The sequence below is a fragment of the Stegodyphus dumicola genome, chromosome 4 (genome assembly GCF_044657685.1).
Source record: "Stegodyphus dumicola isolate Sdum_Otavi_A_Nest chromosome 4, ASM4465768v1".
Lineage (NCBI taxonomy): Eukaryota > Metazoa > Arthropoda > Arachnida > Araneae > Eresidae > Stegodyphus > Stegodyphus dumicola.
The window spans coordinates 9,786,661-10,019,705 of NC_140771.1; the positions used below are offsets into that span (position 1 = coordinate 9,786,661).

General features: G+C 34.0%; 2 protein-coding genes across 3 annotated transcripts; one reads left to right on the forward strand and one right to left on the reverse strand.

Annotated features, from left to right (window-relative positions):
- Positions 1 to 21,630: 21,630 nt before the first annotated feature.
- On the reverse strand, positions 21,631 to 193,195 carry LOC118187786 (fatty acid synthase-like). Of its 2 annotated transcripts, XM_085814529.1 has the most exons (30): positions 193,177 to 193,195; positions 181,641 to 181,760; positions 177,308 to 177,490; positions 168,436 to 168,591; positions 164,817 to 164,987; positions 153,379 to 153,579; positions 150,381 to 150,503; positions 147,816 to 148,046; positions 134,347 to 134,792; positions 132,822 to 133,058; positions 128,748 to 128,937; positions 118,067 to 118,296; positions 109,304 to 109,608; positions 102,538 to 102,893; positions 96,304 to 96,543; positions 89,866 to 90,048; positions 77,134 to 78,331; positions 68,723 to 68,877; positions 64,040 to 64,237; positions 61,815 to 62,144; positions 60,126 to 60,245; positions 50,684 to 50,806; positions 48,999 to 49,228; positions 45,713 to 46,063; positions 43,406 to 43,649; positions 41,744 to 41,971; positions 31,391 to 31,839; positions 28,858 to 29,097; positions 26,356 to 26,610; positions 21,631 to 21,793 (listed from the first exon to the last, which is right to left on the reverse strand). In XM_085814529.1, exons 3-30 carry the CDS (start codon positions 177,480 to 177,482, stop codon positions 21,680 to 21,682), a joined length of 7,479 nt encoding a protein of 2,492 aa, XP_085670655.1. In that variant the 5' UTR covers positions 177,483 to 177,490; positions 181,641 to 181,760; positions 193,177 to 193,195; the 3' UTR covers positions 21,631 to 21,679. The 2 variants fall into 2 exon arrangements, with proteins under 2 accessions (XP_085670655.1, XP_085670656.1); XM_085814530.1 differs by lacking the exons at positions 177,308 to 177,490; positions 181,641 to 181,760; positions 193,177 to 193,195 and adding an exon at positions 172,561 to 172,703.
- Positions 193,196 to 221,418: 28,223 nt separating this feature from the next.
- On the forward strand, positions 221,419 to 225,967 carry LOC118187825 (transcription initiation factor TFIID subunit 7-like). Its single transcript, XM_035358109.2, has one exon. The coding sequence runs from the start codon at positions 221,551 to 221,553 to the stop codon at positions 222,751 to 222,753; it is 1,203 nt and encodes a 400-aa protein (XP_035214000.1). The 5' UTR covers positions 221,419 to 221,550; the 3' UTR covers positions 222,754 to 225,967.
- The last annotated feature ends 7,078 nt before the right edge of the window (positions 225,968 to 233,045 follow it).

Genomic DNA, 233,045 nt, shown 5'->3' on the forward strand with positions numbered 1-233,045 from the left:
CTGCTTCATGAATCAAAGCCTTGAAGATTTTCAAGACAGATTTAATGCAAATTTTTAACTATCTCGGGCAGATTACCAACAAATACTTTTCCGAATTTTTGAAAAATACTGTCAGAGACTTAAGAGGAATGCTTGACATCACGTCATCGCAGTCTGTCAGTTCACAATGTAGCCATAAACAGCTATAATTTTTCCATGATTTTCAGCTGATCTTTAGTTCCTTGCTCTGAGAAATAATACAATAACTTACTTTTACAACTGGCAAGAGCTGGGCTGCCAGTCCAAAAATATTTTATTCGAATAAGCGATTTTCATTGAATAATTGAAGGCGAGCAATGCTTATTAAATGCTCAAATAAAATAACACATTCAAACTTTCTGGAAATTTTTCTACTGTATGAAGCAAAAAGCCAGTGATGTGGCTACAGGAATCTAAAGAGCAATTCAATTCAATTTACTTTTAACCGTAGAAGAAAGGTAGAAGAATAGGGGCCGCCGATATATACAGTGTGATTCTAAATTGTTTTTACAAATTAAGAGGGGGGATAGTACTCATCCAGATGAGCAATAATTACTATAGAAGCTAGGGTCGCATTCCACTCGGAGAGGCAGAAAAGAGGAATATTAGAACAACCTGAACTTACAACAGTGTTGGGAGAGCGAATGAACGAGTTCAAAAGTTGCACAATCAGTTTAGTGACAAACTCACAGAGAGTGCAGAAAACGAATAAAACTTGGCGTTCGAGTGTTAATTCGAGCTCAGACTTTGATGGAAAACTCTCAAATGCACATCTTTGGTCGGCAAGGGTTTAACCTCGCAAACGATTGCAACAAGTTAACTATTTAACCAAGGGCTGAATATTATCAAATAACTCTAACTTCCGCTGTATGCGAGATTAACATGGAAAGTTCATGCTGGGTTCCGGCTGTCAGAACTTCGTGTCCCATAGAAGGGCGCTTCAAGTAGAGTGATCGCAACACAGTAACTCCAGGAGGACAGGATAGAAGATGGCGAAGGGGGATTGCTATCTTGGGATACTTGATATCAGGTTATATAACTATCAAGGTAGCAGTTTTTTCCTCCTAATAGATAATTTCCCTCTAACAATTTAGATAATTGTTGCAATCGTTTGCGAAGTTGAGACCTTGCCGACCAAAGATGTGCATTTGAGTGTTTGCCATCAAAGTCTGACCTCGAACTAACACTCAAACACCAAGTTTTCGGTTTTATCCGTTTTGTGCACTCTCTGTGAGTTTGTCATAAAACTGAGTTGCAACTTTTGGACTCGTTCATTCGCTCTTCCAACACTGTTATAAGTTCAGGTTGGAATTCTAATATTCTTGTTTTCTGCCTCTCGGAGTGGAATGCGACCCTATGTTCTATGGTAGTTATTGCTCACCTGGATGAGTATTATCACCCCTCTTAATTTGTAAAACCAAACAATTTATAATCACCCTGTATATGGTTGAAATTACAATTAGCGGGCAGTCGCGTTTTATATTGGCATCTGTATACATTCATCAATCAGTTAATTCAGCCGATATAAAACTGTTTCTCTTTAGTGCGCTTATGACGAACTCAAAATCAAGACGTATTAATGAAGATTTTGATATAGTAACCAGCAAGCGATGAATTCTTACTTTTGAGATATATTACTTAATTGTTCGCAAAATTTGATTCAAAGATTTTGAGGGTTTGATCTGTAATAGACACTGCAAAGTGATCTAAGTGAAGACATTTATTCTCAAATAGCGAGGCGAATTCTTCCCGTATAAATAAGGATAATGTTTTTTACATTTAATTGATTAACTAAGAACGAACACTCCAATTCTGATTTACGTTAAATATAAATTTAAGGTTTTTATTCAGCCGTTTTCACTTACTGTTGAGACTTGCGGGTACTTTTCTAAACTCGGAACTATTTCCATAAAATTCCTTAGCACGTCGACTGCTAAGCGAATTTGTACGAAAATATCCTTTAGCTGCTATACCAAGCGCTGCTATACCATGCGTCAATTGTTTCCGATCGTAGCAATTTAGAACGTCTAAAACGAAATATTTAAAGACCTGCATTTAGTTTAAAATCTTTCCTCAAGAACGAAAACATTTGGAGACATAAATTCAGTTTAAAATCTTTCCTCAAGAAGAAGTAGCCAAGAAAGGTTGTGAGATTCGAAAATTAATTCTTCTTTATCAGATATTTTTTCTGTAGTGATAAATGATTGAAATTATGTTTTTGTATTAAAACCGTTGCCTCAGCTTTTTGCAATGTCCAGAAAAGAAAAATGAAATAGTGATTTTTAAGTGAAACATATAGCAGTGTGGAAGATATCTGCTGCGAGGTTTATAAAAATTCGAATATTGCGGTGAAGAACAGTCCAGATTTTGGAGAGGGATAATTATAAACAAAATTGCATCTTCAGATACTGAGTCAAATACTGATAAATTGCAGTGATAATAAATGTGGTGTTGATACTATTGATCATATTTTACAAGAAATGGTTGTTTAGGAAGAAAGCACAATTAAATTTAGTGAACGGGAAGAAATTTAGCTGTCAACAACAATCATTTTCGTTTCTTTCTTTCAACAGTCAACAATCACTTTTCAAATACCTACTTTTATCTCGTCAGTGCTCAAAGAACTGTCACCCGAATACAGATAAGGCGACCTAATCAGAATTTTTGCCGTCACCCGGTAGTCAGAGTGTTAACTGATAGTTGAAAACGCATGTCTTCTATTAATATTTAAGGTGTGTGTATTGAGAATACGGCAAAGCACACTAGGGCTATCTGTCTAAGAGGAGAGATGCCTTCGTGGAGGACTTTCTAAGGGAAACTTGCTCGTATACACGTTACACATGGGGAAAACCACGTAAACGCCCATGCAGCCAGCCCGTTCGTGTGATTCGAAACTCGGACTGAACTGCCAGTGTTCAGCGATTTTACCGCTCTGCCGCTGGTGAGCTAATATTTAAGGAAATGAGGTTTATATCTCTGCACGCAAACCTCGGTCACTTGAGCAGCCATTTTGTTTCCCAGCTCACTCAGATAGGTCGTGTTGTATTTTTTCCGACACCTAGCCGAATTTGACATGAACCATCCTTTTGTTTTTCCCACCCAACTGAGAGAGACTCTTGAGACCCTTTTGTTTTTTCGCTCTTCAAGTCGGGCCGCAGCGACCGTTTGCGTTTTTCTCTGCGCGCAAACCTGGATCGCATTAGCAGCCATGTTGTTTCCCAGCTCACCCAGATAGCTCGTGTTTTTTTTTTTTTTTTTTTCGACACCTAGCCAGGATGGACGTGAGCCATCCTTTGGTGTTTTGATCGAACCAAGATTAACACGAGCCACCATTTTGTTTCTCAACTGAAAAGTAAATTTTCTGAGTGGGTACCGGTGTTCGAATTCTTTTGTGACCGACTGTACGTAACTATCTGCATTTCTCTTTTCTTGGCGTGTTGACGAAACTTTTTTATTGCTTGATATTGATCGGTTGTTCGGGGGCCGAAAATTCTTTGGTTTAATCGAAACTTACTCTAGTTAAAGTATGAAACTCTGTGATTAGTTCGTCACATAATTTAAGTAATGAAATTACTTCAAGTAAGTGACTTATTTGATAAGTCGTCCAATTTGAGTGCGGGAAGAAAACAACTGCATTATATAAAGAAATTTTTGAACTTCCGATTCTTTTAATTTTTTATGGCCCCGCGTATAAGTCGACACCCCCCCCCCACTTTGAAGTCTTTTTTTTGTCCAAAATATCTCGACTTATACACGGGTATATACGGTACATTTATGCAGATTTGTCATTATTTAATTTCTTTAAATATAATGCAGGACTCTAACATTTCGTGGCAACAGTTTGAAAAGTGAAACAGACATTTATAGTGAACCAACGCAAAATAGTAAGACGAAAACAATAGTTCTTCAGGGACAAAACCTCTTTGGACTAATAAATAAAATTCCTTTGCTCTTTGTACTATTCTGGAAATAAAATCCTGTGAATTGCCCAATAATCCTGTGAATAATATCAAACTGATGCCTTCTCATTGAAACAGCAAACTGCAAATTTTTGCGGTTTTGGCATTAATGAACTCCTATCCTAGATTCAAGATCATAAAGACATGACCAGTGCACCACACCTGAGCTTCTCAAATCGTTGTTTCACAAAAAAAAAAAAAAAAAAAAAAAAAAATCTGAAATGTTTCAGATTTTAAATTACGTCCAAAGGGGCGTTTTTTAACATTTTGTGTGTTACCTTTCTTTATTAAATATCATGTTCCTCGCACTTAAACCATAAGATCCAATGCAACAGCAATATCGCAAAATAGTTTTAAAACGAGCATATCTTAAGAATTTCCGATACAGAGACTCACGCGCTGGAGATAAAAATGTTTTTTCTGCACAACGTTGCCATTGCTCGCTTTGAAATCCTTGAGTTTGTTAATCAAAAATTCGTCAAAGTTTTAAAAAATAGGAAATCGATCATAAAACAAATTTCAAATTTCAAATTTGGTCTTCCACATGCTCATATTCGTTGGAGGATTACGTTATTCAAAATTCGATGACTCTATGTAACGTTATTTTATGACAATGTGAGAAATATACATACATTTACGCAGATTTTCATTATTTAATTTCTTCAAATATAATGCAGGACTCTAACATTTTTTGGCAACAGTTTGAAAAGTGAACCGACATTTATCCGTCCGACGCAAAATGCCAAAACGAAAGTAATAATCCTTCGGGACTCAAGTCCCTTTGGACTAAAAAAAAAAGCTCTTGTGACTAAAGAAATCATGTTCAGACTGTGTTTTCCGAATTTATTGAAGCTTTGTCAGAATATTATAATTGAACGTTTTATCTTTTGTGTAACCGTAATACTTTTGAACACAGGCTAAATATTTTTATCAAATTCTAGTCTCAACCGTTGAAGGCCTTGATGTCCACTTACCTGTAATGATCAAGAATATCCTGCTTCTTTTTGAAAGTTGTTCAATAATTGTTTTGCCGCCTACCATACTTAAAGATTCAGTATTGTATTTTGATATTTTATATCTGTATCTTTACCATGATATTGCAGCTGATAACAAAAATTTGTTTGGCGCCCTCCGAAATTCAGCGCCTAGGCAGTTGCCTATGCCTATGTTGTCTATGTTTGAAGCCGTGCCTAAGTAACGTGATGCACTATTATAAGCAAGAAAAAAAAACTAATTTAAAGAACAAGAGAACTCACCTTTTGAGGAGGATGACGGAAATTGAAAATGAGACTGAGAAAAACCAAACCTAAAAATCCTTTATATACGTAAATTAGTTGAAATGTGTTCTAAGCACCGAAAAGTCAATTACATCATTTGATGATCGCCTCAGCGTCAAATAACTTCCTCCTTTTTAATGAATTTTTCCCTGATTATTTAGAAAGGGTTTCACCATAGAATTTGAGAATAACATTTGCATTTGGGTGTAACTTTCCTAGAATTATTTCTGCAGTTTATGTCTGTGACGGAAAGTCGTACTTCATGTTTCAGAAATCAGCTTGAAAGCAATTCCTTTAAGCTTTAGGTGCTTTTACGTTATCATTCCAATTAGAACACGCGAAAACACAGATCGAATTCATTATTTCATATTTTAGATGCTTATGATAAAAACAACATTTTACATACATAGACAGCCCTAGTGATATCAGTACCACTAGAAATCGATCCTTAAAATTCAAATTCGATAATTGATGGGATAGTTTCATCCTGATTTTGATTTTAATAGAAACAAGCAGGTTGGCATGCTTCTTCCTTGCATAAGATAGCAAATAATTGAAAATCGTTTCGAATTGAAATTCCTCAATTAAATAGCTTCGTTTTAAATATCTACTGCTACCAAATTTATCTGGAAACTATAATCTATCCGCTCAATATATTATTTTAAGAACATGAATGTAGCTGCAATGTCTGTTACTACATTCTTAGAAACTTCCAACTGCTCTCATTAATCTCCTTTCAGTTTACATAGATTTGTTTGTTACTTGTTTTATTTTAATTCTGAAATCAAAAGTGGATTCTTCATTTAGTAGTTACTTCTAAAACAACATTCTTCTATTTAATTGCTTTGTGATTTTGCAAATCCTTTGAGATTTAAGTAGTCCTGTCTTATATTTTGTTATAAATGAAGCAAATTGAATCAAAATCAATATTGTAATAGTTACGGCTGTCTCGAACACGAAGCATCCAGCTTGATTTAATGGAGCTTTCAACTAACCACTACTATTTACTATACCACTGCCTTCGAATGGCTGCAATGGATAAAACAGCCCAACACCAGTAATCTAGTCAGTGTTTGAATTCCTGCAAAAGGGCTCTTTGTCCAGGCGTTTTTGTGGGTTTTTTTAAGAATATAAAATGAATGTGTGCTAGTTTTTCGCCAAATTTTATACAAACTCACCTGTATTACGCAAATAGCCCTAGAGTGTTTTACTATAATCAGCTAAACAAAAAACGAAACACTACTTGCAAAAGGGGTGCTTAAATTCAAATAAGAGCACATCGGAGTTCGTATCGGGCACCAGTACATTTTCGCCCGAACAAATATATATCGTTTCGCAGAGTACTGAAACCTCCAGAGCTTTCAGAATAAGTAGAGCGTTTTCAGGTACATTTCGCTTTCACGTTACGTTCCTTTCAAATTACGAGATGGTGTAAAAGCCATCAAAAGCTTCAATAGATCCAATCAAAGATATTTCAAAAGAAAAAAAATCTCTTTGAAACATACAATCAATAGTTTAAAAAACATTACATTTGCAATGCAATGAAACCTTGGTTCGCAAACATAATTCATTCCTGAAAATAGTTCAGCATCCGAAATATTCGTAAACAAAGGAAATTTTGTCATAGCAATTAATGTAAAATGAAGCAATCCGTTTCTGGATACCAAATTATTGTTCAGAAGGGAGTACTTTGTATGTATTTTCATATCGCAAAACTAATTTATTGAATCTAACACAAGCACAACACTAACATATCCTCTATATTTAATGCAATACCAGAGCTTAAATTAGGCCGGAGCCCAACGGAGCCTAGCTTTGGTACTTGTTAATTTTTGTGATAAATCGTAAGTTTAGATGGAGCCATCGGATCCCTAACGAATAGGGCTCCGGAATTTTTTATGTAAGTGAATCACAGTTTCAACAGAAAATTTCTTGGATCTCGAAAATTTTATTAGTCCAAAGGGGCAATTTGCCCAGATGGACTATTAATTTCGTTTTGGCATTTTGCGTAAATTCACGACAAGCGTTGTTTCACTTTTCAAATTGTTGCCACCCAATATTATAGCCCTTCATTATATTTAAAGAAATTAAATAATGAAGAATCTGTATAAATGTGTATATGTTTCTCACACTGTGATGGAACACCAGTATCTAAAGCCATCCAATTTTGAATAACGTAATCTTCCTGCGAATATCATCTGGAAGCCCAAATTTGGAATTTGTTTTATCATCGAATTCCTATTTTGTAAAACTTTAACGAATTTTTAATTAACAAAGTCAAGGATTTCAGAGCGAGCCATGCCGACGATGTACGGAAAAAATACATTTTTATCTCCAGCGCACGAGACTGTGTATCTGAAATTCTAAAGATAGGCTCAATTTAAAATTATTTTGCGATATTGCTCTTGAGCTGAATTTTATGGTTTCAGTGCGAAGAACATGATATTTAATAAATAAAGGTAACAAACAAAAAGTTAAATAAACACGCTTTAGATGTTTATTTAACATTTAAACCGGAAACCTGAAATCTGATTTAAAACCTGAAATCTTTCAGATTTTCTTTTTCTTTTTATTATTATTAATCTTACAAGAATTTTTGACGAGCACGGTGGTAAAGAGCTCAGAGGAAAGCTATTTGGCTTAAAATGAAGGTGGAGCTTCTTAAGGCTGTGGATAAAAACTAGAAGACGAAAACGGAAATCTGTAAAAATTTTGGTATTACTAACTCTACATTATCAATAATAATTAAAAAATCTTATGTGTACACCACATGACTTCCTTGTACGGAATATTAAATTATACGCATTTGTTTCTTGCATTTCGTTTAAACTTATTGGATTGAATTAAATCTACTTCGCCGACAGCGCATACACCACAATAGAATAAAGGCATTCTTTAAAATTCACTCTATTTGTTTAACATAGCGACACTCAGGCGCGAGGTTCACTTAACAGTATTATATTTCGTTCATATTAAAACTCAGAATGCACAAAATTTATATCATTTAAAGAATTATCTAATCGTTGCCACATGTTCTTTTCAAATACTATAATAAAGCTAGAACGATGTATAAAAGAAATTGAGCAAAAAAAACAAAACAAAAACGGAACTGTTTTTCACAGACGATTGAGTGTTTCTCATTCAATTAATTCAGTTCTCACTTGGCGACAAGGCAAAAATACATAAAAGCTCAAAATGACTGTATTAAAAATTAAATTACTAATTATTAAAAATTAAATTATTAAAAATTATGAAATCTTAAACACTTATTTCCTTGAAAAAATTCCAGAAAGAATTAAGCATGATTTAATTCGCAATAATAAATGAAGGCATTATCTTTGATGTTGCAAAGCTACGTTTCTCTAGATTGGCAACAATCCACTACTCTGCTGTTTCAAATGTAAACAAGCAATGGCCGCCATCAAAAAAATTATATTAGGCTTAGTGGCACTTAAACAACATTAAAATTGTTGATAACTCTGAAAATATTGCACACAGATTTACTAAAGCATAAAAACCTTAACAGGAAGACAAGAACAACATAATTCATTCATTTTTAAAGCAAAAAATGTACAATTTACAAACATATAAGAGTAAAGAAACTGAGTTCGCTGATCCGGGTAACAGAGTGGATATATATATAAATATATTTATATACGTTTGGTGCGGCCGATTGCAACCAAAATACGAGGTGCACATCTACATGTTATAGTAGTCCTATATACAAAATTTCAAAGTTCTGAGGCTACTCGTTTTGAGTTATGAGATACGTACGTACATACGTACGAAGACGCCACGAAAAATTGTCTTCAGAATTCATTTTAAAGCAGGTTTATAATTTTTTTGGAGGAAAAGAGTCTTTTATTCTGTCCTTACGTACATATATCACGCAAAAACATCGTTAAATTGCATTCGAAAGCGGTCAAAATGGATATTTTCGTTGAAATATGCTGCCTACAACTTTTCGCGATTACAATACTTTATTATTACTTCGGACAAGGAAATAAAAAGGAGAGCAAATTCCAGAAATGTTTGAACGGAGTAAAATTTGAGCCAGAGCAAAAACGGATGAGAACGGCCAAGTGCGAGGGTTTAGAGACAGACGGCTTTACTTATTTGGTTCAAACAAGCGAAATCTCAGAATGCTCCTATATCAGGCCTTTAATGCTAGAAAGAAGTATTGAACTTGCTAAACTAATGGTTGTTATATTTTCTGCAAATCCAGGATGGTTGGAACTTTTCAAGAAAAGAAATGGCATAGTACTAAAAAATGTTTGCGATGAAGCTAGTCAAGCAATGACAGCAAACTGGTTTCAGTCTGTGCTGCCTTTCATACTTGAAGAATATGAAGCAAAAGAACTCTTAACAGGGACGAAACTGAGTTGTTTTACCTCTGCTTACCAATAAAACTTCACCTTTTAAGGAACAATCGTGTTCAGGGGTGAAACTATCTAAAGAATGGATTACGGAGAAAAACTACACCTATTTATTATTGGCAAATTTTGAAACCGCGGCGTTTTAAGAAACTAAGAACATTACTGGTCGAATGTACAACAAAGAAAACGACATGTGTGGTAGCTACGATCTTAACCGATTGGATCGTAAAGTTAGATGTGCGATTCTTGCAAGAAAAAGCGTGAGGATACAATAGTTGATTAACTGTCCGGCTCACCCCAACGTTGTATTTAAGGCTTATCTTTTTACCTCCGAATACAAGTGACATGAAGCTTTGTGATCAAGGGATCATACGAGGGCAATCCCCCCCAAAAAAAGGTCTCCTATTTTTTGGGGACGTAGAGAAAGTTTTAATACGGTTGTTGGCAACACTGTTGTGAGTGGTGCCTTCTCCGCTACCACATAAACGCAGGCGCTTCGCTCGGATGCTCAGTCTTGGCTTGGCAGCCATTCGAAATGGAGCTCCCGATAAACGTTACCGCCAAGTGCGAAGTGCGCCCAGTTATTCAATTTTTGAACGCAAAAGGCGTTAAACCGGTTGAAATTCACTGCTTATTGACAGAAGTGTATGGACAGTCGTGCATGGATGTCAAAAACGTTCGCAAGTGGTGTAGAGAGTTTACAGCCGGTCGTACTGAAATTTATGACGAAGAAAGGAGTGGGAGGCCGTCAATTGCCGACGAGACAATCGCGAAAGTTGAGGGAGTTCCTCAACTTTCGCGATTGTTGAGTTCGTATTCGTTGAGTTTCGCGATTGTTGAGTTCATAAAATGCGTAAAGATCGGAGGATCATCTGGATGCTCCTGAAGCTCCTCAACGCTTCCTGAAGGGCATGGCGGCAAGCTGCTATGACATGGGCATTGTAAAACTACCACAGCGTCTACAAAAATGCATCGACCGAAATGGCGATTATGTTGAAAAATAAAGCATTCTGCAATCTTTAAAGTGATGTAGCAATTATAGAAAATAAACGGTTCTTTGTATATCTAAAAATCTAGTAGACCTTTTTTTTGGGATTGCCCTCGTACAAAACATGAAATTTTTCTACCGGAAGCAATTCCTTCGAAAATATTTACTCGCAATCGAAGCAAATGAAGATGTCTCGATCAGTTTATTAAATGCTCTTTCATATTATAATTCCATGCATTTCACTCTGCATGGAATTCGATGACTCCAAGCACGATTGAATTTTTTTTTTTTTTTTTTGTCTTGCATGATTCTATGCAGGATTTGTATCAGGCTCTTTGGCGCTAAAAGAAAAGGAGAAGTAGGATATTGAAACTGAGCCGACACTTTATGAAATGTTTGAGAAAGTTTCTGTATTATTGAACTGTCCTACTGTATCATCGGAAGAATTCGTTGCTGTTGATAATGATAACGTGTGTACAGCGCACGTTCGAACGGTGAAATGAATAGCAGAAAGGACGACATCGAAAAATTTGTTCGCAATTTTATGCTCAAAAAGACAATGGGAAGAAAATTATCAGTATATCAAAAAACTTAAAAATTTTGTATTAAATTAAATGAAGTTCTTGTGGATGGTGTTAGGTGTTTCTTAGGTGTTCTTAGGTGTTCTCCCGCCTTCGTGATGTGGTGGTCTGCACGCTGGAAGCGTATTCCAGAGGTCCATGGTTCGATTCCCAAAGGGCGAATATATAAGGTATTTCTCCCGTCTTCTTGACATGCCTTCGTGGTGTGCTCATCTGCACTCTGGTATTCCAGAGGTCCGTGGTTCTATTTCCGGCGAAGGTGTTGCTCATTTTTCAAGTTTACTGCTACCGAAAAATCCTAACGTCTCTACAGATGTTTTTGTTTATTGAGTTTTTTTAAATACATGCATATGTACATATCTATGCAAATAAAATGCACCCTAAATTCTTTTGAATATTTTTTGGGAATATCCTTTAACACGAAATTCCTTTAACTCGAAAAAATATTTCAGTCCCCTCAGTTTCGTGTCTCCCCCCCACTGTACGATTTTCACTGTAAATTACTAATAAGATGAAACTGCAAATTCGTTATTGGCTAATCTTTGGAATATGGTATCAGGTAGTTTAGCGACATTTTGGTAAGGCGATAAAGGTTACTAGCTAGGACTTTAGCAGTGTACATGGATAAAGTCAAGAGTGTGCGCAATGCCATCTTTGTGCAATTCTGGGATGTTTTTTTTTTTTTTTTGTGAAAATAGTGACGTGTACATGGATGATACCGCGTATGTGCAATTCTTAAAGATGCGGTAAACAGTGGGCGATTCTGCACTTTGTCCCAATTTCGCACCTAATCTTCGTCATGATTAAGCACTTTTGTTCCACAAAAGTTCTAGCATAAGCGTAATTCGGCTAGCAGATTGTTGGAAAAAAATGTTGAGTAAAAAAAAAAAAAATGCCTTTACTTCGTGAAAACAAAATGCAGTCCAAACAAAAACTAGCAGGTTGCTGTAGCAGGGTTGGTCGCCAAATTTTCGCCGAAAAATCGCCAAGTTACCATAATCCAAAGATTAACCTCGTTATTCTGTAAGATCTATCTCTACCTGTTGACATGCACTAACTCAGATCCTACGATGAACCTGGCGAATTCTCGCACAGGCGTGAAATAAATACCAGCACAGAAGAAGGGTGAAAATAACCCTTTATTAACTCAAACTAAAATAACAGACAGCACGGACTTCGTGCTTTACAAAAACACCGTCCACTTGCGGCGATAACTTAAACGTAGACGAGAATACAAAATCAAATCTGAAAAATAAAACGAGTGCAAGAACGCACTTCAAAATTTTTTCTAAGAGATGGACTCATAGAGATCTAACCGGCGTGATACTAAAGTGAAAACGGCCATAGGGCCTAACTCGAGTTACCGCGAAAATAACAACGAAACGTGCGCTAGGCTATCGAAACACGCAAAGCTGATGTGTTACGAAATAGCGTTTTTAACATTTATAACATGACATGTTCCATCATTTCTAATAAAATGATAGGTTATTTTTATCTTATGTTGGATGACAATATTCTCAGAGGTTTATGTATATAACTGATTATTTCTTTATATTATTATATTTTCTTCAATTATTTTCTTTTTTAAATCGGTGTAATTTTAAAATTCAGGACGTATTTGAAATCAGAGTATTAATTATTAACACAGTGTCAATTGAGTCAGTACATCTAGTTAATACTACTGCATCTGCCTTGCCAGCAAATACATCATATGTAATATGAGTGAATATTAGTCTCAAAGCAAAACCAATAAAGGAGAAATTATTACTGCAATTTTCCTATTCCATCTTTCAGCTCTCATTTAGTTCTTTGAGGAAAAATAAATACTGACAGCAAATATCATGTGAAAGTTAATTATTATTTCATTAATAATCTTTCCCGGATAAAGTGCTTTGAGCGCCTGTACTCTAAGCACCTCAATACTAAGGAAATCATCTTATTACACTGCCTTTAAAAAGTTAAGCTCGCAACACTAAAATTAACAAAAATGGAAAAAGGAATCTTTGTTTAATACCAAACTGTACATAAAAATAGCAAATGTGGTTATGCACTAAGAAAAACAAGCATTATGTGCAAAGATGAAAATAATATTTAATTATCATATAAATTGCATGTGAATGTCACATTTGGATCATTAACAAATTCCAGTTTAAAGATAAAATCATTAAAATGATGTGTCTTCTGCTTTTTATTTCTCTTTTCCATGGGGAAAAACATAAAATTTTCTGTGGTATTTTGGCCTTATATGGTTATTTTTTTAAATTAAAATGGATCTAGTTTCTGGTAGATTAAAACTTATTTTACTTTTTGCTTTATGTAAGAGAAACAGAAGGCAGACGTTTATATTAATTAATATGTGAGAGATGACTGCAGAAAGGACTTGAAAAAATCTACCTTCTGGTGAAGCCTTTTAAATGTATGGAGAAAATATGCAGGCAGTTTGTTTGCTAAGATTGCATTCCAGATAACTGTCAGTAATCAGAGATTAAGTGTTTGGTAAAAGTTTACTCCCTCAGCAGCAATAACGTGTGTGAGTACAGTACTGATTATTATAGAAAGTTTTTTTTATATGTGAAATAAGTATTTATGTAATAAAGTAAAATTTAAACATTAAAATGCATTGGCTTGGCAGTATTCTTCCAGCATATATTCTAGGGAGGGGAGGGAGAAAGGTCTGAAATTAGGGCTATTTTGGTATATGAATAAAGACTTAGATTGCAGTAATAATGAGGCACAACAATTAAAAAAATGAATGAGCACATGATAATATATTGGCATATATGAAAGAGTTAATATTTTCTCTGCCCCTTTCCCTCTGATCGTTGGAGAATTTGATTGCAATTTTTTATTGTGGTATAGTCATTTAAATAGAACAAAAAGTTGGGAAAGGTTACCATAAGAGAAAATGCTTTCTGTAGTTGTGTCCATCTGTTTTCTGAGTTCCAATTATAGGGAATAGTAACAAGTAACAAGAAGAAAGAAAAGAATAGTAACAAGTGACTAACTATAAGGCTCTCTAAACGTAATTAACCTCACCGCGTTCTAAAATACCGCTGATACTTTAGCAAACTTCTGAATATTACGTTGATAGATTAACAATTTGCCGAGGCAAGCACACAGGCCGAAACGCGTGGTTCTTCAATTTCTAACTAGCCACCTCCACGCTCGTGAAGCAAGAAAGAACCCTTTCGAACTCGTTTTCCTTCTATTTAACTCAAAATACTTCCGCTGATAATTTGAATCCTTGCGCGTTCTACTAAAATTTACATACTCTGGCATTGGCAATTCCAGGGGAAAGTAAGGCTTGACAGGAAAGATAGTTTAAACTTAAAATAAATGCTAGTTAAAATGCGGCACTGAAACTAAAGTTCTTATTAATACAAGAATACGAAGTTATTTTTATCTTCGGCCAACTTTTGGCCTTAACATAACAGAATTAGTCTTTCGACCAACAGAAACTGCTTGTTCTTAGATTTTATACTTAAAGAAAATAATACTTTTGCCTTAGCTAAATAAAGTAAAACAAAACTAAGTCTCAACCGAGACACATTGACTTCCGTCAAAACATAGAACTTCGTATTTACGCATAACATTTCGGAACAAAAGAAAAAAATTTTATAGAAGATTTTAACTTATCTTTGAGTTTTCGATGATTGGAACTCCGACATTCTTTTCTGGCAGAACTGCTCCCACGTTATAGGTTTCATGGACGTCAGTCTTCTCCTTAATGTCCTCCGAGTGTCGTCCAAGTTACTTTTTCTTTTTCGCCCTCTGCATGCTGGCCTCTTGGAGTGGTAGTCGTCGGGTTGCTGTCTTTTCCGTTTTTTCCCTGGACGGCTGGTCTTGGCGTTCTCCGGTCTGGAGTCATGCTTGAATTTCTTCTGTTGGTGGTGGTCTTTTCGTTCCTCCTGCTGTCTTTTCATTTTCGGGAACGGCGGCCTTGTTTGCACCTGACTCTATGGCCCTGGGAACATTCTCCTCGATGTAGCGTTTCTACTTCGATACGTTGTAAATGGTGTTTTCCTCTTTACCAAGGTTTCTTTACGCGGCGGCTTTGCTTTCTTGTTTTCCTTAAATGCTGGAGTCTGAAAGTTTTCGTTTCTTCTTTTCGGTACCGTCGCATGGGTTTTAGAAGGGCTAGGTTTCTCTTCAGTTCTCTGCTTCTTGGGTGCTGGAACGGGTGACGTTACTTCTGGACCTTCTACTTCTTTTACGCTTGAGTCCTGCAAGAAACTTTTAATGATTTCAAAATCATTTTGATTATAATATTTTTTCACCTGGTCGGGACTTGCTTTACAGATTTCCCCCCTCTCGTTCTTAAGGTACAATACGACTCCTTTGATTTCCTGAATTACATAGGGGCCTTCAAATGTTGGAGCTAACTTTGCAGTAAAATTGTCTGGGGCACTTGATAAAGAAAATTTCCGCTTCAACACTTTATCCCCAACTTTAAAATCTGCTTCACGGCGTTTTCTATCATAATATACTTTTTGCCTATTTCTTGCCGTATCCGAGCTTTTAATCGCCTGGTCAATAAGTTTTTGCACATCTTTCTGTTTAAATTCTTACTCTCTTTGTTGCACAAAGAATAATTTATGTAATGGCGTAATTAACTTTCGTCCTAAAAATAATTCTGCTGAGGTTTTTCTCGTAGTATCGTGACTTGCCGTTCTTAAAGCATAAGCTAACTCCTTTATGTAGCTATCCCAGCGCTTGTGATGTGTGCTAACATAACTTCGAATTATTTTTACAATGTTTCTATTAACTCTTTCTGCTATGTTTGCCTGTGGTCTATACGGAACCATTTTGATATGGCGTATGCCAAGCCCAGTGCAAATATTTTCAAATTTTTGGCTAACGAATTGTTTACCGTTATCGCTAATGACTTTTATCGGTGCACAGTATTTTAAAATGTATCTGTGTAAGAATGCATCTGCGACTGTTTTGGCTGACGCGCGTTTAAGTGGAACAATTTCTGTCCATTTTGAAAAATGATCTACAATTACTAAAAAAAAAACGATTTTTATTTAACTCACTCTGGGGAAAAGGACCAAGAAGATCTATGCCTAAAATTTCATTCGGAAATGTAGCGCGAATGCTATTTAATTACCCGGCCGGGCTGTAATTAATATAATTTATTAACTGACATTGATTGCAGGACCTGACATACGCAGTTACTAATATTTTGTATAATTGCGGGAAATATACCGCTTCGCGTACCCTTTTTAAAGTCTTTCTGACCCCTAAATGACCCGCTGTTTTCGCGTCGTGTAATTCCTTCAAAATGCTTAATCGAAGCGAGGCTGGGATGACTGGTTTGTACTCGAGATTTTCGTTTGTTGTTTTCGTATAAAATAATAAATTACCTATTATTTCATAGTTTTCTGCTCTATTTCTTATCGCAACGATATCTGTGTGGTCAAAGCTTTCGGGGTCTTTCAAATATGCATAGATACTTCCAAATTCAGGATCAGCTTTCAGTTCAGCGATAACTGTATCTCTATAATCTAAAATTTTTGAAGTCAACACAGCGCATTTAAGTTCATTACCTTCATCGTCCAGTTTTATACGAGAAAGCGCGTCAGCTACATTGTTTTCCTTACCCGGTTTATATTTTATTATTAGATTATATTCTTGGAGTTTTAAAGCCCATCTTATTAACCTGGGCGTTAGGTTTTTCCCCGAGTAAAGTATACCAACAGCCGCATGATCCGAAAAGACCGTTACTGGCGCTTTGCCGAAATAAACTCGAAATTTGTGTACAGCCATTAATACGGCTAATGTTCCTCTCTCTGTAGCTGTATAATTCCTTTGCGTATGATTCAACGTTTTATTAAAAAATGCCAAAGGATGGCTATTTTGCATAAGAACCGCACCCACAGCATAGTCCGACGCATCTGCTGCAATTTCCAGGTTTTCGTCCCCCTCCGGGAATTTCAAAACAGGGGCATTGATAAGCGCTTCTTTTAACCTTTCGAAAGCGGTATTTGCTTCCGCTGTCCACGTGAATTTACTTTTCTTTCTTTTAATTACTAACAAGGGTTCAACAATATTAGCAAAAGCTTTTATGAATGACTGATAGTAAGAACATAACCCAAGGAAAGAAGAAAGTTTCTTGGCGTTGTTGGGAGGTGGGAAATCCTTGATTGCTTTTATTTTTGAATCTTGAGTTTCTATACCCTTTTGCGAAATTTTATAACCCAGATATTTAAGTTCTTTAGTTGCGAACTTGCATTTTGAGACGTTAATTGTAAGACCGGCCTCTTTTAATAATTTGAAAACTTCTTCTAGATCTTTAATTTGTTGTTCCAACGTACTACTCGTTATAATTTTATCATCTAAATAGATTAAAGTCGATTTTCCTAGGACAGGCTTTAGAACAATGTCCATAGCTCTCTGGAATGTTGATGGGGCCCCACACAACCCAAAGGGCATGCGTAAAAATGCATAAGTGCCCGATTTTGTTATAAACGCGGTTTTATGTATGTCTTCGGGTCTCATAGCTATTTGATAGTAGCCAGACGTTAAGTCCAAAGTAGTCATGTATCTAGTAGATTTAATCTTTCTAATAATTTCCTCTATAACCGGCAAAGGGTAAACTGGGAATTTAGTAATACTATTCAGTTTCCTGTAATCGATAGCAAACCTCCAAGCCCTTTTATCCGAAGGAAGAAACTCGTTCTTTTTTCTACATAGTACGACTGAACTCGCGTACTCTCTATTTATGGGCGTTATTATTTTGTTCTTTAACATTTCCTGAATATGTTCTTCTATAATTAGGTCTTTCTGTTTATCATAGCGATAAGGTTTAGTCCTACAGGGTTTGTCGGCAGTAAACTGTATCTCATGCGTAACTATTTGACAGCTACCAGGCCGTTCTGAAAACAAGTTTGAAAAAGTACTCACCACTTGCTGGATGGCTTGACTTTCATGGTCATTCAAATGGCTAAGGTCAACTTGCGGTTGTTCCACTGGTTCCACCACCCTGCGGTCCATCTCCAGCACAATAGAACTGTCTTGAAAATTCAGTTTGGCCCTCGCGGCCCTTATAAACTCCATACCTAAAATAAGTGGATTTTGCAGATTTTTTACTTCAAAAATTTATACTTTGAGGCTTTCATCTTTCACCTGTATGTTTAATGATAATTTCCCGATGCATTGACAGGTTTTTCCTTGCGCCGCTATAATTTCTGTGTTTTTTTTTTTTTTTTTTTTTTTTTTGAATAATCGTAAACTATTAAAATTATTCTTGAAAAATGTATGAACCTTCTGCTCCTGTATCGATGAGGGCTTCTACTGGTACATCGCCAACCAGGACTTTCTTTCAACTTCTGCCTTCAGGGTACGCGGACGTTTGTTTTCAAATTTCCTTTTTGGGCCTTGACCTTCGAGGTTCGATGAGTTAGCTTGATAGCTCTTTCCCCCATAAGAGTGGTTTGCATTTCTGGTCTGCTCATTTGAAGATTGCCTTCGGATACTTTGAGAATATGATGCCCCTCTAGCTTTTTCCGCTATTCTGCGATTTTGAAACTTGACAGCCAATTCGAAGAGCTCCTGAAATGTGCTTGGGTTTCTAATTTCGAAGTAGTCTTGAACAGCAGGTAACAATCTTGGTAAGATTATTTCAATAATCTCCGCGTCGGGTTTCTTCCCATACAGCATATCCGTCAGCTTAATTTTTCGCAGAATAAAGTCCGTTAACTCTTCTATATCCTGTTGATAGAAACTATATAGTTCGGCTTCTAGCCTTGCTCGATCTTTCACCATGGGAAAGGCCTTTAATAACGACTTTTTGAAATTTTCAAATGCATATGTCTGGCCTCCGAATTCCCCTAATAAAAATTTGCCTATATTCTTCCACGATAGCGCGGCCTGTCCTCTTAGTACAGATGTGGCGATGGCAACTTTTTGTCTTTCAGGCACAGGGTAGAGCTAGAAGTGATTGTGAAGGCCTTCTAGAAATATCGCCACCGAATTTTTTCCGTCGAAATTGACGTTTGGTTTAATTGACGCTCTCATCGTCTGGACCAGGTATCCAAATCCTTCCAATTGGCTTGCCATTTCTTGTTGTTGTCCCGCAGCTTCCATCCAATTTTCGGCCATTTCAGTTCGAGAAGTGTTCGGGCGCCAATGTAAAGTTGCGCGCTTCCAACCTGCACGCAACAAGGTGGTGACTGCTGAGAACTGGAAATAGACCAAAGTCTTGAGAAGGGTTTAAATCCCTTTTTATTCAACTTTAGAAATTATAAATGCGTGCTCTTGACGCTCACAAACTACGCCGACCCGGCGGTAAAATAAAAATAAGAAACTAAGAAAAGAATAGCAACAAGTGACTAACTATGAGGCTCTCTAAACGTAACTAACCTCACCGCTTTCTAAAATACCGCTGATACTTTAGCAAACTTCTGAATATTACGTTGATAGATTAACAATTTGCCGAGGCAAGCACACAGGCCGAAACGCGTGGTTCTTCAATTTCTAACTAGCCACCTCCACACTTGTGAAGCAAGAAAGAACCCTTTCGAACTCGTTTCCCTTCTATTTAACTCAGAATACTTCCGCTGATAATTTGAATCCTTGCGCGTTCTACTAAAATTTACATACTCTGGCATTGGCAATTCCAGGAGAAAGTAAGGCTTGACAGGAAAGATAGTTTAAACTTAAAATAAATGTTAGTTAAAATAAATATAAACCCTACACACTAAAGCGTTTTAAGACTTTTTTTCTTCCTCTTTGATTATAATAAATAGATCTCTCTATTGCAGTCAGTTAAATACACCGAGATTCATCTATTGTGACATTTTTCTAATTTTATCCAGCTAAAAGTTCCTCATAAAGAATTATATAGCGCATTCGGCGATATGTTGTGGAGAAATACGATTCAGATTGTTTTTCACCTTTTGAAGTTTCGATTCAGCATTAATAACTTTTTCTACAGTTGACACTGAGCATTTTAATGATTTTGTAACTGTCCTTTGACTTGGCGGATTTTCTTTTAACATCTAAGATCTTACCATTGCAACATTCGAAACATTTCTTATTTTCTTTGGATATATGTATTTGGAACAAGTTTATCTCTTGAAAGCTAAGCTTTGACGGCTTTTTCCCTTTCGTGTGGACAATATTACCTATCGTAGCTTTAGATATCGAAAAACCATGGCTTTCACAGTGTTTTTTAACAACTACATACGAATAATTTTCTTCGGAAAGGGCACAAACGTAGCCTTCCATCCATTGCTTCTTTAAAAGCACCATTTTGCATAAAAACAAAGCTGTTATGTAGCAGATAATAATTTACATTTTCCAAAATATAGTTGCAGTTAACAAATTCCACGCAGATGAAGTGCAATGTACAGTATTGCCTTTAAATGTCATTAAGCGGCCCTTATTTTCACAACTGTTGATCCTAAACGTATATTTGCATTAAGAAAAATGGTTTAACTGAAGGAAATACCCATGTTTTGGTACTTTTGAAAGTAAAAAAAAATTGATTTCATAAAAATTAGTAATCTTAATTTTTATATGGCCCTGCGATTCCTGAAGTTTGTAGTAAAAATTCATACTCATTTCTAAAAAGGCAAAACAAAATGTTTGACATCTACAACCAAAATTTAATATTATTTAAGAGTAATGGTCAGTTTTGGAAAGATTTTTAACTTCAAAGTTTTCCATTTATGCAGATTTTTCGAGTACCCAAAATAAAATTTTCTGAGCTTTCCCTGAGAGAAACGAATAAAATAATTAAGAACAATTCAAGATTTATTGTTTTTCCTTTTAATATCATTCTCTAGTGATTCTTTGGAATTAACTAGTATATAATTTTTTAATTTATAATTTTGTTTCATATGGTATGCCAAAATCATTTTCATATACGTAATTTATGTTTTCAAATACTAAAAGCACATAAATTGCATACAGTTTCATTACTTTTGGATCGTAATCTAACAATTAAACAAAGAAACTCTTTTGGTTAAAATATTTTTCATTTTGAATTTATTCAAATGATGTTAGCTACATGCGAATACTTCAAGTCTGCTATTATTTTCTAGAACATGAATTCTATAATAAATCTGTGAATGAGAACACTTTTTATGGAAAAATTGATTTATTGATCAAAATTTTCCTCGACAGTTGGCATATAAGTTTTTGACACTTAATCTATTAACACCTGAAACATTTCCCTAAAGCATTATTGCAATTTTTAGCTACATATATATGTATGAAAATGAATGTAAATTACAATCAGGTATGAAAGTAAAGTTTTTATGTCTGTACTTTTACAATTTTTCGGGAGGAATGTTTTAATTATCACTGTAGTAGAGAAAGAGTTTTATGTTTAATTATATATAGATATGATTGATGTGTGTAATTATAAGGCTTAATGCATGTGGTATCTAGAGACAAATGAATAAAAAAGAAATACAAGTTAAATTCTCCAAAAATTCTTTTATTCTCAATATCTGTTATACTTATAAGTATATCATTCACATTTAAGTATTGCATCAAAAACATTTACAAATTTTGGAATATTTTCTTCATTTGATAAATCATCACAGCCATACGTTCTGTAAATGAAAATCTTGCCACTGCATACCTAAAATAAGAATTCGACAGTTTAGTTCATATGACTTATAAACTACAATTAACCCATTTATAGTATAGTCGATAATAGTGAATTAATGGCATTTAAGAAATAATTTAATATCCCGTAACTTTTGCCTTAGAAAAAACGTTAAATTATTTTCTATTAAGAGTTAATTTCTAAATCGACTTGCATGTCGTTTCCAGATTCTAAATAGTTGATAGATCCTTCCTTTTTTGCCGATGGTCTTTTACCAAAGGAAAAAATATTATCTAGGCTTTTCCATTTTCTCAAAGAAAAGTACATCTGCATATTGTTTGAGATAACACAGACTTTTCTTCGTGCTATTGTATAACTGTCCATTTTTCTTCAAACATGTTCACTTTGAATGCTTGTTTACTTTGCTGTCTTTCCTCTATAAGCACTCTTTGAAAGCTTTAATATGTGAAGATCTGTAACAAACTCGATAATATTTATTGAAAATTTTTATATCCTAATAATAGATTTCTCCCTCCCTAAATGTTTGAATTTTTAAGCTTCTAGTCAAAACAAGTACTCTTGTGGGATGAGTCCGTGAGTCTTCCACCACTCTTTCCCTTTCACCCAACCATTCAAGAGGACCTTGGACCTTCAGCTAACCGTGTACTCTGAATGACCGCATGCTGCGCAAACACAACACATTCGGAAATGTCCGTGCCTTTTCCGGTAATCGAGCACTGACCTCTCATTACTGTAGTCAGAGTCACTGACCTCTCATTACTGTAGTCAGAGTCACTGACCTCTCATTACTGTAGTCAGAGTCACTGACCACTACACCAGCTGGTGGACAAACAGTTTAGAAATACTATTTATACATAAAATAAAAGTGTATTCATGATAGCTGTATGGTGTATCATAAAGAAATATCAGAATGTTTAATTTAGAGGTGAACTGTAGAAAGAATGTGGATAATTATCATACACAAATGTAATATATACGAGGGCATTTCGAAAAGTAAAGATACAATGGCTCGTATTTCTTAAAAAACATTTATTTAGAAAACGTCAGTTACATCTTATTAACTGGATTATTTATTATTTTTCGACATAATCACCCCCCGCCCCGTTATCCAAATATTTGTTAAGTCGGTGCACAAGCTTTTGTATCCCACAGTCATAGAAGGTTGCCACCTGTTGGAACCCAGCGCGCACACAATTTCCTGTACCGTAACTTGACAGTCACAACTTCATAAAGAGTTGTCATTGACACTTCCGTTATGATCTGATGCAATTCTTTCAATTTGAGACGTCTGTTCGCACGAATTGCTTCCTCTGTTCTCTGAAGAAGGGCATCAGAAATCACAGATGGCCGACCTGTTCTTTGTTCGTCATGAACATCGGTTATACCTTCAGAGAAATGACGACACCATTTCGTTACATTTTGTCAATTCATAATGTTCCCATAAACAGAAACAATTTCTTTGTGAATATCAGCTGGTCGCCGACCTTTTGCATGAAGAAAACGTATGACGGAGCGCACTTCGCATTTTGCGGGATTCTGAATCGGCGCAGCCATTTTAAACACGACTTACTCCAACCAGAATCAATGTTGAAATGCAGAACGACAGCGAGGAGAAAGCTAACGGTTCAAGGTTAACACCTGTGTTGCCAACTTGCTCACCAAAACTTTTCTTTTCCTCTGGCGTATGATGTATCTTTACTTTCCGAAATGCCCTCGTATATATTTTTTTTCAATTTCAAAGACAAAGCTCAATGTTTAATTTACAATTAAGATACAATAACATGACGAAACACAATAACACGCTGATGCGAATGTAAATACAAGCTAATTTCTCTCAAGATCTCCACGATAATTCATGTCTTCCCTTAAGCAGATAATCCATGTGTGCTTTACCATAATAATCCCAATAACTCAAGTCTTGCACTCTCCCCTCCCCCCCAAAAAGAAAATCGTTATTATCGTTATTATTCTTTTTTTTTTTTTTTTTTTTTGTTTTTTTTTTTTTTTTTTTTTTGTTTACTTTCACGCCTTTTATAATTAATGTACATCTAATCATAGCCTTGTGTTGACAGCATGCTTTGGATTTGTCATCCATAGAATTCGGTCGCTAGAATATAGCTGAAGTATAACTGCTTTAATACTTATTTTTAATTATTATTAAAGGTTATGTATGGGTATTTAAATATTACTCGTTTACAACGTAATTTGTATAAAATGGGAGTAATTGCGTTTATTAAAGTTTTTTCAAAATGAGACTTCTCATTCAACTTTTGCGACATTTGATTAACTGCCGGTAAACACTAATTTTTTAAATAAATTATATTTAATTGCTAATTAAAAAGTTTCTAATTTTCCAAAAAATTAATAAATTATACTGCTTGCTAACGAAACGTTTCTACTTTTCAAAGCGGTCTCAATAATTATAAATAAAAGCATTAATTTTATGTGTTTCATATTTTTTAATTACTATTTTAAAAATTTGGGAAGTAAATTATTATTCTGAAATTTAATATCTATAAGGGTTGCCCAAATGAAAAGTGGACACGTGCGATAACGTCAGAATGAATGCATCGATAGCAGAGCCAATGCGCAAGGGCGGCATGATGTATGCATCTCAGAAGGCGTTTAACCGTGAAACCTGTTTGTAGGAGATCAAATTGTGCGAAAGGAAAGTCGTGCTATCCACGGATGCGTCCAGATCAGAACAACGCGCGGTAGTACGGTTTCTGGTTGCGGAAGGTGAGCGTAATGCAGACATCTATCGAAGAATGGTAACAGCGTATGGCGACCACCGTTTAGGTCGTACGGCTGTAAACAAATGGTGTAAAAGTTTCCGTGAAGGGCGGCAAATGACATCGGATCTGCCGAGATCGAGCCAAGCAAACAAAGAGATCACCAATGATTCCATTGCCTCCGTTAATGAAATGATCCAAGCTAATGGAAGGGTTACGACCCGTGAAATTAGTCACGAACTCAACCTGAGTAAAGAACCGGTTATCCACAAACATCTGGGGTACAGCAAAGTGTGTGTTGCATGGGTACCAAAACACCTGACCCTTGATCATCAGAAACGACAAATGGGCTTCTGTCTCCAGCACTTGATCTGTTATGAGGAGAATCATCCATTTCTGAATCATATCGTTGCGGGCAGCGAGACCTGGTGCCATCACTATATACCCGAATCCAAGAAAACGAGTATGCAATGGAAACACAGCTCATCTCCTCCGTAATAGAAATCGAAAGCAATGATAACTGCACGGAAAGTGATGCTTTCATTTTCCACTTTTAATTGAGTTCCTGCCCCAAAGGAACACTGTAAATTCCGCACAATATTGCAATACTCTGAAGAAACTGCGACAAGCAATACAAAAACAAACAGCCTGGCCTTCTCACACAAGGAGTGATCCTTTTGCATGACAATGTCCGCCCACACATCTCCCAGGAAACCCTGAGGACCTTAAACACATTTCGTTGGGAGGTTTTGGAGAACCCGACCTACAGTCCGGACATGTCACCCTATGACTTTCACATCTTTGGACCACTTAAGAGAGCCTTACAGGGGAAAAGTTTCCATTCGGAAAACGACGAATTCCAAAACGACGAATGGGCTACTGTCTCCAGCACTTGATCCGTTATGAGGAGAATCCCGCATTTGCTTTCATTTTTCTTCGATTGTCGTGTACCACCTTTTAATCGAGTTCCTGCCCCATGGGAGCTCTACCGATTCCGCACAATATTGCAGTACTCTGACGAAACTGCGACAAGCAATAAAAAACAAACGGCCAAGTCTTCTTACACAAGGAGTGATCCTTCTGCATGACAATGCCCGCCCACACATCTCCTAGGAAATCCAGAGGACCTTAAACATATTCCGTTGGGAGGTTTTGGAGCACCCTACGTACAGTCAGGACATGTCACTCTGTGACTTTCACATCTTTCGACCACTTAAGAGAGCCTTACAGGGCAAAAGTTTCCATTCGGACGATGAAGTGAAGGAAGCCGTGCAGGACTTCCTCAGGAATCAACCCCAATCTTTCTATATCAAAGGCCCCGAGCTGCTGCCGCAACGCCTGTGTTGAACCTGTGTTTCAACGACCATGGCAGTTTCTTTTGATTTACAATAAAGGTATTATTTTTCTTCAACTTGTCCACTTTTCATTTGGGGAACCCTTATATTTACCTTTTCTGGAAGGTCAGTGTGCCGAACGAATAAGACCTTTGAACATTTATTATTTCAGGTGGATTCCAAACGAGCTCGTTACCTGGGCGTTTTAGTCATTTTAACCAAATATAATATGAATGTGAGCCCATTTCTCTTAAAATGGTCCTCCAAGAAGGGTTCTTCCCTTTTAGGCAGATAGTCTCATGTACTTTATTTAATCGATTAAGCAACAGCAAATTCAACCAGTCATTATTATTTCTTAATTATGACTCTTAAAAGGAAGCTCCGATTCTTTTAATTTGATTAGAAATAAAATATTCAAAAAATATTGTATATTTAGAGTAAATAATTCAAATAAGACAAAAAAATTAATGTCATAATTAAGTATTTAGAAAAACTGAAAGATAAATACCTCGGAAAAGACAGCTTTTACTTCTTTAATATCATTGGACAGTATGCGATTAGAATCTTCAATTAAATGAAGATCTTGCTTCAGTTTCTGTTGAGGAACGTAAGATTGGTTGAGTTTTGTTTTTGCTACATGAGCTTCAATCACATCTGCCAAATCGCTTGCGTTTACGGGATGAGTAGAAATTGTTGTTAGATGGCTACAAACGATTTTGACGCGCTGATCAAAATGTTCTGCATTTTCTAAATCTTCTCTAAGCTGAAAAAAAGGGGGGAAAGTAAATGAAAAAATATGCTATTTCAAAATTTCAGTTTAAATCTTCAAATAATTAATTAAAATTTCAAATAAACTAAATAAATATTTAAAAATTAAAAAAATTTAAATGTCATAAAATTAAGAAGGAAATACAATCTCATTTTGCTATGCAGACGTAATTTTAACTCCTGAAGTAATTTCAGGCTGTTCAATTAAGATATGTAGTACGTGGAGATTTAGCCCTCGAGAAATTAAAGAGATAGAACAAAATCTTATATTTAAAATGAAAAATACAAAATGCTAAGACAAATTGGTAGAAAAAATTGTTATGATTTTATGTCATCATATATTATTGCCAAGCGGAGACTTGTGTTCGTATTAAATAAAGGAAAGCCTTAATTATTATGATTTAAATGTTAAGTAAGATGTAAATGTGCATTTATTTCATCGGATCTCGTGCGTGTGAGGCTTGCAGAAAATATTTTTTCATGTAACAGTATTTTGTGACGACACAAAATGAAGGAACTGAAAGCAAAAAGTACCTGAAAAGATAAAAAGTTAATGTAATTTTGTGTTTCTATCTGAAATGATAAATTTTAATATGTTTGTATGATGAAACAACAGTGTACTGTTAGCTTACTTACTACAGTTCAGTAGGGAGAAGGGGCTCCATGACCTCGCTTATTAACCCTACATGGTAAAATGCGCCAACCCTTAGAGGCAATCAAAGGACCAACTCCCCCTGTCAATCCAGGGGGAATTATATGATATACATACACTCTGGGAATAAGTTTCGCAAGCCAGTTGGACGGTAAGCATCCACCAACAAAGTAAAGAATAAATCACATTGTAGTCCGTTCCCAAGCGTTGACCCAGGGGAGCCAAATTTCCAAGGATAATCTTTGATATCAAACCATATAACGTCTCCAAAACCATGAGGCAGACAGTATAGTACCAGAATGGTCACAGCCGAGCTTGAAATTACCACCGAATAAACGATGGATTTACTCTCTGTGAAGATCTACTCTATAAGTCGAGTTTGTTTAGGTACAAGTCCTAGCCAGAACGTCAGGGGTTGCCCCACATTCGACCTCCGGGGGATCTTATTTACTATAGAAAATTGTTTCATAATTCGCAACAGATTATATTTCCTATATATTCTTTGTGAAGAAATATTTTAATATTTAGAACTAAGTCTGAATAAATGAATATTTTGAGTTTTTCCATTCGGCACTGAGTTATGCACGCTGTTTCAAAACAAGCTAGTTTCACTATTGCTGCTATGTTATTCAGTCCATTAGGTGGAGCAGGAGACATGAAAAATGTGCAGTGCCTCTCTGTGATTTGAACTTAGGACCGTCTGATGGTAGCCGGACGTGCTTTCCATTTACATCATGAAGGCAGCAAATTGTAAGCAAGGAGAAAATACTTACATTGTTTTACAAGTAGAAATTTATGTTGATGTATCGGAAATGAGTTTTTATGCTGTGTCTTTTATACTATGGATACTTACTCTCAGAAATAACTGTTACTAATAATATAGTATAATTGGAACCCCACTCGATGCTTCGAAAGGTCTAGGATTCGGGTTCCGGAGAGGGCATTGCATATTTTTCACCTCTTCTGCTTAAAAAAAAGGAATGCTCTACAGGTGGAGCTTGAGTTAAAAGGTGGTGGCCAAATCGTCACCATCAGAATTTGGCGATTGTGTCCCCTAATCCTCAGTTGTCCTTTAAAAGGTAAAGTATATAGGAGGTATTAGCTCCCTCCTTTCCGCGTGCCTTCGTGGTGTAATTGGAAACATACTCGAAGCGTATTAAAAAAGTCTTGTGTTCGAGTCCCGGGGAGGGGATTGCACATTTTTCACCTCTCCTGCTTCCAAAAAACCTAATGACTGTACAATATAATGAGGCGATGAAGCTTGTAGAAACTAAAGAACCTGAAATTAATTTATGCTCTTTCTCAATAGTTCATTCACAATCGTGATTCACAATGTAACTTGTTGAATTGCTTACAATTTCAATCTCTGCGTTGAGATGTCTCTAGAAAAATCAGGATACATTTACAATTTTAATAGGATTACTATGTGTATATTTCAATGGATTCAGCATTTATTTAATCTGTTTCGTGTCTACATAAATCGGTGGTTAGATTTATGATCGTTAATAATTTTCGCTATGAATATGAGCGATAAAATATCGCAATTTTCATATTTTAATACAGGAATAATTTTAATAAAATGTAACTTACTTTAAGTATTCCGGCAGGAGAAATTTGCTCTACGAATTTACATAAAATGTCAACTTCTGAAATTCCTTTTTGGTCTTCGTTGCTAAGATTATTTCGGAGATCTGATGAACCATCCAGGAGAGTCAGATTCGTTACGTCTACACCTGCCTTTTCACTCTGAAGTGCCATTTCAAATGCTATGCTTCCACCTGTTGAAAATCCCACCAGGTGAAGAGGCTCATTTCTTACTTCTGTGATTTTCTGAAAATAAATGCAATACGTTTTGTATTTATACCTGTAGTGATTTGTGTTCTAAACTCTATGACGACCTTGAAATTGTATTACCACGTAATAAACTTAGCTTTAAATTTAAAAATTCGTTATTGGTATAATCAGAGTTTTGTTAAGAAGAAATTAAACTTAACGCATACTAAAATAATTTTTCACGTGATTAAAACTAAAATTAAGATGTCCTGATAGTGCTGTTGTTTGATATCATTAGATTTTCATTAAATTACAGATGTAACCAACTGCAGTAGCTGCTGTGAAACTTGAGATTTGAAGAACCTTTTCACACAATGTACATTTTGCCGGTCCCTTATTCGGCCCATCAGTGGCCAAGCGGCTAAAGACCTCTGAATACTGATAGCTCGACTTGGATGAAACTCAGGTGAATGGGTTGGTTGCATGGCTAGTTTTCATATTTTTGACGTCAAGTTTCCTTAGAAAATGCTCCATAAGGGCATCCTTCCCCTTATCATTCACAGTCCTTGTGTTTTTTTACCATATTCAAGTAACCTAAGCTATTTCCTTATTCATTAACCTGCACGGTATTTTTAGTTTATTTTTCATTATTAAATTAAATAAAAATAGTTTAAATAATCACTCGAAGATCCTACTATTAAATCACGGACTCCAGGAGTTCTAAGGATCATAGTTAAAAAAATGTAATACTACTGTTTACTTTCTCTTTGATAAAATAAATCTTAATATATTACTCATAATAAATTATTTTGACAAGAGAACAGAATGTAATAAAAGAATGTATTTTGAGTGCCTTCTTGCTACATAGACACTATACGCTTACGAACATTCATGTCTTTCCCGAGATTCGAACTCGGGCCCGTTGATATGGCAGTCAGCGTTACTAATCACTATACCGTCACTAATCGCTATCACGTAATGGATAATAACAATTTCTTTTTATAGGAAAATCTAGAAATTTTGAAAGAAGGTTACGTGTTCCTAATTTTAAAATTAAAGAAACTTAAACTGATGTAGATTTTGAAGAAATTTTGATTGATTTCATAGAAATCAAACATAGGTCCCTCTTCAGGAACTACCTAGAAAGACCTATGTTTGATCGATGTCGACTTAGGTTCTTGAATGTTTTATTGAAAAAGTAAAATAAAAGAGCATTTTTGAATTATATTTGCTTGCAAATTTAACTTTAGATTTAGAGTAAACTCTTGCCGAACGCGAGAGTTACATCAGACTCTGAGTGGAGCTAGACAGAAATGGATCTCCTTGGGGCATGATTACAGACATCGATGCTAATGTAATTGTTATAAGAACTGAAGCAGCATGACAAATAGAGAGAAACCAGCTCCATTCTATATGTGACTGTATCTTTGATTCATCCGAATATGAAAGAAGTTGTCAATGCATGGAAAAATGAATGATCAATCAAATGCACATCCTGTGTATAGAAGCAAATAGTCTACATGGCTGATATACAAGATCCACTCATGCTTGGACTTGATTTTCTTAAAAAATATGGATTTTGTTTAAATGTCAAAAATTATATACTGAACACACATCTAATATGATGTTTGGACTGAATGAGATTCATTTATTAAACAGTGATATAACGACAAATAAAAATTAAGGACAGTGCAGAAAGCTGTTCAAATCAACTCCACATATTATCAGAAGCATATTTTATGTCCAATTTTCAAATACGAAATATCTTCTCTTTACGCACAGTGCCAACAATCAGTAAAACTACATTAAGACAAAGCAAGACTGTTGCCATTGGGTGCACGTCTAAATCGACTGTTAATTTCCTGGAAAAAAAATGGAATAAGAAACATGTATCAAGGCCATATCCTACACTCATATCTCTACTAAATGTCCTGATGTCTCAGATCCCTACCAAATTTCCTGATGTATCATCCAGGGAATTTTTGGACTTTTAAAAAAACCCTGGGTTTTAAAAAGCGCATTGTCCAGACGTCGAATTACAACTCTCCTTGGACTTTGGAAAATTGTTCAAGAGGGATGAGATAAAATACCTCTACTAAAAAAGCTTTATTATCTTGCAGATTACGGTGTAGAAAGATGGTGAAGAATAAGGGTTATCAAATGGAACATTTAAAACACAAAAATTTTAGGTAAAATATTTCTGTAAATACAATGAAAATCAACTAAAAAGTGTGAGAACAGCTTTAGTAGAGATTGCGGAATAGAATATCTGCTTACTAGAATTTTTCTAAGCGGCTTCCATTGCATAATACAGAAGTTTCATAGCAACGTAGATATGAAAGTAACTTACATTTAAATACCACGTGCAAAGAGCTTCCATGTCCGCAGATGGAATGTCCTTCGTCCAAACCAGGGCAAATGCGGGATTATTAATGCTCTTCCCTAATGCATGTATTTGCTCCAAATCTCCGTTTCCTACTGTGACTATAAAAACTGGCTTTCCTGTACCTGCATGGTTGAGAGGGATAACAGGTTCGGTATGGACAGTGAATGCTGGAAGGTTTACTTGAGCAGTGGTCACTAGAGTTGTCGATTTATTGCCAGAACTTTCCTTCGCCTTTTCTGCATTTTCCAGGAGAAGTTTGACATCATCAAATTTCATCTCTCGAATTTCTTGCATTGTTAGTGTGACATCACAAGCGGATTCTAGCAGGTTTTTTATTTCAATTCCGATCAAAGAATCAATACCCATCTCACCAAAGCTTCGGAAGTTGTTTAATTCTGATAAGTCCTTCATTCCTAAAAAATCAAAATGGTAATTTAAATAATGCCACTTTTCTAGATTTGCTTAAATAAAGGTAAGTTCCATTTTTTTTTATTTAACTTAAGGAATTATAAAACTGACAATAGTGATAAAACATGTATCTGCTAATCAAATGATTAAAAGATAAATAATTTTAAATACTACTCAAATAATTCACACTAAACATCAATAAATTTAGCAAATGCGGCATAACTAATTTTTCTTGACGACGCAAAAATAATCAGAAAATACTGATGTTGAATTATAAAATTTTGTATGGAATTTTTTATGTTAACGATTTTTTTTTTTTTTCTGATGAAGAGAATCTTTAGAGAATTAAGATTGAATTTTGAGAAACCTTTTTTTTTTTTAAATTTAGTTAATGCAAATAATTCTTAATTGAAAAATGCGTAATAAAATTCCCAAGCAATTAATTTCATAATTACTAAATTGTGAATTAATTATCAGTTGGGATATTTTCCGAGTAATAATTTGAAAAATACGAAAGAATGCATTACATTGAATGCACATTTGACATTTTGCGTTACACTGAATGCACATTTAAATAGCATTACAGAAGTATAGTTTATTTATCGACAGTGTATTGCTTTATAAAAACTAATGCAAAGAAACAAAACAAACACAAACGAGATAAATAAAAAGAAAGAAAATCGTAAAGGATTCCGATTTTAACATCGCACCAGAAGATTTGTTAAGGATTTTTATGCTCTCACTGAGAATCGTATCTTGCCAGTCAAGGAGCTATTCTAACCTCCTTGTTGCCAATTTCCGTTTAGACGCATCGTATGTTGCCAATCTGCGACAATAAGTTCCGCCTTCGCAGTTTCATTTATGCAATGTTTTCCAAGCTCTTACTGATGGCTGTTCAATAAAAATTCAAAAATCAGGACTTAGATGAGTTCTAAAGTTTTAAGGAATATTGAAAAGAGCTGCCTGTTAGGAAATTTCTTTCATATAATAATTATTTTTAAAAAGTACCAATTAACTTGAAATGTCATACTGTATAAACATTTTACTACCATTTGCTATAAGGGTAACCATACCTTAGAATAAAATATTCATAGAAATACTATTCGCAAAATACTTGACAGCCATGGTTCATAATGCTTCATACTTCTAATACTTAAACATGAAATAAATAAAATACTTAAATATGAGATTTATTGAACGGAATCCTCTCTCGTTACATAAACATAGATAGTCTCTAAAAATCATCTCCAGAGCATTTCGAGAATTGTTAAAAATTCTATTACAAGTTCCCAAAACACCGTGATTTCTACTTGATACTTACATATCGCAAAATGAAATATATAAGAAACCAAAGCTAAATATTCTTTTTATTAGACTTCGCTATATTTATCCAGTCATTTAATGTAATGGTAAATAAAAGTTTTGACATTTGTTTTTTCCAATCACTCATATTTTTTCTATCTTAAAAATGTACCTGTCATTTAAAAGACACTGAAGTTATAATTATATGATCAAAGGAGTTCGGATGTTCAGCCAGAATAGCTCTTTCGTTTCAGAAATTTAAAAACAATACAGACATGATCAGACAGTATCGTTACTAGAAGCTTCAGCAGGTTATCCATATTTTCCAGGAAGCCACATAGCAGACGTAAGAAAATATCTGAAAGTGTTAGTGCAGACAGGTCAAGACTGATATCTCTCCATTACCTGGGAAGGCATACTGTCATAAAGTATATTAACAGAAAAAGTGGTAGAAAGTTGGTAGAACAGAAAGAGTGGTAGATATAAATTTTTATATCAATCCTCTTAGAAAGAATGTTTTAAGAAGCTAATTTTTCTCTCGCGTTATAGATTGTATAAAAAAACATGATCTTTAATATGATTTAGATTGTTTCAGCCGATATAAGAATCGGGTTAATCGGTGGTAAAGAATAAACACTGCTGGAGTGTTTTATTTCTTTGTCATTTAGTAAAAAATCTTTTAATAAAAATATTTATCCTTTACTTTGCTCTATACTTTGTTTATAGTTAAAATGTCTAGAAAAGGAAAAGCTGTCTTCAACTGAAACGCAGTTGATGCAATAGATATTTGAAAAAAAAAAAAAAATGACAAGAATGCAAAATTTATGGAAGTCTAGCAATCGAGAAATCTTGATTTTCTTGTGTGAGCACTGAAAATAACTGCAGAAGGAAAGATGAAAATTAGGGAGAAAAGTAAGCAAAAATTTGAAAGGAAATTTGGCTGTCAGACATACCAAGATGTTTAAAAAAGTTGGACGCTTTTGAATATACTTTCAGGATACTTTAAAGAATTTAGGTGTTCAAAGAGAAAACACTTGGACGTGTACACCAGCAAATACCATCAATTCAGCTTGAGGTTAACAGAAAAGACAAAAACGATATCATTGCAGATTAAAGGGAAGAGCGACTGGTTCGACTATATGGTTCGGTTTTAGACTGGTAGTTCGGTCCGAGGTTCGAATCCCGCGAAAGGGCCGGCTGTATAGGCGTTTTTGTGGTTTTCTCCATGTGTAACGTGTATTCGAACCAGTTTCCCAAGTCCTTCCCGAAGGCATCCCTCCTTCGGGGTTTATTTTATTATCTCCTTCCATAGTTTATTTAACTATGGCAAAGCACACTAGGCAGATAGCCCTAGTGTGCTTTGCCATAGTTAAATAAACCAAAACCTCTTGACGAAACCAGACTTTCCTTTCATCTCATACCTTCAAAATGCTAATCTCTAAATACTGATAAAGGCTCTGACTTAAATACTGATGAAATGGATTGAATTGGATTATTAAGTTACGGCAAAACAGAGCTATCTGTATAAAAGAAAGGATGACTTCGTGAAGAACTTTCTAAGAGAAACCAGCTGGCAAACACGATACACGTAAGAAAATTCACGAAAACGCCCCTGCAACCAGCCCGTTTACCGGGATTCGAACCCCGGAGTGAACTACCAGTGTTCAGCGACTTTACCGCTCGGCCGTTTGTGGGTCTTTATGAAATGGAGGGCGATAACTCTATTTAAAATGATTGTCATAAATACCAAGATGTTTCGAAAAGTTGGATACTTTTTAATATACTTGCAGAGTGCCTGAAGAAAAACAGCAAGAATAAAGCAGAATGCCTGAAGAAAAAATAAATTTTTGCGTAAAATTTAGTATTTGTATTTTTTTAATTTAAAACTTTCTTAATCTTATGATATTTGATTCTTGCGATTTCAAGAACAAAATATTTGACTAAAATATAACATTTTAAGAAACCAAATGTAGAATGATAAAATTGTGTAAAGCAATGGGCACAATGATAAAACTGTTTAAAGCAGTGTATGCAAGTCATCCTAAGTTAAAATGTCGGTTATACATCTCTCTTATTTATATATATTTTCTTAAGTGAACATTGAAAGGCATGTTAAATGTGCTTTACTGTATTTTCTCTTTTAATATATGCAGTTTTCAAATGCGTCGTAGTCTGGGTTACAAAGTATTCTTCCGAAAGAAAGCAATTCAAATAAATAAAATTAAATTCTGGGAAATTTATGTTTATAAATATATTTAAAATGATCACTTCGAATGAAGAAACAGAAAATTTTAAAGTAATTATCTGAAGAGACAATGCAACACTAACAATTAAAATAAAAGGCTAAAAATTTAAAAATTACCTAAAATAGCAACTATGACTAAAAATATAGTATAAAGAAAACTATTTGAAAAAAATCTGATGTGTAACACCATATGACATCCTTGTACGGAATATTAAATTATACGCATTTTTTATTGCATTTCATTTAACTTATTAGATTGAATTAAACCTACTTCGCCGACAGCGCATAAACCACAATAGAATAAATGCATTCTTTAAAATTTACTTTGTTTACCATAGCGACACTCTAGCACTAGGTTTGCTTAACAGTATTATATTTCGTTCATATTATAACTCAGAATGCACAAAATTTATATCATTTAAAGAATTATCTAATCGTTGCCACATGTTCTATTCAAATACTATAACAAAGCTAGAACGATGTATAAAAGAAATTAAGCAAACAAAACGAAAAAGAAACAGTTTTTCACAGACGATTGAGTATTTCTCATTCAATTAATTCAGTTCTCACTTCGCGACAAGCCAAAAATACATAAAAACTCAAAATATCTGTATTAAAAATTACGAAGTAAATCTTAAACACTTATTTGCTCGAAAAAATTCCAGAAAGGATTAAGCATGATTTAATTCGCAGTAATAAATGAAGGCGTTATTTTTGTGTTGCGAAGCTTAGTCTCTCTAGATTGGAAACAAATCTATAATTCTGCTGTTTCAAATGTAAACAAATATGTCCGCCATGTTATTTAAAACTTAACCGCACTTAAACAGCTTTTAAATTGTTGATAATTGTACAAATATTGCTTCCGGAATTACGAAAGGCATAAAAACTTTAACCGGAAGATAAAAACAACATAATTCAATCATTTTTAAAGCAAAAAATATACAATTTACAAACATATAAGAGTAAAGAAACTGAGATCATTGAGCCGGGTAACAGAGTGGATATATTTCTAAATATATTTATATACGTTTGGCGCGGCCGATTGAAACCAAAATACGAGGTGCACATCTACATGTTATAGTAGTCTTATATACAAAATTTCGACGTTCTGAGGCTACTCGTTTTCGAGTTATGCGAGATATGTACATACGTTCGTACAGACGCCACGAAAAATTCTTTTCAGAATTCATTTTAAAGGAGTTTTATAATTTTTTTGGAGGTAAAGAGTCTTTTATTCTGTCCTTACGTATAGATATCACACAAAAACATCGTTAAATTGCATTCGAAAGCGGTCAAAGTGGATATTTTCGTTTAAATATGCTACCTGAAGCTTTTCGCGATTACAAGACTTCCTTTTTACTTTATACAAGGAAGTAAAAATAAATAAAGAATGGATGCACCTTTGATTTAAACTACGCAGTTCAAATGAGTAAATAGAAATTTTTAAAACAATTATTCGAAAGAAACAATGCAACATAAATAATTAAAATGGTGTGGTAGTGTATTTAATTATGGCAAAGCACACTAGGGCTATCTGCCTAAGGGGAGGGATGCCTTCGTGGAGGACTTTCTGAGGGAAACTGGCTCGTATACACGTTACACATGGGGAAAACCACGAAAACACCCATGCAGCCAGCCCGTTCGCGGGATTCGAACCTCGGACCGAACTACCAGTGTTCAGCGACTTTACCGCTCGGCCGCTGGTAGGCTAAACAATTAAAATGAAATTCGAAAAAGAAAAAATACTTAAAATAATAACAATTATAATTAAAAATATAATATGAAGACCATTATCTGAAAAAAGGATCGATCGTAAGTTTTTTCCCCTCACGCACGAGGTAGAAAGGGAAAGGAAAATAGATTGTCATATATTAAGAAGTTCGCCAAGTAAACTATTCTTGGCGCAAACTGAAAAAAAAAGGCGCCAACATAAACTTTTGAATTTCTCCGTAAAATTCGCACCAAATTTTACAAAATTTAGTATCTAGGCATAATTTGAGTCGTAGAATCGAAATATGTAAAAAAAATGGTATGTTATTTTGGAAAAAGTCCGATTTTGTGTCAAAATACCTATGTTAGAATAATGTTATATATAAATCTAATATATAAGTCGCGCTTTCGAGATATGAAGAACGCAATTTGAATTTCGTGAATTTGCCCAGTAGAATGGGAGATATAGAACTGTCCCTTTTTTCTTTTTTTTTTTCCTTCTTTTTTTTTTTTTTTTTTTTCTATTTTTTGAGCAGTGTACATTGTACCAACAATAAATCTGGCTACATTCAAATTTTAATTAGTGTTTTCTATCTGCCAGCCCATTCGCGGGATTCAAACCTCGGACCGAACTACCAGTGTTCAGCGACTTTAGCACTCGGCCGCTGGTGGCCTGAAATGTATTGGATGGGAGTGGCATCATGTTCATTGATAAATCAGGACCTTTCTTCGATTCAGATGACCTAAAAATTCGTGTTGGGATAGATCCATTTCGTTTAGCAACAGCTGCATATATTGGTACATGTTCATCAGAATGTCTGGTCATCACCAGTGGTCTTTCAAAGTACTTCTGATTTACTCTGATAAACTGATGACAAATTGTGACCCATTCTTTTCCCACGTTGCCACGGCACAGGATTGCCGTCTGTGCCGGTTAGATTTTTTTCCTTCAGTCGCGTACATGTGAGAATTAATGAGACATGGTTTACAGCCATCTTGTTATGAGGTATGAGAATTGAAAAATCAGTATAAATTATGCAACAAGATAGCACTTATGGTTTGCGGGAATCCGCCACCAGAAGGAATACTTTCATGCCTTTTCCAGTTGTACATTGTACCAACAATAAATCTGGCTACTTTCAAATTTTAATTAGTTTTTTCTATCTGCCTATGTTTTTTCTATTTGACAGTATATAATAGATTTTTTCTATTCTATCGCGATGTTTATGTGCCATTTTACTATGGCTGAAATTTTATGCAGCTGGTGAATATGTTTTATTGCAAAGTGCATATTAAAGAAGTTGTGTAAAAATTCATCGAAAGAAAGCAGAGTCTTTGTACTTATCTACAGTTATAGCAAATGATTAAATCTTTATGTATATAAGCGGCTAAAGTGTGTGTCGCCGATAGTTTATTGTTGCCACTTGGAAAATGAGCTCGGAAATTAACGTTTCCGCAGTTTTAATTAATATCTCAGCCGATTAAAGTGGTACGAAAATTAGAATGGTATCGATGGATTCGGAGAATTTTTTGGAATCCGAGGATACGCGTCTCGAATTTCAACTCGACGCCGTTCCGTATATATTCGAGAAAAAATAATTTGGCACGTAGCCAAATCCCTGTAATAAGGAAAACCCAAGAAAGAAAATGAAACTGTAGGGAAAACGTAGGGGAAAATTAGTTTTTAATTAATATCTCGGTTAATTAAAGTCTCAAGAAAATGCGAATGGTCAAATTGGCGTGCCACGGACCTGCGGAATCTAACGGTGTGCTTCGCTAAGCCCGAGAGCCAGCCGTTTCGGAGTAGATGATGTTAATTCACCCCATACATATATGTGGCTTAAGTGTCTGTTTGTCGCCGATAGTTTATTGGTTGCTTGCGTAACTGTACTAGGGGTGAAGAATGGGGTGAAGTTCCCACGGCACAGGATTGCCGTTTCAATTGAGACGGAGACAATTTCCTGTAAAACTTGCTTTTGCTATGACTATCCATAAGTCCCAGGGCCAAACGCTTAAGCGTGTTGGCATTTTTTAAGCTGAGGCTGAATTTGGACACGATCAACTTTATGTTGGCTTTTCAAGATTTTGTGAAAGAACAGACGTAAAATTAATTTGATGGTCCTCTGCAAGGCGAGCTTAAAAATGATGGAAAGATCTACACAAGAAATCTTGTGTACAAAGAGATCTTCGACATGTGAATTAACATTTCATTATTTAAATCACCTTTATTGATTGAGCTAGCGGTGGGCTCTTAAGAAATGTACCGCCAGTGGTTTCCTTCATTGCACTGTACTTTATTACTACAATTAAGCAAGTAGAAGGGGGAAACCCCGTGGGGCAGTAAGCAAATGGGCGTTCTCGCCGCCTGCCCAACGTAATTCAGTTTAAATTAGCAGACACCTTTGCACAAATCATTTTAATTATAATTTATAATATCTAGAACAGCGGTCATTTCGTATGACTGCCGGGCTTTCTAGTTATAAATAACTGCTTAATGCAAAATAAAAATAACTGACTTTATAACAACATTTAATATTAGCGCGCGGTTTTATGCTAAGTATTTAAGCAGAAGACAAGAGATGAAATTATTATTAATTTTTAGATGTATCTTCGTTTTTTTTTATCTGTAGCTCATATGCCATCTAAAATCGGTTCTTCATCACTACATAGTATAAAACAAAGTCGCTTTGTCTGTCCCTATATCCCTATGTATGCTTAAATCTTTAAAACTACGCAACGGATTTTGATGCGGTTTTTTTTAATAGATAGAGAGGAAGGTTTATATGTATAATAACATCCATTAAATGGTGGAGAAATACTGTTATTTTTGAGGTTTCTAATGTGATGTCGTAAATAATTACATTTTTTCCACTTACATTGCAAACGCAGGCTGAACCCTACGAGATTTATCAAAATAATGTACTAAGTATTGTACACATTGAAAAGGTCTACAGATTTAAAAATTGCGGGACGTAGCGTTAGCGGCGGTACCGGCCAGCCGGGGCGGCGGGAGCGTGTCAATAAATAGCGCGTCGGAGGCCGCGGTTCTCCCTATAGCATTTTGAATTTAGCAGCGATCGGACGCGTTTATTATCGGAGCTCTCTAGCGAGGAAAATAACAATATACTTAATAAAAACGTGCTTTTCAGCGCGACAACGTATCAGTAATTATAAGTAAGTTACGATAAATAATTGTATGATAGTAGTTTTAAAATATAAATGATATTCTATTATAAGGTTAATTTTTGAATCGCACTTATAGTAATTATAAGTACATAAGGTTAGATAAGATTAGATTAAATAAAACCATAATTTATGGATTAGAATTTTCTATTAAGATCTTGGTTAAAATTTAGAGTTAAATCAATTTAATATTAGGCAAATTATTTTCAAAAATCGTAATTTAAGGTGAGGTATGTAAGTTCAGAAAAAGAACTTAATAGAATTGAAGCGATTTTAGCTGTAGCAATTTTTATTGGTAGCGTAATTAAAAATAAGGTAAGTGTTAAATTTCACAAATTGAATTTTAAGGTAAGTTCAACTGCTTATCATAACAAAGTAGTTTGCTTAGCAAAGTAGTCCATTTCCAATAGGAAACGATAATCACTTGAGTTCAAACAGAAGTAGCGGAGAAAAAGTCCGGCTACGCTTCTTTGAGGGTTTCATTTTCCGCTCTTGACAGAGCTTAGTAGCGACTCGGGACGAGCCGTAAAATACACAAGAGAGAAAGGGGCTCTCTAAAGCTTACTAGCGACTCGGGAAGAGCCGTAAAATACAAGAGAAAGGCTCTCTCTTCTCTACGCAACGACTGCGTATTCTTCAGACTAAAAAACTCTCTAATTATTTTCACTCACTGTTTTTATGTCCAGGTTTTCTGGGCGTGTCTTGTGCGTCTGCTGCAGTGATTCGCTAAACGTCTTCTTCGGAGCATCTCTCCATTGGTTAACAGGCGCTGATTGTTCTCAGATACTGTCTTGACAGCCTGAGAAACTGAAATTTTCCGTGGGAAAATTCAGAACGTCTTTTTGGGAGGTCTATCTAAATTATTTCTAGAAACAGGCAGTTGGCGACAGTCTATCGCATACACACAATGGACACTCCACAACCCGTGAGAACTTGTATGAAAGTTTTCTCCTTTCGTAAAAACAATATGCTTTCCGCACTTTGTTGGGGGTCACGTTTGACCTCAAGAATTTGTAAGTGTCATCAGGGTGGTCATCTGGCGCCCATTTGAAGTCTCCTTTTCCCAGATTTCGTGGGAGCCCGTGGGAAAATAGCTGACGATGTTACAGAATACGTATCTTTTGTTGTTGATGATTTTTGATTATCTTTTGTTTTTAGTCGCACGAATAGCAAATTATTTTTTAAGTATTTTTGATTTAATTAATCATTTTTTCAGTGAGTGACATAGGCTATATATTTTATACCCGTGCTAAGCCGGAGCGGATCGCTAGTTCTCCATATGACGCTGTTTTAAATTTAAGCATCGTGTTTAGCTTCAATTCTGTAGCTGATATTTCTCAACAGATTTTACTTTGTAAGTGTTGTATTTTCCAAAAATCCTGTCAGAAGGATGTAAATATTTCCCAAACGAAGCTGTTTAAAGGAATTAAAAACAACTTTAATGCCTTAAAAATATGATAATGACTTACCCAACATTTTAGCAATCTGTGACAAGACATCTCCTTGTGCTTTGATTTGGGATGAGCCTGTTGTAACATAGCTGCTCACAACTGGGTATTTGAGCTTGCAGAAAGTATCCAGTGTATCTAGGCAGGATTTAACGCTCTGGGCACATACTCCAGCAATTCGGGCATCATCTCCCATGTGTCTATGCACCACACCCACTTCACCAATAATACCCCACTGAATGGCCAAACCTGAAGATATAATGGGGCTTTAAATTTCACTTCAATTATTATAATAATATAAGAAACACAAATCAGCGCTGAAAAGGCAATATTAAATTTTATCTAATATTGTGGTCTACAATTTTTATCGTAAATATTAGTTTATTACGGAATCTTCGCATAATACATAATAGCATGTAAATTAAAGTAATTTTTCAAGAAACAAAGAATTTTGCAATAATAATTTCAAGTGTAATGGACATCATCTCCGGTCAGAAACCGGTGGCCCTCAATCATCGGTGTTGTCATAAACCAGTGTCTTCATATGTCCCATAAAAAGAAATCAAGATATGATAGGTTCGGTGATCGAGCAGGCCAATGCACCGCACCACCATTTACGATCCACTATAGGCCAAATATGACGTCTAGGTGGGTACGAACGGTGTGGGTGAAGTGGCCAGGCACTCCATCGTGTTGGAATTACACTGTCTGTCGCATCGATGCAGAAATCTGTTCGTTATTCTAAAAGTTATGGCATGACTTGCTGCAGAAAGATCAAGTAGTTAAAACCGGTTAGACGAAACAGTACGACGTCGTCTTGCATGAGGGTTCTCTACCACCTAGAGATGGTGTGATATGCATTGAATATTCCTTTCCTTATGAAGGATACTTCATCGGTAAACAACACATTAGCAGGGAAACGGTGACCTGTAGCACACTTTTAAAGATACCGTTGTGCAAAAACAATATGGAGGTGCATAATTGTCTGGTTAAAGTACCTGGATACACTGCACGTGATACGGATGCATTTCGGACTGGATAATCCTCCAGATGCTAGAACGGGAATTCCCGACTGCATGCGTTACACTTCGCGTACTCAAACTTGGAGTCTCCAGTACCTGATGTAGCACATACTTTTCGATGTTCGGAGTCCGTGCTGATCGTGCCCGATACTCTTTGAAAGGAACGTGTTTCAGCCAACCCCGACGCAGCCTTGCGAAGAAATTATGTACGCCTCATAGGATATCGTTTAGCGTACGAGCCCTGCGGGGCTGACCCACTACAATCGCCAACCCCTTATGCCAAATGCATATCGGTTACTTCCGCGTGGGTACAATAATGCATTTTGCTAACTCTCGTTCTTGTGCGAAATGACGATTTTCTACATGAACTCTCAGAACTTCCGGGTAACGCCATCTACCACGTCAGAAAAGCATTTCAGACCCTGCATTGCTATATTATTCCGAGTCCTTGGAGTGCACCCTACCCCTTCTAGAAGTTCTAAAACGTGGTACTGAGACACATGTATAGCTCTTAAAATTTGCCTGGCTGTCTAGGTACTTAACGAAATAAGACGGAGGATAATGACATTGTAGCGCAGCGTAACACGATGCACAAAGTCTGCAGACATTTCTAACATATCAAAACTATGATGCAGAGGAAAGAATATAATTTTGTTCATACCATGATATCCCATGCTGGACCTTTTCTCACAAACTCTTTCCATGGCTGAATTAGCGTAGCCGTAATTTGTTTGTCCGGCGTTGCCACGACCGCAGCTGATGGATGAAAAGCACACGAAGTAATCCAAATCTGGACAAAATTTCCGAGACAGTTCGTCCAAATTTTTTGTTGCTTCAGCTTTTGGAGCGCTGACGTCTTGGAAGTCGGGCGCCGTTTGGTTCTCCATAAAAGCATCTTTCAAAACCTTAGGAAATTTGTGAAAGTACTGGGTAAACAGATTTTGAAATATGTACAGAATTACTTCATAAATTAAAATCGTAAATTAAACTACAGCTTCATTAGCATTTACCGCATCTGTCATGATTATTTATAAGAGGGATAAAGTTAATTTTCTAACAATAATGCGTTAATTAATTAGAAAATTATTTCATTTTGAATACAACCTAGAAATAAAACTTACAAAAACTGTATGTTGAATTCAGACAATATGTACGGAGAAAGATTTGCTTTATCTACAGTAATAAAATTTGGTTAAGAATCTACCAGAAAAGGTAAGATTCTTCATAAAACTAAGTAAAGAATACAAATAGCTAACTGTAGCTACATTAAATTAATCTTATTAAATTATAACGTATTTTTAGATGAAGTTCGTTAAAAAATGATCAGCTATTGATTATTATACTATGAATACATATTGATTATTATAAGTGTGAATATGCATTGTATATATATTTCTAATATATATTTATGAGGAAAATATACATTATTTTCCGCAATGAACCGCAGAAATCTGTAAATTAATGATCTGTGCAAACAAAACAGGAACTTTTACAGATGGATCCAAAGATTGTGATAGTTATTTTTTCTTCAACACATTCAGTACATGCATTTGATTACATTTTTGTCTCAGTTTACAAAAGGTGTTAAAATAAGACTGATATAATTTTTAAAACTAAACAGCAGCCATGTTTAAAATGTTATCGCTAATTTTTATTTATGTTTAATGTACTCTGACAAAGGGCTGAATAAACATTTCAAAAACGTTTCAATTTTGCCCAAAAATTTATCCTCGCAGATAAGGTTCATTTCTATTTGAATGATTATGTTTTTTAGGACTTTTTAAGGAAACTGTCACGTATCTATGGCAAACATGGGGACACCCACAAAAACGCTCACCCAGCCAACCCTGGCCGAACTATCAGTGTTCAGCACCTTTGCAGCTATACCACTAGTGAGCTTGTATGGATATCTTAACAAACAAAATTGTCGTTTTGGGGAGGGAAAACAGTCCACGAGACATGCACGAGAAACCATTGTATTCATGCAAGGTTACTGTATGTGTGGTTTATAGCACAATGGCATTTATCAGGCCAATTTCTTTTTCCTTCTTTTTTTTTTTTTTTTTTTTTTTTTTTTTTTTTTTTCCAAAATGAGAGAGGAGATGCAGTTATAGTGATTAATGAGGGATACCGATTGATGATTACGAAATTTTTGACTAAAGATTTGGAGAACATGCTGATTCCAATAAGACGGATTATCCTAAAGCTACTATCGACGTATTGCAGAAACAGTTTGGTGAAAGAATAATTTCACTAAATGCGACGGTTAGTTGGCGTTCCAGGTGTTGTGATTTAACTCTTTTAGATCACTTTTTGTGAGGTTATTTAAAATCAGTGGTCTGTGTCAACGAAACACGTACCTCTAAAAGCATTAAGAATAAACATCGTGACTGCATTCTTGACATTAGGTCCGAATAATTGTATAGTCTTTAAAAATTGTTTTAATCGATATTGCTTGTGTGCGCTAAATGGAAGTGGATACCTAAATCATGTTTTAATCAAAACATAGTGTTATGAATTGTACTTCAAAATAATACAAAAATTGGATTGTATCTGAAATAGCTTTTATTTTATTTCATTTTAAAATCATGTCATTCTTATTGGAAGAACCTGCAAAATCCGAATGATTTAAAACTGTACAACATAAAACTGTATAAATGAAATAACATCCTAACCTCTCCTGACGGTTGCATTCATTAAAATTTGTATTATTATTATTATAAGACACACACAAAAGAAGAAATATTTTTAACAATAAATGCAATGTGATTAAACAATAAACAATAAATGCAATGCGATTAAACAATAAACAATAAATACAATGTGATTGAATAAAAAAATTTTTTCTATTAGATGAGATCCCAATTTGAAAAATACATGAAATGTCCATATAAATAAAAGGTATTTAATCAGAAAGTAGTACTACGTTCATATTCACCAAAAAGAGAAAGAAAAAAATTGTACGTACAACAGCAGAATTGAATATTCCGCCAACTGGGCCGATCTGGGAAGCCAATTCCAGCAATTTTTTAGCTTCATCCTTTTTGGCGACGTTCAGCTGGGATACTTGAACTAAACAACCTTTTTCTTTCCATCTCTTCAAGCACAAGAAATGATAGGGAGTTCTGGCTCCATATCTAGATGTCAAAATGATTTTTTGCGCACCTTTTTTAATCATCCACTTCGTGAGCTCAATTCCAAATCCTCCAAGGCCGCCAATAATGATGTACACTTTGGTGTCGTAAAATTGGGTGTAAGATATGGCAGGCAATTTTAATATTTTAGGTTTTACGAATCTTTCTTTTTCTTCATCTCGTATCTGAAATGTAACAATAAGCAAATTAAGGGTAGAAGATTTAAAGCAAAAAAACAATCTTTCATAATCCAAAAAAACTTTATATCTGAGATTTAAACTCAAATATCAGCTGGGCTGTCGAAGAAAAGTTTAAAAGCCACTAAGTTTACTGATATTACGAAGACAAATTGGCGCAAATTTAAAGAATGCGGCAACTTTGTTAATAAAGGAGACATCTGCATAATTTTTTTGTTGTGTTTGCGACTAATCTCACTTGTTTGACATCAGAAAAATTCTACGAAGTAGTAAAACAGCAAACGGTTTCTTTTCACCAGCAGGATAAGGTGTCGAAGTTGCTGCAGTTATGCTCCATGAGGATAAATATTATATTTAAGTACAAGAAAAAATTAAATCTGCGTGCCTGAACAAACTATTGACGCGATCTTAGGAAAGATGGAAGGAAATTTTACAGCAGCTATTAGGAGACAAAACATTAACAGTGTGGGAAGCATTTAACTTTAACGATTAGCTCTTTTTTCCATTTCTTCAAGGGCAAGTATAAATGCAATGATTTACCGAAAAGCTCAGACAGATCTTGCACCGTTTTTTGGAAGATTAAGATGGGAATTCAAACTGGCTAACATTTGCATACATTGAAACATTTTGATAAAATGATAGCTTACAAAATAACCATGTCGTATTTGGACAGACCTGCCTTAGCTTCTGTTCTCTCCAAAGCCAGATGATGCAAAGGATTTTAACGTGTACCGTGTGTAGGAATGAAAGATAATATCGATATACGGAAAAGTAAAGCTAGCTGACGAAAAAGCATATTATTCCATTCTATTAAAAAACTAAAAATTACTTTTTCTTGTGAAAATACATTATTTCGAAATAACCATAAATCAAGGAAACTGTTCTTGTATGCTTAACATACTATTAATATTTCTTTCGTATGTGTATGGATATTTCTGTAACATTTTTCTTTTCTGTGTATAAATTTAACTTCCTAAATTAAAATTATTTTCTCATTCAGACTGTAACGTTTAATTTGATTCATCAAGTATATATATGAAACACTAGAGATATAGACGGTAATCTGCGATATGCAACTGTTAAAAAATGTAAAAAAATTAAAAAATTATGTTCAACTAAATATTTCGCATGAAAATTAGAGTTCTTGAGTTTGTGCCCGAAATTTGATCATCGTTCGCAGTTTCTTCATTAAAAATTAACTGTACCTCATATTATTCAGAATATATCAAAAAAGTTCCCTGAAGATTTTTTTTCCCTTTCTCAAACCGCTCGGAGAAAGAAACAAAATTTTACTTCCTGGGCTACGCTATACAAATAAAAATATTATTCTTGTAAAGGGTGCAGCAGTGTTCATAGCGTAATTTGACTTGCGTAGTACAATGACATACTGCATGAATGCGCGCCAGTTCGTGCCGCATTCGTGTACTAATGAGCTGCCATTTCGAGTGTGACAGTGATATGGATCGGTGGAGTGCACAGCATCCTTCCTTTGCTGTTGAAACTTATTTTAAGAATAACTACTCTGTTATTGCTACCCAGCGTCTATTTCGGCAACATTTCAACTTGGGAAGTCATGGGAAAGTTCCAGATAGAAGGACCATTGCGACAGACATTTCCAGGTAGAGTAATTTCCCGTTTTGGTGACATTTCCTGGCCGCCTCGCTCCCCTGATCTTTAATGTGCAGACATTTTCCTTTGGGGCCCACCTGAAGCAAGAAGTTTTCCGAACAGGTTGTGCCACCATTCCTGAGTTGAAGGATCGCAACAGAAGTGCCATCGGCAATGTCCCAGGAATTACGTTACGCCGAGTTATGGCAAGCTTCCAACGCCGCCTAGATGAATGTGTTGTGCAGAGGGGGCATCATTTGACAGGCATCCTATTCAAAAAGTAATCCACGCAATGAACAATGACTTACACATTAGTAAATGGCATACCTTTAACTATTAATTGACAGAAGAGGTAATAAATAAATTACAGTTGCTGCCTTATGGTGTGTTTTTTAATATCCTACTATGAACGATGTCGCACCCTGTAGTTATACAAAATATGCTTAATTAACCATAAAACATTCTATAAGAAAGCACATATTACGGAAAAGCGCTCTAAACTAAATAATTAGAGGGAATGGTTTCATAAAGAATTTTCTAACAAAGACTACCTAGTAGTCATCAACCTCGGTAAAATCAGCCTGTTCAATCGTAGAAAATCGAATCCTTTGCCCTCCCTCCCCCCAAAAAAAAGTTTCAGATTTTAAATTACGCAGTCAACCCGTTTGAACCAGAATCGAACTCCCAGTATGTACGCCCCTTCGCCACTGGTGTAGTACCTCTATTTTTGCAGCTTTTATCATAACAAAGAATTTTTTATGGTAGTATTTTTATTCTAGGCGCAGCAAAGGTGTTCAGCTAAAATACTGCATGTTAGAAGTGGAACTAAAGTCAAGACATAATACAGTTAATAAACAAAAGCAACTTTAGAGGATATAGCAGCTAGACACTATAATTATATTTATAAATTTTACTTAATGTAAAGTGCATAAAATTAAGTTCATAAACTATACGTTGTAGTGGAATTCGACAACAGCTACCTTCGTATAAAGTAACAACATGGAATGCTCTTGCACTCATTGTTAACCCCAGTTCTAAGTGGAAAAAATGAATGGTGAAGATGTAAATTTTATTTCTACAAAATACGTCCTTTTCCGAAATTTGAATATTGTTGTGGAAATTTATGTGACATCTAACTCATTGATAACAGCAAATTATTTGCAATTTCATATTTTGTTTACGCATATATCAAAAGCCAACAAAAAACAAATATTACGATCAAGGTATTAATATAACCTCTATAAGTTTCTATTTCTCCTATCTCATCCTTTGAAAGAACCCACATAAATAATGAGCATGTAAATATAAAACTTACTTTGATTAATACTTTTCCAATATGCGTTCCTCCAGCCATGTATCTGAAGGCTTTCTCTACTTCTTCTCGTTCGAATACCGTTCGATCAAGAGGTCTGACAACTCCATTTTTCATGCCTTCTTGCATTAATCGATTTAATTCTATGAAAAATTTTGTATTCTGTAGGTCGTATAAGAAGCGATCGATGAAGACACCATGGAATGTAATATTGTCTAAAAAGCGCTTCAAACCTGCAATGAAAATTCTGCCATGTATAAAATGAAGAGTTTTAACTTTTTGTTTTTCAATTCCCAATGGCTAGGCAAAAAGTTACGAAGAACTTTTTGCCTAAAATCTTATAAACAAAAGTAACAAACAATAGAACTAGGACCGAAGTCATTGAAAAAGTCATAAAAAGACCGAAGTCATTGCTTAAAGAGCGTTTTTGCCTCCTAGTACATCGACTGTTCTGTAAGACCACGAAGAGATCCACATCGGAGCAGCTGCTGCAGGTGAACGGCAAGGCAATCATGTCTTGCAGACAGACGGAAAGCCGGAACTGCATTGCGTCTTGGATTGTCGGGAATAAGAGGACTTAATTTCCAACTTTTTAAGGCCGCTCGAGTCAGACGATTTCGCAAGATATTAGATGTAAATAATTTTTTTAAAAACAGTTTAATCATACATCGTGTTAAGCTTATGTTATTTCTTTTCTTAAAAATGATTTTCTGCTCAAATGATGACACTATCAGTTCTATAACTCCGTCTTTCGAGAATGATTATTTCGGTTCATTACTTGTTTTTAAATCTCCAAATCGTGATTTAATATGTGTTAGATCATAAAAGGATCCCATTAGTAGTTTAATTAGAGTTCATACATGAACAGCTGTACCTTCATATGATGTCTTCTGCAAGGCAAACACTGTCTGACATAATTTGATCAGAATGCTTTCCTAATCGAGAAAGTGGAATAAGGAAAGGGTTTATTCTTGCATAAAGCTTTTATATAAAGTGTCGTTTTGCGGTAGTAACAGGAATTTTTGCAGTTGCTTAAAACAATCATCAAGACGTTGAAAAAACTGTTCTGTTCATTACTTTGTTTGACAGCAGAGCCAAAGACGGTCTTAAAAGAATTTTGTAACATATGGGTAACCTAAAAAAAAATTGAACTGCTTTTTCATAGAAATCATTTTCTAAATGATTGTATACACGAAATTTGTATCAATCCGTCTTGCTATTTCAATCTAAATCCATCTATATCCTTCCTAAGCTTCTAAGTTTAATACATCGGATAAACGATTCCCTTGTGAAGACATTTTTAAGCCGGATTTTAAGATCGATTAATGATACTCAGAAAATGAAACATTTATATGACGATCCTCATATAACAATCATTAGCTGTTGATTTGAGAGTTATTGAGCTACCTGTTTCATGTCAACGGATTCCTTTATACAATTGGATGCGTGTGTTGATATTGTTGCTATAATTTCGCAAATAATATTTGACAGCTTTCTCTTTCTGTCTCTCCCCCACTTTTCACGATGCTAAGAATTAAGAAGTGTATTTCTCAAACACTTAAAGTTTGAATACTCAGATTAAAAACTCTGAGTTTATTGATATATTTTTCTCTTTAAAACTATGTTAAAATTTGTAAAACCTTAAGATTTTACACCATGGGACAATTTTATATTCAGTTGTTGCTTACCAATCTCTCGGTCCAAAGATAAATCATATTTCCCAAGCTCTACGAATCTTCCATGCTCTGCTACACAACGGATACTCGCCAAAAATTTATCATCAGCAAGTGAGTTTAAAACCACATCCACACCTAAAAGGGAAACAGTAGCGTTTTAAATCATTCCCGTTTACAGAAATTTAAATCACATAACATACAGTTACATATATCATATTAGGTTGGCAAGAAAATAATTTCGTTTTTAGTGTGAATTAAAACTCAATTAAATTAACTTTAATCAGTGAAATATCTTCCATTCTATTCAATGACTTTTCAACTTTCTGCTCACTTCATGATTCCTCGCTTATAGAATTTCCCTTCTTTATCAGGAAAACACTCAAACAAGTTCGATTTGAAGTCATCATTATTACTGAAATTTTTACCATTTGAGAAGTTTTTTATACTTCGAAATAAATGATAATCTGATGGTGCATGGGCCTATCGAGGATGCTAACATCACTTCCCAACGAAGCTCGAACAATTTAGTATGTGTTGCTAAAGATATGTGAATCCTAGCATTATCGTACAGTTGAACACAAGTCCTTTGCTATTTGCCAATTATGGCCTATTCTGTTTGATTCCTTTCTCCAGTTTCGTAAGTTATTTTCAGTAAACATCTGAGTTGGTCGTTTGGTGCTTGGAAGCAAGTCAGAATACACAAAACCTTTGCAATCCCCGAATTTACAGCATGATCTTTTGTGATGCATTCAGCTTTCGATATGATTTGGGCTGATTTATCATGATAGGACCATGATATTTTTCGTTTAATGTTATTGTAGACAATCCCTTTTTCATCACCAGTGGATAATTCTTTTTAAAAAAGGGTCGATTACGTTACGTTTGAAACCCGTATCGGAAATATTGATTCGTTAAGTGAATTTCCTTCAATTCATGCGGAACCCAAATATCGATCTTCTTAACGAATCCAAGACATCTTATGTGGTTTAGAATTATTGTGTGAGATGCATTTAGCTTTTCTGAAATCTATCGCACTGTTATAGGACGATTGGTAATTTTCAAGTGAGAAACGTCCAAAACGAAATTTTTTAATCCAATTCTGACACATGCATTCTGTTAAACAATCAACACCATTAACTTCACATATCTATTTATGAGCCTCAGCCGCTTTTTTGCCTTTGATAATATAAAAGTAAGATGTGTCGAAAATGTTTATTTTTGCACTCTATATTAAAACTGACCGTAAATTTACAGTTGTAAGCAAAATTACACAGGATTTGTTTCTATAACAACGTAAAAGTGGCAACTGCTAGATCTGAAAATAAAAAAGTAAAGAAAACAGAAGAAATGTAGAACTTATATCATGGTATCTATTTATGCAAACCGAAGTTATTTTTTTACCAACCTAATATTAATATCCAAAATTCTTATATAAACATATAAGATAGTAGCATTATTATTAAGCCGCTAAGCTGTGATGCTTAAAACTTTTATCATCTAAGTTTATTAATGGGATTTAAAAGCGCCACCTATGTATATCTTGAGTTAAGTTGCTCTTGAATGGCAACATTGTTAATATATCTTTAGAATAAGTTTGTTTTGAAATTATTTTAGTTCTATTGTTAAAAGTAAAAAACGGAGTTCTTAAAAGAAATAGTTTGGATTTCTTATGTCTCATCCAACAACGTGTTTGAGTTACCATGGCAGTTGTTAGAAAATAAATAAAATGGAAGTTCAGGTGATTTTTTTTTTTTTTTTTTGTGTGTGTGTGTTTGATTATTTGTATTAGACAAAATTTCGTGTCATTTATTGGTGAGTCAGCTGGGAGTGTTGGTCTTTGGAATCGTATGGAAGTGTTTTGCTGACAATAGTAGTCAAGTAGTATTTAACTAATTCTCAAGCAATTTTTTGCTCTTCAAGAATTATTGAGGGAAGAACTTTACCCAATACCATGCTAATAAAGTCCTTTAAATCTGGAAAAAAGATAAGTTGGTCTAAAGGAACAATTACCTCATAACGATGATTGGCTAACAACAGTAGAAGCCATTGATCTTGCAACTATGATAAGCACTCTGGACCGGATTTTAGAGGCCCTAGACACTTAAAAAAATTGGTGCTCCCATATGATTTTCCGCTAATTTTCCCCCCTTTTATTTTCTGTCAGTCTTGGTTTAGCTGCATCTAAGTACCTGTTTATGGTGCCTCTTTTCCTTGAGGCCTCAAACATGTGCTTATTTTGCTTAGTGGATAATTAATCCAGCTCTGCAAGAAGTGTTCAGGCAGGTAGAGTTAAATTCACAGTCTATGAAACATTTATGTCTGTGCATATTCCCTGTTTTAGATGATAACACTTAAGGCTTTCTGCACTTACGAATGGATTCCGAAAGCTTCCTACAAGTAATTAATAATTAAATAATTAAACAAATTTCAAGAATTAATATCTTCCACGCATGTAAACAAATCCTCGTGGCTTAAGAAATTGTCTCACATAGTAGCTTCTGATGGATGTTAGTGGTTAACTTATTGTTTCACATTGCTTCTGTGCGTTAGTGGCTAAACTTTAGTACGGTCATTTATGCACAACAACACATACTACGCCACCTTCTTATTTGATTTCGCTAATCTGTACTTACTTTTACGATCATAGCTCCTGTGAGAATCTAATTATGAATCTCTAACATTCCTTCTGTCCTCTGCAGTTCCATCGTAATTACGATCATCTTGTAGAGACGTTAGGTTATTTCGAAGCAGGAGACGTGAAAAATGAGTCGCCGGGACTTAAACTTCAGACCTTTCGAATGCGCGCCGAGTGTGCTGACCATTACACCACGAAGGCATGCTAAGAAGGCAGGCGAAATACCTTACATGCTCCTCCTTTTAAAGGGCGACTGGCGATTAGGGGATCCAATAGTCAAATCTTGGTGGTGGAGAATTATCATCGACCACCTTTTTTTAGTTTGGACGCTACTGTAGAGACATTAGGCTATTTGGAAGCAGAAGACATGCAAAATGCGCATTGCCCTCGCCGGGACTCGAACCTCGGAGCTGTCGAATACGCGCCGAGCGTGCTGAGCATTACACCACGAAGTCATGCTAAGAAGGTGGGAGAAATACCTAAAAATCTTATCAATGTTAGTATTATCTTTTCGCCTCATAAACGGCATCAAGTTAAGAAAGTTTGGCAACTTTCGATTAATGTTGGCAACAAAATTTTTTGTAATTTAATAATACGCTTACATAATTATTACAACATTGCTCTCTCTTATTACAGCACTGCATATAAGCCATTTTATATTTTAGCCCAAAAGGGGCGTTATCCCCGAAATATTATTGCCGTGTATTATATTTAAAGAATTTAAATAATGAAGCATCTGCATAAATATATGTATGTTTCTCGCATCGTGAAAAAACAATGATACCTAGAGCCATCAAATTTTGAAAACGTAGTACTCCAACCCGACTATAAGCCCCTACAAGCCTTAATTTGGAATTTGTTTTATTGTCTATTTTATATCTTGTATGATTTTAACGAATTTTTGATGAAATTGTCTATCGGAAATTCTAAAGGTATGCTGTTTTTAAATATAGGGTTGTAAGGAAAATAATGGAAGTTTTTGCAATTATTATGTTGTGTATCAAATTTAATGTAATTAAATGAATCACAGAAATCAGAATTTTAAGGTGTAAATATTCAAAATTTTAGCTACACAACAGGTTTGGATATATTGATTTATTTGGCTATTATTATTTATTGCAATCAATCTGGGTTATTTGGTTTTACGCGAATTGCGTCTTCAAACTTGTACACTCAGACAATGGATATAGGTGAATTTTCACGTAATAAACTCAGTTTTTCATGATAAAAATTAAGTTAAACACTTAGTATTTAATATCAATAGTTGCAGAAAAATTAGCTCTTTAATTTGAGATAACTTTTATTTTCCTAACTTCAATTACATTTTAGTTATGAGCTTTTAATTAATAGATTTTTACCGTTGACATTGTGATTTATATTCTGGAAGAGGAAATCTCCCTTTTCCGGTAAAATGGTCGTTTTTTCGAGTTTTCAGTGCACTTTCACTGGGGCCTCTTCCAGGGTTGTTGAGATTCCCACGTTCTCCCCTCTTCTAGGCGTGGCTGGTTGGCGAGTTGGAAAATCCGTTGGGGTTTCAAAGTGGTTATTTTGGCGAGGGTGTTTGCATGATGGAATGCTGAGTGTTGCAACTGGTTTCCCCTTGGCGGGGCGTGAGTGGTGCCAAGTTGGTGTTCCTGCGCGTTGCTTTTTAACGGGCGGTTTTGAGGAACAAGTTCACTTTTTACACTATTACACTTTGGACTTTTACACTTTGGCCGGGAATTAAGCTGTTCTCAGAGATTGGGAAAGAAGAAAGAAATGGAGTTTCACCCGCTGGATCTACGGGGCTCTCGTTACCCTCGTAAACGAAGAATTCTCGAGTAATATCTTCGGCAACATTTTTCCATCTGAGCATTTCATCTTCTGTGTTTACTCGATAAGTCCAGTTTAAAAAAAAAAAATCAGATTCGTAGGCCGATAATGATCTTTCAGACTCCACAATTTATTTCTTAAAAATGGAAAATGGACTACCAGTTGAAGCCTTCTACAAGATCCTTACTAAAAAAAAAAAAAAAAAAAAAAAAAAAAAAAAAAAAAAAAAAAGATGTGAGGGTTCTCAAGAAAATGCTTACTCTTCTCATTCTCGAAATTAACGGAAAATAGACTTGGAACTTCCCCTGCAAAAGCTGCTGAGATCCTAGAAAATTTTTATGCTTCTAATTCACGAAGATTTTTCCGACAACATAATCTCTTCCACAGATGTGCGGGTTCCCAAGGAAATGTTTACTCTTCTCATTCTCGAAATTAACGGAAAATAGACTTGGAACTACCCTGCAAAACCTGCTGAGATCCTAGAAAATTTTTATGCTTCTAATTCACGAAAATAGAGGACTATAGTTTTGGAACTTTCTCCTCATCATCAGAGTTTTGTGTTTGTGTAGTGACCTGTTGAATTCACCGCTTCCTCCTCACCAACCAGGCCTCCCAGCAGTTTCAGCTAAGTGTTTTATTTATTTATTTATTTTTAATAGTTTTTGGTTGTTAAAGAAATAATTTTGTTTGTTGAGATAAAGTAACTTAATTAGAATGAAATAATTCTGTTTGTTGAGATAAAGTAACTAAATTAGAATGAAATAATTTTGTTTGTTGAGATAAAGTAACTTAATTAGAATGAAATAATTCTGTTTGTTGAGATAAAATAACTTAATTAGAATGGCTAAGGAAATATATTCTTAGTTAAATTATTTAATTAAAGCAGTGAATTTCTTTTATCGTTAAGATTTAAAATTAAGGTGCCATTAATTGAGCTTCATTGCAACGCTATTGGAATAAGTTGTTTGTAAGATGTAAAGCCTGATTTTATTCCTTAATATTTTACCCGGTTTATTTTTTTAAAAAGAAAAACAATTGATTAAAATGTGCAATAACCTTCTTAATATCATTTTGATTCTGTACTAAGTTCATTAATAGCTTATTCTGTGTGGAATTTTTTTTGAAAGTGTAAATTGTTAAATATTCTCTTTTTTCCCCCCGGGGAGGGTATTGTTAATCTATCAAAAAATTTATGTGATTATGCTTACCAGTATTAATTCAAAATAATGTTTGATATTATAGAGTCTTGAAGGAAAATTGTGAGATTATTTAGTTTAAATTTACATTTTGTTATATTCAATTATTACTCCTTAACTGGTTAAGATCTGCTAGAATATAAATTGCATAAGAGTTAGTTAACTGTTTTTTTTTAAGAGTTAAATAAATAGTCATACTTTTCTGGATCAGTCAATGTATATATATATATTTTTTGTGTGTGTGTGCTCATGTCTTTCACCAGTCAACTACTTAGATTTTATTTCAGGGTTAATCCGAACACATTGCAATGATTAGGTTTATTGGTATTAGTATATATATCTGTTGATAGAAAATTTTATGTGTTACGGTGTCAACTTAGTAGGCACATAACATTTTGGTGCCATTAAAAAAAAAAAAAAAAAAAACACGTAACAGTTTATCTTTCCTGTACATTTTTAGCAACAGATATATTTTGAATTACACTGACTTATATATCATTTTGAAGCTCTATTTTCGCTCTATATTTCTATAATAATCATTTTGTTCCAAAATTATTTTCAAAAATATTTACTAGATGTTTTTGTTTAGATGTCAAAAAGGGATTTTCTGCAAATTCACTTTTATGTGTACAAGCCAAGCCACAGCGCAGCACAAACGGCTCGAAATGTCAACGATGGGTATGGGGCGAAAATGTGTAAATGAATCTACAATTCAACGGTGGTACCAAACTTTTCATCGTGGAGAATTTGACTTGGAAGTTCAAGAGCATCGTCGATGACGATGAGTTGAAGACTTAAGTTGAACCAAACCCCCTGCAGAACCATTCGAGAGCTTTCGAAGGAGCTTGGCACAAGCAAAACAAGGATTTCTGATCACTTGAATCGTATAGGAAAGTCAAGGAAGCTCGATAAGTGGATGCTTCACGAATTGATCGAAAATTAAAAAAATCGCCGTTTTCAAGTATCGTCCGCTCTTCTTCTCCGCAACAAAAATGACACTTTTCCTGATCGAATCGTTACGTGCGATGAAAAGTGGATTATCTCCAACAACTGGCGACATTCAGCTCAGTGACTGGACCACGGTCAGACACCACAACACTTGTACCCAAAGAAAATTGTGGTGACTGTTTGATAGTGTGCGCCCGATCTGATCCACCACAGCGTCTTAATCTGGGCGAAACGATTACGGCAGATAAATGCTGTCAGGAAATCAACGAAATGCACCAAAAATGTCAAAGCATGTGCTGAGCATTGGTCAATAGAAAGCGTCCAGTTCTTCTCCATGACGATGCTCGGCCACACGTTGTGCAACTGACCCTACAGAAATTGAATGAATTGGAATACGAGACTCTCCCTCCTTCCCCCATATTCGCCTGACCTCTCGCCGACCGATTACCACTTTTTCAAACATCTGGATAACATTCTGCAGAAGAAATGCTTCAGAAACCAAGACGAGGTCAAAAACGCCTTTGACAACTTTACCGCTTCCACAACACCAGAACATAATAAATAAACTTAAAATAAACTTAACCTGTTAATAAAACTTAACCTTAAAATAAACCTGCAATAAATAAACTTGTACTGCGTTGGCAAAAATGCATTTATTTGGCTGGTTGTTATTTTGATTAAAAGAATTTTTTCTGAGTTGAGTTATGATACTTTAAAGATATAATTTAAAAACATGCATTATTCTCCGGACAACCTTAATATCTTTAGTCAAAAAGGACATTAGCCCAAATTGCTTTCGAAACGTGCATGTGTGTGTAAATGAAAAAAAGTCCCTTTGGGCACCGCAATATAAATTGTATATACACTGGTTATCATAAATTAAGTAAAAATCACAAAAATCACGATTACTGAAAAAGTTACATGTAGAATTTTATAAAAATTACCCACAATATACAACACATAGTAAGGTATCAAACAACATAAAAAGAAATTACCAGACAATTATGGTATTATAGAAATTAGCACATATATAAAATGAACAAATCGAAGGTGTCGGTTTGCTATAGGAAACGTACCTTCAATATGGAATATGGTCGCCTTTAGAAGCAATACAGCACATACAGCGATGCGTGATGCTTTCAATTATGCGGTCTATCAGTTCCATAGGAAGCGAGAGCCATTGCTCTTGCAAAGCAGTAGCAAGCGCGGCAAGGGTCTGAGGGGGCGGACTGAGAGCAGTTAGACGTCTCTCTAAAGCATCCCAAACGTGCTTGATAGGATTCAAGTCCGGGGATCGAGCTGGCCACTCCATGCACATAATTGTTTCCTGTTGAAGATAATCATCTACGATGCGAGCCCTGTGTGGTCTTGCGTTATCATCCTGTAACAGGAAAGCATCACCTATTGCCCCGGCATATGGGCGCACATAAGCATCAAGGATGTCATCTCTATAAACCGGAGCATTCACGATTTCCGTTGGAAAGACATTAAGGTCTGTGCGTCCATCCAAAGAGATGCCACCCCTAACAGAGACACTGCCTCTTCCGTATGCATCTCTTTAACGGCTTTTCGACGGATGATAACGGGTTCCAGGTTCTCTCCATATCAAATAACGCCTACTATCGCTTTCTAGACTAAACCTAGACTCATCCGTAAAGAGAACAGCCCTCCACAGATCAGGCGTCCAGTGGACACGTTGTCGTGCCTACTGGAAACGGTCTTTCCTATGGCGTGACGTGAGCGGCACACAAATGGCTGATTGCCTCGCATACAGACCACCTTCCTGAAGTCTTCTACGCACAGTTGATGTTGACACCAACCTTCCGGTGGCTGCAGCAAGGGAGGATCTAAGAAGAGTCGGAGTAGCGTTTCTATTCCTGCGTGCACATAATGTCATATATCGGTCATCGGCGCTCGTCGTAGCAGTTGGCCGTCCTTGGCTAAACCTCCTAGATGCCGAATCTGTGGTTTGAGATCGCCTCCAAAGTCTCTGAACTACAGAAGGATTCCCATTTAGCCATTTGGCCACTTCTGTTTGACTTTATCCTGCCTCTAGTCTCCCAATGGCTCTCCATCGTAGTTCTGCAGGCAAATGATGCCTGGAGGTCATTGTTACGAATTGGCTATCTCAGATTTCTGATGTCACTATCACAGTGAAATATGTAGGCTTGCTCTCAAACATGGACTTTTATTCTCTTCGCAGTTGACGTATTCTAAGTGCAGCGCCACTAATTTGCATATTGCAGTTTTATTCAGCTACTCTTTCTTGACAATATATTTAAATTTTACACGGTTTGTATTATTTTTGAGGGAGTTATCCCTATTTTTGTGATTTTTCCTTAATTTATGATAGCCAGTGTAAAACTTTTCTAAGACATTCTCAGGGATATATCCCATCCCGTTAGGCTCCTGCAACGCTCGATCAGTTCTCGTTTATGTGTAGAGTCTTGTAAGATGAATGATTGTATGTTTGTCTTGCTATTTAAATTTTATTTATTGCCTATCTGTTATTTATGTGTTGATGTTAACGCAAGTTTAGGCCGTTATCAAGTTAGAAGTCTCAGTTACTTAACAGGTGACTGCACTTCAGTGATAATTCAATATGTATTAATTTTGCTGCAATATCTAATTAAACCTTGTAGTGGCAGTACACCATACGTCATTACTTACAATTTTGGTGGGTCAACGATTAATAAAAAGCAATTTGCAGTTTATATTTATTAAAAAATTAGCAACTCTCAAATTCTGAAATTGTAAATATTGTCTGAAAAGAACTCTTAAAACACAAAGAATTCATTGAAAAGATTACACACAAACATTTGGTTATATGATACATATGTTGAAAAGTTATGCGTAACTGTACCTTTTCCTGCTGTTCTCGTCTTAACCATGACCTCAAATGATAAATCACGTGAGCAACCAATATTTTCTTCTTTAATTTGTGGAAACGTTTTCTTCAAATATTCTTTTTTCTCTTCGGTACCTGTAAAGTACAATGGCGCCATTAGTTTGGTCATAATTTTGAATAATACATGATGTATTACTTAAAACAGCAGATTTAAAATTTCGTTCGCTGTAATTTTCGCATGCACCTTGCTTCTGAATTATGCAACGTTTTGATTCTGAAATTGATTTGATTAAAGAAAATGTATGTGAGGGCTATCTATCCCAGAAAGAAATGATTTCGAGAAAACCTTGTAGAGTCATTAGGTTTTATTGAATGCAAGAGACGTAAAAAAATGTGCAATGCCCTCGCCGGAACTCGAACCTGGACGTGTAGCACGCGCGCCGAGTGTGTTACCGTTATACCACGAAGGCATGCAGAAAGGAGGAAAAAATATTCCCGCTTTTAAAGGGTGACTGGGAATTAGGAGACCCAGTCACCGAATCTCAAACGCCATTGTAGAGACATTAGTTTTTTTTTTTTATTTTTTTTTTTTAATACAGGAGACATGAACTTCAGTTCAGACAGCGTATAGATATAATATTAATGTCACCACTGCCAATGATACTGTCATGTATCTGCCTGCGGTCTGCCAATCAGCTGCTACCTCGCGGTAAGAATCCAGTAAGTGATATAGAGGAGAGTTGTATGGTGAACGAGTGGTAGGGCGTTTACGCTTGAGTTGGAATTTGAAGTTTATCCAGCAGGGCTGATTTAATTTGTAAGGTACTGAACACCTGTGTTTCATTGGAGTTATTTTTTTAAATCATATAATATCAAACTCATGTAAATAGTTGTACATAAAAGTCGTGCTTCTATATAATAAAGGATTAAAATTCCAATAATGTATCGTGCCACGTCTCAGCAACCCCGACAAGCATGACAGATACCTAGTACAGTAAACATGAAAATGCTTTATTTCATTATAATGCAGGGTTGTTGTTATCTTGAGATATGGCAGACGCCGATTATAAAAGTTTTAGTTTAATTTAAAGACTTTTAGTTTAACAGTACGTAAATTTAGCTTTTTTAAGATTTCGTACACTTTCTGGTTTTACATAAGTAGAATAATATGTGAACAGTTAAATAAGATCTCAAAAAGAACTTTAATGATATACTTGAAATATAATAGGTGAAACCGAGCATGGTGACAAATGACTAATATTATGTAATTCTATGATTAACTTTTGATATGATTGGTTTACGTTCTAGATACATGTCTATTAGTTATTGGCAGTTTAAAATAAAAAAAAATATGTATACTTTCACTATTTATATTGATTCTTAAATAAGAATTCCACATTTTTATATAATTTAATACTAAATGTTTTTAAACTATATTCTAGAACACTTTATAAAATCTGAAGGAAAAAAAAAAATATCTGTGCAGCTATGCCATTATGCAAAAATGCAATTTCATATTTCTTCATTTTGCGCTAGAAATGTATGAAATACAAAATATCTAATGCGTAAAGAATGCTGAGTGAAAATAAAATCTTGACCGCCTGTTCAATGGAGGAAAATTAAGTGTAAAAGCAACTTTTCTTTTTGTGTTTGTATCCCTTGAAAAAAGCTGAGTTTATAGAAGTAACAAAATCAATAACTTACCCACTGTGGTAAATATCTCGCACTGCATGCTCAGTGCAATGCAAATTGCGGCAAAACCTATACCTCCTGTTCCCGAATGAATTAAAATGCTTTCCCCTGGCTGAAGTCTTGCACGTGTTATCAGGGCATAATAACATGTCATGTAGACCACTGGGATAGTGGCAGCCTCTTCTAAAGTCCAGTTATCTGGCACTTCAAGTGAAATTAAGCTTTCTACTTTGTTCGCTGTTCCGATACCTCGGTTTCGGACAATGCCAGTCAATCTGCGGCCGTCTGAATCTTTTCCAGAGCACTCGATACCTACTACAACGTCATCTCTACCCTCTGGATCTGTAAAAATAACAATAAAATTAGTATTAAAACGCAACTGGTTTGTTAATACAAAACATTTAAATAAAAAAAAAAAGGTTTATATGAATAAAAACGAACTAATGGTACTAACTGGAGCTATTAAAGACCAGCTACCAACAGGGAATCTCATTTTCTAAACGCAAACAAATTGAAAAAAACTTTCTAATATGCGCAGAGGATTGCCTTTAGTCTGCCAGTCTGCCCACCAGCGGCCGAGCGGTAAAGTCGCTGAACACTGGTAGTTCGGTCCGAGGTTCGAATCCGGCGAACGGGTTGGCTGCATGGGTGTTTTCGTGGTTTTCCCCATGTGTAACGTGTATACGAGCCAGTTTCCCTTAGAAAGTCCTCCACGAAGGCAACCCTCCCCTTAGGCAGATAGCCCTAGTGTGCTTTGCCATAATTAAATACACCATTATTAGTCTGCCAGTCTACAAAATCACAATTCAATTTTTTCACACTGCGCTCAAAACTTTATCACTAGAAAAAATACTCCCAAACCGCTGATAGATTTAGGTACGCATGCGCCAGCTCGTCGGACCCAGATGCCCATAGCTCATAGATTTTTGTAAGTATGGTTTTCTTTCTGTTGTTGAACTCTCACACATATCAGCAGCAAAAGAGGCATTTAAAGCACTATGACTGTAAGGCTTCTTATAAGCATACATCCAAATACAGAACAGTTATGCAAGAATCAACAGACTCGTATCTCATTCATGTGAGAATCAGCGTTGGTTTAATTTTTAATTAATAAGGCAAAGATTATCCAAACTCTAATAGCCTAGAATTATTAAAAACAAAAACATTAGCCAATATAAAATTAGTGAATTTTAATTAATTGTATTTTAAATATACAAGTATATTAATACAGTACAAAGTCCGTTATCCGGACTCGTCGGGACTTCGGCGATTCCGGATTAGGGTTTTTTTTTCGGATTATAGCTCATTAATTTAAATCTCTTAAGATGGCATGCAGAATTTATACAATTAAAAATATGAAACCGCAATTTATGAAATAAAGAGCAATTATGATCTAAAGGGTATCAAAATTTACCCAAATAAAAGTTAATATTTATTTGTTTATTTTATTAAACATTTCTTTCAATGTAAGTTGTTTAAGTTGCTTCGTTTTTTTGTGCTAAACGCGCATGCGTAATCATTAAACGCGCATGCGTAAAGCATATAAAAAAAGTTTGTTGCTTTGAAGTCCGGATTATAGATCATTCCGGATAATGGACGTCCGGATTACAGATACGGATAAAGGTACTATAGTGTAATACGTTAAAAAACTGCTTTCGAAGAGAGCAAGAATAAGGTGTTTTACAGAACATTATAATTTATAATCTTCTGGTCCTCAACTGAAAAACGTTTGAGAAACGCTGACCTATAAACTTTTATTTTGAATATCAACATAGAGTATGATATGTCTCCCTACTCGCATAATTTTTTCCCTCATTTTTTCCACAAATGATTTAGAAACTTCTGATTTATGCAACAACGTTAAATGTATGCACAATAGGAACGTATCTTATGCGAGTAAACGGAATGTTATTGCAATTAAAAAGCATTTGAACGACATAATATAATAATTTTATAATGCATCTTTATGTGTGCTTTTTTAATGTGCTATGTTTATCATTAAAGCCTTGTTCAGAAATAGTATACATCGCGCAAAATTCCCTTCTTGGCTTTTAAGCAATTAAATTAGTAAAAAAATGGAGGGGCAAATATGGTAACTGGCTTATTTCAATCGAAAGCATTTTTGTTTATAATATCATTAAAAATACAATGCATGAAGTACTAAATCCATAAAGGATTTCCAAGCTCGTTTATGCTTTTTATTCAGTGTATTAGAGAAAATAAGATAATATCATTACCCTTTCCAAATTCAGCAGACAGTTTTCCAGAAGCGATCATGATATCTCGGAAATTCAAAGCAGAGTAGTACACGTGAAACGTTTGATCTGGGCGAAGCTTAGTGTATTTTATATGAGATTCCCTCCATTCAAATGAAGAGAGATCCCCTGTCTTGGCACACATGGCGAAGCTGTGTTCAACAGGCTCTAATGGTTTGCCTAAATAAATAAATAAATAAATAAAAACTTTAAATTTATATTAAAATGGTTAAAACTATTTCTCTGTAGCTGAGAGGTATAAACAGAGCGTTTATTAAAATATGCACCAAGCCCAAAAAAGTCATTACCCAGCTTTTATTTCCTCAACCGTTGTTACGCAAATGGTTAAACCCGTACCGAGGTTAGCGTCGCCGACTGCCGTGCCGAAAGGCTCAGGTTCGAATCCCGAAGAAGGCATGGATGTTTTTAAATGTATAATGTTCGTTCGGCATGCGGACACTCTAAATATACGGCGAGCCGAAAGTCCTCTCGAGAGGTTGATGGTAGGGAAGAAGAGGTGTGAGACACTCTAATCTATCCCCACCTGGTGGTTCTCCATCAAAACTGGGAACGGAACTGAGCAAAGTCGCACCGTCCCCTGTAAGGTGCCAACGACAGGCGTAACTTTGCGATCCTTACCAAGAGGGATTTCGTGGGCTGACTATAGGTCAGACAAGTGAGCTTTGGTTAAAACCAACAACAAAAACAACCAAATGTTTTAAATGAGGCAAAGATTTATGGTTTTTTTAATTTTAGATAAAAAAAATGTTTTGCTGTTGTTATTATGATGAATTTCGCTTTCTGATATCAGAGCTATCTCACGAAATTCACATTTTCGTAATTTTTGCAAATTTTCATAATTTTTACAAAACTGATTTTATTTTTAAAATTTTAGAATGCTAAAATAGGAATTATTGCGTCATTTAAAACAATTTTGTAACTGTGTAGAGTCATTTTTTTTTAAATTCAGTTTTGTTCGCCGAAATTCTATCTTCCTGCCCATTGGCTGAATTCCTTGTTTTGGCTTATAAAGTGTAATTTTAATTGTGAAATTTTTTTAATTGTTTTTTTACTGTATTTGGTGCTTTATCTTTTTTTTAAATAAAGATGTTTTGAATTTTTATGTATTTTTGCCTTGCTGCGAAGTGAGAACTGCATTCTTTGAATGATAGATTAGAATTAACAGAATGATTCATTAGAGATACATTTCTCGTTCACCGATTTCAGTTCTCACTTCGCGGCAATGCAAAAGTACATAAAAGCTCAAAGCATCTTCATTAAAAATTATAAAATACAGAAAAAACATAAAACACGAAATACAGTTAAAAACAATTAAAAAACAATTTTGCAATTAAAATTAGAGTTTCTACGCAATAATAAGCAATTCGGCCAGTTGGCAGAATTTTGTGTGCATAAAACTGAAAGTTTATTTTTGTTCACACTGGGCAAAAAGACACGCAATTTGATGCACCAACTGACTTAATTCACTATTCCACTAAGAGTTTCAAATGTAAACAATAGAGACTTTGTTAAGCTATGTAGCGGCTTTTTAAATTGTTTTTGATAATTCTACACTGCATGCATATTAACTAAAAGCATAGAAACCTTAACCAGAATATAAGAATAACATAATTCAATCACTTTTAAAGCAAAAAATGCACAATTTGCCAAAATATAAGAATAAAAACTTAAACACACCAAGCCGGGTAACAGAGTGGGTATGTTTAGTTTTAATTAAGTCTTTTCATTAAAGTTTAATAATTTCACTTAATTTTAAATACTTTGGATTATATGCTATTTGTTTAAAGATAAAATTTTTATTTGAATTTTTCACTGAAATAATTTATTATTTCACTGACGTTTTCATTTCTTAACTAGAATTCTCTTTATTTAAGATACAAGATTCTAATTAGAATTTACTTTTTCCCCTTGCTTTGGGAAGAGGCAAGAATTTTCAAGTGAACTGTTACTTAAAATACACTCACTTCCAAAAATTAAGCACGAAGATGTAAAATGCAAAAAAATCAACAAATACTGCTTTGATTGACACAAAATTCGGTAGGAAAGTAGCATATATATTTATGCATAAAACAAAATCAATAATTATATACAGAAATGAAAACAATATTACATTTTTGTAAGTTATCAGATAATAACATATTGGAGACTTAAACAGAATTATGTATAAAGCGAAATTAAACAGCATAACAGGAAAAAAAAAAAAAAAAAGGACATTAATAGGTTATGTGATCTTCCCTCATCTGTTTGTTTACAAAGTATACACCGTGTCACCATGCTTTCAATTAGGTGGTCAACCACCGCAGAATTAACACGTTGAGCGCGGTGCCGAATTTGCTGTCCTTTCCGTTCAGCCGGCAGCGAGCTAAGCCGTATTTTTGTTTAGAATGTTTCAATACATTTCATTAAAACTAAATTTGATCACATTTCATTGAGATTATATTTATTTTTTAACTTTAATACTATGTCGGTCCTGCTGACCGACGCCAGCCAAACGAAAATTCCAGTGCCGGCCCCCAGCGCAGACGCCGGCCACACGGAAAGTTCGCTGCCGGTCCCAGGGACCGGCGCTTCGCTCAACGTGTTAAGCAGTCGCCATGGAAGTCATAGAAACACGTATGTCTTAAAAACAAATTGTACGAAAGTTTTAATCACCTTTTATAAGCACTTACAATCAAATTCTGTAATCATTCATAAAGCTGGTCTCTTATAAGACTGCCTTTTTTGCATATTTCTTGGCATGAAAGCGCGATTGGCTGTTACCTAACATATTTGTATACTTCCATCCGCCTCTGCAGCGAATTGCATCCTCTTCAATTCTGATTGGTTTCCGGAAATTATCATTTTCCTCTCCGTGCTTAACTTTTGGAAGTGAGTGTACATTGAAATGGGAATACATTACTTTTAAAGTAACAAAAGCAAATAGAATTTATTTTGTATTGCTGACTGACAATAATATGCACTCGTATTTTGATTTTTTTAATAAAAAATCTGATGTGGACTTCCTTTTACAGAATTAAATTATAAGCAGTTTTTCCTGCATTTCATTTAAACTTATTTCCTCGAATTTTATTATATATATTTATCATTCAATTAATTCAGTTCTCACATCGCAAGAAGACAAAAATACATAAAACCTCAATATACCTTCATTAAAAATATAAAAAATATAAAACACCAAATACATTTAAAACAATTAAAAAATATACAATTAAAACTAGAGGTTCTACGTAAAAACAAGCAATTCGGCCAGCGGGAAAGAAGGCAGATTTTTCGGTGCACAAAACTGAAAGTTTACTTTTGTTCCCATCCGGCAAAAAGATGCTGAAGGTGCAGAAACTGAATTCACTGTTCTGTTAAGTTTCAAATGTAAACAAATACGGCTGCTATGGTAAAAAAATTGGGCTTAACCGCACGTAAACACCTTTTAAATTGTTGATAATTCTACAACTATTGCATGCATATTAACTAAAAACATAAAACTCTTAACCGGAGGATAAGAACAGCATAATTCAATCTATTTGTATACAATTTACCAACATATCAGAAAAAAATAACTGAGCTCACGAACCCGAGTAACAGAGTGGGTATATTTGCTTTGGCCGATTGCAACAAAAAAGGGAGATGCACAACTATATGTTATAGTAATCCTATATACACAATTTCACCGTTCTGAGTCTATTCTTTTTGAAGTTATGTGAAATACATACGTAAGTGCGTACGTACGTACACTCAGACGTCACGAAAAAAATCTCTTCTGAATCCATTTTAAATCCCTTTTTGCAACCTGTTTTGGGAAAAGAGTCCTTTATTGTATCCTTACGTACAAATATCACGCAAAAACATCGTTAAATTGCATTCGATAGCGGTCAAAATGGATATTTTCGTTCAAATATAATACTGGAAAATTTTCGCGATTACAATACTTCCTTTATTTCGCACAAGGAAGTAAAAAAGATAAAAAGATTTTTATGTAACCTAAAACACTAACACATGTTTGAGGGGCTGAAAAGAAGTCTTAATAAATATTTTAATGGCATGGTGTGTTTCTGACCATCATATCAACGATTAATTTTTTATTTAAAAAGAAACAGACCTAATACCGCTGAAAAGGTTATTAGACGCTTATTTGTCCCCTCCCTAAAAGGAAGAGTCCTTAGGAAAAGATAATATAGAAACAGAAGAGATAAAGTTATCCCACAAATAACAACCAGTCTGTGAGATTATTATATTACCTAAGGAAATAATGTTTAATGTACTGTTTATCAGAAGAAGGATAAAGAAATCCTTTAAAAATTAATATTCAACATGTTGCAGGAAATATCTCATGTCATGTTTTCGAAAACTGAACCTAAAAGTGACTACAGATTCATTCAAACATCTGTATTTAATAAATGTATAGCACAGGATTTTATTTATTTAGAAGCGTTTGTTCTCAGTTCTACCTAACTTTGAAGTTAGCTAATTCCTTCTCCTTAAACGCTGAAAAGTTGTATTTAATAAATAACTATTATACAATTTTCAAAAAACATACAATGCAGTAATTTAAAAAATACTCATTATTTTAGACATTTTAATCAATATCATAAATAAAACAAAGTTTAGAAGTTTAGAAGAAAAACTTACAAAATATACTAGAAATTTTACCTCCATGAATTCGTAAGTGCCTGAAAGATCCCCATAATCCATTCTTCCATACATTCATGAGCAAGTTCTTTTTTACAATATGATCGTAAAAGGGTTCGTCTAAGCTGAACGGTGGCAGCTGTGGTCCCTTAGCTGGCTGCTCTATGAAAACACATCTTGAAAAGAAAAATAATATTTTTTATCGTTTTAAATATAAAAAAACTTGTTATAATTCAAAATAGAAGTGCGATATGAGAAAAAATATTTAAATAAAATTATCCCCAGGTTTTGCTTTAGGCTTTTCACAATATGTGTTGACTACTGATTATTGATGATTATGAAACATTCTCTGAAAATAGAACATTTAGGAATAAGCAGTGAAATATACTGTCGTATTTCATACCTTCTGTACCAGTCACAGAGAGGAATTGATATCGACTTTCAACTCGAACCAGACATATGTAGAATGTACAGGTGATGGTAAAGTGTCAGCTTGATAAATTCAGAAATTGTTGAATTATTTATTTAATTACCTCTTCTCATGCGGCACCAACAAAGTATTGGACACTTAATAGAATATTATATTTCTAAGCCAGTTTTACTATTATGAAGTTATATTTATAAGAGCTCTGTTCTCATCAAATATGATTTCAGTAGAATATTTATTATTCATTTCGGCGGTGATAATGAACTCAGCGATACTGGCTTTTTGCAGACAGGTAAGTCTTTAGAGAAACTACTTACCTTGTTGATAATAAAATAGAAGAAGTAATAGAAGAAAATAAAAAGAAGTTATAAATACGTTTCTGTCAAATTGGTAATTTAACGAAAGAGCGAAAAATAATGCACTTTCTATTTAATTCACGATATATCATGGATTTAATGAAACTTAAGACTCTAATATTGGTTCATGCAGAACTAATTCATTTAAAGTTATGAAACCGAAAATTGATGCACCTTCTATTTAACTCAAGACAGATCATGGAACTAATGGAACCAAAGACTCCAATATTGATTCATGCGGAACTGGTTTATTCAGTGCGAAAGTTTTGGGCCCGAAAAATAATGCATCTTCTATTAAATTCATGACAGATCATGAAAATAATGAAACTCAAGAAGATTCCAGTATTAATTCATGCGGAACTGGTTCATTCTGTGTGAAAGCTCTGGGGCCAAAAAATAATGCATCTTCTATTTAGTTTATGACAGATCATGGAACTAATGAAGCTCAAGACTCCAGCACCGATTCACGTGGAACTGGTTCATTCAGCGTGAAAGATATGGGACCGAAAAACGGTGCAATTTCTATTTAATTCATGACATATCACGCATTTAATGAAACTCAGGAATCTAATATTGATTCACGAGGAACTGGTTCATTCAGTGTGAAAGATTTGGTAGTCAAAATAGTGCCCCTTCTATTTAATTCAAGACAGATCATGGAACTAATCAAACTCAGGACTCCAGTATTGATTCAAGCGGAACTGGTTCCTTCTGTGTGAAAGATATGGGGTCGAAAAATAATGCACCTTTTTTTTAATTTATGAAAGAGGATGGAACTAATGAAGCTCAAGACTCCAGCACCGATTCATGTGAAACTGGTTCATGCAACATGAAAGATATGGGACCGAAAAACAGTGCACCTTCTATTTAATTCATGACATATCAAGCATTTAATGAAACTGGTATGAATATTATATTCTAATATTAAGGACTCTAATATTGATTCACAAGGAACTGGTTCATTCAGCGTGAAAGATTTGGGAGTGTAAAATAGTGCACCTTCTATTTAATTCATGACAGATCACAGAATTAATGAAACTCAAGACTCCAATGTTGATTCATGCGGAACTAGTTCATCTAATGGCAAAGATATGGGAGAGAAAAGTTGTACGTTCGCTTAGAATAAGTAATAAAAAATACATTAATTTATATAGATATATGATTTTGAAGTTAATTAAGAATTCAAGATATTGACAGATATTACTGGTCATCGCTTGCATTTTCCTGCGGCAAGTAAACTCGCGATTTCGCTTTTCATGGCGTAATTTATAACTGGGTGTGATAAAGAAAGCGAGCGCTCTCCATCCCGTAATTCAGTTGTCTCAAAGTGGCGCTCCGCGGGGCGCATGTTGCCACTGAAGCAGTTTTATGCGTCCCGCGAAGATATTTTAATTACGAATTTCTTGCAAATACAGTGTTCAAAGATTTTAACTATTTGAAGAGCGAACTTATATTAATTTTATTACCATTGAAAAGTAACGTGCATAATGCATCAGAAAATCTGGAGCCAAGCAATTCACAGTGTGATATAAAACTTAGTATTTCAAAGACTTGAAGATACAAATTTTATCAACTAATATTCATACTTTTCAAAAATAAATCATTTACTAATTTTTTGCACTACGAGTGCATTTATTATGTTCATTATGCATTTATTATTTATTATACACTTGTTCGGGAATGCATTTATTATGAATAGCTTTTTCCCCAGTCGAAAAAATTAATTAAAAAAATCTGATGTGGACACCACATGCTTTCCTTGTATGCCCTATTAAATTATACACATTTTTTGCTGCATTTCATTTAAACTTATTTCCTTGAATTTCATTAGATATACATTTCTCGTTCAATTAATTCAGTTTTCCCTTCGCGACAAAGCAAAAATACATAAAAACTTTAAACATCTTCATTAAAATTTGTAAGATAAAAAAAGAATCTAGTACAGTTAAAAAAGTTTAAAAAGTTTTTAGAATTAGTGTTTCTACGCAAAAACAAGCAATTCGGCAGATTCCGCAAGTAGGCAGATTTATCGGTGCACAAAGCTGAAAGTTTACTTTTGCTTCCCACTCCGCAAAAAGACACTGAAGGTGCAGAAACTGTCTTAATTTATTATTCTACTGAGTTTTAAGTGTAGACAAATGGCGGTTCCTTAGGCTTAATTCGTCACTTAAAGTTTTAAATTTTTGATTGTTCTATAACTATTGCATGCAGATTAACTAAAGACAAAAAGCTTATAAGGTATTTCTCCCGCCTTCCCAGTGTGCCTTCGTGGTAAAGATTGTTGGATGATGATTCTCCTCAACCAGGATTTGGCGATTGGGTCCCTTAAAAAGCCCAGTCGCCCTTTAAAAGGGGAGAGTATATAAGATATTTCTCCTGCCTTCCTAGCGTGCCTTGGTGGCGTAGTTGTTCTGCACGCTGGGCCGGTATTCCAGAAGTCCGTGGTTCGAATCCCGGCGAAGGCGATTGCTAATTTTTCACCTTTCCTGCTTCCAAAAAATCCTAATGTCTCTACAAGTTCACCCGGAATATAAAAACTATTCAATCACTTTTAAAGCAAAAAATGCGCAATTAATTAACATATTAAAATGAAAACCTAAGCTCACCGAGCCAGGTAATAGGGTGGGAATATATATATATATATATATATATACGATTGCTACAGCCGATTGCAACGAAAAAGGGAGGGGCACAGTTACATCTTATAGGAGTCCCATATACCAAATTCCAACATTTTACGGTTACTCGTTCTTGAGTTACGCGGGATACATACATACTTCCGTGGGTACATACGTACAGATGTCAAGAAGAAATCTCTTCTGAAACCCTTTTAAATCCATTTTACAATCTCTTTGTCAAAAACAGTTCTTTATTCTGTCCGTATGTACAGATGCCATGCAAAAACATCGTTCAAATGATATTTTCGTTCGAATAGTTCCTTTACTTCGTACATGGAAGAAAAAAAAAAAAAAAAAAAAGGTTGACCAATAAGCATCTAACGTCCGTGATAAAGATAATTTCTATCCTAGGCCACAAACTTTATCAAAATCGAAACGCCATCAAGAATGTCTGTCAGTAGTAAGAAATAAAAAGAGATAATTATTTACATATGAACGTACTTATTTTTATTTATGCATCGAAGAAACATTTAATAATAATAAGATAAAATATTATCATTATTTATTCTGAAGTTTTGTACTACTTAAAAAATTTCCTCTCAAATGTTTAAGTTTTCATAATTTCTTTCAGTTTAAATTTAATTATTTAATGATTAATTAAATATGTTAGAATTATTTGAAATAAACATCTGTCTGGAAATTTAATATTTATTAGCCAATATATTTCCATTATAAAGTGTAACTAATAAAAATGCCTTACAGGTACCAAACTTTAAATTTCAGGAAAAAATAAATGTAAGTTTGAATTCTTTTCATTTGCTAAATTATTATTATTGTTTATCTTCGGTTTGAAAAGTACTTAGCAAGAAAAATTTTAAATTATTTTAAATATTTTTTATATTGTTAATAATTTTTTTTAATCTTGTTTAAAAAAAATTTGGTCCGTCAGCAGTTCTCAGATCGTGCTTGCGGCTGGCGGGTAATTTGAGTCTGAGAGCACTGCTTTAATTTATTTTGTAAAATGTGCAACCTAAGTTGAAAATAAACTACCTTATAAGCAACATACTCAGTTTTCAAAATATGCGAAATCAACGATACGACTGTTGAAAATTGTAATACCTTTGATTGGAGTTGTAAGCACGATTGTAAATTATTTAATTGTTATTAGACAAAATATCTATTGAGAAAATGGCAACAGCTAATTTCTGGATGTCGTTCTATTTATAATTTTAAAAATATACATTGAGATGATGTACGCTTGAAATGTTTAATGGTACGATGCAGTAAGTACGTTTGTTATTGTTAGAACTTTTCATAGTATAGAGGGCGCTGTTGCGCCAAAAGAATTCTGTGTTTTTAACATTATGTAACTGTGGTTCGCCATTGCGATGTATGTGTATTGCTGTGATATATTTTGGTGTTTTCATTAAATATAAATGAAAGATATCGTCATGAATATTTTGTATCCAAAATTATTGGATATCGGAACGCATTAGTATCGTTAATCGCTTCGTAACAGTTATGTTATGTACGTTTACGAGTACGTTACGTGTAAGTTATTAAGATTTATCTTTAAATAAATGTTTGTTTGTCTTTTACAACCATTTTATGAGTGATTAATTTAACTACAAAAGGAAGCTAATATAAATCAGAAGCGGGATTATTCTGAAATCTAAGCCTAAAGCTACAAGAATTTGCTATATGTAAATAAATTGAAAAGAATTTGAATTTCAAGGTATGTGCATTGATTGATGTAACATATTTATTATAGAATTTAATTGTGTTATTTTTATCATTTTGGAAAGAGAGTTTATTTTTATCATCTCTTTAAATTTTGAAATATATTTAGAACGTCAAACAAACTTATGAAATACCAATAACTGTGTTCTACTAAGTTGTCTAATTGGAAGTTAATAATAATAGCATATATATATATATATTTGCATTTTAATAAACACGAAAATGTCTATTTTCGGTAAGGCAAAGAAATGCGATTTAAGAATATTAGCTGAAGAATTAGGAGAAGATGTAAGTGAGAGTCATAAAATGAGCAATTTGAAAAAGATAATTTTGGCTAACAAAGAGTACGATGAAGAATGCGCCAAAGAATGGTTGAACATTATAATAAATGAAAAAAAGGAAAAAGAAGAAATTGAAGAACGTAGGCGTAAAGAATAAATTGAAGAAAGAAAACGTCAAGAAGAAATTGAAGCACGTAGGCGAAAAGAAGAAATTGAAGAACGTAGGCGAAAAGAAGAAATTGAAGAACGTAGGCGAAAAGAAGAATATGAGGAACGAAAACGAAAGTATGAAATACAGTGTCTCAAAAAGTGATGGGACACTTGTGCTTTACAAAAGGAAACTGCAATAAAATAAATTTAAAAAACATGTAAAATTTTTTGTGGGTGTTTTTCATTTTTATTTAAATTTAAATAAAAATGAAATTTAAATAAAAAATTTTTTAGTTTTCATTTCAATTTAAATTTAGTAACAATTATTACATAACATACATTTTCTCAAAATATCAAAATATTAATTTATTAAAAATACAATTGTTTAGAACGGAGCAGAAAATGGCTCACTTAAGTGATGGGACACTACGTACTATGCAACAAAAATCGTCTAAAGTAAGCAATAAAAATATCTTTTGGGGTATTTATTTTTACTCAAAAGCAATTGCCAATAATTTATAAAATCGTCTGCAGTATTTCTCTCCAGTTCGTTTTGGAATTTTTGTGTTTTTTTAGCTCTGTGCAGCCATGAATGCTAAACGAAAAGAAACTTTGCCTGGAATTCGAAAATTAGTTATTAATTTGCATATTGAACGTGGAAAATCTATTAGAGAAACTACTGAAACAGTTAACTTCAGTCATTCAACAGTTTTCAATATCATTAAACGATATAAAAAGAATCATATGATTCAGGATAAAAGAAGACCTGTCCGACCATCAAAGCTATTCAATGGAATAAAGCGAATTATCGTTCGAAATATTTAAAAAAAATCCAAGAATGAGTGCTCCTAAAATTGCTGCTGATTTAAAAGCATTATATGGAGGAATTGTTAATTCTGAGACTATTAGAAGAATAATTCGATCTACTGGATATCACGGTAGAGCAGCCAGGAAAAAATTCTTCGTAAGTGAAAAGAATAGAAAACTCAGACTGGCTTTCGCAAAATCCAACATAAATAAGAATTCTGATTACTGGAATGAAGTTATATTTGCTGATGAGAGTAAATTTAATATATTTGGTTCTGACGGTAGAATCTTGGTGTGGAGAAAACCGAGGGAAGAATTTCGCAAACAGAACTTGGTGCCAACAGTAAAACATGGTGGAGGAGGAGTTATGGTATGGGGGTGTATGTCGTCCGCTGGAGTTGATAATCTTGTTTTTATTGACAGTATAATGGATCAGTACAAGTATATTGACATTTTAAATCAAAATTTGAAATCTTCAGCACGAAAATTGAACCTTCATAACGATTTTAAATTCTACCAGGACAATGACCCCAAGCACAGTGCTTTGAACGTTAGACTCTGGCTGCTGTATAACTGTCCTGAAATAATAAAAACACCCCCACAATCTCCACAATTAAATCCCATAGAGATTATTTGGCAAGAATTGGAATCAAGAATTCGCAAACACACCATTTCTTCAAAACAACAACAACAACAAACAGATCTTCGGAGGCCATCATTTCCAGAAATACAGAAGATGATGATAATGACGAGGTTGAGGACGAACTTAAAAGGCCCAAGCGAATAGTGCGCAAACAATTGCGCTATAGAGACTTTGTGTAGAACTTATAGAATTTTTTAAAATTATATTTGATTTTATTTTTTTCCTACCTACTTATTATATTTTGTTGTTGTTTGTTTGTTGCTTTAATGTATGACAAGATTTGGTTCAATTTAGGACAATTGAAAAGTCAGGATGGTCGAATGTAAGGACGATTGTAAATTATTTCATTGTTATTAGACAAAATATCTATTGAGAAAATGGCAACAGCTAATTTCTGGATGTCGTTCTATTTATAATTTTAAAAATATACATTGAGATGATGTACGCTTGAAATGTTTAATGGTAGGATGCAGTTAGTACGTTTGTTATGTTATGTACGTTTACGAGTACGTTACGTGTAGGTTATTAAGATTTATCTTTCAATAAATGTTTATTTGTCTTTTACAACCATTTTATGAGTGATTAATTTAACTACAAAAGGAAGTTAACAGAGTAAACTGTTTTTTCTATTTTCTGTTGAAAAGAAAATAATGATTGAGGTATACTGTATGAAGAATAAATTAACATTTACTATAACTGTAAGGAATTTATATTATAGAGAAATTCTCCATAATTTTAATAATAAGAGTCCAAGCGAAACAGTTACGAAAATAAACTGTGTTTTTGTACAGAAGACCACAGTTTATTTTCATATGGTATACTTGGTCGAGATTTCTGGACACTAAACGTCCTCAAAATACTGTATTTTGTGTTCACTAAACGGTTCACCACAAACGCTTGGAAAAAATGCCTGAAATGTTTATAATTAATTTTTAAAATGGCAATTTGTTTTACTGTAAACGTGAAAGAGAAAGATATTATCATGTAATACTAATTATTAAAATTCTGAAACGCATTACTGATAGCAATTTTGGTGTGCGGAGAAAATTCATATCTTCGTTAAAAATAATAATACTACAATCTCAGTTATAATGGAATACGTTACAACGGTAGAAACAGAATTGGAAATGCAAGTAAAGGCTGTTTTCTAAACAAGAATATTTGAAAATACATTACGATAGAAAAAACATTGAAAGGAATAGAGACAGTTCTTACAGATTATTAAGAAGCTGGACTATAGTAATCAGAAAGATCTTAAAAGATACACGACTTTTGTCGACGCAGAATCAAGAAGAAAAAAGGAATTCACGAGCATTTTGTTTTCGGAAATAAAAAAGCAACATAACATATGAATCAAATAATATGGCTTGCAGAATCAGTTGCAAAGAATAAAAGAAAAGCGAAACAAACCTGACTCGCTCTCCACCTGGTTCATGCTTCAAGCAATTTACCATGCCGATTGTGCCGCTTGTGGCATATTCTTCACATGCTAACCATATTGTGCCTGAATTATCGTCAGCCAGATGTAACTTCAATTCTTCAACCCACTGAAAATTGCTGTTTTCTGAGATGGTCAAAATTTTATGTTCATTAGCATTTGATGGATGGCGAAGTAAATACAGTGATCCACATAAAGAATACGAAATTTTACTTATGATCACCAAGTTATTTTCTAACAAGATTTTATTAAGTTCTACCTCCGATTGTGTTTGGATTTCTTGGCCGCATAAAGTGGAAAGGAACTTTTCTGGTGCTGAAAATTCTGTCTTATGATAAAGGAAGATAAATCCATTAGGTTTCAGAACAGAAGATAAAGAACTGATGAGATCTTGAAGATCTTGTTGTGAACCTTTCAAGAATGAACCGATCACGACATCGTGGCTCTTTTCATTCGAGAAATTTGCTAAGGCTCCAGTGTCGTAAACTTGAATCTGATGACTTTCTATAAAATCAGAATCCATTTTTACTGGGAATGGGGATACAATACTACTTTTAAATCTGACATCAGGATAGTCTTTGGTGAGTTCTATTATAATAGGTAACACACAAGCTGTTCCGTAATTCACTTCTAACAGACTTATTCTCCTGAAACTATTCTCCGAAATGATATCAAACATGATTCTCATCGAGCATTGATTCAACAGTATTTTATTTAAGAAATCTTCTCCAAGACCTTTCAAATATGAGGAAATAAAGTCTGCTCTTTTTTCAATCAGATTATTTATTTTATCACTTTCTGAAATTTGTTGAAGAATTGTTAATAACTGTTGTTCTTCCTGAGGAATTTCCGAAAGATCATTTTCACTGTCTTTGTTTATATTATTTATGGTATCATTTTCTTGTGGAAATTTGGAATAAGATACATTTACTTTTAAAATTTCGCCTAATTTATCGATGACAGCATTGCAGGAATTTTTATATTGTAGTATTTGTTTCCGGTGTTCTTCAGGAGGAGTGTAGACATTTACATAAGGAATAAATCTGTATTGTTCTAGAATGGGGTCAATTATATTCAGACGGCGTGTGGCCATATCAGCAGAGAGTTCTGTAATTTCGATTCCAGCACAGCGGCATCTCCTCATATTTGCATCGTATGTAACAGAAACACCTGGAAGTAACAGAAATGTTATGATAATAGACGCATAAAATAATAGACAAATATCTCTAAATAACTGTAATAATAATGTAATTATATTATACGAAGAATTTCTGAATGGTACGCTGAAAACGTAACACTTGCAGTGTATAACTCCATTTTACAAAAATTAATTAAATTAATATTAAAAAATTTGAAAGCTTTGAGATTTTATATTACGCCTAAAGGGGCGTTTTTTTAACGTTTTGTGTGTTACCTTTATTTATTAAATATCATGTTCTTCGCCCTTAAACCATAAATTTCAATTCGACAGCAATATCACAAAATAGTTTTAAAATGAGCATATCTTTAGAATTTCCGATACACAGTATCACTCGTCGGAGATAAAAATATTCCCCTCCCCCAGCCTACAATGTGGCCAGTGCTTGCATTGAAATCGTTGTTTTTCTTAATCACAAACTCATAAATGCTTTTTGAAATAGATAATAACACACAAAAAAGGTGAAAGCTTTAAGTTTTTACATTACGCCCAAAGGGGCGTTTTTTAAGGTTTTGTGTGTTACTTTTTATTTCTTTATTATCATGTTCTTCGCACTTAAACCACAAAATTCAATTCAACAGCAGTATCGCAAAATAATCTTAAAATAAGCATATCTTTAGAATTTCTGATACACAGTCTCGTGCGCTGGAAATAATTTTTTTTTTCGTACAGTGTTGCCATTGCTCGCTTTGAAATCGTTGCATTTGTTAATCAAAAGTTCGCTTGATGTTTTCATACAAGTTTTACAAAATATGAAATAGATAATAAAACAAATTCCAAATTTGTGCTTACAGATGTCCATATTCGGGCAGGATTACGTCATTCAAAATTGGCTGGCTCTAGGTACCGTTGTGTTATCACACTGCAAGAAACATACGCACATTTATGCAGATTCTTCATTATTTAATTTCTTTAAAATATAATACAGGGCGATAATAGTTGGTGTCAGCAATCTGAAGATATGCCTTTTATAGTGATTCGACGCAAAATGCCAAAACGAAATTAATAGCCCTTCTGGGCTAACGCCCTTTGAGCTAATAAACATTTTATTGCCTTTTTTTCCTTCGATTGATTTCAGTAGAAGGAATATTTTACCATTATTTGACGGCAAGGAAACAAACAACAACAACAACAAACAAACAAAAAAAGAGCATGCGCTCTTTAATTTACTTTTAATGAACAGGTACCTCTTGAAATTTATTAAGCATGTTCATTTACATAGACACAGAATAGATAAACAAAATTCAAAATTTTACAGTTAATGATGTGTTTGATTTTTTTATGTAAATAGATGAATCCACTGCATTTATTATTTCTGCAGAACATGGATAGAGAGACAATTGATGTTTTTCAATTTTTGGCGAAGCGTACAAATACAATAGATCTGGAACCAAATTCAAAACATAAGAGCATAAACTACAAAGCGCATAATTAAAAAGGATACAGAAAATTTTGAGATCACGCCTATTATTTATATGTGTAGAATAAAATAAATACATATTTCCCAATAAAACAACAGATTCAGATAGCAGCTAGGATCCACTTTCTTAATGACTAATATTTGTAGCAGTTTTAGAAAAATATTTCTTTAAACAATGATTGTAAATAAATTTAGTTTAATCTTTATAAATTTAGTACTTATTTTGCCAGTGAATCTCGAGAGGTGCTGAAACTTGAATTATGTTTATCGCTTTGCTTCCTGTCGTTTCTCAAATATATATACATATTTTTTCAAGTTTCAGTGTTCTTGTCGCAACATAGCTGATACTTAAGCTCTAAAATTGATCAGACGACTAGATCCTAGGAGGACTAGATCTTAGGAAAATAATAGTGGAACACTTCAGACTCGTATCTTACTAATCGTTCTTTCTCAGTACGAGTTAGTTCTATCATTTCGGCTCCCCTTCCAATCCTAAGTGGCGTAGCTCAAGGTAGTCTACTTGAACCGACTATATTCAACATTTTTATCAACGAAATTTTAAAACCACCCAGTTTTACTCCAGCAAATTCTATGCAGATGACACGTCCCTCCTAACAAAACACAAACATTTGAATGTTTTGGTTCACAATATTAATATCCATATCCTTGAGCACTGGCTCATTACTGGAAAATCAAAATTAACTTCGCTAAATGTGCTGCCATGATATTCACACGCTCCCGAATCCCGTACCTACCATTAATATAAAGTTCTTCGATGGCTATGTCCTCTGGTCAAATTCATATAAGTATCTAGGACTGATACTTGATTCCAAATTAATCCGGCGTCTTCATATTGATTATACACTCAATAAAGCGAAGACCGTCAGAACCCAACTTTACTTCCTTCTGGGCCAAAAGAACTCTCTGCCAATCAAAAACAAAGCTCTTCTCTATACTTCCATCATTCGACCACTATTTTTGTATGCTTGCACTATCTGGGGTACAGCTGCAAACACACACATAAAAAAACTTCAAGACTTCCAAAGTAAGACCCTGCGTTTAGTCCTTAATGCAGCCTATTATGTCCGTACTGATGTGATTCATTCGGATCTGAACATTAAACCCATAGACGTCGGTATTACAAAACTTAGTCAAAATTTATTAATCAAAATTGAACATACTGATAACCGTGCACTTCAACAGTTACCGGCCTACGATCCTGCTATTTGCAGCCCGCAGAAAATACCTCGCTTCGTCATGTGTCTCGAATACAACATCTCTGTTCACTATTTAATCACATCATGCCCTGGATATTTCGTCGCGAAAATTTAATGTTTACTTCGCTATGATTAGTGCCATATGCCAAGAGCCTATTAATCTGTAAAATCTTTCCTTTTCGCTTTTTGCTTTAGTGTCGTATTTATGTGTTATAAAATTTAAAAAAAAAAAATATATATATATAAAATTTAAAAACACACACACAAAAAAAATCATAATAAAATCATAAAACTTCCAAAAAAATCAAAACTTGATTTTTCCTATCCGTAAACTTTCTCGAGCTAATGTAACTCCCTCTAGTGTGCATCATGATAACCAATTATGCTATTTTCCTATTTCCGCTCACTACTTAGATATTTTTTTGGTGTGGAGGTACATGGTATCGAACCATAGGCACTCCGTAACTTATAATCATTGGCATTGGCTCAATGTTTACAAATCAGGAGACGCTATCAACTCACGAGATACAGCAAATCAAGACTCCAGACCAATGAGTTGAAACTTCAACACCCACATAGCAATAGTCCTTACCTCACCCTCAGCGCTGCTTCAACCACGGCAGCAGTCAGTCTGAAATGCTATAGCCAGGCGTCGAACGACACTACTTCAGGATCACGTCAGGCCGGATCACGTCATGCAAGTTCGCATGATAATTCCCGCATATCAGCAGAACTAGGAACTAGGATTCAGTGTTTGTTCTTCGACTATCTACAAAGAGAATTTCTGCTACTAGTGAGAGGTCTTTTTCAAACATCGATGCAGAAACAGAATGCTTGACCTCGAGGCTTTCGCCACCACGACCATTATTTCGCCTTCGGGCGCGGTGCACATGCACCCTTGAATTAATTTAAAGTTTACGAGCGGCCAATGGCCTACTTGATTTATTAGTTAAAACTCTTTAGAAGTTGGGATTATTATTGAAATTGAAGATTTAAGATGAAAGATTTAATGTTTATAGGTTACATAAAATGAGAGAGATTGCAGTTTCATCTTCATGAGTGAAGGTTACTCAGTTTGAAGCTCCACTTGGTTTAATCCCCGTATTTTATTCGTGACGCTTTTGTCGTGTATTTCGCACTTTTTTATTCATTATGACTACCACTACTTTAGAAATTGATGTTGAGTTCGCTGGAAAAAAAAAAAAAACTTATCCGATGGGCGATTGATAACAATGAACAGCCTGCTCAACTGATGAACTTGGTGATCTTCAAAGTGCAATTAAAGGCTGGCAAGCCAGTTGGAGAGAAACGTCAGCTCGCTTTCGCTAAATTAAAAAAGATGCTTTAAAAAATGAAGCTCTGAACATTTTCATCTCATTGATTCCGAAGCTAAGAAGATGGAAAACTCTAATTCTGATGTTTATCAGAATTTGGAACGTAAAATTACTGATGACTCTTCTTCACGTAAAGAAAGAAACACAAGAAGCCTCTTAAGCCTGCAAGCGTAGCTACTACAATTAATAAAGAATCTAATGAAGAAAAAGGTTGGATTACACCTTCGAAATATGCAAAACAGACTACAACTCATACGTGTTCTGAACCTGCAACGAAGACAACCTCTTTACTGAGAAGAAATTCTACTTCTTCGCCGAATAAATTCGAAGCTTTGAATTCTGTTTCCGATTCAGATGATAAAATGGATTGCATGGAAGTTCCATCAACCAAAGCTGAGTGCATCTTGGAATCTCTTAAGGATTCTGTTGCTGACTGTAAAAAGATAAGACTACCACCGATTATATGTCCAAGACCGGAGATTACTTGGAAAGAAATAAGAACTTTGCTTTTGAGTAACGGTGTCCAAAGTTTTACTGGTACTCTCACCAGAGAAAATAAATCATCATTACCTTTGATTCTGCTCTTAATCGTGATGGAATTTTAGGTGTATTTATGAAAAAGAAAGTTCAATTTAGTACTTCTAGAACAAAACCCGATACTCCGATCAAAGTTGTGATCAGAGGATTAACCGAAGATTCTGGCATTGGTGAAATCAAAACTGAACATTGTGAAGCTGGCTATCTTGTTTTGAAGGTTACCCAATTCACTAAGAAAACCAATGATGTCGTGACGAAGCTACCTATTTTCTTCGCCTCCTTAAAAAGAGATGACACTGAACGTAGAATTTACAACAAGCGTACACTCTTAAATCTTAGAATGAGTATCCGAAAATACCATAGCAATCGTAGCTACATGATGTGTTTTAGATGTCAACGTTTTAGCCATGGACAAATGTTTTGTAATAATAAAACAAGATGTTTAATCTGTGGCAAAGGCCATCTCATGTATACATGTACTCTTCCGAAAGAGGACAAACTCACTTGTGTCCGATGTTGCAAAAATCACGTGTTGTGAAAATTAATAAAAAATTGTGAATTTTATCCTAAAATTCTTAAGAATCGTACTGCTGATCGAAAAGCTCTTACGCCGACCGAGGACTGTACAGTGAAAGATTTTTTCTCCTGTGATTAACGTACCGGAAGATTTTCCTGAACTCTCAGAAATGGACTTACGTTTGTTGAAATTAAAGGTGTTGTCAACTGATTACTTACGTTCGTTGAACAATTCAGGGTAAAGATGACTACAGCGGAAAAATTCAAGCTAGCTCTGTGCTTAGTTAAACTTTTAGACGGCATGGATATTTAATTTTCCATATTCTTGTGAACTAGTTAAATATTTTTTGGTGTGGAGGTACATGGTATCGAACCATAGGCACTCCGTAACTTATAATCATTGGCATTGGCTCAATGTTTACAAATCAGGAGACGCTATCAACTCACGAGATACAGCAAATCAAGACTCCAGACCAATGAGTTGAAACTTCAACACCCACATAGCAATAGTCCTTACCTCACCCTCAGCGCTGCTTCAACCACGGCAGCAGTCAGTCTGAAATGCTATAGCCAGGCGTCGAACGACACTACTTCAAGATCACGTCAGGCCGGATCACGTCATGCAAGTTCGCATGATAATTCCCGCATATCAGCAGAACTAGGAACTAGGATTCAGTGTTTGTTCTTCGACTATCTACAAAGAGAATTTCTGCTACTAGTGAGAGGTCTTTTTCAAACATCGATGCAGAAACAGAATGCTTGACCTCGAGGCTTTCGCCACCACGACCATTATTTCGCCTTCGGGCGCGGTGCACATGCACCCTTGAATTAATTTAAAGTTTACGAGCGGCCAATGGCCTACTTGATTTATTAGTTAAAACTCTTTAGAAGTTGGGATTATTATTGAAATTGAAGATTTAAGATGAAAGATTTAATGTTTATAGGTTACATAAAATGAGAGAGATTGCAGTTTCATCTTCATGAGTGAAGGTTACTCAGTTTGAAGCTCCACTTGGTTTAATCCCCGTATTTTATTCGTGACGCTTTTGTCGTGTATTTCGCACTTTTTTATTCATTATGACTACCACTACTTTAGAAATTGATGTTGAGTTCGCTGGAAAAAAAAAAAAAAACTTATCCGATGGGCGATTGATAACAATGAACAGCCTGCTCAACTGATGAACTTGGTGATCTTCAAAGTGCATTAAAGGCTGGCAAGCCAGTTGGAGAGAAACGTCAGCTCGCTTTCGCTAAATTAAAAAAGATGCTTTAAAAAATGAAGCTCTGAACATTTTCATCTCATTGATTCCGAAGCTAAGAAGATGGAAAACTCTAATTCTGATGTTTATCAGTGACTTTTCATAATGTCTCGCTTTGCTCCGCCCTGTTTGGTTTGTGGCCCCTCCTTCTCCAGCTTCCTCCGATTTCTCTAAATTAAAATCACATGTCAGGAAACTCTTATCGTCATGCGCCTTTTAGGCTTCATTCTCACTGAGCCGGCAAAATTACACTTTTGTGTAATAGTTCCAGCGATATGTTTATACGTTGAAGTTGATCGATGTTTATGAAACAGGCTCGCCGCATTGCTAGTTTCTTAGGATGTCAGACGCCACACCTACTCTTTACCAGAAAATAAATACCGCAAAGAAGTTAATTATTTGCAGTCTACCGTCTGATAATGAAATACCGTTTGATTCAAGACGTTACTGACCCCTTACAACGGAAGGCTTCACCGTCGTTGAAGTAAGAGAACTTCACCGATATTAGTTGGTGAAAAAACATCTTTTGCTATTAGTTTTAATTAAACTGCACAAAACTAATAAAATCAGGAAAATTTATAACCTACAATATTTAAAGTACTTGAAAATTAAGGCTGAGATTTACAGGAGGCAGCGTGTGCTCACTCATTGCTTCCGTTGCCAGGGTTTCCATCGTCCGCAATTATTGTGCAAGCACCTGCTCAGAAGCGTCAGGTATGGGCAAGGCCATAAGCCTCTGAAGCGTAAGAAGAGTTCTTGAAAACACACGGCCAAACTGGAGATGCTGTGAGTTTTCCCAAGCACAATACAAATCGTAAAGGTACCCGAATAAATTCTGTTCAGAAAGGGCGATTTTTAACAAGTCGTTAAATCGAGTTACACAGTCATCAGAAGCACAATCTCAGGATAAAGTAAGCGAAGCGAAAAACGATTCAACGTTCTCACCGCCAATAACTCCTTTGTAAAAAAGATTTGGGTGTATAAAAATTGACTCAGCAAATTAAGGATGACATGGAGTCAAAATCGTCCAGGCTGGCACAAGAAAGCGATAAATAAATAATGAGACTTCAGTTTCACTAAGGGTTCTGTTTTGAAACAGACGAAGTATAAAACCTAAGCTTGAGCAGTTTCAATGCTACAGAGGCTGTTCGCACATTTTTTAGACGATTTTGGTAAGCGGTAATAAAAAATCGTTTGCTTTAAAAGAAGTAATTGCAATTGTACTATGTTTTTATAAGTCAAAATTATCGTCTGTGGCTTGAAAGTTTTGTTTTTATTCAAAATGGCGAATTTAACAAAGCAGTGGTTCGAAAGCTACATTTACGCTCTTTCCGAAGAGAAATATCCCAAAATCCTCCGTTATCCAAAAACTATTTGAGCGTCATGGTTTTGTGATATCTAAAGCATCGATAGGTAATATCATCAACAAGAAAGGAACAAAACGTTAAATTGGAGCCTCAAGTGGGACAAAAATTCCAAACAAGTATCCAAGGAAAAAACGGACATCTTCGACTATTGCAAAGGTACGTTGTTTAATGTTAAAAGAAAATCCCCCTAGTCAAATGACAGTTGCAAAATCATTAAAATGATCGGTGTCCACTGTAAACAAAATGATAAACGTTGATTTAAATCTTAAGAAAGCGGAAAAACGCAATGTGTAACGTCTTCTTCCAAAGTATATCGCTCAATGCAGGACACGCTGCAGAATTCTATATGAGAAACATTTATCCAAAGAAAAATGGAAAACAATTGTCACAATAGATGAAGCATGGGTGTATTTAAATGATTGTAACCATTTATTATCATAAATGGGGAGAAAATCTTTAAGTACATGGTTCAAAGAATCGAAGGAAAGTTTTTCTAAGGGATTCATGATTGTTGTTGGTTTTTCTTATAATGGCAAGTTAAAAATAAAGAGAGTGCAAAAAAATGTCAAGATTAACTCCAAATACTATCAGGAATTTCCTAGAAGAAATGGAACAAAAAACTAGTATCAAGGCCATACCCTTCACTGATATCCCTACTAAATCTCCCGATGTGTCACCTATGGATTTTTGTGCTTTCGGACTTTTAAAAACTGCATTATCCAAACGCTGTCCCAAAACCCTAACAGGACTCTGGAAAGCTGTTCCGGAGGAATGGGATAGAATATCTCTTCTGCCACTTCAAAAGGCATTATTATCCTGGAAATTGCGATATCGAAAGATAGTTCAGATGTCAAATAGAACATTTAAAACACAAGAATTTTATGTAATTTAGTTTTGTGAATACAATATGCATCGTCTAAAAAATGTGTGAACAGCCTCTGTATATTGTACAGAGGGACGCGGACTTGTGTCTCATCACAAAAGAACACGTGAATTCTTTCATCAACACCATGATGTTCTCTTTACTTAGGGAACCCATTGGTAGTAGAGTGGTTAAGATCACTTGAATGCTTGAACCTCAGGCACGTGCTTTGCCATTTTGCTTTACCTTTTTGGTCTGAATAAACTTTCACTATCATTTATAGCCAAGCAGTGGTTGGACTACATTAACGAATACTGAACTACACTGGTTATCATAAATTGAGGAAAAATCACAAAAATCACGATTACTGAAAAGGTTACATGTAGAATTTAATAAAACTTACCCACAATATACAACACATAGTAAGGTATCAAACAACATAAAAAGAAATTACCAGATAAATATGCTAGTATAGAAATTAGCACATGTATAAAATGAAAAAAATCGAAGGTGTCAGTTTGCTATAGGAAACGTACCTTCAATATGTAATATGATCGCCTCTAGAAGCAATACAGCACATACAGCGATGTGTGATGTTTTCAATTATGCGGTCTATTAGTTACATAGGAAGCGAGAGCCATTGCTCTTGCAAAGCAGTTGCAAGCGCAACAAGGGTCTGAGGGGTGGATTGAAAGCAGCTAGACGTCTCTCTAAAGCATCCCAAACGTGCTCGACAGGATTCAAGTCCGAGGATTGAGCTGGTCACTCCATGCGCATAATTGTTTCCTATTGAAGATAATCATCTACGAATCGAGCCCTGTGTGGTCTTGCGTTGCCGTCCTGTAACAGGAAAGCATCACCTATTGCCCCGGCATATGGGCGCACATAAACATCAAGGATGTCATCTCTATAAATCTGAGCATTCACGATTCCCCTTGGAAAGACATGGAGATCTGTGCGCCCACACAAAGAGATGCCACCTCAAACACAGATACTGCTCCTTCCGTATGCATCTCTTTCACGGATGATAACGGGTTCCAGGTTCTCTCCATATCAAATAACGCCTACTATCGCTTTCTAGACTAAACCTAGACTCATCCGTAAAGAGAACCGCCCTCCATTGATCAGGCGTCCAGTGTACATGTTGTTGTGCCCACTGGAAACGGTCCCTCCTATGGCGTGACATGAGCGGAACACAAATGGCTGGTCGCCTCACACATACAGACCACCTTCCTGAAGTCTTCTACGCACAGTTGATGTTGACACCAACCTTCCGGTGGCTGCAGCAAGGGAGGATCTAAGAAGAGTCGGAGTAGCAGTTCTATTCCTGCGTGCACATAATGTCATATATCGGTCATTGGCACTTGTCGTAGCAATTGGCCGTCCTTGGCTGAGCCTCCTAGATGCCGAATCTATGGTTTGAAATTGCCTCCAAAGTCTATGAACCACAGAAGAACTCGCATTTAGCCATCTGGCCACTTCTGTTTGAATTTGTCCTGCCTCTAGTCTCCCAATGGTTCTCCGTCGCAGTTCTGCAGGCAAATGATGTCTGGAGGTCATTGTTATGAATTGGTTATCTCAGATTTCTGATGTCACTGTCACAGTGAAATATGTGGGCTTGCTCTCCAACATGGACTTTTATGCTCCTCGCAGATCACTTATTCCGAAAGCAGCGCTACTAATTTGCATATCGCAGTTTTACTCAGCTACTCTTTCTTGGCAACATATTCAAATTTTACACGGTATGGCTTATTTTTCAGGGAGTTATCGCTATTTTTGTGATTTTTGCTTAATATATGATAACCAGTGTAGTTTCTTTTGTTTATTTAAAGTATTTTTGGGTTTAATTAAAGTTATAAAAGTATTTAGTATACCTCCTCGACTGTAACAAAGCCAGAGAATTTGGTACTACAATGATAAATTCTTGTTCCCCAAAAATATGAATTTATTCATTTTATTTATATTTTTTAAAGATGTTTTCTTTTGACTCAGCCATGTGCTTTTCCTATTTGGGTTTACCTTTTTGGTCCGCATAGACTCTCACTATCATTTATAGCCAAACAGTGGCTTGATTGCATTTAATGAACAATTAATTGCTTTTGTTTATTTAAAGTATTTCAGGGCTTAATTAAATTTTTCATTGTGCCATTCAGAAACATGGTTATCCTGTTGCATTTTCTCGCGGCATCGAAGCCCTGATGAAATAATACGATAAATGAAACACTTTGCTTTTATCTTTACTTTTTTATATTATTCTTCCTTCCAATTTGTTACTTTATTGCATTAAGTTCTGGCTACTTTGCTACGTAATTTATTCATTTTATATATATTATTATTGCTACTAAATTCAATGTTGCCTTTAGCTGATTGACCTTTTCTTTTTGCCGTTAATAAGGTTTTATTTTGAACTATCTGCAATTTATCGAAGTAGTAAGCTATAAAAATAAAATTCTGTTAAAATCATACAAACATTACATAATGTATAAATAAACATAATCATAATGCATAAAGCAAAGAACTGAGGTTTTTACAAAAGAAGCTTAACAAATATAAAAGATAAGTGAAGAAAATTTCTAGGTTGACTTTTAAGTTAATCATTTTCTATGACATCCACGTATAACACATTTATAAATAAATAAATGTATAATAATGCATATAAATAAATACATTTTATAACTCAAAATAACATCGCTCAGATTTCGTTCCTGAATTCTAAGAATGATGTAAAATCAACACGTTTTAATATTTTGAAAGGTTTCTGAAGTTTCTAAAGTATAACGAAATTTAAACATAATCAAATATGTTAATAAACTAACTATCAACTTTGTGTAAAGTATACAGTGCTGAATTTTATACAGAATATATTAAATCAAATATCGAACTTGGAAATTCCGAATTAAAATTATACCTAGTATTATATCTCAGCTACATACTTTCGTTTCCTGCTTAAAACTCTTATGTTCACTTAGGGTGTCAGTTTGAATTTGAACTTACCTTTGATTCCATTCTCTTTGTTTTCAGCGATTTTTTCTTTGAAAAAATTTGGATTAATTTTAAAGGACAAAATAGCAGTTGGTAGACAGAATGCTTCGTTCTGCGTTAATACTCCAGAGAAAAGAAGGAGTGAATCTAAGAAAGGAATCCATTTTTCATTCCAAGATGCAAGACCTCCAGTTCCTAAAATTATTCAATGGAAGAATTACTCTCAAATTATATATATATATAAGAAGCTAAATACTAAAACAAAAATTAAAATTTTACAGAAGTTTCCTGAAATTTTTATACTGTAATCTTTGTATAGTTTTTTGAGATTATGAAGAAAAATGAACAGAAGTACACAAAAACAAATAATAATAAATTTTCACATATTTTAAATCCATTGTACAATTTTAAGTATTCCGACATTTTACTTTTAACGCTTTTATTACAGATTTTTTTTTAAAGATACTGAGATGCCGATAGCGTTAGAAAACCAACTTCAGGTATATTTAAATTTAGTACTCTTTAAAGTATGCTAAGAAAGCGGGAGAAATACCTTACGTACTCTCGCTTTTAAAAGGCGGTTGGGTATTAGGGGACCCAACAGCCCCTAATACCCAACCGCTGGTGATGGAGAATCATCATCTACCGCCTTTTTTCAGTTCGGTCGCCGGGACTCGAACCTCGGACCTCTCGACACGCGCCGAGTGTGCTGACCACTACACCATGAAGGCATGCTAAGAAGGCGGGAGAAATACCTTATATACTCTCGAAATACGTGCCGAGGGTGCTGACCGTTACACCACGAAAGCATGCTACGAAAGTGAAAGAAATACCTTATAATCATATACTAAACAATTAAGCATAATAAAATCCACACATTTTGTATATATGCGACATTTTTCACCAAGGACGTCAGTTAAAAATAAGAAAGAAATAAGAAAGTCTGAAAGATCATCTAAAAATTCAAATAAAAACTAAGCTGAAATATCAGTGAAGTAGAAATATCAAACTTAAATCATGCTAAACTCCACAGTTCCTTATTAGAATTATTGGATTTTTTTCGATTCAAAATTAGTAAGAGATAAATAATAAATACTCCAGACGGTCTTAAGCCACCTTTTTAACAAGTAATCAGTCGAAAATAACAACTATAATTTCTTAAGTAAATGTATCAAATAAGCAAACATATATTAATATGGATAATAATTTAAGGCCAATCGATATAAATAATACCAATATCACCTCCCCAATTTTGGAAGGACAGAGCTAATCTGGTTCAATACTTATGCCATTAAAGGAGTGACAGTTACTGGAAACTTGGCAACAGCTGCTTTGCCATCAGTTAACTCTACAGTCATGGGCACAGAAGGATCTGATAACATCAGCCAGCCCTATTTAACTATTAACATCAAGTGTTAAATCAATTGATATAAACAAGACAGGAGAAATACAGCACTATAACATCTCTGTAACGTCGGAGGTTCTCAACACATTAGCATAGGAACAACAACAGCTTAGTGAGAATATCATCGTATTAATAAGAGACTCTGATGATCAGCAAGCCGAAGAAACGAACAATCCCACCTACTGGAAAAGTGAACAGCCTAACAGATAATATTCTTGAGTATATGGAACAAAACACAGACAAGCAAGATTCGGCAATTGTCAGAAATTTCTTTGTCGAAATTCGAGTTATCCTCAACTAGCGAGAGATAACAATAGCAAGGCAAGAGGGAGACTTAAAAGAACTCAGCTTGTTCAGAAAAGGCAAATTTTCAACGTTCAGCCAGTGCAAATTTAGAATATGTTATTCCACTACCACTTTTACAATCAGCAGAGAAAGTCTCATTGAGCCATATAATACGACTTGAAAATACTTAGTTTCTACCTGGAATACTAGAACGCCTCGGAGCTTAGACATCAAACTTCCATATTGTAAAAATGATGAGACGCCATTCACCTTGCAACAAGTAGGAAGAAAAGCTTTACTTGAAGTAAAGTTGTCAGAACAAACAATCATTATCAAGGCAAAAAACGTAGACCATCCACCTAACAGCTCCCAGTTGCAAGTGGTCAATGAATTAGCCCGGGAACACCTCACAATCCCCATGCTACAAATCAGCTCTACTCATGCAAGCATACTCTTGGTTCAAGACGCAAGAGACACACGCCGACGTAAAAAACAAAACAGGCAAATTGACAAACTTCTGATAATACACTTCCCTTCTTTGATATTCATATAATCCGCAATGGATCTAATTTCAGTACATCTGTTTACCGTAAACCCGTTTCTTTGTTTACCTCCCCATGTTAAGTCAAGTCACCCGGCTAAGCAAAAAGTGGCTTCTTTTTACTATTATGTATTTCGAGCTCTAAACGTTTGTTCCACAGAATCTCTTCTTGCTAATGAACTCAATTATTTAAGATCTGTTACCCTTGAACGAGGTGTTTCTCCCGTAGTCATTGATAAAGCTTTTCGAAAGTTCTCATCGTGCCATCTAAGAACACATTCTGATGTTAGAAATAACATTAATAACCTTGTTGTACTTCAATTTCACCCTGTTATCAGTTACAAAATTACACGCATTTTACACAAATTTAATTCTCAAGTTGTTTTCTCGCCTATAAGTAAAATCCGAGGCTCAGTTCTTAAAGATTCCATTTCTGACTTTAATTCTTGGGGAATTTATAGCATATCGTGACAGTGTGGCTTAGGTTATAAAGGCGAAACAAAAAGAGCATTAAAGTTTCGCATAAAGGAACATGAATCTTACGTCCGAGAAGGCGAAATTAACAAATCTTCAATAGCTAATCATAGTTGGAAATTCAATCACAATTTTGATTTGGGTTCTGCTAAAATTATGCAGAAAGCTGGTTCTATTAGGAAATTGGATTTTCTTGAAGCTTTTCGTATTCACAAAATTTATCCTGTTTAGTCAATGACTTTAATTCCAATCCAATCTTGCCTAATGCTTTTAAAATTCTATTAACTCAACCCTTTATTTTTCTTTACTACTTCTCCCGACAGATAGCGCTATTGGCTCTCCCACTGCTCGCCTGTAGGGTATAAATATGATCGACATTCGCTTTCTCGCTTTTGCAGAATTTTTTGCTTCTGATGGAGGGGGAACCCATTTTGACCTCGAAATCGATTGGGATTTTACAAAAATCTATGCCGAATACTGGGTTGTAGATTTGCTTGTTTTATATTCTTTTTTCTCTTCGAAAACAGAGGTCATATGTAATTTGTGGAAAATATTATTGAAGAAAAGAAAAATCTTAAAAAGGAAATATTGATACGTGAATCAAGAATTACTAAGGGACAGATATAATAATACTCAGCGTATTATTAACTATTATCCGCTGAGAGAAAAGATTGTAGACTTTGGAGTCCGGGATTACTTGCAAACACAAGAACATATGCAGGCGTTCAGTAACTATACAATCCAGTTCCCTCTTTAGATGTAATTCACCTAATTCACAGATTAGACGGAAAGAAGAACTGAATCATTGAATTGAATACAAATCATGCTGAGGCAAATGGTCGTGAGGTTCGTAACATATAAACTTTAACTCCAGCATCTACCGAAACTATACAAAGATAACACAGTGTTACAACTGCCAGGATATTGGAAATATACAAAGTTGTAATTGTAAAGCATCATCTGTCTGCGTGCAGTGCTTAGGTTGCCATTCATACAAATCATGCCAGGAAGCAGCCAAATACATCAGCTGTTTACATTGAAATCAACAGAAAGAATCCATTTACGCCATTGATCATCCAGCCAGCTCACGAGACTGTCGTACATACAAAGCAACGCAGCAAAACTGTAGTAGAGAATATTAGTACATGTTTGGCACTATAATACTCTCTACCAATAAGTATTTCTACACCCAAGTAAATGACGATATCTGTGGTCCTGGTATACGTCACGCCCTCTGCCGTAAAATATCGTGTAAGGAACAATATTGGCATTAGTCGCATACCAGATGCTACGAAGTGCAGAGTTATCTGATTTTGAGAAAGGTGTAACCGTCGAGATCACAGAAATAGCCGGACCTTAAGGGGTATATTTAGCAAGCTGAACTGCCTAAAATTGAAAGTGGCCTATGCGATTCAGAAGTGGAAGATGATTGGTGATTGTCGGAATGTGCCTCGAAGAGGCAGACTCATGAAGCTGATATATACCGAAGGGTTCTATTTAGATAAATTCGGAAGAATCTCACCCAGCCGATGGCTTGCATACTCAAGGAGTTTCAACAGGCATTTTTAAATATTGTCTCGATGAATACCGTTCGTAAGGAAGCACATTTGCATGGTTTTCATGGTCGTGGCTGCCACCCATAAGCCCTCCTGGTATGGACTGAGACTCTTGATCAGAATTCAGGGTAAGCTTGATGCCTACTGCACTATTTTGGATGACAATATGCTTCTTATGTAGTGACAGTTTTACGTGTTGGAGCATGTTACTTTCAGGAGCCATGTTACCCAATTCGCACTATACGAATCCACCGTGGATTCGCATAGTGCCAATTGGTTTAACCGAATGAACTGGCCTGTCCAAAGCCCAGAACTGAACCCTATCGAGAACATCTGGGACGGATTGGATCGCAGAATTAAGGGGAGCAACAGCCGTCCAACATCGGTGAAGGAATTTACATGTCTTCTCAAAAGCCGAATGGAAGAAAATACCATACAAAGACTTGTGGAAAGCATGTCCTGAAGCGTTGAGGTTGCAATTTCCGCTCGTGGAGCTCTATCGACTATTGAATATTAATAAATTTTGTTTTTGTTTTCTATCACAGGTGCCTAAATACTTATTGGTAGATAGCGTAGATTAACATTAAAAACAATGTTTTAATGCCAAATAACTCAAAATCCCTAAAATTATTAAAGTGCAACATGCTAAAATCTAAGCCTGGAACTACTAACATCATTCAAACTTTTCAACAGCCATCTACAGACTTATCATTACTTCAGGAACCTTATATTCACTATAGCAAATTAAATGCCACCATTAAGGAACTCGAGCTTCTATTCTCCAAAACAATATTCCAGTGCAAGTTCAAGTGGAGATACCAAAGCTTCGTGTCTTCTTTTCGTATTCCACTTCAGAGAAAAAGAGAGCAAAACCCAGTATTAAGCGTTCATTATCTAATGTCTATGGACTATTGACTAATTACATATTGTATATACACTGCTGACTATTTGACTCCGTTAAATATCAATCTAAAAATTACACATTTTTTTCGAATCAATAAAAATGTAACATGTCCCAAGGAATGTAATAAAATGACTTACATAAATGTATTTCTTTCAAAGATTCAATAAAAATACTCGAACCGGATGAGTTATGTTTGGGCTATAAAAAGATCTTATGTCGGATGTCATCCCAATAAAAGACTACATTTGAGTATGAAATTTTTTAGTTTTAAATTATGAAATGTTTTAGAAATTTTTTTTTTATTTTTCTTTTATAGTTTCTTTGGTGTGGTGTGGTGTATTTAATTACGGCAAAGCACACTAGGGCTATCTGCCAAAGGGGAGGGATGCCTTTCGTGGAGGACTTTCTAAGAGAAACTGGCTCGTATACACGTTACACATGGGGAAAACCACGAAAACACCCATGCAGCCAGCCCGTTCGCGGGATTCGAACCTCGGACCGAACTACCAGTGTTCAGCGACTTTACCGCTCGGCCGCTGGTGAGCCTTATAGTTTCTTTGAGAAGCTGATTCGGTAGATTTTCTTGGAAGAAAGTTTCGGGCTAATGACGCCAGTATTTTGAATGTGATGTTTTTCCTTCTTATGATCTTTTTAAATAATTTATCTGTGGATGAAGGGAGGTTTACTGACCACTGCTTTGGGGTTGGAAGGTTCCTTCATTTTCTTTGTTAAAATACCTGCGGTGGACTCTCCTATTTATGAGCTCGTAATGAATTGCTAAAAATGTTCGTAAAATAGAGAACTTGTAAATGGTAATGGCACTAAGTAAATACTTTTCTTCTAATGGGATCAGTTTAGTGCTGCATATCTCTATGCAGTTTTTACTTATGTTTAAAGAAGGCTTAATGCGTAGTATTGAATATTTGAATATGATTGCGAAAACAAAAAATGTTGTAAATTTGAATAATTTGGATAGAAGTTAAGAATTTAACCAATGCTTAAGTCTCATAGCAATAGCAATTTATACTGTGGGTCAAAATTATGATCCCAGTTATAACATAAATTCACGCCAACCAGTCCATTAGAAAGTCTTATAGTTAAACAGCCCTCGAATCTCGAATGAAATCGAATGAATAGCAAAATCGACACTTTAAGAATGTTATTTATTTTAAATTAAAAACGTGAATTTACATCTTAAATTATCAAAGAGCTAATTAATTTTACTTTAATTTACTTGATAAAGTCAAACATACACAAGAAAATAATGGGATATACGAAATATTACCGTCAATATTCATTTCCATAACTCCTCTGAATTCAGGGCCGTATTCGTATCCACGGAGTTTGAGCTCGTTGTATACTTGTTCTCCTGGAAGACGAGATGTCTCTCCAAGATCCGGTGAAACATCAATTATTTCTGGATTTGGAGGAACATATACCTTACCGAAAGCAACAAGAGATTGGCCTTCCATGATTTCGAAATTACCGCTTATATCCAGCAAGTTAATTTCGAATTTCATAATCTCTGAAATAAAAGTAAAATCAATTCAAAAAGTGTTCTGTTATTTGATTAAAATTCAAACTAGCGAAAATTGAAGCACTCCTTTAATCAAGTAAAACATTAACACTTTGAAGAGTGTCCGCTTTTCTGAAGTTAACACTTTATCTAAAGTAAGAGGATATAAAAGATATTGTAGTTTGGAAACTTTTAAGCTATAATAATTTAATTTTACTCTTCGTAACAGCTTATTGTTGAATATAAAATAAAACAAAGTACACTTACTAAAAAGATTTCAGACCTCAAGTGGCCTATAATCATCTGAACATAGTTTTGTTTGCATCCTCTATTTTTATAATATATTTCCAAAAGGCATGTTTTATTAAAAATACTTTGGATTCTAAGAAACAATTAAGCATTATTAAGGAACAAGCATATGTTACAATGATAAGCATTTTACTGCACAGTTTGAAGAATATCTTAAACTTTGTTGGCCTTATATAACGACTCACCGATTTCCAGTGGCTGTACTTTAACTCTCTCTTTCGTGGGAAAAAAAATCAGATATGGTGAGTTTTAGTTAAGCGTTTCGTAATGAATATATTTATGCGCGAAATACCCAGCTGTGGAAAAAAATTGGAAATAGAAGCTAATAAAATGGTGATTTAAAAACGAATAAAAAGTACAAGTTACAGAATAAATCACACGTCTACACAAGAAAAGGACATCACGTGATCAATTCTATATGCCTTTTGTTCTGCGGTGTGATATTAAAATAACCCTCTTTTACATTTAATTTTTTTTTACATTCTACGAATACAGAATCCTTATTAGCACTGAAATTCTTTCCTTGGTGGACCTTAGGAATGTTCAGCATTTCGAATGCATTTAAAAATACATAATGGACATTCTCACTAGTTTAAGAGGCGTAATTTAGATGTATATAATTTTCAGCACAATATGCAATTCTAACGTATTATCAGCTTACGTCGTGGAGATAAGAGCTTTTTTATCTTCACAGCTTACGTATCAATACTAAGTGCACAAAACAGATATCAAGTAGAGAACCTTATTCTCGAAGTAACATCAGGAAAGTACTTGCATGCCTAGTAAAACCTTCTTGAAAATTCATTCCTGGAAGACTGTCTTTTCATCTACATACTAAGCACCTACTTCCAAATTTGTTTAGGTTTAAAAGAAAAACACATCTCCATAGATCAAGTTTATTCTTCTATCAACACAAAAGACCAATTAAGAACAAAAAAACAACAAACAGAGCAAGGACTATTAAAGTTTTTTTCATCTGTTAAAAGGCTATTTTTGATAACGTCTGGAAACAAAAATTTATCGCTAAATTATCTAACAAATTTATAGAATTTGAAACGAAGTCTTAAAAATGTGAATTTTTAAGAACTACGTTACTTCAGAGTAAAGTACAAAAAACTACCTCAAGACCCTAATCAGGGTATGGTTCAGTTCATCACCTAATAGCAGTTATTGGACGTGAAAATATATACATGTTGTTAATACAGATATCTTTCAAGACAACATTTACTTTGGAGCAGCATCCAGACGATAGACTAGCAAATCTGAAATTTATATATCTCTTTCCAATATACAGAGATTTCCTATTGACTCAAGTTGAATTCACTGGGTCGAAATCAGTGGCAGGCTATTTATAATAAATAAACATATGTACAACTTTAAACGCGGCTGATTATTTTGAAATATATTTTCGAGTACAAACTGAAGAGTTGAACTTTCGGAACGACCATTATTATTAATTGCGTAATTTTGGAGAATGATTCCAAATATAATAGTCTTGTATAGTCTACTTCCGGCCTATTTCCAAATGCAGTTTGGAGAAATTAAAAAGAGTATCGACATGTGCAATTGTTGTTAGATGAGAAGTCTGAAGAGTAATGATGCTTGTCGAAATAAAATAGTCTTTTTGAAGCCAACATACAACTACTGAAGTTCAGAAAACTGCCCATATTTCCAAGTGACCAGCATTTCAGCCCACGTAAATAAACACCAGTACAGAATTCTACCTCTCCTTTTCTAAGAAGACTACCTTCAGTGACCACGAGGTACCATCTGAAAAAGGATTGTAAAATTTTTTAGTACCTAGTCTCGCGTTCCCCGGGGGTCGACGTAGAGAAATCTGCAAAGCCACTGGCTAGGATCTGTACCTAAGCAGTCTCGACCACGGAGGTATAAAAGTTATGAACCCTTAGCGGTTTTGGAGGCCACGGAAAGGTCAATTATTGGCCAGCACCTTGGTCTGGCATGTTTTAGAAGAGAACGGGGGTAGCTTTGGCGTCGCCGGGGTTCGAACTCCGGACCTTTCGAATACGCCTCAAGTGGGCTTCCTCTAACATATCGCGTGAAAGATAAATGTATGACAGTGCAATGTAATGTAGATTACTATACATACATTTTTAAGATTCAACTAAAGACACTTTCAAAATAAAGATTTGTTGAGATAATGCATACACTGAAATATTTAAGAAATTTAAAAATAGGCTAATACACATTGATACCCACTTTCAAGATATCCACTATCAATATTGCAGATTAACCAAAAACGCTCTTTGGGAGTTCTAAAGTCAAGTAGTTATCCTGGATCATTTCGTAAAGTAATAATTAAAGCCAAATTAGGTAATAATGCAGTAAATAAAATCCTTTCTAATCATGACTGCTACCCAGAAAGAATCTAGGACCATCAGCAGATTTCACAGAAAAAAAAGGAAATCTCAGATTACTTTGACAAATCAGGTACAGTTGCTGGCATGATAACAGATACCCATTGGTCATTTTACGTTACTCTGTGTTGGAGCCTGGCTTCTCGGGAGCGTTATGTTACTTATACGCATTTATGTTAGTTTTTTCAACGCAGCCGGGTCTCTGAAAGCTGCCATTTGTGGTGTGATCTGATCTCAGCTCTTTGAGTCATACATGGAGGTAGGACGTAAGATGGAGTGGCCCTAACCGGTTTCCCCCATACACTGCTTTGAAGCACTGGCGTTCCCTTCTTTGGTGACCAAAACATTGGGTCATTTACCATTGAGTTCAATGGGTTTCGACACGATCGGATGTAAATATTTTGTAATTACGTCGAAAATATACATATAAATGCATATATTTTTTTTTCTACAAAAGTTACTAAACCTTCATCGGTTTGCCTTCCACCACACTTTAAATCATGTCATCCGACTAAACAAAAGTTAGCTTCATTTTATTCCTATGTTTTCCGTGCTCTTCAAGTTTGCTCCTCCAAACTAGCCCTTGATGAAGAACTAAATTATTTAAAAGCAATAGCTATTGACAGGGGCTTTTCACCCAACATTATTAATCAAGCAGTTAAAAAATTTTCATCTCAACACACTAAAAGCCACACTCTTACTTTAGGAGATTATAAAAATTCTGTTGTCATTCCCTTCTTTCCATGAATTAGCTATAAAGTTGCACATATTTTGCAGAAATTTAACTTTCGGGTTGTTTATTCTCCCATCAATAAAATTCCAACTTCTATACTCAAGGACCCCATTCCGGATATGAATTCCTGGGGTATTTATAGGATTCCTTGCCAGTGTGGTTTAATTTACATTGGCCAAACTAAGAGAGCCTTAAAATTTCGCGTCAAAGAACATGAGGCATATGTTAGAAAAAAGGAAACACAGAAGTCTTCTGTTGCTCAACATTGTTGGTCCGAAAATCACACTTTCAATTTTTCTGCTGCCAAAATTATTCAAAAAACATCTTCCATTGGAGAACTGGATTTTCTAGAGGCATTTCACATTCATAAAAATCTTTCTGTTCTAGTTAACGATCCTAATTCCAATCCAAATTTGCCTTCGGCTTTTAGAGAAATTATGTTTTAGTTCTGGTTTCGCCAACAGATGGGGCCACTTGCTTATTCTTGTCCAGGCTTTCTTATCTTATCTAATCATTATTTCCTATCTTGTTCATTTGCGGTTTTGCAGCTGAAGATGATGGTTCGGTAAAACCATCGAAACTAGTCCTGTGAAAATTTTGTAAATATAACGCTGATTTTTGTTGTTTGACTTCTGAATTAGTATTTATTCGGCGTGTTATTGTGTCTTAAAGATTAATCGGTCAAGTTAAAGGAAACTCCATCCCGGAATTGAACTGTGACAGAGCCATATCGACTATCATAACCAGACTTAGGACAAATCACTTAAAAGGGATGAGGATTTCTGCAGACAGACAGCGTAGTTACACCAACATTTGTCCTCATTGCCCAGATGACATACCACTGTCTCGCCATGACATCTTCAGCTGCCCAGCAATCCAGGCCAGACTGTTTAACATCGGCATTGAAGACACAGTGGACCTAGTACTTTATACTAACAGAGCTGCCGATGTCTCAAAAGCTGTCTTTGACAACTTCGGAGCTATATAGTTGCACTTTGTCATAGACCCGACATCATCATCATCATCATCATCAACAGCTTAGAATTTTATAAAACAAATTCATAATCAAAATTGCTGTTGTTAGTTATCGAAAAATAACTAAGATGTGATTTTAGCTTAAATATCACTAAACTGTACAAATTGCTATTATCCATCAGACAATGAATGTTTCTATGCGGAAATGTCCCGTTTTTCGATTTGTATGGAACCGTCGTGTGTCAAAATACTGTCGAAGCGCTGTCAAGGGAGTTTCTGAATGTAAACTAAAAACACCCCATTTGGAGACCGAAGATTCGGAGCAGTGCTTCACTCTTAGTGCCCAGCTGTCCACTCTTTCTTTTCCTACTTCCATGGAGTCATAAGACGAGTTTCGCGCGTTAGGAGGGCTGGACTATGCCCTAAACTAGCAGGAGACGTGAACATGTGCAGTCGCTTTGAAGTATTCCATTCCCAGAACTCCCGAGTGCTAGCCGGACCTGCTTTCCAGTTACATCAGAAAGTCACAAATTAAATTTTTGTATCACATTTTAATATTTTTTGTTTCATACAAGAAGAGGTATTTTAATACTTTGGATTAGGTATTCTTTATCTAGGAATTAATTAATTTATTTAGTAAATTTCAGAAAACACTTGATATTTTTTGTGTTCTTATGTATTTTCTTATAAAGGGCAAGAAAAAGTAATTAAAAAATGTAAGTAAGTAGATTTGAGGAAGATAAAGTGAAGTTCTTAGAAGGGAAATAAGTACAAATTTCACGTACACTGCACACACACACAATTGGTATGTTATTTCAGAAAAAAAAAGTCCAATTTTATGTCAAAATTCCTATGTTAGAACAAAGTTGTATATAAATCAAATATATATCCGAAGTCGCGCTTTCGAGATATGGAAAACGCAATTTGAATTTCGTCAATCGACCCAATAGAACGGGCGATATACTGTCTGTCTACGAGAATCTCCTGCCAGTGTCTCGCGGGTGGCGGTCGCTATAGCAACAGGGGCTATTTCAAATAGGGCCGAACCAAGGGTTGCTAGTTTTTCTTTAAATGCGCCAAGATGACAAACTGAAAAGTAAATTTTCAAGGCACCTCTACGGAAAATAAGTCAAGGCTCCTTTCTACGGCAACAGACAACTGCAGACTACCTGGCGAGAGCTTTTCTTATGACAGACATACTATAGAACTGTCCCATGTTTTTCGCAGTGTATCATTCTTTTTAAAATACAATATGTGGGTTCCTCTAAAATTCATATCAAATATGTTGTGGGTGATATTTGCATTTGGTTAGTTTATGTTCGTTATTGTATTGAATAACTGGACGCTTACCTATCATGCTTTCTCAAACCGTGTTATGAGCTATGCTTAACATTCGTATCTATTATCTTGATTGAAATTTGACTAGTCAAAACTACGCTGAATATTTTAATAAAAAGATTCACTTGAAACTTATGAAACGTATGAATTCTACATTTTCGAGTGATGTAGTTTAATTCGGTAAGACTGGATCAATGTCAGTAGTTTAATGTTAGATATGACGCGAATGAATGTCAGATAATCAAAAAGTAGAAGGTTGAATATACTTACTTGATGGATTCAAAACTGTGGCTCTTCTAATTTTAAAATTTTCAATTACGACTGGGATCTCGTCTATTGATTTTTTATGCTTCTCAGCTAAAGCTTTCCAGGCCAAGTATATGTAACCCGTAGCCGGAAACAAAGATCTTCCATCCAGCTTGTGATCCATCAGATAGCTATCTGCATTCTGTAAATCAAATCCATGAATAAAAGTTGTAGATGAAGGCGCCCACTTCGGTACAGAGAAAGAATGAGAATGGTTCCACTTGATTAAATCTGAAAGCATTGGAGTACATCTCGGCACAGGAAATTTCACAGGGGGATAAAGTCTCTCGATTTTGGGATCTAGACCTTCTAGATATAATCTGCAGCATAAAAAATTACAAATGGCTGTAGTCTTGCGAAGAAACATTTAAAATAAAATATTAAGCTTCTATAAAACATTTTTACAAAACGTTTTACTTTAAAGGGATCAGTTGTCGAGAAATTTAATATTTTCATAATTGGAATATAGAACCTGTTTAATTTTTCTGCTTGTCTTTTGTTCTAACGAAGTTTTTTCTGTAATGCTGAGGAAGACACAAAAGACCCACACTGACATCAAAATAACCCAATAAAATGCTTTGTTTCTCAGCCGTTTTATTTATTTATTAACTGATACACGCCAGCTTTGCTGGGCATACTATCTATTTGAAAGGAAACCTAAACTCCTTATATGGACGAAATGTCTAATTTTGAATTGATAATTAATGTAAATTTTTTGAATTTAAAGTCGGGAAATATAGTGCCAGTCAGTGAATCTGTCATACACAGATTTCCACAACACCCATCAGGTACTGTGTATTGGAATCCGTCCCCAATATTTTAACGTGATGTGATCCTCAGTAGGCCTACACCACGAAAAATTGCCAACCTATAAAACTAAGATTTATACATATTTAACTGTTGTCATAAGTTTCATGGAAAAAAATTATTGTCTTTGTTATCAAATTTTTAATCAATTATAATTATTTGTCCTTGATTTTTTTATGTATTGCGATTTCTATAAACAACAAAAGCACTTTTAATTTTCGTTACAATAATTTTATTTCTCTTAATAATAATATTTATTTTCATGAAACTTATGATAACAGTTAAATATAAATGTTATTAGTAATTTTATCATTTAAATGTTGTTTGTATTCACTGGATAGATGCAAGTTATTTAGAAATGTAAAATTAAAAAATTTTAAAGGAAAATGCATTCATCGGCAACATTGTATTTCATATCTAGTTTTGGCAACAATAAAAGAAAGTTCTAAACTTGGATTTGAAAACCAAATGTAGGAGAAACTTCTGCTGTATAACAAAAATCCATTTTGACAGGATTTACGTAAAATCCGTTCTTAGTGCGCGTCTACAAAGTGAACAAAATTTTAAGTCGATCGGATGTATAGTTTCAGAGATCTCGTGATGAGTCAGTGGTATTTCATTTATATATATATGGATTCTATTATATTATCAAATATTAGATTATAAAAGTATTCCTCTTCTTTATAATTCATTACTTAAAAATTAAAACGTGAACATTTGCTTTGAAGGAAGTAGACCTTAAAAGATATCCGACTACGTTTTCTAATCGTCAATTTTGACGGTATTTTTAAAAAAACTTGTTATTATTTTATTTTAAAGCTTCCACAAACTACTTTTGTTTTGTCTCTTCGGTCGTTAGAAGCAGAATTATGGCTGTTCTTGTTCTGCGCCCTGAGCCGGAAGTTTATGTTTAAGAATCTGGAAGCTAATGTCTAAAGGTACACAGACAACTCAAACTTTAAAATGAGATTTATTTCATTTGAAAAAATTGTGGTGATGTTGAAAAGATGATTTTTTAAAACTTTCTATTTGTTATTGCGTGCTCGGACACAAGATTAGTTCTGAAATTTAATTATCATACTTGGCAGCATTTTCTTTTCCTTTACTTGTGTTTGCATTACATTAAACCTGTTTTTCGAAAAACTTGATTTTTTTCAACTTTCGGTTGCGAAAAAAACTTAATGAACTTAAAACATACGAACTTAAATATTACTATAATAACTTTATGAAACTTTGCACAAATATTCTATGAAATATTATGAATTAAATGGACTAAAAGTTTAGTTTTATCTACGTATCTAAAATTTTTTCAGACAATTTTGTGAATAAAAAAGAGACATTTCTCGAAAAATAACTAGTTTCGCATACTCAAATAGTTATATTTCATGGACATTTATTTTATCACTTCGATTTTAGTCCATTTAATTCCTTATATCTTAATATAAGTGACAAATATAAATGAAAAATATTCATAAGTATTTTTGTGGGAACATATTTAATAATCGTGAAATATAACATATTCTTAACTCAAAATGTAAGAAAAAAATTATAATTTGGTAATGCGTTTATCACCTGTTTTTATCACTTTTAAGTTGTACAATGCTATAAAACACCGATAATAGATTTATTTGTATTACTTTCCAACATTTGGATGCCGGACATAGTAGGATACTTTAAATGTTTAGTAAATGTTTAAAAATTAAATTACATTGAAAAGTGTATTTGTACTATTCTATTTACCACTCGAAAATTTTGCTACATTTTTGGTAAGCTTTTGTAAAAGGATATTTTTATAAATGAAATCTCAGTGTCAGTTGAAGGAATTTAATTATCACAAATTATGTCGCTTAAATACTAAATAAACAACATAGATAACGTATATATAAATTGCATAACTATCAATAATTGTTATAGCCGAATCTGGCTGAAATAGTTTCATTTAGATCTGCATCCATTATACTGGTCGTCGGCGCGCCTGAAGACAAATAGGCAACAGTGTATCGATAACTTTTACTACATATAATAATAGTAAAATATTGCATTTGATTCAATACCTTACCTTTCATTCTAATTAAAATCATTGCTGCTATCGTCAAATATAAGTTTTTTGTTTCAAAACTAGCAGCTTCGCTGCCAGCCTTCGTCTGGCTTTTAAATGTACCAGAAAAATGACTGAAGGGAACACCAAACGTTAAATTTAAAAACTGCGTAGAATTTTACTCTGCAGAACAACTTCATAAAAAAAGTTATTATATATAACAAAATTACAATGAAATAAGCAATATCCCTTAATACAAATATTAATTATATTAATAAATAAATTAACCAACTTCCCTTTGCAAAATCTTAAGAACTCAAATGGTATAAAGGAGGTTAAGAACTTTGTTTCCTTGAAATAAGCTATGTCCCTTAATACAAATATTAATTATCCTAATAAGAAATTAACCAACTTTCCGTTGAAGAAAAAAAATCATGCAAAACTTTTCAATATCTTACAAACAGTGAAATAAGCAGAAAATAACATGAAAGCAACTCAACATAAAATTCCGCGCAGAATTTTACTCTGCGGAACAACTTTATCAAGAAAAATCAATAAAAATGTATTATATGTATATATATATATATATATATATATATATAAATGACAATGAAATATGCCAATCTCTTAAAAACAGTGACATAAAAAATACGATGAAAAATTTTTGCCAAACCCATATTTCTAAAAGAATGAAACTATTCAAAATGATCCGATTTCATCACAAATCTAACAACAACGATAAGAAAGGAAAATTGTTGCCAAAATCACATTTTTAAAGATGTGAGAAGTGTACTCGGAAGCTTCATTTAAATTTTTTTTTAAATACAAAATATTATCATTTTTTCCGAATTCTTTTTGTAAAAACAGTCGCAAGGATGAAAGTTTAATGTGTCCAAAAATCAAAGAATAATAAACTGTACATTTTTAAACATAAACGTTTTTAGAAAAAATTCCGTTGAAAAGGTGTTAAGCTCACTTTGTTAAATAAATTCGTATTTAATCGATTTATTGAAACCATGGACCTTATAAAAGATAGACTAACCCAGTGGGCGGGGCGCGCGTCACCGACATGTCGGCAAGAAAGAGTCGATCTGGTTTACTTTAACACTGAAACCTATGGCGTTTGTATCACATAACTCTTTTTAATTATTAAATGTCACGTTATAAAGTGATGAGATTATGAAAGCCACAGTTTTTTCCAAATAGGATTTAATATATCTCATTAAAGCACTTTTTGCTGCAGTTCGCGCATTTTTTTTCACGCGTAATTCTTGTACAAACGGTAAAATCTCTAAGCACAAAATTTATGAACTTAATTTTGCGTAAAAATAAAGTAAAATTAAATAAAATTGATGCTTTGAAATAAATAAGGTAAAATTAAACAAGATCTGATAATTTTTTTTTAATTTAAAGAACATTTTCAGGCGGTGATTTTCCAACCTATAATAACATTACAAAGCGATCATGTTTATTTGATTATATGATCATTAAATTATTAACATTAAAGTGGATTAGTTATTTTAATAATTCATAAAATTCGGAGCATAACATTTTCTGAGCGTAATGAAGGAAAAGGAAAGATAAAATAAAATCTAGAAGCACTCTTTTTTTAATGTTTTGTGTGTTACCTATATTTATTGAATATCATGTTCTTCGCCCGTAAACCACATACATTTGAAAACAGCATATCTTTAGAATTTCCGCACTGGAGATAAAACTGTTATTTTCCGTACAGTGCTCGCTCAGAACTCGTTGAGTTTGTTAATCAAAAATTCGTTAAAGTTCTACAAAATTTGAAATCGCTTAAAATAAATTCGAAATTCGGCCGTCCAGATGCCCATGTTGGGGTGGAGGATTACATTATTCAAAATTTGATGGCTCTAGATACTGTCGCTTTTGTCACAGTGCGAGAAACAGACATGTATTCATGCAGATTCTTCATTATTTAATTTCTTTACATATAATACAGGAAGATAATATTTGGTAACAACAATTTGCAAGGAGGCACGGACATTTATAGTAAAACAGCGCAAAATGCCGCTTCGAAATTAACAGCCTTTCTAGGCTACCGCCCCTTTGGGATAATAAATTAAATTAACAGTAAATAAAAAAAGTCTTACGCTGAACTAAAAAAAAAAATTAAATCACTATAAAATGCAAGCAAAATTAATTATTTCCAATTTTAATATTATAATTAAATGTATAAAAATTTTTAAGGCGTAAAAGGTGTTTATCACTATGATGTATTATGAAATATAGTTGAATTAAAATTCCTTTATAAAAATGTGCTATAATACTCATCTATAATTTTAAAAAAGCAGCACAATTTAGAATTTTAAACAAAAGTTTCAAAAATTCATTTTTAAATATTTTAGTATTTTTTACTTATTTACACCAATAAAAAGCATAAAAATTGCAAGAGAAAATTGCTTGTTTGAAATTTTCTATTAGTTCAGATTTAAAATATTATTTTCTAAAAGAAGTAGTTATAAATTTCCTTACAGCGTAGGAAAAACTAAAAAAATATCCAGTCCTGAAAGCAGGCAATTGCTTTATAATTATTTGGAACGTTCATTATGCTTGATAAATATGCTAAATTTTTAAAAATCAATCTCAATTTCAAAATTAAAAATATGTAGAAATTCTAATTTGGGAAATGGGGCGCTACAGACAGCTTTTTCTTGACAATTATACACGCTGCAATAGGCAACCAATGTTAAATTTCTGCATGTCGTCCCTACTCCTCCGGATGTGATCAAGGTGACAGCTGGCAACGCCTCAGACGAGGGAGAAAACCCGTTTGGGTTAGTCTATTTCTTATAAGGTCCATGATTGAAACACGAAATTTATTTTAAGTTCGTAAAATAGCTAAGTGCTTACATTTCATGACGATGTGAAAATGGAGTGTGTAGAGTAAAATCTTGCTTTCCTATAGCCCATTATGTCTCAAAATGACGCGATTTTATCACAAAACATAAAATAAAAAAAATTCTCATTCGAATTTCGAAAAAAACGCTACGAGGTGCACTGGCTCTTGTTTAGACGCACCTATGTACCAAATTTCGTACCCGTGAGTCTATTAGCTTACGCGCAGCGCGAACGAAAGACACACACACAGACAGACTCTTTCTTTTATTATATGTAGAGAAGATTGGCCACTTAGACGGAAATGTGGCTAATCATTCTGACTGCCGTACCGGAGGGCTCGGGTTCGAATCCCGGAGAAGGCATGGATGTAATTTGTCCATTCCTTCATAGGAGGCTATGGCGGCCCACTTATTAGGTTGCTGTTGTCTTGACCATGAATTTCTTGGAAGAATGGTTGCCAGAGCCTCAAGGAATTTGGAGTATTTCTACACCAATTTTTGAGTGATAGCACCTCGGAGGGTCTCTCTCCCACCTATCCACATGAGAGGACTTTCGACTCGCCTGTATTTAGAGTGTCCCCGTGACGCAAAGACACTATACATTTACAAACATCAGGGTCTTCTCCGGAATTCGAACCCACGCTCTTTGGTACCGTAGTGGCTCCCCTAACCACTATACCGTCTGTGCTGCAACTTATTAGGTACCTCCAAAATAAAGAGAACAACGCTTCCGGCCTTAGTGGTGGCCCACGCCTATAAACTGCTATTAAAGTCCACCATTGAAAAAAAGTGTTTCAAAATTTATCCTAAAATATAGGGAAGATATTACATTCGAAAGTATCTTATTTTCGAGTAAACGCAGTATTTATTGCATATTTTGCTGCGGCTAAAAACAATTTAAAATATTTAATAAATATATCATATTCTATATAATTCAAGATGATATTTCTTTATAAGGCATTCTCACACATATAAATAAAAAATAACAGCATAAAAAGTAATAATTTCAGTCACATACTTTCCCAGTGATTCTAAGAGAAAGTTCAGGTTGTTTTCTTCTTTTCGTTTCATCAAACCGATATAAGCAGCATTAGAGCCAATAGCCCTTTTCAGTATAGCTTGAAGTAAGAAATGTGGTCCGATTTCGATAGTGATGGCATCGGAAGGTATCTTGCTTAATGCATCTTTGAAACGCACACTGGAAGTGAGGTTATGAATAAAATATTCCGGACCCGCCATCTTGCATTCTGGTAAGTCCCACTCTTCTTCTGAAAAACTAGAACTAATCCACCGCTCTGTTCGGGGTTTCGGATCAGGAATAAGCTGTAAATATAATAGAATTGTTTAAGTTTGGTGCTTAGAATAATCTTATGTTAGAAAAGGGGAAGAGAAAAATATGTCTATGGCGTCGAAGCAATCAACTGATCACGTTTACAATGTTAGAGTTGCCATACTTTTTAATATTTGCTACATAATTTACATTACGGATGTGAATTAATGAAAGCATATGGATGAGGACGATACCTGGATTTGATCCGGATATATTCGCATAAAAAATTGTTACTACTTTAAAGTTGTAAAAATTGTTTCCAAAATTTTAGTCCAAAGGGGTGTTAGCCCAGAATGGCTATGAAACGGAATTTTGCGTCGTATCACTCACTATAAACGGCTGTTTCACTTTTCAAATTGTTGCCACCAAACATTATCGCCCTATATTATATGTAAATAAATGAAATAATGAAGAATCTGTATGAATGTATGTATATTTCTCAACAGCGGTACCTAGAGCTATCAAACTTTGAATAATATAGTCCTCCATCCGAATATGGGCATCTGAAAGCTCGGATTTTAATTTGCTTTATTAGCTATTTCATATTTTTAAAATTTTAACGAATTTCTGATTAACGATTTCAAAGCGAGCAGTGACAACACACTGTGTGCAATAAAATATTTTTATATCCAGCGCGGGAGATTGTCTACTGAAAATTCTAAAGATATGCTGTTTTTAAATCTTTTTAACTTAAGTGCTCTCTTAACGTGCAAGTATGTGTAAATGGAGAAAAAAAAAAAAAAAAAAAAAAAAACCGTTCTTCGGGCATAATATAAAATTTGAAACCTTTCAGATCTTTTTCATTTTACTACTTTTTGGTTAATTATTTTTGCTCTTCTGGCATGTTTATTCACAATATTTATGCGAACTGTAACCCACAAAAACAGTAACTCATTATGAGAACAATGGAAATATAAAAATACTAAATTTAATTATTCTTTATTTTGAACCTCTGAATGGTGACGATTTGTAAAAATTTGAGATGGAATCTTAAATTTAAAAAATTTTATTTTGGATAATAAGATATTTTTATACGTATAAAATTGTGAATTTTAAGATTCCATTTATAGGATATTATAACTCTCATTATTATGATCAAAATTTACGAATCTGTGAACTGTTTCGATGCTAGCTTTAAGATATTATAGAATGAATAAGCTTTAAGGCATGAGTTGCCTACTTTAATTATTGTTTACGTTGGTTATTATTAATTTAGTCATTATTTCCAGCATTATAATGTTGGTTAATATGATTCAGAAAAGCGAAAAAAAAAAGGCCAAAGAAAAAAGAAGGGCGGAGACAAAAAGGTCTGTATAGCGTGAACGCACTTAGCTAATCATTGTTTACGTTTATAAGTAATGTTTTCGGAAATGAGAGTAATCAAAAACAATCTGCGATAGATTATTGAATAGTCATCGAGACAGTCACTGGCGTCTGAAACAAGGATTGAACGTTGGAAAGAACCCAGGTACTTGGCTGGTGATTTTACTTTGAAGCATTATTTGATTCGATAAAGAATCGGGGGGGATGCTTACTAATATAAAATATAAACAGTTTAAAAATATTGTTAGCTTTATTAAATTGTAAAAGAATTAGACATAGATGCACAATTTCTTAATATTTTAACAGCTTTTTTGACAATACATTTTACTTAAAAAATAATTTACTCAAACCATTTATTAAGTTAAATATGTATCATAAGAATGACAATTATTATCTCATGCTATATTACGTAATTGATTTTCTAAACCTACCACTTCATATTAACGCAGAGTGATACAGCAGATTTAAAGCATTTCTGCAAACTATACTGAATGATATCGAGAATGTTGTACCCTGTGAAACGTGCATACAGTTTTATCGAAGTAAAACTTTCACGACAGAAATAGCGTAAGCAGAAATTGTGCACAAAGCATTTTCTCCCTCCTTTTCGCATGCCTTTATGGTGTAACTGGAAGCACGTCCGACATGTAATCGGGAGGTCCGGTATTCGATTCCCGGGATGGACACTGCACATTTTTCCTGTCTCCTGCATCCATAAATCTAATGACTATAAGTGGCGCCCGCACTAAAAGATGATGACTGCGCCGGACCCACAAAAATAAGAGATTGATACTTGCGGTCTCTCATAGGTCGCAGTGTTTGAGCTGTTACCAGGTGTGATACGATAGGGTCTCATATTCCAGAAGAAATAATTCGTTCAGTTACGGTTCCATTTGACATTACAAGCATCATAACTTCATGGTCAGTGCCAAGGGATTTTAGCGATTTGCAATGTGTCTATCACCAAATCCTCTCGATTTCAGAGAAGCTGATGGACCAATGATCCTGTTGTTCTAATATCGTTTCAACTATAACGAAGCAGAGGACGTAAAATATAACCGAAAAAACATGAGGGAGCGACTAATTCAGTTTCATTCGAACTATTTTAGACAAGACAAGAGCCCAGAATGCTCTTAAACTCTCGACTAGAGAGATTGTTACCGCTAAGAAGATCCTCACATTATGAGAATAAAAACCTATAATAATCGTTTCCATGCCTTCATGGTTGTTATGTACTGTAATAGAACTTCTCTCTCACTTCATGGTTGTTATGTATTGTAACAGAACTCAGATTTATATTGTACGTATTTTTTCTTTCTATGCACTAATACTCAACCTTAATAAACGCAATCAACACCAGCTACCACATGGAGTCGCGCCATTATGCAGTGTACCGCAAGCACCCTAGTGGTGACCGAGGACTGGCAACTGCATTTAGGAACTATTCCGGCAGCTAAACGACAAATCATCACATCTGCATCTTAAGATAATTGCTGAATCACCTGCATAGAGATAAAAACCTCTTGCTACCCCAAAACGCCTTTTATACAGTTTGACGTAACGCAGCGGATAATAACGGAAATCCAAAGCAACTGCCAAATCCACTTTTACCAGCCAATTCCATGACGGAATATCTGAAATTTTTTTTTTTTTTTTTTTTTTTTTTTTTTTTTTTGGCCCTGCTGAATCGACGCCATTCCCAGGCTTCCCTAGATAATCCGAAAAAAGATATCCGTCTTCGCTAAATGTGTTTTTCAGTATAGTAATTCTCACGTCCGGCACTGTTGTGATTGTGTGACAACAGTATGATTGTGCATACAGCGTAAGAAGAAAATATTTTGCAATCAGAGAAACTCAAATCTTTTAAAAGTAAATTTGATTCTTTATCTTGAATATTTCATATAATTGTTAATAATTAGTATTACGGATATATGACAGTATTAAAGATTATGGTTCGTAATGACTTAATTCTTCAGTGATCAAGATAGGCGATAGGTACGACGCTTCCCGTCGAGTGGACTAGCTGCCTGAGGTTTAGGCGATTTTTTTCCGCATGGAAACGTGTTAGATTGCTTTAAGAAATCTTTCCTGTCCTTAGGTAGATAACCAACGAGTACTTTGCTATAATGGGTTAAAAGCAACATTCGATAACGATGTTACATATACGAGGCAAAGAGCAACATGCGATTATGATGCGAGTATTCTTTCGGTCGATTATTTAATACCAGGTTCCTGAAAATTATGCTACGCTCACTGAAGAGATTAACTTTGTACTGAACTTATGTATTTCAGAGCTAAAATCTGGCTACGTGTAGACAATCAGGTGACTTTGTAGAATCATTAGGTTATTTTTAAAGGAGGAGTGATGAAAAATGAGCACTACGAAGGCATGCTAAGAAGGCGGGAGAAATACCTTATAACTTATCAAGCAGTCTTAATCTTCAAGTGAGTAATTAGTTCCGAATTCAGAAGAAGGTTTAAAATAAGCTTTGTTATTGAAACTTAACAATTTGCACAGCTTGTGTAACTAACAGAACAAAATTACTGCTTCTTGCAGATTTAACAGAAAAGGAGAGTTAGTATAAAACTGAAATAATTAAATTATGCAAATTCACATGGCGACTGACTCTCCAGTCATGCAAGCAAACACAGCTAGCAAAAACCTAGCAAAGACTAAAGCCAGATAAAGCTAGGCGAAAGTGGTTTGAAAGGAGGTCAGTGGTAGCTGTGAAAAGCTCTTCTTTTTCGATGACAGCGTTGATCGTATATACATTAACCAAAGAAATTCGGTTAACAGCTTCGATTAGCCCCCAAAAAAGTAGAGTTGAGAATAAAGATAAGAAATTAAAATTTAAAAAAAAAAAAAAAAGAAGAAAGCTGTCAGATTTTATATTATGCCCAAAGAGGCGTTATTTCTATTTACACCACACATACACGTTTCGAGAGCATTTGAGCTAATGACCCTTAGGGTTGAAAATATTTAAAAACAGCATATCTTTAGAATTTTCGACAGACAGTGTCGCGCGCTGGAAATAATTTTTTTTTCCCGTACAGTATTGTCATTGCTCGCTTTGAAATCGTTGAGTTTGTTAATCGAAAGTTTGTCATAGTTTCACAAAATATGAAACAGGCAATAAAACAAATTCCAAATTCGGGCTTGCAGATGTTCATATTCGGGTGGAAGACTACGTTGTTCACAATTAAATGGATCTATGCACTGTGACCTTTTTTACAAAGCAGAAAACACACGTACATTCATGCGAGTTCTTCGTTGCTTCATTTCTTTAAATATAATAGAGGGAGTTGAGTTGAGAGCAGAATCTGGACACCCGTGCGGCTTACTAAGACTATTCGGGTCTAGTCCAGGTTCCGCAACTATCCGGGGCAACACCTCATGGGGGTTATAAGGGCATACATTGGTCCTGTATGCATGCTTACATAGTTCATAACATATGCTTATAGTTACATAGTTCATAATATATGTTTACATAGTTACATAGTTCATTGTACTTGCTTATATACAAGTAGTTCATAATGCATAGATCTTTCATAATACTTGCTTACATAGTTCATACATATACATGCTTACATAGTACATAGTTGCTTACATAGTTCATACTTGCTTACATAGTTCATAATATATAATAGATACATAGTTCATAAGAGCCTGTTACATAATAGATACATAGTTCATAAGAGCCTGTTACATAATAGATACATAGTTCATAAGAGCCTGTTACATAATAGATACATAGTTCATAATAATTTTCATTGGCCATAGTACATACATGTTTCATAATATATACAGTGGGCCGTAATACATACATGTTTCATAATATATACAATAAAAATTTAAAAAATAATAATAATAAAAAAAAGATAGAAGAGAGAGAGAAGAGAGATTGACACGGAACTACTCCACACTGCACAAATCTGTTCCCAATTCCTCCAGTTTCTGCATTATCTTGCATATTTTGATGCGAAATGCTGGCTGTTTGATCAGATAATGCTTATGAGAAGTTGCCTGTTCCGGAAGCTACACATGCCACTGTGCGGTTAGAGGGCATTGGGTCAAGTAATGGTCTGGTTTACCAATGCCTCCACAGACACAACTTTCGATATTTGCAATTCCTCTCTCATAGTAATAGGAGGGGAAAGGCCCGTGCCCCGTCACAAATCTCGTTATTTGTGGGGAAGACTCGAGACGATCGAGTGAAACTTTATGGTAATATTCATAGGTCTTCCTGCTTTGTTCGGTAGAGTCCCATTCCCATTGCCACTGGTGCTGAGCTGCTGTCCTTGTCGCTTTTTTAAGGTGAGACCACAGGAGTTTGGTAATTACGCATTGTGCATCGATATTGTGAGCTGCTTCTTTTGCTAGCCTGTCGACTTCCTCATTACCTTGAATGCCGGCATGTGCCTTTATCCAAGATATGAGGATATTCATTGTCGTCGAACGCTCCTTCAGCGTGTTCTGAATCTCCGCTATGATAGAAGAAGGATGTCTGGGATTTCGTAAGACATATATGACCGAGAGGCTGTCTGTAAGAATATTAATAGTGGATCCTATTGGGGGGCTTGTTAACTCGATAGCTTTGCGAATCGCAATTGCTTCAGGCTGGAAAACTGAATTATTCTGTCCCAAATGACCTTTCCATGTTATCAGCGTTTCCTTGTTCTTAGTTACTATAAGGCCACAGCCTACTTGTCCGTCAACTTTGGAACCATCCGTATAAACATAATATTGATCCTTTATCTCAGAGTCATCTTTCCATGATGTGTGGGCCGAGACTCCTTTTCCATAGTTAGACAAATGCATGACATTTACTGGCCTTATGTTTTCATGGAGGCTGTGCTGAGAGGTGGTGTGTGCTACAACCCCTTTTCCATGGTGTGAAGGATGGGTTGCATTTATGAGACGTTTTGTTTCATACTCCTCTGGATCATAGCATAGCGGTCCAAAAGTAGTGCAGAGATGTAATTGGAGAACAGTCGTTACTGCTACTTCTTGTGCTGCTCTAATATGTAATGGCAAAAGTCCCACCAGTATTGTGGCTGCCGCTGTCGATGATGTACGGTATCCTTTTGTAATAGCCAAAGCCAAGGGGCGTTGTATACTACTGAGCAATTTCCTTTTCCTTTCGTTCATTGGAGTTGCCCAGATTGCCGCTCCATAGAGGGCCATTTTTTCCACGACGGACTGATAGAGGATTTTTAGGATATGTGGTCTCAGGCCCAGTCTGAGAATTGAAGCCTCAAGGTATTTGCAATTGCGTGTGTCCTCGCGCGGACTGCTCTGAGATGAGGCAGCCAGGAGAGCTTTTCATCGATTATAAGCCCCAGCAGTTTTAGTTCCCGAGTTCGTTTGATTGTATGGCCCTTTAGTTTCAAAACTGGATTTCTTGCAAGAGTTTGACCTGGTTTGTGTACGATCAAATACTTTGACTTTTGCTCCGAGATGGTGAGTTATTTGCCTTCACAGAGCCGTACAAATTGTGCTATGGTCTCATTACTGTTACTTTCCAGCTGGTCTCTCGATTTGCCTTTGATGATAAATGTCGCGTCATCAGCAAAAGCAATCACCTTTGTGTGGGTTGGCCACAGTCCTTTGAGAATGGAATTAAAAGTTGCATTCCATAGGTCAGGATCTGCACATGCACCCTGAGGGCATATAATACAGGGAGTGGTGGCCACAGTTTGAAAAATGATATAATGCTTTAATGATTCAACGCAAAATGCCGTTTCAGATCGATAGGACTTCTGGTCTGGCTCCCCATTTGGACTAAACATAATAAGATAATATCCTGATAAGCATAAATACTCTGCAACGTAAACGAACAAATGAAATTTGATTCTTAGTAAATTACGAATTGAATGAGAAATACTCAATCGTCTATGAAAAACTGTTTCTTTTTTTGTTTTGTTTGCTTAATTTCTTTTATACATCGTTCTAGATCTATTATACAATTTGAATAGAACATGTGGCAATGATTAGATAATTCTTCAAATGATATAAATTTTGTGCATTCTGAGTTATAATATGGACGAAATATAACGCTGTTAAGTGAACCTAGCGCCAGAGTGTCGCTGTGGTAAACACATATAGTGAATTTTAAAGAGTGCATTTATTCTATTGTGGTTTACGCGCTATCGACGAAGTAGATTTAATTCAATCCAATAAGATAATTCAATCAATTCAAACCAATTAATTCAATCCAATAATGAAATGCAATAAAAAATGGGTATAATTTAATATTCCGTACAAGGAAGTCATGTGGTGCACACATCAGATTTGTTGTTGTTGTTGTAATTGTTTAGATAAATCTATGCTTCATCAAGCTCACAATGTGTTTCCAGTTATTTCCTGCTAAACAGTCTTCCTACAAGGTTCTAACAAGCTGTTCCATGTTGAGCTACACTCTTCGGCAAAAGGTGATGAACATTCTGGTTGCTAGCTTTTTTAAGTTGTAAATATTCTTTTATTTATTGATTTAGCTTTTTTGATACATATTTATTTAAAGCCTTTACGATAGAATTCTGTGGCGGCAGGAATCCTCTTGTTAAAAACGATTTAACCTTATAAACATAATGTTCCTTTTACGGCTATTCGGCTAGTCCCATGTAGAAGTGACGACTGACGGTTTTTTCCCTACCGTTTAATAATGTTACTTATTTTGCACTTCGAAATGTTAATTCTTGAATTTTAAAACGCTTTTGAATTATGTAATAATAATATTTCTCTTTCGAAGAGCATTCCTTAAATCCACAGTTTGCTTACACGGGACATTTCGAAAGTAAAATAAATTTAAAAATAGCAGATGATATTTCTCATTTCAAATAATAAGTTGCTGCTAGAAAGTTTTATTCCAAAACATTTACTTTTTTTAAATTATATATTTATTCTTTAAAATCGTTCTAAAAATATGCAAACATCCTCTGCAATATTTGCTTTTATGGAACTAAATAAATTCTAAATATTTCTAAACGCATAATAAGCTCAAGATAGTGAAAATATGTAAAATGAAACTTTTCAGACAGTGAAATTGTACGTCAGTTATGGAATGAATTGTTAACAGAGAGAAGAAGGGGAGAAAAATACAATGTATAGATTTTTGAAAATGAGCTTACTTTCTCCAAGGCAGCATATAAAATTGTCTTTGCTGGACACACCAATTTGCAATGGAAAGCATAGCCATAGGCATCGACGACACGAGCGAAAATGTTTTCGCTTTTCAACTGCTCAACAAACTTCTCCACGGGTTCTTTCAATCCAGAAATAGTGACAGAATCTGAAGCATTATCACATGCAGGATACACATTTTCTGGACACTTATTTACTGCCTTGTCCCATGTTAAACCTGGAAGAAATATGACGGGCATTTAAACTTTTAAAATAAAACCGTTTTGACTAGAAACTTTCGAATATAGAGCTACATGTCTTTCTTTATGTTACGTAATTACCAAACAGTATATGAAATATTACTGAGAACTAGAAAGAAATTCGATTGAATATTTCATTTTTTGACATGCTATTTAAGTATTGCTGATTTAATGACTTCTAAAATGAGATGATACACTTTAATGACTTTTGAAATAAGACAGCATTCTACAGATGCATTGACGGGTGAACAAAGACTGTTGTCATTGTTTTCAGATAATATTACAAACTTATAAATCAATAGAAAAAATATTGTTACATTTGCTAGTTAACGTCAATTAATGGTAAGACAGAATCATGGAAAGTAAAACAATTTTTCTCATTTACGTTAAGTTATAACGTTTCATGAACTGGAAAATTTATATATTTATAACGTTTTAATGAAAAATTTATATATTTTGTATAAAACTAATAAGTTACGTCGACGTACCTTTTAAGAACTAACAGCTGTATTTTCATGCTCGAATTTTCAGCTAGCACTTAGTTTCTATTAAGAGTCATATTATGAGAGATATTAGAATAAGATCACCAGATTATTTCGTACTATATTACCTCTGCTTAGGTACGAAAACAGATTATTTCGTACTATATTACCTCTGCTTAGGTACGAAAAGAGAAGCAGGGGCGAGTAAATAATTGTCATCCTATTCTTTGTTTTAGAGTGATTTGTAAACTAAATCCGTCTTTGATAGTAACTGAAAAATTTTACATAATTTCTATAACTTCTTGCAGAAAACAGATATATAATTTCATAACTAATTAGAAGTATGAAAACAGATCTTTGTAGTTTTTGACTTTAAACTTTGTTTGATCCTAAAGAAGAGAGACCTGTGTTAGATCCCCTTCGAAATCAATAGAATTTACATAAATCTGCCCTAATCTAAGAATTTTTCGTTCCTAATTTCATAAATGTCGAATTATTTTTTGATCTTGTTTATTATCTATATGTTATCTTGAAATTATTGTGTTTACTGAAATTTCAGGAATGAAGAATTAGTTCGATTTTCAGTTAAATATATGTCTTACATAAGTTCATTTTTTTAAACCATTTCTCAAAGATTCACAGGGTACGATTGCAGCATGAAATAAGATGTTTTCAAACAGTGGCCAAATAGTTCTTGAATTTTTCAGCCATATGATGTGTACTAGTTTTTAAAATCAGCAAGATTACTTTTAACGCTGTAATTCCTTCAAAGTTTGTTGGAATAATTGTTACCATTACTGGTAATGTAACTTTAATTTACTGTCACAGTATCCATATATGCAATATATTTAAAATGCAATTCATATTTAGTAAGAAATAGTTTACTACATGCAATTTAACTTCCCTCCCAAATTAATTATTCATAAAATGTATTGTTGCAAATTTTGTATTTAGATAGCTAATGCTAGTAGAATTATAATTAAAATCATTTTATTTCTCCATGCAATGCAGCGCAAGACGAGTTTTAAGAGAAAGCTGTGCCGAAAAAGTAAAAATACAGGAGCATGTGCATTTAACATGGAGTATAAGTTTATCTCGATAATTTATGTTTAATTTGAATAAATATAATTGACTACTGTGTTAGCTGTAACCGCAATTCTACTCTTTTGCTTTCCAGAAATCTCGAGAAGCAAATAAATTATCAGGAAAGTTCTCGCGACCGATTAAAAGCTATAAAAAGCCGGAAAGAGACATCTCAGCTCAGTAGTTTAGTTACTGTTATTGCGATTTGTTTTAGTTCCGCGCGAACGGAGATATTAAAATTAGTTTTCTCTTTCTCTTTGATCTGCGTGGTATTTTAACGTTTTTAGTAGTTTAAAGTATAGCTACTGGTTCTATTGCGTTTTGTTTAACGTATTTGTGTTGTACTTGTTATTACTTCCTATTATTGTGAACACTTGTACCAATATCTCTAAGGAAAATTCCAGCGTTTTGTTACATTTCCTGTGATAAGAATAAATTTTATTTACCTTTTACCATATTTATGCATTCAATTTATTGTGAACCCGTTCGCACACTCATTTTAAATTATGTCCAATGGGGGCGTTTTTTTAACATTTTGTCTGTTACTTTTATTTATTAAATATCATGTTCTTCGAACTTAAACCATAAATTCAGTTCGAGGGCAAGATCGCAAAATAGTTTTAAATTCAGCATATCTTTAGAATTTCTGATACACAGTCTCGCGCACTGGAGATAAAAATGGTTTTTTCTGTGCAAAGTTGACATGGCTCGCTTTGAAATTCTTGAGTTTGTGAATCAAAAATTCGTTAAAGGTGTACAAAATATGAAATCGATCATAAAACAAATACCAAATTTCAAATTTGGGGTTACAGATGCCCATATTCGCAGTATGATTACGCCATTCGATGGCTCTATGTGCCGTTGTTTTATCACAATGCTAGAAATAGACGTACATTTATGCAGATTTTTCCTTATTTAATTTCTTCAAATATAATGCAGGACTCTTAACATTGGGTGGCAGCAGTTTGAAACGAACATTTATAGTGATTCAACGCAAAATCGCAAAACGAAAATAATAGTCCTTCAGGGACAAAGCACCTTTCTATCTGGAAAAAAAAAAGAAACACTAACAGCTTATTTAGATCTGAGCAATGAATTTCTTAAGTAATGAAAATTATTTGCACTAATCATTTCATTTTCAGGAAATGTAGGAAATGGCCATGCAACTGTGACTTTAACCAGGGTGTAGTCGGTAGGGAAAATGACCGACTCGGACTCGTACTCCTGGAATTTTAATGACTCCAACTCTGACTCCGACTTTGACTCCTTCATATATATGTAAACATATACACATAGGTACAGCTTATTTTTAATAGAAAAGAAGTAATAGATGCTACAGGAAAAAATTGATGCATAGCAAATTTTTCATGTTAATTAGTATTTGTAATGAAATGAAAGAACTGTAATTAGTAATTTCTAAGAAACAGTAAAACTTCGGCAAGATCCTCTTTGTTAGAGGACCATAGATCGGATTTGATAAACTTCAGAACTGAGAAGAGTCTTTCCACACTGACTTGAGTAGGAAGAAGAGCTGCTACTGTTAGGGCTACTTCCTTTAACTTTTCAAGGTAGATTTTTTAAGTTCTAAAAGAGGTGTTTTGTCTTGTCTTTATTTCTTCAAAAACCGTGCATAAATCTTGTTTGCATTTTTTCATTTTTATATCTAAAGGCTGTTGGTTATTTATTTTCATTCGCCTTGCCTTAGCCTTTTCAATACTATCCAAATATTTCTGAAAATCTAATTCATCAGTGGAAGAGGATGATAGAGATTCAGTTGCAATATCTGAAGTTTGACTGTCCTGATTTGAATACTCCAGTTGTTCTGAGAATAATTTCATTCTTGATGAAAGTTCATAGATGATTTTCTTTGCCTTTTTACTTTGTTTGTTATCCAACAAAATTCGGCGTTTTGGATCTACATATATTGAAACCAGCACGATCTTATAGTCTAGCCAACTAGTTTCTCTTTTCTTCATTGAAGAAATGATTCCTTCTGCAATAAACCCTCCATTTCAGAAAGAACAAGCATCGCATTCTTCCAGTCTTGCCTTTTGTTATTTCTTTAGATTGTAGCTTTTTGGTGGCTATATATGGTATAGAAAGAAGCGTTTCCAATTCTGCAAGATCATTCCACAGTCTTTCTGTAAGTGAAACATTAGGGTTATCTACATCTTCTAACATTCTCATTTCCTATTAATTCTTTAGATTGTATAGTGTTATTTACATCTTCTGAAAACGTTCTTAATCCTCTAGTAGTTACTTCTTTAAAGTTCTTAAACATTATATATGTAAACGCAACGTATTAATTTTATTTAAAATGTATTTTTACAATTGGCAACAACAGTTTTTTTTTTTTTTTTTTTTTTTTTTTTTTTTTTTTTTTTTTTTTTCAGAACGATAATAATTTGATCTGTAATGTTTTTGAGCAGTAATGTTGACGGTAATGTTTCTGAATAAAGCAATTAACTAACAATTAATGTTTGACGGAATGTGTTTTTAATAAAGGAACTAATTAATTGCTAACATTTCAGAAGTGGGATAAACTAGAATTATTATCTAGATTTAACAACGTATTGCCTTAACGTACGCTAAGCCTAAACTGAATGCGGAAGCTCGCCAAAACTGAAAGTAGAAAGGTACGTGAATTTATAAACTGTTTATGTTATGTCTAAGTATTAAACGGAAAGAACTTAAGCATAATTATTGTATTATTATTTGAAAATTGAAGTCTAAGATGGCTTATTTGGCAAGAGGCAAGAAATGTGACTTAAAAGAACTGGCTTTGGAACTTGATGTAGATGTCCCTTCTGATATTAAAATTGTAGGCTTAAGAGATATGATTTTGAATAGTAAAAATTATAATGAAGACTTTACTAAACAAATACAAGATAGAATTATAAATGATCGTTTAGACAAGGAAAAGTTAGAAACTTTAGAAGAAGATAAGCAAAGAGCACTTGAACTTGAAAAATTGAAAATAGAAGCGGAAATCAGAAGTAGTAATGTAAATGATTCTGTTCCTTCTAATGTTAGTAGATGTAATATTTGTGATATGAGTAAATTAATGCATAAGTATGATTTGAGTGAAGGTGATATAAGTTTTCATCTAGTTTTATTTGAGAGACAGACACGATGTATTGGGTTAGAAGAACAAAACTGGGTTTCTCAGCTGTTGGGTCTATTGCCTTATGAAATAACTCAATTAATTGCCCGTGAATCAGAAGAAAAAGCTAACGACTATAAGCACGTTAAGCAACTGCTACTGAGAAAATTTAAGTTAAGCCCTGAACAGTTTCGGCAAAAGTTCGTTGATCATATTAAAACATTGCGTAATACGTGAAAGGACTTCACGTTTGAATTAAAAAATTATTTTGAAGAGTGGCTTGCTGGATTAAATGTAACAGATTTTGACTATTTAAAACAACTTATTATTACTGATCAATTAAAGAAAAGGGTCCCCGCTGCTATCCGAGACCATTTCATCGATGATTTGTCTAAATTCATTAATCCTGAAGAGTTGGCTGAAAAACTAGATGAATATGAAAATATTCGGGCAGGGATAAAAGTACTTCAAGTAGAAAATAAAACTTTTAGGCATAATTCTAAGCCCAAATCTGGTTCTAAATTTTATGAAGGATCCTATAATCAGTATTCAAGATAAAGAAATGTTAACGATTCCATGCAGACAGATGGTAATTTCAAAGTGGGTTTTAAAAACAGTTTTGATAATAAATACAATCTGAGAGATAAATTTTATAAAACAGACGAAAGGAAAAGGGAATATAATTCTGGCTTCCGCAATGAAAAGGGTGAGCCGAAATGCTTCAATTGTGATGATTATGGACATATAGCGACGGATTGTCCTCAACCTAAAAAAGAAATTATTCGCAGGAAATGTAATGAAAAGGGTCATACTTTTAAAAAGTGTACGTCTAAGAATCCAGACTTGACAAATGTTAAAAATAATTTATCCGTGAACCAGAATTCAGGTGTTTCACCAGCTGTATATTTAAAGTATGCTCGCATCAACAATGGAGAAGAAATTACTGCAATCATAGATACGGGTTCTAGTTCGTGTTTATTGAAACAGTCTGCGGCTAAGAGACTGAATCTTATTATAAAACCTGATGTGGAGGAATTGTTTGGTTTGGGGAACCAGAATAAACCAGCCGCTAGAACATTGGGAAAAGTAACTGTTAACTTAGAGATTGATAATGTGGAAGGAAAGGACATTACAGTTCTAATTGTAGGAGATGAAACGCAACCATGCGACTTATTAGTTGGTCGAACATGGATTGATTTACCACATATTGCATACGCCAAGATAGGTAATACCTTGCACATACGCTATGCTAATGACTGCCCATTTTCACAGTTGCAAAATGATAGCAACACTCCGCGAATTAAACTGAAGGCTTCCCAAGAAACTCAAATCGAAAGTAATACGGTTAATTTCGGGAAAGTTAAAACTGATGAAATAAATAACGGTTATGTTTTAATAAGTGGATCGGAAGCTGAGTTAGGCTCATTATTGGAAGTAATACAGGGAGAAACATTGATACCAGTCATTAACTACAGCGATCGAAAACTAATTTTGAAAGAGAATTAATGTATCGGTAGAGCGGAAGTAGCAGAATTAGTTGAACCAAGTTCAGATCAGAAAACTGAAAATTCAAGTCAAAAGGAAATACTGATAATAAATGAAATTAAGAAGTTTAGGAGACCGATTACTTTAGAAGAAATTAAAGTTAATAACAATATTACGCCAGAGAGAAAACAGGAAGTTTTACATTTGATAAATGAGTATCGAGATTGTTTTGCATTAAATATGGAGGAATTAGGGTGTACAAACCTAACAAAAATGGATATTAAAGAAATTGAAGGGAGTAAGCCTATTTGCATGAAGTCGTATAAAACCAATGCCGAAGAGCGTGCTTCTATAAAGAAGATAATAAATGAATGGAAGAAATATGGAATTGTTACTGAAACAAGATCTCCGTATGCTAGTCCAGTTTTACTCGTAAAGAAAAAAACAGGTGAATTACGATTAGTGATAGATTATAGAAAGTTGAATTCGCAAACTGTTAAAGATAAATTTCCACTCCCTAGGATAGATGATCTTCTTGAATGTCTTAGTGAGTGTAAAGTTTTCACTACATTGGACTTAGCTCATGGATATTTGCAGATTCCTTTAACTGAAGAAGCGAAACTGAAAACAGCTTTCATCACTCCAGATGATGCTGGTCAATTTGAACGTATGATCTTTGGGTTAGCTAATGCACCTGTAGAATTTCAGAGACTTATGAATCAAGTTTTAGGTCCATTGCTTAATAAAGAAGTATTGTGCTATTTGAACGACATATTAATTCCGGCTAAATCTTGGGAAGAAATGATGGAAAAACTTAGGAAAGTGTTTGATAGATTGAGAGAAGCAATGCTGACATTGAAACTGACAAAATGCGAATTTGGAAAAGATGAAGTTGAGTAAATAATAATCAAATGGTATGCAACATGGACCAAGAAAAGTACGAGCCATATTAAACTTTCCTAAACCAACCAATGAACATGAAGTTAAACAATTTTTAGATCTTACAAGTTTCTTTAGAAGGTTTGTACCGAAATACGCAGAGAAAGCTGAGCCGCTAACGAGACTGACGAGGAAGGATGGAACATTTCGTTGGAACAAAGATCAGCAAGAAGCATTCAGTACTTTAAAGAATCATTTAACTAATGAACTAATACTAGCATTATATAATCCGGAAGCAGAGACTGAAGTGCACACAGACGCGAGCAACAAAGAACTGGCAGGAATGCTGTTGCAAAAAGGTGAAGATAGAAAGTGGCATTTAGTTTATTGTGTAAGTAAAGGAACAACATAAACAGAAAAGAATTATCATTCAAGCAAATTAGAATTAATGGCTATAGTTTGGACTTTGACACGACTTCGACAATTTTTAATTGGAATCCGATTTACGGTAATTACAGACTGCCAAGCTATAGTTTATTTAAACGCGAAGAAAACTTCAAATCCTCAGATAGCAAGGTGGAGTAATCTGATCCAGGAATACAATCTTGAAATAAAGCACAGGCAAGGCAAAAGAATGAGTCACATAGATGCATTGAGTCGATCGCCAGTTGATCAGCCAGAAGAAACTTTAGACTCTATAATTGAAACAACTTGGAAGTTTGTTTAACGCTAACGATAGATGAACAAATTCTTATGATTCCGCATTCAGATCCAGAATTACGCAAACTAATAGACATTTTAAAGAAAAAGATAAATGATAGAACGAATGCAGAGAAATATGTAACTGAAAATTACGTCTTGAAGAATAATCGATTGTTTCGTAAAGTGAAAGATCAGGAAAAGGAGAAATTGTTATATGTCATACCTAAATGGATGAGAAAAGGTATTGTAGTAAAATTTCACGATCTTGTGGGACATTTTTCAGCAGACAGAACTGTTGCCAAAATCAAGGAATCATACTGGTTTAAAGGAATGAAACGATATGTTATGCGTCACATTTCGATGTGTTTCGAATGCCTAGTAAATAAACTGCCTAGTGGTAAGAAACAAGGAGTACTGCATCCAATTAGACTTGGTATAAGACCTTTTGCAATTATACATATTGATCATTTAGGACCATTCGTAAAAAGTTCAAGAGGAAATACAGAATTATTTGTAATAATTGATAATTTTACGAGATTTACACGCTTATATCCTATGAAAAGTACTGCAACCAAGTATATGTTAGTTGCATTGAAGAGTTTTGTAGATGATTTTGGGTTACCAGAAAAAATTAGCAGTGATAGAGGAACATGTTTCACAGCGAAGGAATTTCGAAAGTACTGTCAAAATAATGGAATCAGTCATACACTCAATTCAACTCAACATCCAAGTGGTAATGGAATGGTGGAAAGAGCGGATCGAACAACTTTGGCTACGATTAAAACGAGTATGGAAAATCCGAATGAGAGAGACTGGGACAAAAAGATTAAGGAATGCGAAAGAAATATAAACAATATGATAAATAAGACTACAAATAAAACTCCTTTCGAAATGCTTCACGGTTATTCACCAAACTTTAACGACGGATTGATGAGGATGATTACAGATGAGGACGCAAATGAATGGGAGAATCCAGTAATCTACAAAATGAAGCTAGAAAGAGAATTGAAGATATGCAGATGAAAATGAAAGCAAATTATGACAAGAAGAAAAGCAATTCTTTAACATTCGAACGAGGAGAAATAGTAGTTATGAGAAGAGTACCTAAATCAACTGGAGAATCAACCAAAACACAACAAAAGTATCGAGGACCTTTGGTAGTTACAGAAGTTTTACCGAGTGATACCTATAGAGTGACTCAATTAGAAGAGAAGGTGAAAGGACATTTCTTTAGTACGACAGCTCATGTGAGCCAATTAAAGTCATGGCAGTGTCAAGCTGAATCAGAAGAAGACGATGATGATGGTGATGACATTAGTGTTACTGGGGATAACGATAACAACACGCCGCATATTACTAAAACTAGGACACGGAAAAAGAATAGAAAACGACGCTGAATCTATATGACAGCTAAAGACTTTCGAACTATAAACATTAATATTACAGATTTATTTTTTTTAAATATAAGTTCTTATTGTTCCGAGGTCGTAACTAAGTCAGGATGCCCGAATGTAAACGCAACGTATTAATTTTATTTTAAAATGTATTTTCACGATTGGCAACAACAGTTTTTATTTATTTATTTATTTATTTATTTTTTATTTTTTCAGAACGATAATAATTTGAACTGTAATGTTTTTGAGCAGTAATGTTGACGGTAATGTTTCTGAACAAAGCAAGTAACTAACAATTAATGTTTGACGGAATGTGTTTTTAATAAAGGAACTAATTAATTGTTAACATATATCATCAAATATGTACTTCTCCATTGCGTTCCTCCTTTTCCAGCTCGTTTCCTAAGAATGGCATCCATTTTGGGAGTTCCTGCTGCTTTGACTAAATGAATCAGTTTAATCAATAATGGCGAATATCACGTCCATCTTGCGCCCTTATATTTATTTACTAATATGTAATTAAAATAGAAAGTAACTATTTATTAATGTATATATATATATAGTCTATAAATAAAAATATTAACTCAGTTTGTCATTAATTCAAACTGTTCAACAAAAACTGGAGTCGGAGTCGACGAGTTTTTTAGCGACTCCAACTCCGACTCCTTTTACCCAAAAATCTACCCGACTCCGACTCCACAGCCCTGAATGTAACTGAATTAGATAATGCTAAAGCATCATAATGTTGCGCGACCATGCAATTGTGACTATAACTGAGGCAGACGAGACGTTAACGATAATGTTACGATGATTATTCTTTTTTTCATTTTAATTTATGTAAATAAATCGTAGTTTCGTAGTAACTCGATGAGTTTTTGTTGTGATTCTTAGTGATCTTTATTAGTGATATTTTAGCTACACAAATTGTAAGTTATTTTTAATTACTTCTAAACGAGTTATCAAACGTTAATTTTGTGGAGTTTGCACACTAATATCTGAATAGATGGAAAATCATAAAAGACGTTTTCATAATATGTTTTTAAAGTGTTTACCTCTACAGTGGGGAGGATTGAAAGAAAAGATATACAACATATACAACTACTCAAAATGACATAAAAGATTGCTTATGTCTTTAAATGATGAAAGAAATATATAGAAATATTTTCTGTTAAAAGTGTTTATATCAGTGAAGCTATAGAGACATTAGGATTTTTTTAGAAGCAGGAAAGATGAAAAATATGCAACGCCTTCCTCGAAGAAGCTAAACATACAAATTCTGTACGAGATACAAATATACGTACCAACAGCAGCCATTGCACCTGTTGGAAGGCTTGATCTCTCGACAGCGATGCCTCTCCAATAAGCAGAAAGAATTGTCTGTTTAGCTGTGCAACAGCCATCAGCATATGCACATACTAACTCTCCTGTACTGTGTCCAACAATTCCATCCGGGTGGATATCAAGAGATTTGAGCACATCGATAAGGGCGATCTTTAAATATCACAATATGTTATTTATAAGCAAAAAATAAGTTTTACTATCACTATTGCATTCACTGTTATTTTTTTCCATCTAAAGTATACCAAAGAATTTAACATACAGCATATGTTTAGGAAATAAGATTAGGAATTTAAAATGTATTTAAGAAGTATATTTAAGAAATTCAACACATCTATAAATGTTTTCTATAAAAACCAACATCTAATCCTTGTTTAGGGATAGAGAATATTATTTTTTTTAATACTGCATTTACTGCTAATATTCCAAAACTCACATTACACTCCAAAATGCCATTAGGTGTTTGAGAAAATATGCTTGCAATAATGCCTGCAAGTTTCGGAACAGCATATAGTAAAATTAAATTACAACAAGCACAAAAAAATCGAATTTAAAATTTCTGAGATTTATAACATCGCCCTGTATAAAAATCGAAATTATTATACCTCCAAATTAACGAATGCCCTGTAGACACTGGTTTATTCTATAAAGTTTTTACCATGATTTTTAAGAACATAATATTTAAAATTATAACTCCCAACTAAATAATAGTATATTAAAAAGAACATTTCCAATAAATTCTTTAATAGAACCCTGTACAACTGAAAAAAAATAGAAAGATCCTGCGAATGTTGAGATAATGTCGTATTTTGAGATTAAAGTACTTAATAATACGTTCAATACACATCATAAAAGGAATACTTTAGTGATTTAATAACTGTAAAATTACCAAAATAAATCCATTTATACGCCTCTGACTACTGTAATAAATTTTAAGAAGTATTTTTGAGCTTAAGTTTGGTAAACAGAAAAACAGTATTAGCTGAAACATGAAACGAAATGTTTAAATGTTCAAATGAAAACATTCCGAAAGATTTGTGTAATCACAATACTTCTGTCGAGACGGATGCTTAATCACTGATAATGATTTTAAAGTGGTTCAAATTATTCTATTATAATGAAACAGCAAAAAACATTTGAAGAAGCACCTATTTTAAGACATATAGAAATGCTTTATGCAGTTTTATCTAATTTTCTCTTTAATCAATCTTTTTATAGAAAAGAATTAGCGGATATTGTCTCAATACAAAATGCTAAAGAATGATTGATTATAAATTCAAAAACAACAATTAACAGGTCACTTGAACAGAATTGTGAGTTTTTTTTTAAATATACAGTCAAATAAGTTAACTGTTATTAAATATTACTATTGATGCTTCAGAAAATTTCAACAGACAAAATTTTGTCATTTCCTACTGTTTAGTTCTATATTTAAAATTTTCCAGTGATTTTTGATTTATTATAATTTCAATGAGATTTCATTCATAGTGAAATAGAGATGTTACATCTAAAGATTGCTTAAGAGGTTTAAATGGGAATTATTTAATATTTTTTGAGTTTTTTTTATAAACATTTTTGTAAGTAGTTTTATGTACATTTTCTGATCGTTCTAATTGCACATTAGAATTATCTTAATGTTAATCATTTCTCCTTTAATAGATTTCTTTCACAGTATTTGTTTACTTTTAAAACGTTTTTTTCCAGTTGATCCAATTTTATAAAAATTTGTAAAGCACACTATGTTTACTAATAAATAAAAAATTTAAAACAAAATGATCGCTGAAAGCTTTCAGATTTTACATTTCGCCCCAAAGGGGCTTGTTTTTAACGTTTTGTGTTACCTTTATTTATTAAATATATTCTTCACACTTAACTGTAAAATTGAGTTCAGGAGCAATATCGCAAAATAATTTTAAAATGAGCATATCCTTAGAATTTCCCACTCCCTTTGAAATCGTTGAATTTGTTAATCGAAAATCCGTTAAAGTTGTACAAAATATGAAATCGATAATAGAAGAAATTCCAAATTTATCCTTAGATAATTCACTAAATACAACAAATACATCACATTACAGCTGCAGGCGGTATTTTAAAACCGTTTCAATTAAAAAGGTCTAGCAGTTATATAAACAGCGTCGGATATGTGAGGTGCTTTAACTCTCTCGTGAAATTTTAACGCTTTCAAGAAAGAGGTTGGTTTATTATACGTATTTTTATCAGAAAAGTAGCTGCAGCATAGAAGAAGGTTTAAAAATAAACGTTTCTACTAGTTCGCTAGCATAACAGTTACACATCCTATGTAATAACACAGATCAAATTTCGCAGATTGCGGAAATAACAGAACAAAACATGAATAAAAATTATATTTCAATACAAAGCTCAAATATTAAATTTCTATAAAAGGTTTGACTCAGTCTTCAAACTCTTGCGAGCAATTACGGTTAGCAAGGTTAAAGTTGCTTCAAATAATTCACGTGTTGGGAGAAATAGTAGGGAGATGTCCATTATAGCTGTCACAAGCTCTCTTACGGACTGATTCTGTGCTTAAATACGTTAATTAATTTCAGGTAGGAGCTGATCAAAGCAGAAGTGAAAGTAAAGACAGAATGGTAAGATTTTTATGGCTATTAAATATAAAATGCCTAAAGTATATTAAATTTCTAAATTCAGTGAAATCATCAAAGTCATTACTTACGAAGATTGCTATTTATATTTCTGGCCTTGGCAACAGTAAATACTGCTAGGCGACTCCAGACGATTCCAATCGAAAGTTTGATATTTTTAACCATAACGTTTTCAGAATGTTTTTGCCATTTTAGCGTGATTTGTGTTGTTTACAGTAAACTGAAAAATTCATCTCGGGGAAAAAATGGAATTGACTCTTGAACATTTTCGTTCGATTATTTTTCATAACTTTCGATGTGGATTATCAAGACAAGTGTGCTTTGATGAACTTTATACAGAAATTAAGCACCATCCTACAGCACTGTAAAAAACTGGTATAATGAATTCAATCGTGGAAGACATTCGCTTCAGGACGAACTTCGTGAAGGTCGTCCTAAATCGGTTGTTGTGCCAGAAAATATTGATGTTGTGAGTTAACTGATTAAACAAGATCATCATGTGACATGCCGTGAGATTGAAGCATCTTTGCGCATTAGTATGACAAACATGAATAAGATATTACATGAGCATTTGGCCGAAAAAAAGATTTGTTCACTCTAGATCACGCATAATCAGACAAACGCTCAAAAGAAGACTCGTGTCGATTGGTGCAAGAACATGTTGGAAAAATACCTTCAAGTTGTATCAAGGGCTCTGTATAACATCTATACGGGTGAGGAATTATGGATGTACGCATGTGAGCCCGAAACAAAACAGCAGTGGACTGCATGGGTCTTCCAAGACGAGCCAAATCCAACAAAAGTTATTCGCGAAAGAAGCACATAGAAGAAAATGGTTGCCAGTTTTGTGGGCATTACCGGTCACGAGGCGACAGTGGCGTTAGAGCAACGCTCGACGGTCAATTCCGAATGGTAGATGACCATTTGTTTGCCAGAATTCATCGGGAAAATTCGAAAAAAGCAGAAGCAGAGGCGAATCATTCTTCATCATGACAATGCGAGCTCTCACACATCGACCAGACGAAGGAATTTTTGAATCGAATTGATGGTTCATCCGCTGTAGAGCCCTAATTTGGTACCCAATGACTTTTTTTATTACCGCACATCAAAAATAAACACCCTTAAAAGCGGCTGATGCATTCAAAACGCATGTTTTGGAGTTACCTCAATCGGCGTGGAAAATGTGCTTCGAAAATTGGTTCAAACGCATGAAAAAGTGTATTGATCTTCATGGAGAATATTTGAAAAAAAAAAAATAAATAAAACCAGTTTCGATCATAAACTTTTTTTTTTTTTTTTTTCATAATTGGACCAGGAACATAAATAGCAACTCTCATATTAATCATTATCCTAAAACTATATGGATAAATCATATGGTGAATCTATATAGATATTCTTCGTTGATGCGCTTACCTGAATGGCAACTATTGAAACGAAAGCTGGTGTAATAGATCTTTCAACTAGCAAATCATTTTTATCTGGCCTTAGGAATTCGAAAAGATCGACACCATAAGGTTTCAGTACAGCAGCCGATTTCTTCATCGATTCAGCAAAGGCACTGATTCCCATTAGCTGGAGACCCATGCCTGGCCATTGGCATCCCATACCAGTCAACACAAACCATACTTGTCTCTTTTCGCTCAATGCATTCTGTAAATAAAAGGAAAAACTTTATATTGCATCTTTATAATATAACAAAGCTATATCGATTACACGCATGCGTATTACGTTATGTTAAGCTATGCGGTACTAGCCAACTTAGTATAATTATTATAGTTAGATAACGTGCTGTACAGTACTTATAAGTGCTGGAAGTCATTGCTTGCTGAACATCTCGGTCAAAGTAAGATGTTTGACGGACACCGTGCCTGTCCTTAAAATTTCTCAGCCAACCGTTATTTGCTTTAAAAGTATGAACAACCAAGCTTCTGAGCTAAGATCTTAGCTTTTTCACAAAGAATCGAACTCGAGATTGGGTTTTTCCCATAGCACGTTAAAACCGCTTGAAAATGACATCTTCTGAATTTTTGTTTGTTTCTCCCTTCATTAATTTTCTTGAAGAACTTCTATCTTCGTTTTCAAACAGTGACACGAAGTTTAAAAGTGTAAGTTTGCTCCTTTCAATGTCTGATATCGTTGATTGTCCAACACTACCTTTCCGTCTTAATTTTTTTCTTAAATTCTGAAAGCGATTTCGATAATCAGCAATTAGGATAGTCGGAATTCGGATAATTGGAGTTATATCGGATACTACACAGGTGCTTCCAATTGTACAAATTCTCTTAAAAATAGGTAGGGAATTTTATAAAAACAATTTCAACATTGTAAGTTTCAATTCACTGTAAAAATATAAGTGAAATTGACAATTTTTAAGGTCCCTAAAGGGCAAAAATTTTATTCAGTGAAACACTCACTTAAAAGATAAAATTTTAATTTACGCGATTTAATATATAACGCATCAGCGGTTTAATTAGTAACATGAAACAGTTGGGAAAATAGGCGTTTCATTTCGCGCAGCTGTTAAATAATGATATCATCGAGAATGGAAAAAAGCAATTTCCCGTTCTTTTTTATTTTTATATGTAATTAGCAACCAATATATTAGCTTTGCTCAACTTGTAAGCAAACTAGTGAGCTTTTATAACGAAGTAAGAAATTTATTGTTTACAGTTCTATACGTTTTTGTATCCTGTTGTATAATTTACTTTAATTTTAAGAATTATTCTTTATTGTCCTTTAATTTTGAATGTCAGTGTAAGTAAAGACGTGCAGTTCTGTTTTCCAAGTTTTGGATATCTGCTTCTTTTCGTCTCAAGTTAAGATCCCCTTTCAGTTTGAAAAAAGCATTTTAAAACTTTTAATATATAATTTCTAAAATTTTACAAACACTCTGCATTACTAGTAAAAAATTAATAAATACTAGCAATAAAAAACTTACTTTTACTTGTATAATTGGTTCCTTTTCATTTTCGTAAAGTGCATATCCACGGAAAGGTTTCACTAAAGTTGGTGTGAAAGACAGTTTATTCAGTAAAGCAAAAAATTCAGCATTGAGATTTGGATTTTCTTTTATGTAATTGAACATGAAAAGCACTCCTTCCTCTGTGGTTGCTGGATAGAGCACTAGGCTGGGCAAAACTCGCTTTTCTGGTCTGCTAGTGGATTCGATGGGGTTTTGCTTCAGCATAGTTTGTACTATAGATCCACCGAAGCCAAAGCAGTTGACGGGAATATATGGTTTCGTAAGGGGAACTGGTTCAGTCACAACTACCATTCGACCGTCAACTAAAGCTGGACAGTGCGGGTTGGGAGTATTATATTCATAATTTGGAGGAATCAAACCAGTTTCAAAACTTATGATACCTTTCAAGATGCCACAAATACCTAAGAAAATAATAATTTCATTTAAAAACTATTTTAATATATCTAGCTTATTCTTAAAAAACGTTCACTGAAACTAACTAGGTTTTATATATATGAATGAATTTAAAACTTCAGTTGTACACCTCACTTAAGCGAAAAGTTTGACACGCTAAATTAAAGCATAGATTATATCATTAACTGTTCTCATTAAAAGTTTTACATTTCACATTTAATTTGATACTGATGATTATAATCTGACATTATATATATTTATTTATTTTTGAATAAGTATGAATCTGATTTAAAAAAATCTAATATGGACACACAAAATGACTTCCTTGTACGGCCTGTTAAATTATACCTAGTTTTTTGCTGCATTTAATTTATAATGATATAGCAACTTAATTGCTCTAATTGCATTAATGATATATTTCTCATTCAATTAATTCATTTCTCACTTCGCGGAATGGCAACAGTAGATAAAAGCTCAAAACATTATTAAAAATCGTAAAATACAGAAAAACATAAAACACCAAATACACTTAAAAACAGTTAAAAAAATTTACAATCCAAAATAGTTTCTACGCAAAAACAAGCAATTCGGCAGACAAGAAGGGATATTTTTTGGTGAACAAAACTGAAAATTTACTTTTAGTTCCACTTGGCAGAAAGACACCGAAGATGCAGAAACTGAATTCACTATTCTACTAAAGGATCAAACGTAATCAAATAGCGGCTACGTTAGGCTTAGTGGCACTTAAACAACTTTTAAATTGTTCACAATGCCACAAGTATTGCATGCAGGTGAACCAAAGGCATAAAAACCTTAACCGGAACATAACAACATAATTCAATCACTTTTAAAGAAAAAATGCACAATTTACCAACATATAAGAATAAGAAAACTGAGCCCACCGAGCTGTGTAACAGAGTAGGTGTATATATAAATATTATATATATCCATAAAGAAACATACTAAGAGGCTAAAAATTCAAAAGAAATTTTTTATACCCCTTCTGCGCCATAGCTGCATTACTGAAGTAAAATAAAGCATCTAAAGATAAAAGAAAATTGGAGTCAAAGCAAGGCAATTCCTCAACAATATTAAGAATTGCAACCGTGTATAACAGTTTTAACACAATATCAAAGCAAATCAAAGTTTTTTAAAAAATTCATAGTAGTACAAACTCGAAAAATAAAAATACAAAAGGGCAAAAATATAACGTTCTGAGGCTACTCGTTTTTGAGTTATACGAGATGCATACCTACGTACGTACAGACGTTACGAAAAAAAAAAAAAAAAAAAAAAAAAAAACTCTTCAGAATCCATTTTGAACACATTTTAGAATCCGTTTAGGGAAAAAAAAAAAAAAAAAGTCTTTTATTCTGTCCCTACGTACAGATGTCACGCAAAAACATCGTGAAAATGGATTCGAAAGTGGGTTAAAATGGATATTTTCGTTGAAGCATTATTCCCGAAATTTTTCACAATAACAACACTTCCTTTACTTAGTACAAAGAAGTAAAAACAGTATTCTGACAAGCTGTCATATTTGCAAAATTTTAAATACGTCAAACAACCACACAGGATGGAAGTACGTATTTTTAAGTCAGTTCTTTAAGAATTTTTTCATGTAAAACGTTTTCTTTTCTATGGCGTTCTGTATTAGTATAGAAGGAGGGAAGTAGTAATTAAAAAAAATGTAATAAAAAGCTTTTTGGTAAGCATAAACTACGTATAATAATTTGATCTTGTACTAGCAGCACATAGTAAATAATCAATTAATTGGAAAATAGCGGCACTGTCATTCTCTCTCCTCCTTCTTTCCTCTATTGATAATTAAAAAAGAAATCAACAACTAATCCTGAAAAGGGTTAAATAAATTCATAGAAAGCTCAAATGATAGTAAAATCTACATCGAACATGAAGTTTAGTATTATAGATAAATAAATTTTAACCTTAAAAATGATACATAGATTTTAAACAATTTAACATTTTTGTTCTTCGAAAGTAATATTACGTGAAAGAATATTGTTATGAATTTGGTATTTAAAAAGCTAATGTTAGTTCAATTATAAATTAAATGGTTTTATTTCTCGCGCAGTGCAGCGCGTGACGAATATTAAAAGAAAGCTAAGCCGGAAAAATTAAAAATACAAGAGCGCGTGCGTTAAATAAATAAATATCTCTTTTTGATTTCGAGAAAGTGCTGGAAAATTCTAGCGCGTGATTTTTAAAATCTTATAAAAGGAGGAAAACATCTCAGTTCGTAGTAGTTGCTTAATTTGTTGTTGTTTAGAAAACTGCTCTTGTTGATTGTAGCGAATTCGCAGATTAGCGTTCTTTAGCTGTTTTGAATTACGTTCTATTGGACATTTGAGTAGTTAAAAGATAACTACTGTGAGATATTGTAATACTGCATGATAATTTGAGAAAATTTAAGCATTTTTGTTGTGATAATAATAAATTTTTGTTCATTTTTCATCGGACTTGTGCATTCATTTCATAACGAACCCGTACGCACGCAACAATTTTTGGTGTCAGGAGTGGGGTTTTGAATGCCAATCACAAGAGCGATGGAAGAACAGTTAAAACAATTCATGGTAGCTTTTGCTATATTTAAAGAAGAAATGAAAGACTCTGTTAAAGAAGAAATTAGGTCCGTTAAAAAAGAAATGAAGTTGGGCCAGGAATCTGTTAAGGACGAAATGAAAGCCGTTCAAGCTGGTCAAGAAAAGATTGAAGCAGGTCAAGAAGAAATGAAAAGAGAGATTACCTGCATAATAGAAAATAAATTTGAAGCTATGGAAGGCAGAATTGACACAGTTGAAAATAAAGTTGGACTAATTGAAGAAAGAGTTTCTTCGGTGAAAGAAAAAATAAAAGAAAGAGTTTCTTCTGTAAAAGAACATATAGAAGGGAGAGTTTCTGCTGTGGAGGAACGAATTGAAGGAAGAGTTTGTGCCGTCCAACACCAAATCGAACAACAAATTGATGAGAGAGTTTCTGCAGTTGCCAAAGAAATGGATACTTTAAAGAAATTCGTAGCGTCGGCAGGGAGCAGGAGTGATGATTTTAAATTCTTACCAATGCCTGCTCGTCCACCTCTGAAGCTATCCACATATGATGGGAAGACCTCCTGGCAGGTGTATAAGACACAATTTTCTATCGTGGCGGATGCGAATGGATGGGATTCCCAAGCTAAGGCCTGTCATCTCGCCGCTTCTCTAAGAGCCGACGCAGCGGATATTCTTCAGACTCTTCCCGAAAACAAAAGGTTAGATTTCGAAGCTCTGTTCGGCGCCTTGGAGTTGCGCTTTGCGGAGAAGTGTTTAAAAGACTACAGCAGGCTCCAATTACAATCTCGTCAACAGAAGCCTACCGAAACACTTCAGGAGCTCGCCGCGGATGCTGAAAGGCTGTCCCATCTCGCCTTTTCGGAATGCCCGACAGAAACAAGGGAAATCCTGTCCTTGCAATACTTTATCGACGGCATCCGAGATACTGAAATACAGAAAGCTCTACGAATGGCGGATGTAAAAGATTTAAAAAGTGCTCTAGTGTACGCCATGAAATTTGAGGCAGCCCAGCAAGCCACTCGTCGAGATCGCTACCCAGTCAGAGCTGTGCGAGTCCACGACCCAGGGGACCAATTGATGGCTCGTTTAGATGATTTATCCAGACAAGTCGATGCTTTGATACGGAGTAGCAGTGAGAACAAAGTGGCTGTAAGATGTTGGAGATGTGGTTCTGAAGGTCACCTACGACGGCATTGCAGAACACCCCAGGGCACGGATAATAAAACGGATGAGTTGACAAGACCAGTGAATGCTTTAAGACGGAATAGTGGTGAAACAAAACCGACCCTAAAGTGCTGGAATTGCGGTGTTGAAGGCCACCTACAAAGGAACTGCAGAACTCCCCAGAGCACGGAAAATAAGGCATACGATTTAAACAGACAATTAAATGCCACGGGAAGGAAAAGGACTGACAAGAAACCAAAGTGCTGGAACTGTGGAGCTGAAGGCCACGTACGAAAGAATTGCAGAACACCCCAGGGTACGAAAATTGAGACAATTTCTGAGCAACGACGCAGGAAACAAATTAATGACCATATCAAGGAACGGAGGTTGCCAGATAATGAAAAACCCTGTTTTAAAGCGCTTAAGATCTCTATAGTGAGTGGCAACAATAACGGACTGTCCATCAATGGGAATATCGATAGAGTTCCTTGCAATATTATCATTGACACAGGAGCTAATGTTACCATCATTAGGAAAGATTTAGCTGAACAGTTTAAAGATAAACTTATTTGGACGCCATCCTGTGTTACCCTTCAGACTGCGTCTGGTGACAAGATCGACATAACTGGGAAGTTAAATGTAAACATCACGTTTGGAAGTGCCGCCTACCATCACACGGCATATGTGGCGGATATTACAGATCCATGCATACTCGGATTGGACTTTTTAAGGAAATACAATTTTTCCTTAGATTTCAAAAACAATAAGCTGCTTTCAGCATCTGATGGCATGACTATCCATCCTCAAAAGGGATCCTCGCCTGGAAATGTCGAAGCCTTGTCCGAAAGATCGAGCTCGGGAAGCTGCCGAAATCATACAAGGGTCGAAAAGAAACTCAAGACTACCAGCTATTCTCCATCCCAGAAGCTCTTCGGTCGAGACCTTCGTCTGCCTTGTGACCGCCTGTTTAGTCGCCCTACGGATGCGCCTTCATCGCCTGAGGAACACATCCAAGATGCCCAGGCCCGGTTTGAGGGGATGCACCGTTCTGCACGAAAGCGAGTCAACTTGGCGACGGAGAAAATGAAGACCAGATGCGACACAAGAGCTACTAGACAGAGATCCAACAAAGGAGACAAGGTGTGGTTGTGGAACCCAATTCAACGAAAAGGACTGAGTCCTAAATTACAGTCACCTTCGGATGGTCCATATACAGTGCTGAACACGAATGACGTCGGGGTTCGGATCCGTGAGTCTTCGAACTCTTACGACAGGTTAGCTTATTACTATGGCCATAGTACATAATGTAAATAATTGTAAATAGTATCAGACCATGGTCCTTTTTCTTTTTAAATGTGTATTTGATTTGTTTTGTATTTAGTATTTGATAGCATTTGATTTGTTTAAGTTAGTTATTGCATTTATTGTTTATATTGTTTGATATTGTAATGTAATGTTTATGCCTCAGTTGCATTTATGCCACAGTTGTAAGTTTAGCTTCCTGTCCAGGGATTGTACTGCCCGGGACGTGCAGTCCTTGGGAAGGGGGCAGTGTTACGAATTTGGTATTTAAAAAGCTAATGTTAGTTCAATTATAAATTAAATGGTTTTATTTCTCGCGCAGTGCAGCGCGTGACGAATATTAAAAGAAAGCTAAGCCGGAAAAATTAAAAATACAAGAGCGCGTGCGTTAAATAAATAAATATCTCTTTTTGATTTCGAGAAAGTGCTGGAAAATTCTAGCGCGTGATTTTTAAAATCTTATAAAAGGAGGAAAACATCTCAGTTCGTAGTAGTTGCTTAATTTGTTGTTGTTTAGAAAACTGCTCTTGTTGATTGTAGCGAATTCGCAGATTAGCGTTCTTTAGCTGTTTTGAATTACGTTCTATTGGACATTTGAGTAGTTAAAAGATAACTACTGTGAGATATTGTAATACTGCATGATAATTTGAGAAAATTTAAGCATTTTTGTTGTGATAATAATAAATTTTTGTTCATTTTTCATCGGACTTGTGCATTCATTTCATAACGAACCCGTACGCACGCAACAATATTAAATTTAGCGCTAAAACTGCTGAAGTGGCAACAGTGGTGGAAACCAGTTTCATTTGCTATTAATTCACAAATTTCGCTAACCCTGAAAAGGGTTAAATAGATTTTATAGAAAACTACATTGAACTGATGGTAAAATCTACATCGAACATGAAATTTAGTATTATGGATAAATAAATTTTAACCTTAAAAAATGATAAACAGATTTTTAACACTGAAATTTTTGTTTTTCGAAAGACACTAATGCAACGTGAAAGAATATTAAATTTAGCGCTAAAACTGAAGTGGCAACAGTGATGGAAACCAGTTTCATTTGCCATTAATTCACAAATTTCGCTAATCCTGGAAAGAGTTAAATAGGTTCTATAGAAAACTACACTGAGATGATCGTAAAATCTACATCGAACATGAGATTTAATATTATGGATAAATAAATTTTAACCTTAAAAATGATAAATAGATTTTTAACACTGCTATTTTTGTTCTTCGAAAAACACAAATGCTACCTGAAAGAATATTGATTTAGCGCTAAAACTGCTTAAGTGGCAACAGTGGTGGAAACCAATTTCATTTGTTTTTAATTACCAAATTTCTCCCACTTCAGATTAAATAGTATTCTGGTCTTAATTTTAAAATTAACTTATGGAATCCAATACGAAATTTGCTCATTTTGTTAAGTATTGTAACTAAATTATCAAATGGGAAATATAAACATAATGGAAGTAAATAAGGATTACTGCCTGAAGTTAATGACACACAAGGGTTTTTCTAAATAAAGGGAAGTTAATCTGTTGAATAAAATAAGTTTACAGCATAAGAACTAAATAAAATTTTATACTGTATTTATGTTCTAAAGTTGGCTCTCAAATATAAAAATTTTTTCGTTGTTTGTAGTTCATCTTCGGCTTACCAGTAGCTGTGTGATTAAAAGAACTAAACACTGATATTCTTATAATTGATACATTTCTATGCAAAATGAGTTGTTAGCGGTCTTCCATATTGTTTTCTCAAATCATTTTCTTGTGAAATATACTTTTCTGCGAAGCAAGCACACCCACATATATTTCTTCATTACATATTAATTTATCCGAATGACATTAAATTATTAATACAGCATACATATAATTGTGTTGCACTTGTGAAGTAACTAAAATATCTAGTTAGTATTATTATTTTCTTCAAATATTGGGTAAATATGGTTATTTTGTTATTAAGATGTTAAAGCAGAATTTCTACTTAAAACTAAGTCAAACTCTGGTAGGACATGCACTCGAACTTGAGAATATAAAAGTCTTACTTTATTAATTATCTGATCAAAAAACGTCTCTGATGACGAATTGTGTCTCGAGTTACGAACACTCATGTCGAAAACAAGTGGTTTTTCAATGTGTTGAAGTAATCTATGCCACATAATTAACATTCATGGACTTCTGAAAACATAGTTTGCTTAAGACGCATTAGCAAAGTCTGCAGCAAGTGTCTTACAGGAGTATGAATTCCTGGATAAAATTATGTCTAGAATGAGTTACAGGCAGAGACTTTGAAGGCTTTGACACATAGGACTTGTCTTTTTATACTATCGTGTCTCTAAGCAAAACCATCGGTTGGGAAGTTAACAATGAAAATGAGGAAAAGTTACTATCATTTAGATAGATGAACTCAACAAGAAGAAACCACAGTAACTTCTGAAACAGCATCAAAAAGCGATTTTGGAAGAAATGAACTCAGAAGATGAGGATTCTAGTTATCTGATCAGTGAAATATGGGCGGAATGGGGTAAGGTTTAAAGTTTTCACGTAACGATATCACCAAAATAAAGCAGTAGCAAGTTATAACATAGCAGTTCCAATGACATTGCTGTGTCTCACTGTTAGAAACATTTGAAAACGTAAATAAAATCAAGCCGTATTGCACAATCTCTGAAACAAACGCAGGCCCAGTGAGTCTCAAGCAGAGTCTAGTAGCGCTTACAGACAAATATATATATATATATATATAGAAGAAGATGTCCCCTAAAAAGAGTTTCAAGGTAATTTTATGGAAGAGAACTTTGCATCCAAACAAAATATATTCCTAATCCTTTTCTACTTATACTTGTCTACTCCGCTTAGTAGAAGTACAGTGAAATTAAGTCATCGTCTATTTTATCTGTTTAATAGCGTTCGTATTCTTTTATGGCAAATTTAAAGATTTCCTTTGGTTTTGCCTTATGAACGTATGTACAGCATTCTGTTGCGTGTATACGGGTTTGTGAGAGACTGAATGCACACAGGTCACATGACAGGTTGGTAAAATTTATTTTATTACCATTTCTTCTCTTTCAGACACGTGAACACAGACATGGAATTAAAAATAGGCAAAGCTATTCTTCAAAAAAGCACTAGTACCAGATATCTAGGTGTAACACTGGACAAGAAATTAAACTTTTGCTAATCATACTGTTATAGAAATAGTAGAGAAGAGATCCCTAATTTTAAAAAGACTAGCCGGTACCAAATGGAGAAATTCACAGACTACCCTAAATAAAACTTACAACAGTTATATTAAACCCATTTTCAAATAGGGAAGTGAGATTTTAATCTCTACCATGCAAGGGAAGATTGGCTCTTTGAAGAGACCCAAAGCAAAACTCTTCGGATCATCACAGGAGCGGTGAAAACTTCCTCGATTAAAGCTATGCAAAGCTATACTTCCAACCCACCAATTGCTACTGAAACCAAGAAACAAGCAGTTGGTACATTCGTTTAAAATGAAAGCATCGCATAGAGCGCAATGGATGACCGAAACCATGAACGAAGTACCATGAAGACCCGAATGTTTCCAATAGAGGCTTGAGAGGAATTATTACTATATATAGATAAAAACAAATGAATGAATTGTAACATGGTCATGGTTAATCTCTTAGAATATATTGATATCAAATACCAGGTATACTAATTTAGAAGTCAAACAACAAAAATCAGCGTTATATTTGCAAATTTTCACAGGACTAGTTTCTACGGAGCCCTCATCCGCAGGCTGCCAAAGTGAAAAGAAACAAGATAAGATATAGTGATAGGATAAGATAAGAACAGCTGAATAGGTGTTAAGCAAATAGCGCCATCTATTGGCTATGTCCTAAAGGCTGAAGGTAGGGATGGATTGGAATTAGGATCGTAACTAGAACGGAAGGACTTTTTGGAATGAGAAATGCCTCTAGGAAATCTAATTAATCAATGAAAGCTGTTTTTTTTTAATAATTTTGGCTGAAAAAAATAGAAAATGTGATTTCCAACCAACAATTCTGGTAACAGAAGACTTCTGTGTTTCTTTATTCCTAATGTATGCCTCATGTTCCTTAAAGGGAAATTTTAAGGCTTTCTTAGTTTGATCAATGTGAACCAAAACAAACTGGCAAGGCATACGACCCAGAAGTTAAATTTCTGTAAAATACGTACAGTTTTATAGCTAATTGATGGAAAGAAAGGAATGGCAACATAATTCTTATAATCTCCTAAAACAAGAGTGTGCCTTTTTGGTGTGTTTGAGATGAGAACTTTTTTGGTTCTCATCTCAAACACACCAAACATGCTTGGTGGCATGATGAGAACATGCGGGTGAAAAGCCCCTGTCAATAGCTACTGCTTTTAAATAATTTAATTCTTGATCAAGAGCCAATTTGGAGGAGCAAACTTCGAGTGCATGGAAAACAAAGAAATAAATGAAGCTAATTTTTGTTTAGTCGGATGACATGACTTGAAGTGTGGTGGAAGGCAAACCGATGAAAGTGTATGGTAAATCGTAATACTGAAATTGGATGTGTTACGGGTGACCAAAATGCCGAGGAACGGAAGAGAATTGCATGTCTCGTTCAAAAGTGAAATGAATAGCAGGATCAATAGAATTCATTATTAAAAGAACTTTATTTAAATCATCTTTATTTCCGTCAAACAGGTTAAAAGTATCGTCTACGTAGCGGAACCATACCGGGAAGTTTAAAGTTTCAAATAATTTTGAATCATAATAATAAGAGAACCTTAAAATTTTGCGATAAAAAACATGAGGCATATGTTAGGAAAAAAGGAAACACAGAAATCCACTGTTGCCCAGCATTGTTGGTCCAAAAATCCCACTTTCCATTTTTCTGCAGGCAAAATTATTCAAAAAAAGTATCTTCCATTGGCGAAGTACATTTTCTAGAGGCGTTTCACATTCAAAAAATCTTTCCGTTTTATTTAACGACCCTAATTCCAATCCATCTTTAACTTAGGCTTTAAGGTATCTGCCTACGTTCGGAGCACTTTTTTTAAAAAACATAGAATTCTGATGAAATATATATTTATTTAGTCAAAATATGATATCAAATCATGAAAATAGGTACATTTTTAGGAATATTTTTATAAATTTTTGAAATATATGAAATTTTATGCAAATTTTTAGGAGAATTTAACACTTACGTTAAATGCCGTATATTTTTTCTCACAGCATATATTTCAATTTTTTTATACTGTATACTACTACAACACTTATCTGTGTTATGAACTAAAATGTATATGATATTTCTAAAATTTACTAAAATATGTGTAATTACATGAAAAAACACAGTTTTTTGTAAAATATTTCTTATCGTTTTATATAGAAATACTTATAAAACAATCAAATTAATAAATATTACTTAGATTGTAGCTTAAAACCTAATAAATAATATAGAAAACATTTTAGTGAAATTTAATAGAGATATCTTTAGAACATTTTGAGTAATTACATTTCTTGTATGTAAAAACACTAGAAAAATTAGTTTTTCAGAAAACGCATTTAAAGATTTCACATTAACAGAAAAACTGTTCTGTTGTATTTACACACTTAAAATTCTCCACATTTGTACATCACACCCTCCATATCTTTATACTTAAGTAATTTTGATTTCCTATTTGATTTTAATTTTTTTCTGGCTATTTTCGAAATGAGCGACGAATGAATTTTCGAGTTCTTTATTCTTTCGTTATCAATTCCAAAGTAATTTTTAATCATTTCTTGTTCAATTGATATGCCTAAATGTTCAAACACAGGAAGTAATCCAAGATACCCTGAATTAAAACTTAAAACGGCTATATATGCACCCAGCAACATAGTCTTTATACCTAATCGCAATGTTGCCAACCCCAGTTAAAAAAACCGCAATGTTGCCAGTCCCAGTTCAAAGAATTAAGGCAAATAATTATTGCCAGAAACAAAAAAAAAAAGTACCCAGAATTAAAATGATATGTTTTAGCACAATTTTACACACAAACAGTTAAAAAAAAACACGGATAACAACATTGTTTACCTTTAAGTTGAGCCTTTTAAATGGCACTTCCGGTCTTTCTGCTTTCACTTCCAGTGCAGTTAATTGGCTATACCTTCTCTTCTAATTATCACAAACGTAAAAATGAACCATTTTTGGAATCCTACAAAATTGACCTTTCAAATTGGGCAATAAAAAAATCGAATTTTTTCGCCGAAATCGTTTTTTTAACGTAGGCAGATACCTTAAGAAAATTATGTTTTAGTTTTCTTGTTTCACCAATAGACGGCTCTAGTAGCTTAAATCCTGTCCAGCCATTCTTATCTTATCTTTTCACTATATCTTATCACGTTCATTTGCACTTTGGCAACTGAGAAGAATGGTTCGGTAAAACCATCGAAACTACTCATGTGAAAATTTGCAAATATAACGGTTGTTTGACTTCTAAATTAATATTTATTTGAGCCACAAGACAGCAAACCACTTCCTCCAGAGTCACTTAGAAAGCATATTTTTGAGAAAGTAATGGATACTGACCAGGCAGGAAAATCAACAGGCAAATCCTGGGCTAACGTTCAAGACACTTTTGTAAAACGTTTTGTAAAAAACCACGTAAAGAGGCTGTGGCAAACTGCAGACTGCAAACAGATTAAGATTGCATGGCACATCATCATAATAAAATTGCCATCCTTCCATCTAGTATATGCCAGATTTGTAATTCGGGCATTATGAATGCAGAGCATCTTACATGCCCACAACTGAAACGTGGTAAGATAAAAAAACTATACTGGAATACCAGAAGTTTCATGAATTCCTTGTGAAGACTATATATCTTATGATCCTTTCCTTGTTATTTTAACTTTTTACTTTTGTCCCCATGTTCATTTGTTCTGGTTCTCACTTTAAATGTTTGTTCTTTTTTATTATATAACATTGTTCTTGTGTGATTCTTGAGCTGTTTTATATGTTTGGATTGATCCTTCCGAAAAAGCCATATGTAACAACAACGACAATTTATCTTATCTAAAGAAACACTTCAGAGTTCTGGAGGAAACTGGCACTTTCCACAAAAATAGTCTTACAGCTCTTCACAGTATCACAGAGTACAATAATAAATAGTTCCTTTTTAATCTATTGAGAACGTTAAACAGAAAGCAGTACAAAGCGCATCTAAAGAGCGAAGAGAACCCGGATATATCTCCGTATTCCGAACTCACACTGAACTAACTACCAAGAAAGATTGAGAGCAGATGCTCTCTCCGGTCTTGTGTAGCTTTCCCTCGGTTGCCGAGAAATACTTCTCGAAATTACTGGAAAGCATATAAAGGCCTTGTACAGTTCGAGCTACACTGAGGATCAATTAAAGTTATTCAGTTACTATACTCATTATATTATACAGGTACCGGAACGAAATATCGGCAAATTTAGCGACTTTTTGTCTATTTCTCGCCAAATTCGGCGACAAAAATTATTCGCCGAAGCCGTTGCGAGCTTGACGATATCTCGCCAAATAGGTGAGATAACCATTTACTCAGTGTTAAATAGACTTGCCCCTGTATTTCTTACTTCTCCTGCAGAGCATCGTGTCTCCAGATTTTCATGTTGCATTACACAGAAAAATACAACAGTCTCACATATAATCGCACTAAAATCAATTATCTGTGTACAAAATTCGTAATAATATTATTGAAAAACTTAACAATTTAAACTGGTAAAAATCTTAGCTGCACTAAAATATCAGCGTATCTTTTATGTATTTGAAACATTTTTCCGATAATAAAAAGGGTAAGCTAATGTTTAAAAGACATATTTAATCTATTCAGTTAATATTATTATGGAAAGGGTAAGCTAGTGTCTAAAAGATATACTTAATCTATTCAGTTAATATTATTGCAGAATGAGTAAGCTAATAAATTAATACACATAAGTTACGAAATACAAATGCGAGCGAGTGAAGTATGAAAAAATATTCTAAATTCGATCACCTGAAGAAGCCTCTGTATGACCAACGTTCCCCTTTATAGTTCCAATGAGAAGAGGCGTTTCTCTTCCTTCGCAATAAACTGATGAAATCGCATTCAGTTCGATGGGATCACCGACTACTGTTCCGGTTCCGTGAGCTTCTACGAAATCTACATCTTGAGCAGTAATTCCAGCACCTTTCAAGCAATCTTCAAAAAGTTCTACCTCCTCTTTATAAGAAGGCACGGAAATACCTGGAATACAAAATGCACGTTTTACTTTAAAACGTAAAAGGTTACTCAGGCAATTCAGTATGATTTGTAATGTACGAAAAGAATTTTTATAGTTTTAGAAGAACTTCAGAAATAAAGTATGTTATTTGCAGGCTATAAAACTTCACATAAAAAATTTGAGTGAAATAATATATAATGTTATTATTATTATTATTAAAAGTTCAAATGATGTTTCCATTGTCCTCTAAGACCAGTATCATTTAAAAAAACTAACATATAGGTATTGCACCATCCTTTCATAAAATTGATTAAATTGAAAATTAAATCCTACTAGTTAAAAATGCAACGTTACTCTCACGTTTCTAAGGGGTCTAGTTTGAATGCCTTGAGAGTTTGGGGAGGATCAAAAAGTGCTGCATCTACGAGGTTAAGACATCTCTGGTATATTTCATGAAATTAAGCGCAGAGTTATGTGTATGCTAATATTATCGAGCTAATTCGCCATGTTCAAAATAACTCATACACTAGAAAAATAGAACTCTAGAATTAACATTGATCAGGAAACACTCTGGAGCTGCAGATCTCTAAACAGCCTTACTTGGTTACTTGGTGATGTAAGACTTTACTATGTAGCGATTTGTGTCATAAAAATGCATACTGTTTCCTCCATGCATAATTCCTTTTCAGACAAGCAAACAATCGTTATGGGAACTAAATCTTCCATGTACACTCGCATGTGCATTTAAACTGAATTTTGACTCATCAGTTAAGAGAAAACGAACACGATCATTTGGATCTAACTGAAAGTGCACGAGACATCATCCTAAAACACTTCTCTCTGAGAAGAAGAAAATGGACATCAGTAGCATATTGATTGCCCTATGCGTTTCGCTAATAAGATGTCAGCTTTGATTTGTCTTCCATTTTAAGAGTTTGCTCCACTAGTAGTGAGAAATACCAGATTTTGTATCCGGTGACATTTCTGTGAGCGCTAATATTCATTTCTACATCGTTGACTTAAGCCGTAGGGTACTAACTGTGTGATAGGATCTCGAAAGCACTTCATATACTATTCGACCCCTGGGGGTCGACGTAGAGTACTCTGCGAAGCACTGGCTAGGATCTGTACCTAGGCAGTCTAGGCCACGGGGGTATAATATTTATGAACTTGGCGGTTGCCGATGGTCCATGGGGTAGGTCCTATACTCACTCTTCATGAGCCGGGAGGTGTAAGTCCTCATCCACCAGGGTATTGGTAGCCAAATAGCAAACTAGACTATTGAGAGTGTCGTCACTGCTGTCCTTGGTATTCCATGTAAAGAGAGAACATGTAAAGGAGAGGGGCATCCCGTGTAGTGCTGGCAGGTAACATAATGAATGGCCAGTCATCGCTCCAAGGTCTCATGCCCACTCCACCATGATCTCGGTCTGGCCGGGACTGTGGTTCTGACTGATGGCTCGTGTGTAGCGGTGGGAAAGAGGGAGCCTTAAAATTGTTGGTGTCTCGGGGTTGTGGGATCCCTGGGCCCAGAAGGAATGTTTAAAGTCATTTTTTGTGTGACTCCAGCTGGTACTTTGTGCCAGTCCCCGAATGTAATTCAATTGACGGATGGCGGTATAAATGCAGTTGCAGTTCATACACTATTAGACGGAAAGGCAACGTGTCGCTCTGTCTTTACAAATCTTCTATAGGTTTTAAATTACATTTTGATTTAAGCTTGAATTGAATAGAAAGCATAACTCGCGCGCACATTGAAAATTCTTCCACTAGCGCGTAGCAAAATAATATAAATTTGAATTTACACTTTAAAAGTATTGTAGCCGGAGATAATACAAATCTGTCCAAACTAAATTCGTTAACTTTAATGGCGCGATTTGGCGTCAGCTAACAAATGGCTAATGCCGGAATGGCATTAACTGGCAGGCAAGCGTCGTTGCCAAAAGCTCTCTTTATAAAAAAAACTCAAAAGCCCTCGAATTAAATACTTTACAATCTCATTTGCTTCCTGATGAGAGGCTAGTGGAAAAGTGAAGTTATAATAAAGCTTAAAATTATAAAAATAGTTTCATTAACATAAAATATCTTATAATGCTTTGATTGCTCTGTCAGTGACATTTTTTGTTTCCTTTGTTTTTCAAATGTCTCTACCATATAAAACTGAAACTTAGGTCATTTAAATTATTTGTATTTAGCATTAAATGAGTTAAAACTCTCTAAAAATGTTATTTTCAGTTCGATAAAAATTATATAAATTCTTAAATTACGCATTTAGTTTATGTTAGTTATTTCAGAACAAAACGTATGTCTATGTGCTAAAGTATAAACTATATAAGTACATATTATAATTTATTTACCTTCAGCAACAGCTCCTGTTGTTCTAGTTGACACATATGATACTGTGGCGTACACCCTTCGAGCAACTGATGCTTTCTGCAAGAACAATGCAGAGATGCTTTCGCAACGGACAATGCCTTCAGCTAAAGGGAATAACATGCTTTAGGTGACGTTCTTAAAAACTACCTCGAAAATCAAAGATGTATTCAATAAACATAATCATAGTTTTAATTTTACTTAGAGGAGGTTTCTTTTGTGCTTACAATTGAGGCATGAATATGACTGGTTACCATGAGTATCACCATGACTGGTTAAATCATTAATACTGGCTGGTTAAATAAACAGTCATGGTGTGAACTAAAGTGGCTATTTTGCATTAGAAATTTTAAAAAATAAAAAAGTACTGTACTAATTCTCAAACCGTTAAAAATAAAATTCAGTGATAATTTGGACTACATCATAATTAGGTACCTTGCAGTGCGTTTTTATTTATTTATTTATTTTAAAAAGAAAAATGTTTAACTTAAGATAGAATAAAGTAGTACAAAATTATTTTGCCAGCTATAACTTATTTCTTCATAATCCTCTAATGCACTCAGCGAGATTAAGTCCTAGGAGCATGTAAGCTGGTCGAATCGAAAAACATCCTCATTACTCAAAACTGGGGTGGAAAGTAAAAGTCCAGTCTTTTTGAGGTTTTGGCAACTAATCTTCCATAAAATGTAGACTCAAAAAGAACAACTTACTATCCATAAAAGGAAATGCTTCACCGGAAGCACTACGGAACAAGGGAACATGACTATATGTAAATTCTTTGCACTAGCATTGGCCTGTAATGATACCTTTAGTTCACTAGTTATTATCTCGCCTCATACCATCAATCCAAAACAACCACAACGATACCTCTCTTTATGTTCTCTTTTAGTGCATGCCAGATGAACTGATGTCTGAAATTTTATTAAAGACTGAATCGGCCTTAGTGAATGAACAAGACTTTGGCCCACTACTATGTCATCTGATTTTTATGAATCTGGGCACCTGCAGAAGCGCTTTTTACGGCAGTCCCTGAATAGTAAGTACCACATAGAAGAACACAGTCTTTGAGCATATAGCCTTATCTAATTCAAATGTTTAACAACCACTTTATGATATATGCTTACCTTTGTGCCTTCAAGACGTTTAGCTCTCTTTGCTGAATATTTCTTTCTCTTTTTCGTTTACACAGTTATAGAAAAGGAGAGATCTTCTTGACTGCGTCTGAAATACATTTCTATATCTGAAACGATAGCTAGAACCTTTAAGCCATTCCAGACTCCTGTATAAATTATTGTGATTGCTGAGATTATTATGTTACTATGCATTATTATGATTATTATGTTACAAATTCCTTTTTCCACTTAATGTAAATAGGTCATCAAAATAATATTTTTGTGTGAAAAAAGTCACATTTGGGGAAACACTTCACGTTCAAAATTACTGACAAATGCAATTCGTTGGCAGTATTAATTTCCTTCTCGTCTGCTTTCGAATCCACAAAGGAATTCTAAACGCAAGACTTAGAATAGCATAAAGACATCTTCTAAAGACTCCTAAGATCTGCATAATTTTAGTACGTGACTTTTGTTCTTCATGAATATGCAAAAGAAATCTTGTTAGTCCAAATGGGCTTTGTCCCTTAAGGACTATTGTTTTCGTTTTGCGATTTTGCGTTGAATCACTCTAAACGGCGAATTACTTTTCGAACTGTTGCCACCGAACGTTAGAGTCCTGCATTATATTTCAAGAAATTAAATAATAAATAATGAAAAATCTACATAAAAGTATGTATATTCCTCGCATTGTGATGAAACAATAGTACATAGAGCCATCGAATTTTGAATGACGTAATCCTCCTACGAATATGGGCATGTGACCAAATTTGAAAATTTAAGACCAAATTTGAAATTTGGAATTCGTTTTATTATCGATTTCATATTTTGTAAAACTTTAACGAATTTTGAGTAACAATCTCAACGTGTTAAAAGCGCGCAATGGCTACGCTCTACGGGGGGGGGGGGGGGGGAAACCTTTTTATCTCCAGCGCGTGGAGCTGTGTTTCGGAAATTCTAAATATATGCTCATTTAAAAATTATTTTGCGACATTTCTATTGAACTGAGTTTTATGCTTTAAGTGCAAATAACATGATATTTAACAAATAAAGGTAACACACAAAACGTTAAAAAAAAAAAAAAGCCCCTTTGGACGTAATTTAAAATCTGAAACCTTTCAGATTTTTTGTTCTTTTTTTTTTTTTTTTTTGTTGTTGTTGTTGTTGTTGTTGTTGTTTTATCATTATTCCTTGACTTAAATGAACTCGGAAACAGATTAACAGCTGCAGTAAATTCTGCGGAAAAAGATATTCTTAGACGCGGTCTCAGAAGTACCAAAATTCAAATAGTAGATTGAAAAGCAATATCATACGTTCGGCGCTTTAAGTTTTGCGACCGAAGAAAAACTAATAAAAGCGCACCCTATGCTGTTGTTGTGGCTTATCTCATTTATCTCATAGTAACACCGGAACAAGCTCATAGATTTTATTGTAACAAGGAGTCCAGGATTGTGTCTGTCTTGGATACCATATAGGTGACAACACGACATTGGCCAATTCCTTCCTAGTTCTGAAGAAGGATATTTCCTAGGAAAAAGGTCATCTGAAGGACATTCATCCCTGTTCCTCTACCGCCAAACCATTTGAGACGACTTCCTGCTCACCGTGTATTTTAAGGAAGCATTTACCGAAAAACACTACATTTACAGACATCCAGATCTTTTTTGCACTCGAAACGTGGCACAACAATCGGGCGGCCAAGTAACGATAATCACTCTATCAATTACTGCAGCATAAGTAATGAGACTATGCCCTCAATGAGACGACACCTTATCTAAATCTACTACAGAAAACCTTTAATACCAAATCAATCAAGAGGAAAGGGCTATTTCTCCATTAAGATTTCTAGTAGATATGATTATATGCTTACCTTTTGCATCAAAAGGTATACATTTGCCATTTTCAGAGCACATTCCACTCTTCATATATGCAATGGCCATAGTAGGCGATAAACATAATTGGCATCCACTCACAACAGCAGCATCAATACGACCATTCCGAATGTCATGGAATGCATTCCAGAGGGCAAGTGCAGAGGAAGCACAGGCGGCATCCATCGAAAAACTTGGCCCTGTCAAACAAGAAAAATAGTTATTTTGCTATTGATGAAGAAATTAATTTTAAAACATTTATATAATACAAATATTAAAATCATTTTAAAAAGAACACACAAATTAAAATCATTTTAAAAAGAACATCAGGTTAGTATTCATTATGGCATTTAATCTACAGGGAAACAGGACTGCATTTTGTGTATAAAATGTGAAAGAATATCCTATGTGAAGCTGAAATTCAAGTCAATTTTTTTCGTAGTTTTAACGTTTTAAAACCAAATGAAAAAGTAAAAATAATAGTTCCACAAACATCTAATAAAGTAAAGTACCTCTTAATTGAGATCCATCTATGAAACAAGCAACATTTAATAAATGCGGCCAAAATCCGGTCATCTTCAATAATAACGCTTTTTTTTTAGTCTCATTATATAGCTTATGTAGCAGTCTGGCTTCACGGAACTTCGTAGAGCTAATTAAATATGTTATGTAGTAGTCTGAAATTAACAGAATTTTAAATCTGTTTGGACTACATAAAAGGAAAGGTAAATAATTTTGGTTGTTAAAGGCAACTGGGAAAATCCATAAAAAAATCTTGTTTTAGCTGATCCCTCCACTTTACAAATCAAGCAAAACTGACATTTTATTAGATATAAATATATTTTAAACTTTATTAAATAGAGAAATTATAAAATTCTTTTTCTTTGAGTTCATAGGATTAGATCATTTCACTACCACAAATACCTCTGCTCTGAAACCAAGTGTCTATAAACCATTCAAGTGTAAATATTGAGAAACATGTTCTGGTAGATGGACAGTATCTCGCATCCTTGACTTCTAACAGCAGAAGGAAACTATAGGAGATTCTATAAGTTCCAACAACTTCTCTTAAGCTATGTATGTGGAATCTCGAGAACTGGTAAGCGAATAATCGCTTTAGCTCAGGAAACAGAAACGTAAACCCAAGAAGAGTTAATTACCCTTTATTTTTCAAAATAAGAATTAAACAGTCGTCTCCTTTCTCAGAGCGTACAGCAAAGCCTGTACTTGGGTTTGAACTCAAATAATAAGAAATAAAACTTCACTAATGCTTAACTAAAAGGATATAGTCCAAGCTATCAAAATTCTAAGTAGTTGACCCCTAAATATCAACTAAACTGGCGAAGCTATCAAGGGCCTGAAATATGGGCCGAGTATAGTATAATACCTAAGACAGAGTGTAGCCAAATAGTAAAAGCGCGCTAGTCAGAATCAGTGGATCTAACGAAGTCAGTGGAACTTGGATTTAAGTACCGCTCTTCCTCATTTGCATTAACCGCGATTCTAAAAACGGACACTGGCAGGAATTTGAATCTGAAATTAGAAGGGACAGAAAAGTAGCTTTAACTAAAGATAACTGTTAAAAACGTAGAATAAACCTTACAATTCCATTTGAGAAATTTCATCCTCGAGATAAACAAGGAAGACATATAGTAGGGTTTTGTTTCAATCTCCTAAATTTTGGGTGACTGTCGAGAAATAGTTTATTGAAACATTTTTATTTAAAAAATAAACAGATATTTCATGCAAGAATATTTGTTGTTGGATTACATGGAACTGATTTCATCAATGAATCGTAATGCTAACGACACAAAAATAACAGCTGTTGTAAAATGTTATTATAGGTAAAATTATATAAGTTCCAACAACTCAACAACAAATTCAACAAGTGTAGAAACAAACAAATAATGACTTATTTGTTTCTGATGATGAGCTATGCACGTTTAAAATAAAGAAAGTAAATGAAAGATTTTAGATCTCGTCAATCAGCAGTGATTTTAGACTGGTAGATGGAAACTATAAGACACCTTTGAGGTGTCGATTAACTTCACGCAATCTTAGAATAGACAATTTACATCTTCTCTCAACAACAAAATTCTCCTCGCGGCACTTTTTAGGAGACTTGGTAATAAACCTGCATTATTAGAAGACGTTTAATTACCGCATCTTTCAGGCAATTAAACTTTGGAATGATTTCCATTAAAAGTCCAATAATCTGGCATCCTTTGGTTTAACATGTCCAATAATCTTGGTCCTGTGTCACTGCTTTATGAATAGCGCTTCTAGCATTTCATTCGGTAAGACTAGGCTTCATGTATTTTCAGTTAGTTCTTTGTTTAAAACTTTCGGTTTATATATCGTTATTTATTTAAAATGTTTTTAAAATTTTATAAAAATAATGATAACGGAATAAAACGGAAACAAGTGACTTTAAAATTTACCAGAAATTGGCTATTAATAATTGATTGTTAAAAAGTGAAAATAGAAATATTATGAAAAAGAAATACTGGATATTGTGTTATTCAAGAAAGAAAAACTAGAAAACTAAAAGTATCAATACTTGGTGAATATTAAAAGACTCTACGCTCTACGCTGCATATTAGTGCGCTGTTTAAATGATTCAGTGCAGAGAAATCTGAAGGTAAGCCTATAGCGTGACCTAAGCTAAAAAAAGAAGCTAAGTAATTTTCCCAACAAGCGAATTTTCCAAAAGGTTATAAGGTATTTTCTCCCTTCTTCCACCATGTCTTCGTGGTGTAAGGGTAGCACAGTCGACGCGTATTCGAGAGGTCGAGGTTCGAGTCTTAGCAAGAAAAATGCTCATTTTTCATGCCCTCTGCTTTAAAATAACCTAATGGCTCTACAGTGGCCCTCGAATAGGGATTCGAACCTGGACCTCTCGAATACGCTCTGAGTGTGCTACCGTTGCACCCCGAAGGCATGTGGAAGAAGGGAGAAAATAGCTTATAAAATATCTGTTTGTTTTCAGATGAAGGTTTCACAAGTTTAAAATAAGACATGGCTTCAATAAATTAAACGTTTCAAGTGAAATAAAATCTGCCGAAAAAGATGTTGCATGTGAATACCAGCTAATTTTCAATGCTATTGTTCCAAGAATATCTTATTTCCTTGTCGAGTAAAGAATTCTGATGAGAGCGGCTTTATGTGGCATAGTTTACAAATTCTACATTAACAGGGTACGAAAATAAATATGTAATATTTTTAAATTGAATAAGAACGGGCTGGATATTTTATTTTCTGGTAATGTATGTACCATTTTGTACCAATGTATGTACCATTTTGTCTGCAAACAAACATGCTCCCTGTTGCCATTCCCATAATTTAGAAGAAACAAAACTCCTTGATCTATAGATTATATCGATATAAGTTATTTCTGGTACTTAGTAAATTTAATTTTGTTATTCGGTGATTAAATTATGGACACCTTGTATATTTTCAAAATTCGTTGAAAGAAATTTAAAGTACAATAGTGAAGAGATAATGAATAATATATTTAATGAGAAATGAATATATTATTCATTATTCATCATTCAATGAGAGTTGAAATATTATCATTTGAATATATTTGAAATATTATCAATTGAATATGTTATCATTCAACTGTAAGGATCTTAAGTTTTACTAACGTTTATTTTATTTTAAATCTTTACTATCACTTCTTATTTTCTACTTCCGGCCAGAATTATAAGCGTGAAGGAGTTTATGCAAAGTTGTCTGGCGAACGCCAAGTATTTAAGTGTGGCCTTTTTGCCAAGCAGGAGGAGAGGAAGCCGTGAGTTCGAAGCAGGCCGCTTACCTTAGAAGTTACGCAGTTGCTACTTTGCCTTCCAGGCCAGAGGTTTTAATCCTCTTGATAAATTAAACGTATTGTAGTGTTCACAGTCTCTGTGCTACATACGCTTCCTGTTATTATAAGGCCAATCTTATTCTAAAGTTAAATTAGAGTTTAGTTTTATTTTGATATCTTTTAAGTTAGACCCCGAGTGGAGGGTCATTGTATTCCGAAGTACGGAAGTCATTGTATATAAAGAAAAAATAAAGGGTTTTGTATACCCTTCGTCTGTATCCTGTCTACTTACTACAATTAGTGAACATAGCTTTAGTAAGCTCTCTGTTCTAGTCAGGTCATTGTATGTTTCCGAAGAAGGTAAGAAGAAACATTGAACCTGATAGTGGCGCCCGACGAAGAATAACTATGGCCGAGTTTCAAGAAGAACCTGTGCTGCCTGCAGAAACAGCTCAGAATCCAGAAATGCCAGCTGCCGCCCTGGAAGGATTTGGGTATATTGTCCAGACCATTCGATGAAACCAGAAGCAACGTTTAATGGACACTCACAGGTAACCAGTTTTTTGGAAAAATTGGATGACCACTTCATGCTCTACCCCGTGCACGAGTTTCAAAAAGTTACCTTAGCTACCAGCGCTTTGAGGGGCCAAGCGCTTAACTGGTTCAAATGTATCGGCAGAAGTCTCTTGGGTCAAGCAGGAAGTCCCACCTATACCTACGAAAATTTCAAGACTGCCCTACTAAAAGCCTTCCCTGTTGTAAGGGATCGTGCGAAATTAGAAACAGAACTTTTCAGTATATATCAACAAAGAATGGAAAACCTCTCCAGGTTTATTTTAAGAAAAATTCACGTTTTCAAGCTCTTGTATGGAAACCGTCCGGATCCTGAAATAATTCAAGTGATTTTGCCGAGGTTACTACCCCAAGTGCAAGACTTTATTGAATTGAGAAATCCGACTACACTGGAAAAATTATTTGAGCTAGCAATCCAGTTTGAAAGTAGAAGAACGGCGGACGTCGAAAGAAGACGCCAATATCAACAGCGAAACCAATTTGGTACGCCAAGACTACAGCAAACTCAAGCACATGGCTACGGAGAAAAAGCGAATCAGTGGGCAAGGAAACCCGAGCATTCAAAAACAGCCGGCGAACGTCGACAGTTCAATAGCAACCCAGAAAAAAAGTCTCAAGGCCAGTGGAGAAAGAAGGAAAGCACCGAAAGAAAAAATAATTTAAACTAAAACGGATTTCTGCTGACGAGAGGGTGCGGAAATCCGAAGGCCACGAAAACCCCTCTTCCTACAAGTTAAATACAGTAATGGTGAAAAATTTAACTCTTCCGAAGATTGAAGTCTTGGTAAATAATATCCCGGCCACCGCACTCCTGGATACCGGCGCGCAGTGTTCCTGTGTGGCAGAAGTCTTTTTTAGAAAGTATTTTCGCAAATACCGCATATATAATGCGGATAATACAACAGTATTAGCGGCGCAAGGAGAACAATGTAAGTGCGTAGGTAAAGTACCTTTGTACATCCGTATCAAGGACGAACAAGTAAAGGTGATGTTTTTTATAGTAAAGAATTTGCAAGCACACTTAATACTAGGAATAGACTTTCTTTCAGACGCACAAGCTACACTGGATTTTAATGAAGCGTCTCTTAAGCTGACGATGAAACCAGTGTGTGTAGAAAAGGTTGAACCGCCAAGGGTAAATCTCGACCACCTGCCTAATGACGAGCAAGATAGAATCCGACAAGTGGTAAGTGAATTTGCTTCCTTATTTAGTGATATTCCAGGATTTACCCAGGTTACTAACCATAGTATTGACACCGGAGATGCATTGCCGGTTCGTCAAAAACCATACCGGTATGATAAGAATAAGGAAAAAATTATAGAATGGCATATTACCGATATGCTACGTAAAAAGATCGTAACGCCTATCTCAAGTAGTTATGCTAGTCCGGTGGTTTTATGTAAGAAAAATAATGATTATCCTTTGGAGCATCCAAAAAGGTGGAGATTCGCTATTGATTACCGTAAATTAAATTCCATAACGAAATATCCGGTATATCCGTTACCGATTATAGAAGAAATTTTAAGGAACATAAAATCAACCAAATTTATGACAACTTTAGACTTAACGAATGGTTATTTTCAAATAGGGATCAGGCCTGAGGACGTGCCTAAGACTGCTTTTATAACCAAGTCTGGCACTTATGCATTTTTGCGAATGCCGTTTGGCCTTTCAGGCGCCCCAGCAACATTTCAGCGATGCATGGACATTGTGTTAAGACCTGTTCTCGGAAAGTCCACATTTATCTATTTAGACGATATCATTATTACTAGTGATAATCTAGACCAACATGTACAGGATTTAAGACAGGTGTTTTCTTTATTAAATGAGGCCGGTCTAAAAGTTAATGTCGAAAAATGCAAATTTGCAGCCCCTGAATTAAAATATTTAGGTTACAAAATATCGCAAAAAGGGATCGAGACAGATGAATCAAAAATAATCGCTGTACAAAAGTATCCGACTCCAAACACGGCAAAGAAGCTCTCTTCTTTTCTAGGACTTTGTTCATATTATAGGTCCTTTATAAAAGATTTTGCGGCTATCGCTGAGCCATTGTTAAAATTAAAAAGGAAAAAGGCAAGATTCTCGTGGACGGCCGAAGCCAATAGTGCTTTCGAAAAATTAAAACAAGCATTAACGCAAGCCCCTGTGTTGAAATTTCCTGAAAAGGATGAAAATTTAGAAATTTCAGCGGATGCTTCGGATTATGCGGTAGGAGCGGTACTTTCGCAAAATCAGCAGCCAGTAGCATTTTTTAGCCGAACTTTAAATCAAACACAAAGAAACTATTCCGCGACCGAGAGAGAGGCACTTGCAGTTCTGTTAGCAGTGCAAAAGTTCCGAGTCTATTTTGGAAAGGCGCCGATAACAGTATATTCTGATCATGCGGCAGTAACTAGATTGTACTCTGGAAAAAATTTATCCCCAAGGTTAATAAGATGGGCACTCAAGCTGCAAGAATATAATCTGGTAATCAAGCATACCCCCGGAAAGGAAAATATCGTAGCAGATGCCCTGTCACGAATTAAATTAGACGAACAGGGTAATACCGTAAAAGTTGCAATGCTGACAGCGTGTACAATAAATTCCCGAGAAACTGTAATAACCGAACTGGGTAAGGATCCTGAGTTTGGAAGTATTTATGAGTATTTGAAGGATCCTGAAAATTTTAGCCACCAAGATATTGTGGCGATAAGAAATAGGGCGGCCCATTACGAACTAATAGATGGTCTATTATTTTATACAAAAACTACGAATTCCAACAACGAATTTCGACCTGTTATCCCAGCTAGTCTTAGATTAAATATCCTGCAAGAGCTCCATGACAGCCCTTTAGCTTCTCATGCTGGTATTCGAAAAACTACTCAACGCGTACGCGAGGCAGTCTACTTTCCTGAACTGCAAAAGTTAACAAGGGCGTATGTCCAGTCCTGCCCAACAAGTCAAGCCGTTAATTATATTAATTTCCGCCCGGCCGGGTTTCTAAATAGTATTAAATCCGAATTTCCAAATGAAATAATCGGCATCGATTTATTGGGCCCTTTCCCAAAAAGTCAGTTAAACAAAAGTCGCTATCTCCTTGTTATAGTTGATCATTTTAGTAAATGGACCGAAATTGTTCCCTTAAAACGAGCCTCCGCGAAATTAGTTACCGATTCTATTTTAAATAAATATATTTTAAAATACGGGGCGCCCCTAAAAGTTATATCGGATAATGGTCCTCAATTTGTAAGTAATATATTTGAAGACATGTGCCAAAAACTGGGCATACGTCATTTAAAAATGGTCCCGTATCGGCCGCAATCAAATATAGCGGAACGGGTCAACAGAAATATAGTGAAAATTATCCGTAGTTATGTTAAAAATTTTCATAAAAGCTGGGATAACTATGTCAATGAATTTGCTTTCGCCCTTAGGACCGCAAAACATGATACAACGGGAAAAACTCCTGCTGAGTTATTTCTAGGCAGAAAGATTATAACACCGTTAGATAAACTATTTTATGTGCAACAAAGAGCCCCAGAATTTAAAATGGGTGATATAGAAAAACTAATAAAAGAAGCAAAAAAGAATACAGAAGTAGCACAAAGAAAACAAAAATTGTATTATGACTTGAAACGACGGGGAGTAACTTATAAAGTAGGGGATGAAGTACTAAAAATTAAGCATTCACTTTCTTCAGCACCAGAAGATAAAACTGCCAAATTTTTCCCACGCTTTGAAGGACCATATGTTATAGAAAAAATAACTCACGCTGTTGTAGTATTAAAGGCAAGAAATGGTGAAACCTGTTCCGCAAACATTGACCAGATAAAACCATTCTATGACCGTAATAAAATGCAAATCTTTTCAGATCTTTTGCAGGATCCGGGACGGCAGACACCGCAGGTACAAGTTCCAGAGGTGGGAAAACGACAAGTACAAGGGCAAGCCAATGAGAGACAGAAGCAAGTGAAAAGAAAATTGCCCCGCGGAAAAATTGAAGGTACAAAGAAAAAGAAGCCGTTCCACCGTCCAAAAAACAGAGTTCACGAACACCCCCAGAATGAAGAAGGGAGAAGGACGACGTATGTGGAAAAGACCGGGAGAAAGGACGGCAACTATAACCCGGCTGTGAAACGGAAGATTGACTCATCCGACAGAACTCTCCGCAGCAAAAGTCGCCGAACTGCGGAAGGGCCATCAGCGGCGGAGGAAAAAGTACAAGAAAAATTTGAACGGCCAACAACGAGGTCCAAGCAGGATCACGACAGAAGTTTCCCGGTTCCACCAAGACCAGCTGCCTTCAAACGGCCAAGACCACAAGCAGAGGACAGGAGGAAGATGTTCAAGGGTGGCCGTAGTGGTGAAAAACGGAAGCTTCCAGAGGAAAGCACTGAAGGGCGAGCCCGTACAAGAAGGAGGATCAACCAAGCTACGGTCTGCAGCACCTTTAAAGACTGGGCCCAGAAAAGGATGTCTGAATATTACAAAGATAAGTAAAATTTTGTGTTACTTTACAAACTTAAGTTAATCTTTCATTCTTACTGCAAGTGGCAGATTTGAAGAAGTTTTACCTCATGCGAGGTCTACCTTTATCGCCAAAAGGGCGAGAAATGAGTTGTGACCGATTTTCTTATTATGTTTTTCAATTACTCGCGCGTAAAACTAAAGTTGATGTATAATAGCGTTGTATAAAGACTTAAATATTGTAAAAAGTTATTGTATAAATTTTATTTAAAACATTCTAACGAGAAAGACGTTTTAGTCTGAAAGACTTTTTGAAATGTAGTATTATTTCAATGTAGAAAGAATTGGCACTTGCTTTGAAAAGAATAGAAGTTAACAATGTACTACTAATGTATGTTTTCAAATGTGTAAAATTAACGGCATCCTGATATGTTCTTGTATACATGTGAACTGTTATTTTGAATGTTTAGAAATACCGTGATATGGTAAAAGTGAAAGTAATGTTAAAAAATTTGTTATTCGTGTGACTGTAAAGATTAAATCATGGTGAATATGTGTTAAAGGTTGAATGATGTAGTTAGGCTCTCTGACGCTACACTTTAGAGTTAGCCACTTTCAGAATAGTACCTCAGGGTCTAGAGTTGAAATTAGGGTGTGTTAAGAGGTCTCGTATGTTGAATTTTAACACGTTAGTGTTTTGATTGTAGGAGGAAGTGTTGAACACATAGACAGAAACACATTCGTGTTTGGTGTTTTTACAACACATGTCAGAGAGCACGGGGAGAGATAATTAAAATAGTCATGAATGAAATAAGAATGTTAAGAAAAGTATATTCTATATGTTATTTGCAATGTCATTCTGTAACATTTCATTAAACTAGTTTTCCTTCCAGATCTCTGGAAGGAACCAGAATTGAATAAAGCTCCTGTTTTGATGCAGTACAGATGAAAAAGAAAAAAGATTGTTGTATATTCCGGGAGCTGCTATTGTAACAAATTTCTTTCTTTTAAAATTTTCTAGTTTCTAGCTAAGTTATGTTTGTAAAAGTTTGGCCTCGCGTTAGTTTCTAGAGCTAAAAGTTTTCAACAAGGTCGTTTTAGACCTCAGTTTCAAACTAATTAACTCTGGCGGGAAGTATGTAAGGATCTTAAGTTTTACTAACGTTTATTTTATTTTAAATCTTTACTATCACTTCTTATTTTCTACTTCCGGCCAGAATTATAAGCGTGAAGGAGTTTATGCAAAGTTGTCTGGCGAACGCCAAGTATTTAAGTGTGGCCTTTTTGCCAAGCAGGAGGAGAGGAAGCCGTGAGTTCGAAGCAGGCCGCTTACCTTAGAAGTTACGCAGTTGCTACTTTGCCTTCCAGGCCAGAGGTTTTAATCCTCTTGATAAATTAAACGTATTGTAGTGTTCACAGTCTCTGTGCTACATACGCTTCCTGTTATTATAAGGCCAATCTTATTCTAAAGTTAAATTAGAGTTTAGTTTTATTTTGATATCTTTTAAGTTAGACCCCGAGTGGAGGGTCATTGTATTCCGAAGTACGGAAGTCATTGTATATAAAGAAAAAATAAAGGGTTTTGTATACCCTTCGTCTGTATCCTGTCTACTTACTACAATTAGTGAACATAGCTTTAGTAAGCTCTCTGTTCTAGTCAGGTCATTGTATGTTTCCGAAGAAGGTAAGAAGAAACATTGAACCTGATACAACGAGAAAATAAAATTTGCATTAAATCTATTATAAGAAAGTCTCCCATTTAAAACATTAAATATGAAAAGTTTATTTTAAATAACACGTAATTTTCCATCATATTAGCAGATGGTATTTCTCATTTCAAATAATAACTGTTGCCAGCAATATTTGTTCCGAAACAGGCGCATTTTTATCCTTTATCCAAATCGTTCTAAAAATGTGTAAATATCCTTTGTACAGCATGAAACCTTGTAATGGTGTATTGACAGTCTACAGCTGTTTAAATAGAGATCCTAGATACATATTTCATACTGTATTTTGGAATGGCATTTAATAAAAATCCGAATCTGTGAAACAGGCAAACATTCTAACTTATTATTTATACGAAACGCTTCATACACTGGTAATAAAATGGTTTGTAAGCAAAACCTGATTAAATATGTAATTAAACTATGAATAAATGTATTTATTATGTATGTATGTATTTATTTACTAATAAATCTTTCTCATTAAATATATTTGCAGGATTTTAACGTTTGCAGGACTGACGTTTTTCATTTCGTAATATATTCAATAAAGCGGGAAAAGAACTTTCGCGATAGTATGCAGTTTTAGCTCATAATTCAACAGATTTGATCTGGAGTTTAGGCAACAGATCAAGCATAGCCAGCACTTATGGCAAGGTAACTTAAATGAGGAATCAAATATCAATTTAAATTCAAGTAAACTATCAGCCGAAGGCTGCACAAATAAATTTAACGTGAAGTTGGCTTAACTTAACCAGCGTGGAGATTTAATATCGGCGATTATAATACCAAGTCGAAGACTAGATATTTTATCTTACATAATAACCTACTCATATATATTTTAAACATGTAACGGATATAATATTTTAAACATGTAGCACTTACCATGAAAGTCAAAGGCGAATGAAATTCTGTTCGCATTCATGTATCGTCCTATACTTATACATATATTTTTTTTTAGTTCCCCTTGATTTATCATGATTTCTTTTGCATCATCACAGGTTGTCGCATTGTAAACGCCGATATTGGCTCCTCTCAAAGACGTCGCATCATATCCTAATAAAAAAAAGAAAAGAATTTTTTCATAAAAGAAAACATTTACATAAATATAAAAATGGCATTTATTAAAGTATTAAAGGTATAATTTGATGATTAAAATTTCCATAAGAACCTTAAAATTAAGTTGCTATGTTGTTAAGCGTAGACGCAAATCAGTTGAAATCTGAATACCAAGAAAGAATTTCTCCAAAATTGTATGGGATGTAGTATAACATCTCTCATCGTGGTCCTCTTTGGCAAAGGTAAATCTAAAATTTCTTATTAGCTGCTCTCCCAGCCATCCTTTCAGAAATGAATTTTAATAATTTGAACTTTATTTAAAAGATAAGAGGCAAATTGCTCCAGCAGAACGCCTTATTCTATCTCAAAAAATGCGGGCTCAACTTCAATTGCTTTCAGTACTGAAGATATGGATTTAGTTATAATTTTTAAAGTATATTTTAATTTTCAATTTTTTTTTTTTTTTTTTTTTTTAAATTTTAATGTTTCTCCTTTTCTGGCTTTTGTTTGAAACTTCTTCTCAAGTCTAAAAGAAATGCGAGTGATCTCTTCGATTGGCATAAAAAGTAACTTTTCCCTAACTTTTGATATTCTAAGTGATCTATCAAAAATAGCAATTGAATTAGTATGTTAAATGTGCGGAAGTATGAGAATCATTTTTGAATCTGTACCTTCCAAGAAATGTTAATAGAAACTTTGGCAATTTAAGAATTCTGAAAAAGATTATAATATGTGCGATTTTAACGTACACTACGAGAAAAAAAGGGGGACAGCTCTATATCTCCCGTTCTACCTGGCCGATTGACAAAATTCAAATTGCGTTTTTCATGTCTCGAAAGCACGACTTAGGATATATATTAGCTTTATATATACCATTGTTCTAACATAGGTATTTTGACACAAAATCGTACTTTTTCTGAAATAACATACCAATTTTTTTGCATATTTCGATTCTACGACTCAAATTATGCCTACATATTAAATGTTGTAAAATTTGGTGCGAAATTTACGGAGAAATTCAAAAATTTATCTTGGCGAAATTTTTTAGGTTTGGCCATGAATAATTTACTTGGAGAATATATGGCAACTAATTTTCATTTCCCTTCCGTTATGCCGGAGAGGAAAAAAAGCACCTCGCTCCTACCTTTTTACATTGTGCATGAGCGTAAAAGAAAGTCACAGCGTTTCTTCTTCTTCTTCAATGGCCTGACAACACAGGATGGCCCTCGCCTTCCTCAGAATCGAATTCCAAGCTCTTCTATCTATGGCCATGGACATCCAATTGATAATTTTTAAAATTCTCAAGTCTGTTTCCAAACAGTCGAGCCACCGAAATTTAGGTCTCCCTCTTTTTCAGGTGTCGAATGGTCTGGCCGAGAAGATCTTTTTTAGTTACCGATTTTCATCCATTCGGCATAGGTTTCCTGCCCATTTAATTTTCTGAATCCTTATATATTTTACGATATCTATTTCTTCAAAGGATTTACAGAGTTCAGAGTCAGTTCTTCTTCGCCAGATATTGTTAATTTTATGCCACCAAAAATACTTCTCAAAATTTTTCTTTCAAAGACAGAATTGATATTTTTTGCTTTTTCTGTCATTGCCCAGGTCTCAGCAGAGTATGTAAGAATGGGCCTGATTAAGCTTTTTAAAATTAAAATCTTCGTTTTTCTTGCTAGTTAAGTTAGACTTCGAGTATTTTTTGAGACCGAAAAAACATCGGTTAGCATCTGTGACTCTACTTCGGATCTCGGGCATTAACTCATTGAGAGTATTAACCTCTGATCCTAAATATTTAAATTTGCTAAGAGATTCTAATTCCCAATTTCAAAATAGGGGCTGCTGTTATTACCGCATGGCATGTAGTTAGTTTTATTTTGGTTGATTGCTAGATGCATTTTGCTGGCTGCAGCTTCTAGAGATGTAAAAGCCTCTCTAAGTAACTCGGGAATGCGTGCGACTATGTCAATATCGTCAGCAAACGCAAAAATCTGAACAGACTTGTTAAAGATAGTTCTACGAGTATTGATGTTGGAGCCTTTTATGATTTTTTGGAGGGCAAGGTTAAAAAGTAAGCAGGCCAGTGCATCACTCTGTCTGAGCCCATTTGAAACAACAATAGGCTCAGAAAGATTATTCTGGATTTTAACCCTAAGTTTTGTCTCAGTAAGAGTAATGGTGACTAAATTTATATGTTTTTCAGGCATTGAAAATTCTCTCATAGCTTCAATTAAATATTTTCTGTTTACTGAATCGTATGCAGTCTTAAAATCAACAAAAAGGTGGTGCGTTGCAATACCATCACAGCGTTTCTACTTCCAAATAAGTTTAGCAAAGTGTTTAAATTACATCTAACGTTTCATCGCTTTCAACAAATATACCAAATTTCAAAACGCGCCAATATATGAATTCAAGTATATCTTCGGAAATATTGAATAAAAAATTGTAATTTTTTTGCAGGTATGCTTAGAAATAGGTCTACTTTAAGATGATGGTAAAACTTTTATAGATTATAATTCAAAATGTTTTTGAAAAATTTATAAAAATTATTTAAAAATACACAAAAATGGGCACAAAAAAAAATGGGCGAATTTTATTTGGAATGAACATGAATTTCGAAGTGTGAAGGAAAGAATCAAATGTGTTTAATAAAAAAAGAGAGATTAATAAATATATACCAAACTCAATTAACAGTAAGGAGCTAAAATTTTGAGAGCTAATTTTTTTAAATTACTCGTGCGATTTTCACAAAACTGGCGTAATTTGAGTGTAGAATCGAAATATGGGAAAAAATTGGTATATTATTTCAGAAAAAGGTCCGATTTTGTGTCAAAATACCTATATTAGAACAATGACATATATAAATTTAATACATATCCTAAGTCGCACTTTCGAGACATGAAAAATGCAAGTTAAATTTCGTCAATCGGCTCCGTAGAACGGAAGATATAGAACTGCCCCCCTCTCTTTCTTTCTCCCCCCTCCCCCCCCCCCCCGCAGTGTACTTAGCATTCGCTGGATTTACAATAGCATTAATGGTTCTAGCAAGATGAATTGAAGATCTGAACTGACAATGGCTACATTCTTGAATCTATATACAAAGGATGTCATATGTAAGCATATGTCGGTCTAGATTTAAACATTTCAAAATCTGCTAATGGTATTGAGATTACTGATACTAACTAATACTAAATTCTTATTAAAAATTTTAAAAACACCTTAACATTTTATCTTTAAATTTATGACAAACACATATGAACTCCTAGCTGTAGGAGCTCAATTTTGGAACGCAGTCAAACTATGGCTAAATCTCCGTTTCTTACTTTTCTAACACAAGGCTATTTCTGCTATTTTAAGATAGCCCAACATTTAGAGGGTGAAAACCGATTAATAGGATACCGTTATAGGATAAAACACGGGTAATAAATATTAAATTATATGTTACCTGAGTCAAAAATAGCTTCGTAAGTAACTTCTAAAACTTTCCTTTGCTGAGGTTCCACATAATCGGCTGTTGAGTTAGTCAAATGAAAAAATTGAGCATCGAATTTGTCCAGATTTTTTACAAGGCCTACTGAAGAGTGTGGCATACCACGAGCCCCTGTGAAAATGGAATAAATGTGTTCACTAAATTTATTGATAAAAGTAATAAATACACCAGTCTTGAAATCCCCCCTTTTTTTTCAAGTTCCTGAAATTAAAAAAAAAAAAAAAACCGAAATTTAAATGATTATGCAAATATATCTATTTTCGTACACATTTAATACGAGACGTAAATATCAAATTACTTATTTCAGCAATTATAATATTTTAGTGTAATACAATAGTAGTTTCTGGTGACCAATACATTTAAATTCATCACAGTTGTCTTGGTATTACGTTAAATTACCCAGAATTATTATTGGAGACAAAGAATTGTAGAGTCATTGCATTTATAGATGCAGAAGACGTGAAAATATGTGTTGGAATTCCCTGGAATTCGAATTCCAGACCTCGCAATAATGCGCCATACGTTCTTCCAATTACACTACGAAGGCACGCAGAAAAGGAGGAAGAAAATACCTTTTATACTCCCCTTGTACAAGGCGACTGGGTTGAGAAAGCGCAGTTGCCAAATCCTCATGGTGACGAATTATCGTCCACCATCTTTTAGTTCGAGAGCCATTTGTAGAGTCTTTTAGAATTTTTCAATGCAAGGAAATCGAAGAAATCCGTTATGCTCGCCGGGATTCAAACTCTGGACAGCGTCGGACGTACTATCCAGTTACAGAATGAAGGAACGTGGAAAGAAGGGGGGGATACCTTATAAAATCATTATAAATATGGATTTCTAAGCATTATGGTTAATATTAATACAGTGGTGATATCTTAGACCCTTATCTTTTAATATATGCGTTAAATTTAGAAAGGAAAAAAAATTAGATTGCTTTTAAGATGTTGTCAAATTTACTTAATTTAATTTTTAATTAATTCACTTCCTTTAAAAGATTTTAATATAAATTATAAAAACAAGTCTCTCTTCAGTATTATTATCTGTCCATCAAAATACTAATTATATTATAATTCTTTCGTAAACATATTATATAATTGATACTAATTACTCTGTGTTTTTTCCGTATAATGACAACATATCGCCAGTCATTTATTTAATCACAATTTATGTATTTTCTTCCATATATTTTACACACCACCTACATATAAATTTCATTTATGTTATTAAATAATACAAAATACAAAACTACAGAGAGCTTTATTCGACAGTCTAATTTTCCAAGGACTTTGAGTTGTTACGTGCATGTTATAAAATTTTTCATAATCAGTGTTACTTCTGAAAATGGTATAATATTTTTCATAATCATGTATCATTTCTGAAAATGTTACAATGTTTCTCATAATCATGGATCGTTCCTGAAAATTTTATAATATTTTTCATATTCATAGATCATTTCTGAAAACGTTGTAATATTTTTCATAAGCCGTATAAAGATTAGTCTTAAAAAATAATGAAAAATAATCTGTATTAGATGCAGTTAATCGAAAGTGACGAATACCTTTTTTAATTATAGGAAATAAATACATGCAAATAAATTAGAGATCATTGTGAAAGAGTAAATGGAAAAAAAAAAAAATGAGGGAAGGAAAACTGCTATTTGGAAAATTTAGATTCAATCTTCTCAAGAAGATACCATTAAAAATACCTGAAAACTGAAAAAATGCTTAATCGACAAGTCTCTGGCAGCTAGACAAAAGAATTAAAAACATTAAAAAATTATACAAAATTTGAAAACTGTAATTTGGCATTCGTATTTTAAAACTTGTATAAGTACACCTGTTATGAATCCTCAGTACTGAGAAAGGCAGTCCTGTGTTTTTATCCTTCACAAATAAACGAAACTTGCGGCTGTCGTTGATACCAGCAACAGTAGTAGCCGCTAATCCTGTTTGCGATATGGAGTTTTACGACTTCTCTCGCCAAGCACATGGCAAATAACATTTCTCAGGTCGACAACGATCACCAAATTTCAAATGAAAAAATCTGATGTGTATACACCACATGACTTCCTTGTATGGAATATTAAATGATACGCAATTTTCCTGCATTTTAGTTAAACCTTTTGAATTAACAGTTAACGAATTTTGAATTAAATCTACTTCATGGATAGTGCATAAACTACAATAGAATAAATGCACTCTTTAAAGTTCACTATATTTATTTACCATAGCGACACATCGGCGCTAGGTTCACTTAACAGTATTACATCTCATTCATTTTATAACTCAGAGTGTACCAAAATTACATCATCTGAAAAATTACCACTAGTTCTATTTAAATACTATAATAAATCTAAAACGATGTATAGAAGAAAGTAAACAAATAAAAAAGAAACAGTTTTTCACAGACGATTTAGCGGCGCTTACCTAATGCTCATGCGCTTAATTAATTCAGTTCTCACTTCGCGGCAAGGCAAAAATATATAAAAATCCAAAATATATTCATTAAAATTTGAGATATAGAAAACCACCAAGTGCAGTTAAAAAATAATAAATAAATAAAAACAATTCTTACAATAAAAATTACAGCTTCTACGCAAAAACAAGCTAATAACTTAAATGATAATTCCAGAATGAATTATGCATAATTTAATTCACAATAATAAAAGAAGACGTTACTTTGTTGTTGCGAAGCTTAGGTTCTCTAGATTGGCAACAAATCCACTATTCTGCTAAGTTTCAAACGTAATGGCTTCCATGGTAATCAAAAATTAGGCTTAGCCGCTCTTAAAAAAGTTTTAAATTGTTGATAATTCCACAATTTTTGCATGCAGGTTAACTAAAGGCATAAAAATCTTAACTAGAACAACATAATTCAATCATTTTTTAAAGCAAAAAATGCACAATTTACAAACACATAAGAATAAAGAAACTGAGCTCACTGAGCCGAGTAATAGAGTGCATATACATATATACTTTTGGTGCGGTCGATTGCAACCAAAATACGAGGTGCACGTCTACATTTTATAGCGGTCCTATATAAAAAATTTAAAAGTTCTGAGGCTACTCGTTTTTGAGTTATGCGTGATACGTATACGTACGTAAGCACAGACGCCCGAAGAATTCTCTTCAGAATTTATTTTAAATTAGTTTTACAATTTTTTTGGGGGAAAAGAGTCCTTTATCCTGTCCTTACGTACAGATGTCACGCAAAAATATCGTTAAATTGCATTCGATTGCATCATTAACGTTTGGCAAAACAGCATAAACTTCTTTTCCAGATCTCAAGAATTTTCTCGGCCACCGTGGCCAATTTCTCTAAATGTCTTCACTGACGAGAAGAATATTCTTTACAAAATCAGGCATCTTATCCAACCATAAAGATTTTAGCACTTTTTCTGGAAAATCGTCTGTGGCTAGACTTTTCATTTGCTGCAAAAGTTGACTTAGTTTATAATCTCCGAATCCAGTAACCCAAAGCTGAATTCGTTTATTTTTACTTTCTTTGAAAACATTTAAAGAAAAGTAAAAATTAAACATTCAAGGTTCGTCTTTCTTTCGAAACAGAATATTTATTAAGCTTAGTGTTTTTAATAATGTCCCATATATATTCAACATACTTCGGTTTTTTGAAAATCGCCAGTAAAATCTCAGAATACGTTGCATAAACAAAGTTGCGAAGGTTAAGTGGCGTCCATAAAAGGGTGGGACTAAAATTGTGACGTCACAATGTATTCTCTATAGATATAGAAATAAATATAATAAATTCTTTATATTTTAAGTAATAATAATGCAGTAAGTGAATTGTACCAGTTATTAAAACGGTAAACAACGTCGCAGTCTCTCATACTTGTATTTCATACAGCTTCAGTATTTTCAAAGATTTTTAATTTTAAGCTTTAGAATTTTTAAGCTTTAGAATTTATACAAATAAAAAAAAAGGATTTTATTATTAAATTTATTGCGGCAATTATATCAGAATGTTGCAAACTATTGCATGTCTTTTAAATAAAATAGTATATAATCCAATTTGCGTTAAATCTATTAGTATAAGGGCTTAATAAATTTCAAGACTTACCCCTTTGATGATTTTTTTGATGCTGGATTATATTCCGGATAGCTAATAGAAAAATACTAACATCTTTTGTGAATGATTCAACGTAAAATAAATCATACACATGATTTTGATTTTTTTTTTTTTTGTTTTATATTGACATAATATTTACATTTTTAGTTTAAAAGGATAATCATTTAAAGAACAATATCCGATTACAGCCGATTCAAAAACTACCAAAAATCAAGTTCAAGTTCTTAAAAAAATGCTAGTTCTACGGTTTTCGTCTGGTTTCTCTCTGTTGCCAATACGCTCGAATCAATAACTATTTCCCTCTTTTTTTTCTCTTTTACCGTAGTAGTTGCCAACAAATTTAAATTCATATTATCGAACATTTTAATATTATCATTTTTACAAATTACCTTGTTGCTACGTAAAGACACAATCCCTTAGGTACTAGTAAGTAGACAATCTTCATTATTTTCTAAAAATTTTAAACTTTACATTAATATTAAAATAATAAATATTTTTATTGCAGATCATCATCATGCACAGCTTTCATATCACTGTTTCTTAAATTCTTAAATCAAGTCATATTCTATAGTCATACTAGAATTCTATACATTCTACAAATTTAAAAAAAAAATCTTATTTCTCACAATGAAAGAAAATAAACACAACAAATTTGAAACACTAAGCAATGCTTCACACATACATATTATCAATGAACTCATATTATCAAGTGCAATTGAGATAGCAAATACTACGTATTAAAATAAAAAAAGTAAAAGTTATTTATAGGGTCAAAGTTAACAGTTTTGCTACTACTGAGTAGATCGTCGGATTATCGATATTTTTCGGAAAGCATTATCAACATATCAAAACCAAACAGTTAAAAATACAATAAAAAAATCTGATGTGTACACCACATGACTTCCTTGTACGGAATATTAAATTATACCCATTTTTTCTTGCATTTCATTTAAACGTATTGGATTGAATTAAATCTACTTCGCCGACAGCGCATAAACCGCAATAGAATAGATGTATTCTTTAAAATTCACTCTATTTGTTTACCATAGCGACATTCTGCCGCTAGGTTCGCTTAACAGTATTATATTGCGTTCATATTATAACTCAAAATGCACAAAATGTACATCATTTAAAGAATTATCTAATCGTTGCCACATGTTCTATTCAAACACTATAATAAAGCTAGAACGATGTATAAAAGAAATTAAGCAAACAAAACGAAACAAAACAAAACAAAAAAAAAAAAAAAACAGTTTTTTCACAGACGATTGAGTATTTCTCATTCAATTAATTCAGTTCTCACTTCGCGACAAGGCAAAAATACATAAAAACTCAAAATATCTGTATTAAAAATTACGAAGTAAATCTTAAACAAATATTTCCTCGAAAAAATTCCAGAAAGGATAAAGCATGATTTAATTCGCAATAATAAATGAAAGCGTTATCTTTGTTGTTGCGAAGCTAGGTTTCTCTAGATTAGCAACAAATCCACTATCCTGCTGTTTCAAATATAAACAAGCAATGGCCGCCATCAAAAAAATTATTAGGCCAACGGCATTTAAACAACTTTAAAATTGTTGATAATTCTAAAAATATTGCATAGAGATTTACTAAAGGCATAAAAACCTTAACCGGAAGATAAGAAAAACATAATTCAATAATTTTTAAAGCAAAAAATGTACAATTTACAAACATATAAGAGTAAAGAAACTGAGATCACTGAGCCGGGTAACAGAGTGGATATATATATAAATATATTTATATACGTTTGGTGCGGCCGATTGCAACCAAAATACGCGGTGCACATCTACATGTTATAGCAGTCCTATATAGAAAATTTCAACGTTCTGAAGCTACTCGTTTTTGAGTTATGCGAGATACGTACGTACAGACGCCACGAAAAATTCTCCTCAAAATTCATTTTAAAGCAGTTTTATAATTTTTTTGGAAGAAAATAGTATTTTATTCTGTCCTTACGTACAGTTATCACGCAAAAACATCGTTAAATTGCATTCGATAGCGGTCAAAATGGATATTTTCGTTGAAATATGCTGCCTGAAACTTTTCGCGATTACAGTACTTCCTTTTTACTTCGTACAAGGAAGTAAAAAGATGTCTAAAGTATAATTTGCAATTAAAACAACAATGCAAATTTAAAATACACAAAGGACACATTAAACATTGCATATAAAATACGTTACATTACAGCTCGGTATAACATACAGCCTCGCTTTGTCCATGTGCACAACGATCTGTATTCGCTCGAAAAACTTCAAAGAATTGCAAAAACTTGATGTCGATGAACACACCCATCTATTTTCACTAAAAAAAATTACAGACTTGCACGAACTTGGCATTGCTCTCTGCCTTGGCTTTGTCCATGTGCAAGTCGATCTATTTTCACTTAAAAAAAATCAGAGAATTGCACAAACTCGGCATCGCACACAACCTCGGCATTGCGCGCTGCATTGGCTTTGCCCATGTACATATCGATCTATTTTCACTTTAAAAACATCAGAGAATTGCACAACCTCAGCTTTGCCAATCTTCTAGGACTGGTGTGGTGGGGTGTATTTAATTATGGCAAAGCACACTAGGGCTATAGGCACACTAGGGCTCACTAGGATAAGTCTGGTTGCACATTATAATGATCTTATAGCATATGAATTAATAAAGCAATCCGATTTTAAAGCGATGGCTGAGATCTGGATGTTTGAAAATGAACCTATTCAGGTGGAGGGTTTCGAATAGAAAGCGTTTATGAGCACAATACTGAAAATTCGTTCTGAAAACAGATATAAAAAAGCCAGTGATGCGATTACCTACAGGAATCTAAATAGCCTTGCCGATTGTGATTCAATTCAGTTTACCTTAAACCTTAGAAGAAACGGGGCCCGGTGATATATATATATATATAGTCGATATTACAATTAACGGACAGTCGCGTTTTATATTGGCAAGGGTATGCATTCATTTGTTAGATAATTCAGCCGATTTAAAATTGTTTCTCTTTAGTGCGCTTATGAGATACTGAGAGTCAAGTTTGCTAATCGTTGAAGAGTTCAATATGTATATGCAGATGTATTGATTACTGGTGGAAGATTTTAATGTAGATTCGAAAAGAAATGGAAAGGCATTCGATTTCTTAAAAGAACACTTTAATCTGAACACGGTACCTTCGAATTATCCAAGGACACTTACCAACTTTTATACAAGGTGGCTAAAAATTCTCTTAACGCGTGCAGTTATTTCATTGTAACTTTAATAATACTTACAGTTATTTGTTCAAAACGTACGTGCACAGCTTGATACACCTAAACGCCCTACTTTTCACCCGCTGCGGTATCACATGGTGAAAGGCATTGAGCACACTTGCCCCCACAGCATCACTCTCCACATATCACTTCTTCCTGACATATGATTTTAGGATTCCCCCACACTGCATTGTCTGATGTTATAAAAAGTGTGCACTTTGAGGTGAGCAAGGATAAGGGGCTGATGAATTTGGGGACCCACGTCCTACCAACCAGCCAGGGAACCGTTCATTCAAGCATTCCCGAACAGCAAGTGCAAGGTGGACAGGAGCATCATCTTATTGGCAAACAATCTTGTCATTAATGCCCAAATTTGTCATTAATGTCATTAATGCAGTCATTCAACATCTTCAAATAAGTAACTTGGGTCATAGAACCCACAAAGAAGTGTGGGCCAAGGATATCTTCTTCAGTCATCCCCGCCTAAATCTTTGTTCTTCCAAATGATCAAAGTTTGACGACTTGCTGGCTCTTTACTAAACCATTTAAGCATTAAGCTATCCATCACCTTTGTCATATTTTGGTTGTTGTGTTTCCGTTCATAGACGCACACACTTGTCACTAAGCGCTGCTCAAAAGTGAAATCATTATTATATGCTATTATTCTTCACCAAGTACGAAGACAATGAACTGGTCAAGACACATACTTTGTTCTCCTGCCCAAGTAGTCATGTGTCAATCACGTTGAAATTCGCCGTAAGGAGCACTATTGCCATATCAGTGATCAGAATGGAAGATTCAAATCTTAAATATCTTATCATCTTACACATTGTTACACGCATTTAGTTCAGGTGAAAAGGAACTTTTTGGCTACTCTATAGATCTCACATTCACGAGAAATATTAGTACACAGTAATTGAATTATGTTTTTTATTTCTCATATCATTGTCCTATATTGTATAAAATAGTTATGAATGGAAAGTATACAAACATGAATAAAAATATTATTTATATTTTGTTAATAGCAATTTTTTCCGTTTATAACAGCAATTTTTTACAACACTTTTTTTTCAAAAAAAAAAAAAAAAAAAATTACCCGTGTAGTTCGCGAAAGAAACAGTAAATTTACGCATTAAACCCCAGCGGCCGAACTTTAGAACAGACAAACTCTGGTATTTTTTTTTTCTATTTTTATGTGCTTGTTATTTTTCTTTCTGTTTAATATGGTCTTTTATGTGGAATCATTAAAATAGTTTTAATATGAAATCATTAAAATATTTAATTTCAAAAAATACAATTTAAAAATTTAAATCCTTTATAAACAATTTTTAATTTAATACTACATTCTCCATATACAATTTGTTATTCGTACTGAAGTCACTTTGAAAACTATTACATATCTTTATTATATCACTCAGTTTAAGATATTAGGCATTATCATCGAAATGAAAATAATAAATTTTTGGAATAAAAAAGTACCACACCTTTTTCAAAGCGCTCATCAGAAAACAGCATTAGGTCTTTCTTTGTCAGCAAAGCTTCCTTCAATTCTCCAACCGTGTCACAATTAGGGAATCTGCCAGCTACGCCGCTGATGACGATGTCATCCGGGTCAAATCCTCCTGAGCAGTACTCGTGGTAATCTACTTCGGACTGCATCGCAGGAACTGTTGGAAAATTAATGAAGAAGTCTAAACATTTGTAAAAGCCTGAATATAGAACGTCAATAATGCACGGACAAATACAATATCTGATTATCTAGAAACCCAATATTTTCTAAAGATTTCTTGAAATATTACAAGCTGCAGCGAATGAACATCAACGATCAAATCTGTGCAGTCTGCCCGTATTTCCTCAATATAGAGCCAAATGAGCAACTTTTATTTTGTATAAAGCTTATCCAAAAGCAAAGGCACAACGACCAATATTCTGTCAAAATGTTTTATTACATCAAACTTTCATTAAATATTAGTTATATTAGGTAAATATATATCGATATATAGGTAAATATATATGAAAGTGCCGCTATTACAGTTTACGCCTCATAAAAGTGTCTATCTTGCTTTTCGAACAGCATTATCACTCCTTATTTCCCCTAGTCGTTATCGTGGACATACTTTTTTATTTGATTTATTGAGAATACGGCAAAGCACACTAGGGATATCTACCTAAGGGGAGGGATGCCTTCATGGAGAACTTTCTAAGGGAAACTGGCTCGTATACACGTTATACATGGGGGAAACCACGAAAACGCCCATTCCTTCTTTTTTTTTTCAGTAAAGAAACAAGTAAAAACACTGATCCCTATGCCTGGACTAGATGAGGAGTAATTGAAGACTTCTTTCCCCTTTAATTTGTCCAGAAGGAAATTTGTTACTCCTCCATCATTGTCCCAAGAGTTGTAATGGAATAGGTAGGTGCCGTCTTTCATCATTTTTATTCTTTTAGTTGAATGTCGCGTCAAATTCGTGGCAAGATTCATAGCATGTATTCGCAGTAATTTGTCAGAAATTAACCAACGAAAACTCCGTGTCTTTTTGAAAAACCGAAAACCTGATTTTATGGCCGAAACAAAAATTTTGAATTTTTATTGTTTGAAGACTCGTGTATGGTCCCACTGAAATGTTTGTTTCTTGCATTCAAGTGAGTATTGAAAAGACCAAATTTTATCTCCAGCTAGATTCTGCACAGCGTTTAATGAAGCCAAGCACACTGCCCATCCTTTTCGTTTTGAGTTGTCCTGCTACTATGTTCGTCACCCAAATAAGTGCAAATAATTCACACTCTAATCCTTTAGTGACTGCTTCATGAATCAAGGCCTTCAAGATTTGAAGACAGATTTAATGCAAATTTTTAACTATCTCGGGCAGATTACCAACAAATACTTTTCCGAATTTTTGAAAACTATTATCAGAGATTTAATAGGAATTCTTGACATCATGTCATCGCAGTCTGTCAGTTCATAATTTAGCCATAAACAGCTCTAATTTTTCTATGATTTTCAGCTGAACGCTCATCTGTTGCACTGAGAAATAATATAATATCTTACTTTTAAAACTGGCAAGTACTAGGCTTCCAGTCCAAACATATTTTATTCGAATAAGCGATTTTCGTTGAAAAAGTGAAGGTGAGCAATGTTTATTAAATGCGAGAATAAAACAACATATTCAGGCTTTCTGGAAATTTTTCTACTGTATGAAGCAAAATGCCTGTGGTGTGGCTATCTACAGGAATTAAAGAGCACTGCCGTTGTAATTCAGTTCAGTTTACTTTTAAACGTGGAAGAAATAGGAGCCGGTGATATACAGAGCGGTTCAAATCTATATGTCAAAAATGTAAAGGCAGGTGGAGGGGACCTGAATAAGCAGGTTTCGTATAGGAATGTATGTGTGGTAATGTCGCATTAAAGTGCTAGCACGTAAAGCACAGCTTACAATAGGTGCTTGAAAGAGCGGCCACCAACAGCAATATAAGATTCACAGTGGGGGCGCATGGATCGGCCGACTTTAGAAAAGACATCAGGTATGTCGAGCGCATGTCCAGCAGCAACAGACAAGCGGAAAACTAGATCTTCTGCAGATGTGACCGGACCTCGTTCACGAGGCCTGACGTATATCACACACACACACACAAAAAAAAAACAAAAAAAAAAAACAAAAAAAAATCCAAGCAGATTAAATCAGGAGAACGCTGTGGCCAGGGAACTGGTCCTTCCCGTCCTATCCAAAGCTGGCCGTAGACAGCGTCCAGGTGATTCCTGACGTTCCCGCAGAAGTGAACTGAGGTTTCATCGTGCTGGAACCACATTCGTCTGTGAACAGCTAGTTTAGGTAAGACCTCGCTGTAAAATGGCTCCTTGTACATTCTTTGAGCAATTAATTCCTTTCCTTGTGCAGCCCCATACACGAAAAGTATGTCGGAAAGCTCCGCATTGGTGTAACGATACATGCTGCTCCAGATCCGTGCGGAAAATGAAGAATCCAGCCAACAGAGCTCTTTTATACCCCCTTCCCCCCCGCCGTACTTATCAGCGCTATCTACTGGCTCAACGCGGCATTACCGCACACACTGCCTTTACATTTTTGACATGTAGTTTTGTTGACCTATTATCTATGGTTAAACCGATTAACCTAATGGTAAAGGGACAGTGCCCGTGCCCCCCGTCACCTATCACCTATATCTATGGTCAAAATATACATATAGGTCGAATAGACCTATATGAATGGTCGAAATTACAATTAACAGGCAGTCTCGTTTTATATTGGCATTTGTATACATTCATCAATCAGTTAATTCAGATGATTTGAAATTGTTTCTCTTTAGTGAGCTTACAACGTACTCAAAATCAAGATGTGTTGATGAAGATTTCCATATAGTAAAAAGTTTCGATATAGTATGAATTCTTACTTTTGAGATATATTACTTAATTGTTCGCAAAATTTGATTCAAAGATTTTGAGGGTTTGATCTGTAATAGGCACTGCAAAGTGATGTAAGTCAGAAAATTTATTCTAAAATAGGGAGGTGAATTCTTCCCGTAAAAATAAGGATAATTTTTCTTACATTTAATTGATTAACTAAAAATGAACACTCATTCTGATTTACGGGAACTTTATATAAATTTAAGGTTTTATTGAGACCTTTTTCCCTTACTATTGAGACTTGCGGCTGCTTTTCTAATCTCGGAACTCTTTCCATAAAATTCCTTAGCACGTCGACTGCCACGAGAGTTTGTAAGAAAATATCCTTTAGGCTACGAACACTGCTATACCATGCGTCAATTGTTTCCGATGCTAGCAATTTAGAAAGTCTAGAACGAAACATTTGAAGACCTGCATTCAGTTTAAAATCTTTCCTCAACAATAAGCATCCAAGAAAGGGTGTAAGATTCGAAAATTATTTCTTTTTTACCACATATTTTTTCTGTAGTGATATATGGCTGAATTTTTTTTTTTTTTTTTTTTGTTTTTGTTTTTTTGTTTTGTTTTGTTTCAAAACCGTTGCCCCAACTTTTTGCAATGCCTAGAAAAGAAAAATGAAATAGTGATTTTTAAGTGAAACAGTGTAGAAGAAATCTGCTGCGAGGTTTATAAAAATTCTAATAATAGCGATGAGGTACAGTCCAAATTTTTCAGAATGATAATTATAAACAAAATTACATCTTCAGATACTGAATCAAATACTGATAAATTGCAGTTATAATAAATGTGGTGTTGATACTACTGATCATATTTTACAAGAAATCGTTGTTTAGGAAGAAAGCAACGTTGATACCGAAGAAGCACGATTCAGTTTAGTGAACGGAAAGGAATTTAACTTTAAACAACAATTATTTTCGTTTGTTTCCTTCAAAAATCAACAATCACTTTTCAAATACCTACCTTTACCTCGTAAGTACTCAAGGAACTGTCACCCGAATACGGATAAGGCGGCCTGACAGAATTTTTGCCGTCACCCGGAAGTAAGAGTGTTGAAAGAACTGATAGTTGAAAACGCATGTCTTCTATTAATATTTAAGGAAATGAGGTTTATATCTATCTTTTGGGAACCTGCTGAATACTTTTTTTTTTTTCTAAAATGGGGTCAAAATGTACATATACAAAATTTCACGTCATTGAAACAATAGCGTTATTTTCTAATTCATGTACTTAAAGCCTTGAACAATAATTTAGAAGTTAGCTCTTAGCAATTAAAGTCTGAAATTCAAAATTCTAAATGTTGCAGCTTTCTTCGTTGTTGTATGAAAGTAACAGAAAAATATAGTTCCTCATGAAATAATAACCTACTTTCTGAAATAAAAATTGAAAAATATACGTACTCTATTCTTATTCAGAAAGTTCTTCAAACTATTTCGTTTCCTTATTGAAGTTGATCTGGTGTTTACTCGCCCGTCAGAGTAGCCTATTCTTTCTGCGATGTATACATACGAGCAAAAGTACTAAAGAAAGAAAATCAAGTTTTATTAGAGCATTTTCTTCAGAAAATAAGTACAAGGTGTAAAAAATTAATACCGAAATGCATCTTTAATGCTAAATACGTAAAACTCTGTTCTAACTTATACTGCTCTTTCAACGAATCTTCTTGTGTATCTATAATCATATAACATGACTGTCCCATTTCCAGATTTGAATCATTTCCGGAATTCCATTCTTGAACGTGCGTTCAGGAGCACTGTTAAGCATATGTACTCCATTCTGTCGGATACATTAAAAAATCTTGACGCTGTAAGTTTAACTTTTAATTTTAGAAATAACTTTAAATCACAGAAGACTAAGGGAGGTGAGTATAGATGAAATAATTGAATAATCTCTTCTTTGGAAAGGATGTCTATCACAAGAAGAACATGTGACATGTCTCAGTCAGGCACAAACTTCGCAGAAATCTTTATCAAAAGCTTCTCTGCAGAAATTAGTCTAACTGTTTAGAGGTTAATTTCAAGCTCTTAGACTATCAGTCACACATTGTCGGATAGTACAATACAATACTCACACTGTTATAATTTAAAGGCCATTTTTGCTGCTTTCGGCTGCCTGCCTCTATGGTGATCCACCAGATCTTCTCACCTGGCTTTGAATCCTTTATGCCACCTACATCCACTTGACGGTTTCATAGTATATTTGCCGTCTGCCGCTTTCAACAGTTCTAAAGTTTAAGTAGTTTCTTTTAGTATTAATACAAAATTGAACTTAATACGCTGTGCTGAATTTTAGTCATTCATAATTAGGTTAAAGTGCTCTTGAAGATATGCACTACCTTCCCAAAAAGTAAATTAAAACTCTAACAGCTTGAAGTTTGTGAGCAATATATATGCATGAATTTAACAAATATTCTCTATTCGTATAAAGCTAATATAAATTTAATTAAGAAATTTTAATTGCAAAAATAAAAAATTAAAATAAAATCAATTATTGCTGCGAACTAATTTACAATATCATTTAAATTCTAAGAGCATATGTAAATTAAGTGCACGTATGAACCACGAAAGCATGTAAAACCATGAAAAAACATATAATATTCCAAAACATTAATCTTAAAACTTTTTTAAGGAATTTTTAAGACCAAGTTAAATTGCATAAGTGAATAATTGTTGAGCAGGCAGGAAACAGGTTTATTATTATATATATTTGAATTTAACAAACATTCTAATTTGCAAAAGCAAATTTAAAGTTAATTAAATTTTAAATAATGAAATTTAATTGCAAACAAATAAAGGATAATATATTAGCGGTCTCTATTTATAAAGTTAGCAAAAACACACTACTTAATATCACTTAGATTGGCAAATGCTGCTCCACTCTCCAAATACAAATATAGTTAAATTAAAACTTACTATTTACTTGCCTTTTTAGTATTATTTGTGTATTTTTTATGGATAATATCTAGTTTCTTTTTGATTTATATGCGTAATTCGTGTCGGGGAAGTTTACTGTAGGCAAGAGTTTCTAAATTACTTTCGTTTTCTACTCTTAATTAACTTTTTTTTATTTTAATTCTAGTCATTTACTTGCTAATTTCTCAAAATTCCACTTGTTTAAATTTCTTTTTAGTAATTCACAACATTTGGTTTTACTTTTGGTTTTGACTTTTACCCTTGCCTACATGGATGACGAAACACGAATTGAATTATTGAAGAGTTAGGTTTGGAGGAAACTTTCCCTTGATAAGTCTGTCTCCAACCTGCTCAAAAATTGTTCATTTATTCATTTTTATTAATTTTTTAGAATTAAAAAATTTTTTGGAATTATGTATTTATTCATGGATTTTGATACTTGCACTTGATTTACATGTGCTCTCAGAATTTAAATGATATTGTAGATTAGTTCTCAGCAATAATTAATCATTTATTTGTTTGCAATTAAATTTCATTATTTAAAATTTAATTAACTTTAAATTTGCTTTTACGAATTGAATGTTTTTTAAATTCAAATTTCATTCCTTGCAGCATTGGCGCAAGTGAATTATTTAAATTTAATTTAACTTTACATTTATTCTTTTTAAACAATTATATATATATATATATATATATATGTAATAATAAAATTCCATAGTCAAGAATACACTTAAAATTCTAACTGTATGTTCTTTTCATTTTTAATGGCGACGTTCTCTTATTTGAAAATACGTGGAATTAAATCCACAGCCCCGTAGTCAAGTTATTTTTCCCGCCTTTTCTACGCGTACAGTTATAGAATGTTCTGGAAATATTTAAAGCGAACTGGATTGGCTGACAAGGCTGAGGTCATTTCTTGGAAGCTCCGCCTTTCCAGAGGCTATAATAGGACTCGCAAAGGAATATCGGTGGCTTTTTCTTAAATGTCACGATGCAGTAAACTTCATACAAAAAGTTATTAGTAATTCTTTTTATTTACTCCGGATATCTGATTTTGTAACTATTTCTCCTGAATAATAATAAATGGATCCTATTTTTTAAACTTATCGTCTGATAATTTAAGCTACGACTAAAGCTGGTACATCACATATACATACATATATATATATATATATATATATATATATTATACTATTATTTAGTATATATTAACTAAGGAGATATCATTTATGGTTAATGCTTTTCTTTCTAACTGTTACAAAGTCTTTAATATACTAATGTGTCCATTTTAATATTTCATTAATGGTTTAGTTAATGAATTGTAAATATAAGCTGAAAACGGCGAAGAATACTTTCAGGAAAATCATTCTTTCTGATATATTTCTGTGGCATAAAGATTAGCGCATGAGCAGAGTTGACATGGCTTCGCTTTGCGGTGAGGGCAAGGTGAATATTTTGAAAGATTTCGCTGTGAAACTTGTAATGTTTTCAAAAGGGTGCCAGAATTAGAAATAGTTAAGTTGTAAAATTCGTAACCAGCTTATATTGGTCTATCGAAATGTCATCTTCTCCCCACGGTTGCTTGGACGCAAGGAATTAAACACATCCCTTTCATGCAATCTTGAGATCACAATACCATTCCGGTAATTGAAAGAACAAAGTTTGAATATTCAACTAAATATTACGAAACATGTTAAGACCAAAAGAAATCACGTTTTATTGCTATGCTTAGTTTACTGAGCAAGCTAAGTGTTCACATGAAGATCCTCCTTATTTCGCATTTTAACAGTTACTCATTTCAATACTCGAGTTCATCGCAGTAGTGGCAACGGAAACTAATTTCACCACTAAATGATTGAATCAATATTGCAACCACTAAATGATTGAATCAATATTGCAACCACTAAATGATTGCAATAGTATGAGTAGACGCTCAATCCCGGAACGAATTATATTGTTTGCTGGAAGAGTCCAAGATTTGTAGGCATGGTACGTGAAAGTAGGGATGAGCTAAGAGGAGAAAGGAAAAGGGATTTTGAGTACAGGGAATTTCAGTCGTTCCGGGATTGAGCGCCTTAATAGGCGCTCCTGCTTTGTGAGGGTAGCTAGCGTTTCGTTAGTAAGTGCATTATTTACTATTCTTATTGATTGTCTGCCCTTTTTTTTACAGTTACAATTTTCTACAATACCTTAAGTAAATAAAAACTTTACAGTTATGTATTGTAACCTCATGTAATACTCTGGTACTTTACCGTAATAAGAGTTATAATAAATATTAAATTTCGTTGGAAAAAACAAAATTATGTAATTTCGCCAAAACGTTATGCCTTTAAGCAAATTTTAAATAAGCATACAATTTTACATTGCAAATACGTATTTCTCTACGAAATATTTCCATTCCACGATCTAATTATTTCCGTTGGTGTGGTGTATTTAATTATGGCAAAGCACACTACGGCTATCTGCCTAAGGGAAGGGATGCTTTCGTGGAGGACTTTCTAAGGGAAACTGGCTCGTATACACGTTACACATGGGGAAAACCACGAAAACACCCATGCAGCTAGCCCGTTCGCGAGATTCGAACCTCGGACCGAACTACCAGTGTTCAGCGACTTTACCGCTCGGCCGCTGGTGGCCTTTATTTCCGTTGGAAACTATTCCGGAACCTTTCCTTTCTATTCATCTCACCTGCGTATATTGAACTCGCCCAGCTAACAATAGCAGGCGTTCCGAGATTGACGGTCTAGTCAATAGTATGTGCTACAGTTAATTTGATGCTTGCAATGATTTAATATTGCATATCTACTTTCGTTTGTAATTCCTGTGCATGTAGCACATGTGTAGTTTGCAACTGTCTGATTGTTTACATCTTGGAAAAATTTAACTATTTAAAAAATAATCTTTTCTAAAAATCATTCTAATTGTACTCTAATTTTTTTTAATTTTTTATTTTTAAAGATTAACGTATCCGTTAGATCCTACAATCGGTTTGATACATTTAAGGCACACATTATTTTTTTTTCATATTTTTAAGTTACTTATGTGTTTTTTAGCTACCCGCCCCCCCCCAAATCTCCAATCAAAATATTTGTTGAAAAATAACCGCATTTGGTTTGGATTATTTGAATTATGGCAAAACAAATTAAGGCCATCTATCCAAGGCACTGGTTCTCATCCTTTTTTTCTCCATGCACCCCTTTTACCGCTGCTAGACGGTCATCCGGCTTATCCTTTCCAAAACTCGAAAAATGCATACACATTGATTTAAATTTAGGTTATTTTTGAATGTGCTTCAGAAACTAAACAAGGAAAAGTATACAAAATGTTAATAAATACCAAAAATTGAATAAAGGTAGTTTTTTATACTCGTAAACTAAAACCAAATACTAAGCTAATTAAAACTAAATATTAAAAGGCTGTCCGCATTCTCTCCTGAAACTATGAAATTCCCTTTGGTTTAGAACTTTTGGTTCTCTATCTTTCTACCTATTCTTTTGGAACTCTATAAGGCAGGGTTTCTTAAACATTTTTCAGTCGCAACCCATTTTTGTCACTGAGATTTTTTTCGCGACCCCCAGGACCCCATAATATTTGCAAATATTTTGTGGGACCTCATAAGCATTGCGCAAATCCGAAACACGCGGGCGTGAAACGTCAATGTCACTTGTACTGTAATATACTATTGCAGTTTTAGATCATTAATTTCTAATTTTAACACATAGAGAAATGTAAAAATTTTAAATAAGTAACAGACGAAATTTTTGCGCCAAAAATCGCCGCTACACAAAGCCAAAATAACAAGACAAACAACTGCACAAACTCGGTATCTATGTACACATCGACTTATTTTCAATTAAAAAAAGTCCCCGAATTGCACAAAAATGGCATTGCGCACTCCTTTGACTTTGTCCATGTACACGTCGACCTATTTTCACTTAAAAAAAATTCCTCGCATTGCACAAAAATGGCATTGCGACCTCTTTTAACTTTATCCATGTACACGTCGACCTATTTTCACTTAAAAAAAATCCCAGAATTGCACAAACTTGCATTGCTCACTCTCTTTTCTTTGTCCATGTACACATCGATATATTTTCACATAAAAAGTCAAAGGAGCACCAAATTCTACAATATAAGCAAACAAAAAATACATAATCTCAATAAAATACATTTTAAACCAAACAATAAAATAACATAAAAAAAGAAAAACATGTTATACATTTAAGCGCTACCAAAAGCAAATATTCACTTACCGTGATTTTCGAGTTCGCTTCGTACACCCAGAGCCACGTGAAAATCAAAATACCAATCATATTCAAATAACTTTTTTTCAAACCAGGTACTCTTTCTGATCGAACGCTTCACATAGTGACCATCTGAACCTTTCTTCCTACAAACCCATTCAAATCCATCTAAACGGTTTTTACGTTCGAGTCATATCCTTCCTACATTACTTACGTTTCTTTTTCTATTCTTTTTTAGATTATACTTTTCATTAAAAATTATCAGTGAAACTTTATAAAAAATGATTTATTAATGACTTTTGTTAGTTAACAATGTCAGTTTAAAATTCTATTAAGGGCTACAAGTTGCATTAATTTTCTGTGCTTAAGTTTCCATTTTACGTTTTCAGCAAATGCTTATTAGTTAATAAAAAATATGAAAGTAAAATTATCCTTATACCCAGCTTGCGCTCACAAATGATTATGCGAGTATAACATTTACAATTATTAAAGCCTGAAAAACGCATGTCTACGATGTTATCGTCATGCGATGATTTGTAGGTACTTTAATTTTACCTCGATATTTTTAAACTGCGAAGTTTTTCAGCCGCTTTATTTTTTGACGACGATATTTTGTACCACGATGTTTTAGAACTGCGATGTTTTCTCTTTGCTTTATTTTCTTCCACGATGTTTTGTACCACGACGTTTTCGCCTTGCGTTGTTTTCTCCGCGACGTTTTCGTCCGCGATGTTTTTGCCGAGATGTTTTCGGCGGACATTAAGGGAAGGTACATCGTAGCGAAGCTCATTTCTTTACTTGTACGGAAAAAAAACCACGAAAATGCTTGAACAGCCAGCTCTTTCATCGAGATCTGAAATCAGGTCGTTCAGCTACGGGATCACTGGCATTAAGTATATGGAGAATCATTCATTTCAAACAAGCGTACTTCGAGTTTTAGCTATGTACCTTTACTTAATAAATCATAATGGGTAATACTCGTGGCATTGAAAGTTATGCTTTCTAAACCTTTTTCCTATTAGTTTAAGTGAATTTAATTTTTCATAACTCAAGAGCCGCTTATATATATATAATGAATCCTATGATTAAAATGCAATTTAAAACTATTAATTCACGGTAATATGAATGCGGTTTAAGAAACCCAAATTGATAAATTTATTTCTGTGCATAATCATTAAAATTAGATATAGTGGTAAAGAAAGATTTATCTTATATTTAAATTATGATTTTTTTCGCTTAGAAGTGCGAAACCAGGAATGAAGCAGTTATCACTATCATCTGCAACATGTGACATAAAAGGCTTTACCTCATGTATGAAATATTATCGCCCGATGTCAACTTGTAAAATTCAACAAGAAGAAGGTTTACGGAATCTTCCCACTCTTCTAAAAATGGATACATCAGAATAGTCTTTTTTAAAAAATTTTAAAACTAAATAAATAAAATAAAGGTAAAATGTCTTGTACTCACTGCTATCTCCTTCAGATGACGGGAATTAAGAGAAAAAAATTATACATAACTTATTTCTTATCTGCATTTGATTGGTTAACAGAATTAAATATTAATTATTTCACCTCCTTTTTTTTATAAAAGCAGACATTGTCCTAGTTTTTATATGAGTTAATTCATATACTATATCGATTATGAGATTAAATCTGCGAATGCTAGAAAAAGAGTTTATAAAACTGGAACTACTTTATTTCCACGCGTACATTTCCCACATTTTTACTATTTTTTAGCAATAGAGATACGAAATATTTACGAATTTGTATATTTTTTTTCATTCTTACAATGTACTTTAATTAATAAATGAAATCACGATTTCATGAGACATTAAATATTCAGAAATTTAGCGCACATGATTTTAGCAATTCAGAATTTTAAAGTAAGCAGCATGAAAGTAGTGCTTTTATGCTAGGTTCAAATAAAAATAAAATTGAATGAAATAACTTTTTGTACAAATGAAAACTGAACAGAAATAATTAAATGTAACAATTAACGTTCCTGTTAGAATAAAAAAGTACAATAAAATGCTCAATTTTCTTGGTCTCGTCTTTAGGTGTATCCAATACCGCAGATTCGCAAACGTCATCATTTTCAATATCTTGTCAGAGTAAATCATAATGGGTAATACTCGTGGCATTGAAAGTTATGCTTTCTAAACCTTTTTCCTATTAGTTTAAGTGAATTTAATTTTTCATAACTCAAGAGCCGCTTACATATATTTTTTATTTTTTTTAAACGGCCGTTTTATTTTACGGCTCAGTTTTACTCCTAAATTAACTCCTAAACGGCCGATTTTTAATGTAATTCCTGAACTTCTAGTTATAACTGGCTCCAGGTATTCACTCTGCTTAAAAACATTGAATTCCATCTTTGAATGGGTTTATGTGAAATGCTGCAAGATGTTTAAGTTCCCAAGAATCACAGCCTATTCCTTTTCGTAGATAACTTTCTTCAATCTCGTCTAATTTAATTTGGGTGCATTTATCAACTATAGAACGCCCAGATATTATTAGTATTTTCCGAAAACTATCTCCAGAAAACAAGACTGGGAAAAATAAGCCCTTAATCTGCATAATTTCTGCAATAAAATAGTAAGTGAACCGCCATAGAATGTTAAGTTATTCTGCTTTAAAATATTAAGTGAATATTAAGTCAGTACTATTTAAGAAAACATATTTTCCTTTCAAAAGGATATTTTTTCAGTCCCCAGTTCTTTCCATTTACTTCGACCGCTATCAAAAAATTCTAATATGTATATTATACTACTTCTATATATTATCACAACATTTCTGTGGATTGCAGTCCTTAAATGCCTATCTAGTTTGTGCTATTATTTAGGAAAGATCTGTTTGAAAATCTGCCTTCAGTGTTATGGAATACAACTAACAAACAGAACGCAGTTTTAATTAAAATATATGTTTTTCAGATGTATTAAAATATATATGAGGGAAGTATTTTTTTTCTCTTACGGATATTTTAAATGTTACTGAGATATTTTAATAATCTAACCAAAAAATTTTCGTTTCAAATAAATCACCTTACTTCAGCTACTTAAAGAGCCTTACAGAAGTAACTGTATATAAAAATGCCGAAATATATCTATGTTAACAGAGAATATTTCATTAATTTCAATCTGATGCACTGGTTTTAAATACAATATACGAAAATCTGGATTTATAGACTCTCACCGATCGTCATCTCGAATGACAACGCGTTCCAAAACCTTCTACAGATTAACATGTTCACGCCGGCGCGGGCCACCGGTGGCCAGCACTAGTCTATCTCATCGGGCGGCGCGTACCACCGGCGGCCCGCACTAGTCTGTCTCATCGGGCGGCGCGTACCACCGGCGGTCCGCACTAGTCTGTCTTATCGGGCGTCGCGTACCACAGGCGGTACGCATTCGATTGTGTTATTAGATTGCTTCTATTGATATTTCTTCTTCTATTGATAGATTCATCAGCCGAATCACTTATTTCCATATCCCCGTTATCTATTATTTTATTATTTTTATTTTCCATATCCCCGTTATCTATTATTTTATAATTTAAAAAAAAAAAAATTCTAAGTGCCTTTCTAGTTATACTTATAGGCAGAAATCTGAGGTTAAGATGAAAAACACCGCCCGAGTTACACAACTTGCAAAATAAGCACTCACTACACTATTAGCAAACGTACAACTCGTATGCAGGTTTGAACAGGTAATAATCGCCGCCGCCAGATGAAATGCGGCAAAAATTCGAACGCCGCCTCACGGCGAAGAACATAAAAATTGGCCCCTGCGTGAACGTGTTAAGTTAAAAATTAAAAAGGAAAGCAATGTAAAAGTGTAAAAAGCCAATAAGGATAGCCTGTGTTTAAAGACGACGGAATCATTAAAGGAGGCCACCGGCAGCAGAGGAATAAATTTTCTGAACAACTGGAAGTTCAGTGTGGGGTTTGAATCACGGTGAACGGGCTCTCTGTATGGACGTTTTCGTGGTTTTTCACCTTGTGAAACGTGTATGCGATCCAGTTTCCATAGGAAGTCCTCTACGAAGGTATCTTTCCATTAGTATCCTCAAGTGCTTTGCCATAATTAAATAAAACCAAAACCAAACCAAAGGTCACGTGAGATGGGCTTATTGTTCCATAAATTCGCAGCATATGTATACATTGTGAATGTTAGGCTAAGCTACAGTATTTTCCGCAGCCTAGACCATCAGTACAGTTTTCACGCAGCATAAAGTAATTACTTCAAGCCATACTATATATTCATCATTTTAATTAAAATTAAAATAAAACTAAACAGAAATCATTAATTTTAATATTTGCAATTTATTATAAATGCAACCTTAAATCTACGTTCTTTTTGAAACTCTTAGATGCTATTCTCGTATTGTCAATTTAAGAAGTATCAATTTTTGTAGACAGAATTCAGTGAAATTAGAATTTTCTTGACATAAACATGACCTCAGACATTTTATTTTTAATTCAGCTTAGAAAAACTTTTCTCAGATTTTAAATTACGTCCAAAAGAGCGTTTTTTTAACATTTTATATGTTTCCTTTATTTATTAAATTTCACGTTCTTCGCACTTAAACCATAAAATTCAGTTCAAGAGCAATATCGCAAAATAGTTTTAAACTGAGCATATCTTTAGAATTTCCGATACAGAGTCTCACGAGTTGGAGATAAAAAAAATTTTTTTTTTCTTTGGTACAACGTTTCCATTGCTCGTTTTAAAATCCTTGAGTTTGTTAATCAAAAATTCGTTAAAGTTTTACAAAATATGAAATCGATAATAAAACAAATTCCAAGTTTCAAATTTGGGCTTCCACATGCCCATATTCACAGTAGGATTACGTTATTCAAAGTTCGACGGCTCTATGTACCGTTGTTTTATCACAGTGTGAGAAATATAAATACACTTATGCAGATTTTTCATTGTTTAATTTCTTCAAATATAATGCAGGACTCTAACATTTGGTGGCAACAGTTTGAAAAGTGAAACGGACATTTATAGTGAACCGACGCAAAATCGTAAAACGAGAATAATAGTTCTTTAGGTGAAAAAGCCCCTTTGGACTAATAAATAAAATTCTTTTGCTCTTTATACTATTCCGCAAATAAAATCCTGTGAACTGCCCAATACTATGATGATCGCTTAAGTATTAATAACAAACTGATGCCTGCTCATTGAAACAGCAAACTGCAAATTTTTGCTGTTTTGGCATTAATGAACTCCTATCCTAGATTCAAGATCATAAAGACATGACCAGTGTACCACACCTGAGCTTCTCAAATCGTTATTTCACAAAAGAAAGCGCTTTTGACTAAAGAAATCATGTTCAGACTGTGTTTTCCGAATTTTTTGAAGCTTCGTCAGAATATTATAATTGAACGTTTTATCTTTTGTCTAATCGTGATACTTTTGAATACAGGCTAAATATTTTTATCAAATTCTAGTCTCAACCGTTGAAGGCCTTGATGCCCACTTCCCTGTAATAATCAAGAATATCCTGCTTCTTTTTGAAAGTTGTTCAAAAATTGTCTTGCCACCTACCATACTTAAAGATTCAGTTTTGTGTTTTGATATTTTATATCTGTATCTTTACCATGATATTGCAGCTGATAACAAAAATTTGGTTGGCTCCCTCCGAAAATCAGCGGCTAGGCAGTTGCCTATGCCTATGTTGTCTATGTTTGAAGCCGTGCCTAAGTAACGTGATGCACTATTATAAGCAAATACATTAATAAAGAAAAAACTATTTTAAAAGAACAAGAGAACTCACCTTTTCAGGAGGATGACGGAAATTGAAAATGAGACTGAAAAAAACCTAAAAATCATTTATATACGCAATTAGCTTAAACGTCTTCTAAGCACTGAAAAGTCAATTACATCGTTTAATGATATATGTAATTCACTTAAAAGTATTCTAAGTTAATTACATCTCCTGATAATCGCTCAGCGTCAAATAACTTCCTCCTTTTTAATGAATTTTCCCCGAGTATTTAGGAAGGCTTTCTCCATAGAATTTGAGAATGATATTTTATATTTGGGCGTAACTTTCCTAGAATTGTTTGTGCAGTTTATGTATGTGACGGAAAGTCGCACGTCATGTTTCAGAAATCAGCTTGAAAGCAATTAAGCTATAGGTGCTTTTACGTTATCACTCCATTTAGAACACGCGAAAACACAGATCGAATTCATTATTTCATATTTTAGATGCTTATGATAAAAACAACATTTCACATACATGGTGATATCATTCTAGTGATATCAATACCCCTAGAAATCCGTCGTTAAAATTCAAATTCGGTAATTGATGGGATAGTTTCATCCTGATTTTCATTTTAATAGAAACAAGCAGGATGGCATGCTTCTTCCTCGCATAATAATATTTTAAGCAGATAGATGCTTCCTTGCATCTATCTGTTTAACAATAATATGTTAAGCAGATAGAACACGCAGACTACAGGAAAAAAAAATATGTTAAGCAGATAGATGCTTCCTTGCATATATCTGCTTAACATATTATTTTAAGAACATGAATGTAGCCGCAATGTCTTAGAAACTTCCAACTGCGCTCATTAATCTTATTTCAGTTTACATAAATTTGTTTTATCAAGTGTTTTATTTGAATTCTGAAATCAAAAGTAGATTCTTCATTTATCATGGCTAATTATATATGCGTGCACAGCAAGATCTTGTTAATACACGTGTTACATTTTTTCCAGTAGTCGAATTTGAAAACTCACGCAAACTCAAAAACAGTAATTATTTCTAAAACAACATTCTTCCATAAACAAACAACATTAATTGGTTTGTGATTTTGCAAATCCTTTGCGACATAAGTCATACTGTCTTACATTTTGTTATAACTGAAGCAAATGGAATCAAAATCAATAATTTAATAGTTTTGGCTGTCTCGAACACGAAGCATTCAGCTAATGCTGTAGTGCTTCATCTTCAGTGTTCGCAACGCCAGGCTTCTAATAATCACGTTTTCCAATAAGAGTTTCTATTAGAATTAACAGGCCATCTTGTCTTTTTCTTATTTATTCAAATAAGACACTAACATACACTATTTACAAATTAGAATTATTTTAAGACAGTACATTTTAATTGTTTTTCTCTGAAGTTCCGTTTTTACTCTCCTCAGAGCGGTTCCAATCTAGCCTCGTTCCCGGAACTCAATTACAGAAAAAGTAAAGGAAGATGCCCGCCATCTAGTGGCAAGAATGTGACATCCTCCCACCTTTTGATTTTACCTCGATAAGATGGAAAAATCAAAACAAAATTTATCAATAATCAAACAAAAATTCAAGTACAACTTTCACAAATATGAAAAGTAACTAATGCTCTAAAATTAATACTTACAAAGAAGGATTACACATCTAAATATTTTCTGCATTACATTCATACCATATCCAGATAACATGTTCAAATTGACTACTGTTAGGACAATTAAATTTCTAAAATACTGAAATGAAACAAAAATTAGTATAGCAATTTAGAAATATGTAACAGGTTTTACAGTTTTACGTCCATATCCAGTTTGATAGTTCATATCACTGTCACACTTATCGGCAGAGTTCTTTCTATTCATGGTAAAGTCACTAAACAAGTTAGGTCTATCAAGTTTGAGAGGATAAATACGTTTCACAGGTCTTAGGAGTTCACCCGTTGCAGTTTTCACTTTGACAACACGTACTTCGTTGTCTTTCCCAGGATATATTTCTACAACACGACCTATTGGACAATCTATTCTCTTCTTGTTGTCGCTGCCAACAAACACCAAATCATTTTGTTGATAGTCCGAGTAGATCGTTTAGATGGTTTTTGCACTAGGATAGCTAAATATTCATCACGAAATCTTTTGCGAAAATGTTCTCTTAAGTTCTGTAAGAACTTGTATCTTTTTGTCAGATTGATGGTATCTAGGTAGTAGAAGTCAGGCACTCCGACGCCGTGCACATCTTGTAGAAACATTGAAGGAGTTAGTGCAGTAAGATCATTTGGATCTTCTGAAAGGTACGTAAGGGGTCTTGGGTTAATTACTGCTTTGATATCACAAAGTATAGTCAACATTTCCTCGTAAGAGACACAGGATTTTCTGAGAACATTTCTCAACATCTTCTTCACTGTTTGTACCAACCTTTCCCACCATGAAGCAGTTGGGGGATTAAACTTCCACTGTATTCTCATACTAGTTGAATGACATTCTATTTCTTTCCAATCTATCGATCGTAACAGCTTTTCAGTTCCAACGAAATTAGTGCCATTGTCGCTGTAAATAATACTTGGACGACCTCTTTTGGCAATAAATCTCCTTAATCCCAAGATGAACGCATTTGTTGATAAACTTTCTATCAGCTCAAGATGTATCGCGCGATAGACTGCGCAAGTAAAGAGCAAGATCCATGCCTTTTTTTCTTTCCTTAAATAAAGAGTATCGGCTACATCGACTCCGGTCACTTCAAACACCAGAGCATCTCTAACTCGATCTTTAGGAAGAGGTGCTGGAACAGTCTCTATATTCTTTGCGCTATATCTTCTACAGCGAACACACTTCATAAGAACTTTACGTACTGTTTTTCTTCCTCTCAGGACCCAGAATTTCTGTCGAATATTGGCTAGTACGAATTGCACACCAGCGTGGAAAAGTCGCAAATGGTAATCTAAAATTAACCTATGAACTAAGTCAGGATTTGAGGCCAATACAATTGGAAAGAGAAAATTTTCTTCTTCCTCTCTTCTAGTAATCTTGGTCTTTAACCGAATAAGGCCATCTGAGTCAAAAAAGGTACAAAGGTTTCTAACTTTAAGTTCTTTGCCAAATGCTTCTATCTGTATTATCTTGCATATTTTCTTTTCTACGGTTTCTATCTCAGGGACTGTGAGTTCTCCTGATTGTTTAGAATCTGGTCTTCTGCAGTTGTTGATAAATCTGCATATCCAAGCAGTTATTCTTAACATTTTATGGTAAGATGAATATTTCTCAAAAAAAAAATGTTCTACCCTTTGCGTATTTAGTGCAGAAATGACTGATTTCCTTTTTTCTGAATTCACTATGTCCGGTATTTCCCTTTGTCTAGGCCATTCTTCCTGATTTTTCTTCAGCCAGTCGGGGCCCTCCCACCATCTAACTACTAAAAGTTGTTTAGCGGTGTAACCTCTTGATGGAAGGTCAGCTGAATTTTTTGTTCCAGCAATATGTTTCCACGTTTTTGGATCTGTGAGTTTTCTAATCTCCCTGGCTCTGTTTTCCACAAAGACAGCCCAGACAATCTCTTTCCTTTGAATCCATGTCAAAACTGTTGTAGAATCCGTCCAAAAATGCGTTTCCACATTTTGCCATTGTAAACCATTTAAAACAGAAGAGCATAGTCTGGCACCTATCGTGGCAGCTATCAATTCCAGACGAGGGATCGTAATAGATTTCACGGGAGCTACTCTAGACTTCGATGCCAACAGATGAACTTCAACTCCAGAATTCTTCACAGTTCTCAAGAAAACTGCAGCAGCATACGCATTACTACTGGCATCAAAGAATGTGTGAATTCTGCAGAACATCCTATTGTCCTTGCTGGAATGTATCCAACGTAGGAGGGATATTTCTTTTAAGAGAAAAAGGCTTTTATACCAATTCACAAAATTTTGTTTTGTACTCTCGTCGACTTCAGTATCCCAAGAATTCCTGTTTTCCATAGGTTCTGCAACAATATTTTAGGATACAAGAGAACAGGACTCACAATTCTAATAGAATCAAATATTTTGTGTGTTACAGCGAGAATTGTTCTCTTCGTTATTATACCCATTTCAAAATCTTCTAGCCGATTCAGATTCAAAGTTAAATTATCTTTCTGAGAGTTCCATAACAGACCCAATACGGGTGAAATAGTTTCCTGTTTCAAGTTATCTCCGTTATGTAACCAACCTCGAAGATTAAACTTTCCTTCATACATTATTTCTCGAGATTTTTCGATGAACTGGATCATCTCGGATTCTTTGTCAAAACTGGCAACAACGTTATCTACGTAGAAGCTATGCAAGAGTTTAGCTATCATCTCCGTATCATATGAAGAATTTTTCATGTACTTTTGTAGATGGAATTCTATAACAGCTGCCAAAAGGAAAGGACTACTCTTAACCCCAAATACTACTCTAATATGACGAAATATTTTCGTTTTCTTTCTTTCCACATCATCCTACCAGAAAAACCGAAGCCAGTCTCTATCTTGAGGCTTTACACTGATATGTAAGAAAGGCTTCTCAATGTCTGTTATAGCAGCAAACTTGCCTTCACGAAATCGCAACAAAAGAGCAGGAATTAGTTCTATCAAATTTGGTCCACACTCCAAACACTGATTCAGAGAAGGAGACGATTGTTTCCTCGCAGACGCATCAAACACCGGTCGAATTGGTGTTGAGCTATTTTCTTTGATCACCGGTCTATGTGGCAAATAATGTCCATAGTCAACCGTTATATTTTCTTTAACTTCTTCGATCACTCTTAAGTTACACCAGTCATTAAAAACTGCATTGTATGAAGAAAATAAATTTTCAGATAGAAGTTTCTGGGTGGTAGATTGTAGACGTTTCAAAGCTAAATCCTTGTGGGTAGAGAGTGGTACATGATTCTCCGCCCACGGAAGTGCGACTTCATAACGCCCCTCTTCGTTTAGAGATACAGAATTTTCGAACTGCAATTTTGCTTGCAAATCCCTTTCCTCTCTAGCCTTCTTTGTAACTGGATCTGTTATTCCGATAACATCAAGCCTCCACAGTTCTGACAGCGTGGCATCAGAAATATGTAAAGATAACGAAAGCGTGGAAAAGGAATTTTCTATTTCATAATTGTCAGTGTTCGCTTTCCCCATAACTGTCCACCCAAGTCTTGTACTTACAGCAACTAATCTTCCCCAAGGAAGAACTTCGATTTTACCTGTAAATAAATTTGCAGCAACATCTGCCCCTAACAACAAATGAATCTCTTGGGGGTTCTCCTGGAATAATCTGCAATTTCCATTTTCAAAAACATCACTGACGTAAATTCCTCTTCTTCTAAGTTCCCTAATCCAGTGTATATTTTTGATTTTAGGGACCGAAGAACATATTTTTCTTTCATCTAATACATTGATTTCGCAATCATACCGTTTATTTACGCTGCCCAATTTTATTCTATAACGTTTATGTTTTTCCGAAACTTCTATGCCACCGAAAAGTCCGTGGGTTACACTTTGTTCACCCAAGCTTCTTAATTGCAACCTTTCTGCTGCATACCTGCTTATGTATGAGTTTTGACTTCCGGAGCCAATTATCGCTCAAAAAAATTGGTTATTCCCTCTTCCATATATGCGAACAACTAAAGTTTGCAAATATACTTCTGAACATCCTGCTTGATTTGAAAGTACTTTATTTTCTATCTCTTCGTCGTTTTTAATTTCCGAAACCTCGACAGAAGGATTTTGTTTATTACACATAATAGTTGCATGTTGTTTTTTACAAATAGAACAAGTTATTTTTGTTCTGCAGTTTCGCGCCAAATGGTGTGGTTTTAGGCATTTATAGCAAGCACATTTCCTTTTTAAAATGTCCCTTTTTTCTTGTAATGATAAGCCGGAAACGAAACTACAGTCATAAATCTTGTGGAATTGATTACAGAAGATGCAGTTCATATTTTCCTCCCTGCATTCGGATTTTGTAAACAAATCTGTAGCGGTCGGAATCTTTGGTTTATTATGTCTATTTGAGAGACCATATGCGCTTTTCGTTGCAGGGGGGGGAGAAGACTTCGCCGATCGCATACTTTTTGCTGTTGCGAAACCGTTGACCTTGTGCGTTCGCGGGATGAAAGTTCTGCGTGTAAAAATAACATTAAATCTTTTATGTTATAATCGGTGCCAACATTTTGTGTTCTATGAAATTCAAGCGTTAATTCTGAAAGCAATAACTTCAAAATCATCGGACACAGCAAAGCGCTGTAAGATTCCGATGCAACATCTAACGCTTCGAGACATCTAATCTGTGTTTGTACTTTATCATACAAATTACGAAATGTTTTTATGTCATTCGCATTTTTCAATGATTCAACATTCAGCAAATTATTCATGTGTGCATTAATAAGAATGTCTCTCCTTCCAAAACGGTCGTGTAAGATTTGAATTGCTGAATCATAATGTTTTGGCGATAACGGAAGTCCTTGAACGCAACTAGCAGCTGTTCCTCCTAAATATGCTTTCAGGTAATTAAATTTGTCTACTTTGTTCAATGATTCGTTATTATGTATTGAGGACTCAAAACTATTCCAAAAAGTAAGCCATTGACTACTGTTCCCATAAAATACGGGAATCGAAAGTTTGGGTAATTTAATATTAGGTGTATCTTTTATATTTTACTGAGTGTTCGGTGCATTTAAGTCATGATTAAGTTCCTTAATCCGTTTCTTAAGCCTGAATTTCCATAACGTTATCTTCTCGCGATATTGTTCTGTAATTTCGAATTCATTTTCGAATTCATCTACACTCAGAATTGGTTCAACTTCTACATCGGCATTAGATAGTGTTTCGGCTTTAGCATTAAGCTGTTCTAACAATTCTTCGAGCTCATTAATACTACCTTCAGATTTATTTAATTCACTTTATATTTTCTTAAATAGTTTTGTAACGGCAGTTCTTAAGATACTTTTTTCTTTTTTAATTTATCTACTTCTGCCATTATCTTTCTTAGATTCAAACACTTACACAAAAAATATACGTCTCATGAAAAAGAAATATTTTACTCTTACTTAGAAAACAAAATTATTCTTCTGCTGAATACTTCAAGAACAAGTATTAAAATCTTCAATTTTAATATTCAGCTTTTGAATTCACTTTATTAGAACTTTTCAAAAAACCTGGCGTCCCTGTTTGGGCGCCAATTAAAATGTTGCATCAGGTTCTTCTATTTAGAATAAAATTAATGTAAAATTCCTTACCTGCTGCATCTTCAGTGTTCGCAACGCCAGGCTTCTAATAATCACGTTTTCCAGTAAGAGTTTCTATTAGAATTAACAGGCCACCTTGTCTTTTTCTTATTTATTCAAATAAGACACTAACATACACTATTTACAAAGTAGAATTATTTTAAGACAGTACATTTTAATTGTTTTTCTCTGAAGTTCCGTCTTTACGCTCCTCAGAGCAATTCCAATCTAGCCTCGCTCCCGGAACCCCATTACAGAAAAAGTAAAGGAAAATGCCCGCCATATAGTGGCAAGAATGTGACAGCCAGATAGCTTTTAATATTTACTTTACCACTGCCTTCGAATGTCTGGAATGGATAAAACAGCTGAATACCAACACCAGTAATCTAGTCAGTGTTTGAATCCCTACAAAAGGCCTCTTTGCGCAGGCGTTTTTGTGGTTTTTTGAGTATATAAAGCGAATGTGACCCAGTTTTCCTCCAAACTTTATACAAACTCATCTCTCTATTACGCAAATAGCCCTAGAGTGTTTTGCTATAATCAGCTAAACAAAAAACAAAACACTACTTGCTATAAGGGGTGCTTAAATTCAATTAACAGCACATCGGAGTTCGTATCGGGCACCAGTACATTTTCGCCCGAACTAATATATATCTTTTTGTAGAGTACTGAAACCTCCAGAGCTTCCAGAATAAGTAGAGCTTTTTCAGATACGCTTCGCTTTCCCTTTACGTTCCTTTCAAATTACGAGATGGTCTAAAAGCCATTAAAAGCTTCAATAGATCCAATCAAAGATATTTCAAAAGAAAAAAAAACTCTGTGAAACGTATAATCAATAGTTTAAAAAACATTACATTTGCAGTGCAATGAAACCTTGGTTTACAAACATAATTCATTCCTGAAAATAGTTCATCATCCGAGATATTCTAAACAAAGGCAATTTTGTCATAGCAATTAATGTAAAATGAAGCAATGCGTTTCTGGATCCCAAATTATTGTTCAGAAGGGAGTGCTTTGTATCTATTTTCATATCGCAAAACTAATTCATTGAATCTAACACAAGCACAACATTAACATATCCTCTATATTTAATGCAATACCAGAGCTTAAATTAGGCCGGAGACCAACGGAGCCTAGCTCTGGTACTTGCTAATTTTTGTGATAAATCGTAAGTTAAGATGGTGCCATCGGATCCCTAACGAATAGGGCTCTGGAATTTTTTATGTAAGTGAATCACAGTTTCAACAGAAAATTCCTTCGATCTCGAAAATTTTATTAGTCCAAAGGGGCAATTTGTAAGTCCAACGTAATCCTCCTGCGAATATCGGCATCTGGAAGCCCAAATTTGAAAATTGGAATTTGTTTTATTATCGAATTCTTATTTTGTAAAACTTAACGAATTTTTGATTGAAAAACTGAACGATTTCAAAGCGAGCAATGGCGATATTGTACGGGGAAAAAAAAAAAAAAAAAAAAAACATTTTTATCTCCAGCGCACGAGTCTGTGTATCGGAAATTCTAAATATAGCCTCAATTTAAAATTATTTTGCGATATTGCTCTTGAACTGAATTTTATGGTTTAAGTGCGAAGAGCATGATATTTAACAAATAAAGGTAACACACAAAATGTTAAAATGACACACTCTTCGTACGTAATTTAAAATCTGAAACCTTTCAGATTTTCTTTTTCTATTTCTTTTTATTATTATTATTATTATTATTATTATTATTATTATTATTATTATTATTATTATTATTATCTAACAAGAATTTTTGACAAGCACGGTGGAAAAGAGCTCAGAGGAAAGCAAATTGTTATTTGGGTTAAAATGGAGGTGGAGCTTCTTAAGGCTATTGATCAAAACTAGAAGACGAAAACGGAAATCTGTAAAGATTTTGGTATTACTAACTCTACATTATCAACAATAATTAAAAAAGGAGAGCAAATTCCAGAAATGTTTGAAAGGAGTAAAATTTGAGCCAGAGCAAAAACGGATGAGAACGGCCAAGTGCGAGGGTTTAGAGACAGACGGCTTTACTTATTTGGTTCAAACAAGCGAAATCTCAGAATGCTCCTATATCAGACCTTTAATACTAGAAAGAAGTATTGAACTTGCTAAACTAATGGTTGTTATATTTTCTGCAAATCCAGGATGGTTGGAACTTTTCAAGAAAGAAATGGCATAGTACTAAAAAATGTTTGCGATGAAGCTAGTCAAGCAATGACAGCAAACTGGTTTCAGTCTGTGCTGCCTTTCATACTTGAAGAATATGAAGCAAAAGAGCTCTTAACAGGGACGAAACTGAGTTGTTTTACCTCTGCTTACCAATAAATCTTCACCTTTTAAGGAACAATCGTGTTCAGGGGTGAAACTGTCTAAAGAACAGATTACGGAGAAAAACTACACCTATTTATTATTGGCAAATTTTTTAAAACCGCAGTGTTTTAAGAAATTAAGAACATTACCGGTCGAATGTACAGCAAAGAAAAAGGCATGGGTGGTAGCTATGATCTTAACCGATTGGATCGTAAAGTTAGATGAGCGATTCTTGCAAGAAAAGCGTGAGGATACAAAGTTGATTAACTGTCCGGCTCACCCCAACGTTGTATTTAAAGCTTATCTTTTTACCTCCGAATACAAGTGTTTTGCAGCTTTGTGATCAAGGGATCATACAAAACATGAAATTTTTCTACCGGAAGCAATTCCTTCGAAAATATTTACTCGCAGTCGAAGCAAATGAAGATGTCTCGATCAATTTATTAAATGATCTTTCATATGTTGCACTCTGCATGGAATTCGATGACTCCAAGCAGGATTCAAAATTTTTTTGTCTTGCATGATTCTATGCAGGATTTGTATCAGATTCTTTGGCGTTCAAAGAAAAGGAGAAGTAGGATATTGAAAGAGCCGACACTTAATGAAATGTTTGAGAAAGTTTCTGTATTATTGGACTGTCCTACTGCATCATCGGTAGAATTCGTTGCTGTAGATAATGATAACGTGTGTACAGCCCCAATTATGGCAGACAAAAGCATTTTTGGGTTTGTTGAAAGCTCAAAAAATATCATTTATGCAGATTCCGACGACGAAAGTGAAATGAATAATGCAGCTCTTGTTCCCACGTCATCCGAAATGAGGAACATCATGAAAAGTATGCGCAGTTATTTAAAGGCACATTCGAATGGTGAAATGAATAGCAAAATGAACGACATCGAAAAATTTCTTCGCAATTTGATGCTCAAAAAGACAATGGGAAGAAAATTATCAGAATATTTTCCTAAAACTCAACAAATCTTTTATTAAGATTTGTTTTCAAAAAACTTGAAATTTTTGTATTAAATTTCATGAAGTTCTTGTGGATGTATAAGGTGTTTCTCCCGCTTTCGTGATGTGGTGGTCTGCACGCTGTGCGCGTATTCCAGAGGTCTATGGTTCGATTCCCGGGAAGGTGTTCCTCATTTTTCAAGTTTCCTGCTTCCAAAAAATCCTAATGTTTCTACAGTTGCGCCCGAACTAAAAGGGGGTGAATGATGATTTTCCCCACCCATAATTTGGCGATTGGGTCCCCTAAAAACCCCAGTCGGCCCCTTTAAAAGGGGGAGTATATAAGGTATTTCCCCCGTCTTTTTGACATGCCTTCGTGGTGTGCTCATCTGCACTCTGGTATTCCAGAGGTCCGTGGTTCTATTCCCGGCGAAGTTTCCGAAAAATCCTAACGTCTCTACAGATGTTTTTGTTTCATTGATTTATATTAAATACATGCATATATACTATGCAAATAAAAAAACGCTCTAAATTTTGTTGAATATGTTTTTTTTTTTTTTTTTTTTTTTTTTTTTTCAATATCCTTTAACACGAAATTCTTTTAACTCGAAAAAATATTTCAGTCCCCTCAGTTTCGTGTCTCCTCCCCGCACTGTACGATTTTCACTGTAAATTACTAATAAGATGAAACTACAAATTTGTTATTCTAAAGCTGATGTGTTACGAAACAGCATCTTTGACATTTATAACATGACATGTTCCATCATTTCTAATAAAATGCTAGGTTATTTTTATCTTATTTTGGATGACAATATTCTCAGAGGTTTATATATATATAGCTGATTATTTCTTTATATTATTATATTTTCTTCAATTATTTTCTTTTTTAAATCGGTGTAATTTTAAAATTCAGGACGTATTTGAAATCAGAGTATAAATTATTAGCACAGTGTCAATTGAGTCAGTACATCTAGTTAATACTACTGCATCTGCCTTGACAACAAATGCATCATATGTAATATGAATGAATATTAGTCTCAAAGCAGAACAAAAAAGGAAAAATTTATTACTGCAATTTTCCTATTCCATCTTTCAGCTCTCATTTCATTCTTTGAAGAAAAATAAATACTGACAGCAAATTAAACAGCAAATGGCATGTCAAACGTAATTATTATATCACCAATAATCGTTTCCGGATAAAGTGTTTAGAGTGCCTGTACTCTAAGCACCTCAATACTAAGGAAATCACAAAAAGTTAAGCTCGCAACACTAACATCAACAAAAATAGAAAAAGGAATCTTTGCTTGATACCAAACTGTACATAAAGATAGCAAATGTAGTTATGCACTAAGGAAAACAAGCACTATGTACAAAGATGAAAATAATATTTAATTATCATGTAAATTACATGTGAATGTCACATTTGGATCGTTAACAAATTGTCGTTTAAAGCTAAAATAATTAAAATGATGCGTCTTCTGCTTCTTATTTCTCTGTTCCATGGCCGTACTCTACTTACAATTCGAAATACAAATTCATAAAATAACAAGTTTATCCATGAACAGGATACAAAGCGTAGCATGCCTTGGTTGGATACAGTACACATGGGGGCAGAACATTATTAGTTCATTGTATAACGGAATTAGATGTTTCTAGCAGTCAAATACTGATTTATCTAATCATGTAGAGGTCGCTAATATTCAGTTGCGGTCAATTTAATTGTCGTCCAGTTAGTACAGTTTGCTAAAATGGCGAATGTAAACAGGTGAGAGCGGATCCGGACACCCGAACGGCTTACTATGACTATTCGGGTATCGTCCGGAATCAGCAACGGTACAACGCGATAATTCTTTGACGTTCCAGAAGCCCGGCGTCGGGACCTTAATATAAACTTTTGCTGGTGCTGTATATTGAAATTTGGGCATTTTAAACTGATATTTAAACAATTTACAATAATTGTAACTTACAATACAATAATTGTATTAGGAGTACCGGAAAGTAATGTCGCTTTCTTACATTGCTTAAAACGAATACATTTTAACAAGTTTTTATCTTTAATCAATAATATAATCATCACCTTCGTTATCAACAACCTTTTGCTATCTAATGGGCAGATTTTCAATCCCGGACCGATAAAAATCAATTGGTTTTTGAGTAAAATATCTCGAGAGGACATTTTGGACATCATCCAAATTTTCAAATTTTTTTTCCACTAAGAAAATGTTGCAGGGATCCGAATAAATGGAAATCCAATGCTGCGATATCGGCCGAGTATGGTAGGTAAGTATGTCAGTACCCCAATTCATTAATTTTTTCCAGTGTTCGTCTTGCACAGTGCGGTCTTGCATTGTTGCGTTGCAGAATGACGCCTTTTCTGTTGACAATTGATATTTTTCGATTAAAGGTTGGTTCACTCAATGCAATGTTCACACTAAAGGTCTGCATTAACAGTTTATCCAGGTTTCAAAATGAGCAATTCCGCGAATATTCGACCAAACGCACAGAAGCACCTTTTCGGTATGTGAACCCGTTCATTTAGAGAGAGCCATTGCCTTTTGCGTTTTGGATTATCATATAGGACACATTTTTCGTCTCCAGTAATCGAAAGATCAAAAACCGGTTCTGTATGGTTCCATTGCATAGGATGGATCAATTGGCTTTGTTCTCTTCAGACAGATTATAGGGGACCCAAACACCTGCTCTGCTTATTTTTCCAATCTGCTTTAAATGCTCTTGGATGGACGACCAAGGTAGATTAAGGGTGTCTGATATGGATTTGCTTCCACTTCTGCCCTTAGCATATCGTTCTCTAATGTTGTTGGTCTTCCTGATCGGTAGGAGTCAGAGAGATCAAAATTACAGAATTTGAACTTGGAAAACCACCTTTGTCATTTACGAACGTCTAACGCACATAGATAAACATTGCAAATGCTTTAGATACCAACTCTTGCGTTACTACCCTTGCGAAACTCAAAAAGCATACAATGCCGGATACACTCTTCTGGTATTTGGCTGGTCATTTCACCCAAAATTGAAAAAAAAATAATAATATTGAATTATTTAGAAGTGAGCAAGTCACAATAACCTTAAAATGATTTTGGCATGCCTTCGAGATACACAATGAGCTGGCAAATAACAATCAAATATCGACATGTGCAGAAACGACATACTTTCCGGTCCCTCTAATATATTGATGCACACACTGCAGCTTTTGCATAAATATTATACATTAATAATTAAACATTAACGTGGTGCATTTTATGTGGACCTAGGTTTAAACAATGGGAATAAATTGTTAAATTAATATTTGTTTTGCACATGCGTACGTTGTTGTAGCACGTACATAAACATTCCACACTAATAATTAAACATTTCACTCTTGTTTACAGGCCAATTCTACAATGATACATACATATATACATAAATAAATAAATACACATAAGTTCCCCTGGTGCATTTTACATATATAGTAGCTTTGGATAGGTTAGTTACTTTAGAGTGTTCATGTACTAGGCACTAAATATCACACTAACATGCCACGCAAGAGCACTAGTACCATACAACGAGGCACTCAGGAATAAGGCAGTTAGTACTGAAAGCTGGGTAGGAATCTGTAGTGCACCAGGTGACATGACAAAGGTCCTGTCCCAAATCCTGAAGTTTTTCCATTATGAGTTTTAGTTTTCTGAGCAGAGCAGGCTGCTTAATGAAGAAGCGCATGAATGGTGCATCATCAACTGGTAGCCGCATGTGCCACGTCTCTGTGAGTGGGCATGCTGTTATGTAATGGTTTGGAGTACCAGCCTCACCGCACACACAAAGGTTAGATGAGACAAATCCCATTTTACAGAAATACTCTGGAAAGGGGTCGTGGCCAGTTACAAATCTTGTTACAAAGGGTGCCGAAATAAGTCGATCAGTGGAAACTTTATGATAAAATACGTAAGCTCTTCTACCTTGAAAAGCTGCATCCCATTCCTCTTGCCATTGTTTTAATGTCTTCTCCCAGATCTGTCTCTCGAGATGAGATCTAGGTAGCCTTGCTGTAGACAGTTCGGCCTGCCGCGACATTCACTCTAAAGAAAACACATATGAAGTAAATCGCTGTCTTAGATGCAAAACTCTTATCAAATAGGAGAAAAAAATTGCAAAAACTGTCGCTAGGCAGAACATTTCCTGTAATTTGAATTGCATAACTACACATAACTGTCTTCAGTGAGCAAGTCAAGATGGATGCCAAGTAGTATGTCCTTTATCGGTCGCATCGCGTATTCTGAAGTGTGATGTCTTAGGAAAGCAAAAAACTAGGGTTAAACTTATTGTGTATGTTTTGTCTTTTTAGGCGGAGAGGAATAACTATTAATTGGAGGTAGGGTTGTAGAGTCATTAAGTAATTTCGAAGCAAGAGAGATGAAAAATGAGCAACGCCTTCCCCGGGAATCGAACCACGGACCTCTGGAATACGCACCCAGCGTGCAGACCACCACACCACGAAGACACACTAAGATGGCGTTAGTGTTAGACAGTTAGACATAAACAGATTGCGAGATAATGTAACGTTTTTGATTGTTTGTTTCGCACTATTTACCAATGTTAATAAGGATGGAACGCCTTTTAGCAACATGTGTAAGTGCGAAAAGTTAGACATAAACTTTTAGAGTTCCTCACTTTATAATCCTAAGCTACTGTTGGAAGTGAAGAATCTTGAGAACTGATAAGCGAATAATCGCTTGAGGTCGTGTGACAGGAAACAACAAAATAGAAAGGTAAACTAGCCCTTTATTATTCCAACTAAAGTTTAATAAAACTCCGTCTTGGAGTGTACAATAAAGCCGACACTTGGGCTTTGAACTTAAAAGACTAAGATTAATACTAAACTAATCTAAACTAAAGAGGTATAGCCGAAGCTATCAAAATTCTGACAGAGTTCGCCCATTAACGTTAATAGACTACGAAACTATCAAGCGCCTAAAGTACAGCCGAGCATAATACTAGCTTACGAGAGAGTAGCCTAAAAAGGCGGACGCGTGCAGTCAGAATACCTGGTATCTCTCTCTCTAAGACCGAAGAACTTCGCGGTTAAATACCGCTTTTCCTCATTATGTATTCAGACGTGATTTTAAAACTACGTTCTGGCCGGAAGTGGTAAGTTGAAGTTAAGAATTGATAGGAAAGGAACTTTAACTTAAAATTTAACTGTTAATAAAATTAACATAATCCTTACAAACTGGTTGCGAGATAATGTAACGTTTTTGATTGTTTGTTTCGTCCTTTTGTGTATTCAGAAATAATTATTCAAAAATAAATGCTCGGTCTTTTTTTAGCCACAAATGGGCTATTACTCTCAGAATGGGATTTTACGTTGATTCACTATAAGCGGCGTATCACTTTTCAAAGTGTTGCCAACAAATATTATCGCCCTGTATTATTTTTAAAGAAATTAAATGATGAAGAATCTGCATGAATCTGTGTGTTCCTCGCATTGTTTGGTTCTATGGTATTAGATACATTTCCTCTAGAAGAGGGTGTGCCACAGAGTTGCGTACCCATTATTATGTTGTTTGGCCTAAAATTCAATTCGATTCTAAAAGAACTTCCTCTTACTGTTGTAAGGTTTATCCTAAGTTTATAACAGTTATTTTTAAGTTAAAGCTTCTTTCCTGTCTCTTTTAATTTTAGCTTACAATTCCTTACTAGAATGTATTTTTAGAATCGCGTTAAGGGGGCTCATACACCTTAAACCTCTTATGATCTTCGAATATGTGACTGTTGCAAGAATTGAGATATTTTATATATTTTGAAAGCAATTACTTCCAACCTTTTACAGCTGACTGCATAATATAGCTGTTTTGGGAACTATTAACCAGAGCGTTTGTGTTGCCACAAATATTTTTGTAATTTAATCGGCTTTGTGACAAAATGTTTCGTCATGTTTCCATTTTGCGCGCATGATATTTTAAAAATGGCTAATGTTACATATTTGAAATTTAATGGAATTCTTTATATGGGCACTATTTTCTAACTAAACCAAAAATTTGATGTATATTTTAATATAAACAAATTTTATGCACGAAAACATTACAGATTTTTTTTTATAAAATACATTTTATAAACTCAATAAAATAAAACTTTAACATGACATTCTTAGGAATTTTAGTTCATAGTAGTTTCCAAATGTTATAAAATCGATAGATTAAATATGGGATTAAATTATGCAACAGAATGTTTTAAACTGTGCGTGCATGGTGCAAACAAGAGGAAAACTTTTGTCACAAAGCGTATTAAATTATAAAAATATTTGTGGCAACACAAACTTTCTAATTACTATTTCAGAAAGTGGCTATATTATGTAGTCAGCTGTAAAACGTTGGAAGTAATTGCTTTTAAAATAAATAAGTTATCCCAATTCTTGCAACAGTCACATATTTGAAGATCTTATGGGTTTTACGGTGTACGAGTTCCCTTAAATGCAAATGAGAAGGAGTAGTATTTAAGTCAAAGTTCCATTGACTTCGGGAGAGAGAATCAGAATTTCTGAATAGCACGCGTTTGCCTTTTGGCTAAGCTGTTACGCGCTATTACGCCAGATAGTTTGAATATATAGGGGCCAACTAGTTTAGACTTGTGTTAGCTTCGCCTTAATCTCTTTAGTTAGCCATAAGTTAAGTTCTTATTGCTTATAAGTGTGAGTTTAATCTCAAAAATCTCAGGGCTTTGCTGTACGCCCTGAGAAAGCGGAGACTGGATGTCTTTATTTGGAGCAATACAGGGTAATTAATCCTTCGTGAGTTTATGTTTCTATTTCTGAGCTTAAGCGATTATTCGTTTAGTTGTTCGTTAGGTTCCTCAACACTCAGTTATTAAATAATAGGGAGGAATAGTACACTGTTTTGGGAAAGTTTTATATTGACGATCTCCAGCTTAGTTGCCAGAGAACAGACATGAGATGCATCGAGAATCAGCTTCAAATCGCAACTGACAACATTGTTCAATAGTCAGAACAACAAGATTTTGCGTTTTGAAACCAGAAGAACCTCTGACTTTTATTGGGAGAGAAATCTGCATCCAGAGATTGAACTTTATCCGGAGGATGCACCTACTTCAGTACAGTCGGAAGCAAAAATTATAACTGATAAGATATTGAGGCTCATTACTTAAAAAAAATCTGATGTGTACACCACATGACTTCCTTGTACGGAATATTAAATTATACGCATTTTTTCTTGCATTTCCTTTAAACTTATTGGATTGAATTAAATCTACTTCACCGATAGCGCATAAACCACAATAGAATAAATGCACTATTTAAAATTCACTCTATTTGTTTACCATAGCGACATTCTGGCGCTAGGTTCACTTAACAACGTTATATTTCGTTCCTATTATAATTCAAAATGCACGAAATTTATATGATTTGAAGAATTATCGAATCGTTGCCACATGTTCTATTCGAATTGTATAATAGATTTAGAACGATGTATAAAAGAAATTAAGCAAACAAAACAAAAAAGAAACAGTTTTTCACAGACGATTGAGTATTTCTCATTCAATTAATTCAGTTCTCACTTCGCGACAAGGCAAAAATACATAAAATCTCAAAATATCTGTATTAAAAATTACGAAGTAAATCTTAAACACTTATTTCCTCGAAAAAATTACAGAAAGGATTAAGCATGATTTAGTTCGCAATAATAAATGAAGGCGTTATCTTTGTTGTTGCGAAGCTTAGTCTCTCTAGTTTGGCAACAAATCTACTATTCTGCTGTTTCAAATGTAAACAAATATGTCCGCCATATTATTTAAAAATTAGGCTTAACCGCACTCAAACAGCTTTTAAATTGTTGATAATTCAACAAATATTGCTTGCAGATTTCCTAAAGGCATAAAAACCTTAACCGGAAGATAAGAACAACATAATTCAATCATTTTTAAAGCAAAAAATGCACAATTTACAAACATATAAGACTAAAGAAACTGGTTTGGTTTGGTTTATTAGATTACGGCAAAGCACTCGAGGGCTATCTGCCTTAAGGTAGGGATGCCTTCGTGAAGGACATTTTAGGGAAAATTGGATCGTATACGCGTTACACATGGGGATAACCACGAAAACACCCATGCAGCCACCCCGTTCGCGGGATTCGAACCTCGGACCGAACTACCAGTGTTCAGCGACGTTACCGCTCGGCCGCTAGGCCTAAAGAAACTGAGCTCACTGAGCCGGGTAACAGAGTGGATATATATTGTATATAAATATATAGTTACAGCCGAAAACATCGCGGACGAAAACGTCGCGGAGAAAACTACGCAAGACGAAAACATCTGGTACAAAATATCGTCGTCGAAAATAAAGCGGTTCAAAAACTTCGCAGCTTAAAAACATCGTCGTCGAAAATATCGTGGTAAAAAATAAAGTATCTACAAATCATCGCATGACGATAACATCGTAGACATGCTTTTTTCAGGCTTTAATAACTGTAAATGGATATTCCCATAATGATTTGTGAGCGCAAGATGGAAGAAAGGATAATAAGGATAATTTTTACTTTATTAACTAATAAATTTTTGCTAATAAAGTAAGAAGGAAATTTAAACATAGAAAATTAATGCAACTTATAGCACTTAATAGAATTTTAAACCGACATAGTTAACTAACAAGAGTCATTAATAAATAATTTTTATAAAGTTTTTATTGGTAATTTTTTATACAAAGTGTAATCTAAAAAAGATTAGAAAAAGGAAGATAAGCAACTGCATGAACTTATCTATAAAAAAATGTCTAACTTAATTATGAGATTATTTTCTTCACTTTTGTTAATCTAATACTCTTATAGTGAAAATTATTTCTTGTTTTGTTTCAGTTTATTCTTTAAGTGTTAGTAAAATTTTCATGCACAGCGTGCAGTCCGTTACTTGAATGTCGATTTGTTAGTCATGACGAAAGTGAGCTATATTTCAGTAGGGTTTCGATTTATTAGATTATGCCAAAGCACACTACGGCTATCTGCTTAAGGGGATGGGATTTCTTTGTGGAGTACATTCTCAGAAACTGGTTCATATGCACATTATACTTTAGGAAACTCGCGAAAATCTTCACGCAGCTTTGTTTTGTTTTGTTTTGCTTTTTTGTTTTTTTAGAAATAATGTATTCTTGCAGTGAACCTTCTTGGTGACTATCTAAGACGAACAGTGTTTTTGAAATCAATAAACATAGGTTTTGATCATTACGCAAGTTCACCACATCCACAGAAAATTTTTTAAAATACGGAATTTTGAGTGGTCTCTTTAAATTGGATTGCTTACATTTACTTTTAGATTTAGTTATTTCTTATTAGCACTTTAAAAGAATTATTTAATTTTTCATATACATTTTATTCGAAAATTTTGTAGTTACTTATTGAACTTACAGTGACCAACTTCTTAAGACAATTTTAATGTGTTTCTTCGGTGTTTCTTAATGTTCAGAATATCTTAATTTATGCGCTCCAGAAATCTGTAGCAAAATTAAAATTAATATTTCTGAGAGATTCTATTTTGCGGCGATTCTTTGTCCTCGGAATTCTTTGCCTAGCAACTTTGAAGTGACTAATTTTTCTTGTAAATTTTTAATTAAAGATAAAATTTAATGAAATAAAAACTTAATTAAATTTCCCTTATGTAATTTTCAAGGATAAAAACATGCAAAAAAGCTCATAAAATTTATTTTCAGTGATTGAAACGTTTCAAGTACAATTTTTTTTTTTTTTTTTTTTTTTTTTTTTTTTTTTTTTTTTTTTTTTTCAAATTTAAATGACAAACTGTTTGGAATAAGAAAATGTAATATTTTTATGTATCATTTTAAATAGTTTAGAAACATATGATTTTGAATATCAATCATAACTAAATTTTAAAATCCAGGTTCGCTTCGTTGCATGATTATTTTTAAATTAATTGAAAAAAGTTATCTTGAAAGAAGGCATATTAATTTCCATAGTTTACGTTTTAAATCAAACGGAAGTATCTTTTCGTTTTAATAATTTTACAAATCTTATAGTTTTTTTTTTTTTTTTTTTTTTCCATCTGTAATTAACTGTAGTTTTAGTTTCACAGTTCATAATAATAAACAAAGATATATTGTGAATTAGCTAAATCAATGAGGTAAATGTAGAATTCAATTTATCCGTGTACAACACTGTAAATAACAAATATACTAATTGCTTGTCTGGATTTCTTTTGATGATTGACCTGGAAAAAAAAAAAAAAACCACAGTACTTTTTAAAGCATTATACCAATTTCATTTACTTTTAAAGCACATATATTTTTTCATTTCTTTTTATTTATATTATTCTCATTATTTACATAAAGTTTTATGCCTTAAATGCATTAAATCGTAAAAGCAAATTTTATAATTTTTGCGTGTAAAGACCGGACACCAAATTTTTAACGTTAATTTGACAGAGTAAAACATGTTTCGGGAAAATCTGTATATTTCTATTAGTCATCTGAAGAAGTTTTTAATAATAAAGAAATAAATGCATATTGCACAATTCTGAAAACACACTGCTTAAAATTTATATAATTAAAAAAGATAATTAATTTTGGAAAATCTTGTTACTCAGATTCGAAATATTTTCCATTCTCAACGAAAAAGTTTGAATTTAGGATGTTTTTATCATACTTATAATCGGGAAGTTTCTCCTCCTTAATCGAACTACATGGATATGTAATTTTATTGGAAAAAAATTAAAATGTTGTATTATTCATTATTCGTTTTGCTGAAGGTTGGCCAAAAAAGAAAGAAAAGAAAAAATGTCAATTAAATCTATATTTTTAATATACGTAATTCATTGATGAAATTATATATTAATTAAATAAATCTGTATGTATGAATACATATATGCAAAAGAGGCAAAGGGCTTTATCAAAAACAAACAAAAAAAGGCGATCTAAACATGTTTGATAAACTCTTAACTAAACTTTTCTGGGTTCTCTTTTTAAACTGCATGGTAGCTGTAAAACATACAAGTACTAATAAGTTAAGAAATGCTATTTCTGTCTGTACGTGGAGCATCATCAGTAATGACTGAAATTTTCAGCTCTGTCTCTTATCAACCAAATAGCCTTAAGCGCCCAGAGGAAACAGATTTCCATAAGTTAAGCTTGATCGAAACACCCTTTCTAACGGTTGACTCTTCCCAATAGTGTTATTAGCTGTAATTCGTCCCTCCCCGCTGAGTTCAGCCGCTTAGCTTGTTTTTCAAGGCAATACTCAGAACTAAGAGCTTCAAGCCTTAGTTTCCCGAAAAATTCCTAATTGCTTTCATCTTGCGTGCAGATTGCTACAAATTCCAGCCAAACCCTGATTCTCACTTTCTCTTTCGAAACAAATATATATTACTATTAATGAAAGAAAAAATTTCGTTTTTTGAATAAAATAACTGGATGTAAAATGTGAAACTAAATCAGTTATTAAAAAATGAACTTTTGTAAAAAACTCATAAATCAATATTCTGAAAACTTTAAGTGCGGTGAAATACAGCATTTAATTCTTTCTCTTAACCCTTTCAGTCCCAATGGGTTATATAAGTCCCAGTAGACGTTTAAAGAAGCCTAGATGGAATTACACGCATCGGTTTACTACATAGTTGATGTCCCACTGGTAGTAAGCATCATTTCTAACATCCCCACTACAAAATTATCGCGCGCCTCTTCTTATAGAGGCTTAGTGACAGACTGTAAATATCATTTGTGTCATTTGTGATAATTACCAAGAATACATAAAAAAAAAAAAAAAAAAATCAAGTCAGTTGAAACAAACAAATAAATTGGGACTGAAAGGGTTAAACAATTTAAGATGTTTTTTAAATTTTCAGTATTTAGTTATTCAGATTTCAAGCAGGAAAATCATCTTCTCCAAATGCCATTTGTTAAATGTATTTAACTTCTCAAAAAAGCATTTTTTCTTTCATTTAAAGATTTTATATTCTGACAACTCGCACATCTTTGTTTTTGATATTCTGCACTATATCACACGTAAAATTATCAATTTTTGCTCATAAAATTTCATAGATTCATGAGTCTATTTAAACTAATTGTGTTTAATATGTTAAAGACTTATATTAATAGAGTTTTACACGTAATATTTTTTCAGTGGGAAATATGCACTAACATATAACATGCATTAAAATAATTGAGTCACAGGATCAGTAAGAAACCATGGTTATTACCAAAATATATAAGGACAATATACACTATAATAAAGACTACAAAAATGAATTAGGATAATATTTAAAATAAATAAAGATTATATACAACTTCTTCCACTCCCACACCATCGCCAATATATAAAAATTAAACATGTTGCAACAATAAAATGACAAAAAAGAGGAAGTCTGAGCAAACCAGTACTCCAAAAAAGAACATATGATTCGAGTATATAATACAAGTATTAATATATAGTATGAATCACGACCAACATACTAATTAGCCCTTGCATGTATATTAAACAGAAAGTATATCAAACTATAAGAAATGGCTAACTCCAAGAAATATAAAGATGAAAAAGATATTTTTGTTTGATTTAAAACGTAAACCATGGAAAACATGCCTTCTTTAAAGATCTTTTTCCAAAATGTGTCAGATACTTTTAGTTGAACGCGTAGAACACTAAATTCTTTCATTTTATTTTTAAAATATTCTTTCTAATTATTTTAATTAAAAAATAATCATGCAACGAAGTGAACTCGGATTTTAAAATTTAGCTATGGTTGATATTCAAAATTCATACGTTTAGAAAACATTTAAAATACTACATAAAAAAGTTACATTTTCTTATTCCAAACAATTTGTCATTTAAGTACAAAAAAATTGTACTTGAAACGTGTCAGTCACTGAAAATAAAAGTCAATGTAAAATGTGTGCAGTTTTTAATCCTTGAAAACAATTTAAGGGAAATTTTATTAAGTTTTTATTTCATTAAATTTTATCTTTAATTAAAAATTTAGAAGAAAAATTAGTCGCTTCAAAGTTGCTAGGTAAAGAATTCCGAGGACAAAGAATCGCAGAAAAATAGAATCTCACTCAGAAACCTTAATTTTAATTTCGCTGCAGATTTCTGAAGGGCATAAATTAAGATATTCTGAATAATTAAGAAACACAGAAGAAAGACATTAAAATTGTCTTAGGAAGTTAGTCACTGTACGTTCACTAAGCAATTACAAAATTTTCGAGTAAAATGTGTATGAAAAATTAAATAAAATACTTTTAGGTGCTTGCTAAAGACATGTCTAAATCTAAAAGTTTTTTTTTTTCACCAATGGCGGGCTGTCAGCCGACTTCGGCTTAGCCACTACTGAGGCCAGAAGTGATAGTCACTTTATTATGGAGGCACCAAATAGGTGGGCCACCTGCCTCCTATGAAGAGACGGACAGTTACAACCCTGCCTTCTCCGAGATTCGAACCTGGCTCCCCAAACCACTATACCGTCTAGGCGGCCTAAACCTAAAACTAAGTGTAAGCAATCCAATTTAAAGCGACCACTCAAAATTCCATATCTTTTTAATCTTGTGTGGATGTGGTGAACTTGCGTAATGATTAAAACCTATGTTTATTGATTTCAAAAACACTGTTCGTCTTAGTCAGTAAGAAGGTTCACTACAAGAATACATTATTTCTAAAACCCAAAGAAGCAAAACAAAACAGAACAAACCTGCGTGAAGATTTTCGTGATTTTCCTAAAGTATAATGTGCATATGAACCAGTTTCTGAGAATGTACCTCGCGTGCGTCGGAGAGCTGCGCATTTCACATCATTCGCATAACTCAGTGACGTGCGTCTACTCTAAAATTTGCATAAATTTCTGACCACTCCTTCTTGGTGTTGCATTTTCAATGTCGAGCAGTGTAGTATAATACACCATAAGTTTGGCATATTGTTGCTGTTTTAGGTTATGTGCTATTAATATGCACTACGCACTTACAAGAAATAACTATCTTGAAATTTAAAGTTTGAAAGTTATGGCAATTGTTTTAATTAATAGTGTCAAGCTTATATAATTACAGAACAATTTTCAAATTTTAATTAAAATTAGATTTTTTAATACGTAATGAAAGCAATCTTTCAATGAACACTTTTATAAACAAAATGGTATAAATCAAAAACTATTTACCATTAGTTTAAATGGAAAAAGGTTCTCGGATTAGGGAAGAAAACCTTTCAAATTATATTTAAACAAATTATAATTACTAAAATATAAAATGATGTAATAAATATATAGTCTAATTAATAATATATGCTATTAATTAGAATTTAAAAGGCCAGCAAGTGCATTATAATTACAGGTGGTTGAGTAATGATTATGTTTGATATCCTGAGTTGTCAAAGATCTGATAGTAAGAGATGCAATTTTTTTATGCAGAAAGAAGAACGAGGACCATTTAGTAGTATCTTAACCATTGCTTGAATGTGTACTGTTCCTATGATTTCTATGCCTATTTGCTCACAGCACTGGCAATTCAGGTTTATATCGTGTTATGGTTAGCATAAAATATTAAAATTAATATATTCAATAAACAAAAATTTGTTTTCATACATGATCAAAGCATTTTGAAAAAACTGTTAGATCAGTATACTTTCTTAAATTTTTGCAGTCATTACATTAAATAAAAATATTAAATAATAATTTTACTTTTCCATTCTAGAAAAATTAAAATCCATGCTTTTTTTAATAACCCTTACTTTTTTATAACCCCTATCTGAGAGTAAATTTAAGACCTTTGTAAAAGAGAAGTGGCATAAAGGAATTAGTTATTATAGTCATATAATTCGAGAATAATAAATTTCCAAATATTAAAAATATTTATTAATCCTAAATATTTATTTTTAATATTTAGGGATTGAGCGGGCTTTCTACTAAAAATACAGAACTTGCCATTGTTCAGATATAATTCCATTTTTTCTTTCAAATTATTGAAGTCACATAAGAGATTTTTAAAGAATGAACAAAAAAAAAAAAAAAAAAAAAATGAGTACCACATGTATTTTTGTTTTGATGCACTGTATTCATATGTTAAATCAGTTTTTATTTTGAAAAGCTTAGAATGAGAATTAAAGGGGTGCAGGTTGGTGGCATTTAAATTTCTCTTCACTTTGTGGCATTTGTGTATATAGCAGAGCTTAAATTGCGCCGAAGCCCGGCTCCGGTACTCCTCAGTTTTCTAAATAAATTATAATTTCAGCCGAAGCCTTAAATAAAAGAGCTCAGGCACATTTTTTATGCAAGTGTACCACAATTTTAACACAGAAATTTTGTTTTAATAGTAAACATGTCTTAAAAATCCGATTCTAACTGCTGAATGCAAGCCTGTCTTTCCATTGCACTCAAGCCTTGCACAGAGGTTGAGACTTTTGAGGAAAGAAAAGCACCCAATTATATGTCAAAGGCTTATTCTCCAGGATATGCAATGAATTTATGAGAGCGGGTAAGTTTTGTATTCCTCAAAGAACTAAAAGTGACACCCTGGTCATGCACGTTCCATGCTAGTGACTTCTTTTTGCAGAGCTGTAGACTTTCTGAATGATGTAACCAAGCGAGGGCTGCCACTTGTACTGTAAGTCTTATATTTATTCTCATGTTGTATTCAGGAAAAGTAATCAGGGAAATTTTCTGCTTCACAGCTAGAATTATATCGACAGGGCATCGCGATAGGTAGTCTTGAACTCTTCCCTCTTTATCTTCAAAGCAACACTTTTCAGTTAATTTTTTTTTCATACCCTCATACTGTTTCTAGAATTCTCACTATTCTCCTTAGTGGAGCTAATCAGGGCTTAAACTCAGACGGAGATTGGCTGAGCTGCTTCTTAGCATCTAAGTGGAATTGTAATTCCGGACGATGCCTCAAATAAGACGAGGTCCAATACTTTTTTTTTTCTATTTAACTATTCAAAATTAATTTAATAATTTATTAAATTTCTCTTTATCTTTACATTTTTCTTAATTTAATTAATTAAGTTAGTTAATTTAATCAAATTAATTAATATTAATTTATATTTATTATTTAATTATTAGCTATTTTAATTATTTATTTATCTTTTCTTTCCTTCCTCACAGTCTTCCATAGGGCTCCGGCACTTCTAATTTTAGAAATTAAGCCCTGGTATATAGCATGGAACAATAAGTCCTCAAGAGTTAATGGGAACGGAAGAGGGGTAGATGATCTTTGGATCTATCTCCTGGTCATTGTTTCAAAATGAGATAGAGCTGGGCAAATTCATATCATCACCTATAATGTGTCCAAGGTTTAAACTAATGACAGACATAACCAAGTGCACTCTTGGTCAATGATTTCGTAGACGTTTTTGATGTTACTATCATAGGAGTCTGTGATTCTGTTTAGAATTTAACTAAATGAAAAGTTACTATGTGTTATTAATTGCTTAAACATTCAATTGACTTATTATTAAATGATTAATTAAATGATTTTTCCTTCTATCGTGTGTGAATAATTTTACATTTTGATTTCATTTCAATATACATATAGAAACTATAAATTTATTCATTATTCCATAATGTAATGGATGAATTAATATGCTTAACAATTGCAATTTAATGAGCTTTCAGCTGTTGCAAAAAATGCCTTCAAATCTTCTTAACTAGGGCAATTAAAATAATGCCGATATCTTAAGTAAAATTCATTGTACGAAATATGAGGAACTGAATATCACGAAAAGTAATAAAACATGTCGCCCATTAGGTAGAACAATTCTATATTCAGATACATGTTTATGAGACTGCCTTTATCGTCACCATTTTGACGGTATTTACTAACGGTGAACTCTGTGGATGTATAGCAGAATAAAAATATTATATTCTTAATTGTTATTTTACAGGCACGAAAGTAGTTGATGAACACATCTTTCACCGAATCAATTGGGCGTAAACAATTCCACGCTTCAGCAACATCACATCGATGTGTATGTCGAAATGAAACTTTAATCAAAGTGCACAGATTCTTTTTTCCATACTCGTCACGACATCTTGTATACTTATTATTATTTTTTTTTTTAATTCTGACATGTAAAGTAGCTAAACATTCTTTATTTCTGAAACTAGCTTCTTTCTTATTTAGTCTTGCATGTTGACACACATAATCTTTCTTAAAAATAAACTTTGCTCTTTCCGATTTGCATTGTTTTGTTTTGGAAGATACAATCCAATGCACGTAGGAAACAGCTTCAAAATGTATTTTCCAATTCTTCCATCTATCTTCACTATTAAGATCCCATCTGATCTCAAAGTCGAAATCCTCTTTTCCTCCGAACTTGGAAGACACTACTTCGTAGGAATATCCATCAAATAAAATTTTATAAAATTCATTTTCCACTTCGTTTGACATACTCGCAGCCATTACAAACTTGAAACATAAACCGACAGCGTTATTTCCATTTGCACATGCGCTTGGTGTCACAATTTCGCCAAGACCTGACAAATCGCCAAATTTAGTAGCGAGTTGCGTTTCCTAGGGAGGAAGTAAAAATACGCGTCCATCATTAGGCAAAGGTCTATCCCAGAGAGCTTTATTATTAATAAACTATATATGTAGTAACCACTGTAAACGAGACAAATTTAAAGATATTATAGAAATATTTGAAGAGTTAACTATTAGTCATTAATATTACCTAATTCTTTATCAGAAGTCGAGTAAAAAGATGTTTCTACATCTTGACACTCGAGAATAAAATACGATCTGTGCCATTACCTAATTGACAAGTGGCCTTGCATAAGCACAATGTTGTTGAATTTTCATTCATCGGGGGAGAAGACTTGGCTTTAAAGTGCATAACCGAATATTGTGTAAACATTTTGCTAAGAACTCGAGAAAAAGGTAAGAGTGTGCGTTTTACAGTTAACAAGGAGAAATAATAGTGTTCTTTTCTCTTATAAAACAGAAGGTAAAATGATTGACGAAGCGAAAAAAACAGGTGGAGATGCGCCTGTTGAAGTGGAAAGTCAGTTTATTTTAAGATTACCTCCTACACCAGCTGCTGCTTTGAGAGCCGCAGTAAGGTCTGGTGTTATGAATTTGGAAGACAGACTTTCTATTCAGTTGGAAGCAGATATGAGACATGCTACAGTACAGTTTGATAAATGGACATTACCTGCAAAATTGTACGATTTACCTACAATTATAGAATCTTGCAAAACATTGGATCGTAAAATATTTTATAAAACAGCAGACATATGCCAAATAATGATCGCCCATGAAGGAGATGCGGCGAAAAGTGATGAAGAAATTTCTCCGAAGAAAAAAGACAAAGATGCGAAGGATAAAAGATATATCTTGCCCTATGGCCTTACTCCTCCATTAAAGAATGTAAGGAAGAGAAGATTTCGGAAAACGTTAAAAAAGAAATATGTTGATTTACCAGACGTTGAAAAAGAAGTTAAAAGACTTTTGAGAACAGACACTGAAGCTATAAGTGTAAAGTATGAAGTTGTGAATGCTGAAGATGAAAAATCCGATATCAAAAATAATGACAGAGACTTTAGTGTTGAGGGTCCATTATCCTTAGAAGAGAGAGAACTTAGTAATTCACAGACTGCAGATGTTGCAGAGTATGATATTTTTGGTGAAGTTCTAAGCAGTTCAGAAGAGAGTGCTGAGGAAGATGATGTAAATGTTGTTGATGTTGCAGAGAAGCAGGCAAATAGAAAATTAGAAAGTATCACTGAAGAACAGGAAAAGACAGAAAATGATGAAGAAAGTAAAGGTGATAAAGAAATTATGGATCTTTCAAAGAGTATGCAGCTGAGTCCAGACACTGCAGAACAGTTCCAAGATCAGGAATACGGAAATGAAAACGACAGCATTGCCGTTTCACAGTTAGAATCAGCTACAGCAGGTGAAAATCTTGGTCAGTTATTGAAAGAACAAAAAACAGAAGAAGAGAGAATGGCACTTATGGAGAAGCTTGATGAACTTGAGCATACTATTTCAAATCTGCAAGCAAAGCGGAGATCGCAAGAACTAGAAATAATGAGCATAGAAAATCAAGCTCTCAAACAAAGGTTTCAAGCTAATATTGATCGTTTAAAACAAGATGAATATGAAAAGCAGATGGAATATAATGAGATAATGAGTATTCTTCATGATAATTAAAAAGTGTATATTTAATTAGCTGTTCTTTATGTATAGGAAAGAAGTATGAATTATACTAAGTATATTATTAGCTTGAGCAAAATTATATTTGTTTTAAAATATTATTATATTGATATTTAATCCTTGAATTTATGCAGCAGCTATGATAGGAGAAATCTTGGTGGCCATTATTAGTAATTTGTATTTATAACCGGTGTTAAAATCTTTGTTAATAAGGAAAGATGAATTCTGAATATGTATGCAAAACATTGTAATTAATACAAAGTCTGAGATCGAGGACTTTGGTGATTCTTTATTTTAGACCATAAATTTAAACTTATAAGATTAGATGTAGAAATTATAAAATTAAAAATATGAAAGTTTATTTCTGAAGTAATGGAGCACTTATGAATTTAAAAAACTTAATGTTTGTTTTGTTTAACCCTCTGAGTGGCACAGGATTTTAGATCCGTCATGAAGACCAGTATTTAAACAGCATTTATTAATTTAGTTTGTATAATTACTTAACAATGTAAGTTTATGGAAATGCACTTTATGGTCTGCATTTCCATAAACTTACATTCATTAAGATGATATTTAAGCTAATCTTTGGAATATGGTAACAGGTAGTTTGGTGACATTTTGGTAAGGCGATAAAGGTTACTAGCTAGGACTTTAGCAGTGTACATGGATAAAGTCAAGAGTGTGCGCAATGCCATTTTTGTGCAATTCTGGGATTTTCTTTAAGTGAAAATAAGTCGATGTGTACATGGATACCGTGTATGTGCAATTTTTAAAAACGCGGCAAGTAGTTTGTGATTCTGCACTTTCTCCCAATTTCGCACCTAATCTTCATCATGATTAAGCACTTTTGTTCCATAAAAGTTCTAGCATAAGTGTAATTCGGCTAGCAAATTTTTGCCAAATTACCATAATCCAAAGATTAACCAATACTTACATTATTAAAGAAAGTAAGAAAGCAAAATATCTTAAATTATGAGTTAATATATACCAAGTAGCAAAACTTCTGATGACCGGATAAACCCGTTCATAATGCTCAGAGGGTTAATTAAACATTTTTTAATGTAAAGTGTGAAGCTATGTTGTTTTATGTGTAAATACTTTCTCTTTAATGTAATACTTCTGTGCCTGTGCAAGCATTTTAAAAAGTCCTTGCAAACCTGGCCTTTTATGATATTACAATGCTCTACGCAGTAGGTACTGAAATGTTGCAAACATTCTAGGACAGTCTTACTGCTACATCAATTTTCTAGAGGTTACTTAACCTTTTGAGGCCGGGGCTTTGGTAGCAGTAAAAGCTACCAAAAAAACGGGGAATCTTGAACCGAATGCTTTCCCCCCTTTAAGAAATCACCTCCTATTTGCAACAAATATTCTTGTGTGTAGTTTAATGGATTCTCAGAGGGGTGCATCTATGTCGCAAAAGGAAGACCTTTGAAAGAGATAAGTGGTTAAAACCCCAGGGACGTCAAATTTGACATTTCACCCCACTTTTCAGCCTGGAAAATGGGGGAAAAAGACATGGCCACTAAAGTGGACAACCCCGTCTTTTCAAAGAGAGGACTCTATGGCCACTATAATGGCCATCCCGTCTTCAAAAGGTTAACATCTGCATTTCAGTGCATCCAATTCTGATTGTCACTAGCTGATTGTTGGATATAGAGTTTCGAGTGCAGAGAAAAATGAAAATGTTTTTTATTAAAACTTTTAATTTTTATAGGATAAAAGGAATAATAATAGACCTAGTAAAATAATAAACTATAACAAATCAGAAATTTAAAGAAAAGTGCACTTACTAGTGCTTGCTGAGCTTAAGTTAATCGGAACCAAATTATTTCTCTCTTTCTTCCCTGCAATGCCAACAAAAGGTAATCAATATGTGCAATATTCCAAATCAAGCAGACAATCTTTGGGGTTACCTTATTGTAGGCAGAGCTAGGGAAGATGGATTATATTGTCTTTCTGACAACATTTGAGAGTTGAAAATGTGATCCCTTAACTAGTAGGTGTTCAAAGTTGCAATGATATGTAGAATGATTCAGTATTGTCACGAGTAATGAAATTTTGAGGGAAAGAGAAAAAAGAACTTCTAATGAGAACAAAAATTGATTTATGGCACACTTGCATTGTCTTGAGTATTATGTTATCTCTTCATATACACTGTGAGAAAACAAACAACCAAATGTGGGAGGTCTGGGTAGTATATTATTCAGGTATTAGACATCTGTATTTTGGACTTTCTAAATGTACTGTGAATTCTGCATTTTTCAGGAAATGAGTGAACAATTTTAAGATTTTTGGTATTTTTCCATTTTGTCGGCGCAAATCTCGCCAAGCAGACTTTATTTGCAACAACACACAGTATACACATAAAAAAAATGTTAGCAAATGCTAGTTCTAAGAAATTTTTATTTTGAAGGCATAAACATTTTACTATCATTTAAAATTTTGTAAAAAGCCATTAAATAAAGACAATAAATTTGTAAAGAGACATTAATTTAAGAATTTAGTATGCTTTCATGGTACAACATACTGATTCGCAGTTTCATATCACGTGACCCCAAGTGATCTCATTTCATGTAAACTACGCTACAAAAATCTAATTGTCTCAGTAATTATCTACAATAATTTGAAGTTAAATCTTAATTTGAAATACAAGTTTAAATGCAAGAATTATTTCAATTCGTATGAATAGCTTACTCAGAAATTATGTAAGACTGCAGTGCTTTACTTCATTAGTGCATTCTCATTAGAATTGATGAATTTAACCCTTGACTTTATTATTATTTTTTTCTTATATTTTTGCCTTTCCTATATTTTAGCCTTCGAATGAGCGGTGTGATTGCATCCATTGACTTAATTACCACGAATGGCCTTTGGGCATAAATTTGAACTATCTGGTAAAAACTCTATGTAATTGTATGCCAGTATTAAGGGAAACAATCAATCTGATAAGAAATGGCTGTGACTTGTTTTGAAAATAAGGCATAAAAAGTTACCAAAGAGAATATTCCGTTTGGCATCGGTTGCACCATTTTTGGCGACTTATGGCTTGCGCAGGCAAAATGGAAAAGTACCAAATTTATTTTTCTGTTAAATTTTTCAAAACATTTAGGTGGCTGTGAGCCCTTTGTTAAATCTGTGTCTAATTTTTGAGCCATTTGGTTTTTTTATTTCATTGTTTATTTACTCATAAAAATGTATGTATTGTTCATTATGCACTTCCCATGCATTTTTGTGTTTTTATTTAATTGTAAACACTTTTTAGTTATAAAAATAGTTTAACGATGGCAGACAAACATTCTAGCAGCTGATGCCAAATAGATCATTCATTACCACATGTCAAAAGATTTGGCAGGTGCATAGCAGAAAAGTACTAAAACATATCTTGTGTGTCATAATTGTACTTTAAGTTTAATTTTTCTCTTCCTGAGAATTAGAGTGTCATTTGGTTTTGCATAAGTTCTGTCACATGGGTTCAGATTAAGACTTTTATGGGTTTCAAGCATTAAAATATTTTGATGTCCTTACATACGGTTACAGCATAATGCCTGTTTCTTTTTCCTACTGATTTTGTCTTGGTCTTGTTGTAGCTACACCATACATTGCAAGGTGAAACCAGTAATGGGGAATTTTTGTGATGCTCACTTTCTTAAATCCTTAAGCATCTTTTTTATGATGCTCTAAACATATGTTTACTTAATGGTTAATCTAGTTCTAAACACATTGTAGGTACCTAAATTTTAAACAGTGAACTGAAGGATGTTCTTCTGTTTTAAGCAAATTTACTATTGAGCATGGAAATTGTTTAACATCATTATTCTGAGATTAACTGCTGGGTTTAATTCTAGCATACGATTCACACGAGATTTGTCAACATTATGATGAGCAGTATAGGAGTGATTTTTGGTGTTGGCAACAATTTTCAAAATCCCACCAAGGCCATACTGTATACTAAGATTGTATCAAGTCCTTTTGTTTAGTTTCCATTGAAAGGTGTCAATAAGTAAATTAAAGTATTGCTAAATTATTTTAGAATTTAAATTGCAATCATTGAACCAAATCTGCAGAAACCATTCATAGAAGGAGTTGATGTAAAAGAAGAAAATAATATGTAGCAGCTTTTGCCATAAATTATTCTTTAATTTTTTTTTTTTTTTTTTTTTTTTTTTTTTTTTTTGTTGTTGTTGTTGTTCAGGCAAAATTATTCGCATTTTCTATTTGTATAAAAAGTGAAATATTTATGCTTATTTTGTTTACAAGTCCTTAGTTAAAAATTTCATTACTATAGGTTACTAGATATATATATATTAATTTAACATTCAGATTATGTTTTACATAAATTAAAATAATTCTGACTGTGCATATAAGGAAATTCATTTGCAGGAGTATTCCAGTTAGATCTAGTAATATTTGTAATATTTTATATTGCCTTCCTCTAAAGTATTTTATCAGAAGTGATTTTTTGAGGATTGAGGATTTTATTAAAACCTTAAATTGTTTCTGTTAGATTTCAAGTCTAATATAAATATATAGTAAAACTTCTTACTTTGATTAAGAATAAAATTTAATGTTGATAATTGCATTGTGTTAATTTTATTTCTTATATAACCATAACAAGTTAGCTAAATTCTTAAGAAAATAAAAAAATTTTAACAGCTAGCTGATAGATAGGATACATTTTATATTAAACAATGACTTCATGAAAAATATCAAATGTTCTGGCAATATTTTCCATTTCACTAGTACATAAATAGATATGCCTATTTTCCCATTTTAGGCAGGAAATTCCCATCACTCCTATTCATCCCTCACGAAATGGTTCATTACGAAATGAATGCACAAATCCGATGAAAAATGAACAAAAATTTATTATTATCACACCAAATATGCTTATTTCCTAAAATATTCGTGCAGTATTACAATATCTCACAGTAGTTATCTTTTAACTACTCAAACGTTCAAGAGAACTTAATTCAAAACAGCTAAAGAAAGCTAATCTGCGAATTTGCTACAGTCAACAAGAACACTTTTCTAAACAACAACAAACTAAGTAACTACTACGAACTGAGAGGTTTTCCTCCTTTTATGAGATTTTAAAATCGCGCGCGAGAATTTTCTAGTACTTTCTCGAAATCAAAAAGTTATATTTATTAAATGTTAAATGCATGCGCTCTTGTATTTTCAATTTTTTGGCTTAGCTTGATAATTACAAAAAAATTATTTCTCATATGTATACATACATATTTTGATATTTCAATTAGGTGTTTATCCAAAAAAGGAGTTAATAAACCTAGCTACAAGTAAATTTTTATTTCTTTTATTTTAATAGAAATTTCATGAGGAATGCTATAGGTACTATGTATGTTAGAAATTTTATGCCAAAATATTGTTTTTCTGCATAAATTTTGCCTTTCACATAAATTTTATCTTTTACTGTATTTCTGCACAAATTTTATCTTAAAGTACGCACTTTATTTGCTTGCAATAAAAGAAACTGGTAAAATTTGTGCAGACAATATTTTGTCATAGAATATCTAAAGGAAAAGATTGCTTTAAATGTATTCTTAAAGATTCCTTTCAATGCAAGCAATTTTTTTTTTTTTTTTTTTTTTTTTTTTTTTAATTGAGTTTGTGAAAGTCAAGAAATAGTACAGCTTGATTATAAAAACTCTTGGAACTTGGAATACATCTAAAAGAACATTTATGAAAATATTTTCCATTTCATCACCTGCCGTTTTTATGTTAAGACAAGAAGTTGGATCAGTGTAAGCTTTACAATTTTTTTTTTAAATACATTCTGATGACTTAATTGCAATACAGTGAATATACACTAAAACTTACTTTACTTTTGCTTCTGTAATTCAGAATTTTCAATGAAATAGTTGCCGGAACGAGAAATTTGAAGTTATGTCAAAGGGAATATCAAATCATGCATTTCGGAGATCGAACTAATTCAAGGTCTGTATTCAAAGAATCTTTCTTCTTTCTTTTCTTTTTTTTTTTTTTTTTTTTTTTTTTTTTTTTTCTGAGGTGGGAGGAGGAAATTCCTTCAGTTTTGGTTCATTGAAACTTAATTACATTTGAATTAATTCTTTGCTTTTTTCCATAAAAGCAAAAATATTATGCATGATATACATATTTCACAGCCCATAACTTCAGATTAAAATTTAACAAGTTAAATCAAGCTTTAAGCGTTTTACAGTTTGATCTTTTAGTAAAAATACATGAAATATAAATTTTTACATTAATTCTCATATAAGGAATGTTTTAAGAAGCCAATTTTCCTTGGTGTTACAGATTATGCAAACAATATGCTCTTTAATATGCAAATTATTGATCTTAAAATTTTCAAAATAATATGATTTAGATTACAGTGAAACCTTGTTACAACAATATTTTAGGGACCAAATAAATATATTGTTGTAGAGAGGCATATTGTTATATCCAGGGCCCACTTGAGCATTTAATAAGAGTTTTTATTATTATTATTATTAGTTTAAGGTGCATAACATACTATTTTTAAGTCTATATTTAGAAGAAATTAATTTGTAAAATCTAATAATAGTGGTTTAAATACTAAAAAAAATAAATAAATAAGATAAATTCAGAAAATAAGCACAGAAATATTCACATACCTGAAAACACTTTTTATTGAAAAAAATCCAATATTTTTGTTTGTTTATTGATTTTTTTTAACTGTTAAGTTCACCAATACTGTATGCATTGAGTCTAGCGCATGAAAATGTTCTTCATTTGTCGACGGAAGGCTTGAAAAAAATGTCCGTAGAGAATTCACAGATTGAAGAGCTTCCTGGGATGACAATAAGGACTGCGATGGACCTGTATTATCATCATCATCTTCATCATTGTTTCCTATCTCATCAGTAATTTCAGAGAGAATATCTTCATCAGTAACTCCTGCGAAAACCATAAGATCATCATCTGCTGTTAAATAGTCTTCTATACTAATTCCAAATTTTTTACCGCTTGTTTCCTCAAGTTGGGATACGGATTTTTTGATGTGCAAAACACATTCTTGATCATCTGAGAGATCATTGTCTATGGAATTTTCATCATTATCAGATTTCTTATCTTCCATAACACAAAGACCGGCCTTTTTCCAGCAATTCCGAATGGTTTTTTCTGTTACTTCCCACCAACTTCCAGCAATATTGTCACACGCTTCCTTGACATTTACAGCTTTGAAAGGGTCTTCTACTTTATTTTCAAAGTTTACAAGTATGGAGTCCACCAACCGTTTTCTGTAATATCCTTTGAAGCACTTAATTATGCCCATATCAAGAGGCTGTAAAATTGAAGTGCAATTGGCAGGGAAGAAAACGATTTCGATATTTTGTAGCTTTGGAAATGACGTGTGAGCACCGCAGTTATCCATCAACAAAACGATTTTTTTCTTTCTCTTCTTCATTTCATTGTCTAACTTCTGTAACCATTCGGAAAAAAATTTAGACGTCATCCAAGCCTTCTTATTTGCTTTATACTCCACGGGAAGACTTTTCACGTTCTTAAAGCGCCTTGGCTCCAATGACGAGAGGTTGTATTCTATGCGTTCCTGTGCTATTTGTACACAGAAGAACAGTCAGTCTCTGCTTTGATTTCTTCCCTCCATAACACTTTTCACCCTTGAATGCCAATGTTCGATCGGGTAGGAGTTGGAAAAACAGCCCAGCTTCATCTGCATTATAAATGTCTTCTGGAGCATACTTTTCTAAGATTTCATTCATCTTGTTTTGCCGCCATTCATTTGCGTCGTTTATCGGGGCTGACTTTTTCTCTCCGTGAACTTCTTGGAAAGTTATTCCATGACGATCTCGAAAACGCCTTAACCAACCATTGCTAGCTTTGAAAGTTTCGTTCCCTAGCATTGCTGCAAATTTCCGTGCTTTTGCACATAATAAAGGTCCATTTATTGGGACATTTGTTGATCTCATCTTTTGAAACCATTTTAAAACAGCAGCAGCAATGTTTTCATTTGTCGCAACTTTCAGTCGTTTTCGCTCTGGGTTAATTTCTTTTGAAGTTACAGCATCTTCGATTTGCTTTCTCTTCTTTAGGAACGTTGCAACTGTAGATTGCGATAATCCATGTTTCTTAGCCGCATCAATTTGCTTCATTCCCTCGTCAATATCATTGATAACGTTCAGTTTATCTCCAAAAGATAGTTGCTTTTGCCCTGCCATCTTAGCGAACAATATCGCGTGAAAGAAAGAAAAGTTTAAACCAAATGTTTCGCGTAGAACTTAAAATCGTTAAAGACTATAAAAAACCTTTGAACTCACTTTTCAGTACGTCACTTAACAACACCCCGCCTACATCTCCCCCTGTTCCTCTAACAAAGGGCACTTGTTCTGTGACAAGGTGACCAGACAGGTCTAGATGTCCTTAAACCTTATCAAAGCTTACTGGGAAATGAGACTAGGCATACATTTACACTTCACCCCCTCACCCACTCCAATTCCCAAAAGGGTGGTCTTCATCTGTTTTGAAATCTGAACAATAGCTATTTATTCAGGGATAAGTTGAATATCCACAATGAGTCTTAATAGACGGAAAAAATAACAAAAGAAAACGAAAAAAAAAAAAAAAAGCATTTGAAAATCAAAAGGGGGAAAATAATATTGAAAAATATTATTATAAAGGGAGAAAATAATACTGAAATTTAGATTGAAAAAATCGTTTTACAGAGGTTTATTGTTCTAGAGAATATAGCAATACTGAGGGAAGATTAACATTAGTTTATATGCAAAATCACCGGGACCACAAAACATTATTGTAGTAGAGGGAGTTATTGTTGTACCGGGTATCGTTGTAGCGAGAGTTTACTGTATTTGTAAACGATGTAAGAAGTGAGTTAATAGATGGGATAGAATAAATGCTGTCTTCTGCTAACCAGAAAAATTTGGGACATACAGCCAAAAGTCTTTAATCCGGACCTTAAAGCTACAAACTTTCTGCGCATGCGTATATGCATAATGCGTTCACACATGCGCATAATACCTTTACGCATGCGCGTTTAATGTATAACGAACGGTATAAGCTAGGCTAAAATTATTTATTTCAACTAATGTTGCAGATTGCGTTGTTCCTTAATCTTCGAATTGGATCTGGCTTATTATTTTTTGCAGACTGTTAGAGCAATTTTATAAAAGTAAGCTTGAACTTTCGATTATGTCAAATAGAATTTCCGATTCTGGAGCTGCCAAAGGATCTAAAAAGCGAAAGCATGTTTTAATGTCCATCAAACAAAAAGTGGAATTGCTGCAAAAATGGATAAAGGCATGAAGAAAGTGACAGAGAAGTTAGTCAAACGAAAAAAATTCGATTGACAAGTTAGTCGGTATTCTCGGCACAGCAATTACAGGACTTGAACAGTGAAACTTTGTAACTGAACAAGAAATTGTGTCTGTTTATATAGAATTAAAGAGAAAGTATTAGCACATAAAACAAAGCAACTTAACAACTTGCATTGAAAGAAATGTTTAATAAAGTAAACAAATAAATATTAAGCTTTTTTTTAAATAAATTTTGATACCCTTTAGATCATAATTGTTCTTTATTTCATAAATTATGGTTTCGTATTTTTAATTTTATAATTTTTGCATGCCATCTTACCAGATTTAAACTGATGATCTATAATCCGGAATTGCCGAAGTCCCGACGAGTCCGGATTAAAGACTTTTGACTGTACTTTATTTCTTTGTCATTTAGTAAAAATATTTTATCTCAAATATTTGTCCTTTGGGCGTTAAACTTTATTTACAATTAAAATATCTAGAAAACGAAATGTAGTCTTCTTTAAGATAGATCTGAAATTTTAAAAGAATTTGCCATGAATACAAAATATATGGAAATGTAATTATCAAAAAATCTTAATGTTCTTTGCACAATGCTGGAAAACAAATGTAGAAGAAGAAATATAGAAAACAATTTAGAACAACAGAGGGAAGAGAGAACAACAGTTTAAGGGAAAATCCACCTCAAATATGTTGCGTCTTTTCTAAACAACCTTTTGAAAGACCTATTAACCGTGTTTCTTATTAACACTTGTATTTTCTCTGTCAATAAACACCAGGGTTGGCCAAACTTCATGTCAGTAAGAGGCGCACATTTCAATTCAGGAATGTTCGAGAGCCGCATCTAGATTTTCTAAAAGCCGCAAGTTCATATTTACATCATTATAGAAGTAGTGGAGGAGGTTTTAAATAGAAAGAAATCCCCGATAACTTTGTAAAATGAGTCTAGACTAATTAATTACTTCCTTTTGGACA

What these genes read in the sequence shown, in the direction of transcription:
- LOC118187825 (XM_035358109.2), top strand. Translation starts at nt 221,551, where the DNA reads ATGATTGACGAAGCGAAAAAAACAGGTGGAGATGCGCCTGTTGAAGTG.
- LOC118187786 (XM_085814529.1), bottom strand. Translation starts at nt 177,482, where the DNA reads ATGCAGTCCGAAGTAGATTACCACGAGTACTGCTCAGGAGGATTTGAC. An exon ending in CGAAGCTATTTTTGACTCAG is followed by an intron (nt 164,988 to 168,435) that starts GTAACATATAAT and finishes TTTTTTTATTAG; the next exon opens with GATATGATGCGACGTCTTTG. An exon ending in TAAAAGCTGTCTTTTCCGAG is followed by an intron (nt 21,794 to 26,355) that starts GTATTTATCTTT and finishes TTCTTATTTTAG; the next exon opens with GTATGCAGTGGCAAGATTTT.